The 257,934-nt window shown below is 38.7% G+C and overlaps 2 protein-coding genes and 2 pseudogenes across 9 annotated transcripts; 2 read left to right on the forward strand and 2 right to left on the reverse strand.

The window, feature by feature from the left end:
* The first annotated feature begins 59,359 nt into the window (after positions 1–59,359).
* On the forward strand, positions 59,360–173,229 carry PALS2 (protein associated with LIN7 2, MAGUK family member). 7 transcript variants are annotated; one of them, XM_043589100.1, is made up of 13 exons: positions 59,387–59,553; positions 106,313–106,431; positions 125,882–126,034; positions 129,847–129,999; positions 130,772–130,999; positions 141,438–141,479; positions 142,968–143,099; positions 145,149–145,248; positions 145,571–145,639; positions 147,386–147,547; positions 158,702–158,904; positions 160,132–160,260; positions 166,406–173,229. In XM_043589100.1, exons 2-13 carry the CDS (start codon positions 106,315–106,317, stop codon positions 166,580–166,582), a joined length of 1,665 nt encoding a protein of 554 aa, XP_043445035.1. In that variant the 5' UTR covers positions 59,387–59,553; positions 106,313–106,314; the 3' UTR covers positions 166,583–173,229. The 7 variants fall into 7 exon arrangements, with proteins under 7 accessions (XP_043445038.1, XP_043445035.1, XP_043445034.1 ...); XM_043589099.1 differs by lacking the exon at positions 59,387–59,553 and adding an exon at positions 60,071–60,252; XM_043589097.1 differs by lacking the exon at positions 59,387–59,553 and adding an exon at positions 80,741–80,855.
* Positions 103,175–104,443, reverse strand: LOC122488006 (annotated as a pseudogene).
* Positions 165,594–166,398, forward strand: LOC122488007 (annotated as a pseudogene).
* A 1,762-nt stretch (positions 173,230–174,991) lies between the features above and the next one.
* GSDME (gasdermin E) lies at positions 174,992–240,377 on the reverse strand. Of its 2 annotated transcripts, XM_043589104.1 has the most exons (11): positions 239,865–240,377; positions 234,388–234,606; positions 231,164–231,393; positions 228,748–228,940; positions 200,547–200,718; positions 198,798–198,918; positions 193,545–193,706; positions 191,377–191,504; positions 189,444–189,639; positions 179,119–179,192; positions 174,992–176,410 (listed from the first exon to the last, which is right to left on the reverse strand). In XM_043589104.1, the coding sequence occupies exons 3-11, from the start codon at positions 231,372–231,374 to the stop codon at positions 176,180–176,182; spliced, it is 1,488 nt and encodes a 495-aa protein (XP_043445039.1). In that variant the 5' UTR covers positions 231,375–231,393; positions 234,388–234,606; positions 239,865–240,377; the 3' UTR covers positions 174,992–176,179. The 2 variants fall into 2 exon arrangements, with proteins under 2 accessions (XP_043445039.1, XP_043445040.1); XM_043589105.1 differs by lacking the exon at positions 234,388–234,606.
* Positions 240,378–257,934: the final 17,557 nt, after the last annotated feature.

Here is a 257,934-nt window from a genome sequence, read left to right on the forward strand (position 1 = left end):
AGTATCAGTAGTTAAGGAGCTCAAAATTATTCACAGTAGTGGTCATACCAATATCTGGCTGTGAATCCTGTCCCTGCCACTTAACTGTTTACCCTGAGCAATCTATTTAATCTCTCTGTGCCTCAGTTTACTCTCTGTAAAATGGGGATGATCATAGTAACAGTCACCTCATAGGGTTATTGAGCGGATGTGATAGGTATAGGACCTGACATGTGGGAAGAAATTGGTAAATATTAGCTATAAATTAGATCTCCAGTTCCATATTAAGAAGAAAGCATTCTTTAGGCAAGTAAATATGGGAAACACTGAGAAAAACAGTAATAAATAAGTTTCTTTGTTGCAGGACTTCTAGATACGTTTTATATGCCAGCGCATGCTGTGAATCCTTTAGAGGAAGGTACAATTCATAGTGTTTCCAAGTGTTATTTAGCCACAGAACATTTTTTGCAAGTAACACTTTGAGGATGACAATTTTTACAATATTTTTACAATTATTATAGTAAACTAGTATTTCTTTTTTTTTTAAGTTTATTTATTATTTTGAGAGAGGGGGAAGGGCAGAGAGAGGGGGAGAGAGAGAATCCCAAACAGCCTCAGAGCTGTGAGTGTGGAACCTGCTGTAGGGCTCGATTTCACAAACTGTGAGATCATGACCTGAACTAAAACCAAGAGTCAGACACTTAACCGACTGAGCCCCCCAGTATTTATTGACATAAATATATAACTGAGAGAAATTGGCATGTGACGTCAGTATACCTTAGCCATGGGGTAGGATTGTGATAGAACAAAAAAATCCTTGTTACCCATAAGAATTTTCTACAGCTCTTCTGAAATGATAATATTTCCTCCATTCATCCCTTTATTCTTGCCTGCATTCAATATTTCCAACAAATATTCATTAAGTGCCTCTAAGTAACAAGCAATATATAGGTATTGGGGACTCAATATAGAATAAGATGTAAAAAGTTCCTCTCCTCATGGAGTTTACCTTCTAGGAGTCAGAAAACATGTACATAAATAAATAAATATGTAGTATGTCAGGTGGTGGTAAGTATAATGAAAAAATTGAGGTGGACAAAAAGGAGAAAAGAAGAAAAACTATGCAAGGCAGTGGCCATTTAAGCAGAAACCTGAAGGAAATGGGGTCACAAGTTATGGGGACACCTCAGGGAATAACACAGTCAAGGAAGAAGGAAGTAAGTGCAAAGAAATATTCCAATGTGGAGCATGCTTGTATAGTGAAGCTGAATGAGTGAGACAGGGAAAGAGAAGTTGCAAGTGAGACTAGAAAGGTACAGAAGTTCACACCAGGAGAAAAGTGTATTAGCTATCTTCTGCTGTGTAACAAATCATCCAAAAAAATTGCTGGCTTAAAGCCAATAACTACTTAAAGACAATAACTACCTATGTACCCCCACCAGTTTCTATGTATGAAGAATTTGGGAGTGGCTCAGCTGTGGCTTGGAGTTCCTCCTGAGGTTCTGTCAGATGTCAGCAGGGCCTGCAGTCATTTAAAGACTTGATGAGGGCTGGGAGATCCACTTTTAGGATGGCTACCACACACCTAGCAAGTTGGTACTGACGGTTGCCTAGAACACTCAGTTCCTCTCCGTGTGCTCTCTCCAGGGAGCGGCTGGAGGGTTCTGGACGCTCATTGGCTTCCCTCAAAGAAAGCACTACAAGACTGAGAAAACTGCGGTGACTCTTAAGCCCTAAATTTGCTAGTAACACACTGATTCTGCATGCAAAAACATTACAAAAGCTAGAAAATAAGAATGTGAGAATCAATGACAGCCATCTGGGAGGCTGGCTACCTGCACCATCTTTGGGTCTCTAGCTTTTGCTCTGAGTGAGATGGAAAGCAATTGGAGGTTTGGGGCAGAAGAGTAAAATGGTCTGACTTGTCTTTGTAAAGGCTTGTTCTTAGCACTGTGCTGAGAATAGAGTGTGAGGGAATGAGTAGTAACAGTGGATGTAGAGAAAACAGGAAGCAATCTCAATAATCCAAGTGAGAGATGGTGATGGCTTGGACCCACATGGGGCTGGTAAAGACTCTGAGAAGTGGTATATGGTCCTCTAGATATACTTTAAATATTTTCTTAATGTTTATTCATTTTTGAGAGACAGAGACAGAGCATGAGCAGGGAAGGGGCAGAGAGAGAAGGAGACACAGAATCCGAAGCAGGCTCCCGGCTCTGAGCTGTCAGCACACAGCCCAGCACAGGGCTCAAACTCATGGACAGTGAGATCATGACCTGAGCTGAAGTCCGACGCTCAGCTGACTGATCCACCCAGGTGCCCCATGGATATACTTTGAAGTTAGAGCCAACAGAGTTCCTGATGGATTAAATATGGGTTGTGAAAGAAGAAGAGTCAAAAATGTGAAAAAGGAAGAGTCAAAAAATGCACAAGGCTCCTGACCTTCTGCATTTTGCTGCATTATGCCTAGCACTAGGCATAACCCTTGCCATGGAAACTTATAGAATTAGGAGGGAAGCTTCTAGGGTATTGATAGAATATTACTCAAAGTCCATCTAAATGACACTAATTCAATATCTAGCATTTTGCATAAAAGGATCCAGATATTATTTTGAAGGAAATATAAAAACCAAAATTGTTGCAAACCATTAAGAACCTAAAGGCAGGGGCACCTGGGTGGCTCAGCTGGGTAAGCCCCTGACTTCCGCTCAAGTCATGATCTCACGGTTTGTGAATTCGAGCCCCGCATCAGGCTCTGTGCTGACAGCTCAGAGCCTGGAGCTGCTTTGGATTCTGTGTCTCCCTGTCTCTCTGCTGCTCAAAAATAAGTAAACATTAAAAAAAAATAATAAAAGAACCTTAAGCACTTACAGATATTCCCAAAACTATAGCTAGGCCAATTACAATTTCTTTGCCCTAATTCCCCCTACTTAATTGTTTTTAGGTGATAAAATGTGACTCTCCAGTTTGTTTTAACTCCCCATTAACAGAAAACTTTCTGGAATCTGTCAGCAGTAAAATATGTTTGACCACTACAGATTTAAATAATCTTTCTTTGCTTTAATAAAGGGGATGCTTATTTAAAACTTTAAATTTTTACTAGCCTTAAAAAAATTGCTCATTTGATCTGATGTCTGAATATTTATGCTGTATATTCCAAATCACCGTGGAGATCAGCACTCTACAGAACAATGTTGGAGTTACGGATATCTGCAATTTAATTGTCTGAGAACTGATGTTAATTAAGTATGTCCTCCAATATATCCTGAGTTTGGGGGTCCTTGAAAATTGGCAGAGCCCTCTTACTGAAATGTTCTAAGATCCCATGTTTAATTATGACAACAGGTCTTTGAGAGTGCTGTCATTCATTCAGTTATTCACACATCCCTTCCATATTGATCTTGCATGACATTCAAGTCTTGTGTTCTGTGCTGGTGATTCAAATGTGGACAAATCCTTGGCCTTGAGAGCTTACACTATATTGGGAAAAATATAAGAACATCGACAAAGTGCTACTATAGAGTAAGGACAGGACACTATGGGAACATATAAGAAGGACCCCTGCCCAGTCTTGAAGAGTCACAGAAGAGAGGTTATGAATAAGCCAAGACCTTAAGCACAGATTTGGGTGCAAGAGCACTCCAAGAAAGAGAGAATCTGGTACAAGAGAGCGTAAGGAACATTCAGTGAACAGCAAGGCAATTCAATAAGCTTACTGTAGATAATAGAAAGTGAAAAGGCTTCTGGAGAGGTAAGTTGATAATAGCCTAGGAAAAGCCTAAAATTTCAAGAAGCTTATGGTTCATCTAAAAGTAATGAGGAATCTGGGCACCTGGGTGGCTCAGTCGGTTGAACATCCAACTTCAGCTCAGGTCACCATCTCACAGTTTGTGGGTTCGAGCCCCGCATCGGGCTCTGTGCTGACAGCTCGGAGCCTGGAGCCTGCTTCGGGTTCTGTGTCTCCCTCTCTCTCTGCCCCTCCCCTGCTCATGCTCTGTCTCTCTGTCTCTCAAAAGTGAATAAATACTGAGAAAAAATAAAAGTAGTGAGGAATCATGGAACTGTTTTAAGCAGGGCAGCAGTAGGATATGCTGGTAACTTGGAAAACTCACCCTAACTACGGTTCAGAACATGGTCTGGGGATAGAATGAAATCCAACCTTTCCTCCATCTTCTCATCCTATCACCACATTCAAGTCACCACCTCCATTCTCCTCTCCATCCATTCTCACCAGCCAACTAAAAATGCATATCATCAGATCACTCTCCACTGAAACATTGTTTTGGTAGCCCATTGCCCTTATAAAAAAAAATCCAAAATTCGTAATAGGTCTCATAAGTCCTTGCTCAATTAGGTCCAAAGTTCCCACCCAGTTTCACCCCATCTTTTCTTCCTTTGGTCTTTCAGTTCCAGTCATGGTGGGTTTTCTTCCAGTTCTTCCAAGGGACCAAGCTTTTGTTCCCACTTGTTCTGGAACTTCAAAGGGACTGTTTTTTCTGCCTAGAACATGGGACTCATTTGTCTCTGGCTAATTTATGACTTTCATCCATATTTCAGCCTAACCTTCATTTTCTCAGGGATGTGGTGCTTTATCTTTTTAAAATAAGTTAAGCCCCTCACCACACACTGGACACCTTCATTACACCTTGTACCTCTCTTCTCATTTTACTTTATTGAAGATGCTTATAGAATGCCAACATTTCCCACTAGACTCAACTTCTCCTTCCCACCTCTCTTGCTAGTCATGGTTCCCCATGACCTAGTACAATACTGGCTCAGTGTATCACTGAATCATTATACAGAAAGCCCCCAACTAGTGGTGCCTGGGTGGCTCAGTCAGTTAAGCATCCAAGGTCCAACTCTTGACTTCAGCTCAGGTCATGATCTCATGTTTCATGTGATTGAGCCCCACATCAGGCTGCATCGCTGACAGCACAGAGCCTGCTTGGCATTCTCTCTCTCTCCCTCTCTCTCTGCCCTCCCTCTCCTGAGGGCAGATATGCTCTCTCACTCACATATGCTCTCTCTCAAAATAAATAAATAAACTTTGGGGAAAAAAAAGTCCCCAACTGATGATGGTTTGACTTAGGATTTTTCTACTTCACAAAAACGCAAAAGCATACACATTCAGTAGACACCACATTTCAAATTCTAAATTTTGATCTTTTGGGAGCAAGTGGTAGAATATCCTCTTGTAATTCTGAGCAGCAGCAGTGAGCCAGAGCTCACATGATCACAAGGATAGATGATGGACACACTTACAGCCATTCTATTTGCATACAACCATACTGTTTTCCCCTTTCAGTACAATCAATATTAAATAGGTTACATGAGATGTTCAATACCTTGTTATAAAATAGACTTTGTGTTAGATAACTTTGTTCAACTGTAGCCTAATGTAAGTGCTCTGAGCATGTTTAAGGTAAGCTAGGCTAAGTTATGATGGTCAGTACATTAGATGTATTAAATGTAATTTTGACTTATGATAATTTCAATTTATGATGGATTTATCAGGATGTAACCCTATCATAAGTTGAGGAAGAACTGTATATTAAATAAATGAATGAGGGGCACCTGGGTAGCTCAGCTGGTTGAGCGTCCGACTTCGGCTCAGGTCATGATCTCCCAGCTTGTTGGTTCGAGCCCCACATCAGTCTCTGTGATGACAGCTCGGAGCCTGGAGCCTGCTTCAGATTCTGTGTCTTCCTCTCTCTCTGCCCCTAACCCACTCTCATTCTGTCTCTGTCTCTCTCAAATAAATAAACAAATAAACATTAAAAAATTTTTTAAATAAATGAATGATAGCAGGAAGATAGCTAAAAGGTGTGTCTGGAACTGAAGAGGTAGAAAGAAAGCGTGGATTTGAGTCTTGAGTGTTCAGAGTAACTTGGAAATCGGCTGTAAATGAGGGGAAAGAATTGGGAGAAAGGACAGGCTTTTAATGTGTCTGGCTCTTCACTGTATTGATGAGCATTGGCTGATGCCAATAGTAAAACACTCGGTAAATATCTGTGTCCAATGAATAAGGCTAAGTGGGTGGAGGCCATCACTCAGGTTCCTGTCTTGGTCTAGTGAGCAGCTCCATTCCCTGAGAGAGGGAAAACGTGACCAGAAGTGCTTTACAGACAGCGCTTCCAACAGCACCACTCAGCTATTTGATTTTTAAGAGGTTACACAAGTATTCAAAATGGCATTCTATCAATAGAAAAGAAAACAGAGCATGAGTGTGTATGAAGTATTATTGGACTGTATTCAACTTGGTGTTTATATTAGTATTTTAATACTTTAAATCGTAACCCATTAATTTCATTAGAATTATTTCATCAGATTGATTTCAAATTTTGAGAAAGACAAGATATGTTTTCAGATGGGATGCCTCTGAACACTGTGGCTGAAAATAGCAAAAAAGAAAAAAGAAGAAGAAGATAAAAACCCCCTTCCTCCTTAAGGGGGAAGAATTACAGAGACTCTCTAAAAACCTCTCTAAAGACCACTTATGCATCTTTTAACTTCAAAACTGTAGCACACAAGGTTTCCATCTGGGATGATAAAAATGTTCTGGAATTAGATAGTGTTGATGGTTGCACAACATTGTGAATGTACTTAATGGCACTGAATTGTATACTTTAAAATGGTTACAATGGTCAATTTCACATTATGTATCTTACCACACACACAAAAATTTAATACAAAACATGTGTTCCCCAGAACTGAAAGAGCTTAACCACTTTATGCAACCGAGATATTTAAGAAATGGGAGAAGCTTCACTCTGCTTGTGAGATGCTCTTGAAAAGCACAGCAGTGCGATGCTGTGGAGATTCTTTCTGGCAAGGAGATTTGGAACCCAGGGTCTGGGGAAGGAATGAAACTCAGGTTGTGTGTGACATGACTTTGCAAGCAAGAAAAAGAGAATCTAAGAAATAACAGAAAACAACCACTTCCGGTCTTTACAAGAAAGGGGTTGTCCTTGATTCTCTCTCCACGAAATTTCTCAAAGGTTGGATGCTTGGAGAATGTCACTCCCCGTGCAATTCTGTGCTTAAGAAATCCAAGGATGTGGCCGGTACGGTAGTTTCCAGCTTTGTCACCAACAAGAACACATTTATTTATTATTTTCCTTCAGGGATTGCATGTTTTGAAAGGTACTATCTATTAAACAATATCAAACAAATGGCCCTTGTTAAATACAACGAGTGCATTCCCTACTTTCTACTAAACAGCTGTAAAATGCATATATACCTGCGCATCTGTACCTCTGATTAGCATGAGGTGGTCAGTGTTACCACTCTAGTTGATATAATTCCAGGTAAAAGCAAAGAACTGATGTTCACATTTATCTGTCAGCTTTTTCATCTATAAATGCCTTTAGACATTTAAAAACACTAAAAATGCATTAGGCTTTTAGAGACAGTGCAAATAGCTTAGGCACCTGCACTGCTACCTTCCTGGGTTCTAATAAGGAATCATGACTCTAATAATTAGTGTTTATATCAGTGTATCTTAACAAGGAGGAGGCAACCACCTTAATCAGGTTTATCAAAACCCCCTCAGGGGAGTCTAGCTATGCACTTCTCGAGCCCCTGCAGAGAAACTGGTACACCTTCTGAGCAGGGGCAGGTAAAAGAGGGTGGCTTTCCTCTCTGGAGAATTACTGCTGGATCCACTGTTACCAATGAGAGTGGATTGTACCTTTCAAATGAATTAGGGCCAAGAAAAGAATAAGAACCAAACACGGATTTATATAACCCTTCATGTGAGGCTTTCACAGCAAAATAAATTTCTAATAGCAAGTTGTTGTCTCACTGTCTAGACTGAATAATGTGGGCCAAGAAACAATACATAATGTGCTCTAACAAATTGTTAAGGAACAATATTACATTTCTAATAAAAATAAACAACAATAACAGACAATTCATAGGAGAAATTAAAGTCATTAACAAATATTGGGATGGGGGTTTCAACCTGACTAGGAACTGAATAGGGTAAAATTTCAGCATGGACTTGACTTCTGCTTCCAACCAAATGGTCACTGATTAACAATGACCAGATTTGTCCTCACACTGAAACAACTGACAACTAAACAAACTGTAAGAAATAGTGATTTGCAAGACACCAGACATCAGTCAATAAGGAAATTGATTCCTGAAAGATGGGGGGAAAAAGGAGGTGAGCTACATGGATTGCCCAGCTTCTGCCTTGAGACACTTTCCAGGCTGTGGCACAGGAAGGGGACTCAGGCAGAGCCCAGGGGGGCTCCCTGAGTTGAAAAGATGGAGCAGAGAGTCCAGGGAGACCAAGGTATCTAAAATTTGCAGGATAGAAGATTGAGAAGGAAAAAAACTGCACATAGAACCCCAGAAATCTGCAGACGGGGAGGTCCCTGTTCAATCTTTGACTGAGAACTGATCAGCACATGCATGTGAGGAAAGCACCAGAGTCCAGGGAAAGAACCCCCAGGAGATTGAAGTAGACACTGCCTGGCACTCACTCAGGGCCTGTCCTACCAGCCAGACTGAAAAATCTCATGATTCACAGGTGGGTTCATGGTGAAATACTCAAAAGAATCTTACCTCACTCGCAGGAAATTGGTCCTTGAATGAACAGTGATCCCACCTAACAAATCCTAAAAACGTAGAACCAAAAGGATCGAGCTGTTTCCAAATAATTTATCTGCATCCCAGAACACAGCCCAGGTGACAAAAAAAAAAAAAAAAAAAAAAAAGAAAAGTATTCAGCACCCAGCAAGGTAAGATTCACAATGACTGGAATCCAAAGAAAAATCAAACGGGCTCATGAAAAGAAAGAAAATAAGGGTGGCTCAGTCAGTTAAGCATCCAACTCTTGATTTTGGCTCAGGTCATGATCTCACAGTTCATGGGATTGAGCCCCTCATTGGGCTCTGCTCTGACAGCATGAAGTCTGCTTGGGATTCTCTCTCTCCCGCTCTCTCTGTCCCTCCCTAACTTGCACTCCCTCTCTCTCTCAAAAAAAAAAAAATAAATAAATAAAAATAAAATAAAATAAAATAAACTTAAAAATAAAATAAGACATAACAAGGAAATAAATCAATCACACCAGTGATTAATAGTGTTAGAATTAGCAGAGCTCCTGGGTGGCTCAGTCGGTTGAGCGTCCGACTTCGGCTCAGGGCAGTATCTTGCAGTCTGTGAGTTCGAGCCCCACGTCGGGCTCTGTGTGGACAGCTCAGAGCCTGGAGCCTGCTTTGGATTCTGTGTGTGTCTCTCTCTCTCCCTGCCCCTCCCCACTCATGCTCTGTCTCTCTCTCTGTCAAAAATAAGTAAACATTAAAAAAAAATTTTTAATAAAAAAAAATAGTGTTAGAATTAGCAACTAAAGACAATACAGCAGTTATTGTATAAATATACTCCATATATTTAAAAAGTTAGAGACATAGAAGACATGGATAAAAGACTCACATAAAACTTGAAGATGAAAACTACAATAGGTAGGACTAAAAATACACTGGATGAGAACTAATGGCAAATTAGACATTGCAGAAGAAAAATATTAGTGAATTTGAAGATACAGCAATAGAAACTATCTCAAATATACTGAGAGAAAAAAGAATCAGAAAAATAAACAGAACACCAGAGAACTAAGGGAGAACTTCAAGGGGTCAAATATACCTGAGACCGGAGTCCCTTAAGGAGGAGGGAGAGGCAGGAAAATATTTGTTGGAACAATCATTAATTTTTTTTTCAAACTTGATGACTATAAACCTACAGATCTAAGAACACCAACTAACCCCCAACACAAGAAATATAAAGTTACAATGAGGCATATCATAATAAAGTTGTACAAAACCAGTGATAAAGAAAAAAAAGTTTAATATCAGCCAGAGAAAGAATATATGTCACATGCAGAAGAAAAAAATTTAGTATGACAGCAGACAGGTCACTGGGAAAAAATGCTAATGGAAGGGAGTAGGACACCTTCAAAATACTGAAAGAAAAATATTGTTAACCTAGAACTCTATACCCAGGGAAAATATCTTTCAAAAATGAAAGCAAATGAAAGGCTGTTCTAGACATGCAAAAGACACAAAAGCAAAAGGAATTAATCAGTGGCAGCAGTAATTAACTACAATAAAAGTTATGAAAGTCCTCAGACAAAAAGTAATATCAAACTGGAACACAATAGAATGAGGAAATCCAAAATGGGAACTATGTGGATAAATGTAAGGGACTGTTTTCAATATTTAAATGTCTTTAAAAGATATAGGCTGTTTAAACAAAAATGGTAACAATGCAGCATGGTTTTATCCCATCTGTACAGGTAAAATGTATGACAACAATAACACAAAGGTTGGAAGGGAAAAAATAGAATAATAATATTGTTTCTCACCCTCTATCTGAAGGGTCATAATATCACTTGAATTTAGCCTGTGGTAAGTTAAAGAAAATCAGTAAGAATACAGAAGATTTGAACAATACTGTCAACCAACTTGAGCTAACTGACATTTAGAAAATACTTCATGTAACAAGAACAAATACAAAAACAAATTTTTCCAAATTTGATTCCAAAATCTTCCAAATTATACCATTTTCTAGACCATAAAAAAAAATCTTAAGTTCAGAAGAGCTCAAGTCATACTTCATTCTCTGGCCACAAGGGAATTAAATTAGAAAACAACAATACATCCCTGGAAAATCTCCAAATACAGTACATGGAAACTAGATAACTAACTTCTAAAGAATTCATTGGGCCAAATAAGAAATCAAAAGGAAACTACATAAGTATTTTCAACTGAATGAAAATGAAAATACAACCTTCCAGAATTTGTGAGATGCCACTAAAGCAGAAGTTGACGATTGGTAGTAATGTTTAGGGAAAGTTTATACCTGTATCTAGAAAAGAAATGTCTCACGTCAGTGACCTTAGCTTCAACCTTAAGCAACAAGAAAAAGTGCAAATGTAACCCAAAGCAAGTAAAAGAAAGGAAATAATAAATATCAAAGCAGAAATTAATGAAATAAAAAGTGGAAAAATAATAGTGAAAAAACAATAAAACTAAAAGCTAGTTATTTGAGATCAATAACTGATTAATCCCTAGCCAGGTTGATCAGAAAAAACACAGAAGTTACAAATTTCTCATATCCAGAATGAGAAGGGTGGCATTACTCTACAAATTCTACAAATACTAAGAATAATAGGAGAAAATAATGAACAATTTTATACCAACAAATTCAATAACTTAGTTTAAATAGACAAATTCCTTGATAGACACAAACTATCAAAGCTTACTCAGGAAGAAATAGATGAACTGAATTGCTCTGTATCTGTGAAAGAAACTGAAATTGTAGTTTAAAAACATTCCCACATAGGACACCTGGGTGGCTCAGTTAGTTAAGCATCTGACTTTGGCTCTGTGGGTTCTGGCCCCACTGCTCTGTGCTGACAGCTCAGAGCCTGGAGCCTGCTTCAGATTCTGTCTCCCTCTCTCTCTGCCTGTCCCCTGCTTGAGCTCTGTCTCTCTCTTTCAAAAATACATAAATATTTTTAAAAATTAAAAAACAAAAACAAAAACAAAAAAAAAAAAAAACATTCCCATAAAGAAAACTTTAAGCCCAGATGGCTTCCCTGGTGATATTTACCAAACATTTAAGGAAGAAATAATACTAATTCTACAGAAACTCTTCCAGAAAACATTGCATTAATACCAAAACCAAATACAGTACAAGAAAGCTATAGGCCAATATCCCTCATGAACATAGAAACAAAAGTTTAGTAAATTAAATTCAACAGTATTAAAAAAAGGATAATAGGTCATGACCCAATGGGGCTTATACCAGGTATGCTAGGTTGGCTTAACATTTAAAAAAAAATAAGTGTAATTCACCATATTAACAAACTTAAATATTTTTAAATTATCTGAAAATATGTGGAACAAACATATGGACAAAATCCAAAACTCATTTCTGGTAAAAACTCTCTGCAAATTACAAGTAGAAGGGAACCTCTGCAACCTGACAAAGGACATCTATGGAACACCCAGAGATATATATCATACTTAATGTGAAAGAATGAAACAGCCTGAGTACCCAATAATAAGGATGATTAAAATAATTACTGATGACATAAAACACTTTAAGGCTACTAAAAGTCAGATATTTGAAGAATATTTGGAAGCAAGGAAAATGGCTTATGATATAATGATGAACTTAAAAAGGAGTACATAAATACATGATCAAGTTGTGTTGAGAGAGGGGGGTGGTTAAGAAAACCAGAAGGAAATATCCACATATGTTAACATCTGGGGAAGGCAGAAGAATGATATTGTTAGTAATTTGTTCTGTATATACTTTTCTGCATTTCCAAAATTTTCTATTTTTAAAGTCAGAAAAATGTCACTGAATTCTAGAAAAAAAATAACAAATAGGAAAGTGGAGAAAGAAAAATAATGGAGTTTAATGATTCTAAATTTATATCTTCAGTCTTACTTTCCCCTCAGACTCTTTCAATGTTCACAACTGGACATAGCCTCTCAGATATCTACAGATATTTAAATTGAAGAGGCCCACAATTAGGCACATGATCTTTTCCTACAAACTTGTACTTCTTGTTATTCTCCATCTTGTTTGATAAGGAGACTAATTCATTATCTATTCAGCAAATATATAGTGAGTGTGCACTATGTGATGGAAACCATAGGAGAAAATGGAGATACAACAATCAATAAGATGTGGATACTGCCTTCAAGAATCTTCTAGCATTGTGACGGAGCCAGACAATGGTGCTGTGTAGTACAATAAAACTTAAGTGTTACAAAATTGGAATATGAACAAGGTGACTATAGTATAGGGGGAAGACAATGAACCTCGTCTTGGATGATCAGAAAAGTCTGTAGCAGAAAATATGTAAACTGAATCGCAAGGAATGAGAAGAGTTATGCAGGTGGAGTGCAGTAGCTGTGTTGCAGAAAGAGAGGTCTATTGACACAAAGGCCAGGAGGCTCATTCACAGAACAGCAAGCAAACATTTGGCAATATAAGAAGGGTCCTGATCATAAAAATTCTTGAAAACCATCAAGGAATTGGGATTTTATTCTATGGCAATGAGAAACCATTAAAAAGTTTTCATTAGCACTAAGTACCCCTGTATCCACACAATTACAGATTCTGAAAAACAGAACCTCCTCTCCTACTGACACCCGAGGATTTTTCAAGTATATTGAATAGGACGACATGGCTGGGTACAGTTTATCACTTGCTTTTGCCACCATTACTAGCCTCTGCCATGTTGAGGCCCCCCCCATGGTTGCTGGCAACTGTGCTAAAGATCCGTAAATGTCACCATCTGCTCTGGGTCACACATCCCTGTTGAATATATGAAGGTATGATGCATTCAACATTACAATATCTCTTTTGCTGGACAGTATTGTGAAATAAGAAAGAAGAGTTCTCCCCTATGTGTTATGTTTTGGGTGGCCTGGGCAAAGATGTCAGAGTTTAGTAAGACTGCTTTCTTTGTTGGCACATATAACCATTGTGTCCCTGGGAAACCTTCCCACCGCACAGTGGCTGGGTCAGAAAAGTTTCAAATAACAGCTACCATTATGTCCCCAAAAGGAGTGGACTCTAATATTTAGAATCTACAGTGGGGTCTAGACATTCCTTTCTTCTGCCATCAAGTGACTCTTTCTCAGGGAAACTTCAGTCACTCATTTTGATTTGGCTTTAGATTACCTTTTTCTCTTTTCTTTTCTTTTCTTTTTTTTGTCTACCACATAGGATGGATCTGAATGCCATTGTAGAAACCCTTTGAATTCTTTCCCTAGCAGTCTCCCTAGCCCCCTTATCTCAATAGAGCTGAATACCAGAAATTTGGAGTAGAGAGAAATCTCTCTGTTTCATCCATCAGCTGTGTCTAGAGCTTAGTTATGGTCCAACCAGGACACAGTGAAGAGTATAAAGGCTACAGACCAAATGGTAATGAAAGATGTCCCTGGGCAATGAGATTTAGGGTGATAATTCTTTTCTAATTTTTTATTTTCATTTTCTAATTTTTTCTTCAAACCCATAATTGCTTATTTAAGAAATTTCATAAAAATAAGTTAAGTACTACTGTGATCAACATAATACTGTGTGAGTATTGGTGAAGGATTAGGAAACAACATTCTCCTATAACTTTTGGCAATATCAGTCAAATCTTTGCCATGCTCTATGACCATCAATTATCCTATAGATGTATTCCCTTACATCTATGCAAATAGATGCATAAGGGTGTTTGAGCAGCATCATTTGCAATAGCAAAGAACTGCAAGCATCCTAATCTTCATCTGCTGATTTGTATTTTATTCAAGATGTACTAAGAAAAGGTAAGTTGCAGAATAGCTATGTATAGTGAGATATGACTTGAAGAGAAAGACAGGTGAAGAGATGATGATGATAGATAGATAGATAGATAGATAGATAGAAGATAGTAGGTAGGTAGATAGGTAGGTAGGAAGGTAGAAGGTAGATCAGTTGGTAGGGAGGTAGAAGAAAAAGAAAGAAAGAGAGAAAGATGAAAGAAAGAAAGAAAGAAAGAAAGAAAGAAAGAAAGAAAGAAAGAAAGAAAGAAAAGAAAGAAAAGAAAGAAGAAAGAAAGAAAGAAAAAAGAAAGGAAGAAAAAAGAAAGAAAGAAGAGAGGGAGGGAGGGAGGGAAGGAGGAAGGAAGATCATTTGAATATGCATAGCAAATGTCTGGAAGAATTCAGCGGGGTGTTGTGACTTTTCACTTACTGTCTTGTACTGTTTACTGTGAGCCCATTTGCATTCCCTCTGAACCTTGTGCTCAAGCCAACATTCTCCAAGACACCAGGCCTTTTCATGGACACTTGCACATGCTGTTTCTTCTACCTGAAATGTTTCCCCTTTTCCTCCTTCACTTCACAAATTCCTTTTTTTCTAGTAAGGGTACTGGCTCAATGTTACTTCCTCAAGATACTATCTTCAGAATTCCTACTCTATTTTCATTATATGTTAGCACTTTCCACATCATTACTGGCTCTTTTTTTTTTTTTTTTAATTTTTTTTTTCAACGTTTATTTATTTTTGGGACAGAGAGAGACAGAGCATGAAGGGGGAGGGGCAGAGAGAGAGGGAGACACAGAATCGGAAACAGGCTCCAGGCTCTGAGCCATCAGCCCAGAGCCTGACGCGGGGCTCGAACTCACAGACCGCGAGATCATGACCTGGCTGAAGTCGGACGCTTAACCGACTGCGCCACCCAGGCGCCCCTCTTTTCTTTTTTTTTTAACATGCTACTTCCCTCACTAAAAAGCAAGCTTCTTAAAACAAAAAGTGACTTTCTAACTTTGTATTTCAGAATGTAAAGCTGTACCTGGCACCTAATAAACACCTGTTAAATGCTTGCTATTAAAAACAAGGAATGGGGGGGGGGGCGCCTGAGTGGCTCAGTTAAGCGTCCGACTTCGGCTCAGGTCATGATCTCATGGTCGTGAGTTTGAGCACCATGTCCGGCTCTGTGCCAACAGCTCAGAGCCTGGAGCCTGCTTCGGATTCTGCGTCTCCCTCTCTCTCTGCCCCTCCCCCACTTGCACTCTGTCTCTCCCTTCTCAAAAATAAATAAACATTAAAAAAATTAAAAAATAAAATTCCCATTTAAAGAAAAAAGAAGTCTGTAAGTCAGAAGTATATTGAGGTCCAATATTATTGAAATAAGGTTTAATCAAAATGGATGCTTTGAATTCAATGAATATCTTGAGTTAATGTTAAGATTTAGTCATTTACTTAAAAAAATTTTTTATGTGTCTCTATATTTGAGAGAAAGAGAGAGAGCAATCAGGGGAGGGATAGAGAGAGGGGGACAGAGGATCTGAAGTGAGAACCTGACATAAGGCTCAGACCCACGAACCATGAGATCAGGACCTGAGCTGAAGCTGGACGCTTAACTTACTGAGGTATCCCAGCACTCTAGATTTAGTCATTTACTTTAAAGAAATTTAATAAGTTTTATCAAATCTTAATCATCTTCAGTTTCAATGAATTTCTCAAATTTTATTTATACAAGGAAAAAATGCAAATTACTGGATTTATTGACGTTTATCAGTTATAAACCTTATTTTAAAAAGAAGCATATGGGGCGCCTGGGTGGCGCAGTCGGTTAAGCGTCCGACTTCAGCCAGGTCACGATCTCGCGGTCCGGGAGTTCGAGCCCCGCGTCAGGCTCTGGGCTGATGGCTCAGAGCCTGGAGCCTGTTTCCGATTCTGTGTCTCCCTCTCTCTCTGCCCCTCGCCCATTCATGCTCTGTCTCTCTCTGTCCCAAAAATAAATAAACGTTGAAAAAAAAATTAAAAAAAAAAAGCATATGATTACAGTGTTGATTAAAGGTCATATATTCTGTGATCTTTTTTTTATGTTGAAACTTCTATTTTTGTTCTCTACTGTAGTTGAGACATGAGGAAAGGGTAAGGAAAGGAGCAAAATTTAATTGGCAGAAAATACAAATATTAACCAACTCTTCCAAAGAAACTACAGTGGAATGGGAATAATATAAATCATAGAGACACCTGGCTGGCTCAGTTGGTAGAGCATGTGACTCTTGATCTCGGGGTTGTGAGTTCAGGCCCCACTAATGGGTGTAAAGATAACTAAAAAAAAATTTTTTAAATAATATAAATTGTAATAGAAAGTGAAAATCAGTTTCCATGTGTAGCATGTGTCACTTCGTTTCTTGAATGCAGGAGGTGATTGATGGGTGGATAGACAGACATGTGCTGTGTGGATCAAAGTTGTGTGTCTCAGAGTCACTCTGTCTTTAGCAAATCACAACAGAGTACTTTTGTAATGCTAATAATGCAGTCATTCAGATAAATGACAATGCATCCCCAAATTTCCAGGGATGGTTGTGATTTCAAATATTTTGTCCTATTGTCTCATGAATATATCTTTTATACCATACGTCCTAAATTTCATTTCTGAGAACACGGTTTACAGAAGTTATAGACTAATTGTTATATTAATAACTTATGAAGAATATTGTCTTGGTTTTTTGTTTTTTAGGAGAATAAGATTAGAGATGTTCTATTAAGTCCTCCAAATAACCTATGGGACTTCTCTGTAATAAGTGTCTTATGTGGGAAGTGCTTGGGTGGCTCAGTTGGTTAAGCATCCAACTTAAGTTCAGGTCATGATTTTGTGGTCCCTGAGGTTGAGCCCCACAGCTGACTCTCTGCTGTCACCACAGAGCCCACGTCAGATCCTCTGTCCCTCTCTCTCTCTGCCCCTCCCCCACTCACATGCTCTCCCTCCCTCCCTCTCTCTGAACTTTTTTCAAAAGGGACTTGGGGCGCTGGGTGGCATCTGACTTTTGATTTGGGCTCAGGTCGTGATTTCACGGTTTGTAGGCTCCAGCCCGGAGTTGGGCTCTGTGCTGACAGTGCAAAGCCTGCTTAGGATTCTCTCTCCCTCTCTCTGCCCCTCCCCACCCGTGCTGTCTCTGTCTCTCTCAAAAAAAAAAATAAATAAATAAAAACTTTTTTAAAAAGTGACTTATGTGGAACTGATGAAATATCTACAGACAACTGTTGCTCATCATCATTGCCTATATCCCTCAGCACTTAGTACCATTCCTTACAAAACAAACAAACAAACAAACAAAAAAAAAAAAACAACCCAGACTTTTCAGTTAAGTATCTGTTGAATTAATTAGAAGACTGGAATTCAGGAGTAATGTCTTTAAGCCACTCAGAGAAATTAATCTTCTCTTTTTTTCTAACACTATTCTAATTTTGCATTTGCCTAGAGTTGGTGATTTTCTGAGGTGTTGCCACACATCCACTAGGACTTAGGCATTAAGTCCTGCTCAGTTTATCTCAAAGCCAGCAGAGAAGGGCTTGGATTTTCCACATACCAACACCTACAAACTGCCATCCACTGCCCACCCTACTCATTGGGTTCAAATAATTTCTTTGATACCCCATTCGTTTGCTTTTGTGGCATTTGTCTTAGAAATTAAGAAGTGTCTTTGTTCGTGTTTTTATTGGATTTTAAAATTCAAATGTTTGGAATGAGGAAAAATACTGCTGAAAACAAACTTTCTATGCTTTGTCCCTGAATAACCCGATGATTGAATAGGATCATTTGAATATGGTGTTTTACTTGTCATTTCTCACTAAAGATCTTAAGCTTCCTCTGAGTTTTGGAAATTAAGAAAATTTTGGAGTAAAGATGTGTAATTGAGTTAAAAAATTTTTGTCATGATATGCAGATTTGAGAAGTTTTTCACACAGCAGCCACAGGGATCTGTTTAAAAATCTGATCACAGCTACACTGCTTAAAACTTTTCAATGGTTTCCCATTTGGCCTACAATAAACTCTGAACCTCTCAACCCAATCTTTAAAGCCTTGCCTGACAAATTCATTGGTCTCATCTTATACCCTTTCTCCTCAGTCCTCACAGCTAGACATAAAAAGTTCTGCTTTTAGACTTTCCTCCAGTAAAATCATCTCACATGCTCCTCCCCAGCCTGCAACACTTCTCTCCAGCCAACAATACCTTACCTTTACCACCCCCAACACCCTCTTCATACCTTCACCCAACTACTCAACATCCAGTTTTCAACGTAAAAGTTATTTCCTCACATAAGATACTTTTGCTTCTATAGGTTGGCGGTTCCCACAGCACCTAGCAATTTCTCTTCACAGTAACTTCTAAAATGTCTTTCTTCCTCACTTAGTTGGACATTCTCTGAGAGCAGGGATTGGGCTCTTTAGTGGATCTTTAACTCCAGCACAGTGCTCAGCACATACTTCTGTAACAATGAATGAGACAGTATTATTGCAGATGCCATACAAGAAACAATCAGGGTTCAACTATGACATATCTTTTTTTTAATCTAGATCTAAATTATGGATTAGGACTAAATAATATTTTTCATCTGTTCATGACTCAATGTTTAGTGTCACATTGACCAAAAGGCTGTGAAGAAAACTAGCCAGAATAAAAGAACAAATTCCTCCTTTTACAAAAATTTTACCTATGTTTACTGCTGAGAATCATAGACTTCAGCATTGCTTTTTATTTGTTTGCTCTTTTTTTTTTTAAGTTTATGATGAGCTTAGCCACTTAATATACAGGTTTCTGCCACCATCCAAAAGTGGAGTGTTCCTACGAAAACTTTCACAAGACAAAATGGTTTAAATGAAGAAACAATTACCATTTTGTAAAAGCGAAAATCTTCTTGGGATTTCTTTCAGTTAGTGGGGGGAAAAAGGTACTAATGTAGTTCTTTTGTAAAAGTGAAGGAGCATAAACTTTGGGATAGCAAGGGAAACCTTGCTATCTGTACCATATTTCAATATGGTACAGATAAAAGGAGTAAAGGAGGAAAGTAAGACGCTTCAAGGTAAATGTTGAGTCTGATTCACCTCTAGCACAAGATTGGTAGGTCTGCTGGGGATACAGCAGCCACGGGTCTTTGTTGCATATGGCTTCACCTACAGCTCTCATAGAAAGCTGTGAATCCGCTCAAGAAACTGTGCATTCCAAAGCAGAAAGGGTTGGGACTTACGGTCTTTATATTCATATGACTATCCAGCAAACACATGGCAATTGTTTCAGGACCGTTTTTTACTGTACTTTACTGTGCATCAGTTTTTAATATAAAAATATGTATAATTTGTGTAATTAAAGTATATATAAAGCATACATATGTATATGTATACCCTATATAGATAAGGTAACAGCTTTATCAAGATACAATTCATCTATTTAAAGGATATAATTTGAGGGTCTCCTGGATGGCTCAGTTGGTTAAGCATCCAACTTCAGCTCAGGTCATGATCTCACAGTTTGTGGGTTCAAGCCTTGCATTGAGCTCTGTGCTCACAGCTCAGAGGCTGGAGCCTGCTTCAGGTTCTGTGTCTTCCTCTCTCTCTCTCTGCCCCTCCCCTGCTTGTGCTCACTCTCTCTATCTCAAAAATAAATAATAAACATTAAAATTTTTAATAAAAAAAAATAAAAATATATAATTTTAAGTCTTCAATATCTTCATAGAGTCGTGCAACCACTACCACAGTCAATTTTGGAACATTTTCATCATCCTACACAGCAACCCTGTATAGATTAGTGGCCACTCCCCCTTAAGCTCCAATCCCCCACCCTTAGGCAACAATTAATTGACTTTCTGTCTCTAGAGATTTGCCCATTCTGGACATTTCATATAAATAGAATCATACAATATGTGTTTTTTGTGTGTGTGTGCCTGGCTGCTTTCTTTCAGCACAATGTTTCAAGGGCCATCCATGCAGTAGCATGTATCAGAACTGCATTCTTTTTACAGCTGAATAATATTCCGCTGCTTGGAAATGCCACATTATATTTGTCCCTTCATCAGTTTACAGACATTTCAGTGGTTCCCCTTTTTGGCTATTATGAACAATGTTGCTCTGAACACTAATGTACATATTTTTGTATGGCTGTATGATTTTAAAATCTCTTGGATATATAGCTAGGAATGGAATTGCTAGGGAATATGGTAACTTTATGCTTAACCTTTTGAGCAACTTCCAGTCTTTTCCAAAGTAACTACACCAACTACCAGCACTGTATGAGGGTTATATTCCCACCAGCAGTGCCTGAGAGTTCCAGTTTTTCCACATCCTCACCAACATTTGGTATGGGTTGGCTTTTGATAATAGCCATTGTAGTACAAGTATACAGTGGTGTCTTTGGTTTTGATTAGTTTTTCCTATAGATGGCTAACAATGTTGAACATCTTTTAATTTGTTTATCGGCCATCTGCATATCTTTTGGGAGAAATATCTGTTCAGATTCATTGCCTATTCAATTATATAGAGTTTTGTTTGTTTGTTTTGCATTATTGAGATGTAAGAGTTCTTTATTCTAAATACAGGTCCCTTATCAGCTACATTATTTGCAAATATTTTCTTCCATTCTTTTTACTTTCTTTTTTTTTCTTTTTTTTAATATACGAAATTTATTGTCAAATTGGTTTTCATAAAACACCCAGTGCTCATCCCAAAAGATACCCTCTTCAATGCCCATCACCTACCCTTCCCTCCCTCCCACCCCCCAATCAACCCTCAGTTTGTTCTCAGTTTTTAAGAGTCTCTTATGCTCTGGCTCTCTCCCACTCTAACCTCATTTTTTTTTCCTTCCCCTCCCCCATGGGTTTCTGTTAAGTTTCTCAGGATCCACATAAGAGTGAAAACATATGGTATCTGTCTTTCTCTGTATGGCTTATTTCACTTAGCATCACACTCTCCAGTTCCATCCACGTTGCTACAAAGGACCATATTTCATTCTTTCTCATTGCCATGTAGTACTCCATTGTGTATATAAACCACAATTTCTTTATCCATTCATCAGTTGATGGACATTTAGGCTTTTTCCACAATTTGGCTATTATTGAGAGTGCTGCTATAAACATTGGGGTACAAGTGCCCCTATGCATCAGTACTTCTGTATCCCTTCGGTAAATTCCTAGCAGTGCTACTGCTGGGTCATAGGGTAGGTCTATTTTTAATTTTCTGAGGAACCTCCACACTGTTTTCCAGAGCATCTGCACCATTTGCATTCCCACCAACAGTGCAAGAGGGTTCCCACTTCTCCACATCCTCTCCAGCATCTATAGTCTCCTGATTTGTTCATTTTGGCCACTCTGACTGGTGTGAGGTGATATCTGAGTGTGGTTTTGATTTGTATTTCCCTGATGAGGAGCGATGTTGAGCATCTTTTCATGTGCCTGTTGGCCATCCGGATGTCTTCTTTAGAGAAGTGTCTATTCATGTTTTCTGCCCATTTCTTCACTGGATTATTTGTTTTTTGGGTGTGGAGTTTGGTGAGCTCTTTATAGATTTTGGATACTAGCCCTTTGTCCGATATGTCATTTGCAAATATCTTTTCCCATTCCGTTGGTTGCCTTTTAGTTTTGTTAATTGTTTCCTTTGCATTGCAGAAGGTTTTTATCTTCATGAGGTCCCAATAGTTCATTTTTGCTTTTAATTCCCTTGCCTTTGGGGATGTGTCAAGTTAGAAATTGCTACGGCTGAGGTCAGAGAGGTCTTTTCCTGCTTTCTCCTCTAGGGTTTTGATGGTTTCCTGTTTCACATTCAGGTCCTTTATCCATTTTGAGTTTATTTTTGTGAATGGTGTAAGAAAGTGGTCTAGTTTCATTCTTCTGCATGTTGCTGTCCAGTTCTCCCAGCACCATTTGTTAAAGAGACTGTCTTTTTTCCATTGGATACCCTTTCCTGCTTTGTCAAAGATTAGTTGGCCATACTCTTGTGGGTCTAATTCTGGGGTTTCTATTCTATTCCATTGGTCTATGTGTCTGTTTTTGTGCCAATACCATGCCGTCTTGATGATTACAGCTTTGTAGTAGAGGCTAAAGTCTGGGATTGTGATGCCTCCTGCTTTGGTCTTCTTTTTCAAAATTACTTTGGTTATTCAGGGCCTTTTGTGGTTCCATATGAATTTTAGGATTGCTTGTTCTAGCTTCGAGAAGAATGCTGGTGCAATTTTGATTGGGATTGCATTGAATGTGTAGATAGCTTTGGGTAGCATTGACATTTTAACAATATTTATTCTTCCAACCTATGAGCACGGAATGTTTTTCCATTTCTTTATATCTTCTTCAATTTCCTTCATAAGCTTTCTATAGTTTTCAGCATACAGATCTTGTACATATTTGGTTCGATTTATTCTTAAGCATTTTATGTTTCTTGGTGCAATTGTGAATGGGATCAGTTTCTTTATTTGTCTTTCTGTTGCTTCATTATTAGTGTATAAAATGCAACTGATTTCTATACATTGATTTTGTATCCTGAGACTTTGCTGAATTCATGTATCAGTTCTAGCAGAGTTTTGGTGGAGTCTATCGGGTCTTCCATGTATAATATCATGTCATCTGCAAAAAGTGAAAGCTTGACTTCATCTTTGCCAATTTTGATGCCTTTGATTTCCTTTTGTTGTCTGATTGCTGATGCTAGCACTTCCAACACTATGTTAAACAACAGCGGTGAGAGCGGACATCCCTGTCGTGTTCCTGATCTCAGGGGGAAAGCTCTCAGTTTTTCCGCATTGAGGATGATATTAGCTGTGGGCTTTTCATAAATGGCTTTTATGATGTTTAAGTATGTTCCTTCTATCCCGACTTTCTCAAGGGTTTTTATTAAGCAAGGATGCTGAATTTTGTCAAATGCTTTTTCTGCATCGATTGACAGGATCATATGGTTCTTATCTTTTCTTTTATTAATGTGATGTATCACATTGACTGATTTGTGAATGTTGAACCAGCCCTGCATCCCAGGAATGAATCCCACTTGATCATGGTGAATAATTCTTTTTATAAGCTGTTGAATTTGATTTGCTAGTATCTTATTGAGAATTTTTGCATCCATATTCATCAGGGATATTGGCCTGTATTTCCCTTTTTTTACTGGGTCTCTGTCTGGTTTAGGAATCAAAGTAATACTGGCTTCATAGAATGAGTCTGGAAGTTTTCTTTCCCTTTTTATTTTTTGGAATAGCTTGAGAAGGATAGGTATTATCTCTGCTTTAAATGTCTGGTAGAACTCCCCTGGGAAGCCATCTGGTCCTGGACTCTTATTTTTCGGGAGATTTTTGATAACTGATTCAATTTCTTCGCTGGTTATGGGTCTGTTCAAGCTTTCTATTTCCTCCTATTTAAGTTTTGGAAGTGTGTGGGTGTTTAGGAATTTGTCCATTTCTTTCAGGTTGTCCAGTTTGTTGGCATATAATTTTTCATAGTATTCCCTAGTAATTGCTTGTATTTCTGAGGGATTGGTTGTAAAAATTCCATTTTCAGTCATGATTTTATCTATTTGGGTCATCTCCCTTTTCTTTTTGAGAAGCCTGGCTAGAGGTTTATCAATTTTGTTTATTTTTTCAAAAAACCAACTCTTGGTTTCATTGATCTGCTCTACAGTTTTTTTAGATTCTATATTGTTTACTTCTGCTCTGATCTTTATTATTTCTCTTCTTCTGCTGGGTTTAGGGTGTCTTTGCTGCTCTGCTTCTATTTCCTTTAGGTGTGCTGTTAGATTTTGTATTTGGGATTTTTCTTGTTTCTTGAGATAGGCCTGGATTGCAATGTATTTTCCTCTCCAGACTGCCTTTGCTGCATCCCAAAGCATTTGGATTGTTGTATTTTCATTTTCGTTTGTTTCCATATATTTTTTAATTTCTTCTTTAATTGCCTGGTTGACCCATTCATTCTTTAGTAGGGTGTTCTTTAACCTCCATGCTTTTGGAGGTTTTCCAGACTTTTTCCTGTGGTTGATTTCAAGCTTCATCACATTGTGGTCCGAAAGTATGCATGGTATGATCTCAATTCTTGTATACTTATGAAGGGCTGTTTTGTGACCCAGTATGTGATCTATCTTGGAGAATGTTCCATGTGCACTCAAGAAGAAAGTATATTCTGTTGCTTTAGGATGCAGAGTTCTAAATATATCTGTCAAGTCCATCTGATCCAATGTCTCATTCAGGGCCCTTGTTTCTTTATTGACCATGTGTCTAGATGATCTATCCATTGTTGTAAGTGGGGTATTAAAGTCCCCTGCAATTACCACATTCTTGTCAATAAGGTTGCTTATGTTTGTGAGTAATTGTTTTATGTATTTGGGGGCTCCTGTATTTGGCGCATAGACATTTATAATTGTTAGTTCTTCTTGATGGATAGACCCTGTAATTATTATATAATGCCCTTCTTTATCTCTTATTACAGCCTCTAATTTAAAGTCTAGTTTGTCTGATATAAGTATGGCTACTCCAGCTCTCTCTTGACTTCCAGTAGCATGATAAATAGTTCTCCATCCCCTCACTTTCAATCTGAAAGTGTCCTCAGGTCTAAAATGAGTCTCTTGTAGACAGAAAATAGATGGGTCTTGTTTTTTTTTTATCCATTATGATACCCTATGTCTTTTGGTTGGCGCATTTGGTCCATTTACATTCAGTGTTATTGTAGAAAGATATGGGTTTAGAGTCATTGTGATGTCCGTAGGTTTCATGCTTGTAGCGATGTCTCTGGTACTTTGTCTCACAGGATCCCCCTTAGGATCTCTTGTAGGGCTGGTTTAGTGGTGATGAATTCCTTCAGTTTTTGTTTGTTTGGGAAGACCTTTATCTCTCCTTCTATTCTAAATGACAGATTTGCTGGATAGAGGATTCTTGGCTGCATTTTTTTTCTGTTCATCACATTGAAGATTTCCTGCCATTCCTTTCTGGCCTGCCAAATTTCAGTAGAGAGATCTGTCACGAGTCTTATCGGTCTCCCTTAATATGTTAGAGCACGTTTATCCCTAGCTGCTTTCAGAATTTTCCCTTTATCCTTGTATTATGCCAGTTTCACTATGATATGTCATGTAGAAGATCGATTCAAGTTACTTACATCTGAAGGGAGTTCTCTGTGCCTCTTGGATTTCAATGCCTTTTTCCTTCCCCAGATCAGGGAAGGTCTCAGCTATTATTTCTTCAAGAACCCCTTCAGCACCTTTCCCTCTCTCTTCCTCCTCTGGAATACCAATTATGCGTAGATTATTTCTCTTTAGTGCATCACTTAGTTCTCTAATTTTCCCCTCATACTCCTGGATTTTTTTATCTCTCTTTTTCTCAGCTTCTTCATTTTCCATAATTTTATCTTCTAGTTCACCTATTCTCTCCTCTGCCTCTTCAATTCGAGATGTGGTCGTCTCCATTTTATTTTGCGGCTCATTAATAGCCTTTTTTAGCTCCTCCTGGCTGTTCCTTAGTCCCTTGATCTCTGTAGCAATAGATTCTCTGCTATCCTTTATACTGTTTTCAAGCCCAGCGATTAATTTTATGACTATTATTCTAAATTCACTTTCTGTTATATTGTTTAAATCGTTTTTGATCAGTTCGTTAGCTGTCGTTATTTCCTGGAGGTTTTTTTGAGGGGAATTCTTCCGTTTGGTCATTTTGGATAGTCCCTGGAGTGGTGCAGAACTGCAGGTCACTTCCCTGTGCTGTCTTGAATAACTTGCGTTGGTGGGTGGGGCCGCAGTCAGACCTGATGTCTGCCCCCAGCCCACTGCTGGGGCCACAGTCAGACTGGTGTGTACCTTCTCTTCCCCTCTCCTAGGGGCGGGATTCACTGTGGGGTGGCGTGGCCCATCTGGGCTACTTGCACACTGTCAGGCTTGTGGTGCTGGGGATCTGGCATATTAGCTGGGGTGGATCAGCAAGGTGCACAGGGGTGGGAGGGGCAGGCTCAGCTCACTTATCCTTCAGTGATCTGCTTCGGGAGGGAGTCAGACCTGTCACCGGAGGGATGGATCCGCAGAAGCACAGCATTGGGTGTTTGCATGGTGCAAGCAAGTTCCCTGACAGGAACTGGTTCTCTTTGGGATTTTGGCTGGGGGATGGGCGAGGGAGATGGCGCTGGCGAGCGCCTTTGTTCCCCGCCAAGCTGAGCTCTGTCGTCTGGGGCTCAACAACTCTCCCTCCCATTGTCCTCCAGCCCTCCCGCTCTCCGAGCAGATCTGTTAACTTATAACCTTCCAGATGTTAAGTCCCGCTTGCTGTCTGAACACACTCCATCTGGCCCCTCCGCTTTTGCAAGCCAGACTCTGGGCCTCTGCTTTGCTGGTGGTTGCCCCTCCGCCAGCTCCCTCCCGCCAGTCCGTGTAGTGTGCACCGCCTCTCCGCCCTTCCTACCCTCTTCCGTGGGCCTCTCGTCTACGCTTGGCTCTGAAGAATCCATTCTGCTAGTCTTCTGGCAGTTTTCTGGGTTATTTAGGCAGGTGTGGGTGGAATCTAAGTGATCCGCAGGACACAGTGAGCCCAGCGTCCTCCTACGCCACCATCTTCCCAGAAGCCTCTTTTTTTACTTTCTTGATGGCATCCTTAGAAGTAGGAAATATTTTAATTATGATGGAGTCCAATTTATTCTTTCTTTGGGCTTTTGGTGTCATATTTAAGAAGATTTTGCTTGACTCAAGGTTACAAAGTTTTACTCTTATATTTTCTAAGAGTTTTCTATTTGTTTAGTCTTACATTTAGGTCTTTGATCCATTTTGAGTTAATTTTCATGTATGGTGTAAGGAAGGGATACAACCTCATTCTTTGACATGTGGATATCCAGTTTTCCTACTACCATTTGTTGAAAAGACTATTTTTCACTATTGAATTGTCTTGGTACACTTGTTGAAAACAAACTGACCGTAAATGTGAGAGATTATATCAGTACTCTCAATTCTTTTCCATTAATCTTTATGTCCTTATGCCAATATCACAGTATCTTGACTATGTAGCTTTGTAATAAGTTTTGAAATCAGGGAGTGTGATTTTTTCCAACTTTGTTCTTTTTCAGGATTGTTCAGATATTCTGGGTCCTTTGCATTTTCATGTAAATCTTAGGATCTGTTTTCATTTCTGCAAAAGGTCATCCTGAATTGTGGGAGTAGTGACATAGAAGTGTAGATCAATTTGTGAATAATGCTGTCTTAACAAAATTATTAAGTCTTTTGTTCTAAGAACATGGAATGTCATTCCACTTAGGTCTTCTTCAGTTTATTTCAACAATATTTTGAAGTTTTCAGCATTTAAGATGTATACTTCTTGTGTTAAATTTATTTCTAAGTATTTTTTGGTGCTATTATAAATGGGTTGGTTTTCTTGTTTGCTTTCAACTATTGTATAGAAGAAAATCAAGGTATATATAAGAAGTAGAATGATGTTTTAGAGTTATTATAAAATGATATATGATCATTTAGTGTCCAAAAATGTGTACCCTCATAAAAAATTAAAATAAAACCCACTGATGGGGCACCTGGATGACTCAGTGGGTTAAGTGGCCAACTTCAGCTCAGGTCATGATTGCGTGGTTTGTGAGTTCCAGCCCTGCATCGGGCTCTGTGCTGACAGCTCAGAGCCTGGAGTCTGCTTCAGATTCTGTGTCTCCCAATCTCTCTCTGCCGCTCCCCCACTTGAGCACACATGCACACACTCTCTCTCTCAGAAATAATAAAAATGAATAAATAAATAAGTCCCACTGAAACTAAATACATTACTCAATGAGAGGGAGAGAACCACCAGAAAGACCAGTTTTTCTTATTAGATAACGTCCTTCACTTCTAACAATGGGCTCCAAAAATTTTAAAGGCTGTGAATTAATGAATTGATCAAAGATGGAATGGGCCACCTCAGATATTTTGACTCAATGAGAATGTTTAGAAATAATAAGACTTTTTTCAGCTTCTGGATTCTACCCTATATGTTAGCATGACCTGAACAAGTACGTAATTTCTCTAGGCCCCAGTTACTTCAGCTGCAAAATAAAAGGATGGGACCAGGTGAGCACTAAGTTGTCTTCTAATAATGTTTCCAGATTGTCAGCTTATTAAATTTAAGTGACAAAAAATTAAGGGCAAATGATAATTTCTGCACCCAAATAGATACACTCTTCCTAAGAAAGCAATGTACACAAAAAATTTTGTCCCTCCCAAGGTTATATGCTAATGCTTTTCCATTACATTTGATGCCTATGGTCAAAATCTATAAATATACTCATTAGCCTTCTTTCCTAATTTTTATCTTCATTTTCTATTAACTTTGTATATTTACTTATAGTCCACATGTTATATCCCCTTCCTTTTTGCTCATTTTAGCATTTAAATACCTTTGGTCCCTAACTTGGCCCCTGACCATTTTCCAACTCAGAACCTCCTATGTGGAAAGCAAGGTAGAGTACTGTCTAAGTAGTACATTGTCATTTATAACAGCTGGAGAAAGTCTCCAAGGTTCCTAATGTCCCTTACTTGTTTATCAATTATAGAAATTTTTTTATAAATGACTGAGATAACACTGAATACAAACAGGAAACATCCTTGACTTTAAATTTATAATAAATCAATGGATTTTTGAAAAATTCATCATGTGCTATCCTTTAGAACTGGAAAATATAATAAAAATAGTTTTTAAAGTATAAAATAAGTCTAATTATAATTTTTAACCGTTAAAGTTACAGACACTGAGCATCTGAAGCGGGAAGTGATGGAAACAAATAACAAAGAGCGGGCAGAATAGATGATTGTGTGATGGAGGCTTTGGAGGAGGTGTGAAACATATATACACTGAGGGTTCTGAAAATAATCTTTGACTAAGAAACCACTTTGCTTAGGAGATGAATAGATAGATGGATAGAGATAATCTCCTAGGCAAATGGCAATAGGAATTTTGGAGACCTTTCCTTGGGCATTAGAAATCAGAGCATGGCACAAAAATAGACACATAGATCAATAGAACAGAATAAAAACCCAGAAATGAACACACAACTATATGGTCAGTTAATCTTCAACAAACCAGGAAAGAATACCCAATGGAAAAAAACAGTCTCTTCAATGAATGGTGTTGGGAAAACTAAACAGCAGCATGCAAAAGAATGAAACTAGACCACTTTATTTCACCATACACAAAAATAAATTAAAAATGGATAAAAGACTTAAATGTGAGACAGGAAACCATTAAAATCCTAGAGGAGAACACAGGCAGCAACCTCTTTGACATCAGCTGCAGCACTTCTTACAAGACATGTCTCTGGAGACAAGGGAAACAAAGGGAAATATGAACTATTGGGACTTCATCAAGATAAAAAGCTTCTGCACAGAGAAGGAAACAATCAACAAAACTAAAAGGCAGCGTTCATAATGGGAGAAGATATTTGCAAATGACATATCTGATAAAGGGCTAGTGTCCAAAATATATAAAGGACTTACAAAACTCAACACACCCTCAAAAATAATCTAATTTAAAAATGGGCAGAAGACATGAACAGACATTTCTCCAAAGACATCCAGATGGCCAACAGACACATTAAAAGATGCTCAACATCACTCATCATCAGGGAAATGCAAATTAAAACTACAGTGAAATACCACTTCACACCTGTCAGAATGACTAAAATTAACAACACGAGAAACAACAGGTTTTGGCAAAAGGGGAACACTCTTACACTGTTGGTAGGAACGCAAACTGGTGCAGCCACTTTGTAAAACAGTATAGAGATTCCTCAAAAAGTTAAAAATAGAATTACCTTATAATTCAGCAATTTTACTACTAGGTATTTACCCAAAAAATACAAAAATACCAATTCAAAGGGTATGTGCACCCTGATGTTTATAGCAGCATTATCTACAATAGCCAAATTATGGAAAGAGCCCAAACGTCCATCGACTGATGAATGGATAAGGAAGATATGGTATAGGGGTGCCCAGGTGGCTCAGCTGGTTGAGCATCTGATTCTTGATCTTGGCCCAGGTCATGATCTCACAATTTGTAAGTTCGAGCCTGATGTTGGGCTCTGTGCTAACAGTGCTAAGCCTACTTAGAATTCTCTCTTTCTCCCTTTCTGCCCCCCCCCACTTTCTCTCTCTCAAAATAAATACATAAGCATTTTTTTGTGGTATGCATGTACAATGGAATATTACTCGGCCACAAAAAAAGAATGAAATCTGGCCATTTGCAATGACATGGATGGAGCTAGAGAGTATTATGCTAACTAAAATAAGTCAGAGAAAGACAAATACCATATGATATCACTTGTATGTGGAATTTAAGAAACAAAATAATCATAGGGGAAAAAAGAGAGAGGCAAACAAGGAAACAGACTCTTAACTATAGACAACAAACCAATGGTTACCAGAGGGGAAGTAGGTGGGGGAATGGATTAAATAGGTGATGGGGATTAAGGAGTGCACTTGTGATGATCTCTGGATATTGTATAGAAATGTGGAATCACTATACTGCACACCTGAAACTAATATTACACTATGTATTAACCAACTGGAATTTAAATAAAAATTTTAAAAAATTGGTGCACTGCTTAGATAGTAGTCGACCCTGCTTTTCCCAATAGGAAAATAGTTGGGGGTAAGATAGAGACCAAAGGTGTCTAAATACTAAAATAAACAATAAAAAAGGATATTTGATACACACACACACACGTATGTGTACATATACATACATGTATGTATACATACTTATACACGTGTACATATGTATATTACTCAAATTATAGAAGTATCATTCATCATTCATGAAGATAATATTTATGACTATCTACTCTATGCTAGGTACCATCCTCAACCCTGGGATTTTTTTTTCAGTAAACAAAACAAGTTAGGGGCTCCTGGGTGGCTCAGTTGGTGAATTGTCCAAGTCTTGATTTTGGCTCAGGTCATGATCCCACGGTTCGTGAGTTTGAGCCCCGCGTGGGGCTCTGTGCCGACAGTGTAGAGCTTGCTTGGGATTCTCTCTCTCCCTCTCTCTCTGCCCCCTCCCCTGCACTTGCTCTATCTCTCAAAATAAATAAATAAACTAAAAAAAAAAAACAGGTTACATTCTAATGGGACTATATCGTTATATTAGATTTTACTGGCTGTAGCACCTAGCACAGTAAAAGACACACAGGATATGCTTACTTCTCCTGATTATAATGTGGAACATTATCTGTACCAGTCATTGTTGGTGAGGGGAGAACAGTTCCCTGAGTATTATGGAAGGGACTTCTTCTAGAATTGACTTCACACAGTTATGATGAGCTAGGAAATGAAGTTCTTGCATTGGGGTCACTAGCCAGTCAGTGTGAGAAACCCAGACTCCAGGCCAAGAAGGGGAGATGAGGGGAGGGTGACAGGAAGCCATTGCCTTTGTGCAGCTCTGGCTTCTGCAGGTGGGCCTCAGGTGGTGGGCCTGGGGCAGCTGTTTGTCGGCAGTTGGGAAGAGGAGCTAGGCATGGAACAGCTGGAACCGGCCGGGCACCTGTGTGTCTGTCCATCACTGATCTATGATGACCAGCAGAGAGACTGGCCATTCCTTCACTTCTGCCTTCCAACCGCATGAGCTTAACCAGGTTGACGCAGCACAAAACACCACACCTGCAACAATATGTGGTGCTGATGGATTCCAGGGTGGCCCTCATGATTCCCCACTCTGGTGTCCACGCCTTTGTATAACACCCTTCACCTGGTACAGGTGGGACTTGTGACTTGCTTCTAATCAATAGAATACAGCAAAGGTGATGAATATCACTCCCATACTTATGTTACATAGTGCTCAGCCTTTAGCAGATGAGAGCTAGAGAGATTCTCCAGCTGGCCCTGAAGGAGCAAACAACCAGGCTGTGAACTGCCTCTAGGAAGCACACCTTGGAAGGAGCAGCATGCCATGGATGAAAAACTAACTGTAGGCATCACCAGCTCTCACTTTCGGCTTCTAGTTTCACCTTTCCTTGTTTCATCCCAGTACAAGGCTTCTCTGTTTTGGTGCCATGGGCACTGCAGGCTGGATAACTTTGTGTGTAGGGAGCTATTCTGTGCACTGTAGAAGGTTTAGCAGCATCTCCAGGCTCTACAAACCAAACGCTATTATTAGTCACCACTCTCCCCCTGTTACAGCAACCAAAAGTGTTTCCAAACATTGCCAAATATGCCCTGAGGGGTAAAATTGCTCTGTTTGAGAACTACTATTCTAGTATAAGAGCTACTGTAGCACAGAGTTCTGTGTGGGCCAAAGAGAAATCTTTAAAAAGAGAAAGATAAGCCTTGGGCACAGCTAATTTGCACACTAGGAAAATCTATTTTCTAAGCACACACTCTTCAAAGTCAAAGCTGGTGTTTGCAGCCCGGGGTTCGATGGCTTTCATTTTGCTTGCCAGCTAATAATGAAGAAAGTGCTCATGTGAACACATTACAGGCACAAGTTCTTTGGAAAACAAGACTGTATTTTAAACAATGCAGGTAGAAGCATTTGATTTAACCTTTAAATTGCACAGTGCAGATGTAAGTCCTGTTCAAACAGCGCCTATTCTGTGGGAGAGTCTATGAAAAGACAGACCTTGAGAAATGCTTTATAAGTGACTAAATATATAGTGGATCTTTCTGAAATTTTTGCTTGAGCTTTCAGAATCTGTTCTCATCATTATATTTTGGCATAAGCTGCCATGCTGTGTAAAGTATTGTTGCTCAAGTGATGTTATAGGATATTAATGCTAATATGAAATCCTATAAGTGGTACCAATTAGGCACAGAATTATTTTGAAACAGATACCATAGATACAGTGTTACTATATCATTAATATCATATATCATATTATACATATATATTATACTATATCAATAATATCATATATTATTTAACAGTTTCTCTGGTAACAAAATTCTCTTTAAAGTAAAATTAACCAAAATATGAATGAATGAGTTAATGAATGAATTAATTCTTGAAACCTGTCTTTATTGAAAAACAACCACACATCAGGCACTGCTGTCATTTCTGGAGACATAGTATGTAAGGGGTAAGGTTTCATGACTGTGGTTACAGAAATGATATGGCTCCTTGTTTAATGGAAGAGACAGAAGAATAGTTGCATAAATAGGTATGGTAAGTGTTATAATAATGTCCTGTCCAGGACATTGGGAGGACTGTCCAGGACTGTGGGAGCAGAGTGAGAAGGCACCTGACTCAGCATGGAGATCAGTGAAGCTTCCCATCAGAACTGAGGGATTCATTTGCATATGTCAAGCAAAAAAAGCTAGGAAAGTGTCCCCCAAGCAGAAAGAACAACATGAGTGAACTTGAGAACTGCAATCCAGGGAAGACTAAAGGAGAGAATAGGTGAACAAGGGGTAGGAAATGAGGCTACATGGACAGGAGGGGCCAGGTGACAATCTGCCTTTAAGGACATGCTAAGAAATTTTAACTGTCTCCTGAATGTGATGAGAACGACTTGGATTTCATGCAGGGCTGTGACATGATAGAAATCTGCATTTCTGAAGAGCTGTCTTCTGATCTTCTAGTCCATGAAGTGTGGACTTGAGCAAATCCTGACTCAGGAAGACCATTGGGCAGCTAAGGCACAAGCAGTGTTAAAGAATATAACAGTAAGTATGTTGAAAGGTTTATGTTTTTAATTAAAATTTAAGTGTTATCTGAAAAAAAAAGATGTGGTATATATGTATGTATGCACACACACACACACACACACACACACAATGGAATATTACTAAGCCATAAAAAAGGAATGAAATCTTGCCATTTACAAAGACATGAATGGAGCTAGAGAATATTATACCAAGCAAAATAAGTCGACCAGAGAAAGACAAATACCATATGATTTCACTCATATGTGGAATTTAAGAAACAAAACAACAAACATATCAATGTGGAAAGAGAGGAAAATCAGGAAATAGACTCTTAATATAGAGAACAAACTGAGGGTTACCAGAGTGTAGGTGGTTGGGGGAAATCAAGGAGTATACTTGTCACGATGAACACAAGGTGTTATGTATTAGTGATGAATCACTAAATTTTACATCTGAAACTAATATTATACTGTATGTTAACTAACTGGAATTTAAATAAAAACTTTAAAAAAAGATATTCATCAAAGCTTGCATTGAGCTGGCAGGGATGGAGAAGAGAGAACAGAGGATTTGAGTAAATTCTTACTTCCTGCTGTTGGGTCTGTGAAGGCTCTCAGAGCCTACCTCTTGGAAAGGAAAGAAAAGCAGAAAGAAGTAGGCTGCTTGGATTCTGCGGGAGGCAAGAACACATTGCTAAATGTCTTAAATTATTACCATCACTATCATAATTATATGATTTGGAGTATAAGTTTACTAGTCCCATAAGGAGAAAATGTTGTTTGGAACACATGTTCATTAAAAAAAACTCTCATACTGTACAAATCTGTGATTGTCAAATCTTGCCCTTAGCATCTCTGAGGAAGATCATCAGTGTAGATGTGTGTGTAAACCACACTTTATTTTTCTCTTCTAAGTCTAGTTGGTGGACATCGCTCACTATAGTGAACAATAAGTAATCTACTTTATACATTTGTGCCAAATAAAAACTGCTAGATTCAATTATATTTCAAGTGGTAGAGTAATAACCCATAAAAATGGGACAAGATGTTCAAACTAGGTACGTAGACAGAACTTTAGGAATATATTTATTGTGGATGTCAAGGCGTTCTTCTGCTATAATAAAAATGTTTTTTAGGTATGTCATGCTACTGACTGGGCACCAGTTTGTAATTTTAAGCAAAGACTCATTTCTCACCCATTGCAGGCCCAACAAATGGGCTAATTTTAACACTATGAGAAGCAGAGATAGCATGTGATAGCTTCACTAATATAAACATAGCCTGGACAGACTCAAGAATTTGGAGATGATTTGCCCAGAAACCTCTAGAACTGTACTTATTAATGCCTAACTCCTTTAAAATGGAATGCACTGTAGATCAAGCCTGAACCAGCAGAATTGCCCCAATTGTTTCTATTTTCAAGTTATCTAGGCTGATCTAAAGTTTAAATACATTTTCAAGCTTAATTAAATGAAACGCTTAAATTATACAAGCATTTAATACTTAATTGGAAATTGAAAAACAGATACCATGAAATCCCTAGGTAAAAAGAAAAATGAAGCAACATCTGCCAGTCCCATTTCTCTATCACTCGGGGATGAATGTGTTTATAAAGACCCACACTTTTAAATAGCCAAATGTCTCTGAAATGATTTAACCTTTTGCACAATATTGCTGATCAGTGGAAAGGCCTAGACACCTGTGCAGAACTTTTACCAAAGAATGTTTTGTGAGGGCATCAGGATGGGGTGGCACCAATCGTAGGTGTTCTGAGGATCACTTCTTGGGATTTGGAAAATCTGGGAAGGTAGGAGAGAACCTAATTCCTGATCAGGGCTGTGCCAGGATCCAAAGAGTGCTTACTGTTTGGCGTGAGTTTTATAGTGATCCATTTATGAAAACTTTCCTCCCTGACATTTAGCAGTGCTATTTTATAGTGATGAGAAAGGAAAGTGACTTTAATAAGCAATGGAAAAATTATAGCACCGTGCCTTACATACACTCAATACACATTGTTGAATGAATTAATAAATAAGAGCACCCTCCCATGCCCCCCAAATAGAGCCTAAGAAACAATTCAAAAACTGTAATAAGGCCTAAAGATCATCCATTTTAACATCTCATGACACCTCCGTGCACCCAATTTGAAGATGAATAAACTGACATTCAGGGCCTTCATAACTTGCCCAAGGTCATGTAGTTAATTTAGTATGATAACTAGAGATGCAACACAAATAGAGAATATTATTCATTTATTTAAAAGAGTCCGCTAACTTATTTATCTTTGTGTACCACTAGGGCCTCCCTTTTGCCTGCACGTTATAGGTACTCAATAAATAGCTGTGAAATTAATTAATTATTTTATTTATTCACTCATTCTTTCATTCAGATCACCTGTATATGAGTACCTACTCTGGGCCATACATCAGATATGCCACCATTTGGATCATTTCCTTCAAATAAAATATATTAGAATCAAATACATATGTTCATTTCTTGAGTAAATATTAATATTTCTAGATCAGATCAGATCATCAGCCTGTTTAGTACTACATTCTGTTTTCAGCAGGATTCTCCAGTTGGGGATTCTTATGGGAAAGTTGAATCACCCCATCCCAAAACTTATTTAGCCCACTATGCAATGCTGCACATGACCACGGGGCCCTCACCTGACTGACTACCTCGGGCTATCAGTTAATATTCTGTTTCATGAGATTTGTCTATCCTTGTCATGGTAGTTTACATAACCACAGATGTTCCCTAGTAACTGCAATAAAATGAAGCTCATTCAGAATTGTCATAACAGTAACTCCATGAACAGCTCACTAAATTCCATAGGGAGCATAAAATAGAATGCTTCCATTCACCTTTATGTTATTTATGACATGTGCTCTTTGACATCACTATTTTTTTCTTTTATCTACCTCACCTTTTTAATTTGGTAAGTTCCCATTCCTGTGCAGTTTCTTCCATCATTCAAAGATCAGATTAGCCTGATTTATAACACTTTATCATCATACATATTCTTGCTTTAATGCAACACAGTTTTTATTTCAAATATTCCTAAACACTCATCATTTGGCACCATGACATTTCATACTGCAGCCTTGTGAGATTAGTGCAAAACAATGAGGTATGGTGCTTCTTTGCCCTGAGTCACATGCTTCATACAGATTAACTTGCTGTATCAAATATAGCTTAGAACATTCTAAAAAAAGAGTTCTAGATGATTCAAGGTGACATTAATCACTGTATTTTATTTCCTATTAACTAGGGGTTCTGAAACTTAAGTGTGCATGAGAATCACCTGGAGGGGTTGTCAAAACACACATAGCCAGGTGGAAGCAATCCAAGTATCCATTGATGGATGAATGGATAAACAAAATGTGGCATATACCTACAATGGAATATTATTCAGTCTTAAAAAGGAAGGAAATTCTGACAGATGGATGAATCTTGAGGACATCGTGCTAAGCCAGTCACAAAAAGACAAATACTGGAAGGATTCCACTTATATGCAGTACATGGAACAGTCAAATTCACAAAAACGGAAAGTAGAGTGGTGGCCGCCAGGGGCTGAGGAGAGGTAAAATGGAGAGTTGTTGTTTAATGGGTTTACAGTTTCAGTTTTACAAGATGAAAAGAGCTCTGGAAATGGATGGTGGTGATGGTTACACAACAGTGTGAATGTACTTAACACGACTGAACTGTACACTTAAAAATGGTTAAGATGGTAAATTTAATGTTATGTGTGTTTTACTAGAATTAAAACACACACACATACGCATGGCCAGATTGCCAGACTCTATGCCAAGTTACTGATATAGTAGGTCTGAGATGGAGTCTGAGAATTTACATTGCTAACAAGTCCTTAGGTAATTCTGATGCTGCTGGTTCTGTGTGTGTACTGTGAGAACCATGGTGATGGACAAAGTTAGTGACAGCTCCAGAATTTCTATATAAAAGGAGTTTATGGGTAACAATCTGGTTGGAAGGAGAGGGGATTTGCCTTGCCAGTTTCCATAGCAAGCACACTGCCTTTAGATTGCATGTTTATTTGCAGAAGCTGTAATGGGTGAGAAATGTTGACCAGTTGCCCAACTCCCAAACCACCTCTTGGTGATAAGCTATGCCTAGCTAATCGCTCAGGTCATCTCAAAGATCCTAAATCTAAAGGAGAAAACTTAAGAATTTGACATTTTTATACTTAACAGATTCATTCTCTCTTTATAATTTTTTAATTGGGAAAAGAACAAGTAGAAATTTTTTAGGAGAGGACAGAAAATACGAGATATTAATCGAGAGAAGAGCCGTATATTGAATACCTGCTCTAAAGAGAACAGATATTTATTGTTTTGTGCAAATTACGCATGAAGCAATGTGATAACCCCTATCAAATTAAAATGCATAATATTCCCTGGGGTCTGATACAACAGCAGTTTCATGAGCTGCTGTTGAGAATGTATACTACAACAAACACCTTGTAAAGATTTGACCATATATGTCAAATATCCCTATGCTTTCACTCAGTAACCCCACATACAGAGATATATTCTAAGGAATAAAAGTGTAGAACATAAGAATATTTATCACAACATAATATATACCAGCAAGACCTAGAAACAGCCTAAATACGAAGAGACTATCAAGGGGCTAATTAACTATCATGTATTCAGACAACAGAATTTACAGCTACACATGATATCTGTTCTTTTGGGGGCTGCTCCACAACCTTTCCTTTGGGCACTCAGCTTCCTTTTTTCTGTTTGTCTCTGACAGTACTGTCACTCAAAGGACACCTCCCCCCCATCATACACATACCTGCCCCTAACATAGGAGAAGTATTCTGTTTCTGGTGTTCATGACTCATTCAGGGCCAGCATCCTTTTCGGGGGTTGGAGAGACAGATGAGAGTGTTTGACAAGAGAAAGCCTCATGCTTTATAAGACTAAGCTGTATGAGCAATGAGAAACAAGCTCTAAGCTTGCCAATAAAGGAGCCAGAGGAAAGAAGAGGTGAGAGATGAAGAGAGAGGATGATTCTTATTACCATTGTTTGAGTCCCTGGATCTCACTGAACCTGAAGTTAGCAGGACTACCTTTGGATTTCCCAGTTATATGAATCAATAAATGCCTTTTTTTCCCCTTAAACTCACAACTAGAAGATCCTTGATTTATATGCTATCATTAAAAATCATATTTTATATGAATATATAAGAATATATATTACATTAGCTCAATTTAAATATATACATATTTGAGAAATATTAAAATGTGTATGAGTTTATAGCATGGTAGATAATCAAAAATTTTACTTTCAAAGATTTTTCACTTTAAAAAAATTTTGCTAGTATCTTGTATCCTGGCTACTGAATATTCTAAGAGATCTCCAGAATATATAATTTAAGTGAAAAAAGCAATGTGCAAAACAGAAAACAGTATATATAGTGTTACTGTTTGTGTGATAAAGTAGTATATGTATATATACATGTATATGTAGATGTATATATATATTTGTTTTTTTGCAAAAATAAATAATTGAAGAATAAGAAGCTAGTACAAATGATTAGTCATCAAGGAAAGCAAAATAAAAGCACAGTGAGATACTTACCATAATGGATAATATTACTAAGACAGAAATTGTCAAGTGTTGGCAAAGAGGAGGAACAAATGGAACTTTTATACACTGCTGGAAGAAGTGTAAATTGGAACAGCCACTTATAGAAACTCTTTGGCAATATCTGCTAAAGCCTGAACACACACATACCATATGACCCAGCAATTCTACTCCTGGGAATATACCCACAAGAAATACATATGTACATTAAAAGACACATACAGGAATGTCTAAGAAGCACTATTGGTTAAAGCCCCAAACTAGAAACCCTTATCTCCAACAACAGCAAAATGGATAAATGATGGTATGCTGTATATGCAACACATTAAAATACATTAACAGCAATGAAAAAGAGTGAACACTTCTATTTCACACAATAACACAGATGCCTCTTATAAATGCACTGTTGAATGAAAGAAGCATACACAAAAGAATCCATACTGGATGGGATGTCTGAGTGACTCGGTTGCTTAAGTGTCTGACTCTTGATTTCAGTTCAGGTCATGATCTTGAGGTTCGTGGGATCAAGCATGGAGTCTGTTTGGGATTCTCTCTCTCCCTCTCTCTCCCTTTCTCCTGCTCCTGTGTGCTCTCTCTCTCTCAAATAAATTAACATTTTAAAAAATCATTAAAAAAAAGAATACATACTGTATTATTCCACTTATATATAGTCCTACATCTGGCAAAACTATAGTGTCTGAACTCAGGAGAGCAGTTTTCTCTGCAGAGAAGAGTGGCATAGCAGTGGAAAGGGCAAAGGACAATTTCTGGGGTGCTAGAAACTTTCTGTTTCTGCATGTGGGTGGTGAGTACATGGGTATTTTCAGTTTATAAGAATTCATGAAGCCCCATGCTCCCTCTGAAAGGAGGGAAAGAACAGGTGGAGAAGACGGGATAGAAAGTAAGACTTCTCTGGATCTGTCTTCTCATATGGTTTTTGCTTTGGAATCATGTACATGTTTTACATATTCAAAAAATTCAATGAAAAGAAGAAAATATATAGACGCATGTGTTAAATGGAAGTAATTAAAACTATATTTTTCCAGGTGTTAAATTCTGATGTGTGTGTGTGTGTGTGTGTGTGTGTGTGTGTGTGTTTCCCCCCAAGGGTACTCTATAGCAAGCTGTGCTTTCAGGATTTAGCATAAGTCTGAAAATGGACAAAGCCAAGTCCTCTGAAATGCTAGAATGATAATTCTAGGTTTGGTCTAGCGGCTTGAAAAAGATCATGAATACTAAGAACTCAAAAGCTCAAGCCATAGGGAAACAAAGAAGGAAGATAGAAAAATGAACAGCTGGAAAAGCACTCGCTATTATCCAAAACAAACAGATGCAGCACAGTTAGGCATGTACTAGCCCAATCGCCTTTGGAATAAATGTCCACACAGAGCCCCCAGTTGCTTGGCCTCGGGCTAAGTCAGTTATTCAGAACCTTTAATACTGACAACCACAGAACTGTGAAAAATGTGAGTGAAAAAGATGGTCAAGTGATTCATAAATGTTTTTTATCATGAGCTTTACCTGCTTCTTCTAACTACTTCATGCCAAAGATTTTCCCAAATGGTCCAATGGAAAATGTTCCCTAATGGAGGATGGAGGGTAATGGGAAGAGGCCTACAATCCTCATCTTGGGGAGACGCAAGGAATGTAATTATTCAAGTATATACAATGAGCAATCTGAATCTAACCTGTAGAGAAATTTGAGTCCCCCCGCCCCACACTCAATGGATTTTATACCATAAATGGGGTCAGGAGTGTGAACACTCTAATTAGGGGGTTCAAATTAGGGAACACTTCTCTAATTAGGGGGTTCAAATCCAGCTCTGCACCTTACTAATTTTGTGGCCTTGGCTATGTTCCTTAATCTCCTTAAGCCTCAACTTTCTTCATGATAAGAAATCCCGTTGAGTTGTTCCAAGATTAGATCGGATAAGGCACATGAAGTTTTTAGCACAGTTTGTGTGTAAGACGTGCTAACATTACCCTGCTACCACACTGTATCTTTTCTTTATGCATTACTAACTTAAAAAAAAAAATGGTGACTGGAACAGATTAACATTTATTTACCACCTATTATTTGTTAGATGCTTCAGCAAGCATTTAAATAGTATAATATCTTGTTTTATTTAATCTTTGCAAAACGCTTATGAGGTTACAAATGAGGAGATAATGTTCAATTTCACAAGGCCAGTAAGTGGTAGAATGAAGATTTGAGTTCATAGTTCTCTGACTCCAGAAATTATTTTTTCTGTGTCTACAAGAAAGCAATCATGAGGATGAAAAAAATAACAAGAAGAAAGTCTGTGACTGCCAGGAAAGCATTCATCAGTCCTTCATAAAGTAGCTCCTTCACACGCTGTAATAACTAAGCAAAAGGGCCTACTCCCTGTAAGAATGGACAGAGACAGTTCTATTTGGAGATGGAGGCGGGCTGGAATTGATAAAGCGTGGGCAAGTTAGAGCTGGTGGCCTAGAGAACAGTGTCTGGCACAATAAATGAGTGTGTGAAGACATTTAATATAGCAAAAAAGGTCCTCAGTCACTACAAGTCCTCTGTGTGAAGCTGAGGTCAATATTTAAGGGGTCATGGCAAACAGGAAGACTTGGGCCAAAGGACATATATTTTAAACCAAAGCCAGGGATCGTGGAATAAAGTATTAAAATTGTCCTTCAAAATCCAGGCAAGAATAACTGTTGCTATAGACATAAGCAATAGGTGAGCTCACCTTGATGTTGAGAGCTGACGGCTGGCCAGAGCTTATATGCAAAGGAGGAGAATGTGTATAAGGCACAGACCAATGCAGTTCAGACTGGGCAATAAAATAAACAGGGAGGGAAGGAAATAGAGACTAAGTGGGGAGGCATACTCAGTTTCATCTGTAAATCCCAAGACAGTGGCTGTTTGCCTACATTTCTGGTTTTAGGTAATTAAGGTAATAAGAGTAGGTACTGTTTCATGAAACATTCAATGTATATTCTAGGTCACATTATAAAGTTTATTTTTTACTATAAGCCATGAAATCTTCTGTTTTGGGGAACAAGGAACTGACTTGAAAATTACACTGTTGTCAATGGTAGGGAAATAAACTGTACTTTTGATTAGGAAAGAATTATGGTCCAGATATGCCTCACGGGGTAGCCATGCCTTAAGAAAATCACTGTGTTTCATTGGTAAAGAAATTTGATTGTGCTGCCCATGAAAAGATGGCCAGTATCTGAGGACTGATTCATTTATTTATTTCGAAAGACAAATATGGCTACATGAAGCCCTTTTGATCATTCCCTCCTTGTGGGAAAAATCTGCCCAGGTAGTTGCATGAGAATGTGGCTTGGCACACATTGAATCAGAGAAACAGTAATTAGTTTGATAATGTAAGTGGGAGTGACATCTGGGTGTGAAAACTCTCTCAGGTAATAATAATTAATAACAGCTAGCATTTATTGAGAGCTTATTGCATGTCAGGCATTGTACTCAAAACTTTATATCTCATTTAATCCTCACCCTGTGAGACTTTTCACTGCCGAGAGAGATATACCTGCCAGGCAGATGGCATAATGATGCCAATTAGTCAACCTACGGTTCTTATAAACACATGCCAATAAATTTCCTCTCTGACTTCACTTTACCAGACTCTGCTAATCCTGCTTGCTAATGCTGTCTTCCCACCCTTGCCTAACCAATGCTCCTGAAGTTAGCCATGGAGCACTGGGCAGCACATAAGCCATAGAAGAACATAGAAAATATTCCAATGAATCGGTATTATTTGATGGCAAACAATTTCAAATATTGTACATGAAATGAACTGGATATATTATGAAGCACAATGAAAAATCTGAATGAACTGTAAAGGACAAGGCTCAAAGAAATTTCACCCTTAAAGTAAAAATCTTGAGATCTTTCTTTTAGGGTACATGGTGGAAAAGTTTTAAAATCCTAGTCCAAGGGCAACATGGAACACTTTAATAGAACTGTTTCCCAAATTATAATCACACATTTGTCAACCTTCCTACCATGCTGCCTGCTTCACCTTGAAAGAATTGGATGTTTTAAATTTCATGAGCCCCATTAGCTCTTCAAGTTCTGCCTGTAGATAGCAAATTTTATCCATTAACATGTTCTCAAAATTAGACTGTATTCTTTCTCTGAACAAGGAATACAGATTTATTGTGGAAAGTTTTGAAAATCTAGAGAAACATAAAGAAAAATATTTAAGTACCTTAAATTCATCAGTAGGAAATAAGACTGCCAACATTTTGACAGTCAAATAGTCTTGAGTATCTGCTATGTGCCCAGTAACTATTCTAAGCTTTGGGGCTACACTGTGTATTAGGTAGTCGAAACCTCTGCCTTCAAAGACATTCTATTTCTTCATTCTTATAGATGATAGAGATAAAGAGAAATATACAAATATACATGCATATTTGTGTAAGGCTGGGATACTCCTACATATATTCTTTTGTTAGTTGACTTTTTATTTAACAGTATGTTATAAACATGAGTTTATTTTATTACACTTTCATCCGCACCATAGTTGTTAAAAGCTGCACAGCAGTAATTTATTTTAGAGACATGATCTATATATCTAATAAACCTTCAACTTATTGCTTGGAGCTCAGGTTGTTTTCTATTTTTGTTCTTATAAACACACTACGACAAATGTTTTTATAGACACATTTGTGTGTGTGTGTGTATGGTTATTTGGATGAATTCTTTTCAGATCAATGTGATTCTCTTTATGGGTTAAAGATCATGCATATTTTCAAGACACTTGATGATTACCAAATTGTTCCCCAGAATGATGTATACCAGCTCGTATTTTTAAAAGCAGTTTATGATAATGTCTCTTCCCAAACCTTCAACATTAGGTACTTATTATTAAAATGTTTAAACTAATTTGTAGGTGAAAATTGGTTTCTTGTTTTAATATGTTTTTTTGATTTCTCTTGAGGTCAAGTATTCATTGGTCTCTGTAGTTCATCTTTTGTGAATTGCCTTTTCATGTCTATTCTTTTGCCCTTTTTCTAGTAGGGTGGTTGGTTATCTTCTCTCTTGCTTAAGGACTTTTTTTCCTTTAAAATATGTGATGATTTATTGTCTGCTCTATATGATACAGCTTTTTTTTCACAGTTTATAACTTGCATTTTGATTTTTTTACTGAGTTTGACCTCGAGGAGTTTTTAAATATTATGTGGTCATATTTATCAATAATTTCATTTTATAACTTCTGTTCTAGTTTGTAGCTTAGAGAGACCTCTCCCACCTCAACATCTGTTACCTTTTGATTTGCTCTAACTTTAAAGAATAACATCACAAAATGTCTTGTACACATTCTGAATATCTCCTAGATTTGAGAGAAGTAATACAATTTTCAGCAAGAACAAGGTGGGGAGAGAGGTTAGCAACAGAGAGGAGGGGTAGGTAGTCCTTTGAAGCATGCATATTACTGTCTCTTCTTCCCCCACAGCTACCAGAGTCTAATCTAGTGACCTTGGGTAGGTCCCAAGAATTTGCATTTCTAACAAGTTCTTAGGTGCAGTTTGAGGCTGCTCTAGTCTATAACAATAGATGAGAACACTGGAATTCCTTAATGTAACAACCAATTTAAAGGATATATTCACCCTTTTTCTAATGTAATAAGTTTCATTAATCTGACACATTAAGATAAGCTTAAGACTCTGGGCAAATTTTCGCTATTATGCCTTTTCCCCCACTCAGAAATGACCACTCAGTTTCTTTCAGGGTACTTAAAAGTAAGGAAGACCTTGACTAGATTCTGGGTTTTTCAGAAGATCTCCATGGCTTCCTGAACATCCAAGATGCTCCTGAAATCATTGGCCCAGGTCTGGTTCTGCTTTAGTACTGGGAGAGGCATTCTTTCCTGCTTGTAACTACTTTGTAGATAACCTCTGTGTTGAATGGAATGTCAAACTCTCCTCTGAGCTAGAAACTGTTGTTTTTTTTTTCTTTTTAAGTAGCAAACCAAATTCCCGCTTCTGAGATTTATATTTATTTTCAAACCAGAAATTATAGCAAGTCAAACTTTAAAGCAATTAATACCCCATGCCTCTAATCCCCATCATGCTTATCTAGATGGAAGCCCCCAAGAGCATAATCTTCAGTCCACATGCTCTTCAAAGACTGCTTTGCAGGGTCTGCTACTCTCCCAGTCATTTCCACTATGCTTTCTGAAATCCCTCCTCTACATCCTTCCATGTTTTTCCCATATTTGGGAGTCATCCCAAACTCCTTCCTCATTCCCTCCATCCAGATACTAAATCTGGGACACCATGCCATCACAATGTCTCTCAAACCTGTCCATTCTTTTCATCATTGTTGTCACTGCCTTAATTTGAGCCCTTGCGATCTGTCCCCTGGAAAACCAACATGGTACAGAAAAAACCCACACCAATGACTTGGTATCAGAGGGACCTGTGCTTGACTCACATCCACTACTTATTAATGGCCTGACATTGAACAATTCCCTGACATTTCATAGGATTCCTTTTCTGTAACATGGGAGTCAAGTCCATCTCACAGCCATACTTTGAGTGTTAATGAGATAGTGTGTGTGAGAGGCTCAGCATGGTGCTCCACTGAGTAGGTCTTCAACAAATATTGGTTTCCTTCCCCTACTTATTTTTTTTGTTCTTTAGTTTGATCAGTGTTTCCTAACAGGTACAAAAAAGCATCCTTTCTGATCAGAAATCTGATTTTTTAAAAAAGCAACTAATATCTTACTATTGCTCATAGGACAAAGCCTGCAGAAGGTGTTCCATTTATTGCCCTCTGTCTGCCTTTACAGACTTGTGTTCTCTGTCTCCCCTTCTAGATGTTTCCTGAGCACTCCTCAGAACACATCTTCATACCTCCCTGACTTCCAATTCTGGGCCCTATGGCAAACATCCTTTTCTTTCCCCAACCTTGTTCACCTCACTCCTTGCTGTATTACCTAAGGCCCAGCCAAAGCATCTCCAACTCTAAGAAATTTTCTCCGAATTATTTACAATTGATCTTACCTCCTTTTTTGTCACTACTATGCTTGGTATAAAACATAACTACATCCTTTATAAAACTGTAGTATGATTATGTGTACGTCTGTTTCTCTACCAGACTCTGAGTTCATTGAGGATTGAGATCCCACACTAGACATGACCAACACCTAACAGATAGAAACTTTTTCACCCTAACTCCTCTAGACAGTACCACACTTCACACTTCATACTGAATATGTTAAAATAAACTCACATCCCATAATTCATATAACATTTTTGCTATGGTATTATAAAATAATTTTATAATTTTGCTTTTAAAATTATTTAGCTATAAATAACTGGTTTAATTCTTAAAGGACTATGATTTCTAGACAGTCATTAAGCAGACTCCCCATCCTCTCAAAATAGTAAACCTGACCTAGAAATTATTTTTAAAAAATAAAATACTAAATTAATATCAATATTTTGCAAATATTTCATAAAATAGTTATTATTTTAAATTTCATTATGCTTTTTCTTTTCTTTCTCTCTCTCTCTCTCTTTTTTTTTTTTTTTTTTTTTTTTTTTTTTTTTGGTCGGGGGAACCAACAATGAAGTTTTTCAGTTCTCAGATATTTTCATAGCCCTGAAAAGCTTGTAGACCATATGGACTTTCTTTCAGTATATAATCAACATGATGCTTCTGCTGATACACACTGGGTATCAAATAAATAATAACTGTTTGGGTTATTTAATAAATAACTGTGTGGCCTTTTCATATTTTTAGTTATTATTATTACTATAATTATTAATGTTTTTATTATTTTGGGGGGAGAGAAAGAGAAAGAGAGAGAGAGCACAGGTCAGGGAGGGGCAGAGAGAGAGGGAGACACAGAAACTGAAGCAGGCTCCAGGCTCTGAGCTATCAGCACAGAGCCTGACATGGGGCTCAAACTCACGAACCATGAGAACATGACCTGAGCCGAAGTCGGACGCTTAACCGACTGAGCCACCCAGGCGCCCCAATATTTTTTTTTGCTACCATTTATTTAGCCTTTACCAAGTGGCTTGCACTGTACTAAGTTATTTTCATATGTATTAATTCAATTATGCTCACCATTATCTCCATTTTTATAGATGGAAAATCCTGATTCCCAAAAATATCTAAAAATTTGCGGGGCACCTAGGTGGCTCAGTCGGCTAAGCACCCGACTTTGGCTCAGGTCACGATCTGGCAGTTCGTAAGTTTGAGCCCCATGTCTGGCTCCATGCTAACAGCTCAGAGCCTGGAGACAACTCAGAGCCTGGAGCCTGCTTAGGATTCTGTGTCTCTCTCTGCCCCTCCCCTGCTTGCGCTCTGTCTCTGTCTCTCTCTCAAAAATAAATAAATATTTTTAACTTTTTTTTAATAAAAAAAAAGAAATTTGCCCACTCAGTTCATCAACGGCAGAGCCAAGATTCACCATGTCTTAACACTGCACTATATCATCTTTAGTAAACCCCTTTAACAATCTGACTTACAGCTTCCTCACGCATAAACTAGAGATAATTACAATTTCTCTCCCTCTCCCCTGGGGACATAGTTGGTATTCATAATTTAAATAATTTGCTAGGGTTTGAAAACAATTCTGCTGTGCTAGAATAATAATAAGTGAACTTGGTACTCCCTGTTATGTGCTTCCACAGCAGCTGGACTTTCCCTATTGACTCACCTATATTGAATCTAATACATTTGCTTGTTTAATTGTCTCCTGTCTATACTGTGAGCTCCACGAGGACAAAAACGATGCCTTCTTAGTTACCCTTGTAACAAAGTTACCCTTGTACTAAGGTTCCTAACATACTATCTGAGGTATATGTTAGGTGCTTGAAATAAATATTTGTTGAAATGGTTAATTTAGTCAGCACCTACCCAGTGCAAATACTACGAGGAAAGAAGTAGAAATCAAATCTTTTGCCAAAAAGTAGCCTACACTCTAGTTGGGATAAAAAATCATAGGACAGTATCTCGAAACAATTTGTACTCAAATTGTTTATATAGTAACAACTCATAAGGCCTAACCACCTTTTCTATCCAAAGAATCCCAGAGAGGATACAATATGAAAAAATTGCCTGCTAATATTCTTTTAGCATACTAAGACCTCATTAAAATGTAAGAAGAGAATAAAAAAACCATCAGGCCATAATGAAATGCAAATGATATTGATCTAATCAGTCATGTTTGCTGTCATAAAGAAGTCCACATGATTACAAAATATTTCACATATTGTGTGAACATTATTATAGACTGCATCATCATCATTAAACTCCCATCTGTGTAAAGCATCCTGCTAGGTACCATGCAAAAAGCTTTAATTAAAACAAGTAGGATCCCTATACTTTGAGAATCAAATTCACTCAAGTAATCCTCTCTTAAAAAAAAAAAAAAGACTTCCTGATAGTTTGTTTTAAATTTTTTTTTTTAATTTTAATGTTTATTTTTGAGAGAGAGAGACAGAGCATGAGCAGGGGACGGACAGAGAGGGGGGAGAGAGAGGGAGAGCACAGAGCCCGACATAGGGCTTGAATTCACGAACTGCAAGATCATGACCTGAGCCGAAGTTGGATGCTTAACCGGTTGAGTCACCCAGGCGCCCCTGTTTAAAATTTAAAGAATAATTTGAGCAACTGGATTCTACTGATATTTTCACTAACTTTCATAAATTTTCAAGTGTAAAAGGTGAATCCTGAAGAATATCAATTAATCCAAGCTTACATGTGTCATTTGTTAATTTAAACTATATCTGGTCATTTTAATATTTATACTAATTTTTAGATATTCTTTTTTTTTTTTTTTAGATATTCTTTATAAATGACAACTCAACACTTTGTCATGGATTTCACTTGAATTTCTAAATTTATCATTTGATTTTAAGCTTTGCTTATGGCATCTTTTGCTCCAAATAATTTTGTGTAACCAGTTTTTAGTCTTTTGATTGGTTTCCATCCTGGTATAATGGCAGATTTTCTTTAGTTTCTTAAATGGTTTAATCTTTTAGATTTAACTCTTCATCTGGAATTTATGTTTTGGATAGTATTTTAAAAATGTTTTGCCAATTATCTTCGCACCATCTTTTTGGGTATCCAAACTTACTCTAGTTATTACAAATAATAACTTCTGTACTTGCAAATTTCCATATATACATAGATCTATTTTTTGACTGTTTTGCTCTAGAAATCTATCCATCTACTCTTTCTCCTATACTGTATGTTTCAACTACTTTGGTTTTATATTTCAGTTTCTGGTATGGCACATTTTTGTTGCTATTTTGAATGGGATATTTGCTTTTTCAGTCTAAATTTCTATCTTATTATTATGTCTATGGAAAATGAATTACATTTTATACATTTTGATCAGATCTGATTATCTTTCAAATCTTTTTTATTCTATTAGTTCTTTTAGTTGATTATCTTTATTCATCTAGAGATACGATTTCATCATTTGTAAGTAATGGTAACTTTGTCTCTCCTTCCCAATATTAATATCATATCTCTTCTCTGTCTTATCATATTGCACTGGCTAGAAATTCTAGATCAATGTTTAACAATAGTAGATATAATGGAAACTTAGTCTTCTTGGAGAAGAAAGATTATTTAATTAAGAGCATTCTTGGCTCATAATTATGCACTAAAGATAATTAGCAAATGGCCATTTGCCTTTTACAACTACTGTGAAAATAATAATAGTCAATAATTTCTCTCTGCTCTGAGCAAGCATTTTACAGGTTTAATTTATAATCCTGAAATATCCTGCAAGGTAGGACCATTATACCTGTTTTGCAGATGAAAAAAAGAAAGGTTTTCATATATTGAATAACTTGCCCAAGGTTACCCAACTCATCAGAAGTCAATCCTTAAAGAGAACCTAGAGTTCTCTGATTCTAAAACTCTTCTTTTGTACCATATTACCTGCCTTATATAAATACCATCTTGACTTAATTCTGAACTATATAAATGGATATCTCTGATTGGGCAACTGCCATATGTTGCAATGATACACTTGAATGCCTTTTTAAGTATGTATTCAACTTGAAAGAATTATATACTGACTTAGAATGAAATGAATTAATCGCTACTTCTCAATTTAAAAAAATTGGAATGAGTTAATCAAATAAACGTTAAGTACCTGCAATATGTCTGTATCTTCATAATTGCCTATAATATAATAATATCTTAATTGTATATGAGTTAACATTTCATAAATATATAACTTCTCCCCCAAATAAATTGTCTATAAGTCAGAACTCTGTTAGTGACAAATGATAGAAATCCAATTCAAATTAGCTTAAGTTAAAAAGGGTCTTATGAGGGATGCCTGTGTGGCTCAGTGAGTAAAGCGTATGACTCTTGATTTCAGCTCATGTCATGATCTCATGGTCATGAGATTTAGTCTCACATTGGGCTCTGTGCTGAGTGTGGAGCCTGCTTAAGATTCTCTCCCGCTCCCTTTGCTCCTCGCCCACTTTTTTCTCTCCCCCCACCCAAATAAATAAATAAAAATATAAATATAAATAAATAAAAAGGTCTTGTGAACTTGTGTAACCAGAAAAGTCCAGGACTGGCCTCAGGAATGACTAAATCTTCCTTTTCTGAATTTCTCCCAAGTGTTGATTAAAGGAAAGAAAAAACATTACCTTTATCCTTACTGTAGTTTTATAAAAATTCTAACTTTTCTTCATTTAGGTTACATGCCTACCTCTTGCACCAGTCACTGTGGCTGAGGGAATGGAGTCCTCTGATTGGCTATGTGTCACATGGCCACTCCTATGACTAGAAAGGATGAGGAGGATACCATGATTAGCAGCCAGAATTTAATGCAATGAGTAGTGGAAGAAACATTTCCCCAAAGAAAAAGAAGCTGCAACTGTCAGAACATAAGGAAAGGGACATTGGTTAGATAAAAATAACAGGCATCCATCATAAACTGTAAGCTCTTCTAAGTCAATAAAGTTTCTTTCACTTAGTTGTATCCCTTATAACAACCAGCAAAGCAATTATCCATGTGGATAGAAGATATTCAAACAATGCATAAATAAAAACTATGTATGTATATATATATATATATATATATATATATACAAAAAAAATTAAATAGATTCAAAGTCAGTGATGAATCTCCCTTGAAACAATTGAATTAGCACATAGGACTTGATTATGTTTTCTCCTTAAGGTAAAGAAAATGTGATGTATGAATCAAAATGTGCCCTTTCTTTGTCACCTGTTGCATACCCTGAGGGGCAGACTTCCTGAGGGGGAGACAGAGTTCAGTGTGTAGTTCAGTAGGTGCACTTGGATGAACACCTTTGGAAGGAAGGAGAAGGTAGCAAGATTGGGTCAGGGGGGAAATCAATGTGGAATGCAGGCCTGAACAACAGTCTCAGCTGACCCCATAGGGAACTCAAGCTAAAATGGCCTCTCAACAGCTGGACCTTTAGATCCCCTACCCTCTCCATCAGTCATTTAATGTGGATCACCCTGGAAAGGGCTTGGGCAGTGAGTTTGAGCATGTGGTCTTTCTACAGCTCAGGTGATCCCTGAAGTGCTCACAGGAGCAGGGGCCTTTCTTCTGACAGTTACTGCAGCTGGAGTAACAAGTCTTTCCTTAAAGTAGATTTGGGGAGTGTGTCTCTACATCCACGGCATTCTCTAAGGATGGTCAAGTTAACAGGCAATGAGAAAAAAAAAAAACTACAGTAATAGTTTCTGTAATGCACTGCTATTGATAATTTACATAAATTGTGTTTAAAAAGTATTTCACTTAATGCTAGTGTCATTCTTTCTTGATGGAGAAGTGGACTTACACATCGTGAAGCTGAATTGATGTTCCTCTTTCCTTTCTTACTTGGTAAGTACCTGTACTATAAAACCATCTTCATTTTGATGTGTTGACAGCTAAACAATGGCTATGCACTTCTAAATGAATAGAAGAAACTTTTCTTAGTTTTTTTATTATGTCATTTATTTATGATTTTATTATTCTTTTTTTTCTTGAAAGGTGTAGTCCAGAAAAATTTGCACTTTTCTATAATATATTTATACTATAATAACAACAATAAAAATAGCCTTTCCACAAATTCTACATTGTGCAAATACACACGTATGGTAAGTCTGAAAATCATGGTGATGAATCTGAGTTAAATGGCATGTTACAGAGAACCCTTAATTGTGAGGACTTGTATTACAATTCATTCCAGTTGGATGGATCTGAGAGTTACAAAGCACTCTGTGTATGAGGTGTGAGAATGATCAGGAGCTTTGCATTTGAACTGACTTGAACACTTCCTAGTTCTGAAGCCTTGGGCAGGTTAACTTAACTCTTCTTTGCTTGTTTCCTCATTCGTAGAGTGGTGGTGATAATGATTCACGTGGAATATAAAAGACATAAAACACTATCTGCCACAAAGTGTGAGCTCAATAAGTAGTTGTCATTATTCACTATTATTACCGAAACAGGATTTTTTTTTTAAAGATCTGGGCTTTCATATTTGTAAGCAGCTGCTATCTTAAGAAGGAATAAAGTGTCCTGTACTGTCTAACATGAAGATGGCATCACTTTAGAATGGGCCATTAAGTTCTTGGACTTTTTAACAGCCAAAACAGCTTGCCCTGACCACCCCATATGCAGACACATATACACCTGCTTGTATCTTTGTTCCATCTCCTCTGGTCCTGACCATCTTACATTCATTTATATAACAAAAAAATGTCTTAAGTGCCTATTATGCAAGCTCATGACTTGGTTTTACCTTCATGCCTGCTCTCTGGTCTTCTGGAGGAGCATCAGACTCAGAGAGTTTTATCATTTGCTTTTGTGGTTAATTGCTATTCAGATACTCTTTTTAACTATAATGACATAAAACTCCTCAGAAAGGCCGCCTCTGCTTCTCCAGTGAAGACACGTGTGTGTGTGTGTGTGTGTGTGTGTGTTTACATGTTTACATATATTTAATTTTTTCCCGTTTTCATATCTTTCTAAATCTTCTTTTGATACCTGAGTACGAGCGCTATTTTTTCTCAGCTCATATATAAATTGGACACATGCAATTTACAGGTTAATTTTAAAGGAGAACCCCATAGGGTTAATTAAACGTAGAGGTTAGCTACTGATAGGATAAAGTAGCTGTGTTAGGGTCCCTTCCTGAAATTGAATTGTCCCTGCATAGAGCCATAACTTGCCTATTAAAGAACAAGAGTTCAATTCTAATTAGCAACATTTTTGCCACTTAATTTTCTTTAATTTTAGAAGCTCACCAACTAATGAATTTATAATTTATCTGTCTCCATAAATGAGCTGCTGCTATGCGCAATATTGTGCCAAGTTCCACAGGCATTCCTGTACACAGTATGCTGGATTCTTATTTGCAAACAAGAAGAGACTACCGATGGTGGTGAAAAAGAGTGCTAAGGTAGATATTCAGAAACATAAATGATGCTATTATGAAGCAGAATAGGAAAAGGGCCATGAGAAATAATCAAAAAGTTATAGAAATTTTAAAAAAAGCAATTGCCTTTTTTTGGGGTGGGGCAGGAAAGGTTTAATGGAAGAGGGGGATGTGAGAGGGGCATAAAAGTTTCTGTTTGACCAGCAGAGATGAGGGAAGGCATTCCTGCAAAAAAACAGAGGGGTGAAAATATGAAGGTGCAAAATATGATGGATGTATACTATCTGCAGATGGGGAGCCTTGAAGATCGCTGTGAATGACCTTGTGAAAGGAGTCCCACAAGAGGCTGGGATGATATGGCTAGCATTCAGTTGCACATGAGATTGGGCAAGACAACTCTGTAGTGTCAGAGGAAATGGCCAAGAGAATCTATGGCAGTGACATTGAGAAGATAAACTTCAAGGGACCTGGGTGCGGACTGTGTCTGTTCTGGAGAAGGTAAAGAGAGGTGAGGAAAGGGAGGTGTAAGAGAAACCCACAGGGAGTGGATTGAGTAAGGAGGCAGAAGCAATGCATTTTATTTTAGACATGTTAATTTGAGCATGAATGGCTTATCCAGATGGAGACATTCAACAGGAAGTTGAAAACATGCCTCAGGGGAGGGTAGAACTGTAGATACAGATGTGGAAGCACTGAAGATAGAGTCCTAAGGGTCATGACATTCTTGAGAGAAGCAACGGTCTCTTTTTCTACACTGTCTCCCTCAAAAATCTCTTCCTTCTTAGTGGAAATATTTTTACTTAGGAAGTGGGAGGAGATGATGCAACAAGAGGTCACACAAGGAATAATCTGAGAAGTTTCTGGGTTAATAGTATTAGGGGAATGAAAGGAAAGGAGAGGTTTAAAAGGTGGGGGTGTGGTGGTCAGCCTCCTCAAATACTACAGAGAAGCTGGATTGTTTGAACACTAAGACTCTCCCCACCCCCTACCCCCGATTCCATTGTGTCTGTTTAAGACTCCTGACATAGCACTTATCATGTGATATATTTTTGTAAATATTTAATGTTTATTTATTTTTGAGAGAGAGACAGAGTGTGTAGGGGAGGGGCAGAAAGAGAGAGAGAGAGAGAGAGAGAGAGAGAGAGAGAGAGAAACACAGAATCTGAGCAGGCTCCAGGCTCTGAGCTGTCAGCACAGAGCCTGACATGGGTCTCGAACACACAGACAGTGAGATCATGACCTGAGCGGAAGTTGGATGCTTAATCGACTGAGCCACCAGGCACCCCTTATGTTATATTTTAATTGCTTATTATTCTCCCCCATAAAGAAGGTGTAATTTGAGATTATTATTTTATTTCCAGCATTTATCACTAACAAATGAGTAAATGAATGAAAACACATGAATGAAAATGTCAGTTGTGACAGTTTCAATAGAGAGGTGGGTGTGAAACAAATTATATTTGCTTGTGGTAAGGAGAGTCAGGGAGATATACTGAGATATATAGTTTTTCTTTTGTAAGAAACAAGAAACAACCCTAAACACATAAATTTTTATAAGTGTCGGCTTTAATTGTGGTGATCGAAAAATGAACTGCATTGTGTCAGGGAATGTTCTGACTTCAGATAGGTAGGAGGAAGTTCTGCTAAGTATAACATTTCTGTTTATTTTGAGATTGTCTGTTGACCTAGTGGGACTTCAGAGAGATTTAGATGACAAGAAAAGCCTCTGACAGGTATCTATGAAAGCTGGATTAAAACAATAATATACGCAATCAACTGTGGTCCAAGGGCTTGTAAACCAGTGCCAGATGGAATGCTCAGAGAATTGGGAACAGCGATCTTTATGCAGCCAGGTGAGACTAATCTGGAGAAGCTTTAGGAAGGAGATAAATTTAAGCTGTTTTGAAAGGGGACTATTCTAGTCAATTGGCAAAGAGTCTTAAAGCACAGGATTAGGTATTTTAATTTGATTACTTGAGGTAATTTGGAGCCACCCCAATGTTCTGAGAAGACTTGGTATAAATGTTGTTTGGAAGATGACTCATTTCAGTAGTTCTTAACCCTAGTTACGTATTAGAATTACCTGCAGAGCTCTGAAAAATCCTGGTGCCCAGGCTGCACCCCAGAACAATTAAATGTAGAGGTTGGACCCAGCTATTAGCATTTTTTAAGAAGTTCTCTGGATGATCCCAGTAAACAGCCAAAAGTGAGAAGCACTGTTCTAAGAGTAGGGAAAATTGCAAGCAAGCAAGAGACTGAAATTAGAAAGGTTAGCATGGAGGCTGGAAATTGGAGTCTGACCTAGCTTAGTGAACAGAGATAAAAGGGGTGAAGCTAAATAAAGTATTCTGGAGGAAAGCTTCGTTGGACTTTGTGACGCATGTCAGTTGCAATTTTTCATAAAGCTATATTCCAGGAGCATCACTGCTCTTTATTATGATAGATTAGTTGGAAAACGAGCAGGTAACTTGCTTTGCTAAAATTTGGGGCTTGTTCTTTAGTAAAATTCTCACTTTCTGAAGTAGCGAAGTGGGTCAGAAGAGAAAAGAAAATCATGTTAAAAGTATGGAAGCTTTTGTTTATATTGGAAGGATGAAATAAAACCAATGACGGATGCTCCGGAATTAAGAATCAAAATTCAGACTTCAAATTGAGTTATGGTTAGGAGATATTGGGCTGTGGTAAAATTATCCCTCTAGAGTAACCTTGAAGGAAATGAAAAGTAAGCCTATTAAGGACACTGAAGAGAAGGATTCCCCATCATTTTCAATCATAACATTCACCTTTCTGGAATGAAGAAGTTGTAACAGATATGGGAAATGGATGGGTAGTGTCTCAGAAATTATGACCTCTCAGAAAGGTAGGCTGGCAAGCAATGATGAGAGTTCCGATGTTCCTATTAGATCACTTTAAATTTATTCTGGCATGTCCCACCTTTAAAGTTTAGAGGAAGGGCAGAATGTCCTAAAGTGGCATATTATTTATTTTTTTAAAAAAGTGGTGTTTCATAATATAACCTGTATATGAGTATTTGATAAAATATAGATGCTGAAAGAAAAACTTCACTGGCAAGAGAATCCTGAAGAGAAGCAATTGAAGCAATAGTTGTGGAGCAAAATCATTTTTTTCCAGCTCTGAGAATGAAGCTGTCTTACAACTGTGATAAGCCTACATCTAAGAGCTGCTGTCATTATTTAGAGAAGAAACTTGGAGTTGTAAGTGAAATGTAATTGTTCCTTGATTCCTGCTCCCAAATGCTGGGTCCCTGGTATGTGCAGAACTAAGGGGGCTGGCCAGGGCTGTTCCTAGCTGCAAGTCAGGGGAGTCTACATGTGATTTGAGAGGCAGGGCCTCCCCTGTTTCTCCCTCCCTAAAACTTCCTCATATTTGCAGGGAATGGAGGTAGAGTAGGAAGTCAGGACACTTTTTCCAGAAGACCCTTGAGGAAATAAATTGCACTATAGGGATCAAAAACACACCACGAAATAACATTCACCCCCTTTCCCTCAGAGGAGTCCAGGGCACTGGCTGGGCAGGAGGGGATGTGGTGAAGTTGGGGGTCAGAAGGGAGAAGAGGATAAAAGTTCAGAGGCCTGGGTGGGGTGCAGCAGGAATGAGCCATTAGGTATCCTGTGGGAAGCAAGTGAGGGGGAAAAGGAAGACTTGAAAGTTATGCTGAGTCTCTGAGAAGAGAAACCTGATTCTTCCATTCCGCCTCCACCTTGCCTCACTCTTGGGCACACCAGCCACTCTACTTAATTTCATATAGCTGGCCTGATTACAGGGAGGGGAACACAACATGTGTCCAAAGCCACTCTGTACCCTTTAGTACATTCAGGTCTCCTTAAATGCTTCCAGTTTCCGTTCCTCGGATTTGCTGTTCCAGGAAAGAAGGCTCTCAATTAATACTGGACAAACTCCCCTTGCATGTTGGTTTGTAAAATTAATGATCCTACTGGAAAACTAAATTAATCTTTGAGTGCTTGGTTGAGGCTAAGGAGAAAAACCACTGTGTAGGGAACTAGGCCTTCTTAATACACCTCACCCATAGTATTCTCTCCCTCTCTTTCATAATAACCACACTCACGGTGGGGGGAGGGGGGGGACCTATATAGTTTGAAACTCCATCTCTGAGTCCAAAGGACCATGATGCATTTACTCAGTCTGCAAACATTTGTTATATATTATCCTGCTTTGTGCAGGACTGTGCAACGAGCCCAAGAGAAGCCAAGAAAGGCTGCATTGAGGAGGGCTCCTGATGTGATAGTCCTCACATGTCAAGTTTTACTTGCACTTTCTACATTCACGGTTTGAAAGGACTGCGGTAAATATGTTGTAAAAAAAATTTTTTTTTTTTAGGAAAAACGCTAACAGCTTTTCAAAAGCCCCCATCACAGGTCTGACGGTTCACAGAGATCTTTTGGGATGAGCTAGATGTTAAAGGAATCAGAAGTTCTCTGATTGCCTTGCTGTGTTTTTCTAGCCAGAGCCTCTGCTGCACTGCATTGCTCAGTTCCTTTCAACTGAAAAATTCAATCTGCGCTCCTGTCAAAATGTGTCATCTCACCCCCGGACACTCATCTCAGTTCACCATCCTCCATGCAGAGTCAGAGTTGAGGTGGCAAGGATGGCGTAGCTGCCCCTTCCAAGGTCTGGAGAAGCCAGATGTTTGGGAGGAGCTGAACAACTGGTGAACTGGGAATGTCCAGCAAAGCCAGCTCTGGGAGTTATCACGGGATACCAGACCCTCGGTTCTATGAAAAGGGCTCGTGCCAGTCCATTTCCTCGGGTGTGAATCACTCTCCCCGGCTGGGCCTTCGGGAGAAAAATTCACGAAGGACACCATCAGCGTTGTAGACCCTGCTAAATACGCATCGGAACCATGGGTGTGTGTGTGTGAAGGGGAAGGGAGGAGATTCTCCAGAGGCTTTCCTTCGGGAGTCTGTTTATCCTTTGTGCCCCAAGACTGGGTTCTTTTCATGTAAACTCTTGGAAAGGACAGGGAGGAGCCTCTTGTACGTCCCACAAAGTACCTTGCCTGTTAGTAAATGCTGAATGACAGCGGCGATTTCGGCCCGGAAGAACAGCGCCGATTGGATCTGACCGACCCTCTTGCGGGCGCGGTTCCGGGCCGGGGCCAGGAGACCCGGGAGAGGAGGCCGGGCGCAGGCGGCGCCGTCAGGCCCCGACGCCGCGGGCGCTGTCTGCCGGCGCTCGGAGGGGGGCTCCACCTGGCCGCCGCGCCGCGGCCGGAGGGGCGGAGCCCGGCTTCCCGGAGGCGGCGACGCCTCCTCGCGCCCGAGCGCGCGCTCCCCGGCGTCCGGCGCACGCGCGAGGCCGAGGAGGAGCGCGCCCCGGCGGCGGCGGCGGCGGCAACGGCGGCGCGAGGAGCAGGGGGAGGAGGGCGGCTGAGGGGAGGTTGGCCGAGCGCGCGGTGGTGGCGGTGGCGGCGCCGGCGCCGGCGACCGTAGCCGGGGCGGAGTGGGGAGCGAGGGAGGGGGCGGAGGGAGGGGAGGCGGAGAGGAGTGAGAGCCGCATTTCCAATTCCCAACTACGAGCCCCGAGTTTGTAGATGGGGCTGCTCGGCGGCGCCTGCGGCTGAGGGAGAGCAGCGGCGGCGGCGGCGGGCGCAGGGGAGCGGCGGCGTCGCGGAGGCGGCCGAGGTGCGAGCCGGTGAGTTGCCGGGGCCCCCATGCCTCTGGGGTAACGGTCTCGCCGCGCGCCGCGGCCGGCCGGGGGGCGCCCTGTTGCTCGTCGCCGTGCGCCACGCGGGGACCCTGGCCCGCCCCGCCCCCTCAGCACCTGGGCTCGGCGCGCCGGGGGCCCGGGCGGCGGAGGCGGCGCGGGCGGGGAGGGCTGCTCGCGCGCCCGGCCCGGCCCGGCCGGCGCAGAAGGGGCGCGATTTGCCGGGCCCCTGGCTCCCGGGCTGCGGGCGCGCGGGCCGGAGCGCGGCAACGTGTCTGGCCCATGCTGCCTGCCGGCGCGCGGCGCCCAGCTCTCTCCACGCGCTCCCCGCGCGGCCCCGGCTGGGGCAAGGCTGGGGCTGGGGGCGCGCAGGGCCCCCTCCGGGCTCTGGAAGCGGTGCGCGGGCGCCGACACCCTCTGCGGCGGGAGTGGCGTTTAAGGCATGAATGGAGAGCCGCGCTGGGGGCGGTAGTTGCTGTGACTGACACCTTCGGGGTCAGTGCCGAGAGGGGGCGATTCCGCCGGCTTCTGGCGTGCTCCCGAGCCCCAAGTTCTTGCGGGAGGAGGCTTTCTGCAACTACTGCTGCTACTTCCGAGGCACGAGACTCCTTTGGTCAAAGTGGTTGTGGGCCGTGCACACGCTGCTCCGGAGGCGTTCGTTGCTGAGGCGGTGTTTTTCGATCCTCGGTACGTTAATATGGAACCAGAAAGGTGCTGGTGTCTTTTGTTTTTTGGGTTTTTTTTTTTTTTTTTTTTTTGGCGGGGTGAAGGGCCCCTAGGGAGTCGATTGAGGGCTCAAACAGGCCAGTATGATGGCAGGATGTGGATTGGTTGGTGAATTCCCTCCCCCCCCACCCCCCAGAAGGACTTTTTTAACACTTTATTGGGAGTTTAGTCTCCATCTCACCAGCTCCTGAGATTACAGTTGGAGATTATAGCCGTTAAACTGCCATCACTTGGGGCATGCATTTATGTAAGGGGGCTGGGGGCAGGCGAGGAAGGGAATTGAAGGCTGATGGGGAAGCTCAGAAAATTCTCCGCATTACTTGTAAACAGCTTGTTAAGGTCAAGAAGCTAGCCACGTTTTACTCTTTCCTACGCCTTGGGGGATTGTTGGAATTTTACTTTATGCTTCCTGAATTAGCCTTCTTGTAATCTGGCTCACAACATTCGAGGTGTGTAAAAATGCTCTTCAGTTGGAGTATGGTTTAGCAGCCATTTCTATCCTTGGCATCTTTGAAATGGTCGTTTGGAAACTTATGTATGTCGAATATATTAGGCAAGGTAACTATCAATGCAGAGATAGTTGCGGTACATACGTATAACAACGGACGTCAGGTAATAAATGCTTATTTTAGGTATCTACTGTGGAGTTGTGGTAAGGTATGAGGCCTGATTGTAGTCATATCTTCTGAGGCCTTTTTACAGTAAACAAAGAACTTTTGTGGGTTGTGTCATTTTGAGGTCATTTGTATCGGAAATCTATCATATATTTAAATACCTGTTTAAATATATGTTTGCACTACATGTTACTTTTTAAGGTCCATGTTTCTTTTATTTTAGACTAGGGTTACATAATATTCAAATGGTAACACTTTTAATTGCTCTATTTTGTCCTTTGGGGTTACACAGTAAATATCTTTATGAAAAAAAACACCACGGGTGTGTGCGTGTGTCCATCCGTCCATCCGTGTGTCCTCATTGATGCTACTCAATTCCTTTTTCACCTGGAATTTTTTTTAATGAATTATTTTACATTCTAGATTAAATAAAATTAAGGTGCTTAAGCAAGTCTGGTAACACTATATAAGACAGACTCCTTTTTTGTTCTCAGAGCCAACTGTTGGATTTTTTAGAAATGAATCATATTTTTCTTAAACATTTGAGGGAGCAGTTTGCTTTTTTCCTGAGTCTCATTTCAGGCTGAAATTGTTCCAGAAGACTACACCGCCTGCTTCTCTCCCTCCTTCCCCACTCCCCTTCTTTTTAGCTTGGGATAACCAAGACAACCATAATTGTGTTACCTTTTAAAAAGGCTCCTTTTAAATTGAAGTTGAGTATTTACTATATTTTTAAGATATGTTTTACCGTTTTAATAATTGATGGTTAGAAGACAGCAGATGCTTTAATTAAATACCTTTGACATTTTTGACGTTGAAGCTTTGTTAAAAGGGAGTAACAGCAAATTATTACTGAGAGTTGCAAATAATACAGGGTAAGTGCTAGTCAAAGGCTATCTGATTGTAAAAACACCAAGGAAATAAATATTCAAAGAAACAAGAGGACCCATTTGTATGTTTTACATCACTTACTTTATATAAATTATAGTAGTTCTGGGTGGTTTTTGAAAGAGTGTTTTGCAGAGTAGACATTAGGTATATAACACTGATAATTTTCTTTTCCAAGGTAATTTATTTGGTAAGTGACTAAATTATATCAGAACTCTACTTCGGGTAAATGTGGTTGACTTACAAGGGATATGCTGTTTATTTCAGGAAGAATGAACACCTGCCTGTTTTTAAATAACACAAATATTGGGTTGTCTGAAGATTCTGTTTATTCCTTAAAAAATTATACTGAGAAAAACTATGCTAGTTTTATTTTACCTGTCAGTTCTTTACTTCCAAAACTAGGCTTCACATTTATGAATATCATAAGAACATATAAACATAAAATATCTCTTTACTGATAGGTTGCTAGTTTTGAATTAAAGATTTTCTTTCATTTTTGTAGCAACCAGTTTCTGCATAGTGAATCTTGTGGTCATTCTCACAGAAGCTGCAATGATTTCTCCACTCTTCTTATTTGTCTATGACCACTGGGGGGAGACTATACACTTTAGGTTGACCATATCACTCCCTTACGTACACTGGCTGCTAATCATCTCCGGCACTTTGCCAAACTGCTGGCAACGTGCTGAGGAGGATGCGCTTAGAATCAAGTCTTGATCAAGGTGTCTAATGACTTTTTTTTTTTTTTTCTTAACTCACACCACACTCACAAAGTACCTCTCTTTATAGATTGTGTTATTAACAGTCTACTTTTTGGTCTGTTGTTAAGTGGGCTAACTAACATAATGAAAGATGAGATTCATGAGTACATTAGAGCTTTCAAAGCCTGACTTAACTGACGTTAATCTTAGTAGCCATGTAGGCTTGATTACTTGCCTAGTGTACACAGAAGTTGTCTGGAAGGATCTGGAGAAAACTCTTTTCTGTGAGGTGATCCATATCTGAACCTCTTCAAACAGGTTGGTCTTCTATTTTAAAAAGCTTTCAGAGGAAGAGATATTAAGGCACCCCTTGTACCCAATTTCACCACAAAGGGAGAAGTTCTTCCTTTTTTTGTAGTAGTAAAGATAAGATTAAAATTCACAACTTTGTTGACTTTGTTAAATTATGCTGTGGCTGTTCTTAGAAGCCTGGTGTCCACTTTTTCTCCTCTGATAGTATTTAACCTAGGCAATGTCCAATTTAGTAATAGTGAAGGATGTTATGTTTATTGTAGCTTAGAAAGAACTTAAATTTTTATGTTCTTCCTTAACTAAGACCTTTGTACATCCTTGATCATAGTAAATAGGATAGAATGTGGAGTAGTCTTTATAATTTTATCATCCTAGATTCTTCTTTTTAAATGGCTTTGCTTTTGTCCTAAATTAAAAAAAAAAATGTTCAACAGGATATTTTCTGCTTAGGAAGTGTTCATTCCTAGCTAACTTCAAGATTGTGTCGAGTACTTGGGGATGGTGATACTTGGGGTTTCTAAAGGCCTGTTTTGTTAAAGTTATCAATGATTCAAGACAATAGGAGAAATACAGTGTGTTTTTCATAAAGCTTGTTATTTTCAAATCCTTTCCTGCCTACTAGTTCCTATACATGAACTCATCCCTATGTACTTCACCATCTCATATCTCTTCTTCTTAGATTACTCCTTTACCACTTCCTAATTCTCTTCCTAATTCTCTTCCTAAAACATTACATGACTGGCTCCTTTTCATCATTTCAAGTTTCAGTTCAAATATTATCTTCTCAGATAAGCAGTATTATCTAACCACCCCGTAGAATAACACTATCCTTATTTCTTTCTATCTCATTACCTTTAAATTTTTTTTCCTGCCAGCTGCTTATCACTATCTGACATTGTATTTTTATATTATCTGTCTACTCTCACTAGACTGTAAGCCCCATGGAAACAGTAATTGTATCTCTTTTGTTTAACTATATTTCAAGGACTTAAACCTGTTCCTGGCACACAGCTGCTATTAAATAAATATTCCCTCTTTAAGAATCTGAGGTTCTCTCCTTACTCAGCTTTTGGTGTTAAAATGTCCCTTTATGGAATGATTTGAGTAGATGGTAGGCTACTTTTGGCTGTAAGTAATAGAAATTCATCTAACTGGTATAAACAAGAGGTAAGATTTATTATAAAAATGCAGGGAGTATCTGATGAAATCCAAAGGTTGAGACAAAGAACTCCATCTGGTGCCAGAATGATACACTTCATCTCTTTATTCCTCATGCACATTTGCTTCATTTCTTCTCTTGCTGTGGAGGATCACTTTTTCATCCTCTTAATGGACTACGTGGCTGGCAGCATCTCCTGAGTTTTCTCAGTACCATCCCGGATGACAGGAAAGAGATTCATCTAGTACCCATTTCTCCCCAGTTCCATGACTTATGTCATACTATTAGAACTTGGTGGCATTTGCTGTAACCGTGTGAAAAGGGATTGGAGAGACAGCCCAAGTAGATGCCACAAGGATAATTAATGTTCACCCTTTACTACCCCTAGAAGTTTGGTTTCCCTTCTTTTAAATTTTGCTGGTATATAAAGTTAGAAGATCTGAAAAGCACTGTTGTGGGGATATTCAAAAGAAATGTCCTTTCTTTCATGGTAGGAATTTATAGTTTGGTTAAGGACAATATATATACGTGAAGGAAAGAAGTGATCAAACACAGCATGATGGTAATATAGGAGCTGCGGAAGATATTTGCAACTTGTATTGCAGACAAAAGGCAAACTTCCTTAATATATAATGAATATCTGCAAATTGATAAGAAAAAGAACAACCATAAAGTTAGGCAAAGATTATAGACAGATAATTCACAGAAAAGGAAATCTGAATGATTCCTAAGCACAGACAGTAAAACCTTGGGTTGCAAGTAACTTGTTCTGCCAGTATCCCACAAGACAGCAAACATTTCTAATAAATTTTAACTTGATAAACTAGTGGTGTCTTGCATTACAAGTAGTACGTGACACCGAATGTCACACGATCACAACTGAGCCAATGGTTCTTCTCTCGCTCGCTTTGGGATTATGAGTGATCGTCTCCCATGCTCAGATACTTGGTCTCAGGCTGCGGTGTTTGGCAGAAATCATTGATTTTTCAGAACATTGGAAGGTGCCCTCAACTGGCAGGAGTGTATTTTTTGTCACTTCAAAGAACCTATGGACAGTCATTTGCTTTTCCATACAAGAGTAAGCTTAGGAATGAAGCTTTCCTTCATTCTAGGTCAGGCTGCCTGCAGGTATAGACCCTTTGCTACCTTATTGCCAGTTTCATTAAATAGAGTAAATGACAAGAGTTTATTAGTACTTTACTGTAGTCAACATCCGTGCAAGTCTATAAAATGGCCCCCATGCAGAAAAAGGTTGATAAGAAAGGCTACCGGTGAGAAGAAGCAGATGACTACGATGGAAGTTAAGAGGGAAATCATCAAGAAGTACGCACGAGGTATGCAAGTGGCTGAAGTTGTAAGATTTTATAAGAAGATTTTCTATGTCTGCATCTCATCTGTAGAGGAAAAGAAGGTGGTGGAATCCCTCACTTCAAATGAGGTTAGGGAGATGTGTAAAATGTGGGAAACAGTGCAAAATTTTGTAGAAAAGCATCACTCGAATAAGGCTGTAGCAGCACAAGGGATGAATCTGTTTAACGACGACACAATGTCTCGTTTCTGCGAAATCTTCAAAAGGAGACAAAAAGCAAGTGTCATGGGATAGGTTCCTTGTTAAAGCTGCATGAAAAGAAAAAGATTCCATTGAGCTAATAGATATCAGTGATTCCATACGTAATAATGAAAGTCATCCTGCATGACTCCCTCACACTAGCCACAAAGGTTGTCAAAGGTAAGTGAAGTGCATTTTATTTTTCTTTATATTTTGTATTTTCTTTATTATTTTGTATTATAGTATTGTAATCATTTTTATATGAATATTTTTGGGTTGTGGAACAAATCATGTGAGTTTCCATTATTTCTTATGGGGAAATTTGCTTTGATATACAAGTGCTTTGGATTACAAGCATGTTTCCAGAACGAATTATGCTCACAAACCAAGGTTTTACTGTATATTCAAACTCATACATAATATAAATTAAATTAAAACTATGAGATACAATTTTCAGAAATTAGACCAAAAGAATTTGATAATACTTTTGAGGAGGATAGACACTAAAAGGTGCTCTCTTTTGTTGCTGGTGGAAATATAAATGAATAGAATTTGATGTGACTGAACTTTCTGAAGAGTACTGAGGTAAATAGAAATACCTGGAAATATGCATGAATTAATGTAGGTATTTATGGGAGAGGAAAGAATGCACAACTTAATTATCTGCACTCTAACTTGTATTGTTTTATATTTAGCTTTAGTCATGAAACAAGCCCAGGCTAGGGTAAAGCCAACAAGACCACTACCCTTCTCCCCGCCACCAACAAAAGAGATTCCTTTTAGGATCATATTCAGTTTCTATTCCCAGATCACCCCTATCTTTTACTCTAGTGCTCAAGTTTGTTTCCAAATCACTGAGATTTTCATATACTTTGTATCTTTCGGAGCCTAGCACTTTGTTAACTACTTAGTAAACACTTAAGTAGATTCAAGTGAACTGTGGCTCTTCATAGACTCCCTTCATAATTTTATGCTCTTGGAAATCTTTTGTAAAAAGTGATTTAGAATTTCACTTGATAAATGTACTTAAGGTTTTATTATAATAAATGGTCAATAGGACAGTTTCATAAATTGTTTCTAATACATTAGTGGAACTTTACTTTTACATGGTTCTTTTGTTCTATAAAATATTGTCAGATCTTAGTTGGATTAGATATTAAAAGTGGGTAGGGCAGCTTAAGATGCATGGAATTTTTCTAGAAAAATTTGTGAGAAAATAGGGAAATGACTGAGCAGATCAAGGGCATATGCTTAGGAAAGGAAAAGTGTTGAGGGATTAGTTTAGAGAAAGTATGTGGTAGAACCCAGAGGGGCTACATCTTAGGAAGAATTTTCACCTAGGAAAATGCTAAGCTAGTTTAGCTGAGTACATACTTCAAGGATATGATATATACTTTATAATATTTTTATTCTGTAGGTCATTTATCATGATTTGACTTTGGTACAGAGGTTCTCCACCTTAGCAGGCGTCAAATCGTTTAGAGTTATTCTACACCAAAGGATTCTAATTTAGTAGGTCTGGTGTAGGGCCAGATTATGTTTATATTTTTAAAGTCACTGAAAGCCAATATTTGTAAAATAATACATTCTGTAAAATATTCTCTTTAATAACCAAATCAGCATAGCTTTTAGGGTCCTATACCATTTACATAACGCTAACCCTAGAATTTGGTCTCTTACCGTGATGTCTACTTTAGTCAGATTGATAACTCTACAAGCATCAAATTGATTTCCATTGCTTTGCTCACTTTCATACTCTTCCCTTTGTAACCTTGTTTGTTCTTTACTAATAAATGTTCAAGCTTGCCTCTCCCAAGAAGCTATCATTGGCTGTCCTCATGCACAACTTATCTTTACAGTACAGGACAGATTGTAGCACAACACTTACATAACTGTCAAGAACACATCATATGAGTGGCTGATTTATGTGCTTTCGCTCACATGAGCCTTGTGCATATGTATGCCCAGTTTTACTGTTTGAACATCCTTAATTTTTCTTCTTAGTACCAAGAGCTTGGAGCTTAGTCATAGTGTCAGTGGCATGAACAATGTTATTGAATGCTTATTATATTTTAAGACTATGCTAAATGCTGTCCACACATTTCATCTGCTCATCAGAAACAGATTTTTAAAACCAAAATAAAACTCTTATATATGATTGTGTCAGTTTTCTGTGTCTGCTATAAGAAATTGCCATAAACTTAATAAGTTTAAAACAAAAGAAATGTATTCTCTCACACTTCTGGAGGCCAGAGGTCTGAAATCAGTATCCTTGGGCCAAAATCAGTGTGTCAACAGGGTTGTGCTCCCTCAGAGGCTCAGGAGGAGAATCTGTCCTTTGCCTCTGTCATGTTTCTGATGGCTACCAGCATTCCTTAGCTTGTGGTTGCATTGTTCTAGTCTTCAAGGGCAGTATTTCAAGTCTCTTATCTCTGTTCTTACCACCTTCCGTGTGCATGAGAGAAGGAAACCTCTCCCTTTGCCTTTCTTTCATAAAGACCCATATAATGGCATTTAGGGCCCACATAATGATCCTTAATAATCTCCATGTCACAGGATTTCCAATCACATATGCAGACTCTCCAAATATGGTAACGTTTCACAGGTTCCAGGGACCAAGACCTGAGTATCTTTGGGGGACCATTATTCAGCCTGCTATAGTAATAATTTAAGTAGTCCAGAAAAGTAGTAAGTAAAAGTCTTTATGCCCCATTCCATCCCTCTCTTTATAAGTCAGTATTTCTTAGCCAGGGATAGATTTTGCTGCCTTCTCACTCCCCCAGGGACGTTTGGCTGTTATAACTGGGAGGCCACTTATCAGACGCCAGGGATGGGCCTGGCCCATCAGTGTATGGGACAGACTGCCATGGCAAAGAATTATCCAACCCTGCATGTCATAGAGCTGAGATTGAGAAACACTATTTTAAAGTTAACTATTGCCAGGATTTTCTTGTGTATCTATCATTCTTGAAAAAAGCTGTATACTTGTATCAGCACATGTTATGAGTAAAACCCCCTAATCTGAGTTGATTATGACTAGTGGTGGTTGTGGTTGATTGAAAGTTGACTTAAGTGAGGGGTCATTAAAAAATGATTCACATGTAGTTTAATATATTTTTACTTAAAAATATAAATATACATTCATGTGCCAGTCTTCTTTGAGTATGTATCTTTTGCCTGGAGCCCTGGGTCATCATTCTTCTATAGATTAGTGCATTATCACCAATTCCTAGCTTTGGAACAAGAACTTAAAAGTTTATGAAAGAATCTGAGTGTAGGATCCTTGTATGTTTTATTACTCCTCAGTTGTTGATAGTTGTTTTATGTTTAATTATACAGATCACTCTTGGTTTTCTTGTTGTTGTTGTTGGTCATTTGCTTTCTTCGGGTCTCTCCAAAGCATTCAACTTGATTTTCATATGAAGAACAATATAACTCCATAGTCTTGTATTAAATACAATTGTGTGTGTGCATGTATTTTACACACACACACACACACACACACACACATATATATATGTAAAAGAAGTAATACGTATGTGTAATATGTTATATATAAAGAAATTCTGTTTTGTCTAAGTAACAGCTCCCCAAGATACTGGGAATACTAGTCTCCATTGCAGCTAATTTGCATAGCTTCTAATCTGGCAGTATGATGAGAACTCATATCCTAGTTGCTTCCAAATTTTTGGAAGTTGTAGAAAATTCTGTTTTAATACTGTAATTACAGTTTATAAATTATAGGATGTTACTATAAATACTTTATTGTTATTACCAACCTAATGCTTGGGTTACTTTTTTACTAAAGGAAACTTTGGCTTTTCATTATTATTATTTGGAGTTTTGCTTATTAGCGAAATATTTTCACTGCTTATATAGTTTATTATTAGCGTGGCAAAAGAGCTTGAGACATGGGTTGTAATCCCAGTTTTTCTAACTTCCAGCTCTTTTACTTTGTTCAGGACACAGAGCTTTACCTGGTACCAGACAGTAAGCTTGCTGGCAGACATGTCTCGTGTTACCACTGAACTCAGTATACCTCGTCTCTAAAACAGGGGTTAGAATATCTATAGTGTTACTATAAGATTTTAATTACATAATATAAGTGTCCAGCACAGAGCCTGGTACATTTTAAGTGTTCAGTAAATGTCAGTATCCTTTCCATCACCTACCATTAGGTTCAGTGTTATATGTACACTGAAAAATATTTGTTGAATAATGTTTTCAGTTGCCTTTGCCTGATTCATAACTTTGTTTTTTTTTCACTCTGCTATGAGCTATGTCTCATTCAGTAAATATTTTTTTAAAAGAGCTTTGCTTTTAAAGTAGTCCAATGAATTATGTGCTGTTAACTAAAGTTAATAAGTCTTATTTTTACATGACATTTAAGTGTGTTTACAAGATGAAGATATGAACTCAAAGATCCTTCCAACATAATCTGAAGAGTTTATAAAACTCACATAGCCCTTATTTTTCCTCCTGCTTTCCCTCTAAAAGTCTACAGAAGTAAATAGTGTTTGGTAATGTAGCCTTTTTTTTTTTTTTTTTTTGAATGAAGAGAATGACCGTGCTTGTAATATGTTCCTAATTGTTCATTATCACATAATAGGAATTTTTTAGTATCTTGTATGAATGTGGCTGTCTTCAGGTGGATTGGTCTTTTTGTATTACCTAGAATATATATGTACATGTACATATAAAATGTTTTATGGCAAATTTAGCTTTACATAAAATTATACACCTTTTTATTCATCTGGTAAATGCCCTTCTATTTGGGACTTTGATGTAAGAAATGTAGGTAACTGAGTTAAAGAAATTTAATTCATTCAAGTTCCTTATTTCAGAAATTAAACAATGGTATGCATATTTGTATGTAACTTGATTCAGATGTTTTTCATTTTCTTTCTCAAACGGGTAATCTTTTGGAATGGGGGATAAATGAAAAAAACTTTAAACAATGTGTTAAGTTTGGAACACCTATTAAGGCAAAAGTAGGCAAAGTCATCCCTGGATGCCCTCATCATTCTTAGCATTAGGTTCTTGAAAATCCAAAGGTAGACAGATACTCCCTGAAGGAATTTAAGATGTTATGGGGGAAATAAGGTTAAGGAGTTTGTGATTGTGAACGAACCCTTTAAAAATCTTTATAGACTTCTAATGTTCATCCAATTAAAACCTTAAATAAAATATATCAAACAGATTATCAACATTTTATGCAATTAAATTTGGAAATACCACGTACTATATAGTTATTTTCCATTTACTCCTACTTTCTTGAAAGAAACTTTTCAGATTTCCAATCTAGGGGGAATGGGCTGGGCAGTTCTTAAAATTTTTAAGCATTTTTTAGGGTGTCTTATAAAAAAGTGTCTTTCTTATTTTCACTTAAAAGTTACTCCAACTTGTAGTTCCAACTGTTTGCTCTAGAGATAGCATAACTTGGATATTTAAATTAAAAAAATAAGCTTTTAGTAACCTTTATTTAACTCAGCTTGCTAGAGCTGAGTGGGTATTTATAGTTCTACCCATGATAATTTCATGCTAGCACTCATCAGAACATAACATAATGTAACACTGACTTGGCTTGTCCTTCTCATTCTCATATCCTTTCTCTCCTTCCCCAAAGACTTTTCAGATTGAAGGCTGGAAGTTCGTTTTGCTCCTTCTTCTGTCTCTTCTAAGAGCACACTGAAAATACCTTCTCTTACTCTGTCGTCTCTTTATTTCCCTTCTCTTTTATCTTCCAAACCTGCAGTTCCCCCTTTTCCCAAAATACCTCCAAAAAGAGCACCTTAGAACTCATTACAGTCAAGTAGAAATTTTCACTGAAAGTAAATGTGTGTATATATGTATATACTGGAATTTTACACAATAAAAAGGTTACTGTATATGGTTTATGTGAAGAAAGAAACTGTCTTTGCATCCGCTCAGCCAAACATTGTCCCATGCTCATAGGCTGTGTTTAATATTTATTACTGAAATTAGGAAGCACAAATTACCATATAAATAGCATTTTATCATGTGCAGCTAAGTTCTGAAAGAGTTTGAAGTTTAGGAAAAGAAATTCTCATCTGTAGGGAGGGACTTTGCTACTCACTTGATTGAATTAATTTTGAGATGAGTCCTTTCAGCTCTAAACCTTTGATTCTAAAAGAGCAAGAAGTGTGTTATAAATTGATTAGCTATTGAATAGCTAAGAAAAAAAGAACACTGTTGGGTGGGGTAACATCAGTGAAGGCATTTAAGTAGGAAGAGATGTGTTTGTGCATATACAAAGTAAAAAAGAACAATGGTTAGAATAGTTTATATTAGAGAATAGAGGAATTAGGCTGAATAGATAAAAAGCTAGATTTTTAAAAGAAAAATTTAAACATTCCCAGATAATAAAAAAATTTTCTAATCTAGTATTGTCGTTAAAATGACATTTTTACATGATCTGTGTGATAGTTTTGTGCTGGGTGAGTTACAGTGAAGAAGAGAATAGTGGAAAGAGACTTGCAGTTATAATTAAAAAAAAAAAAACAACTTTTTTTTTAATGTTTATTCATTTTTGAGAGAGAGAGCGAGCAAGTGGGGAAGGAGCAGAGAGAGAGGGAAACACAGAATCTGAAGCAGACTCCAGGCTCTGAGCTGTCAGCACAGAGCCTGACCAGGAGCTCAAACCCACGAACCGAACCGTGAGATCATGACCTGAGTGGAGGTCGGACGCTTAACCGACTGAGCCACTGAGGCACCCCTCTTGGACTGATAATTTAAAGGAAATAAGAGCTTGAAAGTGGTGGCAGAAGGAATGAGGAATGAGAGTTGGATACAGGGAAATTATGAGTTCCCTGTGTCCAAATGACATAAAGGGGTGTCTTGAAGTTTGCAAGGAATTCCTAGGCAAAGGACAGTCCCTGGATCTTCAGGGTTTGGGGATCTTTTCCCAAGGTAAGCCCTGATCTTGTTTAAAGGTTCATTTAGGTTCTTATTTTTTAAATAACTTTTTGTACTCCTTAGATTTAAGCAATTTATTCTTAACTATATTTGACCGCTTTATTATTATTAAAGGATGGATGGAGATGTCTTTTGCAATCACTTACCTGGGTATTAGTCACATTTCATTTATCCCTGCATAAAATACTGTTAAGTTCAAAGGAAAGATATTTACAGTAAGGATGATGGGTGAGCTATGTGGTTGTCATGGAAGGGAGGGGCAAAGGAACTGTAAATATTAGGGAAAAGGGAAACTTAGAAAATCAAGATGCTTAGGGGTGCCTGGGTGGCTAAGTTGGTTAAGCGGCCGACTCGTGATTTCAGCTCAGGTCATGATCTCGCGGTTCATGGGTTCGAGTCCTGTGTCAGGCTCAGTGCTGACAGCTCAAAGCCTGGAGCCTGCTTCAGATTCTGTGTCTGCCTCTCTCTCTGCTCTTCCCTTGCTCACATTTCTGTCTCTGTCTCTCAATAATAAATAGGCTTTAAAAGTTAAAAAGGAAATCAAGATACTGATAGGAAAATTATAAGAATATTAAAGAATTTTAAAACATTTTAAAAGTATTCAAATGCTTGAAAGATGCATTTAACAATGTTAACATTAAAACAATGTTAGAAGTTGTGGGCAAATGAGAGAAGTATGTGACTTGATATTTACTATTAGATAACACATGTAGAGTATGGTCACGGGCTTTCCTCTCTGACATTTTTTTTTTTTTTATTTCACTAAACACTGTATACCAAGTACTTATTTTCTGTATAGAGCTAAATTATTATGAGACATTTACTAGGTGAGCAAGAAAATTGGATGATTTTGATGTTAGAAATATCAAACTGTATTAGCTTTGTGCATCTATTTGCATTATTTAAAATATATAACTGATTCTGGGGCAATTTTGCCTCCCACAGGACATTTGGTAATATCTGAAAACAGTTTTAATTGTCACATTTGGGGTGGAGGTGGGAGTGGGGATGCTTGTTAGTGTCTAGTGGGTAGAGGCCAGGGATGCTGCTAAATAATTTATAGGACAACCCCACATAACAAGGAAATATCAGAATGTCAGTAGTGTCGGGTATAGCTCAGTGGTAGAGCATTTGACTGCAAAATGTCAGTAGTGACAAGATTGAGAAATCCTGGAATACAGAGTAGGCAAATTCTCCTGTGGGCAATTTTAGAAACCTATCAATTTCTTTTTTTTTTCTAGGATTGACCAGATACTGTCTTGCTGTTAACAAACTTTTTTTCAACTGCTTATAGTACAGTTGTCACTATTTTCCTTATTATGTTCTTATCCTAAGGGTATATCTTAAGCACTTTAATTAGACAAATATTTCCAGTAGTTCTACCCCTCTTAGGGTAGTTTTTTTCTACTAACCTTGTGTATCTTTTGTTTCCTCTCATTAATTTAATTCTTGAGGGATCACTGTTCCCAAATTGTGAGAGCCTCTTGATGTGATTTCCTAAGTACTTTCTTTTAACAGGGATTTTTATGTGCTTTAAGGTGCTTTATGTCCTAGGTTTGGGCTGAGCTAGTTCTTGAGTCTAGGTTTTTTCTGATAGTGTTTGCATCTGTTCTGACTTTTTTATGCAGGATTTTTTTTTTTCTGGCAGCATTTGAGCCTTTTCTAATTTTTCTATATACAAGAAGTTTGTTTAAATAAAATTCTTAGCTGCAAAGAAAAAATCACTTAGGAGTTATTTCTTTTAGAATAATTTTATCCTTGCTTAGAGGTAAAGATTGCCCTACATATAAACAGCTATATATGAAAAGGTTTTAGAATAGTTTTATAATGATAAGTGGAAGACATTGAAATTCTAGAGTGAAGGTATGCAAAGTTTTTTATTTGGTGTTATTGTTAAACAGTGCAAAATAATTCATTGGAATATAAAGATAAAAGTTGAATGAACATATCACTGATGGAGAAAGATACTTTGAAAGAACCTTAACCCATCTTAGTTTGGTGTTGATCTAAAGATATTGGTCTTTTAGTAAAATATAAGTGAAGTATACCTTGTATACAAGCTACTCTATGTAAAGTAAAGAAATTGAGAGGAAAAGCAAAAGTATAAAGAAAACTATTCTGTAGTGGTCAGGGTGTGGTGATAAAAAGGGAGAAAGAGAGAAGAGTGAGCGAGAGAACATTGCCCCTCAAAGATGACAAATTCTCAAAGTTGTGGAGTACGTGCAGGTTTTCTTTTTAGTAGACAACTTTTTGTCTGCTTCTAGTACATATAAATTATATTTTCATCTTCCATTTTCATCTGTGCGAGTGTTTCCTTAATTGGCCTTTATAAAATCTAAAACTGATCTTCCTGTTCATAGATCAGTTATTAATAATCGGCTTTCATTAGTTTACTAACTGATCCATTCATGAACTGCACCACAGAACCGTCCTGCCTTACCACTTCAAATATATACGGTTATGTGTCTTAGTCTTGACTCCTTCCTTGGGCTTCTTGTCAACTGTTGGAGCTGCTGTCTCACAGAACAGGCATCATGTCCTCACTGCATGAGCACACAACCCTCATCAGTAAGCTTATTTTAATTGTGGAGATGTGTTAGCTAAGAAACATTTAAGTATTTAAAGAGATTTCCCTTCTGAGTCTAGGAATTCTAGGGTAGTCGAGTACACAGTGTTCATGTTCTGATCAATCCAGTTTATATGGAGGGAGGGATTTTATGTTGGCCAATGAACAGGACAGCTTTTCCTTCCTAGTAATTTATGATAAACTTGTTTTAATTAACTTTTGAAAAATACTGTTACATGGTAAAGAGTTAAAATAATACAGAAAAATGAATGTGTAGTGAAAGCTAAAAATTTCTGTTCCCGGTCTTACTTCATAGAGTTAATCATTGATAACAGTTTTAGATTTAGTTAGTAAAGTGTTTCTCAACAATTCATAATTGGCATTTTGGCAGTACTGTTTTGTATGGTGTTGTCCTGAACACATCTTAATGCTTAGTGCCCCTGTTTCTCTGCCACAGCCATTGGCGCATCAAAAATGCCCTCACGTATTTCCAAATGCTCCTTGGAAAGGGGGTGGAACTTACCCTGGATGAGAGTATTGTCATTATTAAAATTATTCCACGTGTCTTAGAAAACATGTCTTTTTTTCCATTTTACACAGTAATTGACTCCAGTATAAAAGAAGAATATTTGAGCACACATGTACTTCTCAAGGGAGGCTTTTTCTTGGGAAGAACTGAATGTCTTAGATTACAATGTTTATTCAATCTTATCTGCTTTCCTTTATGACAGTGTTACTGTCTTGTGTTTTCAATTACCTTTTTTTTTTTTTTTTTTTTTTTACTTGAGTGTTCTGTGGTTTTTGAGTTGTGAGCTCATGCTTGGCTGGGTTTTATTGAAAGGTTTCTGTACAGCCTGATTAAAGAGCACATTCCTCCAAGGAAGATTTGCTAAGGCTTTTCTTTGGCATCTTTGTAAATTCTCTGCTCATGGTTTTCTGAACTTGGTAGGTGTATTGGAACCCTGAATCCTTGAGAGTAGGCTGTGGTTACAAATTCTCAGGCAATATTTTCCCCTAATATGGAATCCAAGCTAAGACAAGCTAATGCCCTCATTGTCTTTCGTGACCAGCAGGCACATCTTTGCTAGGCCACTCTTTTACAAGGTGGGGGTTAACCCTGTAAGGTCCCAGCCTTATATGGAGGGTCTCATATGCAATTCTCCATTTTGAGCAAACTAAGGCCTAAGCTGCTGCCTCTGAAGTTCTAGGTACTAACATCTGCAAACCCTAGAGGAGCCAACCGGTCTTTTATCCTCTTCATGTGGGCTCATGGAGATTTTCTTGGGGATTTGTTTTGTATCCGAGAGGATGTTTTTGGTATTTAGCATTTCTAGCTGTTTTGTAAATGAAGGAATTATTTTCAGATTATCAAGCCTAATTTTTTGCTGGACCTCCAGGCCTCATTTATCTGTTTTCTAACTTCCGGGAATTTCCTAAAATTTCTGGTTTGGCTAATCTCTTTGATTTCTTTCCCACCTCACCTCCAGTATTCTTGGCATTTTATTCTTTTTTTTTTTTTTTCTTTAATGTCCATTTTTGAGAGAGAGAGGGAGGGAGGGGCAGAGAGAGAGGGAGACACACCGTCTGTCAGCACAGAGCTCGATGCAGGGCTTGAACCCAAGATTTGTGAGATCATGACCTGAGCTGAAGTGGGATGCTTAACCAACTGAGCCACCCAGAAGCCCCTCTTGGCATTTTATTCTTTTTAAAAAGTGTTTTTCCTGTCATTTCACTGTGACCTCAGGAGGAGAAAATGTGGGCATGTGTGCTCAGTCTTCCATTTTGGCTGGCAGCTTCTCTGTTTTTAGATCTAAGCTCATTAGGGCTAACTGATGAAAAGTAAATCTCTATAAATGCCTTTTCATTTAACTTTGATTTTTTAAGTTTGAACTTGAAGAGCATGATCTTTGGTTATAAAAGAGGTGAAGGGGCAGGGATGGAAGATAAAGTTCAGACCATTCACTGTCCAAGTTGAGCAAGGTCTTCCTGGGCTGGGGAACAGTTGAGGATCCTACCATAATGTCTAAACGTACACGGCATATCCACATTACAAAAATGAGAAACCATAGTTGTAAAATTATGTGCAATAAATGGTAACTTCAGTATGTATGTCTGGCATAATACTAAGAATTAGAGTTCAAAGATAAGTAAGATGCATTTCTGCCCTCAGCCCACTAATTTTGTGGTGGAGACACGTAAATGAAAATACAGTCAATTTTCATTATTCATGGTAGTTATGTTTTAGAAATTCTTTGTGAACACTGAATTAGAAAATAGTCATTGCTTTTAGGGGAAAATTCAGGGTTAGATTCTTATGAGCCTCTGATCACATTTTTATTAACTAGTCAGTGCATAACCGTGTTATTTGTGTTTTTTTGTTTAAAGACACCTTAACATGGGTTGTTGATTCATTAACATTGAATGGTCAACAGCAATAACTCATGCTTAAAGGAAGCTCATTGAACACATGTATTTTCTGTGCAAGGCACATCATCAGGCTTCTTGTCCTTAGGAACACTAAACAGCACTTAAGCATTATGCTTGGGGGACATTTTAGACAGCAGAATCACCACAAAAAAAAAAAAGCACAAAAATGTGAAAAACATGGCACTAAATAAACTGTGAAAAGGATCCTTGTTTTTAGTGTGAGAGCTGAAACAAAAGGGCAGAGTGTTGCCTTGTTGGACCTATGCTGGGGATGCATACACTGGACACATTTTTTGCCTCTGTGCCTGTCTGCAGGTAACCACAAAAGCACTCCAAGTATTGATTTTAGGGTTAAAAATAAATTTCAGCAAATAGGCAAATTCATAAATACAGAATTCATGAATAATGAGGATTGACTATACTTATACAGTAAGTGTTGTAATTCTAAATCTGCTAGGATGGGTCAGAAAAGGCTCCATTTGAGACAATTAAGATGAAGTTACAGCAAAATGAAGCAGTGGATTTAGGGACTAGCAAATGGCCTAGCGTGGCCAGAATTAAAAGGGCCCCTCCAAGGGGGAGCAGGAGAGCATGTTTGAACAGTTACAGGGGAAAATGTGAGGGCTTTGTGCCATGTTAAGGAATTTGTATTTTATAGATGATAGGGAACCAGTGAGTGATATTAACCTGGGGATAAACATGGTCATATTTGTATTTTTTAAAATTTATTTATTTTGGGGGGGGGGGGGGAACGTGAATGGGGGAGGAGCAGAGGGAGGGAGATAGAGAATCCCAAGCAGGCCCCAAAGAGGGGCTTGAACCCACAAACCGTGAGATCATGACCTGAGCTGAAACCAAGAGTTGAACACTCGCCCAGCTGAGTCACCCAGGTGCCCCATATATTTATATTTTTGGAAAGCTCACTCTAATGGTGATATGGGGGATAGATGAAGGAAAATAAATAGAATGTTGTGGAAGTTAAGGTGAGAGATGAGAGAATGAACTAAGGCAGTGACTGTGGAGATAAAGGGATATATATGAAAGATACTACACTGAAAGGTCTTGGCAGCAGGTTAGCTAGAGACAATAAAGGAGATTGACAAGGTGTACCTGGGTGCCATTACCTGAGATAGGAAATATAGGAAGCAAACCAGATTTAGGAAGTAATGCAATACATGGGTACATTGAGTTTATAGTACTGATAGAACATCTTTACAGAGAGGTAGGCAAGGAGATAGGAGTCTGAAACTCAAGAAATAGAACTTTGAACGGCATTAGCACATATTTCTGAATTGGTTGATAAATATCTGAGTGCCTACTGTGTGTCAAGTTATTGCCCTAGCACCAGAGGAGATAAAATGACTGAATTTTTAGTGAAGGGAGACAGACAATAAGCAAAGGTACTTCAGATAAGCACTCTGATGGATACAAACCTAGTAGGAGGGAGAGTGCCTAAGTGTGTGTGTGTGTGTGTGTGTGTGTGTGTGTGTGTGTGTGTGTGTGTGTGTGTGTGTGGAAAAGGCTAGTTAGGATTGAGTGTTTAGGTTGTTTCTGGGGAGGTAACATACTGAGACAAATGAGAGAGGAAGGATATATGTGTGGCTATCTGGGAATCATTTCAAGCAGAGAGAACAGAAAATGGTAAAGATGAGAAATGGGAAATTAACTAGGCCTGTTTGAAGTACAGAAAGCAGGCCAGTCCGACTGAGGATAAGCAGATTGGGGAGAGATTGTCAGGGTGAACTCAGCGGGGCACACAGAGTGCCAACTCATGAAGGCTGGTGTAGGCCATGGTCAGGATTTAGAGCATTTTATTTTTTTTATTTTTTATTTTTTTTATTTTTTTTTAAATTTTTTTTTTTAACGTTTATTTATTTTTGGGACAGAGAGAGACAGAGCATGAACGGGGAAGGGGCAGAGAGAGAGGGAGACACAGAATCGGAAACAGGCTCCAGGCTCTGAGCCATCAGCCCAGAGCCCGATGCGGGGCTCGAACTCACGGACCGCGAGATCGTGACCTGGCTGAAGTCGGACGCTTAACCGGCTGCGCCACCCAGGCGCCCCTTAGAGCATTTTATAAGTGCAGTGAGAAACCATTGGACAGTTTTGGCAGAACAATAACAAAATCTTTTTTATGTTTTAAAATAATGTTTCTAGCCCCTCTGGAAAATACTGTTGAGAACTAGAGTGAAAGTAAGTGACCAGTTGAGTGGCTGCTGAAGTAAATAAGCAAGAGGTGATGGTGGTTAGAGTAGTGATGGCAGTGGAGCTGTGAGAAGGTCAGGTTTTAAGTCCATTACTTAAGATTACTTTTCTTCAATCACCTCCGTCATGGCTGAATTTAAAAACCATTTTATTACTGGTTCTGTTATGAATTCTAGGTATTTTTGTAAGTGTATTATCTTGAAAAAAAAACTCGATGAAATTTATTACCATAAAATAACCTAGTTTTCAGATACTAAAAAATATTCAAATTTGCATATTTAATAAGATCGAGCAGTGATCCTATAGTCAGTCATATTTCAGGTTTATTAGTGCTTATTGTATAAAAACATTTTCAGATAGTTCCACTAGTTTAGTTATAACAACTACATATTTTCTTACAATAAGTAATGAAACTTTGACCTGCTTTGTTAATTAGTGGTGAGGTCAGTAAAAATATTCAAAACAGGACTACTACACTGTGAGAGTAAATTAGGGACAGCGCTATTTACTTGAGCTGTTTAAAAAATAAATCTCTGGGGGCGCCTGGGTGGCGCAGTGGGTTAAGCGTCCGACTTCAGCCAGGTCACGATCTCGTGGTCCGGGAGTTCGAGCCCCGCGTCAGGCTCTGGGCTGATGGCTCAGAGCCTGGAGCCTGTTTCTGATTCTGTCTCCCTCTCTCTCTGCCCCTTCCCCGTTCATGCTGTGTCTCTCTCTGTCCCAAAAATAAATAAACGTTGAAAAAAAAAATAAATCTCTGTAGATCTAGCTTTTCTCTGGATGAGCTCTGCACTTTAACCAGATACTTCTAGACATAGTCTGGAGCAGGGGCCAGGGTGGGGAAAGATTGGGGGTTGGTAGACTAGTTAAGAGAATTTTAAAATAGTCTGTGCAAAAGAAGATAAAAACTTTAAACCAAAGGTCTGAGAGTGGAAAATTTGAAGATGATGAATTTGAGACTTTGATGAAGCAGAATAAAAATATTTGAAAGAGAATCAGATATTTAGAAGTTAGGGAGAAGAAAGAAAATCCAATGGCTTTGAGATTTTAAGCTTTGGAGAATGGGTGGATGGTGATGTCATAATAGATAGAATATATAGTAGGAAGAGTAGGCTCAGTTAGGTGAGTGAGTAGTTTTGAAAATGGTAAATTGAAAGCACCATCTTTGGGATGCCCAAAGAAAGTATGTTAAGGCAGTCAGAGAAAGGTGAGTGCTGTCACTAAGATTTGAAAATCATGTTCATATAGAAACTAGTTACAGTTCTGGAAGTGAATGAGATCACTCAAGAAAAGAATGAAAACCCGAAGGACGTTAAAAGCAGTGATGATTGTCCTCAAACAGGATGAGGACAGATTATGTAACTGATTTATCAGTCAAGTCATTCCTAAATTTATTTACAAAGTTTGGAGAGAATAGTGGCTGGGGAAGCCAGAAAGCAGTGGCTGAGATGGGAAGGGTAGAGAACTGAACTACTCTTTAGAGGAGCTTGGTGGGGTAGGAAAAGGACAGAGAGAGGGTATGATTTAGGGAAGAGGGAAGTGGGGTTCCAAATCGTTATTTAAAAGAATTATTACTGAAGGATGAGGTAGATGTTAGCACATTTACAAAATGTTTAAGTATAAAGTGAGGAAAAAATAGTGACAGTGTAGGAGAGAAATGACCTTTGTTTCATGGTCCCACAGTGGGCGAGAAGGATTTGATTCATTGCAGCCTTGTAGGAGAGGAGGGGCATATTTTCTTCTGACCTTGGAGAAAAGGAAGGAAAGAATGGTGCTGACATATCTGATTCTAGAAGTGGAGGGAAATTTCAATAAATCATAAATGATACCATTTTTTTTCCTTTTGTCTTCTAAAAAAATCATCTGTTGGCAATTTAGTGTAGTGAACGTTTGAAATGGGAGTATGGGAGAACCCAAGAAGGGGCAAAATAATGGAATTGTGCAGGAGTATTTGGGAACTTGCTGATTTTTGGAGAAGCAGGGAAGTTTGAAAACCTGGGGAGAAGAATACATAAGAGGACACTAAAATGGGGGAAAGAGCTGTGGACATCAGAAGTGAAGAGAGAGGAAGAGAAATTTGATACCCTGATGATTTTGTCTAGGGCTACCTATTTTGAAATGAATGACGGCAAGCTTGCCAGAACACTGGGTGACTCTTTTCACTAAGTCTAAATGTAAACTACATCATTAAGAGCATTTTATCAAATCAGAGCATATGAGGGAAGTTTTGTTAAAGCAGAAAACTATCATTACAGAAAAGGACTTGTAAAGCATCCTGCAATATTTGAAACTATTATGTAACCTTTAAAAAAAATTATGAAAGACTAAATTACCATATTTTTAGTTCATTTTGTTACCAGTATTCTCAAAACATGGTATGTAGCTCAATCCTTAGCTGCTAAGAAATGAAGTCTGGTAAGGATATCCAGTTGTGTCCAGTGTTTATGCTTGCCATAGGGAAATACACAATAAGATTTAAATAGTAACAGTGTTCAATTGTTATTTCATCTGTTTGTAGTACTCTTTCACCACTTTGAATATATTGCATGTTCTTTAAGTTTCTTATAACCAGAAAGTCTTCCAGATAATAAATGTGAGGTAACAACCTAAAATATTTTCATTTTGGATGGGATATAATTTGCTCTTCTTACCAAGGTAGGACCTCTTTGGACTTTGTAAATTTCTAAAATTTTGTTAAATAATTAGTAAAGCTAAGGCTACGCAAGGTTTTCTTCTGGACCTGTAAAATAAAAATCTTCTAATATTTGAACTATGTTTTGACATTCCTGTTGCTAGGACTCCCCATGTGGGGAGCTGGTGTCCCTCTGTCTTTTCACATGAGCATTCCTGCCCAGAGGACATGACTGAGTGACATTATATCTGAGAATATTTCCCACTTTTTTTTCCACCATCAAAAATAAAGTTTTGTGCTTTAATGCAGTGCCTTGTAATGTTTTGCTCAGTGCTTTAAAGGCTGGTGTAAGTACAAATGGACACAACCTGAGAGTGCTAAGACACAAAAATACTCCAAATTGATGGCTAATTCTAGTAGCTTGTAAAATATCTTTGCATAGAGAGATCCGTGTCATTTTATTATAATATTATAATCTGAATTGTATTTGAGTACAGGTCAATGATTTTTAAGTCCCAGTTTTTTGTTAGAGTGGAATTGGTAGATACAAGTTAAAGAAAATGATTTGAGGGGCACCTGGGTGGCTCAGTCAGTTAAGCGCTTGATTTTGGCTCAGGTCATGATCTTGCATTTGGTTCATTTGAGCCCTGCGTCAGGCTCTGTGCTGACAGCTCAGAGCCTGGAGCCTGCTTCGGATTCTGTGTCTCCCTCTTTCTGCCCCTCCCCTGCTCCCTCTCGCTCGCTCGCTCTCTCTCAAAAATAAACATTAAAAAAAATTTTTTTTAAATGATTTAGGTTGACATTAGATACACATGGCAGTAAGTAGAAGCAGTTTTATGATGAGTCAAATAGATTGACTAAAAAATTCCCTTTTATTTAGGTTAAATCTTTATACTTACAGATGTAAAGAATATTCATACCTTTTGAAAATTGAAAATATTCTTTGTAGGCTTTTAAATGTTGGTTTTATTTTATTATGTTGAGTGGAATATTTTACTAAAATATATTTAAATATGTTAAATATATTTAATGAAGCTTATTTTCCAAGGACAACTTGGTCATCCTCACCTTCAAAGAAAAAGTCCTATTTGTTTTTAACTCTGAAAGAATGGTTATAATTCTCTGATTTTTCTGGACTCAAACTGGCATTACGACTTATACATGAGAGTTGTATTTTTTGTACTTTTTAAAAATTAAAATTGTTAGTGTACATATAGATGAAAGACTGACAGTACTTCTCAATTTTATCTCTATTTCTTGCTCCCCAGAGGCTACTACTTGAATTTTTTAAGATGTCATGCTTATGCTGCTGCTTCTTGATTTGTTGATTTTAACCATTATTGAAGATGAGGATTTAGCTCTTTCCCACTCTCCTCCTACTCTCTCTGTCTATACACACTTTTGATTCCTCAATTCTCCCAGTGTAATTATATTAGTAATTTTTATTAGATCAGGATTTATTAACTGATCCATTAGTAAACTATAGTTACCTTTCTCCATTCTTATATTTTTATTCAAGTTATTATTTGCTTAGTTCTGTATATATACTACTTATCAATAATCCAATCCCCAAATCTCTGCTAGTTTTCTAAATCACCTTTCAGTATGTTCATTCAAATTTATCAATTTTATTTTCTTGAAGATGTCACTCCTGGAGGCTTCTGACCTGTTGAATATGGACTCATTATTCTCTATACTTGATACACACTTGTCATCTTCTCCTGAGAATTACTTTTGCCTTTCTCCTAGTTTGCGTCTTCTAGTATCTCCTGGTATCTAATGTCTTTCCTTTTCTATGTTGATCCTTTGTTTCATGCTTACAGAGCAGCACACCTTTGTTTGTTTGTTTTTAAATCGTAGAAAAAGTGTTGTGGTAGATTAATTTTGTGAAACCGTATAAGCAAGTCTGAAAATAATTTTTAACTATCCCCACACTTGATTGATAGTTTGTCAAGGTAAAGAATTTTAGGATGGAAATGTTTTTAAATGCATCACTTAATTATCTTCTATCTTTAGATGTCATTATTGAAAAGTTTAAAAGCACTTTGATTCTTGATTCTTGACATGTCAGTGTGGTTTTTGTTTTTCCTTTGTCCCTAGTGTTGTGAAATCTCACAGTGATGTCTCGTGCTATAAGTCTATTTTCATCTGTTTCACTGGGAGCTATATGCCCCATTTAGTCTAGCAACATAATGTTTTCCAGAACCAGAAGCAGTAAGTATTTCAATAACATTTTCCTCCCCTCCAGGAGGAAAATTTATTCTTCTTTATGTAACTCCTCTTAGATGCCCTCTATCAGGTCGTGTAATTCTCTTCTATTTTTCCTGCCTCTGTGCTTTTCTACTTCTTTGGTTTTTCCCTGAATTTATCTTCCATGATTTCTACTGAATTTTTTATTTCTACTTTTGCATTTTTGTTGTCTAAGAGTTCTTTTGTTTCCTCTGGATGTTCCTCTCCTAGAGCAATCTTATTCTGATCTCATGAATGCAATATTCTCTTCTTTCTCTGAGAATGTTAATGATGTTTATTTTCTTTGCCCTGAATAGTTTCATTATTCCAAGTCAACTTTACCTGTTTGATTGTTTATTCTGGTCTGTATCTTTCATGTTATAGGCTTTTCTCAGCATCTAATATCCCAAGGTTATTGGTTCATTGTTAAGAGTGGAAAACTAAAAACATAAAGCACATTTTGCATTTTGAGCTTCTCTGTAGACATTGTATGACTTGATTGGGGGTTTAATACGTGAGCTTGATGTCTATGTCTTTCCTGTTAGGTTGGTCATATCTTGAGAGAAAACTCTTCACATCTGCCTAGAAGGTCAAGTATAGGCTAAAATAAAGTCTTCTGATAGTCAAAAGGGAGAAGCAGATGGAGGGGTTGTTTCATTATTCAGTAATTCCGTTTTCGATATGATTTCAATCCCCTTTGTCCAGAGACAGTTCTTACCTTAGCGTCTCTAGAAAATAAACCTCTAGTTTTTGGTCCTCCATGGTGGAGGGTAAGGGGCAAACACCCTGCAAGGAGGGTGAAGTTGAATTATTGATAAGTAGTGTATGAAAATAAATATAACTCTAAGAAAACAAAATTCAGGAATGGAGAAAGGCAGCTACAGTTTATTAATGAATCATCTAACAAATCCTGAACGAATATTATCTAAGTCTCCTTATTATAGCCCCCCTCACCTCAGGTACCTTGTTCTGCTAATCCCTGGGCCTTTGGAAAATTGAGATGATTTTTTTTTTTTTTGCTTTACCCATAGTTTGTTTAAACTTTAGCCTCTTTGGAATTGCTCAGTCCATTCACTCCTTTGCTCACAGGTTTTATAGCTTCCAAAATCAACTTTTCTCTCATTCTTTCCATTTTTGTAAACTTAAGCTGTTAAAAGTAAAATAAAATTATAGATACACATTTATTACATTTTAGAGGGGAGAGAACAAAATTAGATATGTTCAATTTACCTTTCCCTGAAAATATTGATATTTGTCCTCTTGAATAAAAAAAAATTTTTTTTTATTTACTTGTGTATTTCTGTTTACTTTTCTTTCAAGCTTGACTCTTGATTTTGTCAAATCCAAGCACACCAAAAGTTTGGAGCCTGTCAAACGGAAGAGCTGCTAAAAAGCCATTCGTTATTTTATTTTATTTCATTTCATTTCATTTCATTTCATTTCATTTCATTTCATTTCATTTCATTTCATTTCATTTCATTTATTTTGAGAGAAGAGAGAGCATGAGAGCGTGAGCAAGGGAGGGGCAGAGAGAGAGAGAGAGGAAAGAGAGAGAATCCCAAACAGACTCCATGCTGTCAGCACAGAGCCCAAAGTGGGGCTCAAACTCATGAACCATGAGATCATGACCTGAGCGGAGATTAAGAGTTGGACACTTAACTGACTGAGCCACCAGGTACCCCTTAATTTAATTTAACTTAATTTAATTTAATTTTCATTTTTTATTTTTTTTAATGTTTATTTTTGAGAGAGAGAGAGAGACAGAGTATGAGCAGGGGAGGGGCAGAGAGAGAGGGAGACCCAGAATTCGAAGCAGGCTCCAGGCTCTAAGCTGTCAGCATAGAGCCTGACACAGGGCTTGAACTCATGAACTGGTAGATCATGACCTGAACGGAAGTCGGCTGCTTAACTGACTCAGCCACCCAGGAGCCCTTTAATTTTGTTTTTTTAATTATGCTTTAGGTACGAAGATCTTTGATAAAGAGCACCCTTCAGCTTTCTCTCCCAAAATATTTTTTTTCTCTAAGAGTCACTGCAGTCATCTACACTTTGCTTCAATTTGAACTTTTATTTAGATTTCTTGAGTGTTAATATGACCTATGAATTGGCTCCTTTGACATGCTGGTATTATTACAAACTCAAGGTAATTCCAAAATAACTTCATATTTTACTTCGGCATGTATCAGTTGATTGTACAAAATTTTATCTCCAATTTGGGCTGAAAGCTGGGTAATGGAAGGAAAAATAATTCAGAGCATTAGTTGAGCATTTTTTGAGTACCTATTGTACACAAGGTAATATACTGGGCTATGTAGAAGAGAATGCTCTTGTTCTTTGAGAGGTTATAAGAGAATAGGGAGCACACAGGAAACACCTAGTGAATGCTGAAAAACCATTATTTCCTCTCATTTTACCAGATATTTTAAAGCATTTGGGGAGGGGCGCCTCGGTGACTTAATGGTTTAAGTGTCCCACTCTTCATCTAAGCTCAGTCATCTCACGGTTTGGGAGTTCGAGCCCCGTGTGGGGCTGCGTGCTGACAGTGCCGAGGCTGCTTGGGATTCTCTCTCTCTCTCTCTCTCTCTCTCTCTCTCTCAAAATACATAAACATTTAAAAAATTAAAAAAAATCTGGGGAAATAAGAAATTATGAATGTGGGGCGCCTGGATGGCTCAGTCGGTTAAGCAACTGACTTCAGCCCAGGTCATGATCTTGTGGTTTGTGAGTTTGAGCCCTGCACCAGGCTCTGTGCTGACAGCTCTGAGACTGGAGCCTGCTTCAGATTCTGTGTCTCCTCCTCTCTCTGCCCCTCCCATGCTCATTCTCTGTCTCTCTCCATCTCTTAATAATAAATAAATGTTTAAAAAAATTAAAAAAAAAGAAATTATGTATGTATGTTTTCCCTTTGGATCTTAGCTTAGCTTCAATTATTAATTATTATAATAGTCCTTTTTGGAATTATGTCATGTACAGTGACATAATTTGAATCTTTAACCATTATCACTCTTCCTTCAGTATTTCTTGCACTTGATAATTTCCTTTAATCCTAGGAAATTACTGCAAGTGAAGAATATGAGAGAAGAAAGAGGCATTTTTTTTTTAAAAAGCAGACGTGGGGCGCCTGGGTGGCGCAGTGGGTTAAGCGTCCGACTTCAGCCAGGTCACGATCTCGCGGTCCGTGAGTTCGAGCCCCACGTCGGGCTCTGGGCTTATGGCTCAGAGCCTGGAGCCTGTTTCCGATTCTGTGTCTCCCTCTCTCTCTGCCCCTCCCCCATTCATACTCTGTCTCTCTCTGTCCCAAAAATAAATAAACGTTGAAAAAAAAATTAAATAAATTAAAAAAGCAGACGTTTTATATTTAATCCTTTTCTTTCAGTAAATACATTTGATTCAGTGGCTATTTATCTATTACAATCCAGGGAGACAGATAATAGAATGGTGATAAGTGTCTTAACTCAATGTTAATTGTAGCATCCAGAATCTCTGGATCCTTTTGACTGCAAATAGTTTTTAATGGCCATTTCTGACCATTAACCTTTATTTCAGTCATCTACTGTTCTTGCAAGCATTTGTTTCCGTCACCTGCTGCTTCTGAGCACATTATTACTGGCAACTCATTTTCTTCCATCTTACTAAACTTTGTAACTGCCTCCAAGTTTTTGCAGGTTATTTCTAATTCCATTAACATGTCCAAACACTTGGCATGGCAGTAGGAATGTTGAGAGATGTTGACCTGTGGAAATTTGTGTGTCTACTCTTTCAGGGCTAAAATCCTAATAAAGTCATATTGCACAATGGCAAGACTAGAACTAGAAACTGCCATTTTGTCATACCCAGTGCCCTCTCCACTACCCAAACTAGATTGTTGCATGATTTTTCTTCATACCTGCCACTTGTTAAAATGCAGACCCTCAGTGATAGAAATGAGCTTATCATATCCTTATGCTTATGGTCAGTTCTTTGCAAGGAAAGTTGCTTATAATCTATGATTACAGCTGCAAAAGTTAAGCATGGTTTGAGACCAGTCAGTTGAACTGAACTCTCAATTTTTTTTCTCCTGTTGATCTGTTTCTGGCATGTCACTTAGTTTTGGGGCTTATATTTTTCATTTATAAAGTGGAGATAATACCTAACCCATCCAGCTTACAGCATTTATTTAAATATTTTATTTACTTTTTATTTATTTTAGAGAGATGATGCACGTGAGTGGGGGAGAGGGGCAGAGGGAGAGAGAGAGAAAATTTACATGGGACTCAATCCCACAACCCTGGAATTAGGACCTGACCCAAAATCAAGAGTCTAACACTCAACCAACTGAACCACCCAAGCCCCCCACAGCATTTTTAAAAGACTAAAATGGGTTAGAAAATGTAGGAAGGGATAATAATCTACACATAAGGTGGTTAGGGATTCACCAACTTAGGGAAAATGCAAAGATATTTATTGAATTGACTAATGTGGTTGGGAGGCAATGGACAACTGACCTAGAAATGAAATGGAAATAAGATAGTCTCTGTATCTATAGTGTTATTTAGGCAAGATTCAAAGGTGGTGGAGTTGTGAAGAATACACATTGTTAAGACTTCTGCCACCAATACCACTTGATGACTTTTGGTTGGTGCATGTTTATATTAGAAAAGTCTAAAAGAGCTCTTATAAGAGGACTGTTTAAAGCAACAATAGTAAGAAATTCTTCCCAAGTCACTTAGTATAAATACAAAAGATTTTTTTATCATTTTATAATTGTGAGAGAGTAATATAATATTATAGGAGAGTAAGTTCTATGGCCTGATAAATCAAGAATCAATATCAAGATATCTTGATAAATCAATATTTATCAAGAATCAATATAGAACTTAATTTTTAGCAGTCTCAAATACCCTTAGAGCTACATGTGGGAACTACAGTGTGTGTGAGTAAAAGTGAAAGATAAGTTTTTTTCATCTATACCCACAGTGTCTTGAAGCCTCCGTTTTCTTTTTGAAATCTGTAAAGGCTTTGATTAGGGCAAAAATGGGAAAAATATCTGATTTGTAGGATTTGTTAATGAGTTTCATTTACTCTAATTGTTTACTATAGGCCTTAAAGAAATCTTTTAATTTAAAGCCAACCTGCTAAAGTTTTTAAAAGGTATTATTTAGTGTGACATAGCCGGAAGTGGCTTACTCAGAAAGAAATCCATGATAAAAAGTACAAACTAATACATAAGGAACAGGATATTTAAGGGATGCAGTATTCTCTATAAGGAGATTATCTTTGGCAAATTCATGACCTGAGGAATGAGGCTAAGCATTTTTCCCTAATAAAATCTTGTAGATGGTAATACTTACTTTTATTAGGTGAAGTGATTTTCTTTAATCCTTATGGGTCTGTACGGAAATCTCTAGGAATCCTCTTGATAATGATTTACCAAATATACAATTCATAGCTAGAGCAACCTATTAAGTTATTGTTTTTTTAAACATGTATATGTAAATATGTTAATTTTGTAACAATTTTAATTATTACCAGATAGAGCCGAGAGCCTTTTAACCAACCCTTCTTTCAATCTTTCTGCTCTTTCCTAAGGGGTAACACCTGTTACACTTTGTTTTATATCTTTTCAGACTTATTCCTATAAACATATTTGTACCTATGGAAAATACACAGTTTTGTGTACTTCATTTCTATAAATACCACACTTGTTTTTTTCCCACAGAAAAATGTGTTTTGGAGAGCATTTTCATGTTAGTACGTGAAAAACCATGCTGTTCTTTTAAATGTTTGCACATTATTCATATAGGATGGATATTTACCCATTCTCTTCTGAAGTAACATTAAAGGTTGTTTCTGTTTTCTTCCTATGTTTTTGAATAATATCACCATGTGCATCCTAAAAAATTGCCTCATTAGAAGCAGCATTACCAATTATGATTATCTTTTTCACTTGTGACAGTGAAGGTTTAAACTTTGAAAGTCTTTATTAAGAACATTACTTGAATTCTAATAATAATGGCATGAAGAGGCTGGCAGTTCCCCTGTGCAAAAAGTAAATACAAAACTGGACAAAATCATCAAAAACAGCCATTTAGGAGTACTGGAAATTGACCAAAGGCAGTTAAAAAATTGATCTTGCACAACTGTTAGGGCTTGGGGTGAGAATAGTGTGAGTCTATGGCCTTCATGCCTGATATCTTCCCAGATAGATACCTTCCCAGCACCCCTCTGTCCCTTCATTTGGTGAGAACTGAAGCTTTACCAGATTGGGTCTGACAGAAAACTAGCAGCTTTGCTTCCAGAACTGGGGGTGATGTGACTTAGGGAATGGGGGACTAAGAGGGAATACAGAAACCTGCGGCTTTGCTGGTGAAAAGTGGTAGCTTTGGTTAGAAACAAACAAAACCTGCTGCCTTGCTGACAATGGTTTGGAGTGAGCAGTGGACCAATAGAAATTTCCCAGAGAAATCCTAGAAATGAGAGAGCCACAAAAGGGCTGAGATAAGCTCTCCATATAGCTCTGGTTGCCTGGGAAACTACATATGTGGAGGGGAGACCGAGGGAGTCTGGCAAAAAGTTCAAAGCAAGGGAGACTAGAGTCTAGGTTTGAATCCATTCCCCACTCTATATACAATCAAATGGCAGATGGTGGAAATCGTACAGGCTTGAGATGTTAAAAAAGACTCAACGACTCTGAAAAATAAAATGAATGCCCAGTTACTGTAATATATTAAAGATACAGTTTTCAAGCAGAAACTTCTGGACATGGAAAAATAAAGGCAAGAAAGAAAAGCCAGGAAAATATGACCCATAATCAGGAAAAATAGTCAATGGAAAACACACTCTGAGCTTGATGTTGGATTTAACAAAGACTTCAAATCAGCTATTTTAAACAGGTTCAGAGAATTATAGGACAGTTTGTTAATTTTCAATAATCTCAATAGAGAATTTAGAAAATAAGAATCAAATAGGAATTTAGATTTGAAAAGTACAGTAATTAAAAAATTAATTAGATGGGCTCAACAGCAGATTTGAGGTAGCAGAAAAAACATGAAGATAAGTAAAAGGTATTCAACCCAAAGGAGAAAGAGAAAAAGATGTTAAGAAAAGTAAACAGAGCTTCAGAGACCTTTGGGACAATGTCAAGCATTTCAACATGCATGTAATGTGATTTCCAGACAGGAAGAGGAGAAAGGGACAGGAAAAATATTTGGGGGTGCTTGGGTGGCTCTGTCAGTTAAGCGTCTGACTCTTGGTTTTGGCTCAGGTCATGATCTCATGGTTCATGAGTTTGAGCCCCACATCAGGTTCTGCACGGACAGTGTGGAGCTTGCTTGGGATTCTGTCTTTCTCCTTCTCTCTCTCTGCCCCTCCCACATTCTCTATCTCTCCCTCAAAATAAATAAACTTTAAAAGAAAGAAAAAGAGGCACCAGGGTGGGTCAGTTGGTTGAGTGTATGACTTTGGCTCAGGTCATAATCTCATTGTCAGTGAGTTCAAGCCCCTCGTCAGTCTCTGTGCTGACAGCTCAGAGCCTGGAGCCTGCTTCAGATTCTGTGTCTCCCTCTCTCTCTGCCCCTCCCCCCAGATTCTCCCAGAAATAAACATTAAAAAAACTTTTTGAAGAAATAAAGGCACCAAACCACCCCAAATTAGGTGGAAAATATAACTCACAAAGGGTTCCAGTATGGTAGAATAAACATGCTGTATCCTGTCTCTCCCAGTGAATGCATCTATAAAAACAGAACTGAATATAGGAGTATCTATTTATAGATTAAAGGGCGATAGTACCAGGCAGGTTGAGAAGACAACCAGGTATTTAAATACCACTGAATTTATGTTGAGTTTACTTTTGGTATCTCCTGAACTAGCCCCAAACCCAAAAGTTGGCATCAGAATGAACAGTGAGAACTTCCAAAACCTTCTAGTTCTGGCTTAAAGAACAAGATACTCAGAGTGCAGAAATCTCTTTTTTCTTATTCTGAGTTCTCTTGCCCCCCAGTCCCCGGGAAATCCTTTGGTAGCACTGTTGAAGCAGCTGCAACAGCCAAGAAGACAGTAACTCCAAGGAAGGAAACCTTCCTCTTCTACTGAAGGAGTTGTGATTTTAGTAAGTACATGGCAGAGTAGGTTAAACAGAGCCCCTGATTTTTGGCTGGAGCATTGGTAAAGAGCATCCCAGAGAACTAGAAGTACCAGGCATATTTATGGAGAGGAAGTAGCCTAGAAAGGGACCCCTTAAAGTTGTTTATGCACTCCTGGACTCGCCCTTGAACTGTGCATGGGTCAATCCGACCCTAAAGAGCATACATAGATGTTGAGTACTGAAACGCTGATAGACTACCACCTAAGTCCCATGATGCATATGTGGGACAGATCCAGATAACATTGTGGAAGTTTTGAACAGTTTCGTAGTTTCTGATGATGTTAAAAATATACTGATCATGTGACCCAGCAATCTCCTAGATATTTACTGGGGAGAAATGAAAACTTAAATTCATAAACAAGCATGGAAGACTAAACTAAAATGGCCATAGTACCTCAAAAGGTCAGAATCTGAGGCCTGCCCTCAACTGACTAAATTGCTTGCTAAAACAAAAATATCAACACTCTCCGTAAGTTTTCAGCAAGATTCAGTCTCATGTTAAAATATACAGCATACATTCCAAAATTACTTGGCACGTTGACAACCAGGAAAATGTTCAAGTCACATGTGCAAAGATAACAGACACAACACTGAGATGACACAGATGTGGGAATCATTTGAGAAAGATTTAAAGCAGTTATTATAAATACGCTATGACAACGGTGAGCTCTCTTGAAGCGAATGGAAATATAGAATGTCTCAGTAAAGAAATAGAAAACAATGGAAAATTTGAACTGAAAAACAATAACAACTCATTGGACAAGTACAATAGCAAAATGGAAATGACAAAGAATCCGTAAACTTAGAGATCAATAGAAATCTATCCAACCTCTGAACAAGAGAGAAAAAAGTTTGAAAAAAATAATGAGCAGAGCTTCAGGGATCTGTGGGGTAATACCAGAAAATCTAACATTTTGTTTCATCAGACACCCAGAAGAAAAGAAGAAAGAATATGGTGCAGAAAAAACTATTTGAATGGTTGCTGAAAACTCCCCAAATTTGGTGAAAGGCATAAACCTATAGACTCAAGAGGTTCAACAAACCTCAGTTATCGATAAGTTCTATGAAATACATGCCCAGTCACATCATCAAACTGCTGGAAACAAGACAAAAAAAAAAAAAAAATACTGAAAGCAAAAACCACTAATAGATGAATGATTAAATTAATGGGAATTTCTCATCAGAGATTATAAAGACCAGAAGGAAGTAAAACAGTTTTAAGCATGGTGGTAGGGAGGGGATATATCAGTCCAGAATTCCTTATTTAGTGAAAATATCTAGATGCTGCCTGTTTCTTATCTTTTTTGTTTTTGAAGAGGACTTTTTTCTTAAAGCATTGCCCATAATAGGAAATTGTTTCTAGCAAGAGTGTTGGTGGAGCTAGAGAGTGTTATGCTAAGTGAAATAAGTCAATCAGAGAAAGACAAATACCATATGATTTCACTCATGTGCAATTTAAGAAACCAGTGACCATGGTGGTGGTGGGGGGGGGGGGTGGGTAGGGAATAGAGAGGCAAACCAAGAAACAGACTCTTAACTATAGAGAACAAACTGCTGGTCACTGGAGGGGGGATGGGCTGGAGGATGGGTTAAATAGGTGATGGAAATCAAGGAGGGCACTTGTGATGAGCACTGGGTGTTGTATGGAAGTGATGAATCACTAAATTCTACACCTGAAACTAATATTACACTGCATGTTAACTAACTGGAATTTAAATAAAAATTTGGAGGAAAAAAGTCTTTTCTAACTAAGAATGCCAGAAAGTTACACTAGGCGCTTTTATAAGACACTTGATTTATAATAGGAATATTGATAAGTTCTTTACAAATGGTAGTTCACTTTCATTTCTGAATTAAATTTATCAGATGATGACAAGGTGCAAAGTGGTCAGTTAAGATAATGCAATTAGGGGAACCCTCAACTATTTTTTTAAACCATGTTTTCAAGGTAGGAAAAAATATATTTAAATTGCTGTTATTGGGAATTGCTTTTCATTGATACTTTGAATAATTAGCAATAGTCACAATGAGAGATGAAGAGACTGAGTTACAGAATATTAGCCTGAGCAGAATATTTAGCGTTTACATGTTTTTAGTAGGTGAGTCATTTAATTTTGTTGAATAACCATATGAGCTGGATCGTTGTCATTTATTTTTTACAGATAAGGAAATAAAGGTGCTGTTAGGTTTATTTTGATGCCACGTTGGAGGAAAAATGAGATTAGAATTCAGAATTTGGTTCTCTCTAAAACCACTTCTTTTGCTGCACAAGTTCTATGCATTTGTATTGATATGTCTTTATGAAGCAATTCATTATTATTGTAAAGATAATGAAATGAGGATCTCCTGATGGAAATGTAACTGATAGACCCTGTTTAAAAAACAGTTTCACAATATCTGACAATTGAAAAATCACATATCTTCTGAACTAGCAATTCTACTCTTAGTATTTACTCACTTATGGTACATACATTTATGTATAGACGTATATGTGTATGGATATAGATCTGTAGATGCTGATTATAAATGATAACTGCAGAAAGTGGAAGCAACCTGTATATCTTTCAGTAGAGGACAGTCTAAATAGATGTTGATGCATCTATATAGTGAAGTACTAGATATATTGGAAAGGGTGAGCTCCAATATGGAAAGATCACAAAGATATTAATAAAACAGTCACATTTGTATCAATAACGGATATATTTAAATACAGGCATAAATTTTGTCTAGAAGGCTAGAAAGCTCTTTGGAAGAGATTATTGTGTTAAATATTTCAACATAACTAAACTTTTACCACATACGTATGTACACATACATGAACGTATTTTATGTATATATGTGTGTGAATGTATGTAATGTTTCTTTAAACTTATTTTGCATCAAAACTTTGACATTCTTACTCTGTTATCTTTTGGCATTCAATATTACCAGTAATAAATGGCATGGAAGTCTGATTATTGTTCCTTTTATACAACTCTTCTTTTGAGAAATACCCACTTACCCCCCATTTTTAATCCTCGGCATTGTGAGATGTCACTTAGATGTGGCCAGATCTGGATCTTTTTCATACAATCTGCTCTGTTCTTGGAAAGCCTTTCATTCTGAAGGTTTGCATGTCATTTAAACTCAGGGACGTTTTTTCCTATTGTTTGACAGCTATTTCCTCTTCCTTGTCTTTGATCTTGTCTTATGAAACTCCTGATAGGCACTATTGGACTTGCTTATGTGTTTTTTCTCATGTTTTCATCTTCTGCATTTAGGACTTTATCTTCACTTGATTTTCCAGATTAGCACTTTTGACCTTAACAGTCTTATCATTTAGTCTACTGTTTGAGTTTTCTAAATTTGACAATATTTTTAATTGCCAGGAACTTTTTCTTATTCTCTAGATGCCCCATTTTCTCCTTCTTAGTTGCCTGTTCCTTTATGAATGCAGTAGTCTCTCATGTATCTCTGAGAATGCTAATAAAAATTAAAATTTTAAATTGTATTCGCAGCACCATCTGTTTCTCCTTAGTTGAGTTTGTTCAGCTTTGTCCACTGTCACTGATGTTTTCTTTAGATGTCTGGTGATCTTAGCAGTTGGTTTATATTGATAAATGAAGGACTAGGTTGATTAATCCAGAATATGTATCTACTGAGGATAACCTCTATAGTGTACAGGCTGTCCCCTGAACCTGCCCTGCTCTCTCTGGAATGAGAGGGCTTGAGCAGGGGCTGAGTGGCGAGCCTCAGGCAGGCTTCTTCTTGAGATTTGAAGGCAAAGAGCAGGTGAGCAAGCTAGGAACCCTCGGATAGCTAAATTGAGAGGGAAGAATTTACACTGGAGATAAAACATATTAGTGCAAGCCTTTCTGTTGGAAGAACAGAAGGGGAGAAGATGGTACCACCTATAGATGTGTTAGAAAATGCAGTAAGGGGAACTTTCGGTTGTCATAACTGTAGAACACTATAGGCATTTGGCAGAGAACAATTCTGTGCCAAAAGTATTTTTTGTTCCTGAAATGCTAATAGTTTCCTGTTTCCTGAAACACTGTGTATTTGTGTATTCCCTCCTGTATCGTAGCCTTGCCTCCACCCCTTCTTCTTTAGTGTCCATTATGAAGAACCAGATTTACCGTGGCCTCTGTGCTTCTTTGTTCAGGTCCCAAGATTTGTGTTAGGAACCCTTCCCATGCAGAACACCTACCCACTGTCTCTGTGAAGGAATGTGTGGGTACTTAGGTTAAAATGTATGCTTTTGTGTATGGGATTCCTTATTTACCCTGTATGGTTGCCCCTCCACTGTGCCTGTGCTTTTGTTGACTTCAAGCTTAGATTTTCTCTAGGAATACTTTAGGAAATACAGCTTCATATAGATAAATAGATAGGTAGATAATAGATTTTAAAAAATTAATGTTTGTTTTTGAGAGAGAGAAAGAGAGTGAGCATGAGTGGGGGAGGGCAGAGAGAGAGAGGGAGACAGAATCAGAAGCAGGCTTGAGGCTCTGAGCTATCTGCATAGAGCCCGATGTGGGTCTTGAACTCATGAACTGTGAGATCGTGACCTGAGCCGAAGTCAGATGCTTAACTGACTGAGCCACCCAGTCACCCCATTTTTTGTTTGTTTGTTTGTTTGTTTGTTTGTTTGTTTGTTTGTTTGTTTAAAGAGAGAGCACAAGTTGGGGAGAGGGGCAGGGGAAGGGAGAGAGAGAAAATCTTAAGCAGGCTCCATGCTCAGCATGGAACCTAATGTGGGGCTTGATCCCATGACCCTGGGATCATGACCTGAGCCAAAATCAAGAGTCGGAACTGTGATTCCTTCAGAGTGTTCTTATCACTATTGTGCTTTGTACACATGTTTACACATTTTGGTCTACTAGTTTTCAGTTTTTGGAGCAAAAATAGTATGTTTGTAGTCACTTCAACATATAACATCATACCTAGCCTATAAGCCTTTAGCTAATTTTGATTAAATTAGCTGAGCACGTTCAAAGTTTTTTTCTTTGATTTGGTATAACTGTAACTAAATTAGAATTTCAAGATATTAGTTTGAGAGCTAAAATATTGACAGCATATTATCATTTTATGGAAAACAATTGTTACTGACTTAACATTAATGATTTGCATGAACTCTGCTGTGATGGTTAAATTAGTTGTGTGGAAATACTGTGTCACAATTTAGTTGTAAAGAAACCTGACTTGGTCCAAACCTCAGTAGAAATTTGTCTTAGAAATATATTTTTAGAAAGAATTTTGATGCTCTGTTGCAACTACATGAGAAGTAGTCCAAATGACTTTTTAGATACCTCCTTTAAAGTTTTGATTAAACCTTTCCAAAAGCACATAGGAGGAGATTCTGTTTTTCATTTCAGGAATTCTATAAATTATCCAGGGTGGTTCTGCTGAAATAATTGTTGTTTTATCTATAAAATATAACAACAGAAACAAATTTTAACATGTTATGAAAACTTACGTGTCATATTTTTTTAACTTTTATTTATTTTGAGAGAGAGAGAGCGCGCACAAGTGTGAGTGGGGGAGGGCCAGAGAGAGGAGAGAGAGAGAGAGAGAGAGAGAGAGAGAGAGAGAGAATCCCAAGCAGGCCCCACACTGTCAGTACAGAGTCTGATGTGGAGCTCAAACTCATGACCCATAAGATCATGATCTGAACCAAAGTTGGATGCTTAGCCGACTGAGCCACCCAAACACCCCTTACCTGTCAATTTTTCAATGGGAAATCTAGTTTGTTGAGTTGAATGGGAGTGAATATACCACCAAGTGTGGTTACAAAAGGATTTTTTATCTTAAGACTCTAATCCTAATTTATTAAGGATAGCTCATTTAATTATAGTTCTAAAACTAGTTAGAAATGCTTACATAAAACAATTCTAAAGAGTTTTTGAAACAGAATATAGGTGGGTAAATTTATTTTTTATATTTACCTTACATACTGAATTATATTCTAGGAAGTTAGAAATATAGAGAAGGATTACTGAAAAAGCCATTTTAAGTAGACTAAGCTTTGAAAGATACCATTTCTATCTTTATGGTTTATTATACAATTTGTGGAAAGTTAGTAGTTTTAAGGTTACTGCTTTGTAAACGACACCACATTTTGCCAATTTCAAGGAGGCAGATATTTTGTTTATAAATAACAACACATCATTTAAAACTATTCTTGATTTTTTTTTTTCTTTTGGTGTTTATTTTGAGAGTGAGAGAGAGCATGAGCTGGGGAGGGGCAGAGAGAGAGAGAGGGAGAGAATCCCAAGCAGGCTCTGTGCTGTCAGTGGTGAGCCCAGTGCGGTCCTGATTCCACAACCCCGGGATCATGGCCTGAGCTGAAATCAAGAGTCAAATGCTTAACCAACTGAACCATACAGGCACCCCCTATTCTTGATTTTAGTAGGAGAAAAATGGTACATTTTTGTGACTGAAACTGTATTATGAAGAACGTAGGATGTACCAGACTGTGGGCTGGGAATATGGGTTTGAACAAAACAGATACAATTTCTATGCTAAATTAGAGTTTAGAAAAGAAATTGTACATTAAACAAATATCAAAGTACTTAATTATAGGTTTATCAGAGTTATAATGTATAGAATACTGTGAAAATATATGTTAGGAGAATTTATCCTAATTGGGGCAGCCAGGGACATAGAAATCCTGCTCCTAAAGGGTGAGTATGAATTAAGTACACAAAAGTGGTTGTGAATATGGGGTGGCAAGTGGAAGGAGGACTTTGCATCAGGACAGGGATAGGATTGATATAGCTAAAGCTATAAAGGATGGTGCAGATTGAATCTAGCAATGTATTACAGGCCATAAAATCTAGGTTTCAGTTAATTACACACAAACACACACATATACACAAGAGAGGCTCTTGTAGTCTGGATAAGAAATGATGATGGCTAGAACTCATGAGGGGGTGATGGAAAGAAGTTGTTATATTCCACAAGTTATTTAGGAGGTAGAGTCTACCTTTGCTCTAAGTTAGTTTCTTTTTGTATTATTCCAATATTTTTTTTGCTATTTTTTGTCCTTTTTTTCTCTTTATTTTTGTAGGGCTTTACCTTTATTAATACTTTGCTACTATTTTAATAGAAGTTCTGAAGGGAAAGAATATAAACTCAAGTAGTTATTCTACCATATTTAACTGAACCCTACCCACACTGATTTGAAATGTCACCTTTAGCATATTAAATCCTGGTTAGCTCATCTCTTTCCTTTTTTTTTCTTTTCTTTCCTTTTTAATTTTTTAAAAGATTTTATTTCCTTCTTTTTACTTTATTTTTTAAAATTTAATTTTTTTAAAATTTACATCCAGGTTAATTACCATATAGTGCAACAGTGATTTCAGGAGTAGATTCCTTAATGCCCCTTACCCATTTAGCCCATCCTCCCTCCCACAACCCCTCCAGTAACCCTCTGTTCTCCATATTTAAGAGTCTTTTATGTTTTTATATTATTTTATAATGTTTTTATATTATTTTTGCTTCCCTTCCCTTATGTTCATCTGTTTTGTATCTTAAAGTCCTCGTATGAGTGAAGTCGAATGATACCTGTCTTTCTCTAATTTCGCTTAGCATAATACCCTCTAGTTCCATCCACGTAGTTGCAAATGGCAAGATTTCATTCTTTTTGATTGCTGAGTCATACTCTGTTGTACACACACACACACACACACCACCTCTTCTTTATCTGTTCATCCATCAATGGACATTTGGGCTCTTTCCATCCTTTGGCTATTGTTGATAATGCTGCTATAAACATTGGGGTACATGTGTCCCTTCAGAACAGCACACCTGTTCTTGGATAAATACCTAGTAGTGCAATTGCTGGGTCGTAGGGTAATTCAATTTTTAATTTTATGAGGAACCTCCATACTGTTTTCCAGAGTGGCTGCAACCAGTTTACATTCCCAAGCTCATTTCTTTCAAGATTTGTCTGTTGACATTGCTGTGTCAATACTGCACTATTTTAATTTATACTGTTTTTATACTTGATAATGCAGGTTACTCCTTTATATTTATGCTTTTGTTTTCTAAAATTATTGGCTACTTTTACCCATTTTCTCTTTCAAATAAATTTTGGAATAATTTTATTTAAAAAATCCTGTTGGGATTTCTATTAGGATTTATTGATTTTTTTTAAAGAAAAATTTGGAGAGAATTGACAATTTTTATAGTACTAAATCTTCCTATCCCAGGATATGGTCTCTTCATTTATTTATTTTAAACATTCTTCATTGTATTTTATAGTTTTTCTCATACCTATATGGATGAAAATTTTTATTTTAGCATTTTTTACTATTTTTGCAAAATAGATTTTGTTGCTATTGTGAATGGGATCTCTTTTTTCCCTGCAATGATGTTTTCTAGTTGGTTATTACTATTAGGAAAGGTTTTTTTTTTTTTTTTTTATTGCTCTTATGTCTAGTCACTTAGCAAAACTCCTTTAACTTAAAACTCCTGACTTAAATAATGTTTTAGCTGGTTCCTTGAGACTTTTCCAAGTAGATAGTTAACATCTGTAGTTTTTTAAAATGTAATGTCTTAATACCTTGATTAAAACTTACAATATAGCTTTGAAAAGTACTGGCCTGAGTGGGCATTCTGGTCTTATCTTTGACTTTAATGGTAAAGCCTTTGCCATTTCTCCATTAAGTATTATAGTTCATATAGATTCTGGTATAAAATGACTTTCTTCTATTCTTATTATGGTAGCAGTTTTCCATCAGGATTAGGTTTTTAATTTTATTTGATGTGCTGTATTCAAAACATTGAGATGATAGGGTTTTCTTATACTGTGACAAATTACATTATATTTTTCTTAATGTTAAGTCATCTTTATATTACTAGGATAAAGTCTACTTGGCTATTGTTACTTTTTAAGACCTCGTTAGATTAAATTTGCTAGTACGTTGTTTAAGGTATTTGCATATATGCTCGTTAGTTTAATATATTTTTTTTTTTGAGTTTTGAAATCTGCATTGAAGTTGGAATGCTTTCAGTCCTTTCTATACTTTCTTTTAAAAATGTGAAGTAGCTCTTTCTTGAAGGTTTGATAGAATTTATTCTTATATCTCTCCTGGCCTGTGTCTTTTTAAGAAGGTAGATCTTTGAAAACCTTTTCAGTTTCTTCTATTATAATCTATTTCTATTTTTATCTTTTTCTCCTACACTTCTGTCGTTGACATTTTCCAGGAAAAATCTCTACTTGACTAGATTTTAAAATAAAGTTGTTTATTACATTCTTTTTAATCTTCTTTTTGCCTGCAGTTACTTTCTCATTGCATCCCTAGTGTTACTTATGTCTTTTCTTAATCAGACTAGCCAAGCACTTATCTATTTTTATAGGTCTTTTGAAAGAGCCAGCTTATTGATCAGATTATGTTTTGTTTTTTATCGATTGCTGCTTTCCCTTTTATTAATTCCTTCTGTCTATTAATGAATTTCCCATCATCTTGTAAATTTTGGTCTTTGTGATCCACAGCAGTTTTTTTTTTATGTTTTTCTTCTCATAAAGAAAATTTTTAGTGGGAGAATTTTTCAGTTTGATCTTCCTACACATTATAATTTCATCTTTTTTTCTTTCTTTTACTCTTTCTCCTCCCCACTTCCCACCCCAGTAATTCTGTTTCTTTGGCAGTTAATGTTTCTGTTTGTTGAATTCGGTGAGTCATATTCATGCTGCTAGCTTTCGTAAGTGTTTGATGATTCTTGATTTGTTCATTTTTGTAATGGGATGATCTGGATTAAATATACTTTTCTTTTAAATAAGAATTCCATTTATATGTGTCATTGAATATATATGTCATATATATGTCATAAATAAGAATTCCATTTATATATGTCATTGAATATATATATATTCACATATATTTATATGTGAATATATATATTCAATATATTTTTCTCTTAAATAAGAATTCCATTTATATTTTTCATTGAATGTAGCTTCTGAATAAAGGGTCCATCCTATAGTGATTATGGAGGAGGAGTGGAACTTGTAGGAAACTTTTGAGTTTTGGGGTTTTCTTTTATCCCTGGAATCTCTGAGTAAAGGAGGACACTTTACTTCCCTGGCTCCCACTCAACTTTGCTAGGTCCCCACTATAGAGAGCTTCCTCTTTTATGTGTTAAGGTTTTACGTACATTAGATTTGATAGGTTTAATTTATGTTTTAATATTTTATAGGGTTAATTTTCATTACTTTTTGTTACAATTTTCTCACAGTTCCTCATTTTTTTCATATGCTCTGAGGATAATTTTGTTAAAAAGAACAATGGCATTTTTTGAATAGGTCATGTTATTAGATAACTAATTTATAAAGTCAGACCAACGAATTGATTTAGAGGAAACCATTCCGTCACACCATCCCATAGAATCCCAATACATGAGGGAGAAAGGGATTATGCCAGGTCAGAACATTATTCATTTTATTCATGATAGTATGAAATGAAAGTGTCAGAGCAAATCCTTGCATGTCAGGGAAGTTGTGTTAACTGGAACACCAGGGTAGGTTGTTCCATATACACCTACTGCCTCACCAGTTTCTTCACCAGTTTCTGTCTGCCTACCCTACTAATCTACTCCAAGATGCCCAAAACCCAGATGGTTCTCATTCAGTCACGTAAAAAGGGGAATCCGTGGAAGAGACCAAGTCCCTTCATCTCATCTCTCACCTTTGGGATTAGATAGCCTGGAACAAGGCAGACAAACTATGATCAAAACCAAGAAAGGGGGGGGGGGGGGGAAGGAACAAGAAAAAAAGTGAGGACTTTTAAGGAAGCCTTGACAGGAATGTTAAAAATAACATCTGAATTCAACTCCAGAGAAAAGTGTTACCAAGGGAAAACAAAGTGTTAGTGGATGTTCTGAAACTGCCTATAAGAAAGGGTTGGGGAATGATCTCTAGGAGTTTGGGACTCAGTGAGGCTTTGGCTTCCAGTCTGAACCTGCCTGGCAAGCACACTGCAGTCTGTTTGGCTCAGTCTTCAATGAGAGTCCTTCAGCTCTATCAGAGTACTCCCCAGTGTGTTACATTGTCCTCAAAGTTCTGTAATTCAAGGAAGTGCTTGGCATGTTGACTCTTCTAACTGGAGAGGAGGTTTTTTACATGGTGGCTGTTGGGGAGACTTTAGTTGGGTCTCTAGCTGCTGACGGTTAGTGTTGCAGACAGCTCCCAATTTGTGCCTTGACTATGGTGGCCAGCTTGGTCAGGGTCTCCTGTTAGAGCAAGTACTCTCTCAGTACTTGCTACAGACCCATATCCCATAGTGGGCCATCTAGCCATCCAGCAGGAACAGGGTACCAATGAGGGCTTCAAGTACTCCATGAAAGGAGTACTACTGATTCAAAGTTCTAGCAGGTAGTGGGGGGAAGTTCTCACCCATAATGGAAGGGGGATACCAGCCTCAGCTTGAAACGGGATCTCATAGGCATGGATGGCATCCAGAGCTTTCATCCTGGTTAGATAGTTGTAACAATTCTGATTTCCTTGGGTTTCCATTGTACCAGCCTTGCATCATCATTCCCAAGGAGCTAGGGTTCATACTGCATATCATGAAGGCTGAATAGTGGAATATCGGGTAGGAGCATGGGTCCCAAAGGGACTTGAGGTCCTTTTCAAGATTTCCTTGTAAAGCACATGATTTGCTTTTTGCTAAAACTAACAATGTATACCTGGTTCCTGTAGACATTCACTAGCACAACATTGCCCCAGGACAACCAGTTACTGCCAAACACTGTGCCCTTCCCAACCTGTGGAGAACTGCATTGGTTTTTTCCCACTTCCCTGCCTCATCAGCCCAGGTTTCCTGGAACTCCCTGGCCATTTCCTTATCGGGGGGGGGGGGGGGGGGGGGGGGGGAGAGGTGGGAAACAAGCCAGACCTGGCCTGAAAACATGTGGGAGGGTCTGTTGCATTTTGATTAGAACTCCATTAAATGTACAAATTAGTTTGGGAATGTTTGACAACTTTATAACATTCAGCTTATCAGTTTCTGCAATAAAAGGGAAGGGGGCAGCAGAGATTTTGACATGGATTGCATTAAGTCTGTAGATCACTTTGCCAATTTAGCAACATTAAGACTTCCAATCCATGGAAATAAGGTATCTTTCTATTTATTTTAGTCTTCTTTAATTCTTTCAATGATGTTTTCTAGTTACAGTGTATAAATCTTGCATTTCCTTTGTTGCACTTATTTGTAATTATTGTTTTAGTGCTCTTGTAAAAAGAATGTTTTCATAATGTCATTTTCAGATTATTCATTGTTAATATTTAGAAATACAATTGATTTTTGTATTTTTGGGTTGTATCCTGCAACCTTGCTGAACTCAATAATTTTTTGTGTGTATAGTTTAGGATTTTCTGTGTACTAGGTATTATCATCTGCAACAATAGATAGTTTTACTTATTTCTTTCCAGTGTGGATGCCTTTTATTTCTTGCCTAAGTGCCCTGGCTGGAATCTCCACTATAATGTTGAATAGAAGTGGCAAGAGTAGACACACTTGCCTTGTTCCTGATCTTATGGGAAGGCATCCAGTCTTTCACCATTAAGTATCATGTTAGTTGTAGATTCTTCATAGACACCTTTCATGAAGTTTGGAAATTTCCCTTCTGTTCCTGGTTTGTTGAATATTTTTATCATGAAAAGGGTTTGGATTTTGTCAAATGCTTTTTCTGTGCCTCTTGAGATACCATGTTTTTTTGTTTTTTGTTTTTGGTTTTTTTTTTGTTCTGTTAATACAGTGTATTACACTGATTGACTTTTATTTGTTGTTGAACCACTCTTGTATTCCTGGGATAAGTTGTACTTGGTCATGGTGTACAGTCCTTTTCATATGTGGCTGGATTTAGTTTGCCAGTATTATATGAAAGATTTGTGCATCTATATTTATAAAGGATATTGACTGTAATTTTCTTGTGATACTTTTTTGTGGATTTAGTATCAAGATCTTATAGAATAATTGGGAAGTATTCCCTCTATTTTTTTTTTTTTTTTGAAGAGTTTGTGAAGTATTGTTTTAAATTCCTCTTTAAAGTCTGATAGAATTCGGGGCGCCTGGGTGGCGCAGTCGGTTAAACGTCCGACTTCAGCCAGGTCACGATCTCGTGGTCCGGGAGTTCGAGCCCCGTGTCGGGCTCTGGGCTGATGGCTCAGAGCCTGGAGCCTGTTTCCGATTCTGTGTCTCCCTCTCTCTCTGCCCCTCCCCCGTTCAAGCTCTGTCTCTCTCTGTCCCCAAAATAAATAAACGTTGAAAAAAAAAAATTTTAAAGTCTGATAGAATTTACCAGTGAAACCATCTAATTCTGGGCTTATGGAAAGTTTGTATTAGTAATTCCATCTCTTTACTTTTTCATAGATCTATTAAAATTTTGTATTTCTTCTTGAGTAAGTTTTAAATTAAAAAAATATATAAAGCAACTGCAAAGTGGTAAGTATGTATAAGGTAGTCTGATAAAGCCCAAATGGCATACAAAAAACTGTCCTCATGGGAATTCAACTTGAAACTTACAGCATTTAACAACTCATTTTATTAAAACATAACTTTTCAAGAGTGTTAATTGTTAATGTCTTTTTATTTAAATTACATATATAAAATATATCTTATTTTATAATTATATTTCATAATGGCTTGTAATTTAAGTTTTTTTGGTTTTGTTTTGTTTTTTGCTTTTATCTTAGCAGCAATGCAGCAAGTGTTGGATAACCTTACAGAGCTGCCCTCATCTACAGGAGCAGAAGAAATAGACCTTATTTTCCTCAAGGGGATTATGGAGAATCCTATTGTAAAATCACTTGCTAAGGTATAGTGGTTTATTCATAAGATTACTCAATTAGTTTTAAAATTGTCTTTTCAGAAGTCTTTTTAGATATTACTAATTTAGGACTTGGTTGATATACCTTTTGCTTGGCAAATAGTAACACTTATCACATAATGAAATCATGCACACAAAAATTAGACCACTTTTGCCTCGCCTGTGCAGACTTTTAATACAAGATAAAATGACTCTTAGTTTTAACCTAACACATTTAAAGTTTTAGGGAAATGGTAACAGAACCTGTGAAAAAGATCCTGGTACTATCTCCATTTCAACAATAGCAAGATACTGATTTTCTTCTTTTACATTAGAACATGTACCTGTTTTTCATTCTGGTTCTTGACTTCCTATATCTAGTACTTTTTGGAATCTTGTCTTTTCATGAGTAACCCTGATATTCTGAGTATTTTTTGTAATGAACTCTGTAGTTATGTCCTTCACTCATCCATAAATACACTTTTACAAGTATTTTTCGTCCAGTTTTATTTCATTTATACTATTTCCTGTATTAATTTTTATAAATATCACTAAACCGTGGTGTATTAACTACTTCACAACCCAGCTCTCCCATTCTTTAGCATTCCCTCAAATGATTCTTGCTCTTGGGAACTCTGTGCCACATGTGCTCTCTGACCTGTCCTCCATGTAGTCATCTTGTCTCTCCCTTTGCCTCTTGTACTCCTACCTAGTATGTTGATTTCACCCCCTCCCATAATCATTTTTTAACCACAGTCTCTTTTATTCTTTTTTTTTTTTATAATTTTTTGTTTAATGTTTGTTTTATCTTTGAGAGAGAGAGCACAAACAGGGGAGGGGCGGAGAGAGAGAAGGGTACAGAGAATTCAAAACAAGCTCCATGCTGACAGCAGAGGAGCCCCAGTGTGAGGCTCAAACTCTCACACCGTGAGATCATGACCTGAGCCGAAGTTGGATGCCTAAACGACTGAGCCACCCAGGTGCCATCTTTTTTTCTTCTAACTTGTATAAAATGATACTTTTACAAAATTTTCCATTTGTAAAAGTGAATTAATGATGCAGATCCTCATTGTATTCAGAACCTTACCCATTCTAAGATCCCATGATAGAAAGGCTTTGGCTTCTCAGTACAAACTAATCCATGTGTATATTACCCAACTGGAATTTAAATTTAGTAATTTTTTTTATAGTATACCAATCCCAACCTTTTATTCTAACGAAATAAGAGTTAATGAGTTATGGCTTCTCCAACTCTATAATGTTTACAAAGCAAAATTTCTAAATAGGAAAAGAATTTGTAAAGTTCGTACCTGGAATTAACTTAAAGGAAAATAAAAACTTTATCACATTGAGCTGTCTTTCAATAAATACAAATTAAGAGTGTATTTAACAACTTGGGAAGATATAACAGGACTTCAGAGGAAATCAAACATTGGTTTCTTATAATTACACAACGAGAGATAGATTCAGAAATGATCATTTCAGTTAGTATTTCAAACTTGCTTTTACAACTTTATGGATATTATTTAAAATTTTAAAAATACTTTCATAAACATTAATGCCTATAATATAAAATTGGTAGCAGTTAATAGCGTCTTCCTTAGTCTGTCTATATAAATAATTGATGAACCAATTAATTTATCCCTATTCTGTAAAACTAAATGGTCAATGCATTTGATTTCAGATTTAGCATTTTTGAAAAAAAAAATGACTCAAACATCTAAATACTTATTTTAATACTTTGGAGAATTATAGGAATATGAAAGAAAAATTTTATTTCTTGTATTTTTTATTACTAGAGAGTTCTAAAACATTAAAAAGTATTTTTCTTTTTAACTCATTTAAGACTATTAATATGTAGAAAAAGATGAGAGATTTTTGTTATGCAAGCAAATAGTTGTGCTTCAGACTGGAATTGCTTTTGAATTCATGTTATTTTCCCCTCTAAAGAGAAACCAGGAAAAAGAGAATCCTGTAAAACTAATAAACCATCACAAGTGCTTTCAAATTATTCCTTTTCATACAGGAACTTCTAAGCAGTCACACTATGGTGAATATCTTTCCTTCACTCCTCTTCTGGCAGACCAGGTGAGGTTACCTAGAGAAGATCTCTGGGGGAAGGGCACCTGTGAATGGAGAGGCTTATATCTGCTTTGATTTTCTTCTCATTGCCAAATTAGCTGGTCTCTGTCCGTTGATAAGACGACTTATCACAAAAATAAAAAATACAAAAAAGAATTGTTGTAACCTCATTTTTCTGCTACATGGAAGCAGAGTAATAGCTCTCAGTGTAAATGAAATAATCTTTGAATAGTCTGTGCAATATCTGTGTGGCTTTCCTTATATTCTAATGAGGAACCTCAGAGAACTGCCAGCTGCATTTACCAGAAAGGTTAATGATCACATCACACAAGGTTACTGATGCTGTGGTCTAGCCTCCCTCTTTCTCAAGTCCCTCCCCCTCCCCCATCACTCCCTTTTATTTCCATAAGCAAATATTGTTGAAATAAACCGTTCAAATGTGCTGTAACTTAGTGGAAGTCTACTAGTAGTGGAAGTTCCTAGGAGAGACTCTAGTAATTTTTGATTGCAATCTTTCTAAAGTTTATTAGATAATACTTTATTTTAATAGTAATAATAAAGGATATGATTACATACTTTTTTTTTTTTTAAGTTTATTTATTTTGAGAGAGAGAAAGTGCAAGTGGGGAAGGGACAGAGAGAAGGAAAGACAGAATCCCAAGCAGACTCCAGGCTGTCAGCATAGAGCCTGATGCAGGGCTTAAACTCATGAACCATGAGATCAGGACCTCAGCCAAGATCAAGAGTTGGACACTTAACCGACTGAGCCATCCAGGTGCCCAGGATATGATTTACTTTAAAATTCAAGCTTCTTATCATAAATACCAATTACCGTACCAGGTCAAGATAGACTAATAGCTTCAGGGTACATTGAAATATGTAGGGGCTACTTAGGCTATATTGACTAACTCACCCTTAGTTCTAATTGGTACTTTTAAAATAGTTTTTGACTCTTCCTTTGGTGTTAGTTGTCAGTTTTTATTACCAACATATCTATTATACCTGTGTCTCTGTTTAATTTATAGCTTTTGATCTGTAGATTTCGAAACTAGATAATAATATTATGTAAGACATCTTAAAATGTGTTTATAATTTACAGAGGTCTTTATTTATTTTTTTTTAAAATTTTTTTTTCAACGTTTATTTATTTTTGGGACAGAGAGAGACAGAGCATGAACGGGGGAGGGGCAGAGAGAGAGGGAGACACAGAATCGGAAACAGGCTCCAGGCTCTGAGCCATCAGCTCAGAGCCTGACGCGGGGCTCGAACTCACGGACCGCGAGATCGTGACCTGGCTGAAGTCGGACGCTTAACCGACTGCGCCACCCAGGCGCCCCCAGAGGTCTTCAAAATATATTGTTTTGAGGTCACCTGGGTGGCTCAGTTAAGCGTCTGACTTTGGCTCAGGTCATGATCTCACAGTTTGTGGGTTCGAGCCCCATGTTAGGCTCTATGTTGATAGCTCAGAGCCTGGAGCCTGATTTGGATTCTGTGTCTCCTTCTTTCTCTGCTCTTCCCCCATTTATGCTCTCGCTCGCTGTCTCTCTCTCTCTCTCTCTGTCTCAAAAATAAACATTAAAAGAACAAAATACATTGTTTTGTCTTCACAGCAACTTAATGAATTGAAAATCATGATTCAAAGTACAAAAATTATTTGTCTAAGGTCACTGTCCTAGTGACAGAGATGAGGTGTAGACCAGGTTTTCTTTCTTTAAATTCTGTGCTCTTTCTACTACAGCATAGGTTTTTGTGTGCATGTGTATTCTTAAGAATTTCTGGTAAAAAAATATTTTTAATGTGGCTTTGGTGCCATTGATACTGGCCTTATGGAGGATCATCTTGATCACTATTTTCGATAAAGGAAATGGCTGGATGGCTTTGGAGCAGCTCAGGTACTAGTGTAATCTTACGATAAAAATGAAATTAAGAACAGAATAACCAATAGTATCCACCATTCAAGCAGTTTCTCAATAAATGGGAGCAATGATAACTTAGTATTCCTACAATGAAAGAAAAAAAATTCTAGGAGGAAGGGAAGACATCTACTTCCAAGAAAGAGATATTAAGTCACAGCCGGCCAATACTCCTGGTACAAGTAGAGGAAAAATGGTTAAGTTGCTGAAGAAACAGAGAGGCATATGTTGCTAGACACATGGAGAGACAGGAATACATGACTAATAATCACGAGAAAAATAATGGAAGCAGTTCCATAGATGATGCTTTTATTAGAGTTTATAAACAAATATTTTTAAATAATTAATATCTTTTTAATAGAAGAAAAGAGAAAGTGAAGACATTTAAAATATAACTAGAAAATTAGACTAAAAAGCAATCAAAAGGTCATTTGTTCTTTTATTTTTTTTAATTTACTTTTTACTTTTTTAATGTTTATTTTTGAGAGAGAGAGACAGAGACAGAGACAGAGTGTGAGCAGGGGAAGGGCAGAGAGGGAGACACAGAATCTGAAGCAGGCTCTAGGCTCTGAGCTATCAGCACAGAGCCCAACTTAGGCCTCAAAGCCACAAATCACGAGAACATGACCTGAGCCAACGTCAGACACTTAACCGCCTGAGCCACCCAGGCGCCCTTGTTCTGTCTTTTAGATTCCACATATAAATGAAATCATTTGGCATTTGTCTTTGATTTATTTAAACTTAGGGGCGCCTGGGTGGTGCAGTCGGTTAAGTGTCCGACTTCAGCCAGGTCACGATCTCGCGGTCCGTGAGTTCGAGCCCCGCGTCAGGCTCTGGGCGGATGGCTCGGAGCCTGGAGCCTGTTTCCGATTCTGTGTCTCCCTCTCTCTCTGCCCCTCCCCCGTTCATGCTCTGTCTCTCTCTGTCCCAAAAATAAATAAAAACGTTGAAAAAAAAATTAAAAAAATAAATAAATAAACTTAGCATAATACCCTTTAGGTCCATCCATATTTTGCAGATGGCAAGATCTCATTCTTTTTTATGGCTGAGTAGTTTTCCATTGTTGTATGGATATCAATGTGTGTATATATATATACACATATATACATATATATACACACACTATGTAATCTTTAAAAAATTTTTTTTTCTTTTGAGGGGTGCCTGTGTGGCTCAGTTAAGTGTCCAACTTCTGCTAGGGTCATGATCTCACTGTTGGTGAGTTTGAGCCCTGCGTCAGGCTCTGTGCATACTGACAGCTCAAAGCCTGGTGCCCACTTCAGATTCTGTATCTCACCCTCTCTCTGCCTCTCCCCTCTGTGTGTCTCTCTCAAAAATAAACATTAAAAAAAAATTTTTTTTTTCCTTTTAAAATAGGGTTGACACAGTGTTATTTTAGTTTCAGGTGTACACCATAGTGATTTGACAAGTCTATACATTATGCTTTGCTCACCACCAGTGCAGCTACGTCTGTCACCATACAACACTATTACAATACCATTGACTGCTTTCCTATGTTGTACCTTTTGTTCACGTGACTTATGCATTCCATAACTGGAAGTCTGTTACCTCCCACTCCCTTTCACATATTTTGCCCATCCTTCCACCTACTTCCCCTCTGGCAGTCATCAGTTTGTATTCTGTATTTATGAGTCTGTTTGTGCTTTTTGTTTGTTTTTTAGATTCCACACGTAAATGAAATCATATGGTATTTATCTTTCTTTGTCTGACTTATTTCAGTTAGTGTAATACCTTTTAGGTGCATCCGTATTTTACAAATGGGAAGATCTCATTCTTTTTAATGTCTGAGTGATATTCTGTTGTGTGTGTGTGTGTATATACACACACACACATCTTTATCAATTCATGTATCAATGATGCTTGGGCTGCTTCCATATCTTAGCTATTGTAAATAATGCTGGAATAAACAAGGGTGCCAATATCTTTAAATTACCATGCTTGTTTTCTTTCAGTAAATACCCAGTAGTGGAACTACTAGATCATGTGGTACTTCTATTATTTATTTTATGAGGAACCTCCATACTGTTTTCCACAGTGGCTGCATCAGATTGCATTCCTACCAGCAGCGTACAAGGTTCCTTTTTCTCCACATCCTTGCCAACACTTGTTATATCTTGTCTTTTTGCTTCTAGCCATTCTGATAGGTGTAAAGTGATATCTCATTATGGTTTTGATTTGCATTTTCCTTGTTATTAATGAAGTTGAACATCTTTTCATGTGTCGGTTGGCCGTCTGTATGTCTTCTCTGGAAAAATGTCCCTTCAGGTCCTCTGCCCATTTTACAAACATCTCCCATTCAATAGGATTCCTTGTCATTTGGTTGATGGTTTCCTTTGCTGCAAAACTTCTTATTTTGGCGTAGTCCCAGTATACCACATCATCTTTATCCATTCATCTATCGATGGACACCTGCGTTGCTTCCATAGCTTGGCTGTTGTAAATAGTTCTCAAATACAGAGAACAAACTGGTGGTTGCTAGAGGGGAGGTGGGTGGGAGATGGGTGAAATGGGTAAAGGGGATTAAGAGGCACAAACTTCCAGTTGTAAAAAATAAGTCATGGAGATTAAAAGTACAACATAGGAAATATAGTCAGTGATATGGAAATAATATTGTATGGTGACAAGTGGTGGCTATACTTATCATGGTGTGCGCTGAGGAATGTGTAAATTTGTCAAATGTACACTTGAAACAAATATAGCGTGTGTGTTAATTAACCATCAAATGGACATTCAAGTACTCAAAAATATATCTGAAATTAAAAGCCTATTTGATGAGGTGAATAGATAAAACATTGCAGAAAAGGGGATTCATGAATTTAAATACAGTTAGTGGAAAGCATGCAAACTGAAATGCCGAGTGTAAGTATGGAAAAAGAAAAGAGAGAATATGTAAGTCATACTCAGAAGATCTGATACACATGTAACTGGTATCCCAGAAAGAGGGGAGGGAAAATGGGGCAAAAGAAATAGTTGAAGATGCAGTGGCCAAGAATTTTCAAAATTAGTGAACAACAGTGACTGATGATTCAAGAAGCAAAGTGAACCCTCAGTATATAGAAAAACATTTTTTGGAACGTCATAGTTAAATTCCTGAAAATCAAAAACAGAGTGAATATTTGTAAAGCAATCAGAGAAGAAATACACATTATCTTTAAAGAGAAACAATAAGACTAATAGCAATAAAACAGGGACTATGAATGTGAAAACAGAGTACATTAAGATCACTAAAATTTTGAAGGAAAAACACTGCCAACCTTAAATTCCTTTCCAGCAAAAGTAGCTCCAAAAATGAAAGCAAAATAAAGATTAGTTTAGACAACATCTGAAAGAAATAATCTCCATTTACTCTATAAGAAATGCAAAAAAAGAGTTTTTCTGACAGAATGACAAATGAAAGAGAATATTAATGGTAAATATAAGATAATATTGACTTTTAAGATGAGATAATAACCTTGTCTTGGGGGCATTTATAACCTGTATATAAGTGAAGTATGCTAAGATGATAGCCTAAAAGGAAGGAGAGACTTAATGAGTCAACTGTAAGATTCTTTTGTTGTTCAGGAAGTGATAAAAGTAATGGGTTATGATATATAAAAAGGGATGCATGCTGAAATCTCCAGGGTAACCACCAAAAGTAAAGTTATAAGGATGAATAAAGTTCACCCCAGCCATAAGGAAGAAAAAAAATACTCTTGAATTACCCTCACAAGTTAGCAAAATATGGGATGGGGAGACAGACTGTCTTTAGACATGGGACAGCAGGCAGCATAGGACCATGATGCCTGACAGAAAGGAAACAAATGAAGTGAGCATTTTGAAACTGAGTTGAGTATAGTTTTCAGGCTGCAGTACAGCAAGAGGAAACACAACCGGCCAGTAGTCTTCAGAGAGGTCAGGATCTGGGGAGATTGAAGTGACTGACTGGAATCAGGGAGGAGGAAGCTGAACACAAAAAGGGCTCTAGAATCTGCCCTCAAATCTTTGGCTGAGTACTGACCTGTATATATATGAAGTAAGCCTCTAGAGTTGGAAGATCCCCTGGAAAGCACAGTAGGCCAAACAATTTCCAGAGATCACAAAGGATGGAGAATAGTTTGCATTCTCACCAGCCTGAGTGGAGAGTCCTCATACTACACAGTACATTGGGCAGAATTCACCCCAGTTTGTTGTAGCAGACCTATGAAACTAAAGCAAAATTAAACTAAAATTCAGTAGCAGAGTTATCTGAAAAATTACCAAATATCTGGAAATTAAACAGCATACTTTTAAATAGCCTTGGGTCAAAGCAGAAATCACAAAGAAACATTAAAAAAAACTATTTTGAATTGAATGAAAATGAAAATACATGTCAAAGCAATGCTTGGAGGAAAATGTCTAGTTAGAAGAGAATATATAAGTCAGTCATCTAAGTGATAAGTCACCTCCAAAAAATAGAAAAAGAACAAATTCAAAATAGGGACAAAGAAGTAAATAATGAAAATAAGTTTGAACGTATAAAAGACAAAAATAGAAAAAGTCAATATAACTTTGAATATAACTGTAAAATAAGTAAACCTCTAGCTAGGCACACATTATAGTATCAGAAATGAAAAAGGACATCAGTACAAATCCAACAGATATTGCAAGAATAATATTATGAAGAACTTTATGACAGTAGATCTGACAACTTAGGTGAAATTGACTAGTTCCTTAAAAGATACAACTAAAATCTATGTAAGAATAGACAACCTGAATAGCCTTGTATTTATTTTTTCGAACTGAATATTTTCAGTTTGAAACCTTTCTTGAAGCTCCAGCCTAAATCGCTTCCCAATAATATTCTGTCAAACTTTTAAGGAAGAAGTAATACCAATTCTACTTGATTTCTTCCTCAAAGGAAGAGAAAGGAACATTTACTTTTATGAGGCTTATTGTTACGCTAATAGCAAAGCCAGCTAAAGACATTTCAAGAAAGGAAATATTCCATTAAGTGAGTTTTGGCCCAAAAATGCAAGACTGCCTTAACATTTGAAAACCAATAAATGTCAGCATTTTAATGATAACATAAAAAAAAAATCATGTGATTATGTCACAGGAAAAGCATCTTACAAAATTGAACGTTATTCATTCCTGATAAAACTTGGTAAATTTAAAAGGAAATTGCCTCAACCTGATAAAGGACATCTATTAAAAAAGAACCATAGTTAACATCATAATTCTTGGTGGAACATAGAATGCTGTCTTTCTGTGATCACTCCTGTTCAGCCTTCATTACTTCCATTCACTTCTATACCTGGAGGTACTAGCCAGTGGAAGGAACAGGCATACAGATTAAAGAGGAAAAAATAAACTATCTTTATTCAAGGATGACATTATTGTCTCTGTTGAAACCCTAAGAATCTACCAGAAAGGGGGGGGGGGGGGCGAGGGGAAACACACCTTCTAGAACTAACAAGTGAGTTTAGCAAGGTCACAGGATACAAGATTGATCTACATAAATCAATTGTATTTTTATATACTAGCAATGAATCAGAAATTGTAAATTAAAGAAATAGTAAATGTAATAATGTGTGCTAGACCTGTACACTAGAAACTATAAAAAAAAATGCTGAAATTAAAGGCATACGTATGTATATACATACAGGGTTTGGAAGGTTCATTTGTCTTTAACATGTCAGTTCTCCCCAAACTGATCTATAGAATCCCTATAATAGCAGTCAAAATTTCAGGCTGACATGATAGTGAAATTTATCAAGGACCTACCCTAACAAAAACAGTTTTAAAAAAGAACAAAATTTGATGTTCTCTACAACATGATGTCCAGGATTACTGTTACCCTACAGTAAAGAAAACAGTGTAATATTGGTATAGATCAGTGGCACAGGTTAGAGCCCAGGTAGAGAACAACACATGTATGGTCAACTGGTTTTTATTAATAATACCATGGTAATTCAATGAAGAAATGATAGTTCTTTAAATAAGTGTTGCTGGAACAATAGAATATTTATATGCAAAAAAATTAACAATATCTTATTCCTCACATTATATACAACAATTACCTCAAAACAAATCATAGATCTAAAAGTAAGAACTAAGATTTTAAAACATCTAAAAGAATACATAAAAACTTCGCAACTTTGGGTTAGAGAAAGACTTCATAGGTAAAACATAAAAAGCATGAAGCATAATGAAAAATTTCATTAATTAGATTTTATCCAAATTTTAAAATTTCCTCTTTAAGAGAATGAAACGGCTAGCTACTGATTGGGGGGAAATATTTGCAAAATGTACATGGGCATACCTCATTTTCTTGTGCTTCTTTTTATTGCCCTTCACAGATACTGTGGGTTTTCTTAAAAAAAAAAAAAAAAAAAAAAAAAAAAAAAATGAAGCTTTGTGGCAACACTGCATTAAGCATATCTATTTGTATCATTTTTCCAACAGCATTTGTGTCATGTCTCTGTATCACATTTTGGTAATTCTCAAGATATTTGCACTTTTTCATTATAATATTTGAATTGCTGCAGTCTCATGATAAACTTTTTAATGGATGAGGTGTTGCTTCTTATGGGTGAGCAAAGAAAGTGGTTTCTTGAGATGGGGTCTACTCCTGATGAAGATGCTGTGAAGATTGTTGAAATGACAGCAACAGATGATAATGCAATGGTGGGTGTGAGAGGATTAACTCTAAATTTTGTAAGTTCTACTGTAGGGGAAAAACTGTCAAACAGAATCTCCTGTTACAAAAAAAAAAAAAAAAATCATTTGTAAAAGGAAGAGTCCATCAATGCAGTAGACTTCATTTTGTCTTATTTTAAGAAATTGCCACAGCTACCCAGACCTTCAGGAATACCACCCTGAGCAGTTAGCAGCCATCAGCATCGAGGTGTGAGTCTCTCAGCAAAAATATTATGACTCATCAAAAGCTCAGATGATGGTTAGCAGTTTTTAGTGATAAGGTAACTTTTAATTAAGTTGGTATATACATTTTTTTTCAGACACAATGCTATTGCACACTTAATAGACTATAGTAACTTTATAAGCACCCGAAACACCAAAAAATTCATTTGACTGGCTTTACTGCGATATTCTCTTTATTGCAATGTTATCTTTATTGTGGTAGTCTGGAACCGAACCCACAGTATCTCTGAAGTAGGCCTATATTATAAAAAGGAAGCTATTTGTTCATTGCTGTTAGTATTGCAAATAGCACAACTACTTTGGAAGACGCTTTGGCAGTTTCTTAGAAAGCTAACATGGTATTACCATACAATCCAGCAGCTGCACTCCTTTAATTTAAAAAAAAAAAATTTGGTGTTTATTTTTGGGGGTGTGTGTGTGTATGTGTGTGTGTGTGTGCGCACGCGCGCGAGGGGAGGAGGAGCAGAGAGAGAGACACACACACAGAATCTGAAGCAGGCTCCAGGTTCTGAGCCGTCAGCACAGAGCCTGATGCAGGGCTTGAACCCACAAACTGAGATCATGACCTGAGCCGAATTCAGACACTTAACCAACTGAGCCACCCAGGTGCCCCAGTTGCACTCCTTGATAGTTACCCAAGTGAGTTGATAATTTATGTATACATAGAAATCTACATGTGAATGTTTATAGCATCTTTATTCATAATTATCAAAACTTGAAAGCAAACCATGATGTCTTTAATAGCATAAAGTGTGATGTATCCATACAATGGAATATTATTCAGCAGTAAAAAGAATTGAACTATCAAGCTTCAAAAAAACTACAGAGGAACCTTAAATACATGTTGCTAGATGAAAGAAGCCAGTCTTAGAAGAGTACATACGGTATGATTCCAACTATATTACATTCTAGAAAAAGCAAAAGTTATAGAGACAATACAAAACAATCCATAGTTGCCAGGGTTTGGGAAAGTACAAGAGAGGGTGAGTAGGTGGAGCATGGAGCATTTTTAGGGCAGTGGAACTGTTATTCTATATGATACTGTAAACGTGCATAGACGACATTATGCATTTGTCAAAAACCATGGAACTATACAACATTAAGAATGGATCTCAATGTAAACTATAGGCTTTAGTTAGTAATAGTATATCAAATTGACTTATAACAAACATATCACACTAATGCAAGGTGTGAATAAGGGAAACTAGGATGAGGCAGATACATGGAAATTCTCTGTACTTTCTTTTCAGTTTTTCTATTTAAAACTTTATTAGCTAAAGTGCATAGTGTACATGAGTGTTCATACTTTGTGTTGAATATGTCTGTCTGGGTTTTAATAACTGTATAATGACAAATTAAGGTTTTGTCCAGTTTTGGTATTAGAGTAATGCTCTCCTTGTAGAATGAATTAAGAAATTTTTCTTCGGCTTCCTGGAAGAGATTGTAGAGAATCAGTATAATTTCTTCCTTAAATGTGTGGTAGAATTTACCAGCAAACCCATGTGGTCCTGGTGCTTTCTGTTTGGGAAGGTTATTAATTATTGATATAATTTTTTAACAGATACAGGACTATTCAAGTTATCTATACTTCCTTTTGTGTGTTTTGTTGGATTGTGTATTTAACGGAATCGATCCATTTCATGTAGGTTATCAAATTTCTGGGCTTAGAATTGTTCATATTATTCCTTTATTGATAGCGTCAGTAGTAATGGCCCCCCTTTCATTTCTGTTATTAGTAAATCTCTGTCTTCTCTCTTTTTTCTTAGTTAAGCTGGAATTTTAATCTTTTCAAAGAACCAGCTTTTGGTTTCATTAACTTTTATTGATTTTCTCTTTTCAGTTGATTGATTTGTGCTTTAAGTTTTTCTTTTCTTCTACTTTGTATTTAATTTGCTCTTTTTTGAGTTATATTGTAAGGTGGATGTTTAGATTATTGATTTTAGGTCTTTTTTCTTTCCTAACTATGCATTCACTGCTATAAATTTCTCTTTAAATATGGCCTATGCTGCATCCCCCCAAATTTGGTAAGTTTTATTTTCACTTGGTTGATATATTTGTAAATTTTTCTTAAGACTTCTTGGACCTGTGTATTGTCAGAAATGTGTTGCTTTGGGGGACCTGGGTGGCTCAGTCGGTTAAGCATCTGATCTCAGCTCAGGTCATGATCTCACGGTTTGTGAGTTCAAGCCCCACATCAGGCTCTGTACTGACAGCTCAGAGACTGGAGGCTGCTTCAGATTCTGTGTCTCCCTCCCTTTCTGCCCCACCCCCAATTGTGCTCTCTCTGTCTCTTAAAAATGAATAAACATTAAAAAAAAAAATGTGTTGCTTTGTCTCCAAGTGTTTCATGGGTTTCTGGCTGTTTTTCTATTACTGAGTTTCGATTTAATCCCATTGTGGTCTGAGAGCATACTCTATATAATTTTTATTCTTATAAACTTTTTAAGATGCGTTTTATGGCCCTTACTGTGGTCTGTCTTGGGAAATGATCCATGTGAGCTTGAGATAAATGTGTACTCTGCGCACTAGTATGTTCCCACCGGGGGGGGGGGAAATGTGTGAGAGTGTCTGTCTTCTACCCTATTCTCACTAACATGGTATGTTACCAGAATTTTTATCTTTGGCAATCTGATAAAAAAAAAAGAATATTGTATTATAATTTGCTTATACTTCTCATGAATGTGGCTGTGCATCTTTTCATATGTTTAAGAGTTTGAATTTCCTTTTCTGTGAATTTTTCATATTATTTGCTTATTTCTCTTAATGTGTTGATCTTTTTCTTATTGGTTTGTAGAAGTCCTTTATATATAAGGAAATTAACCCTTTGTCTATATTATGATTTGTAAGTATTTTAACCCTAGTTTTTCACTTGTTTTTTGACTTTGCTAATTTTTAACAAGAAATTTGAAATTTAAAATTTTTTTTTTCCAACGTTTATTTATTTTTGGGACAGAGAGAGATAGAGCATGAACGGGGGAGGGGCAGAGAGAGAGGGAGACACAGAATCGGAAACAGGCTCCAGGCTCCGAGCCATCAGCCCAGAGCCTGACGCGGGGCTCAAACTCACGGACCGCGAGATCGTGACCTGGCTGAAGTCGGACGCTTAACCGACTGCGCCACCCAGGCGCCCCGAGAAATTTGAAATTTTAAATGTTAATTTTATTGTGCCTTTTTTGCTTAAATTATGGCTTTTCCAGATTTTGCAACATAAGTTAGAAAGGTCTTTCCCACTCAAAGATTATAAAAAGTATCTTTTATATTTTCTCTGAATACTGTTAAAGCCAAGCTTTAAAAAAAAAAAAAAAACGGTTTTTCTCATTTTTAAAAGCATAACAGATTCCCATTTCTAGTTTTTTGACATCTGTGTGGTTCTCCTGATTCTACAGATACCTCTAAGAATGGCTCAGCAATGTTATTTAGAAGCTCCCTGAGTACTTTGATATACAATTTATCTAACGTAAGAATTTGACCTCTTTGGTTAACTAAATTTCTGACAAGTTCTTTACTCATTAGAGAATTCAGTTCTAATTTATTTATACTTATTTCATCTTTGTAGTTCAAAACAAATCTCATTCTCTTTGATATAATGTATGCAGAAGCAAATTAGAAATTGCTTTCTATTCTCATTTCTACTTTCTGCTCAAATTCTTATTTATTTTAGACCATTTGTGGGCTTCTCTTGATCTTTCTTGTCCTAAATGTCTAGAATAGAAGAGGATAACTCTTTGACCACAGCCAAGCTTATTTCTCATGTACTTAGCTTTTCAAGCCTTGTTTTGGGCTCTGCGCTCACAGCATGGAGCCTGCTCCAGATCCTCTGTCTTCCTCTCTCTCTGTCTCTCCCCCACCTTGTGTATGCATGTGCACGTGCTCTCTCTCTCTCTCTCTCCTAAAAATATAAATATTTTAAAAATTTTATGGTATTTTGGTCCTTGCTTTTAAGGGAGAAAAGGTTACTACACAAAATGATAATAGTATTAGATACAATATAATAAATAGTAATATTTATCTCTTTATTATAGCCCACAGCTTCTGTTAGACTTTTTATTATTATTATTATTATTATTATTATTATTATTATTATTATTTGCTTGCAAGCATGGTTAGACTATGCCAATATAAAATACCTAAAAGTCCTGAAAGAACTTTTTCCTCTCTGTAGGTCATTTTTCTAAGATGCAGTGGTGGTGAATAGGTTTCTCATAACTGGACCTACCAGGTAGATTAGGCCATATTTGTGTCAGCTCCAAGTGTTCTACAAAGCCAGTTGTGGCATGTTCTTTCAACCCTTGTGGCAAGTGGAATATATTTTTATTAAGTTATGCTCGTTTTTTTTCTTTTTTTAATCTTTTTTAATTTTTAATGTTTATTTTTGAGAGAGAGAAAGAGAGAGAGAGAGAGAGAGAGAGAGAGAGAGTGTGTGTGTGTGTGTGTGTGTGTGTGTGTGTGTGAGCAGTGAGGGGCAGAGAGAGAGGGAGACACAGAATCCGAAGCAGGCTGTAGGCCCTGAACTGTCAGCACAGAGCCCCTCGTGGGGCTCCAACCCAAGAACTGCAAGATCATGATCCGAGCTGAAGTCAGATGCTTAACTGACTGAGCCACCCAGGCACCCCTTCAGTCTTTATTTTTGAGAACGCAAGCAGGGGGAAACAGAGAGAGAGGGAGACACAGAATCCAAAGCAGGCTCCAGGCTCTGAGCTGTCAGCACAGAGCCCATCGTGGGGCTTGAACCCACGAACAGTGAGATCATGACCTGAGCCACCTGGGTGCCCAATTATGCTAGCTTTCTAATAATGCTTTTTCTTAAAGGAAACAAGACCCATTTATTCAAATAGCTAATGATTCATCTGTTCTTCTGGTCAGTTTTTAGTATTTCCTTTTTTTTTTTTTTTTTTTTTGGTTGGATTAGTTAAATTCAAGTTGGTACTTGCCTCTTAAAAGCTAGTAAATATATTCTGACTTTAAAATGAATAGAGGTCCCAGCTTCTTTCACAGTATCTTAGAGCTTAAAAATCTACGTAGTTAACAAATATGGACCTACACTTGCTTTCTTGGAAAAACTAAAGTTGATCTTGATAGCCCCAACTGTATTTCAGAAATGAGCTTTCCAGGGTGCCTGGGTGGCTTAGTTGGTTGAGCATCCGACTTCGGCTCAGGTCATGGTCTTGCAGTTCATGGGTTCAAGCTCTGCACTGTGCTCACTGCTGTCAGCGGAGAACCGCTTCACATCTCTCTGTCCACCTCTCTCTCTGCCCCTCCACCACTTGCGCTCTCTCTCAAAAATAAACATTATGAAAATATTTTTTAAGAAATTGGCTTTCTGTGTTAATATAATTACAGCTACAGTTTCACTAAAAAGCTTTTTTCTGAGAATTTCTGTATTGTGTGGTGATATTCTTCTCCTACTACAGAACCAGTCTGTGCAGTTCATGTGAAAAAACCTTCAGGTATGTTTGTTTTTATAACATAATTCTGCCCTCCTACTTACTTCCTCTTTCTTGTGGGTCTTTCCACATTCCCATGTGTCCTCACCCAATTTGGGAGCAGTAAGGTAGATGAACATAGAAACGAAGGGTTTATTAGAGTTCTCAAGTCAATGATCATTTTGGTTTCTTTACTTGTCCCAGTGTCTTGAATTGATAATGTTACATAATCATAGGATGTTATAGAAAATATACTGACTTACTACCTGAAAACTGTAAGCCAGTCATTATCTGTTTTCCTGGAGAAATAGGTGGTGTTTTTATACCTCTTATTTGGAGCACAAAGGGTACAGGTTGAAGGGGTGGGTATTATTCTGAACCATAGGAGTATAAAATAACTATGAGGACAGATGTAGTAGAACATAATTAACACCACATCTGGACTAGAAAAACATGCTAAGAAGCAGCAACTCAACTAGCAGTCAATGAGCATATCTCACACAGTTAAAATGAGTTAGAATGATACATCATATAGTAGATGGAATAATTAACCATAGTGGCTGTCTATGTAGTGATCAAGTCAGATATGCCTTGATATTAGACTACCTGACTGCCACTTATCAGTAGTATGAATTCAAGCAAATCACTTTATCTTACTTTGCATGAGTGTTTATAAGGTGAAGATAATAACACATCTATCTTTGTTTGATATACACATATACACACACTCATTCACTCACACAGCACTGAGAACATGGTGTCTCTCTTTCTCCCTCCCTCACACACACACACACACACACACACACACCCCTCAATAAATGTTAAGCTTCTTTCCTTTTTTTTGCTTAAACTTTCTTATACTACCATAAGAGGTTAAACAAGGTTAGCAAGGTTAATGATGCTAAATTCAGTATTTGTTAACAGCGAATATTTGTATTAAAGTAATAAGCAAGTCTAGTTTGTTTTGTAAGAGTTAGCTAGTTATGTCTGTTATTTTAGTTTTTTTCCAATGGTGATAATCATTTTATGATACATATTGAGTGTCCTCATCATCTTATCCTTATTAGGCTTGTGTTATGCTTTCAGAAAATTACAAATTTATCCATTTCGTTCTTTGTGATGTTTTCTAATCTTAATTTTTTTATCTATTTTTTTCTTATCCAAATGTAATAGAAACTGCTTTCTCTAAATTACATTTGGTCTTTTGACATTTTTCTTCGTTTAATAACAGTTATAATTTCTTCTGTCTTCATATGACTTAAATTTCTTCTTCTGAGGTATTTCTTAGAAATGTTGCTTAATATATGTCCGCCTCTTCTACTTAAGCTCTTACTTCACTCTTGTGAGTCACTTAGAGGAAATACATTTAAATGAAAAAAATTGCATTTTAAAAATTAGAATCTGTGTTTGTCTTTGAAGGATCCACTCTGTGGTAAAAATAACAGCTGAAGTATTATAGGTGCAGATAAAGTTTAACTGATACTGTTGCCACTTGAAACTTGGATTTTTCCTGAGTACTTAGAGAAATTGATCTTAAAATATTAAATATAAGGTTTGTGATCTTACATCGTTTCATTTATACATTAAATCTTAACAGTTATGCTCTGCTTTGTCTTCAAAATCAGACAGCAACCATTTATCAGAAAAACAGAGAGCAATTAAAAGAGAGAGAATGCCGGGCACCTGGGTGGCTCAGTCTGTTGAGCATTTGACTCTTGGTTTCGGCTCAGGTCATGATTTCACAGTTTGTGGGTTTGAGCCCTACACTGGGCTCTGTGTTGATGACGCAGAGCCTGTTTGGGATGCTTTCTCTCTCCTTCTCTCTGCACCTCCCCTACTCACTCTTTCTGTCTCAAAATAAATAAATAAACATTTTTAAAAAATAGAGAATATTTAGCATTCATTTCTAGTTTGAATTTTTTTCTTTTTTTTTTAGAAAGCGATTTTGCAAGCGTGCAAGCAGGGGAAGGGGTCAGAGGGAGTAAGGTTAGGGAAGGAGGGAGAGACGATGAGAGAATCTTAAGCAGGCTCCAGGCTTAGTGTGGAGCCCAGCGAGGGCTTGATCCCAAGACCCTGGGATCGTGTCCTGAGCTGAAATAAAGAGTCAGAGGCTCATCTGACTGAGCATTCCAGGTGCCCCTCCAGTTTGAATTTAAAACTCTGCTTTACCCTCACTATTGAAACCTACTTATTTTCTGTGACAGTGTGATTCACAGTCCATTTTGCATGGAAAAGATTGTGAGATGAAAAAAAAAAAAAGGCAACTTAATACAGAAATATGAGAGGGTCACTCCCCTAACAAAATCATACAGTCTTTCAAGGTCCAGTTCAAGAGCTACCTTCCCTGAATTGACACTATTTTGCTGATTTTCAAAGTTGGAAAATGGTAGCTTTAGGATTCTGGTGCTCCCAGAATGGTTTTTATTATTTTTTAATGGCAGTCCATATAATGATTATATTTCTATTTTTTGTTTTTATTTATAATCGTTTATTTTCATGAAGCATATGCAGTATCATCTAGAGTTTGAGCCTAGATAAGAAAGTCATGAGGAATTTATATTGGCTAGAAAATGTTTTTTAAATTGTCATTTGACCTATTCAGTTTTTTCTTTTTCCTTTTTTTTAAAAATTAAAAAAAACACATTTTTTAGTGTTTATTTGAGAGAGAGAAAGAAAGAAAACATGAGTGGGGGAGGGGCAGAGAGAGAGGGAGACACAGAATCTGAGGCAGGCTCCAGGCTTTGAGCTTTCAGCACAGAGCCTGACACATGGCTGGAACTCATGAACCATGAGATCATGACCTGAGCCGCAGGTGGACGCTCAATGGATTGAGCCACCCAGGCTCCCCATACCTACTCAGTTTTTCATGGTTTAATTAAAAAAAGTTTTCCATGACTTTTAGGTTAGGAATAGAAGCCAAGATTTATTATACTTCATGATAACATTTACTACAGAATCTCTATATTGCCTCTGATTGGACTATTAAATTTGGTTTCAATGAACCAAACCTTGGAATAACATTTTTTAAAACATTCTTTTTGAAAAAGAAATCAAGAAGAAAACCATGGTCTGGAGCAAGACAATGTGTGTTATGACTTTAATATACGGTTATCTTTTCAGGCTCATGAGAGGCTAGAAGATTCAAAACTAGAAGCTGTCAGTGACAATAACTTAGAATTAGTCAATGAAATTCTTGAAGATATCACTCCTTTAATAAATGTGGATGAAAATGTGGCAGAACTGGTTGGTATACTCAAAGAGCCTCACTTCCAGGTAAACTTTGCCTATTATTCTTCTTCCCAAGTCCCCTGTATTCCCAAAGTATTCTCTTTTAATAGTTAAGGTTCAGCTTAAGGTGATATATTTAAGATTTTTTAGAGCCATATTTTGTAAATATGTGAATTCCAACTTAGGTATTTTACTACCCTGATATACTGAGGATACAAAAACAGACACACATAACTAAAACACAGTACATAAATGTATAGCAAAAAGACATCAGAATGGATTTCCTTTGTGTAATTGAAACCAGCCTTGATTCACCATCAGAACGCATGCTAAAGATGTTTTTCTTACTGTGATAATGGATTTTTATTCCTCACTACCAGTTTCACAGCCTTCCTTGTTAAAGCTGTTGCAGTATTGCTTCTGAGACTGAGATGCAATCGATGACCTTGGAATAAGAGAGGACTGTGTAAGAATAGAAACTTATCCATAGCATATCCTCCACAGGTGCAAAAAAATAAATACAATTGAAGCATTGGCCTGTATCAGTGAAGAGTTAACCTGTTTAACAAAGAGTCAGTTTCAGAAGAGAAAGGGAAGGGGGTGGGGAGGTTTCTTATAAACCCATAATTAAGTGTGGTATTGAGACAGTGTTCGAAAAATAAATGAATAGAAGAGAATAAAAATCCCAGAAATATATCCACATATATACGGCAGCTTGATTTATGACAGAGATACTGCATTTTAGGGGATAAAGAATGGACCGTTCAATAAGTGGTGCTGGGATAGAAGAATAAAGTGTCACTTGCTTTCACTGCAAATCTTAACATTGAAAATCAAATGGCAAAACCCCTTTGGTTTTTCTCCGGAACTTTCTATGACCCTTCAACAGTGTGGCTGCAAAATATGAAGGTTGATAGTGAAATGATTTCTCTATGAATCAGGATCTTAAATACAAAAAAAAAAAAAAAAAAAGGACAGTTTTTGGAGACAACTTATGTTGGTACTAGTTGATTAAGGTTTTATAAGTCAGAGTGAACTATTTGGACCTTATCCTGAGAACAGTGGGAAACCATGAGGGGAAAAAAGAGGAGTATGTAAGGATTTTCAAGTTTTAACCCATAAAATCAACAGGACTTGGTGATTGGTTACATGTGGTGTAGTTGCAGAAGAGGGATGTGGGAAGTTGACAAGGGTAAGATTTCTGAAAAATAATTGGTGGCCCTCACCGAGATGAGGAACACTCTAGAAGAAACTGATATGTTAATGTTAAGGTAACTGGCCATGTTAAGTTTGTGATATCTCAAGCATCTGGTAAAGCTTTCAGGCATGCTACATATTTTTCATAAATATATAAAATTTAATAAGTATATGAATTTATATAAAGTTCAATAAATATAATTAGAAAATACAAGCAAAAATTTTTAAATTAAGACATTGCATTCTTAGTACCCAGAACACTACTGTACTATTCTAGTGCATATTCCTCCATACTTTTTCTGTGCTTATACATACGTATTTTTTTCTTTAGTGATTGAGATCCTTTTGCACAAGGTATTTTGTAACTTACCTTTTTTTTTCCAGTCATTAATTTCCACTTTTCCATTTCAGTGAATCTTTATCTCATGTAATATGCATATTCTATTCATCTCCATTTGACAACAAAATATTCTTTACAGCTGGTTTGTACTTATGGGTTTCCAACCTAGACCCATGTTTGGCATTTGATTGGACCATCTATTCTCCCTTGATTATGATGTTGACCTCTTAAGAGACCAGGCCACTGCCCTCCAGAATATCCCACTCTCCGGATGAGTCTGGTAGTCTCTTTGCTATGTTGCTTAGTTATCCCTTCTATTTTCTGTAAATAGAAGTTCTAAAAGGTTGATGATTCAAGTTAATTATTTGGAATTAGAATGCATCATTAGTGATGTGATGCAACATGAATTAAACTACATCAGAAGATGTGTGACACCTAGTTAGCCCACCATTATTAACGCTGAGATTGGTCCCTTGATTAAAGGCAAAGACAGTCTAATCCTTCTTTTGAAATATTCTTCACTAGGACATAATCTAGTGTGTTATTATTCTAGCATTATACAAATGCTTTTTCTTGTCCAACCATTTATCTACTTATCAACACAAATTAATGCTTGCCTGAATCAGTATTTTCATTAGAGGCTTCAAAATGACATTTTTCTGTTTCACTTATTTTATATTTTATAGCTGGTATTCTTGTATAAAGAGTAGAGTGTTTCCTTTTCAACTGGGTTATTTACTTATCACATAATGCATTTCATAAAAGAGAAGTGCCTGATCCTTCCCTTCACCAATTTTCAAAGTAAAGAATTGTTTAAAATAGCAGTCTCGAATGGTAACAGATGAGTTTTTCAGTCCTTCTGTTTTTGAAATAGAATTGTGCAATTATGGATTTTTCATTAATTCAGTATGTTTCAATATTCTACAGTCCTTACTCTTTTTGATTTTGAGGTTATCATGACTTTGGCTAGTTGTGGACAAATTTTTAGTCTATGAATCTGAAGCTCATGAGAGTTCTGGAAGTTATCAATGTATAAGTAGTGGTGCAGTCACAGGAGTAGATAATATTACCTAAGAAGAGGGCAAAGGATGAAAACTAAACAGCCCAGGTTAGAGGTTTCAGCACCTTCTAGCTTTTATAAGAATAATCTTTACATGTGGATTAGTGAATTTTTCTTTTGGAAATTTTCTTTAGTCACTTACAGCATATTTTCATGAAATGACCAGAAATTACCAATTAAACTCATATCCTGATTGCTTCTATTCTGAATCTGTTGACATTTTCTTCCTTCTTTCTATTTTGATTTGTCTTTGAACTTGCATTGCATCCACTCACAAAAATAACTTTTTAGCTCAGTTTTATGTTGGGTATACACAATTATAGTATAAATGAAAAACTAAAATAAATACACAAAAAATTGTAAGAAATTCCTAGAAAGCTAGATCAAAGTCATCCTTTATGATAGCACATAGTAAATGTAGGAGGTAAAATTATATTCAGGACCATTACTAGCTCATTAGTTTTTTTTTTTCCCTTAAAATATATGTTTTACAGACTAAGCCTTTCTCAGTAATAGAACATCTCTTATCACTGATATGCAAATATTTATCCATTTTCTATTGGATATCTTTTTAGCAGACATTTTGTACATGTAAAGAATTAATATAACAATTTTAGAGTAAAAATGAGGGTCTGTACCATTTGAATTTGTATGATACCTAATAAACAGGGATTGATGATAAATAATGATGATATTGCTGATGACAATGGCAGCAGTGAAAGCCAGTGCCTTCAGTGCACCTCACTTTGAAGACTAGGTTCAGTTTCCTCTGAACATTTTTTTTTTTAAAAATCATAAAACTCTGTCAGTCTCTCCAAATCTTTTTTTTTTTTTTTCAACGTTTATTTATTTTGGGGACAGAGAGAGACAGAGCATGAACGGGGGAGGGGCAGACAGAGAGGGAGACACAGAATCGGAAACAGGCTCCAGGCTCTGAGCCATAAGCCCAGAGCCCGACGCGGGGCTCGAACTCATGGACCGCGAGATCGTGACCTGGCTGAAGTCGGACGCTTAACCGATTGCGCCACCCAGGCGCCCCTCCAAATCTTTTAAAACAAGGAATATAATACTATTTACGTTACTGAAACTATTTATATTTCTTTAAAAGGTTCTGTTGCCTTTGATTTAACTCATATTTTAGAATTTAATAATGTGTGCCTTGGAATATTTTAGCACTCCACTGGGATAATCAACCCTTTATTTTTTAATAACTTATTCCATTAATAACCAATAACCACAGGCTGTTTTGAATCCTTATAGTCACTCTTGGAGGCCCATGATATTGTGGCATCAAAATGTTATGATTCACCTCCATCAAGCCCAGAAATGAATAATTCTTCTATCAATAATCAGTTATTACCAGTAGATGCCATTCGTATTCTTGGTATTCACAAAAGAGCTGGGGAGCCATTGGTGAGTAGATATATCAATGCCTTTTAAAATTTGAAATCTGACATATTTGTGGCTTATTCACTATCTCATTTTTTTCTTTTTCCTAATTTGTATTACTATGAAAATTTTAATTCATGTTTATCTGTTTTATCACTGTTTTTTGGCTTGTATATAAATACACAACTGATGCTCTCTCAACTTAATATAGCATACAAAATTAAACAAAAAAAAAAGTTAAACTGAATAGAGGCCAGAAGTTTGCTAATGGGCAGCAAAAATTACAGGAGATAACGATACTCCATTTCTTCCTATACCCTTTGAAGAAATGAACTCAAGTTGCTTGCTAATTATAGTATCAAAATACAGAAGAAAGTTATTAAAAGTGAAGGCATTGGGGCGCCTGGGTGGCTCAGTCGGTTAAGTGTTTGACTTGAGCTCAGGTCATGATCTCACAGTTCGTGAGTTCAAACCCCACATCTGGCTCTGTGCTGACAGCTCAGAGCCTGGAGCCTGCTTTGGCTTCTGTGTCTCCCTCTCTCTTTGCCCCTCCTCCACTCATGCGCTCATGCTCTCTCGCTCTCTCTTTTTCTCTCTCTCTCTCTCAAAAATAAGTAAACATTAAAAAAATATTTAAGAAAATAGGATATTGCGAGAGGAGAGAACATGGGAAAAAATGGGAACAATTCACTCACCTACTTTTAGTATTAGTTTTTTATATACATATTCATGAATATTTAAGATTTCTTCCTGATAATATGAAATCATTGATAATTCTGTTTTTTATTTCCTTTAGGGTGTAACATTTAGGGTCGAAAATAATGACCTGGTAATTGCCCGAATCCTTCACGGGGGAATGATAGATCGACAAGGTCTGCTTCATGTGGGAGACATCATTAAAGAAGTCAATGGCCATGAGGTTGGAAACAATCCAAAGGAATTACAAGAATTATTGAAAAATATTAGTGGAAGTGTCACCCTAAAAATTTTACCAAGCTATAGAGATACCATAACTCCTCAACAGGTTAGCAATAAAATTCTTGGTAATATTAAGAATACTTTCATTTCTTTAATCACACTGTTGGGTATAACTGCCACTTGCTACTTTTTTTTGCTAAAGAGAAAACAATGATTTCCATGTTCTGAATTGCCTTATTTTGTCAGGAGTGAATTTTTGAATTTTTAAATTTTTAAACAATTAGCACTATCTTATTATAAAGGAAGGATAAAGAAATGTCTTTGTGAGCACTATGAACCTTAGTATTATAAAATATATGGCTCGGTATCAGAAAAATCATGAAGCCTTTTAGTCATTAATCTAGCGAACATTTTTGATACCTGTCATGTTCTGGGCATTGTATTAGGCCCTGTGAGGGGATAAGATATAGCTCCAATTAGCTCTTGCTTAGTATTCATGTGATGGGCTAAATTGGGAATGTGGCCAGAAAGAGAGGATGGGTATAGATTGAGAAAAACCTTGAATACGTGGTTTGTACACATTTGACCTGATTTTTATAACTAACTTTTAGGTAAAGTAGATTATTGAACAGGGGAACGTTTTAATGACACTTTTCATCTAACTTCATCATGTTAAGTGAACTTCCAAACGGAGAGAAATGATATTGTGTAACCCAGAAGCAGAATTTTAGAGATGTGAGGAGGTGATTTGTGAGAGACAACTCTAATGGAAAGTTAATAATGAGTTCAAATACCAATGCTGCCACTTACTAGCTTAGCCTCTCTCATGCTTGGTTGTCTCATGTATGTAGTTAGGGATAATATTTATTTTCTCAAAAGATATTATGAGGATTAAATGAGTTAATTCATACTTCATATTCTCATAGCTGTGCCTGGCACATAGCGCTCAACACATAGCTGCTGCTATTGTTGTGATGGTGATGATGAGGTAGTGGTGGTGTAATAGAATTGTAGAGAAAGAAAAGTAAAAATGTGATTGCAGAAAAATATTTGGCAGTCATGGTGGGGTGTTGGAACTGAGGAGATTTTCAAACCTAGATAATATAGACATAGGAAATATCTATCCATGTTTCAGATTGATGCCTTTAATTTTTCAACTTTATTCCACAAATTTATTGTTTCATGAGTAAGTGAAGTTGTAAGTTTTTACGTAAGATACTGCCAATGGTCTTATTTTCAATATGAGAACTTAAAAGTCTATATAATTCTTTGAAATATATGGATAACATGTTAAATACCTGTTGTACATTGTTCATTGAAGGATAGGATAGCTCTGAGTTCTCCCAGAGGTAAGCATGCTAACCTTTACAACTCCAGGCTTTATTTAGGCCTCACTGGTTGCAAGAACTCATGAACTTTGGATGCTCTCCCTTTCCAAGCCAGTTGCTGCAGGGATTCATTTTCCCCATGTGCTTCCCTGTGTGCTTGTTTGTCTCTTCCCTCCTCCATGACCACGGCTCCCTCCCATCGCAGTGGCCAGGATCCTTTTCTCTCCAGGTCTTGTCTCCATACTTCCTACCTTCTTCACTGTGGCCTCTTCTGTACCTTTAGCTTTGGAATTTGTTCTGCCACTCTTCAGGTAGATTTCTGGTGTATTTAGGATGATTTAATAGTTATGTAGTTGTATTCGTAGGATAAGGCAAGCCTAGGGACCTCCTACTCCTCCACCATCCTCCTTCAATAGGATAGAATATTTAGTCATGGATTTTATTATGTATATTTGACTTCTGAAAATAAATAGGTTTGTCATGAACTTTGGTTGAGGTGAAGGTAGAGACCTTGTCTTCAGAGAAAAGAATCATGAAAAGAAATGGGTATTTGAAATTAGACATTTCACATCAGTAGTACCTCTCAGACCACCTGCATTTCTCAACTGGCACATTTCCTTTTGGACCTGAGTAGTATGGAAAAGTAGAATCTAAGATTTATTTATTATTTTTATTATGTTGTGATAGGAATATTATCTTTCCCTCCCTGTGGTTTAAACCAGGAATCTTCCCAGTTTACCAAGGCCATCCTGGATTTTTACAGGCAAGATAAATTTTTATAATATTGTTACATGTTAGCACTTTGGCTCAAATTCCTTTGTAGATTCTGCACCTTGTGAACTGATCTGAATAGTGTGAAGTGCCAGTATATTTAGTCCCGTCTTAGGCATAAATTTATCCCCATCCCATGCCTTCTCAAACTCTTTTACTAGCCTTTAGAACTGGGAGAAAAGATTTAATGGGTTAGGAGAGGTCATCCAAGCCTGAGGCAGTTCTTGGGCCTATCCTAGGATAAAAAAGAAAAGAGACTATAATATGAAGGCTTCCAAAGGAGAACTAAATAAAACATGTTTAAAGTGAGTAAGGAAATGATTACTAATTATGTTGGAACAAAAGGCATTACCAGTGCCTCTCCTGAGCAAACCATGGTCATCTTTCCTAAGAAAAGTTATGGAGAGGCAAGAGAATTTAGCCTCTTCAACTCTTTCAATAGAAGCTTCATCATGTAGTCCTGGTGGGCCTATCTTAACTCTTCCTCTGAACTGCTGTGAGAGCAAAGGGAAGCCAAGAGTTCCCTCTCCCTGGTGGTGTGTTTCAAAGCATGAGCAGTAGATCATTTTTATCAGAATCATTTGAGGTGCTTATTAAAAATCCAAAATTTTTCATTAGGCCTGAGGATCTATAATTTTAAATTTGAGACCAAGGTGAATTAGAAGTTGTAGCTAATTCTGAAGTTCTTCGACTTATGTAAAATGGGTTTGTTCCGAAAGGCTGTTCATAATTCCATTTGTTCATTAAAGCCAAACTGATAGGAATTCTCTTATTCATCTTTGAGGCCACCATGAGCTAGGTACCAAAAATATAAGAAAATAAATTATGGTTCCATTTCACTCAAGGATATGCATGTAAAATTTTTCAACAAAATATTAGCAAATGAAATTTCATGATGTATAAAAAGATAACAGGATATGTCCAAGTTGGATTTGTCCCATGTGTGGTAGGATGGTTTCATACTGGAAATCAATATGTGTAACCAAGCACATTAGCAGATTTAAAGAGAAAAACCTCAGTGCAGAATTTGATAAAATTTAATACATATTCATGATGTTTTTTAAAAGGATAAGTAAATTGAGAACAAGAGGGAAGTTCCTTAATCTTAATTTTTAAAATACACTAGATAAAATACTATTCTGGATAGGTAAATATTAGAATCATTCTCTTTAATATCAGGAACTGAAATCTCAGCTGGTCTGCCTAAGACCATTTGGGTGCATCCCCATTCCCCCACAAAGCCTCATTTCTACTCCAACAAGATGTAAGAACCTATCATAAACTAAGAGAAGCTTGCAGACTTCAGACATTATTATGCAGTGGTAAAAAAAGAACTGCCCTGAGATGGTATACAGAGTAACAGATGACATAACAAATATCTGTTATAATAAGTGATACCATTTTTCAGTTCTTCTTAAAGAAACTAAGAATAAACAGTATCTCTGATATTAAGGAGGTAAGTATATTTGCAGACTAGGGAATGGTTATCTATTTTAATAATCCTAATGTTCAGACATTTCTAGAAGCAAACATTTTTACCATTACCAGCCGTGTCAAGACATAGCAGCTGACAGAAATGCCACCCAGGTTCTTAGACCAGTGTCGTATTGCAAAGCTTAAGGACACCACAGTGGCTGGATGGAAAAGCACCACTTGCTATTGGGGAGAAGGGTGATCTTGTTCAGGATTTTGATGAGGCTTCCAATAATTAGGCAAACAATTGACTAAATTTGTTTAAAAAAAATAATAAAGCTTCAATAATTTTGACTGCTTTAAAAATTTTTGTTTAGGATGAATATATATAATGTTGAAGTATAGAAACCTATAGTATTTTAAATTCTGGTTTTTAGTTATTGCTTATACGCCATTATTTGTTTGTAGTTAGTTAAGCCAAAGAAGCCAGAATATGAAGTTTAAAAGAATGATTAATAAAGCCTTTACCTAGTTAAAAAAGTAAGAACTAGGAGAAGGATGTTCACTAACACTACTTCTATTTAATATTTTATTGAGAGTTTCATAAGCACAAAAAGGCAAATTATAGAAGCAAGAAATTTGGAAAGGAGAAAATAAAACCGTATTTTTAAGTAGCATGATTTTTTTTTTGCAAAGAACACCCCAAGACTATAAATTATTAGAAATAAGAGAGTTTAGCAAAATATTTGAAAATAAGATTAATATGCAAAAGTCACCTCTATTTCTGTATGTCATCAACAAACATCAAGAAATGTAACTAAGACAAACATCGTTTACAGCAGAGTCATAGAATGTCACATTTATGTCTAGGAATAAATCTAACAAAAATATTCAAGGCCCCTACACACACACACACACACACACACACAAATTGTGATGAATTATATCATCCTAAATAAATATATCCTGTTCATGGGCAGGAATACAGTATTGTGAACATAGCAGTTCTTCTCAAAATCTTTTAGATTCAGTGAAATTCAATACAAATTCCAATAAGCTTGTTCTTGGTATTTAATAAGATGAATAGCCAAGACACTTGTGAGGCAGAAAAGCAGGAATGTAGCATTTACTCATATGTAGAAATTAAGTACCATTGTATTATTGGCATAGGAACAGATAGAATGATCACTGGAATAAAGAGTTCAGAAAGAGAGGTAACACATGTACTACTTTGATGTAGTGAGGAGAGACTATTCAGTGGATGAAACTGGTTATTAAATGTGGATAATATATGAAGTTGTGTTCCTATCAATTTACATACACAAATCAAGTAAAAGGACACAGTATCGGTGAACATATGAAGAGATACTAAAAAATCACAGTGTAAAATACCATTTTATACCATTCAGTTGGCAAGAACATACATGTGATTCTACAGTATCTCTTCTGCACTGCTAGTGGCAGTGTAAATTGGTATAAGCACACTGGGTAGGGGAAAGTTCAGCATTATCAGAGTTGAGTGTTCATATATATCAAAATGAATTCCTAGAGCAATTCATATATATGTACGGCTGGAAACATCTTAACAAGCCTGGAAATATCAAAAGATTTTATGCTATAGTGTGATGCTATTTTTTATGTTTAAAATAGCTGCATAGTTTAAGGAACGCCTATATATGTACAATAAAACTATACAAAAGGAAAGCAAGGTGTTAATGAGCACAAGATTCAGGATAAGGGTTACCCTAGCTGGCAAGCTAGAGTGATCAAATGGATGGAATGAGAGCAGGAGCCCCACTTAGGGTTGTAGCCTCTGTTTTGAGTATAAGTTAAGGCTATTTTTCACATTATTAAAAGAAATAAAATAACCAAAAGTAGGTTTTGCGTGAACCAGTGGATCAAGTGTGATGTAAATTAAGAATAATTAACCTGAACAGTGTAGTTTAATAGATTTTTTTAAATAAATTTTTTGACGGAAGCTTAAGTGTGTGGCCCACAGATGGATATTTACCAAATAGGAGTGTGAATTGTCCCTCAAAGCTTTTGTAACCAAACATATATTCCAGCCTCCCTGCTCGTTTCAAAATATGTGTGTGGCATCATGTAACTGAATAAGATGAGGTCATGTACGTGGAAAATCTTTAGAAAAATAACATCCTTAATCATCCTGATATTGTCATAGTGAACTTCATAGCAACTATGATTGCTGCCTTCACCACCTTGTAACTCATTCTGATTGCAAATTCATATGGACCTGAAAATATGTGTTGAGACTGAGGGTGTGTGAGAAACTCTTGCTCTATGTTCAGACAACATACTCCCGAACAAATTACCAGCCACCTTCTGGCTTAACATAAGAGTCATGGTAGAGCTGTTTCTCCAGCCATTTCATACATTTATTTTCTCCAGTTAATTATTGTCATTTGCGTAGGCCCAGCATAATCCTGTGCGGTATCTTATTTTTTCAGTACTTTTACAGTTTTTAAAAAATGTTTGTTTATTTTTTAGGGGGTGGAGGGACAGAGAGAGGAAGAGAGAATCCCAAGCAGGTGTCACACCATCAGTGCAGAGCCTGACACAACCCTCGAGCTCACAAATTGTGAGATCATGACCTGAGCCGAAACCAAGAGTCAGATACTTACCTGACTGAGCAACCCAGGTGCCCCATACTTTTACAGTTTTTATCTTTCCTTTTAAAAAATATCTTTGCGGTGCGCCTGGGCGGCTCTGTTGGTTAAGTGTCTGACTCTTGATATTGGCTCAGATCATGACCTCACAGTTGGGAGACCAAGCCCCATGTCAAACTCCATGCTGAGCGTAAAGCCTGCTTGGGTTTGTCTGTCTGTCTGTCTGTGTGTGTCCCTCTCTCTCTCTCTCTCTCTCTCTCTGTCTGTCTCTCTCTGTCTCTCTCTGTCCCTTCCTTGCTCACGCAACTCTCATCTATCTCTCAAAATAAATAAACTTTTAAAAAATATCTTTGAGATAAAGCTTCTATAAATAGCATATATTTAAAGTGTACAGTTTGATAAATGTAGACACATACACATACATACCTGTGAAACCATTAACACAATCAAGACAACATATGTTAATATCTATCATGTCCAGAAGTTTCTTTGTATCCATTTATAATCCTTCCCTCCTCCCCTGCATTCCAGGCAAGCACTGCTTTGCGTTCTGTTTCTATAGCTTAGTTTACTTTTTCCTTATTTTTATATAAATGAAAGCATGCACATGAATCTTTTATTTGCTGTGTTTTTTTAAAATATGTCGTCTTTCACCTAATTCTTTTGGGATTCATCAATCTTTTTATGTGTGGTAGCAGTTGATTCCTTTCTGTTGATGAGTGGTATTCCATTGCTTGGCTATACCAGTTTATCCATTAACTGGCTGATGAACACTTTAATTGTTTCCAGTTCGAGGCTATTATAAATAAAAGATGCTGTGGACATTTACATGTAAGTTCCTTGGGTGAATACCTAGGAATTGAAGGATTAGGTCATGGTAGGTCCATGTTGAACTTTTATTTATTTATTTTTCATGTTGAACTTTTAAAGAAGTGTCCAAACTACTTTCAAAAGTGGTTGCACCCGTATACATTCTCATCAGCATACTGTACATCTTCACCAACATTTGGTGTGGTCAGTCCTTACAATTTTAGACACTCAAATAGGTGTGTAGTGGGATCTCAATATGATTTTAATTTGCATTTCCTTAATGACTACCTAATTTTGAGCATCTTTTCATGTGCTTATTTTTTAATGTCTGTTTTGGTTGTTTTCAGATCTCATCCATTTTTTGCCAAGTTGTTTTTTATTTAGTTTTGAGAGTTCTTTATGTTTTTTTTAATGTAAGTATTTTACCTGAATTATGATTTACAAGGATTTTCTCACAGTGAAAAGGCTTATCTTTTCATTCTCTTAATGGTGTAATATAAAGAGTAGCAGTTCTCAATTCTGATGAAGTCCAGTTTTCTTTTATAGATCATGCTTGTATTGTTCTGTGTAGAATATTTTTGTATAACCATAGGTCATAAAGGTTTTCTTCTCTATTTTTTTCTAAAAGTTGTATAGTTTTATGCTTTACATCTAGTCCTAGGATCCATTTACTCTACGAGCTTTTGTATATGGTGTAAGATCTGGATGAAAGTGGGAAATGCATACAGATACCCAGTTTTCCAGTTCCATTTGTTGAAGAGACAGTTTCTTTCATCAGATTTGGAAAAATTTTGACTATTATCTTCAGCTTATTTTTCTATTCCTGTTTCTCTTGCCCTTTGATGCCATCACTTCCACGTATATTAGGCTCCTTGAAGTTATCCCCTTGCTCAGTGATAGATACTCTGTTCATTTATTTCAGTCTTGTTTCTTCCCTTTTTTTTTTTTTTAATCTTAATTTCTAATTGCTATGCCTTCAGGTTTACTAATCTTGTTTTCTTCAATGTCTTCAATCTGTTAATCACTTCTGGTATACTTTTTCATCTGAGATATTTTGGGTTTCATCTCCAGAAATCTAAATTGAGTCGTCTTTATATCTGCCATGTTTCTACCCAACATGCCCAGTCCTTCCTCTAGTTTCTTGAACATAAGAATATAATATGTAAAGTTAAAAATAACTGTTTTAATGTCCTTTTCTACTAATTCTATTATATTTATCATTCATGGATCACTTTTTTCTTTCTTAATTGATTTTTCTCTACATTTTAGATTATGTTTTCCTGCTTATTTGCATGCCTGGTTATTTTTGATTGGCTGTCAGACATCACAAATTTTACCTTATTAAATGCTGAATATTTTTGTATCTTAGAATTTTTCTTAAACTCTTCTAGGGTATTTAAGTTACTTAAGAGCAGTTTAATCCTTTCAGATCTTGCTTTTTAAGCTTTAGGTGCAGCCAGAGCAGGATTAAGTCTAGGGCATAATCCTTCTGATTACTCAATGCCTCATGAATTATGAGACTTTTCCACTCACCTTGATGAGAACAGAAACTATTCCTGACCCTGTATGACCTGCTGATATTGCTACCTATTGTGGTGGTTCTTTACGTGAATTTGAGTAGTTCCCTTATACCCATGCACAGATCAGTGCTCTGCTGAAGACTGAAGGAAGCACTTTGCAGTTCTTGAGTCCTTTCTCTGTGCAACCCTTTCCTCACTGATTACTCGGTTCTGTACACTGTAGCCACCCGATCTCCCTGGTCACCCAGCTCATCTCCTCAACTTGGAGACTGCCAGGCTCCACCTAGATTCTTCCTTCCTGACTTGCAACCTGGAAATTTTTTATGCAGTTAGCTAGGGCATCTGAATAGTTCACCTTGTTTCCATTTTTTAGGGATTGCTGACTTCATTGTCTGATGTATTAAAAAGTGGTTTGTAAAATTTTGTCTGATATTTTAGTTGTTTCAGGCTGGAGGGGCCTTTATTCCTTCATCTTAGTCACAAGTGGGAGTCCTCTTTTATCTTGCATTACAATAAGAAATTAATTTTTAAATAGGTGAATCATTCCCATGTTTCAAAATTTAAGAAATATATGTAGGTATTCAATTGAAATCTCTCTTTCAAAAAATCCACTGTCAACCTAGTCCTTACTCCCCATAAGAAACCATGCTATTATGGGGCACCTGGGTGACTTCATTGGTTAAGCATCAGACTCTTGATTTCAACTCAGGTCATGATTTCATGGTTCGTGGGGTCAAGCCCTGCATTGTCAGTGCAGACCGCTTAGGATTCTCTCTCTCCTTCTCTCTCTGCCCCTCCCCTACTCATACTGTCCTCCCCTCCCCCCAAAATAAATAAATTTTTTTTTTAAAAAGAAACCATGCTTTTTAGTCTTTCTAGAGTTTTAGCCATTTACCTGTTGTTAAACAATTAGGTTGCTTCTAATCTTTGGCTATTAGGAATAATTTAGTAGTTAATAGTCTTGTATGGAGGTCATTTTGCATATGTCTGAGCACCATTGCTGTTTAATACATTCCCAGAGGTGGATTACTAGGTCAGAGGATTTTTGCATTTGTAATTCTGATAGCTTTTGTCAAATTGTTCTCCCAACGGATTAAACCAGATCTTCCATCAGCCTGTTAGGAAAATGCCTGTTGGACCATAGTCCTATCTACAGAATGTTATCAAGTATTTGGATTTCTGCTAATCTGACAGGAAGAAAATGTTATTAAAATACAGTTCTCTTGTGTTTAAAAGCTATTTGTACTTCCTGTTCTCTGTTTCATCTACTTTAGATTATTGGTCATTCAGTTTTTTCTTTAGTGATAAGAATATGAGATTCACATATTTTAGTAGGTTGTGTTTAGTAACTTAGTAATGAATGAACCATTAATGTATGGTCTATAGTAAAACACTTTACAGTGTACTTAATAAAATGTAATTATACTAAATCTAGTTAAATCTCTGATGACTTTTAAGGTCATTACAAAATGTTTAGATAAAAACCTGGGTTAATTTTTCAGATAGATTTTTAAAATTCAAAGTAAAACCAGGTTAATCTGAGATTTTGAGCATGAAAGTAATGTTCTAAAATTAGTTTAATAAATGAAAAAATAAGAATTGTTCTCTTTTAGAAACCTTTTTACATCTGAGTGATGTGTTTTGTTCCACAAATAATGACATTTCCAGAACAATTTGGGAATAGGGGAATAGATATTTGAAATTTGGGCTATCTCAGAAAGTGAATTTATGGTTACAAAATGTATGTTGTCCCAGATAAGAATGAAATTCCTGGTTAGATGGCAGCATGCTCTTACTATTCATTTGGTGTAGCTTTCTTGAGAAATAAGGAGTATCCAAGTATTTTTACACTTTTCATACCCATCCTTTTGCTCTGCCTCATCTCAAGCGCCTCTATCTTTTTGCTTCTGTCATTTATAATTTTCAGGGATTATACCCTATGGACAATTAATTAGGGGAGTAGTTACTTTACCGAAGAGTGAGGTAATAAAATGGTCCAGTAGTTTGTTTATGTTTTGTTAATTAATTTAGTTTAAAGTCTGGCTTTATTTATGCAATGAAAAATATATTTTTAGAGTTGCATCAATATGGAGAGGCATCCAGCACACGTCCGTCAGGTATGATGTCATTCCAGGACATTCTCTGGTACTCCAGTTTTTCTGTCTTATCAGCCAACTAAATTTACCTTGATTAAATAAACTTAAAATTTTGGGCTTTTTTTTTTTTTTCCATTGCCAAAACATTGAGCTGCATGCCATTGTCAATTTAGCCAGTTGTCACATTTTAGCAATCTTAATATTGTTTGTATGCTTGCTTCTTCAATATTTCTAAAATTGTGTATCAAAAGAATTATTGGCTTTCTGAGTTGTTAAACAATATTTAGACTTTACAGAGTTATTGAAAATGTTCTGAATGCGTTCTCTCAAAATCATCTAATTGTAAATAACTAAAATTTTGTCACATGTACCCAGACTTAGTTACTTCTAAATGATTTTAATATGCATCCATCACATTGCATTTTACCCCACTAATATTATGTATCTGCTTGTGTTACCTGAATATCTGGTTTGGTTACATTTGTAGAAGTATGATAACATTGCCATTTTTACTAATTTTGTGCTTTTCTGCTTGTTACGGTTTACCTGATTAATGCCAGGTCATTTCTTCAGTAAATAACATTTGAATTTTTATAAATATGCATGAAAAGTTTTAAGAATATAATCATTCTGAAATTGCCATCAAATACTGAAAATGCTTAATAGAATTTCAAGTGAATAAGCAAAATATTCCTGTGATTGGAGATAATAACTAATAGTGGTAACTGGCATACTTTTATTAATAAAATATATTTTAAAGAAATATTCAATGAATATTTCAATGAATTTAAATTGGGAAGTAGTTTCAAGTCTTTTTCAGTATTTTTCTTACAATTAATTTAATGCTAAGTATTTAAATTAGAGCAAGATGATTTCAAAAAAAAATATTTTCCACCCTTGTTTTGGCCAGTGTAAATCTGTGTGATTAAAAACTATATATTACCAGTGATGAAAGCTGGTTTTTTAATTTTTTTTTTTTTTTAAGTTACTAACTGTATTTCAGGTCTGACTTCAACATTCACTTTCATTGTTTAACTTTGGTTTCAGGGCTCTTTCATAAAGTCAGTCCTAAAAAAAAAAAAAAAAGGTCCTAATGTACCTGAAATATATGCCTTAAATCAGCTGCATATATTGTTTCTGGACATTAATCAGAAAGTAGCATTTAATTGTATTCAAAATTATGCAACATTATTTAGAAAATCATGTGAAAAGATTGAGGGAAAGTGTAAGAATGGTGGAGTAAAATGATTGTCAAACTCTGTTGATTTAAAATTAGAAGCTAAAATAGAAACAAAATTTTAATTGTAGTACTAATGTTTATTTTTTCTTTTCTGATACCTAAGTATTAATGTCTAGAAATTGATTTCTATCTGAATGAAACCAGTTCCTTAGTTGAAGTACTAAATGCATTGTCAATTACAATTAAATCACAGTTATTTGAAAAAGATTTCAAAAATCTAGTGACAAATGATACACCTATACTATCTTAAATTGTGCTATGTGTTTTAGGTATTTGTGAAATGTCATTTTGATTATAATCCATACAATGATAACCTGATACCCTGCAAAGAAGCAGGATTGAAGTTTTCAAAAGGAGAAATTCTTCAAATTGTAAACAGAGAAGATCCAAACTGGTGGCAGGTTAGTATGCTTCTCATAATTTCCTCAATTGCTTTTTTATTTTCAATCTTAGATCTGGCTAATAGCTGAATATTCAGGAAGAAGGTATTAGCATTTGTTCCAATGATTTTTCCCACATGAACAGCTCCTGCTTCATGGCTGCTAATTTTGTGGACAGAAGATCAAATTGAGAGGGAATTTGCGAGTAGCTGTTAATAAATGCAGAATTAATTAGCCTGTGGAGATATTCCATTGGTTTAGGGATCAGAACAGTTGGTTCTTCCACATCAATGATTGCAGTAAAATATGATATTGGGGTCATCCCTTCTCAGTGTTTGTTTTTGCTTGTCTTAACTAGAAGTGTTATACTATGTGTATAGTAGCGTCTCTCTCATGTCCTCTCTCTGTATGTACATTCATGGCAAATAAAACATAGTTTCTTAAACTCTTAAATCTGTTTCCCCACCTGTTCTCAGTTACTGTGAAATGAAGGTTTGCTTTATGATCAGTGTTAGTTGGTCGTGGATTGAAATCTGTATATGTGGAAAGGGATGTCCATATTTTCCCCACTTCATTTCCTTTTTTTCTTTTTTTCTTTTTAATGTTTATTTGTTTTGAGAGAGAGAGTACGTGCAAACAGGGGAGGGGCAGAGAGAATGAGAGAGAGAGAGAATCCCAAGCAGGCTCCATGCTCTCAGAACAGAGCCTGACACAGGGCTCGATCTCACAGTCTCACGAACCCTGAGATCATGACCTGAGCTGAAAAATCAGTCATTTAACCCACTGAGCCATGCAGGCACCCCACCTCTGCTTCATTTTCTAAAGATCTGTGTGATCATGTTCTTTTTCCTTTCCCCTAATACAGCTTTCAGAAATCTCTAGCAGGAGTAATAAGTCTGTTTTTGTAATTGCTGACACCAGCTAACAACCACAGTATTCAGAGCTGGAGAAACTGACAGATCAGAAAGCTTAAAATTCCTTAAACTGTCTCATTAAAAAGCAAGGTGTATGAGGAAGGGACCCAAGACCCACCTGTAAACTCTAAGTGGAGATGGTAGTAACTCACATTAACTCTGAAAAGTTATATTGACTTCTAAGGAGGAATGAATAATAAGAATGAGGCCAATCTTACTAATGTGTCCTTAAGTTTAAATTAAGACATTATTATGTGCAAGCGCACTGTGAGGTGAGAGAACCAAAAAACAGATAAACAGAGTCTGTAATCTTGAGGGGTGTCCACTGAATTTTTTAGAACTCTCATCAAAAAACTTTCTGTAGTTGTTTCCTTTATTGAACTCTTGCAGGAGTCCTCCTTTTGGGGAATGTCCTCTTTTACTCTCTTCTCATACCGTCACCATTATTTCAGTCCCTTCTTGCATTTGGTGATGTATTACTTTAATTCTACTTTTTAGGATGTTAATTGCAAAAAGATACCAAATTTTTCTATGCTAATTATAAAGATAAAGACACTAATTTTGTGGGATAAGCCACTAACAGCCAGTTCTTTAGCCGCTATTTTAAAATAGCACTTTTGGGGATTTCAAAACTTAAGTTTCTTGACAATGTAATTTTACCTATTTTAAATTTAAGATATTCAGGTCTTCCTTCCCTCTCTCTCTTTGTCTCTCCACCCTCCCTCCCTCCCTTCCTCCCTCTCTCTCTCTCTCTTTCTCTTTCTCTCTCTCTCTCTCTCTCTCTCGTGGGATTATGGTTGGTAGTGATACCTTACTAAGAGTGCAAATGAAATGTCCTGTTAAAAATAGTGTTTATCCTGTCCATTCTTTGACTAAGCATTATAAATAAAAAGTTGACATAATTTAAAGATCCTATGTACCTTTGTATTTTGGTCCCCAAATTTCAACACAAGATGGCAGATTGATTAGGTGCCAATTGATTCCTTAGTGCTAAGTGTTTAAATATCTTTACTGACAGTGCCATGGATTTAAATCTCAAGGTCAGCTTTTAAGAGCAAATGTGATATATTGTTACTGACTATTGATTGTCCTACTTATTAGAATATGGTCTCAAATTTTGGTCACTGAAATATACAATTCATTCATTTGATTCTAGGCTAGCCATGTAAAAGAGGGAGGAAGTGCTGGTCTCATTCCAAGCCAGTTCCTGGAAGAGAAGAGAAAGGCATTTGTTAGAAGAGACTGGGACAATTCAGGTGATGAGCTTAACACAATGTGTAACAAGTAGTCCTTTGTGGTTACCTTTCTTTGCCTCTTTCCTCTGAATCAGCAAATGAATTTATTTAAAATACATCTAAAATAATCCAGCCCCTGTACTTTATTTTAACGCCCTCAAAAGTAAACTCTTTGATCCCTTTCTGCCACCTGCCGGTATAGTATCAGAATTCAGTGGCTCAACTCACTTCTGCCCCCTTCTGCTGTGTAGGACACAACACTCCCACCTCTAGAATACCACAGGGCAGTTTTATCCTATTCCAACACACTGTTTTAAGTTATATTTGTCTTGTCATCCTTCAGGACCTTTTTGTGGAACCATAAGTAGCAAAAAAAAGAAAAAGATGATGTATCTCACAACCAGAAATGCAGGTATGTTTTAAATACTTTTTGAGAAGTCTGAGTGAGATAGCTTTATATCATTAATTAATATGGCATAAACTCTAAATAAATAATTTTAAAAGAAGCTAATTCAGATGAATACCCAATTTTAAGGGGCTGTCACTTGAACACATGGCCCAATATAATAGGGAGACATTATTTAAATCTCAATATGTCACCAGTGCGTTTTATTCTATAATTTACAATAAAATGAATTGGTTAGGATTTATGATCATATTAGTGAAGGAACAATCTTATTAAAACTTTCTTCAAAGAACTTTGATACTGATTTATGTGTCATTTTTTATCTTTTTTTTAAATTTTTTTTTAATGTTTATTTTTGACAGTGGGGGAGGGTGGGGCAGAGAAAGAGAGGAAGACATAGAATCTGAAGCAGGCTCCAGGCTCCCGAGCTGTCAGCACAGAGCTGGATGTGGAGCTCGAACCACAAACAGTGAGATCATGACCTGAGCCAAAGTCGGATGCTTAACTGAGCCACCCAGGCGCCCCTATGTGTCATTTCTAAAGAAATGCCTTTATGAGGATATTAAAAGAGTTATGATTCAGGGCAACTCTATTCTGTCATCGCATTGTCCATGATACTTTTGGGAAAATAGTAGTAGACCAAACAAATCTTAGTCTGATATAGTAGGATTCTCTCTTAAATCTTTTAGACTTAAACGTGAATATCACAGTTACCATAGTTATTCTTTTCAGTTATAGAGGCAGATAGGAGTGAAATGCAGCTCTTTGAATGAAAAGGCTTTCTGAAAGAAATTGATAATTTTTTAAAGTACTTGCTAGACATCAGAGCTGCTTCTCTTCTGGTACTAAACTAAATAGCACACTCTAAAGGGAATAATAATAATAATAATAATAATAAAAGGGGAAAAGAGAATCTCTCAATATTGGTTTAATCGGTGGAGAAATTGTGCAAATAAAGAGTTGCTGTTAAGATAATAACCTAAGGAAGAAGTGTTATCACTACAGATTGAGAGTTATAATACTAATGACAGGTAATATACTAGTTTAAATCCACTTTGGCTTTATTACTCATTAAATGTGTGTCCTTAAAGCTTTCTTGCAAAATAGAAAACTTGCAATTTTCTCGTTGACTAAGATTTAATTTTGGAGTATATTTTGACTGAAAATAGTTTGGATCCAAAATTTCATTTTTTACATAAATTCAGAATCTTAATGTTTAATTATCAATATGTTTGTCTGCATTTTGTTAATCCAACTGGTATTTGCTAAGTCAGCACATGATATTTGTTCTTTGATATTTTTGGAAGGCCATACTCATTCTATGGGGCTTATTTAAGCAGTCACACTAGTTATACTTCTGTCCTTTATATCTGATATACACTTTTTGGCTGAACAAGTTATAAAAGATAATTTGCAGTTTGATTGTATATATTAAAAGAATTATTTCTATAACAAATTGATAAGAAACGTTTTAATGGATAGAATATATGGTGAAGATAAAACATGGCATTTTTCTAGCTTCCTTAGCCAAATTTTTAAGGGCAAATGGTTGAAAACAGATGTTTAAATCAAGATCAAAAATAATTTATTGTACTTTACCAAATTTATAAAAAAGAAATCTATACTAAGTACAGTTCAAGTGATATTTACTTGTCGGGACAACGAAGCCCTTATTGAACAGAATTGCAGACGTTTTTCATCCATCTAAAAGGTAAGTGAATATGATGATTTTCCATTTCCTTTTACATTTAGAATTTGATCGTCATGAAATCCAGATATATGAGGAAGTAGCCAAAATGCCTCCCTTCCAGAGAAAGACTTTAGTATTGATAGGCGCTCAAGGTGTGGGACGAAGAAGCTTGAAAAACAGGTTCATAGTGTTGAATCCCACTAGATTTGGAACTACAGTGCCATGTAAGTTTTTCTCCCTTTTCTTTGCTGTTTAATTGGCATCAAAGAGTAGGTGGGCCAGATTATTATTTTTTTTATTTCTAAATAATTTTTCATATGAAAGCAAATAGAAGATACTGGAAAACTCGATGACTCTACAGAGGTCTTGAAATAATGCTGTAGCCATGTTGGCTTGCTGCCTTGCAGCCCTTGTGTCTCCAAGCTCCTGAGTCCAGAGATGTCAGTTAAATGCAAGTACTAGGAGTTGTGGCAAAATCAGCATTCACTTTGTATTTTCTTGTACCACTGATGTCTATCTGAAAAGTTGTGTTTTTTACCCACATTAGCGTAAAGAAAAGAGGGAAATCTGCTGGATCCTCAGACACTTCCAGTGTGGCAATTCCTTTGTGAATTTTATATGTTTTCTCTTGTAGCTCTGTCCTTCAAGGTCGTAAACCTGATTTTTTGACAGCACATCAACAGTGAGAATCTTCAGAGCAGGCAGCATTAATTAAGATTATAAAGGTTGACATATAAAATGAAAATACTGATAGAAGTATAACCATTAAATGAGCCAAACATTCATTTTATCATCTTTGCATTTTTTCCCCTATTTGCATATTTATATGGGAAGTTAAATAATGTCAGAAGTATGCTTGATAAGAATGGAATCACATTAAGGAGTTAGATGATATCATAGTCTTATTATAAGAACTAGTATACATTTGTCTTTATTTTGGATATGTGTGGGCCTTTACATGTGGGAATTTACACGCTCTTTCCCCTGAACAACACAGGAGACAAGCCAGCCTCACCTTCTATAACTCCCCTTTCTGTGCTGCTTTTGCTGACCAAGCCCCCTTTTGATTAACAGTATTTCTTTAGGTATATTCATGCCATTAAGCTGTTCTGAGCTAATTCTTAGCCTAATGTCACTCCATCTCTTGTCGATGAATTTTCTAGTTTCTCTGCTTGCATCTAGTATGTTTTGAGGTTTAATTTTCAGTGAGTGATCTTAATGCTAAAACTTTTAGGGATTGGTTGGGGGAGTAATCGTGTACTATTTGTAATCCCTTTGGGGTAAGGCTTTGGATTGCATTGTAAGCACTTTATATCACTAAATTCAGACAAATACTGGTTAAATAGTTAAGAAAATAAAAACTTCGCTGTGACCAAAGTATTTTAAGTATTTTAAAGTGTTTTATTTTTCATTTTTGTCAAGTTAATACATGTACAGTATTTTAATCAAGTAGTTCTTAAAGATACGTAATAGATAAATTAACTTCCAGTCTTGCTGTATTCCACCTTTAACCTACTTACCGGAAACAGTTGCTTTTCATGTTTGTTGCTATTTATTTGGTTAGTCTTCCACATTTCTTAATAATGTCACCATTCTGTAATATCTTGCATTATCCAGTGTAGGCCTTATCTGTTGACTTGCTGACTTTTCCCAATATAAAAATAGGTCTAGTTTCAGTTCATTGCATTTTACTTTCTTGAACAGATTTTCTCTCCTTCCATCTAACAGTTGCTGGAATTCCTTTTTCCTTCCTGTCTTTACCTTGATTTTTTTTTTGCATGTATGTGTATAAATTTGTTTTAAACCAAAGATTCATCCAGTAGGTCATGTTTATTTTCCTGGAGCTTCCTGTCTCAGGACCATAGGTCTTCCTGCTTCAATGAGGACTCTCCATTCCGCTGCCCCACTGTTAACACAGGAGAGCTTCCCTTTGTTGCTGTCCTGGGTTGACAGCAACCTTGTTTTGCTGGAACACATCCTCTTGTTACTTCACAAGAAATGTGTATGAGGTATAATTTCTCTTTGTATTTGAAGATATATATTTTCTGCCCTCTATTGTTTAGCTGAGAATAGAAATTTTAGATTATAAAACTCAAAAGACATTACTCTTGAATCCAGTTCTATTAAGTCCAGTGCCATCATAATTCTTGTTCTTTCATACATGACCTGATTCTTCTTTCACAGATATTCAGGGTCTTTTGTTTGTTTCATTCTGTTGTTTTTCAGTATTTTGAAATTTAATAATGCTGTGCCTTTGTGTGCATCTTTTTTTTTTTATAATTTTTTTTAAATGTTTACTTATTTTGAGGGAGAGAGAGAGAGTTGAGCAGGGGAGGGTCAGAGAGAGAGGGAGACACAGAATCCGAAGCAGGCTCCAGGCTCTGAGCTGTCAGCACAGAGCCCGATGCCAAGCTCAAACTCATGAACCGCAAGATCATGACCTGAGCCCAAGTCGGACGCTCAACCGACTGAGCCACAGGCGCCCCTGTGTGCATCTTTTTTTATTCATTGTGCTGGTGATTAGTGGGTTCTTCAGACTAGAGACTCATGTCCCTCAATTCTGGGAAATTATTATTTCTTGGATGATTTCTCCATATTTTCTCTGTTTATGTTTTCTAGAATTTCTGTTAGTTGAATGTTGAACATCCTGGATTCATCTTCTCAATCTCTTTTATATCATGTTGTCTATCCCTTTATCTTTTTATTCTACTCTTTAAAAGATTACCGTGAGTTCTTTGTTCTGTTCCCTCAGTGTTTTATCACAAGTAATCATATTTTTCATTTTAGGATTTTCTATTTCTTGGTGGTTGTTTTTTCCACAGCATTGTCTGTTTGTATATCTTGTGTATCTCTAAGAATAGTAAATAGTGTATTCTTTTTTTAGGTTGTTTTTTTTTTTTTCTATAGGCTAAATTATCTCTGCTTTCCTCCAGGTTACTTTTTCTGCTTGTGTTATGTTTGTGTGTGTTTTCCCTTTTATGCTAGAGGATTTTTTCTTTTAGGTACTGATCCTTGGATGTACATCCATACTTAAAAGTAAGTGTTAAAACTGATTGGAAGCTCTATATACTTAGCAAGTCTTGGCAAATGGCTGAGCTTTATTTATGAGATGGGCAAGGAGACAACTGTTTTGTTTGGGGAGTCAAAAAGTGGGCATAAGATATTTTTGGAGGGAGCTGTTAGATTTCTCCAGGGAAGAGTTTTCAGATATCCCTCTGCTGAGAGTGTTCTTTCACAAGATAAAGAGGGAGAGGATATGGATTGACCTGCTCCAAATGCACAATTATACCCCCAACTCAAATTTTTAGCTTCTTGCTTCAAAGTCCTCAATGTCTTCAGCGTTCTGGGGATAGCTCTGTAAACACTTTAGTTTATTCTTCTTTAATTTCTTTCAATAATATCAGTAATTTTCAGTGTACAAGTCTTATGCTGCTTTTGTCAGATTATTCCTAAGTATATTAATCTTTTTGACTCTATAATAAAAGCCATTTTCCTAATTTCCTTTTCAAATTGTTTATTACAAGTGTATAGAATTGCAGCTGATTTTTGTGCATTAGTTTTGTATCCCTCAACCTTGCTGAATTCATTTATTATAATTATTTTTTTGCAAATTTCTCGGGATTTTCTATACACAAGATTATGTCATCTGCAAATATAGTGTTCCTTATTACTCTAAACTGGCTGTCAGTTATTTTTTTTTCTTGTCTAATTGCCCTGATTAGAATCTCCAGTGCAGTATGGAATAGAGGTGGCAAAAATGGACATCCTTATTTTATTCATGATCTTAGAGGGATACCTCTTTCATCACTCAGTATGATGTTAGCTCTGGGTTTTTTGTAGATAACCTTCTTCAGGTTGGAGAAATTCTCTTCTATTCCTAGTTTATTGATTTTTTTTTTTTTATCATGAGAAAGTACTGGATTTTACCAAATGTTTATTCTTTGTTTATTGAGACAATAATATGAGTTTTGTTTTTTAGTCTTTTACATTGTGTTCCTGTGGTAAATCCCAATGAGTTGTAGTGTATAATCCTTTTTATATGCTTCTAGAATCAGTTTGCTAGTATTTTGTTGAGTATTTGTGCACCTATATTCATAAGAGGTACTAGTCTCTAGATTTCATTTCTCATGACATTGGCTAATGTTGATAATTGTGCTAATGCTGGACTCATATGCTGAGTTGGGAAGTGTTCCTTTTTCTTCTGGTTTTTTTTTTGTTTGTTTGTTTGTTTTTTGTTTTTGGAAGAGTTTGTAAGGGATTGATGTTAATTCTTGTTTAAATGTTTCATAGACTTTACCCTTGAAGCCATCCTGGGGTTATTTTTGTAGATTTTGACTACTGATTCAGTCTTGTTCTGTGTTGTAGGTCTACTGAGATTTTCTATTTCTTTTTAATCAGTTTCAGAATTTCTGCAGCATTCATGGTAATACCCCCTCTTTTATTCCTGATTTCAGTAATTTGATTCCTCTCTCTTCTTTTCTTAGTTTTTCTAAAGGCTTATCACTTTTGGTGTTCTTTTCATAAAACCAACATTTGCTTTTGTTGATTTTCTGTATTGATTTTCTATCCTCTATTTCATTAATTTTTGTTATAGCCCTTATTCTTTCCTTCTTATTTTGGGTTTAGTTTGCTATTTTTTCATTTTCTTTGGGTAGAGGTTAGGTTATTGGGTTGAGCTCTTTTGAAGTAGGCATTTGCAGCTGTAAAGTTTCCTAGAAGCAGCTGCTTTGCTGCATCTCCCAATATTTGGTGTTGTGTTTTTGTTTTCAGTTATCTCACAGTATTTTCTATTTACACTTGTGATTTCCTATTTGACCCATTGGTTGTTAAGGAGCATATTGTTTAATTTCCATGTATTTGTTAATTTCCTGAATTTCTTCTGTTACCGAATTCCAATTCATGCCATTGTGGTCAGAAAATAGTGTATGATTTCACTTTTTTTAAATTCACTGAGACTGGCTTTATAACCTCAGGTACAGTCTGTTTTGAAGAATGTTCCAGGTACTCTTGGGAACAGTGTGTATTCTGCTATCTTTGGGTAGAGTGTTCTACAGATGTCTGTTATGTTTAGTTGGTTTATAGTATTATTTAAGCCTTTTATTTCCTTGTTGATCTTCTTCCTATTTGTTCTATCCATTATTCAAAGTGTGGTGTTGAAGTCTCCAAATATTATTGACTTAACTATTTCTCCCTTCAATTCTGTCAGTTTTTGCAGCATGTGTTTTGGGAAGTCTGTTGTTAGATGCATATATGTTTGTAATTTTTAAATTCTTTTGATGGATTCACACTTTTATCATTATAAAATGTTCTTCTTTGTCTCTAGTAACAGTCTTTGTCTTTAGGTTTATTTTGTGTGGCATACGTATAGGCATTCCAGGTCTATTTGTGTTATTGTTTGTATGGGGTATTTTTCCTTTTTTTTTTTTTTTTTTAACTTTCAACCTATTTGTGTCTTTGAATCTAAAGTGTGTCTTTTGGAAACAGCATATAGTTGGATTATGGTTTTTGTTTTGTTTATTTGTTTTAATCCATTCTGCCAGCCTCTGCCTTTTATTTGGAGTCTTTTATCCATTTAATGTAAATGATCCCCACTAGGAGTTCACCTGATTGTTTCCCTGTGATTAGGTTCTGGTCGTGCATTATTGTTACTAGAAAAACAGAAGTCATGTTTTATCCTTCTCTGAACATCACATCTGGAGGTACATCTTGTCAATATGTCCCATTACTGATGATGTTAACTTTGATTATTGATTTAGGTGATGTCTGATAGATTTCTTCACTGTAAAAGATAATTTTTCTCCCATTTGTTATTGATAAGTAATGTGTTCAAAAATACTTTGAAACTGTGTAAGTATTCTCCTCAGCAAACTTTTACCCAATTGTTTTAGCATCCATCAATAATTCATTAATTTAAAATCTTTTCCTGAATTTGGGGAAACAGCTATCAGTCCACTAAAATCCCTTCTCACATGGTTTGAATACACATTCATTTCCTAGTACCTTTAGGAAGTTAGGTCACCCGACTAATTTTTTCTGGCAAGCATATAACTAACTGGTTTGTTGGATGGCTGAGCTCTTTGGGAGCACAAATAGGAAAGAGCTTTATTTTCATCCAGTCACTGACTTCATACATGCACTATCAGATCTTCTTTCTCTCTTCTTTTCCTTCAGTCCCCTGGGAGATTCTATAACTTTCTAGTCACTTGTAGTTATGAGAATTATGTCATTTTGTCAAATAAGATTTTATTTTGGGTATGGAAAAAAAATAAGGCTACTCCAATTCAAAACTTCAGTGTTGCATCCAATTCACTATTTTTCCCTTCCTTACAGCTCATTCCTGACTCTTGGCTTAGGACCTACATTGGAAAGGGAAGGGTATAGTTTGTTCTATTATTCTCCCTTCATATCCTGCTCTGCTGTGTCTGGTTTTCAGGGTCAGGGCAGAAGAAGTGAGGATAAAAGGGCTGTCCTGTAAAATCTTGCCTTTTGGGGACTAGAGTTCTTTATGTCACAAATGTCTGAATACTCTTTTCTTCCTTGAGGCCTATTTGTAGCTAGGTTCTTTGGAGACTCTGTAAAGACCTCTCTACTTTGCAATTCCCTGGCCAGGCTATTATGATCTCCAGCTGTCCCCTTGAGACCCATGCCAAGCTCCATTCCTGTATCTCATATTCTCTTTTGCTTGGTTCTCTACCTTTCATTTTGTCTTTCTGTGCAGGATACCTTCAGAAAAGTTCAGGCCAGGCTATCTTTTGAATACACACACATCCCTACACACACAGCCCACAGGAAGTGCATTTCTGCTTTGCCAGATAGTGGGAGTACAAGTTGCTCCACTGCTACAATATGTCTCATGAGCTTTCACAATTCCCCAGGGAGAATCATTTTACCGTGGGGTAAAGGAGAAGAAAATAAAGCGTTCTGCCCTGAACCTATGATTCATAATGTCAGTGACTTCTTTCTGAGTATATATTAGACAGAGGCAGGTGAGCAGACGATCCTAGGACCATGTTGGCCACTTTTTGGTAAACCCTGAAAGAGGAACCTGTAGATCCTTGGCATTGTAGCATCTACTTGGGACTTGAGGGATACTGTAAGACTACCAAAAAAAAAAAAAAAAAAGTCTTATTCAGCATTTTGCTTGTAAGTATAGAGAACACAGTTAAACTAACTACTAACCACAGAATTGTGACTATATCACAATTCACCTACTTTTCTCCCTACTTAACACACTTCTTTCTTTTCTTCAAACTCCTTACTTAAACTTATCATTCACAACTTTTTGTTCTTGTTGATCCCTTAGCGTGGAACACTGCCTCCCAGATCTTCAAATGCTTGAATTTTAGTTTTTATTCAGATCTCACCTTCTCAGAGGCCTTTACTGACCATTCAATCTAAAATAGCCTCCCCAGTACTTAGTGGTTGTGTTTTACACTTAAATTCTCATTTGACTGCTCACTGTCTCCACATTCAAGAATATGTCCCATGAGAACAGAGAGCTGCTCTGTCTTTTGTACTGCTATGGACCCTAGAATAGGATCTAGCACATAGTATACACCCAACAAATATTTGATGAATGAAATTATATCATGAGCTTTTCCCCACAAGTCATTATATGTACGTATTATGTATGTATGTGTGTTTTATATATATATATATATATATATATATATATATATATATATATATATAGTAAATAATAATCCTACAACAACAACAAAATAAACCAGTTCAGAAATGGGCAAAGAATCCGAATAGAAATGTCTCCAAAGAAGATACACAAATGGCCAGTAAACACAGGAAAAAGATGCTGAACATCACTAATTATTAGGGAAATGCAAATCAAAACCCCAATGATATACCACTTTATACTCATTAGGGGATGGAATTATGTATTTTTAAAAAACAGATAATAAGTTCTGGCAAAGATGTAGAGATATGAGAACGTGTGTTTGTTACTGAGGAGACTGTAAAATGGTGTTATCTGCTGTGGAAAACAGTATAGCAGTTCCTCAGAAAAATAAACATAGAATTACCGTATGATCTAGCAATTCAGCTTGTGGGAATATACCCAAAGGAATTGAAAGCAGGGAGTAAGATATTTGTACATGAGTGTTCATAGCATTATTTACAATAACCAAAAGATAGCAATAGTGTAGATGTCCATCAGTGCATGAATGAGTAAACTAAGTGGTATATACGGACAGTAGAATATTATTCAGCCTTAAAAAAGAATGAAATTCTGATCCATGCTATCATATGGGTGAACCTTGAAAACATTATGCTGAAATAAGCCAGACACAAAAGGACAGATATTGTACAGTTCCATTTGTATGAGATACCTAGAATAATCAAATTCATAGAGACAGAAAGTGGAGTAGTAATTACCAGAGCCTAGGGGAGAGTATAATGGGAAGTCAGCATTTAATGGACACAGAATTTCAGTTTGAGATGATGAAGATGTTCTGGAAATGGGTAGTGGTGATGATGGTTGTACAATAATGTGAATATAATTAATGCCACTAAATTGCACACTTAAAAATGGTTAAAATGATCAATTTTATGTTATGTCTACTTTACCCTGGTAAACCTAAAAGAAATCTTAATAGCTTCTTAATATTCCAGCAAAGAAGTATACTGTTATTGCCCATTTATATAGTTTGAGTAGTTATTTTTGTTACAAGAGATGATAAAATGTGTATACATAAATCTAAAATTTAAAGTTATCAGGTAGATGGATAATTTTAATTTCTTGATTTCTTAGTGCCAAATTAATTTCCAGAAAGATGTACTTATTTTACCTTTCTTCAGACTGTTACTTTACTAAAGTTTCAAATCTGAATTTTTATATAGAAAGATTTAAATATATCCATACATTAACTCTCACTTCTTCATATAATGTAGGTGTGTTTTCTCTTAAAATCATTCACGTTTATATAGCATCTAGCTTAGTTTTGTTTTTTTGTTTTGTTTTTTGTTTTTCTTTTTACATCTCACAATCCACACAAAAAAGAAACACCAAAAAATTATGACAAGTTTGCCTAATTCCTGGTATATAGTATTGTGCTGCATATTGTCAGGTGGTATGGACGAGAAAGTCTCATAGGGAAGGAGGTAAACGCTGGCATTATATTAAGTTGATTTTTCTTTATATATTAAATGATCCTAAAATAAAATAGAAAAAATTATTAATCCAGGGGGATGGGCTACCTTCTGAATCAAGTTTGCTCTTTAACATTGACATCTTGAGTTTAACAACACCAAAAATGTTACTTTGTTGATTGTTCTCTCATTTGAAGAGCTGTAAAAATTTAGAATTTTGCCATACAATTAAATTCTAAGAAATCACATTACTTGTTTGCTTAGTATATAAGCCTAAGGAATCATTTTTAGTAAAGTCACCCCGTTCTAATTTCTCTGTCCTGGGAATGGAAAGGGACTTAAATATGTGGCAGTATTGTTGCTGGGTTTTGTTAGATTTTTGTTTCTAGTTTTCACTAGAGAATGGGATTATAGTTAATATTTGCTTGTAAACTAAAAACATTTTGCCAAGAATTAAGAGTCCCTCAACACATTGGAGGTGGCAATGGGGGCAATATATGCACCTGTACATATTTATTTCAAGTAGTACATTCCCATATACGGTTTCACTGTAGAGCTTCACCCAAAAATAGTACTCTTCTAAAATTACGTTCACAAATATTGAGCTAAGTCCTAGTATGTATTTATTTGGGGAGTTTAAAATTGCTTTAGAAGTTTTTTCATACTACCTTTGGTGAATAATTTCAGAAACCTTAGGCGTCACATATTTTTTAATATGAAATGCCATCATAGCATCTTGAAGATCTTTAAGTTACTTTATAAATGCTCTCCACAGTTGTCTGGGATCATCACCTTCAAGGCTGAGCCAGAAAACAACGGGAGAAGAAAGGGAGTCCTGTTGTACTTAATGACCTCATTTATGAATTAGACCCTTATTATTGAGCTTGTATTTGAATTTCATTCTGTTCTTATCAAAGTTTTCTTGATGTGCTATGGGTATTATAAGTAGTCAAAGTACTGTCAACTTTTAATCTGGATTACTTTTTAATTACATGTGCTTGATGATCTCATCAGATAATCTACGTGTAAGTACTTGATTAGTAAAAGAATACTTTTTATATATAATCTAGCCAAAACTAGGTGAAGGCTAAACTGGAAAAATCACATACACACACTAACTCTGCATCTTTGCAATAGTTTTAAAGAGAATATCCTTTCCTAGGCTAGCCCAAGTTGCAAAGGAGTTTATATCCCTGGAAGTATTCAGAACCCTAAAATATCAAGCAAAAGCATCCTCTAAATTTTGACTTGGTCTATCCACTGTTATTCTCTTAGAAGAAAACACTTTAGGTTAAAGTAGAGTAAGTTAATAGAACATAATAATATCAAGTGTTGGCTAGATCCACCACCGAGGTACAAAACAAACAATTAACATTTCAGATTATCAGTAAGCAGGAAGCCCAAAGAAAGGTTTGGTATTAGGGTGAGAAAGAGGATAGATAATTTGTGGGTAAAACTGCATTTCAGAAGATTGATAATACGAACTAAAAATAGAATTTTGCTCACTTGTTGGGCACTCAATTAGGAAATGTTCAAGCATAAAGAAAGAATATCATTGATATTCCTTAAGAAGAAGGGGAGTGCTGGTGGCAGCTGGAAAAGATATTCGCCTACAATATACCTCATAGTTAGTAGGATTCATTATAATTAAGAATTTAAATTTTAAATTTAAATAATTTTGAGTTTCAAGCTGACTTTATAAAGCACATTTTTTTGAATATAAATTGTGTATGGGGGACTACCTCTTTAAACAGTCTTGTAGGTCAAGGGGCAGCAAACTTTTTTTTTTTTTTTTTTTTACATTTATTTATTTTGAGAGAGAGTGAGAGCAGGGGAGGGGCAGAGCGAGAGGGAGAGACAGAGAATCCCAAGCAGACTCCACATTGTCAGTGCAGAGCCTGCTGCAGGGCTTGAACCCATTAACTACAAGATCATGACCTGAGCAGAAGTTGGACACTTAACCCACTGAGCCACCCAGGTACCCCATGGGTCAGCAAACTTTTTAATTCAAGGCCACATAGTAAATATTTTAGGCCTGGCAGGCCGTCTATTCTCTGTCACAAACTGCTACACAATTGTGAAATGAATGAAACCCTAGGTAATAAATGAGCCATAGCTGTGGTCTAATCAAATTTTATTCACAAAAATAAGAAGCAGAACAGATTTGGCCATAGGCCATAATTTGCCAAACCCTGCACTAAATGTAAAAATCCTAAGCTACCTGTGCATTTTAGTCTCAATTTGCATCTTTGTATAAATTCTCAACATTATTTTAGTTACTTCACGGAAACCAAGGGAAGATGAAAAAGATGGTCAGGCATATAAATTTGTGTCACGTTCTGAGATGGAAGCAGATATTAAAGCTGGAAAATATTTGGAACATGGGGAATATGAAGGAAATCTCTATGGAACCAAAATTGATTCTATTCTTGAAGTTGTCCAAACTGGACGAACTTGCATCTTGGATGTCAACCCACAAGTAAGCTGCATGGATTCCAAAACTGTTTTTAAAATTTTGATTTCTGTGGAGTTTTTTGTTTCTTGGGGTTTTTTGTTTTGTTTTGTTTTGTTTCAAATTGTGAGGGTGGTGATAGAGAACTTTATCATGCATCCACATGATAATTTCTGATCAATTCGCCAATAGAGGCTTGGATAGCAATAGAACTTGATAGTTTAGTATTTACTTACTTGCTCAAGTAATATATAAATGCATGTGTTAGGAAATGTTAATTTTAAATTTTCAACAAAGCTGCAACACAAAGAATAAAAGATTAAAGTCACACCCCTTCCCACCCAACACACATACTCACACACAACTATCTCTTCATTCTCATTCCCTGTCTTTCTCACCGACCCCTTCCCACCCCTCCACATTCAACTCCACCTAACTTCCCTACTCAGAGATCATTATTTAGTTCAGTGTATATCTTTGTCATTTTATATACCTTTTTTTTTTTTAATTTTTTTTTTCAACGTTTATTTATTTTTGGGACAGAGAGAGACAGAGCATGAACGGGGGAGAGGCAGAGAGAGAGGGAGACACAGAATCGGAAACAGGCTCCAGGCTCTGAGCCATCAGCCCAGAGCCTGACGCGGGGCTCGAACTCCCGGACCGTGAGATCGTGACCTGGCTGAAGTCGGACGCTTAACCGACTGCGCCACCCAGGCACCCCTATATATACCTTAAATACAGATATATCTATAATTTTAATGGGCTATTTTTTTATATAAATAGGAAATTCTATACAGATTCTTTAGTTTTTTTCATTAAACAGTATCTCTTGAAAATGTTTTCATATGAGTTACTGTAGAGCTTTTGTTTTTAGTTGTTTGTAATTGCTGCATAGTACAAATGTATATTAATTTATATACCACTCTCAATAGACACTGAGATTATTTCTGCTTTTTCAATATTAACAGAATTCTACAAATAACATATAAAGCATTTACATCATTCTTGATGATTTTTTAATTACTTTGTTCAAAAGGATTAAAGAGTAATGTGACTGAGGTCAGAACATAGTTACTGGATCACTGAGAAAGTACTGTATGGAATCAAAAAGATAGAAGGGGGCAAGTATTAATTTACAGCCTTAATCCTTAGTGAGAGGGCAGATAGACTGATTATTTAGCATTTAGTATAAATTAAAGGATAATATAAATTCTAATCCCATCTAAGTTGGTTTGTAATTGTTCTTCTACACAGGCCTTGAAAGTGCTGAGGACTTCCGAGTTCATGCCCTATGTTGTATTTATTGCTGCTCCAGAACTTGAGACGTTACGTGCCATGCACAAGGCAGTGGTGGATGCTGGCATCACTACTAAGCTTTTGACGGTGAGCAGTTCTTTTCAGGCTAACAATATTATTTTCTTCCTAAGATTTTTTCTGTTTTATTTTGGACACGTTTTATTCCAATCATATTCACGAAATAAATATATGATATATTACAGAATAAAAATTCATTCATGAGATGTCACTAGGATCTGGGACAGTGTGGCTTTAGGGGCTCCTGGGTGGTTCAGTCGGTTAAGCATCTGACTTCAGCTCAGGTCATGATCTCATGGTTTGTGTGTTCGAGCCCCCCATCAGGCTCTTTGCTGATGGCACAGAACCTGCTTTGGATCCTCTGTCTCCGCCCTCACACACACCCTGTGCCCCTCATGCCCCTCCCCCACTGGTTCTTTCTAAATAAATAAATAAGCTTTACATACATACATACATACATAAAACACAAGTTTGTTTCCTCTATGTAAGTGAAAGGGAACAGTACTAAAATATGCATATTAATCCGTCTCTCATTTTACCAATGAGGAAAAGGCTCCAAGACCATTAACAAGCATATTCATCATAAGGTTTACTACTGGTAGTAGGTTCTGACTTTTAGTTTTTGTTGCATGTTTTCTTTTGTTTTCCTTCTCTCTCTCTTCATATTATAGGAAACTTAAAATATACACAGAAGAGGAAAAAAAATGAACTCCCATATGCCCATCACCTAGCTTCAAAAATACATGCCATTTGTGTTTTAATTAGACCTCTCTTCATTTCCTCCCTTACTTGGATTATTTTAAAGCAAATCTTTGATATGTCAGCAGTGAATATTTCAGTATCTATCTCTAAAACATAAAGGTTTTTTTAAACATAACCGTAACACCATTAACACAAAAAAATTAATAAGAGCAACTTCTTTTTTTTTAATGGTTATTTGTTTTTGAGAGAGAGTGTGAGTGGGAGAGGGACAGAGAGAGAGAGAGGGAGACCAAGAATCTGAAGCAGGGTCCATACTGTCAGTGCAAAGCCTGATGTGGGGCTTGAACCCTCAAACCATGAGATCATGACCTGAGCTGAAGTTGGATGCTCAACCGACTGAGCCACCCAGGAGCCCTGAGAGCAACTTTTAATATCATCAAATATACCATCCATATTTGAATTTCTCCAAGAGTTAGAATTTTTTTACAGTTGATTTATTCAAATCAGATCCAAACAAGACACATTTACTTGATGTCTTCTAAACTTCTTCCCCCCACCCACCCCTGCGGTTTAATCAAAAGATAACTGACTTACAATAAACTTTACGTACTAAAAGTGTACCACTTGGTAAGTCTGGGCATATGTATATACCCATAAAGCCATCACAGTCAGGATAATAGACATGTCCATTACCTCCAAAGATGCCCTTGTGCCCCTTCAGAATCCTTCCTTCCCACTGCATCTCTCTCTTCCCACGCTGTTGCTGATAAGCCTTGAAATCATGTAGTGTTACTCTGCTTTGTTCTTTTTCAGGCTTCTCTATGTTTCTGCTTCACTTTTTGAATATCTGAAATATAATAAGTGTTTTCATGTCCTTGTTTACTAATTCTGACATTTATGTCAGTTCTGGATCAGTTTTGACTTGAATGACTTTTCTTCTCACATTGGTCCTATTTTCCTGCTGCTTTCAGGCATTGTGAGCTTTGTTCTGAGATGCACTTGTTGGGAAACAGTTTGTTCCTTTCAGGTCTTGCTTTTAAAATGTGTTAGGTAGGACCAGAATAGTTCTTGATCTATGGGCAGTTATTGTTCACCTGTGAGGCAAGACCATTTGAGGGCTCTTCCGAGTGGCTTGTGCATCGAGGTTTTCTGTGCTGCCTGATGAGAAGAGGTCCTGTTCCTGGCTCAACTTGAGTATCTCTCATTTTTTCTGGTGGTTCTTTGGCGGCCTCAGGTAGGTTTACACTGCCCTGATTGGTATATAGCTGAATGCTGGAAGGGGATGGGTCTTTGCAAGTCTCTGAAGTTCTCTCTCCATGCTGCTGTTCTGTTCAGGTATTCTGTCCTGAGAACTCTTGCCCCCTTGGTTTCCCTGGGCTCTCAGCTCTGTCCCAACTCAGAATGTTGGGTAGGCTTCTCCTGGGTTCTACCTTGTGCGCTGCAGCCTAGAAAGTCTTTCAAGACAGTAAGCTGGGGTGGTCATAGGGCTCACTTCATTTGTTTTCTGCTTCTCTGAAATAGCAGTCTTTTGTTGCCTCATGCATGAGGTCTTAAAAACTGTTTTTCTGTACATTCTGTGTTCATTGTAAGAGGGTTAGTCAAATATCTGTTACTACATCTTAGCTGGCAGTAGACATCACTTTATTCTGTTCTAATCTGTAAATTCTCACTGCTTCCCTCCATCTCCTCTCTTGTAACCTTCTAATTTAGTTGTTCAAAAATGAAGTCAGTTATTCTATAGAGTGCTCCAGAGTCTAGATTTTCACCAGTTCTGTCCCCATTGTGTCATTTCCCTCTATTCCTTGTATTTCCTGTGAACTGATGGATCAGATATAGGTTCACTTTTATTTCTCAAGAATAATTAATAAGTGATACTTCTTGTTTTGTTACATTATGAGGCATATTAAAGGTGCTCTTTTTGTGATAAGAATGCTCAGTGTGTTCAAATGTCCTTAGCCCAGTCTATGAAGTAGTAGCTTTCTACCTAATGATTTCAGCAAGTTTTATTCATCTTTGCCTGGATCACTTATTTCAGGGATTGTAAAATGGTAGTATTCAAAGTTTGTCATTCTTTATGAATTTATAAACTAGAGCTCTTCTAAGAAATAACTTTTCCTTATCAAGTAGTTGATTACTCTGAAATAGAGTTCAAATAGGAAGGTCAGGGTGTATGTTGATACTTTCCTTTTTATGGGTCACTTTTCAGAATAATGGATTTGTTCCTTAAGAGCCCCCAGAGGCAACAGGTGATCAAATAAGGGTGGGTTTTTTTTGTTTTTTTAGTTTGATTATGAGCACATGATATGAGTTTTTTATATGGTTACTCTATCACAGTTATTGTTCTTACTGATGCTCAAATTGCCCCATCTTTGACCAATATGAGCTTATTCAAGTTGGCCCTTGAGACCTTATTTCATGAGCCCAATAGTCTCTGATAGCTTCCTTGCTATCTGGTATGACAGATATTCCAGGCTCCTCTTGTACATTTCCTTTTCTAGGCCAGGCATCAGCTGTTTCTTCAAGAAGCTCTGGTTCCTTTTAGGGTAAATGGTGTTTTAAGACAATAATACTAGGGGTGTACATTGTCACAAGATTGATCATTGTTTCTAGCTATACCTTTCAGGTAGACAGAGGTAGGATATATGTTTTTCTGTTGTATGTCTGAAGCAAACTATGTCACGAATTCATACTGAAACTTCCCATTCAAATTCAGAATTACAAGGTTTTTATTTAACCTCTTTTATATGTATATCTCCATTCCCCTACCCTGAGTATCCCAGTTCTCAAAAACACTGGGAATGTTAGACCTAAAATAATCATATAATTGCTCATTTACTTAATCACACAGTACACACACAGCAGTGTGAGAATAAGTATACTGACACTACAGGGTATGATTACCATGAACTGTTTTGTTTTGTTTTGTTTTGTTTGTCCTTAGGGTTTATCCCCTGAATATATACAGTGAAATCACTGTGTTTAAAGTCCCTTGAAATACTTCCTCTCTGTGTACTTAGTTATTACTCTTTTTTTTAATGTTTATATATTTTGAGAGAGAGGGAAAAAGAGAATCATAAGGAGGCTCCATGCTTAACACAAGCCTGACACTAGGTTTGATCTCACAACTATAAGATCATGACCTGAGCTGAAATCTAGTCAGGCACTTAACTGACAGAGCCACCTAGGTGCCTCTACTTACCATTCGTTTTGATGTTTAAATTGGCCTATGTTTGGCTCATGGGAATATTCAGTTTGTCTTCTGAGTCTTTTTAACACAACCCCAATAATCTTTGACGACTCTTTTCTTTCTAGTACAACAAACTGTTCCAGGTTTCTTACACATTTATTGGCCCAGACCTGGAACCAGCCATCCAAAATCCCTGGTTCCTTTTAGTGGGAAATGGTATTTAGAGACGATATAGGTACTAAAGTTGTGCATTCAACTTAGTTACTCATTATTTCTAGGCCTTTTCGGTGGCCAGATATAGGAAATATATTTTCCTTTTTCAGAAAACACACATCATTAGTTCAATTTGATGGTTCCAATTTAAACTTTACATTATTTTACTTCTTTGGCTCTGTATTTGTCATTTTTCTTATGCTGAAAATATTGGTTCCTGATAACATAATTTCTTACTTTACATATAAACTGAGAACCTACTATGTATATGATTTCTGAGTAACAGTATTAATGTCAATAGTATGATTATTGAAAACTTTTAAGTTTTGGGCTTTTAAAAAAGTTTTTCCTAAGATCTATTCCAGTGGGTATTATTTAATTTTAACGTTACTGAAATAATTCCTTTCTGTGTAGTTAAACCATCAACTTAAAACACTGGTTTATTTCATTTTGCTTTTTATTTTCAAGTATTGTTCTTTTTTTCATGTGAATTTAATTCTGTTGTATCATTCTATACATTTAATAGTTCTAAAGTAAATCTTAACAGAAAAATCTAGCTTTTCTCTGTCCTGTACACACCCACCTACAGAGGTAGCCATTTTCACTATTTGTTTTTAATATAAGCAAGTATGTATATGTGTGTATCCTTTCTCTCCTATTTCTTACATAAAAAGTCTCTTATTATATACGGTAGTCTGCCTGCATTTTCCACCTACCAATATAGTCTAGAGATCCATCTGTATGTTGTACTCTGCTATTGTTACGTGATTGTTATTGCCCAAAACAACCCTTTTTTTTTTTTTTTAATGAACCAGATTGCTAGTGACTGTAATAGGTAAAAATTATTTTCAAGGTGAGTTGTGGCTGTACATCTATCGTAAAAGATATTTTAGTTGTTTCAAACTGATTTAGAGATGTCAGTGATGTTAACTAAAATGTAAGTAGTAGTGTCCCTAAGGCCTAGTTTGGAACCCATTTGTCTCTCTACACTTCCCTTTAGGTGTTTTTACCATTGGTAAAATGGTTTTATGTACCATTGTTACATTGATGATTCCTAGTTCATGTACAGGTAATCCAGGCCGCCGAGCTCTGATTTGCATAACCTATCACTACTTAGCACTTAGATGTTACCCAAGACATCTTAAACTGAGTATATGTTGTTGGAGGTGGGAAACATGTGGTTAGTCTTCAAAATACATTTCTAAGATTCTCTTTCCTAGAATTAGGCAGCAGATTTGGCTTTGAGCTTAAAAGTCACTGCAGAATTGTTTCCATGATCTACAGAACCTGTAAGATAAAAATCTTTTGAACTCTTTCCACCATCTTTCTGTGCCACCATATTGGTATACATGAATGTCCTGGCAGATGCTCTTAAGAGCATTAACAATGCTGAAAAGAGAGGCAAATGCCAGGTTCTTACTAGGCCATGCTCCAAAGTCGTCATCCAGTTTCTAAACTGTGATGATGAAACGTGGTTACATTGGCAAATTTGAAATCATTCATGATCACAGAGCTGGGAAAATTGTTACAAACCTCATAAGCAGGTTAAACAACTGTGGAGTTATCAGCCCGAGATTTTATGTACAACTCAAAGATCTAGAAAAATGGCAGAATAATCTCCTGTCCCACCAGTTTGGTTTCATTGTACTGACCACCTCAGCTGGCATGCAGGATCATGAAGAAGCAAGACAAAAACACAAAGGGAAAATTCTAGGATTCTTTTTCTAGGATGTCATACATATATTCAAATTAAAAAAAAAATCATTTGAAGAGGATGCTATAGTTGTGCTAGAAACCTAAAATAATTCTTTTATTACCTTAGATTTCACCCTGAGTTTATTATCAGCAGTTGTTTAATTAGGAATATTTTCCTAAGATCAATGAAATAGAAGATAGAGAATACTCATAAAGCAAACATGAACTCTGCTGTAAAGACTAGGATATGAACATAGGGTAATGTTTTTTTCAACACTATATAAATTAGATTTTGAGAATTAATATTAATCACCATAAATAAAAGTCCAATGTACTTAGTTCTTACATTCACTTTGGTGTTTGAGCAAGTAAATACACCTTATGATAGAAACATTTCCTTTTAACACTCTTTGACAGGACTCTGACTTGAAGAAAACCGTGGATGAAAGTGCACGAATTCAGAGAGCATACAACCACTATTTTGATTTGATCATCATAAACGACAATCTAGACAAAGCCTTTGAAAAACTACAAACTGCCATAGAGAAGCTGAGAATGGAGCCACAGTGGGTCCCAATCAGCTGGGTTTACTGATGATTCACTAAGGTTCAGAATGGAAATAAAACTTTTTAAAAGTGACTGCAACAAATAAGCCTTCTACTGAGAAAATACATGCACAGATAGACAATATCTGCCAAGTTTAGGCATTTTTATTGTGTAGATTGAAATACCAGTACACTATTCTGAATTTTTATATAAAATGTGGTTGGGAAGGTGTACTAATATATAATTTATCTTAATTTTTCTAACTTTTTATGGATAATATTTCTATTCATACCACATAAAGAAATGCGTTGAAGCATTTTGTATATGTTTTGATTTAGTACCCTTGCCTTTTTCATCAAAGGAATTTTCAAATCCTTCATTCTCATATTGGTCTCCCATTTTCACTGTGATAATGAATACTTGAAATAGTTTTGTAAAGCTGTCCTTTGGTTCAGTATCAACTAGTGAAGGGTCAGTTACTCTTAGGAAAAAATTGTAGTTATTGGCCTTCTTTCCTAATACAAGTTCTTACAGAAGCAGGACTGTAACGTCAGTGCCATCCAAGGCTGACATTGAAAGTCTGCTCAACACTACATGGCTTCATTATTTCAAAGATAGATGGCTATCCATTCTAATTTAAACAAATATATTGGTTTCTTTTCCCTTCATTTCTATCTTGAGGGGAAAAGTGAAGAGCAATAGTTGGCACTCTCATTTGTTGCCATGACAGGCTGATGCTTGAGTGAATGTGTCCCCAGCAAGCAAGGCCATGCAGGCTGAGAGAGTGCCTTATCCTGTAACACGTAAACTGACACAAAGTTGATTTATTTTCACATGTAGAAATTTGACAAAAACGAGCCTACTGCTTTCAACAGGTTTTCATTAGGATACGGTCAGCAAATGTATTATGCCTCTGCAAATTTTTTTGATGCTTTAAAATGCCTCTAAGTTTGCAAGTGGGGGATTTGGTGAACAATCAGTGTGCTTTTTTTGAAATGGGATGTGATTGTTAGAGTATTTGTTAAATCTGTTGTGTTGAGAACCAAATCCATTGAACAATTTATAAGATTTGCAAATAACTGTAAGCCGTTTCATCCATATGTAATATATACATTATATAATATGTACATTGTATGTATTATATAATATATATTAAAAAAAGGTTTCATATATTGTTTTTACGTTTCTGTTAGGAAATGTACTTTTTTGTTTAATGATTAGGAAAACAAAACAGCTCCCCTCCTTTAGATGCGTTAACATACTCAGATTTTTAAGATTCATCTCCATTTGTATCTCCCTTTAGGATTCTTAGATGGTATATATTCTTCCTCAAACATATTTAGAGATGTAGCTCATCATTAAACTAAGTTAGCCATGTTTTATATTGCTGCCAACTTTTCACAGGGACAGTATTCACACTTAAAAGGTTAGGTGCTTAAATATTAGTGGTCATCTTTGTCAGTGGTAGGCATTAGACACCTGGCTGTTGAATTTGTTTTCTTCTCAGCAAAGCTGTCACATGGAATGCCAGCCAGGAGCACTTAGAGGGAAGAGAAAATACATGGCAGTAAGCAGTATGCACACATTGCTTTAAATCTTTTTAACAATGAAACAACGCCCAAGTTGCTGTATGGTTAAGAGTGGAAATCTATAGGTATTTTTTTCTAGAACTTCATATCCAGAACACAAATTAATGTTCTTTGTCCTAGCATAGGACATCAGTGGCAAAATGGATCATACCCTTTTAATAACTTTGGTAACTTTTAAACAACGTATATTTACATCAGAATTCTGGCTTCTCAAAGCAACCTGAATCAAAGCACAGTGTCAAGGTAATATCTTATGACTTAATGTTTCAACATACTATAAATTTTAAGAGAAGTTTCATTTTCATGTTCTCAGGAAATGTGCTGTCTTCTATGGTATGCCTTCATGCTGCTGCATGGAGCCTCTGTGAACAACTGTACGATCATCGTAACAGCACAAGTTTATCCACAAAAATATTTCAACTGTCTTGACATGATAGAGATGATTTTTACATCATATATATTTTTAGCTTTATCATCTAGCATAAAATGCATATTAGAAAATAGTCTATACTTAAAGGAATTATTTCTATTATAAATTGTATTCATGACTAATTAATACACACTTGATTCCCCATAATATAAAATGAAATAATGCTCTTTAGTTAATTTCAGTCAAGATGCCAGAGCTGAAGAGAATAAATTCAGAGAAGTTATTTCAGTCCAGATGCCAGAGCTGAAGAGAATAAATTCAGAGAAGTTCATTGTATCTCAATAGAGTCATTGAACTTGAAACTGAAGTCTCATCTGAGTCTGCAGGACCTGGCAGATATCTGCTGGGGCAAGGAGTCCCAAGGGCCCCAGTAGTCTCCCAAGGCAACAAGAGTATAGTTGTAATCAAGGAAATGTGAATCTCTCTTGTGGGAAATATACAAAATAATGAGCTTTACCGAAGAGAAATGGTTTAAAGTGATGTTGAACAACTGATAATAGTTAAAATACACATGCACCTGCATATGCTTTTGGGAAACGTGCCAATACGTTAATGCACATGAGCATTCTTTGTAGACAGATGAATGTCCACATTCAGCATTCAGGGCATGACTATTTCCATACAACTAAATATTATGTATATATATATATTTTTTTTATTTTCAAATGTACAAAAATACCCACAGAATTGATGTTCCTGGGTAAGCCATATAACACTGTAACTAGTGGAATACATGCGATGCATTGCAAGTAGAGTTTCACTTTTGTTCTAGCCATGCCTTGATTATGCAGTCTCTATTTCTGTTTGGTATTTGGATAATATCAATCCAATACATCAGGACTTTGTTTACTTTTATCAATTCTAACTATACAATTGCTGAACATAGCTTTTTAAAATAGAAATCATAAGCCCATGAACGACTACAGCAATAGTAGCCTGAATCTAGATTCTAGAATCTAGTAAATTTACTTATAGTAACTTATAAGGACAACTTTTCTTTAAAAGAGCAAATTGATTAACACAAATTTAGAAAATAATGCAAATTAGCAATAAAATACAATAGGGTAGCATTATAGATTATGGCCAGATACTAACTGCTTTGACCATACTTTCTCAATGACAATAAAAGATGATCTTTGCTTTAACAATTCATTAAATTGCTACTTATTGTTAGGTAAAACAACAAGTGTCATAATCTAGTAATTGGAGTTGATTTTCAAGATGGATAGCCATGGAGTTAGGTACAATTACTTTAAACTGGTAAATATTGAACATCAAGTTCTAAAAATTGGTCAAAATAGCGATCTACTTAACATTGTACTTTTATGACTTCTGAAACAACACTCCATTTTCCAGAAATCACAGGATAGGGAGCCAATAATTTTGTAGTAATGAATCTTTATACTAAATATGAAAAAAGAAATCCTGAACTTTTATGTACATATATAGGTCATTTTTTAAATGTCTCAGTCACCATATATATTATAATATATATACAGCCATATGTATAATATGTAAAACTCTCCCAAACTACATGAATAATAAAACTAAATGTGTTTACCCATGTAATTATAGCTAGTGTTCTTAAATGTTTACTCCCAAGTTCTTAGACCTTCTGAAAAAAAAATTTTTTTGATGTTGTTTTATAAGACTCTGGTTTTACCTTGAGGCAGATACTAATCTCCTTTTTGAAAAAAATGTATGATGAAATTCAGATCAGAAAATTATCACTATAACAATTTCCTTAAGGAAAAAGGACAGAGTTCTAAATGGCATTGTCTTGGGAAATACTTATTTAAGCTTTCAAATGAATTTGTGATATGACTCAGATTTAGAGATTGGGGTAACTGCCCTCCTCTTCCAATGAATTTGCTGTGAAAATATCTGTGTAATAATATCTGCATTTTGAGTTTTGGGAGAAATTCAGTATTTTAAATAATGGCATTGTATATAGTACAAGTGAATATTCACAAACTTTCTTTTTTTTAATGTTTATTTATTTTTGAGAGAGAGAGCGCATGAGCGGGGGAAGAGCAGAGAGAGAGGGAGACACAGAATCCAAAGCAGGCTCCAGGCTCTGATCTCTCAGCACAGAGCCTGACACAGGCCTTGAACTCACAAACTGTGAGATCATGACCTGAGCCGAAGTCGGACGCTTAACTGACTGAGCCACCCAGGTGCCCCTATTCACAAACTTTTAAGAATACAACTAATAATTCAGCATAAGAGTTTTTGAGTATACATTGCATATCTAAAGGAGATAACTCTTTAATTCTTTAAGGTAAGATTTTTAAATTTTTTGTTAGCTTCAAGTTTTATTCATTTTTAAATATTTCCCATCCATTATGTTACTTTTTTGTGTTCCTGGAATTATTCAGTGCACAGAATCAAAAGTGAGTCTTTAACACAGTAAAAAGTGAAGGAACGATATCTCATTTCCAAGGTAAGAATTTTAAAGCATGGTTCTCTACCACTCCTGCAGTACATGGCAGTACTTTCTTTAAAATAATCTCTTTTGTTAAAAAGAGATGGTGTACTTCTAGCTGAGATCCTAATTCTGATTCTTGACCACCTGACCTTTGATAAAATTTATATCTCCCTTTACTTTTAATATTCCACTAGTTAAATAAGGCTAGCTTAATATTTGTCTTCACCTTAAATTACAAGAAGCAATTTGTATCTCTGATATAGTAAATGCTAGACTGGGAAATCCTTATTAGGCTGCTTTATCCATTTATTTTATGTATTCACTTATATTGAGGTTGTTTACCATTTAGTTTTTTTTAAAGTGCATCTCTTTCAGAGGTTACATAATGAACGGTACATACCATTCAAGAATCTTACCTCCAGTTTTAAAACAGCTCTGAGGTTGTAGTTCCAGCCTTGGAAGAGGGCCTTTTCTGCTCTCAGTGGCGTTGGTCAGGAGAGTCATTTAGTTTAGAATGCCACCTCTACGTCCAAACCTTTAGCGAATTCTTGCTGTTACTCACAAAATTTAAGCAATCCAGTACTCTCTTACATCCAACCACATTCTAATCTTTGCCCCCCTTAAAGCTGCCCTACCTTAATTCTTATGGCTGAAATTTATCACTGCAGCCCTATTGTTTAGCCCATAGTATTAAGTTTAAAAGGCCTCTGTTTATTTATAGGGAGAAATGTTTGGCTAGACCCACTTAGTGGACCTTGAATCCGATATGAAGATATCTTAGTTGCATTCTTTCTCATAGCTTCGTGGCTGTTGGCTGATAATGCTGTGCTGTGATGAATGTGACTTGCCTCCACATGCCAGTCAGCCAGAAGTGACAGTTCCTTCCCTTTTTTCCCCTACTAGTTTTTACTGTTTTCTAATTTCTAGCACAAACTGAATGAACACAGCTACAGTTAATGTAAATGCCACTTAATACTTGGGAGAGCAATTGACTCCATGCTTGTAAACCTGTCTTGAGTCCTACTGAATAGGTATTGTTGTTGCCACAAAGCAGAAGCTAAAAGGTCTGATCTTAAAAGTTGGACTGGATATTTTTGTTGTACTTTAGCCACAGCAAACTCTGGGGGCAGAAACCTACAAATATGGCAGGTCATACCTGAAATTTAGCTTTCCTCCTATCAGTCAAGGTGGCCTGAGAGCTTGGAGGAAGTGGAAAAAAGCAGAGCACTCAAAACTCCTCAGCTATAAATTACCACTATTAAACCAGAAGTCATCACCAGTTAACATATGTGGGTTTTGTCTTATTCTTAAATAGGAGAGACGGGCAGTGGGACAAATAATGTTGCTTTGAAGACATAAAGCTTGTTCTGGTAAACGTGGTCCAAATGAGGAATGCCTTCATCTTTTCAGGTAGAACCAAATTTGAAGAATAGCTCATCTCATCTGTAATTGAAATATAAGATGAATATTCCTTTTGGTTGTGTGTCCTCTTTGAAAAAGAACAACCAACTGCTGTTTCTTTGGTAATGTTGACTTTTAAGGAAGTGGGATCTAGGGTTTTGCTGGAGAAGAATGAGCACTAGGGTTCAGCAAAACAAGTGTAGTTTTCTGCATGTTGAGTTCTGTTAGAGCCCATGGTGAGTATTTGATGTGAAAACCTTGCTTTGGGGTCCCCCTCCCCATTTCAGTTTGGTATATCCCTATTTTGAACACAAATGCATGCTGTTTTTAACCTCTAGTCTTTGAAATGGTTGTAGAGCTTTTTTTTTTTTTTAACAGAAGACAAAATGCTTGTTAGCAACCTAAAAATAAAAGCTGAACAAGCTGCTTAAGTTTTCTAATGAAAAAGTTTAAAAATAAAATTTGACTGCTGCTGCTTTCCAAGTAATTGTATTATTCCTGTATAAAAGAAACATTACTGCTGTCCTTGTATAAATAAAATTTTCCTGCAGTACAATTAAGTATTGAGTTTTCAGAAACTGTCCCTATAAATTTTTTTTGCATATTTCCATATCCTGTCCAAACATGGGAGATTGTATATTCCAGGTAAACTATTTTTGTATATATAAAAATAAATATTTAATATTGCAAACAATGCAGTGTTTCATTTATAGGTAGAATTAAGGTTTAGAGGTAATACAGAGGATATCAGATTAGCTTTGGTAATTTCTTTTAAATGCTAATAATCTTTGTAAAAAGCCTGTAATAACACTGTTTTTCTCACCAAAATAAATATATAAATTTTTCACCTGCTTCTCTTCTTTAACAAGGAAACCCTAACTGTTGTTTCCTTTGTCCCAGCCCAAGTGATTTGGTGGCTTTCAAAGGTGATGTACTCAAGGAAAAAGAAACTGCAGACACAGGGAAGATTAAAATATAGGATCAAGAAAAGGCCTTTGTGCTTAGATAGCGTGAGATGCTAGGACCAGCCAAGCAAGAGAAGCCCCGGTGGGAAAGACAACGCCTGCTGGGGCACACAGCTCACCCTTGAGGCCTGCGGTGGAAAAGGGAGGTGGACCTGCCAGGCTGCCCAAGAGGTAGACGCATGACTGTGGGTGAGTGCATGAAGCCTGCTTCCAGAAAAGGTACTTTGCAACTCTTTCTCAAGCAAGTTTCTGGGATTCCCTACCTTGTACTTCAGAAACTGCTAGTCCAGTGTACTTCTCACTTCTATCGTTCATTCTTTCATCTTATGCTGCCAGTATTCTACCACTGCAGTAAAAATATTACCACAAATTTAGCAGCTTAAAACACAGACTTAGTTCTGTAGGATGGAAATCCAACATGGGTCTCGCCAAACTAAAATTGAGACGTTTCCCAGGGCCTGCCCTGGCTCTTACTGCTGGAGAGAGAATCTGCTTCCAGGCTCCTGTGGGTTGTTGGCAGACTTCAGTTCCATGGTGTTGTAGAACTCAGGTCCCCTCTTCCTTCCTGGCTGTCAGGTGGATTGCACTCTTGTTTTTGAACTGACCTCTCCTGTCCCAGAGCTAGCAACAGCACTGAGTCCTTCTTATGCCACATCTTTCCTGCATTTTCTTTGGCCAAGTATCTCTCTGACTCTTCTGCCTTTTTTCTTTTAAGGGCCCACCCAGATAATCTGTCCATCTTAAGGTCTGTAACCTGAAAAACACCTATGAAGTCCCTTTTTGGCATGTAAGGTAACATGTTCACAGGTTCCAGGGATTATTACATTCTGGACCTCTCTGAGGGACTGTTCCAGGGCCATACCACACTAGCTAATGTGTTTCTTTCTGCACCCACTTAGGAAAGAGGAGTGGTCATGGAAACATCTGAGTGAAGGTGGCTGGCCTCTTCAGAAGTATTACCCTATTTTCTGTTTTCTAGGTGATCTAGTCTACTGGAACTTGTTTCCAAATGTAACTATTTTTTTTTTTTTAATTTTTTTTTTCAACGTTTATTTATTTTTGGGACAGAGAGAGACAGAGCATGAACGGGGGAGGGGCAGAGAGAGAGGGAGACACAGAATCGGAAACAGGCTCCAGGCTCCGAGCCATCAGCCCAGAGCCTGACGCGGGCCTGACGCGGGGCTCGAACTCACGGACCGTGAGATCGTGACCTGGCTGAAGTCAGACGCTTAACCGACTGCGCCACCCAGGCGCCCCCAAATGTAACTATTTTTAATAGTTCTTGATCTCAATCAGTAAATAAAGGTACATTTACAGTTAATAATTATATGTAGTGATGAAGATTCCAGTTAGAAGAGCCTTTTGGAGGTCCAGCACTACTTTGTCCACATTACATTGGGGTCTGCTAAGGAATGGCAATAACTGGGGGGTGGCAGGGTGGCTAGGAACACCTGTAGCAGTATAGGCACATCCTGGGATGGCATCTTTAGTTTTTGTTGCTTTGGGGTGGTGTTAGTTGGTTCATTTCAACTTAGAGGCTCATGCATACAAAATTCTAACAGGAACAGAAGGGTAACTCCCCTAGCCTTGCCCCAACTTCTAACTCCTCTCTCTTCCCCCAAGGAGCCACTGTCAGGTTTCTTGTGGGCTTTTTTAATGTTTATTTATTTTTGAGACAATGGAAAGGCACAGTGCAAATGGCGGAGGGACAGGCAGTGGGAGACAGAATCTGAAGCATGCTCTTGGCTCTGAGCCGTCAGCCCAGAGCCCAACGTGGGGCTTGAACTCACGAACCGGGAGATCATGACCTGAGCCGATGTCAGATGCTTAACTGAGCCACTCAGGTGCCGCTTCTTGCGGACTCTTAAAGGAAGCTCCCGTTGCACTGTGGTACATGTGTATCTATTTTTTATACAAGTAGATTCTTCTTACACAATCTGTCCTCAGTTTGTTGTTTATAAAAGTTTATTTCAGAAAGCCAGAAAGGCAGTGTATAGTGCCACAGCTGTAGCTAAGGTGCTTTTTTGTTGCCACACAATGTGCAATTTTTTTCCTCATGCGTCCTAAGATTTAGTCTCATTTTTGACTGAAGCAATGAAAGCGTTGTTTGCTTCATCTCTTCCATTTTAACATTCGAGTAGATGACAGGATATATATATATATATATATATATATATATATATATATGCATGCTGAGTAACATGTTTCTCTTCAACAACTGCGACTTCTCATCCTCCCTGCTCCTAAAGTCAGACCTCTGGCAGGAGGTCCTAGCTACTTTTTACTAAGGGAAAGAAGGGATTTCAGGTCCCCAGTGGATATTAGCAATGGAATCAGGGGCACTAAAGAGACATTCCATGCATTTTTATAGAAGAATGTCAAGACAGAATTAAAATATGTAGTATTTTACAAATTAAACATCCAGAATGCATAGGAAATCAGCATTGTTCTAGACCTAGAATTGGTATGTCAAAGCATGACAAAAATGAAATGTATATAGCTAGACCCCCTAAGGAAGGGTGTCCTGCTATGAGATCATTTTAATTTTATTCAGCAGAGGAATATGTATATTGTAGTGGTATTTACAGTTCATTTCCTCAATCAGCACATGTTCTATAGACTCAGCTGTCTTTGTTTATGAAAGAAAGTGATAGATGGACCTATCTCGCTGTAGAAGAGGGTTTTAACTAAACACCAGCTTAGAGTTCTCAACCCTGTGGGTGCTGGAGTTACCTTAGACCCTGGGCCTCTTGGTAGCTAAACTCAGTAGTATCTTAACAATTCTGAAAAATACCTAACTTTGATGGTCTTGTACTTCTAATTCACATGTTATTAATGTGCTCTGCGTAAAGCACAGAGCCCACTGAGGCTTATATAAAGAATTCGTGGGACAGTGTTGGGGTCCTCCTCGGTGACAACTTTTATGGATGACGGCAGTCTCTCCAGGTTCACGTTGACTGTGGCAAACAAACGCTGTGCGATGCCAAACCTTTCTAGATCCTTCAGAGGAGCCAAGATTGGGTTTTTAAGATCAGATACTCCATCAGCCGAGAGACCATGAAACTGAAATGACATGTTTAAGCAAATTCACTTAAAATGTTATAGAAAATCCACAGAGAAAAAATAGTTTTTTACATTCCTCAAAAGGAGCACCCTTAAGATGTAACAAATAACAAGATGTATGTGACCTGGGCCCTGACCTTATGCCTGAGTTTTCCAATTTGCCTGCAGTTCTGACAGTCCTTCTACTCTCTGAACTCTGTATCTTCTCCTAGATCCCTTAACTTCAGGAGATTAGGAAGTTCAGAATGTAACTTTCCCATACACACAGTATGTATTGTTTATTTTAATATTAGAATTTCCTATACAGCGGCTTGATCTCCTCAAAGGGATAAGTACCACAGTTTAGTTATGCTTCCTGCCTCAAGAACCTTTCTTTTGCTATTCCTTCTACCTGGGATACTCTTCCTCTAGAGTTCCACATAGACCTTTTCTTCTCCTCTCTCATGGTCCATTGAAATGCCACGTCAGAACAGCCTTTCCTGATCTTCCCTCCACCCCCATATCCCAACGACTATTACCCTACTGTCTTTCTGAAGATAGTCACTGTTTAGTCTGTTTTCTAAAATCTAAGCTTTTTAGGAGGCTGGTCTGTCATAGAACATAGGGCCCTCAATGTGCTGAATGAGAGTTCACTTCAGCTGCTGCTCTAATTCCAAGTTCTCAGATTTTTACACAGGCATTGAAAACCAGATCCAATTAATGTAGAGAGTAAAATTTAAAATAAAAAATGAAGGGAATCCAAAAAATTTCCAGAAATGTCTTGAGCAATGATAACCTTACTAAAATTTGCCCCAGTGGCAGAAGCGCAGCACGCATTTGATAAAATTACCACAGGCTTAACATCAGCTTTTGGTCAAGACTATCAACTCTGTTTGACTTCAGAGTGGACCAGGCTTGCTCTTTGAGCACCACATCCCAGCGATTTAAGAATGAGCTCTACTGGCACAGCCTCAAGACTGCCTATAGCAGGCTGTGTCTGGAGTCTAGTGGACAGGGGCTGAGCAGCATCCAGCTTCCTACTCTGAATATCTGCCGGGCCCATGGGTCCAGAGACCCTTCTAGGTAAGGGTCACCCAAAGGGTGGGGGCAGGCGCAGAATTAGCAGTCTCTAACTCACCTTCTTCCCAGTTTGGCAAACAATTAGTGTATCTGATGCTGTTCTTCCAAAAGCCCTTCTGAAAGGCTCTCCAAGTTATTCTGGCCACCAGATAAGAGAAGACAGGAATACAGGTAGAATTTTGTACCCTGTTCTAAGTAAATCCCTATAAGAAACACAATACCCAAATTCGTTCAGAAGGCAGGAGCCTCATTGTCTTTAGCGTTGCTGCAGTATCTAGGGCAGATTATGTGAAGATACCCAGGAAATTCTTCAAAAGAAAAATTCTTTGTCTATGTTGAACAGCTCCCAAAAACCACACAAATGACTCTGTGGGCTTTTGTGCCACTTTAGAATACCAGCCATTCTAGAACCCTGAATGTGGCTACCTTTAGACCAACAAAGCAGAACTTGGATGATCAGATCTAACGCAGACTACAAGGAAGATGACAATGAAGTATGAGTTTGTTGGGAAAGGGAATTAGCTAATGTGGTCTTGCAGTAATATACACACAATTCAGGAAGTATTTCCTGAATGCAGTAGATAATTTTGTAAATCTTAGGACCCTGGGAAATGCTAAGTGCAAAGTTACTGCTATGCTCATCATTACGGACAAATAGATGATACTGTTTTCATAACTACACCACCAGCCTTTACCCTTAGCTGACCCCAGAACAAACATGCTGGCACGTTTTCAAGTAGTTCAGTTTTTGTGGTCACAGTACAAGAACCCAGAATTCCTCTACCAGTGGGTAGAAACTGCTTTCAGTTGTGAATGGGCTGTAAACTGTTCCTTGGAACAATGCCCTTGTTCAGATGTCTTTGCTATTCAGAGAAGTACCCAAGGCACTAAGCATGGTGCTCAAAGTTCTCAGACTAGATGGATAACAAATTTCAGGGTCCTGTCCAGGCACTTAATCTCAATACCTACTTCCCAGATCTGGGAGCAGAGCTCTGAGCTTTGGAGTTTTTAGCCTACAAAGCATGTTCGTTTTGACTCTTTGTAAGTAACCAGACCTTAAAATAATCTAGCCTGGTATGCTTTTGTTCTCTGCCCCAGGCTGAGCAACACCTGCCCCATTCGAGTGACTTCTGGGCAGTGTATTGATGGTTCCTTTTATTAATGACCCAATTTGTAACTTAAAAAGGTAAGGCTTAATCTTGACTCTCCAGGGCTAAGGTCATCACTACCTAACTCTGAGACTAGTCTCCTCTTAAATACCTTCCTGGTGAATTTGAGGCAGAGCTGTATCCAACTGGCCTAACCATAACCCTGCAAATGGTGTCAGGTTCCTTCCCTGCAATGTTGCAACCAAACCTTGACCAAAATTCTCCAAATACTGGGAAAAACATGAGATTTGGAATCTAATGGCAAAGTTGAGAGTCCTACCCTGCTAACAAGTTCTTTGTACAAATCCTTTTCCTCTCGATCTCAGTCTTCCCATAGGGTAGGGTGTGTGGTGTGATGTGGACAGTGTGATACAAAAAAAAAGTGAAGTTAATAACATCTGTTTAACCTATCTTGAAGGGCTGTTATGGATGAGAAATCCTAAAGGTGTTTTATCAGTTGTCGGGTGCCCATCCCCAGGTCCCATCTGAGAGGTTTCTTACCAAGTGACACAGCGCAGGAATAATCTGGAGTTTACAGCAAGCACCCAGCAGAACCGCTGCATTGTCTGGCATTTCTGCAGGAGACAAACATCAGTCACTGTCCAAAAAACCCATGGGAACAGGCCAGCCCCTGAATTGTACCTAATTTATACTTTAGTGCTCTCCCATCAGCCAGCCAGAGAACATGCTCAGTCTCAGTAATTACTGAAAAAATGAAAGGTGCTAAAGAGGCAGCAAAGTCCTTTTAGGTGGGAACCAGGTAACCAGCTCTGTGTTCACTAGAGGATAGTCCTTGACATTCAATTTGCCAATCAAGAAGAACTACAGACACAAGGAAAAGCAAATTTATGTAGAAAAGTAGAACCTACCTTTTCTTAAAGACAACAAAGGTGAAGAAGGAAGCTTGTGCCCCTCCCAAAGCCAAAGCAAAGGCTTTGAAGGCCAAGAAAAGGGTGCTGAAATCACACACACACAAATCTACGTCACCTACCTTCCAACAGGCCAAGACACTGTGTCTCCAAAGGCAGCCCAAATACCCTCAAAAGAGTGCCCCCCGACCAGGAGAAACCCGCTTGACCACTATGCCATCATCAAGTTCCCCCTAATCTTGAGTCAGCCATGAAGGAAACAGAAGAGAATAACACACTTGTGTTCATTATGGAGGTCAAAGCCAACAAGCACCAGATAAAACAGGCTGTGAAGCAGCTGTGTGACATTGATGTGGCCAAGATCAACACCTCCATCAGGCCCAATGGCAGCATATGTTCAACTGGCTCCTCACTATGATGCTTTGACTATTGCCAATGAAATTGAGATCATCTAAATGGAATCCAGCTGGCTAAATCTAAATTTTTTCACCCAAAAAAAAAAAAAAAAAGTAGAACCTAAGATTTGGTGATAAGAGCTGTGTTTGAGCTCTGCTACATATTTAGGGTAGGACTTTGGGTATACCTCTCTGAGCATGTTTCCTCATTTGACCATAGTTTTGTTTCTGCATATGCCAGAGAACCAAGTAAACTGTGAAGGGTTCCTTCCACTCAGGTCACTAGTCATTTTGGGGACAAAAATGCAACATGGCTGGATAAAGGGGTGGCACTGCAGAGCCCCCCCCCCCCCCCAGCCACCCACACTAGCTTGACACAAGGGGCACCAATGGCACAATGAGTTGGTGCAGGGCTGTGATGAGGCTGAGGGCTACACTGGAAGGGCCCTGCCAAGTCCCCGGAAAAAGAAATCCACATCAATGTTATTCAAAATGGATTTTAAATACCAACCAGGATAAAAACAGATGCAGTTCTAAGAGAACCCAATTCCCTCAGGCTATAACCTTTGAACTGGAAAGGCAAAGAGAGAAATGAGTCACCTGTTGCATCATCTGGTCCAGGGACCACTCATGAACTCCCTCCATTTCCTGCATTCGTTAGCAGCCTTATTTATAAATAGCAACATGTCACCAAGGCTGTGGCCCAGCAGAGTACAATGAAATATAGCCCATTTCTAAGACAGAAATGCTGCTAGGAAGATAAGGCAGTTCTCCCTCTTGAGAACCCCCTAAAATTGCATTTAAATGTTGTGTGTGCATTTGCCCACAGAGAGGGTCCACAGTCCATGAATTATCAAGCAGACCCTTATCCCAAATCAGGAAGATGCAGCTGGTAAATATATGACCCCAGGTGGAAAGATCACAGGACCGGGAAGGGCAGTGACAAAGTCACCTGGAACATGATCATGTCCTGGCCGAGCCACTGTCACACGTCATCTCCCGTGTTTATGCTTCCATTCCCTCACTTTTCTGGCTCCTGAGTCCCATGTAGTCATCATCCACTCTCCCTTATTCTTAGAAATACTTTAGTTCCAGGTTAGGAGGATAGTCATTCACTATTTTGAGCAATGGTGGTAAGGAGAGAAGGATGAAATAACAGCATCTGCTTTACAAACCATACCAACTAATTTTACTACTTTAACTTCCCTGTGGGTGCAGATGATTATCTTCCCCTATCTCAGCACCTAGCAGTGCCTACAACACATAAGAGGCCTCTTCAGTATTTTTTGAGTTGAAATGATTTTGACTGCTCTTCTGTATTCTGACTCTTTACAAATGAGACCTGAGGGGTTCACACTTAAGGTCACAAAGTGGTTGAGGAAGAGTTCCAGACACAGGCAAGATGCTGGGTAAGTTAAGCATGAAGAGACTGGTTCAAGGTGCAATGTAGGAAGATCCTGAACCCACCTCTTCCTGTGGTGCCCCAAATCTCCAGCTACATATGGAACAATATCCTCTGAAAAAAAAACCCACAACCACCAGAGCAACTCCTACACATCTGGCAAGCAAGGAACATCCCACATTGAAGCAGGTAAGAAAGGCTGAGCCACAAAGTCACCATAAACCCCACCTTTGGCACAGTGACCCACAATTGGAAGAGAACTTAAAAGCTTCTCTATGAAAAGCAAAGAGTTTGAACCCTACATTTTTAAGACAGGCACCACAGGAACCAGCTCCTTACACCTCTAGCTTTGAAAGCCAATGGGGCTCATGTCCTTGAGACCCACAAGGCTATAGCAAACTGAGAAATGGTTCATTAAAGCCTTGCACATGGACTTACCTACACCAAGGCAGCCCTTTGACAGGTGTCCAGACTTTCTGTGCAACAGGCTTGTTATCTTAAAGCAGCAATCTGGGGGTGCCTGTGTGGCTCAGTCAGCTAAGCATCCAACTTCAGCTCAGGTCATGATCTCACAGTTTATGGGTTTGAGCCCCACATCCAGACTCAGAACTTGGGGCCTGTTTTGGATTCTGTGTTTCCCTCTCTCTGTGCCACTCCCTGCTCACACTGTCATTCAAAAACAAACATTAAAAAAGAAACAAGCCGCAATCTAAAGGGCAGACACCTCAAACAGAGGAGAGGCCTGCTGGAGTACACTGTAAGGATAGATAGCTGCCAGTGCTTACCATCTTTGCATCCTTCCTCTACCACACTCCAGAGCACCAATATCGCCTGGAGGGGAGCCATTGCACAGGTCTGATGCTCTAGTTTTTATGGCTGCCCGCCAGAGAATACCTCTTGATCACCTGGCTCTGGTGGTGAGCAGGCTTGAGATCCTGGGCCCCATGGGACAGTAACAAATGGAGAGAGTTCTTGGCTGCCTACTACCCCCAGTTTTCCCATGACAGGCCTACTTGAAGAAGAAGGGGAAGATGGCAGCTGAGTAGGAGGAACCTAAGCTTGCCGCATCCCACAAATACAACTAGACAACTATCATATCATCCTAAGGACGCCAGAAATCTATCTGAAGACTGGCAGAATAAACTCCACAACTAAAGGTAGAGAAGAGGCCACATCAAGAAGATAGAGTCCAGGGGCGCCTGGGTGGCGCAGTCGGTTAAGCGTCCGACTTCAGCCAGGTCACGATCTCGCGGTCCGTGAGTTCAAGTCCCGCGTCAGGCTCTGGGCTGATGGCTCAGAGCCTGGAGCCTGTTTCCGATTCTGTGTCTCCCTTTCTCTCTGCCCCTCCCCCGTTCATGCTCTGTCTCTCTCTGTCCCAAAAATAAACAAACATTGGAAAAAAAAATTTAAAAAAAAAAAAAGAAGATAGAGTCCAGAGTTGTGGCTTGAGAGAGAAATGGATCATGGCAACCGCAGAATGGAGGGAGCAGTGGTCACAGAGAAGGGTGAAACACAGGGGAGCACACAGAAAAAATGAATCCACACAGCAATTGGCTTGGAAAGCAAAAGGGCACTTACTTCCTGAGTTCTTGCAACCAGTGGTGCTTAAAGCCCCGATTTTTTTTTTTTAATTTTTTTTTCAACGTTTATTTATTTTTGGGACAGAGAGAGACAGAGCATGAACGGGGGAGGGGCAGAGAGAGAGGGAGACACAGAATCGGAAACAGGCTCCAGGCTCTGTGCCATCAGCCCAGAGCCCGACGCGGGGCTCGAACTCACGGACCGCGAGATCGTGACCTGGCTGAAGTCGGACGCTTAACCGACTGCGCCACCCAGGCGCCCCAAAAGCCCCGATTTTTAAAGGACATCGCCTGCCTTCTCTTCAAGAGCAGCCCCAAATAGCCTGCAGACATACAGCATGAAATAACAATCTGAAGAGTGTCTTGGGGCACACACTGGGGAGGTTAGTTGCTCATCTGAGAGCATGTTCTAGAGAGACAGTGTTCATGGAGAGACCCCTCTGAGAACATAGGAACTGGCAAATGCCTTCCCCTACCCCTCCCATTAACATAAAAGCAGAGTCACCTGTAATAACCAGGGCAAGGGGCACCTGGCTGGCTCAGTCGGTTGAGCATCCAACTTCGGCCCAGGTCATTATCTTGTGGTTTACGAGTTCCAGCTCTGCATTGGGCTCTGTACTGACAGCTCAGGGCCTAGAGGCTGCTTTGGATTTTGTGTCTCCCTTTCTTTCTGCCCCTGCCCAGCTTGCATTCTGTCTCTCTCTCTCACACAAATAAAAACATGTAAAAAAAATTTTAAAGTTCTAAAAAGTGTAATGCCAACAGTTGGTACTTAACTCAATTATACCTAGCTTCATGCTCTGCAAGAACCACACTTTCCAGTCATGCTTGCCTCATTCCCAGCAGGCCCCCCCTTCAGAAGAGGGCCCCAAACTCCTGACAACACTGCATCTCCTGACTTACACGTTTTGTGAGGCCTCTGTTCCAGTGGCAGCACCAATAGATCTCATTAACAAGCAGACCAGAGCACACCTAGTTAAACACACCAACTCAGGCCAAGGACCAAACTCTGTCCACAACAAAGAGAGCCTCTGCAGACTAGTCTGAAGGATAAAGTAGCCAGGACACATTAGAGACACTCCTGGAATCACCAGGCCTTGGGGAACAGGGGCCATTACACTGCAGAGCACTACAGGATCTCTTCTTCATAAAGCCCTTACCTAAGGGTAAGAACAGAAGATGTAGCTAACTTTCCTAATAACAAAACAGGCACAGAGACTTAGACAAAATAAGAAGACATTTTATCCCAAATGAAAAGACAAAGCTACCTCAGAAGTTCTAAGAAAAACAGATATATAGTACCATGCCTGGTAAAGAATTTAAAGCTGTGATCCTAAGGATTCTCATAGGACTTGAGAAAAGAGTGGAGAACACTAGGGAGACCATTAACCCAGAGATAAGGAATAACATAGCAGAGATAAAGGGCTCAATAAACAAACAAAATGAGAAACACTCTTGATGGAATGAGTATCAGGCTGGAGAAAACACAGGAATCAATTAATGATAGAAAAGACAGTAATGGAAAGAAATCAAGCTGAACAAAAGAGAAAAAATAATTATGCAAAACAAGAATAGACTTAGGAAACTCAGTGACTCCATCAAATGTAATGACATTCACATTATAGGAGTTCCAGAAGAAGCAGAGAGAGAAAAGGAGCCAGAAAATTTATTTGAAGAAATAATAGCTGAAAATTACCCTGATCCAGGGAAGGAAACAGATATCCAGATTCAGGAGGCACAGAGAACCTCCAACTAAATCAGCAAAAGTAGATGCACACCAAGACATACTGTAATTAAAATGGCAAAATATAGTGATAATGAAAAAATATTAAAAGAGAGGGGCACCTGGGTGGCTCAGTCATTTAAGCATCCAACTCTTGATTTCAGCTCAAGTCATGATCTGAGGGTTGTGGGAGCAAGCCTCAGTATTGGGTTCTGCACTGGGCATGGAGCCCATTTAAGATTCTCTCTCCCTCCCTCTGCCCTTCCCCCACTTGTTTGCTTGCACTCTGTCAAACAAATAAATAGGTAAATAAAAATTTAAGAATAAAAGCAGCAAGACAAAGTAACCAGTTACATACAAAAGAAAACACCATAAGGCTATCTGGATTTTTCAGCAGAAACTTTCCAAGCCAGAAGGGAGTGGCAGGATATATTCAAAATACTGAGTGGGAAAAATCAGCAGCCAAGAACACTGTCCAGCAAGGCTATCATTAGAATAGAAGAGAGATAAAGATTTTCCCAGATAAGCAAAAACTAAAGGAGTTCATGACCATAAACCAGCCCTGCAAGAAATACTAAAGGGGACTCTGACTAGAAAGGAAAGATAAAAAAATGACAGTATGAAGGTCAAAAACACAAAAGCAATAAAAATGAGTATTTCTGTGAAAAAACAGTCAAGGAACTCACAAAAAAGACATAAAATATGACACTATGTACTTAAAACATTGAGAAAGAAGGAGTAATGAATGGGTTCAAACATAAGTAACCAACTTACATGCAGAAGATGTTATGCTATGTTATGTTCTGCTACATGCAGAAGATGTTATGTACACACCTAATGGTAACCACAAACCAAAAGCACTAGTAAAGAGGCAAAGAATAAAGAGATAGAAATGCAAATATATCACTAAAGAAAACCAGTAAACCATGAAAGCAAGAAAGGATCAGAGAAAATGTTCAGAAACAACCACGAAAAAAATAATAAAATGGCAACAAATGCATATCAATAATATCTTGGAATATAAATGGACTAAATTCTCCAATCAAAAGATAGAGAGTAACAGAGTAGATTAAAAAATAAGACCCATCTATATGCTGCCAACAAGAAACTTATTTTTTAAAAAAAAATTTTCAGTATTTTTGAGAGAGAGAGACAGAGTGGAAGCAGGGGAGGGGCAGAGAGAGAGGGAGACACAGAATCTGACACAGGCTCTAGGCTCTGAGCTGTCAGCACACAGCCCGACGTGGGACTCCAACTTGGGAATGGTGAGATCTTGACCTGAGCTTAAGTCAGCAGATGCTTAACTGACTGAGCCACCCAGGCACCCCAACAAAAGACTTATTTTAGACCTAAAGACACCTTCAGATTGAAAGTGAGGGGATAGAGACACATTTATCATGCAAAAGGATGTCAGAAGAAAGCTGGTATAGCAATACTTATATTGGACAAAATAGACTTTAAAACAAGACTGTAACAAGAGACAAAGAAGGACACTATATAATAATAAAGAGGCCATCATCCAGCAAGAAGACATAAAAATTGAAATATTTATGCATCCAACATGGGAGCACCCAAATACATAAGGGAGTTAATAACAAACAAAGGAAGTAACTAATCTATAATAATACAGTAACAGGAGGGGACTTTAACACCCCCACTTACATCAATGGACAGATTATCTAAACAGAAAATCAGCAAGAAGATGGCTTTGAGTGACACACTGGACCAGATGGATTTAACAGTTATATTCAGAACATTCCTTCCTAAAACAGCATAATACACATTCTTTTCAAGTGCACAAGGAACGTTCTGCAGAACAGACCGCATATTAGATCACAAACAAGCCTCAACAAACTTAAAAAGATCAGTCATACCATGCAGCTTTTCTGACTACAACATTATGAAACTAGAAGTCAACCACAAGAAAAAATCTGGAACCACCACAAATACATGGAGGTTAAATAACATGCTACTAAACAATAAATGAGTCAACCAGGAAGTTAAAGACAAAATTAAAAATTACATGGAAACAAATGAAAATGAAAACATGATGGTCCAAAACCTTTGGGATGCAGCAAAAGCAGTCATAAGAGGAAAGTGTATAGCAATATAGGCCTGCCCCAACAGCAAAAATGTCAAATACACAATCTAATCTTATACCTAAAGGAGCTAGAAAAAGAACAAACAAAACCTAAAACCAGCAGAGGGAAGGAAATAATAAAGACTAGAACAGAAATAAATGATATAGAAACTAAGACAACAATGGAAGATCAATGAAACCAGGAGCTGGTTCTTTGTGGGGGAGGGGGACAAAAGAATTGATAAACCTCTAGCTGGACATATCAAGAAAAAAAGAGAAAGGACCCAAATAAAGTCACAAATGAGAGATTAAAAATAACAAACACCACAGAAATACAACTATATGAGAGTAGTATAAAAAATTATATGTCAAAAAACTGGATAACCTAGAAGAAATGGATAAATTCCTAGAAACATATAACCTACCAAAACAGGAAAAAAAAAAAAATAGAAACTTTGAATAGATTACCAGCAAAGAAATTGAATCAGTAATCAAACAACTCCCAAGAAACCAAAGTCCAGGACCAGATGGTTCCACAGGCAAATTCTACCAAACATTTAAAGAAGAGTTAATAACTATGCTTCTCAAACTATTCCAAAAGATAAAAAGGAAGAAAAAAGTTCCAAATTCATTCTATGAGAGTAGTGTTATCCTGATAGCAAAACCAGATGAAAACACCAAAACAAAAACAAAACAGAATTTTAGGCCATTATCTCTGATGAACATGGATTCTAAAATCCTCAAGAAAATACTAGCAAACCGAACCCAAACCGAATACATTTAAAAAATCATTCACCATGACCAAATGCAATTTATTCCTGGGCTGCAAGGTTGATTCAATATTCACAAATCAATGTGATACATCACACCAATAAGAGAAAGGATAAGTTGGTTAAGGATCTGACTTCAGCTCAGGTCATGATCTCATGATTCATGAGTTCAAGCTTTGTGTCAGGCTGTATGCTGACAGTTCAGAGCCTGCTTCAGATTCTGTGTCTCCCTCTCTCTCTGCCCCTCTCCCTGTCTCTCAAAAATAAAAAAAAAATTTTTTTTAATAAGAGAAAAGCTAAGAACCAAATGATCACTTCAATAGACACTGAAAAAGCATTTGACAAAGTACAACATCTATTCATCATAATAACCCTCAACAAAGTAGGTTTAGAGGGAACTTATCTCAACATAATAAATGCCATTTATGAAAAACCCACAGCTAACATCATCTTCAATGGGGACAAACTGAGAGTCTTCCCCTAAGGTCAGGAACAAGATAAGGATGTGTACTCTCACCACTTTTATTAAACATAATAGTACTAAAAGCCCTAGCCACAGCAATCAGACAACAATAAAAAAGGCATTCAAACTGGTGAGGAAGAAGTCAAACTTTCACTCTTTGCAAATGACATTATACTATGTATAGAAAACCCAGAAAACTCCCATCAAAAAACTAGAACTGATAGGGGCATCTGGGTGGCTCAGTCGGTTGAGCATCCAAAACAACTGACAGCAGTTGTTCTGACAACTTGTCAGAAACAGCAAGTAAGTCTCAGGTTATGTGTCAACTCCCAGTGGCTGCCTATGTGCAAGGCTGCAGAGAATTTGAAACTTTGTCCAGGTTTCAAGGAGAAGGGGACTGTGATGCATTCACCATTTCAGCCACATACTGCATATTTCACATCACTGAACTAGGCTATTGATAGAAATATTTCAATAAGTAATAGGGCATGTGAAAAAAAAAAAAAAGGCCCTTCACAAACTGGAAAACTCTGGCCAGTAGATTAGCCCCTAATAGAATGGCTATATCGAAAGACTCGAGTACACTGATGTTAACATCAGGGAGGAAGGGTCTCTAGTAGTGTTCCACACGCCTCTATTTTATGTCCTGTCCTAGTTAAAACATGTATCCATGACTTAGAACACAGCATATATTCATAGCATATATACATAACATATTCGTTGGCATGTAGAGCTAGCAAGAGGGATCCTGTCTGATTAATTTTTTAAAACCTGATAATCTCCTTGGCCTCTGTCTGTGGTGCTGGGGAGCAGCCATGAATGCATCAGGAAGTCAACACCTCGACTAATATCATCATGAAGGGAAGTTGTGGGGACAGAGATCCTAGGCTGCTGTGCCAGGTCTTGCCTTTCCAAGAAGGAACTGGAAGCCCAGCCTCCTTACATAGGATGACTACCTTCTGATACCCAAGACCCTCCGGGATGGTGAATCCTGGATGGGAGTGATAGAAGAGTGGCAGGGCAGGGTCCACTCCTAGATAACCACTGCACCACTGTGCTCCAGAAGGGTCATCCCAGGACCATCGTGGAAGCTGTGTTGCTGCTAGGCCCAGCATCCTAGTGCATTGGGATACTCTCTACAGTCTCCCTGCCCAAATGTACACAAGGTGGCCAATAAGTCTGCAATGAGGGTCAGAAGTACCAAAACACTAGAGGAAAAAGCAGTAGGCAGATGGAAGCCACTTCCATGCAGCAGTGTCAGGGCTCAAGTATGAATCACAGGCTGTGTTTGAGGAGATGCCTTCCTTTGCTGCTGAGGGTATGTGCCTGCAGACAGCCCTCCTTGGAAGAGAAAAGAGAGAGTAGAGTAAGCTGGCATCACACTGAAGTCTTTGACTTTTCATGGCGATGATATGTTTCCTCAGCCTTTCACTTACCCTCCCTGTACTGCTGAAAGGGAAGTAACCATATTTACCACATCTTCCACAACAATAAGCAAAGCAATTTCAAAGCCACAACAGCACTTTCTTTCTCTCTTTCCATACCTGCTAGTGCACTGACCAAGAAGTAGGCTGTAGAAAAGAGCTCCTGGTTGCTGATTGCATCCTCTGGGCCTGGACACTTGCCCTGCATTCTGTACCCCACCAGACACAGGAAAGCCATGAGGTCCTGCTGCTGTGGGGGCTTCAGCTTCTCCAGTATTGCCATTGGGAGTGACAGGCCACTTAATATGTCCTCACACTGCATAAGGAAGAGAAAGATGGATGTAGTAAAGCCAGAGGCCAAGCTGAGCCTCTGCCCCATGACACGCAACCCCTTGCCCTTCCACCATCTCCCAAGTAAAGCAAAACCCTAATTCCTTTCTGTTTTAAATTACTAATCCGCCAGGTTAGATTTCCTCATAAAAAGAGTAAACAGCCTTGCCCAGGTACTATTCTTTCACAGCAAGGGTAAAATGGATGCAGGAAAACCTTCCAGGACAGGGCAGGGTCTGTCAGGTCATGCCAGAGATCAGGAACAAGTGACTACATGCAGCACTAAGGAGGGGAACATAAAAACATTATCCCATCATGTTATCCAGCTTTAAACTTGGCACAGCAGCCCCCAACCACATTCCCAGCTAGACCCAGGGCAGACCCATTCGTGAGCATTGGACCTGCTGGAAGGCGGGTGACCCTGCCAGTAAGGAGTGAGCTCTCCTCCATCATCACCTTTACATCAGGTGCATTCATAGAAGAGCCCACCGGCCCCCACTACCTGGGAAGCTTGTTTCTCCTGCACTTGACAGGACACCTGATGTTCTTTCCAAATGTACTACTGGTCTGATATTTCCCTCTTGGAGCTATTCTAGGAAGTATAAGTCAGGGGGCTTTTTGAAACATGTGTGTTCTTCCTGGGGCTAGTACACCCTCCTCTGAGCTGCACCTCGCCCAGAACACCCAGATGTCTTGGACTGTTAGACTCTTTCTACAAGTATAGGGTCCCCCACCGGTGGCCAAGCTCTTTTGGTACAGTCCAATTTCAAGAGGGGAAAATAACATGAATGCTCTTCTGGAAATCATAAAAGCATTGAATCAGAAAATCAGAGTTCAAAATCTCTGAATAATAGAAAAAAGAAAAGAAAAACCTATCATATAAATCATCTGCTCTAGCCCCCTTAAGGAAGGAGAGTACAAAGTCTGGCAGGTTGCCAGGTGGTGTGTCCTTTACCATTTGTACAACTAATAGTTAAGGAACTCAACCAGAAAATCCTGCTGCTACAAACCAAAAAAATACAAAGGCCTGCTTTTCAATCTATTCTAAATAGAATAAATTGACCTATTGGACTCTGCCACACAGCCCCCTTGTAGTGGGGCTGAATAGAGGCCCCCAAAATATATGTTCACCTGGAACTTTAGAGTTTGACCTTATTTGGAATTAGAGTCTTTGCAGATATAATTAAAATAAGGATCTCAAGATGAGATGCTCCTAGGCTGGAATGGGTCCTACATCCAATGGTGAGTGTCCTTTAAGAGACAGAAAAGGAGAAGACATCAACACAGAAGACAGGGGCATAGGAAGACAGAGTAGAGACTGGAGCAGTGTGGCCACAAGCCAAGGAGCATCAGGAGCCACAAGAAGCTGGAAGAGGCAAGGAAGCATCCTCCCCTAGAGCCTGTGGGGGAAGCATGGCCCTGCTGACTTCTCAGCTTCAGACTTCGGGCCTCCAGAACTGTAAGAGAGTTTGTAGTAATTTATTATGACAGCCCGAGGGAACCAATCGGCACTTCGATTCTTGACATCAGCTACCTTTCTGCATTTAGATAACTAAGGATCTGGGAATAAGAAAAAGAGAAGCTTTAAGGTTTAAAGGAAGTGAGGAAATTTTAAATGCAATTTTATCCCAGCTCACAGCCTCATCCCAAGAGGTCTAGCCTGTCCACATCTCCTGAAAACCCAGGTAGAAGCAGCACTGCCTTGAGAAGTCGGTGGTCTTACCACTTGTTCCAGGACCACAAGCAATTCTTCATCGAACAGGACCGCCTGGAGGATGTCACTAAGTGCTGTCTGTTGCTGTTCTGGCAGCTCCAAAAACAGATGGAAATCCCTCTCCAAGAGCAGAGTCCCTGTGAAAACAGCAGAACACACCCAGCATCATGACTCCCATGTGTGTCTCAGAACAAGGGACAGCAGCCTTTGCTTTTTACAGTAATTGTCCTCAGTTCTTTGAAAGACACATGCAATAACACAGTAACATGCAGTAACACACAATGGAACTAGGAAGCAAAAGACATCGAGCTAGATACCACCCTGCGTGTTTTTCAATAACCACTCACTCTACTGCAAGAAGAAAGAAGGGGGACAAAAGAGAAAAGAAAGAGGGCACCGGGATTCATTTCAGACTTAACTCTTTTTTCTGAGGACTTACTAAATATTAAGTCTACTTTCTGGAAAAGTCTAATCAATTATTTAGACTCCTCTTTAGCATGATTTCTACAGAAGTCAATTATCAAGGCTGAATTACTATCACTCAATACTTTTATAGGGCTTTGCAGCCATGCAGACTCCAAAGTCCATTATTTTCCATGTCCTTTCTTTTAATACCATGCATATTTTTATCCTTTAATATTTAATGCTTGCTTTTCAAAGAGTCTGGCACCCTATTTTTATGGCAAACACCAGCCATTCCATTTTTTCCATTCATTATTCTTCACCCATCCTGGAGAATGGGCAGGTGCACAGACGCACCAGCTGGGTTATGCACATCTTCTGCAGGATGGTTGAGGCTCTCTCCTTAAAATCTTTTCTGTATTTTTTTAAACAACACTGGAATACTTCTAGTAAATTAAGCCCAGTGAGGATTTAAGAACAAGATTTGATAAACCAAAACTGTTTCATATGCAGAAATGCATACTAATACATAATGCACTACCTCTGCTGATGGCAAATTCCAGCACACAATGGTCAGAGAGCCCCATGGAGAGGAACAGGTCACATCAGTCACTGACCCATTCAAAAACTTCTCTATAAATACAGCTAGGTCTTTGCCATGCCATCCTGGAGAGAAGAGCTCTCCTGGTTGGTGTAAAGTCCAAGGGCATAAAGGCCAGGCTGGCCCCCACCCTACTCCACATCAGGCTGATTTGAATGGCCAACTGACAGGGTGGACTGGTAGGAAAGGAAATGATAAGCTGCAGTCCATGAACTCTTGTCCCTTCCCTGGAGCACAGGACACAGCTGCAGGGCCGCTCTGTTGTGTCCTAACCTACGACCATGCTTAAATGGCAGCTGGAAGTCAGACCCAACTGTCAGTCTCAAGGAGGCAGAGGAGGGGCCTGCAGCCCTGCAAGATGGAAGAGCCCTATCCTTCCCTGCCATTTCTTCCAACCCTGATGCTTTTGCTACAGAAAGAGAAGTATCTTCTAGTTTGGGACCCTCTGAAGCCCCATAGATGACAGTCTCTTCTTATCCTCCTGGCCATTCTCCAGATCATTCTGAGCTGTTTCTAGCTCTTTTTACCAAGTTCTTACCCAGTTATTTGTTTCCACTTTTCCTTGTCCATTTCTTCTTTGGCTGTATACTGCACTCCTCCCTGCCCCCACCCCCCGCCCACCCACACAAGAAAAGCCAACTTTTTAAAACACAAAATCCTATGAAGAATAAAAGGAATTGCTGCAGGCAAGTCACAGGTACTCCCCTCCTCCTCACCGGATGCAGGGCTTCAAGCCACGTGGATAAAGAGCCCCCAAGAGAGCATTTTGCAATGCTGACGAAAGCCTTGCCTGTGCTGGCAGTGAAGGCTGGAATGTAATGAAACAGATGCAAAATTTGGGATATCGCTCTTTGCTGCTAACTAGCTACTTTTAATAGTCTGCGAGTCTTCTATGGATAAAATGAAAGAAAATGCCTAACCCCAGACTCTTTCACTCCTTAGTCTTCCACCCTTTCCTCAAAACATGGCACCCAAGACCTGAGGTTCCCTAAGATTCCACAGAGGTGCATCCTGCTGAGTGGACTAGGTCTGACTTGGAAGCATTGTTCCCTCTGTTCTCAAATGTTCTCCATTAAGTCGCTGAGGAGTCACCGCTCCTGAAGGCCACCTCACCTCATGAAGTATCGTACTAAAGTAGCAATCAGATCACCACACCCCACCCTGCTGACAATACCTTGTTTTAAAACATTCAGCGGCCAATCCAGGGCAGATGGTCCTGGTCCAGAATCTGGCATTTCCCAAAATGGAAACTCTTCAAAGGACGGAAGGTCCAGGAAGACATAGTCACTTCTGTGAATCTCAAAGCCACCATGCTTCCCTTGTAGGAGGCAGAATTCTGTAATGTGGGAGAAAAGGACAAGCCAGGCATAGGGTCAGCTGAGACTTGTTGGCACATCTCAAACCCAGGATTACCTAATAGGGAAGCGGGGGGTGAAGGGGAACACATCCACTCTCTGACCCCATAAGCCCACTTCCTACACATTACACTGTTTGATGAAAAGTCAGCCACTTCCTAGAAATACAGGAAAATGGTTGTTCTCAACATAAAGGTCTCCAGTGTGTCCTCTCTGAACAGGTGGGAGGCAATCTTTCCAACATCAAAAGTATTTCCTTAGCCTGACTTGAACAAACTGTTAAATAGCAAAAATTCAAATGAGTACATTTTAAAATGACAGCAGTTGGGGCCAGTGGTTTTCTTTCTTTCTTTTTTTTTTTTAAAGTTTATTCTTGAGAGAGAGAGAGTATGAGCAGGGAAGGGGCAGAGAGAGATGGAGACACAGAATCCGAAGCAGGCTCCAGGTTCCAAGCTGTCAGCACAGCGCCTGATGCAGGGCTTGAACTCATGGACCGCAAGATCATGACCTGAGCCCAAGTCAGACACAAAACCGACTGAGCCACCTAGGTGTCCCTAGTGGTTTTCTTTTTAATAAAGCCAAATCATAAACATCTTCCCATGTTTGAAACAAAAAATTTGAATTTGATTAATAAATTTGATTTGATTGAACTGAAAGTATTATTGACAATATAAGTATACGAGTGGTATGTGGTTGTAGTTTTCAAGTCTTGTCTTTTATTCATTAATAAATAATACTCAACAATTAAAAGTGAATTTCTGATTTCTGCAATTGTATAAGTGAATCTTACAAACATATTGAGTGAAAAGACCAGACTCAAATAAATACAGTCTCCATGAATCTATATAAAGGCAAAACTTGTCTTTAAAAAAAAAAAAGTCGGGGCGCCTGGGTGGCGCAGTCGGTTAAGCGTCTGACTTCAGCCAGGTCACGATCTCGCGGCCCGTGAGTTCGAGCCCCGCGTCGGGCTCTGGGCTGATGGCTCAGAGCCTGGAGCCTGTTTCCGATTCTGTGTCTCCCTCTCTCTCTGCCCCTCCCCCGTTCATGCTTTGTCTCTCTCTGTCCCAAAAATAAATAAATGTTGAAAAAAAAAAATTAAAAAAAAAAAGTCTCATCTTCAGATATACTGAAGTATTTATAGATAGAGCAATACAATGCCTAGGATTTGTTTGGAAATTATTGAATGGGATGGAGGGAGGTGGTCAAGTTGTAGATGAAACACAAACCAACCCAGTTATGAAAGCTGGTACATGGGAGTTCATAGTATTATCTCTACTTTTGAACATGTATAAATTTTCCATAATAAAACGTTTTTTTAAAATAATAAAATATTTCCTTAAATATGTCCATATTTAAGAACCTAAGGTAACAGTTATGTGATGTTATTATGTCCTTAATAAGCAAAAATAGCAAATGCACTCATGAATTAGGGCTCTTTTTATCTTTCTATTTAAACATTTTTTAATGTTTATTTTTGAGAGAGAGAGTGTGAGTGGGAGAGGGGCGCAGAGAGAGAGAGAGAGAGAGAGAGAGAGAGAGAGAATCCGAAGCAGGTTCCAGGCTCTGAGCTGTTAGCACAGAAGCCTGACATGGGGCTGGAACCCACAAGCCGTGAGATCATGATCCGAGCCAATGTCGGACGCTTAACTGACTGAGGCACCCAGGTGCCCCTTTTGCTTCTATTAAATCATTTGTGTACTTAAGCACAGGCTACAGAATTAAAATGTGGATGGCAGGAGGATTAGCACATATTTTTACTTGCTTGTGGGTACTAATGACAAAAATCAAATGGCTATCTAAAGACAAATGAAACAATCCTTCATTTATGCACTCATCCAACCCACACTCAGTGGGCATCTGGGGCACCCCTGACTCATTGTGCCCTTGGCACCAGGCACTGAGGCAGATGAATGTGAACCAGGCTTCAGGTGTTAACCTTGCTCACCCAAGACAGCCACCATGACAATTAACATAGGCTCAAATCCTGCCAAGAGCCAGGCAGGCCCCCCAGCTGGTAATTTAGGAGTCTATGGCATCAGCACCACTCTTGCCTATACACATGCACAGACCCCTGGAGACACTGCCAATTCTTTCATTGTTTTTGGTGTTGGGCACTGTGCCAAGAGCCAGTGACACAAGAGGACTATAGTCCAGGCCTCAACAGTATGTTACGAGTGGGAACAGACATAGCATAGGGGTACTGGAGGAGGTGCACAGGTCCCTGAAGCCAAAATGGCAAGAGCAGAGAGAGAACCAGAAAAAGTTTCTTGGATGAAGCAGTGTCTAAGGAGCCTCCTAAAGTTTTGGTAAGAATTAGCTGGACAAAGAGGGCAGAGAGCACACAGGCAGTCATGGGGCTCTGGAATAAGGGCCAGACGAATGTTCCTAGACAGTGGGTTAACTCTGGCCAGACGGCTACATCAGCAGCATCTGGAGATTAGAAGGAAGGCTAGACACCTGTTGGGGCTGGACCACAACACACCTGAAATGCACTTTGTCTTGGGACAAAGGGAGCCCTTGAAGGGTGTTTACGCAGGTGTGTGAAATGACCACATTTTTATTTTTAAAGAATCATATTAGTTATACTGCTAGGATGGAACAGATGGGGAAAGATTCACAGAAGTGGGGAAGCCAATTAAGAGTGTGTGGTGGGACTTGGTAGGGAAATGCTATTGGGGCCAGTAGACCTGCAGACAAGTGCACTGACCGAGGCTGAGTCAGGGGCACAGGTTCATGTCCACAGGGCATCCAATCAGAAGTATGCACTGAAAGGACACTGGCATAATGCCTAATTGTACGAAGTACAAGGCTAAAGTTCAAAACCATAAAACAACGTCTATGATTGGCTATAAAAGGAGAGCTATTGGTGAAGGAAGGGGTCATGGATGAGAGAATCTCTTGGCTACGACAGGCCACATGGTGCCTCCCACAAGGGACTCAGAGGAGTCGGCCTCCACATAAAGTTTCAGAGGACAAACAGGATCCTTGTCCAATGTATTCCCTCTCAGAAGGTGGGGAGGAGACATCAGGCAGCCTCTTAAGGGCCCTTCTGGCCCCTGCAAATCTATGTTTATGAAGCCAGATCAGAATATTCTGTGGAACACAGATGGGGGAAAAGGCAGGGGGGAGCAAAACTGGCTTAAAAATCAGGCTATGAGTCTCACAGAAAGTCGGCCTGGCCACCAGGCTGCACAGGCACAGATTCAGCAGTGGGAAAGGGCAATGGAGCGGGGCTTCCTAGGCCGGGGTGTGGGAAGTGAGCCAAAAGAACCTCCACGATTCCCCGTGGGGACCTCTTCTCAACAGCACAAAGAGGAGCATATTTTCAAAGACAGCAGAAGCCAGCCAAGATAAAAGGCTGGAAATTGAAATGTAAACAGGAGAGCCGGCCAGACAAGGCTGTGTCTTTCCCATCCTGTCTGAGAAAGAGAGGCCCTCTGCAGGTGCCCCACCAGAGCTGCAAGTGGCAGGACACTGCCACCTCCTCAGAGAAACAGGAAGGGGATCCTCACAGGCCCCACAGCCTTGAGTGGTAGCCCCAGCCTGGTCTGGGCCACCAAAGGTCCTCAGAGCACTCACGGGCATCCTCGGGTGCAGGCCAAGTTTTCCAAAGGCTAATAAATGTGACCCCTCAACTACCAACCCATCTGGACAGGATAACCGGGCCTAAACATCTTGGGCTGGAGTCACGTAAATGCATGTGGTAACATGCTGATAACAAAAACAGGAGCGACAATCTTGTTCAAGTAGAAGACTTCCAAAGAGACAGAATAAAATCATAAAAATGCCAAACAAGGACACAAATTTGGAACCATGGCCTGAAGCCTGTAGGTCACAATTCTTGGTATTTCTGATAGTTCATGCATTCCTAAGGAGCCTCTGCAGAACGATGTCTAAAAACCTGACACCCTCACTCTGTGTCACCTCCCTGAAATGCAGGCTGTTCCATGTGTGAAAAGAAAGCGGAGGCTCCACCATTGCATTCCGGGCCTCACGCATCTCTTCTTTGGCTCCTCACATGCCCAGGAGCTTGTGACTGTCAGGTAAGGACCATCAGTGTTCTAAGTGCCTGTACTTGTAGCTCAATGCCATAGTTAACTCATGTGGGCCAAGTGCACACAAAAAGCTGCCTCCTGGACAACTTCCTCTTCCCTAACCTGCCACTTCAGAGAACAAACAGGAGAAGAACAGGGGACACCAAGAGATATGTGCATGGTGTATCAAGGAACACCTTTTAAAACATTTCATTATGGAAAACGTGAAATGGCACAAGAATAGAGTAGTACAATGAACCTCCTCATACCCACTGACCAGCTTCAACAATTGTTCTTTACCTCTTCCGACCCCACGCATACACCCTTTACATTCCACCTGGACTATTTTTGAAGCAATCCACAGACATGTTACCATTTCATCTGTGAAGACTTCAGTATAATCTCTAACAGAAGACTCTTTTTTTTTATAAACATAACTATACCATTACCATACCTTAAAAAGTCAATCATTATGTTTTTATTCATTCATGTCCCTAAGAAGTGGTCGGTTTTCTTAGGTTTGACACAACCTCTTCTCAGGAAGAGCAGGAGGAAGGAGCCGTGAGCATCTAAGATCGGCAAACATGAGCTACGCTAAAGCCCTTGTTTTCTTCAAATGATGCAATGACCAGGATCTCCCAGCTTTGAACACACTGGTGATCAACAGAGCAAGGTCAAGTGGAGCATTTTTGGCTTCATGTTGGGGGAAGGAAGGTGGGATGCTGACAGTATTATTAACAGCTGAGGCTGGTAATAAACAACCACTGTGCCAGGCACTTCACATGCCTCATCGCATGTAATCCTGACCACAGCTCGGTGAGGGAATGCCTTTCCCGTTCCAGAGATGGAGAGTTAATGCTCAGCGACATCCACAACCTGCCTCACGGACACCATGGTACCAGGGCCAATCCACAGTCTGTTTGATGGCATGCCCACAGCATAGACCCTGTGCCATGCTGGTGAAAGTTCATCCACACTTGTCATCCCCACACTTCCCATCTCTTTCCCCTAACACCCAGGGCAGGAGGCGGCACTCACCAAACTGGCCATCCAGTTTCACGTACAACTCGATGACGCCGTAGGCTATGGTGGTGGAAGCAGGGATCTCCAGCACCACGTTGGTGTCCTTGATGACACTCCCATCCTCCTTCGCTGACACCTGTGAGTGAGAGCACAGGCTGCCCCCATGAGCTCAGACTTCCCCAGGCTTCTCTCTGCCTCCCCACTGTGGCCAGCCTTGGGCCTTGCACACAAAAACATTGAGCAAATGCCCAAGGAACCAAGTGGAAAATAGGAGCCAATCAGCAGATGTAAGGATGTGATCCTTGTGGGCCTCATGATGTGATGCACATATTGGGAAGTAAATGGCTAAACTTCTGTGGAATGAGATTCCAGAGTGTGGGGGATAATGAGACTAGGTCAACAGTACTGAATAAAACAGATAAATGAGCAAGGTAACTTGTCATTTCCCTCACGGAGGATTATGGTAACCACTGTGACAGCCCGGACAATGATGACAATCCCAAACAATGTCAGTGCCTGACTGGGAGAACTAGCTAAGAGCAAGGACCTCCCCAGGGGCATCATTCCAGACCCCTGTGGCTGGCACACTGGCTGTTAAATAAGCCCAGGGGAGGTGCTGGAGGCATGAGAGGAGGATTTCCAGGAGACGCCAAGTGGTCAGGCAGCAGAGCTCTGTCCTTCCAACACTGTTACAAATATGACCCCTTCCCAGGACGGCCTGGGGAGATCATTGCCTCAACACTGGAGATCAGAGACCCCTTTTAGCAGCTTGATCCCAGTTGGTGGGAGGACAGCCAGCTTCCTGATTTCCAGGCAGGCACCAGGCCTGTAGTGGGGTCACCACAAGCAGAAACACTGGCAGGGCTGGCCAAAGCCGCCTCCCGTCAGGCCCCTCCTTCATCGCTGCTATCCAGCCTTCCTGCCCCAAGGAGAGTCCACCTCCAGACCCAACCTCTGTCTCCACCTCCTTCCAAATACAACTTTCCCAGGTCCTCTGGAAAAAGTCAAAAGTCACTCCAAGAAACCAATCTCTGAGAATAGGTCATCAGACACCATGGTAGACTGTGGAAGAAACAGTTTGGGGTTGATAGCTTCCTGTTCCACAGAAGTCTAGTACTGGCTCAGGGATCAGCCTGGTAATAAGACTGCTTCTATTTTAATCCAGAAGCATCTGTTTTTCTGTGTATAGACACATGTACTGCTCTTTACCTTCCCTAGCTCAGTCCACAAAGAATTTGAGGCAAGAGATCCCAAAGTGGTCATTTTGAGACCTCTGGCTCCGAGAGGCTCTGGTAGCTATCTGTGCATTGGCCTGACCAGTGCTCCTTTGACCCATTTTCTTTTGGGGAAGGCACCTGACCATTCCGAGGGTTGTGTTGCCCTGGCCTTGGGTCTGCTTCAGAAATGGGTACAAGTGATGATGGTGAGAGCCGGCCCTGAAGCACACTCCCCTGGAGTGGCAGCACGGAGCCACCACACCACAAGGAGAGCACCTACCTGACAGGGACTCTACCCCAGGGGAGGCAGCATACACCGTCTGCCCAATTTCCCTTCTAGCGGCAACTGAACTCAGATTTCCCTGCATGTTTCGGTTACACGAGCCAATACATTATTTCTTGTTTAAGCCAATTTGAGTTGGGTTTCTATTAGCTCACTACAGAAGAGGCCTGACAAACAAAGACACAACCCCAAGAGGCCCCTGACCCGGGCCGCAATGACCAAGACCTCCAGCCCGGGTCCCTCCACCCCGGGGCAGCCACGCACCTGCACCACCTTTGTTTGGATCCCCACCACGCCGCCGCACTGCTCCTCCACCTGAACGTGCTCCCAGATCACACACTGCTGCGTGGTCACTATCTTCTGTGTCAGGACGCACAGGACTTCATTCTTCCTCTCCAACACCTGCTGCAGCACAGGATTTCCCAGATTTATTGCTCTGAAAAGGGAAACTGGCCGTGAGTGGCCTCCTGCCTCAGGGGAGATCGATGCAGCAAATGGATCTTCTCTCACACAGCCGGCGGCTCAAGAGTACGCAGGTAACAACTAGCATTGCTTCTTTCCTGGACACGAGAGAGGGGGCAGTTCATCTAGAAAGACTCAACTCAAACTTCCCAAGGCCACCCAGGAGCTTCCAGGCATCCAGAGAAAGGCTGCCCGGGCGGGCAGGGGGCTCCCTACCGAACAGCATCACTGGTTGTCAAGGACGAAGAAAAGAAACCCAACTAGTGCAGGGGCTGAAATCCACCAGTTTTCCACCCTGGAAAGTCGGTTTCACCACTTCATCAACGGCTGAGGGCCCGCAGCCATCACAGGAAATGTGGGATTATGGGGGGAATGCTGACCAGCTCCTTCGAGAGGAGAGAGGGTCAGGCTTCCCACAGCAAGGAAGAAACTGGATTTGAAATAAAAAGGAGCTTCTTAACCTGTCTGGGAAGGACACAGAATCTCTTAGGAGTTTCATGCCATTTTACAGATGAGGAAACCGAAGTCAGGTAGACATGGCCTGCTCAGGGACCCCCAGCACAGACTTGGGGCTCCTATGTGGCTACTCTGGAGAATTTCCAGAACAAGCTAAATTTTCCATGTACGGGAGACAGATTTCAGGCTTAGAAGTAAACAATGAAATAACCCCTGTAGAGTTCTCCTCTGACGCGATGCATCTATGAGGTGGACAGGAAAGAACCTAAGGAGAGTCCATATTGACACAGCAACAGTTACAGTGTTCATCTTGAGCTTTTTAAATAATTCAAGGTTAGTTACCTTTAAAAACTTCAGCAGCACCTCTAACCACACACAGGTAAGGGTCACCCTGACGTGGGGCAAACACAGATTCTCCAAGGTTCAGAAAGTATCCTCAGAACAGGAATGAGTAGTTGGTAAGGTCCTGTCTCCATGGGAAAAGCTGTCCCGGGTAGAAACTCCATCATCGGATAGACAGACAAAATGTGGTATGTACACACAATGGGACACTATTCAGCCACGAAAAGGAATAATGTTCTGATGCATGCCGCCTCATGAACCAACCCTGCAGATGGTATGCTAAGTCTAATATGCCAGACAAAAAAGGACAAATATCGGATGAGTCTACCTATATGAAATACCTAGACTAGCCAAATTCATCATGGTAGAAAGTAGATTCAAGGTTACCAGGGGCTGGGAGGAAGCAGAATGAGGAGTTCTTGCTTGATGGCTACACAGTTTCTATTTGAAAGTGACAAAAAGTTCTAGAAATGCCACTGAACTATACACTTAAAAATGGTTCAAATGATAGGGGCACCTCGGTGGTTCAGTCGGTTAAGTGTCCGACGCTTGATTTCAGCCCAGGTCGTGATCTCACGGTTCCTGAGTTCAAGGCCCGCATCAGGCTCTGCATTGAGTGCAGAGCCTGCTTGGGATTCTCGCTCTCTCCCTCTCTCTGCCCCTCCCCTGCTTGTGCATGCACGTACGTGCCTTCTCTCTCCCTCTCTCTCTCAAAAATAAACATTTTTAAATGGTTAAAATGATAGAATTTAGGTTATATATATTTTGTAACAAAAAAAAGTAAAGATACATGAAAAGGTGCTCAATCTCAGTAGTGTCAAAGAAATGCAAATTATAACAACATTTCACACATATTAAGTAAGTAATACGGGGCCTGGCTGGCTCAGTAGGAGGAGTGTGTGACTCTTGACCTTGGGGTCATGACTTGGAGCCCTATGCTGGGTGCAGAATTAATAAACAAATAAATAAATCATGGGTTTTTTTTTTAATTAAGTAATAAAAAAAATTGACAACAACTACAAAAAGCTGCCCAGGGGTCCATTCCAGGAAGGCCAATGAAACAGCCCAGCCTGTGGGGTTCAAATTCAAGCTCTGCCCCTCCAGCTGGCTAATTACTCTACCTTCGCACCTTGCTTTTCTTATATAGATGGATGGGAACAGTGCTCTACTCAAGGGGGCTAGTGTGGGGTCTAGAGGAGAGGACATGCAGTGAACACAGAGTTAAATGCCACACAAACTCCAGCTGGCTCCCACTACCTTCTGGTGTTCTTCTACTGAGGTGCCCAAAATAAACCCCAATGTGTGCACTTGAAGGGAATATGAGTCATTTAATTGGGTTGGAGGCACTTTCTCACTCACTTGCTTAGAAACCTTCAGTGACTACATCACATCCTGTGATCCGGCCCCTGCCCATGGCCAATCCCACCTTCCAGCTTTCTCTCCATGCCTTAAACACAACAGACAAGTGCCTGCCCCATGGCCTTAATGCCATGTCCCAATTCCTACATCTTGCTGATGCTAGTCACCTCCTCAGGAGTGGCAGGCATTTCCTGATCACCCTGTGCACGGTAACAACTCTGTCACACTGTCACATCCTGAGACCACTTATCTGGAGAGCATATTTACACTTAATACTTTTCTAGCACATTTGTTTATTTGTACATTATCTGCCTCCTCCTCCTAAACTCCATGCAAGCAGGGACTGTGCCCTCCAATTACTATCAGGACAATGCCTAGTACATAGCAGGGAATCATATATAATTTTGGAATAAATGGATGAATAAAACTTGTGGGGTTTTTTTTTTTTGCTTCTCTGTCTCTTTGCCTTAATGAACATTCAAATGTGTATACACACACACACACACACACACACACATATATATATATATATATGCATCTTTGTGTGAAAGAACACATAGAAGATGGAGGAAATGGAGGGTTAGCAGTGTAGTTTAAAGACTGATATGTAGAGGTAAATCCTCCCAAGATTGTGTTCAGGTTCTAGAGGCACAGACTTGGAAGAGGAGAACCAGTGTATCCACCAGTCAGAACATACGTTTGAACCAGGCCCTTCTGATGCTCTACTCTGACTGTATGGACAATTTCATCTTCTAGCAGATTCTTGAAAATCAGCTGCTTCAATTACAGTTCAGGTACTGAACCAAGCCCATGTGAACACATACATCAGAAGCAGCAACTTCCAGCTTCCAAACCCCAGAACTCACAGCAGAGGGACAATGGAAGGCCAAGCAGAGTCTGAAGGGACTCTGGCACACCAGAAATCACTGCACTACCACATGCCTTAAACAGATCCACCAAATGCTTGATGCTGTCTTAGCCAATGTAAAATTATTTGGAGAGAAAAAAATCAGCCTAAACTGCCCAAGACTGCATTGCTTAAAATGCCTACCTCCCTCCAGAACTCCCACACCAAACACCAGAAACAAAAGGGAGCAAAGTCCATTGCAGGACCGTAACTTTCTTTTGCATCTGATGGTGGTCCAGTCCTTGGACGTGTGCCCATCCAGCCACGCACCTGTGAGGCTTAGTGGCCCTCAGAGTGGCCCCTGTGGGGTTAACCCCACCACAAGCTAAGAACAGAAGCCAGGGCTTGGCCAGGGTCCATCTCTAAAGCTGAGAGACTCAGCTGAGTGGGGAGGTTAGTACTATGGACAAGACCCACGCAGGCTGACTCACAAATACTCCACTGAGCTACACAGGCAGGGCTGCGAGGGCAGGCCCTCCCCACCCATCTGGGGATTGTTTCCCAGAACAGTGCTGCCACCTTTTGGAAAACCAACACCACACAGACCTACTCATCTTCAGTGAGGACAGAAGACTTGGTGTAGACAGAGGGGAAGCTGATTATCAGGGGGAAATGGGTTCCTCATTGGACTCTTTGCAAAGCCAGCTCAGAGGGAATTTTCCCCATCTCCTTTCCTAGTTACCACCAGCAGGCAGCAAGCAGCTCAGGATGCAGAGCAGCTCCTGGGGGCCAGAACATGGCGATGGCCTCCCCAGAGCATAGATCCCTGTGCAACAGGGATACCCTGGGCCCACCAAGTGGGGAAACCATCAGGTTTCAGTGTAATCCATTTACATTAAAACCCTCCATGTTTCATGTACACATTTAAAAATGTTTATGGGTTCCTCCAGACCACTACATGGATTCAAGGGGAAAGAAAGTTTAAAACCCTAGATTAGCAGTTTCATAAATGAGGAATATGGAGGTCCAGAAAGGTTGTAGATGGTAACTTTTCACAAAGCCTCCCAACCCCCCAGCCACAGCAGACCCACCGCTGCTTTCTTGCCCCTCTGGGCGAGGGCACCCTCTGGCTGTACCAGAATGTGACCTTCCTCTCTAGCAAACTCTTGTATTAGTATGTCCACTTCCACATGTAAAGATCTTGCCTGTCTAGCTAGACCCACAGGTAGGGCTGGAAGGGGGTTTATACCCAAGTCCTCCAGGAATCTTTTTCAGAATATCTCTGCCTGCTCATTCTCCCTGACCCTCCCTGACCCCATCGCCTTATGGCTGCGGCAACGTGCCCTTAGAAAACCTTCCCCAGGTTGTCTAAATTAGCTCCACCTCCCCCGGGCCCCATTAAGAGCCACTGAATAACATGGACAGAATGTCTTCAGAAAAAGAAGATAGTATTCACAGTAATTACTGCTTGAGTGGGGAACTAGATGGCTGGAAGATCGGGAGGACACTCCTTCCCTTTTCTCTTTTGATTTGTAACATTTAAACCACGTGAACACACCAATTATTCAAAAAATGCTTCTTATTAAAAAAGACCTCTGGGGGCGCCTGGGTGGCGCAGTCGGTTAAGCGTCTGACTTCAGCCAGATCACGATCTCGCGGTCCGTGAGTTCAAGCCCCGCATCAGGCTCTGGGCTGATGGCTCGGAGCCTGGAGCCTGTTTCCGATTCTGTGTCTCCCTCTCTCTCTGCCCCTCCCCCGTTCATGCTCTGTCTCTCTCTGTCCCAAAAATAAATAAAAAATGTTGAAAAAAAATTAAAAAAAAAAAAAAAAAGACCTCTGGACAAACTGTAAGCTCCTGGAGGACAGAGTACCCTCTGTACCTACCCTACCAGAGTACCCTACCCCTACTTCCATGCCTATCCTACCCACCAGGTGATGGATAGATGAATAATTTATCACATAAATTCTAAAATGCATGGTTGGAATAAATCTCTCTCCAACAGGACTGGAATCATGAAGAAATAGAAAATCTGATCACATCTATTACTAGTAAGGAGATTGAATCAGTGATCAAAAACCTCCCAAAAAACAAAAGCCCAGGAAAAAACAGCTTCAGTGATGAACTCCACCAAATGTTCAAAAAACAATTAGTTAATCCTTCTCAAAAATCCTTCCGGGGCGCCTGGGTGGCTTAGTCAATTGAGCCTCCAACTTCAGCTCAGGTCATGATCTCGCGGTCCATGAGTTCAAGCCCCACTTCAGGCTCTGTGCTGACAGCTCAGAGCCTGGAGCCTCTTCGGATTCTGTGTCTCCCTCTCTCTCTCTGCACTGCCCCTGCTCGCACTCTGTCTGTATCTCTCTCTCTCTCTCTCTCTCTCTCTCTCTCTCTCTCAAAAATAAACATTAAAAAAATTTTTTTAAATCCTTCCAAAAAATAAAAAAGGAGGGGATGCTTCCAAACTCCTTTTATGAGGCCAGCATTACCCTGATACAAAAACCAGAAGGAGGCCACAAGAGAGCTAAGACAAATATCCCTGATGAACACAGACACAAAACCCTCATAAAATATTAGCAAGCCAAATTCAACAATGTATTTTTTTAACATTTATTCATTTTTCAGTGAGAGAGGGGCAGAGAGAGAGGGAGAGACAGAATCTGAAGCAGGCTCCAGGCTCTGAGCTGTCAGCACAGAACCTGATGCCCCGGGGCTCAAACTCACAAACCATGGTATCATGACTTGAGCCAAAGTTGGACACTCAAATGAGCCACCCAGGCACTCCTTTTTCATTTTTTTAATGTTTATTTATTTTTGAGAGAGAGAGAGACAGAGGGTGAATGAGGAAGAGGCAGAGAGAGAGGGAGACGGAATCTGAAACAGGCTCCAGGCTCTGAGCTGTCAGCACAGAGCCTGACACTGGGCTCGAACTCACAAACTGCAAGGTCATGGCCTAAGCCAAAGTGGGACACTTAACCGACTAAGCCACTGGGTGCCCATGCAACAATGTATTAAACGGATAATACAACATGACAAAGTGCCATTTACTCCAGGGATTCAAGGCTGGTTCAATATCTGCAAATCAATGTGATACACCAAAATGAGGATAAAAATCATATGACCATCTCAATAGATGCGGAAAAAGAAAATTCAACATCTATTTATGACAAAAACTCTTGACAAAGCAAAGTAGGTATAGAAGGAACATACCTCAACATAATAAAGGCCGTATAGGACTAGCCCACAGATAACCTCAAACTCAACAGTGAAAATATGAAAGGCTTTCCTCTAAGATCAAGAACAAGACAAGGATGCCCACTCTCACCACTTTTATTCAACATAGTATTGGAAGTCCTAGCCAAAGCGATTCAGCAAGAAAAGGAATCAAAACACATCCAAATAAGAAAAGAAAAACTGTGACTATTTGCATGTGACATGATATTACATACAGAAAACCCTAAACTCTCCACCAAAAAACCATTAGAATACACAAATTCAATAAAGTTGCAGGACATAAAAGCAGTATACAGAAATCTGTTGCATTTCTTTACACTAGTAACAAATAATCAAAAGAGAAATTAAGAAGACAATACCATTTACACTTACATCATAAAGAATAAAATACCTAGGAGTAAATTTAACCAAGGAAGTGAAAGACTTGTGCACTGAAAACTATAGGACACTGATCAAAGAAATTGAAGATACAAATAAATGGAAAGATAGTTTGTGCTCATTAGAAGAATTAACGTTAACATTGTTAAGATACTACCCAAAGCAATCTACAGATTTGACACAATCTCAATCAAAATACCAATGGCATTTTTCACAGAAATAGAACAAACAATTCTAAAATTTGCATGGAACCACAAAAGACCCCAAATAGCCAAAGCAAACTTGAGAAAGAACAAAGCTAGAGACATCATAATTTCAAGCCATATTACAAAGCAATGGAATCAAAACAGTATGGTACTCACATAAGAACAGACACAGATCAATGGAACAGAATAAGGAGCCCAGAAATAAACCCATGCACATATGGTCAATTAGTTTATCACAAAGGAGCCAAGAATATGCAATGGGGAAGGACAGTCAATAAATGGTGTGGAGAAAAAACTAGACAGTCACATGCAAAAGAATGAAACTGGACCACTATCTTACACCATACACAGAAATTAACTCAAAGTGAATTAAAGACTTGAATATTACACCTAAAACCATAAAACTCTTAGAAGAAAATGTAAGTAGTAAGTTCCTTGACATTGAGCTTGCTGATGATTTTTTTAATCTGACACCAAAAGCAAAAATAAAAGCAAAAACAACAAAAGTAAAAATAAGTAGGACTACATCAAACTTTAGTTTTCACTTCTGCACAGCAAAAGAAACCATCACCAAAATGAAAAGGCAACCTACTGAAAGAGAAATAATATTTGCAAATCATATATTTGATAAGGGGTTATCAGCCAACATACATAAAGAATTCATACAACTCAATAGTTTAAAAAATCCAATTTAAAAAATGGGCAGAAGATCTGAATAGACATTTTTCCCAAAAAGATATAAGAATGGCCAACATCACTCATCGTCAGGGAAATGCAAATCAAAACCACAGTGAGGGGCGCCTGGATGGCTCAGTCAATTAAGCATCTGACTCTTAATTTCAGCTCAGATTATGATCTCACGGTTCAAGAGATTGAGCCCTATGTCAGGATTGAGTCCCATGTGGGCTCTGGGATTCTACCTCTCCCCTCCTACATGCACATGCATGCACACTCTCTCTCAAAATAAATAAATAAACTTAAAAAAAAAATGAGATATCACCTGAGAATGGCTGCTTTCAAAAAGACAAGAAATAACAAGTGTTGCCAAGGATGTGGAGAAAAGAGAATCCTCATGTACTGTTGGTAGGAATGTAAATTGGTGCAGCCACTGTGAAAACCACATGCAGAGTTCTCAAAAATTTAAAATAAAACTACCATATGATCCAGCAATTCCACTTCTGAGTACCTAAAGGACACAAAACACTGGATTGAAAAGGTATATGCACTCCCACATTCAATGCAGCATTATTTACAACAGCCAAGATGTGGAAATAACCTAAGTGCCCTTTAATGAACGAATGAAGAAAATGTGGTACATACATACAATGGAATTTTATGCAGCCATAAAAACGAATGAAATCTTGCCATTTGGGACAGCATGGATGGACCTTGAAGACACTGTGCTAAGTGAAATAAGCCAGATTTAGAAAGATAAATACAGTATGATCTACGGAATACAGAAAAATAAACAAAAACAAGAACTCATAGGTACAGAGAACAGATTGGCGGTTGCCAGAGGTGGGAGGTTGGGGGTGGATAAAATGGGTGAAGGGGGGCAAAAGGTATATATTTCCGGTTATAAATAAGTCATGAGGATGTAATGTACAGCATAGGGACTATAGTTAGTAACACTGTACAGTAGGCCCCCCCTTATGTGTAGTCTCAACAACCCGTGGTCAGCCATCATCTGAAAGAAGATGATCCTCCTTTTCATGAATCATCAGAAGGTCAAGAGTAGCCTAAGGCTACATCACAGTACCTACATCGTACACCTTACCTCACCTCATCTCATCACACAGGCATTTTACCATCTCACATCATTATCATCATCATCATAAGGGTGAGTACAGTACATAAGATATGATATTTTGAAAGAGAGAAAGAGACCACATTCACATAACTTTTTATTACAGAACATTGTTCTATTTTATTATTCTTTATAAATTAAGCATTTAAGGGATAAATTAAACTCTATCATAGGTACATATACATAGGAAAAAATGTATTATACACAGAGTTAGGTACTATCCGCAGTTTCAGGCGTCCACTGGGGTCTTGGAACATACTGCCCACAGGTAAGGGGGATCACTATATTGCATATATGAAAGTTGCTAGAAGAGCCCATCTTCAAAGTTCTCACCACAAGAAAAAAAATATTTGTAATTACATACGGTGGCAGCTGTTAACTAGACTTATTATAGTGATCATTTAGCAATGTATACAAATATTGAATCATTACATTATAGAGTTGAAACTAATGTAATATGATGTGTCAATTATACCTCAATAAAGAAATTAAAAAAAAAACAAACAAACTTTCTCTTCCCCAGTCCGGCCAGAGATCAATGTCCATAGATAGGAGGAAGGAGACAAAAGCTCTCCTGTAAGAAAATGAACAGCCAGATGTTCTCTGTCCTCTTCACACATACTTTTAAGGACAGCCCAAGGTTCCTTTTTCTTCCTGGGGGACAATATGAAAGCAAGAACAGAAGGCCATCGAGATGGAGATACCATATAATCACTCTTCCAAGGGTTAGACCCAAAGAAACACATCCAGAGGCAAGTGAAGGGAAGTAACACTAAATGGGGAGAAGAGTGCCTTTTCCTCACTCAATGTACTTGCTGGATCCTCCCTGCCCCCATTCTCCTGAGGGATCATCCTACTTCTGTGTAGCAGGCCGCTCTGTGTCAACACAGACACCTGTACTCCTTCTGGAGATGGTTTCTAGCTTTATCTCCTATTCACTGGGTTATTACCTCCTCTGAGCCTCAGTTTGCACATCTGTAAAATGAGAACTGGCTATGAAGCTTATATTTAATGAGGGCTTACATACAGTGACCACACTGCACCCGTCTGCAAATGTTTCTTTTCTTCCACTGTTGGCAGGAAAGCCCAATCAAGAACCCTTCCCAGGAGGGTCAAACACATGCAGACAATTTTCAGGGTGCTTCATGCAGTGAGCCCTCAGTCAGGAGGTGGACCCTCAAAGCAATTAAGAAATAGCTACACAGATACAGAATGTGAGCTGACTGAGAGACAAGACCAGGCAGGAGCCTCTAAGAAGTAGCAGGCAGGGATGCCGGCAGGGAAGTGAAACTCAGAGCTGGGGCTGCTGCTGGGGACCAGGGCAGCCAGCGGGAAAAGAGGCTCCTCTCCTAAAGCGCCTAAAAATCCCCAGGCCCAGCCCCAATAAAGCTGCCTCATCTCCTAGGCTGAAGCTTTACTTTGAATTCTACTTCTAAGGCTTTGAAAGCCAAAATGCAAATTCACAGAGAAGAAATCCAGAGACTTTTACAATTCTAATAATATCTGTAAGAAGGAAGGAAGCAGCTTTCTTTTCCAAAGCATAAATCCAGTCCCCAGGATCCCTCTTACAGAGACGAGAGAAAGGCATACTTTCTCACACAGACCACCACCCCCATACTCATTCATCCAATCCCACAAATAGCTGAATCCTCTTATGTTCCAGGCACTGGGCTAGATGCTGGTGATTTCTCACTGAACAAGACCAAAGCAGTCACTCCTGGCACAATCCCCCCTCTGTAATAGCCATTGATAATAACAGGTCCTATAGGAATAGGGGTTCCAATGGCATTTTCATAAGGCTCTCCAAAAAGTAGGTAGAGCATGACAGGGTAGGAAACATCAGCTTTTATCCAGTATGCTACAGAGAAATTATAAAACTTTAAGGGCCCCGGGGATTACTAGTTCTGGGACAGAAAACCAGTTGTATCTCAAGTATCCTCTGAGATGGCCCCCATCAGCAATCACAGCTTACCTGTAGAGAAAAGGATTCTGAGACCGAGTGTAGGCCCGTGGCAGAGAGAAGAAAGCCATGATTGATCGGCAGTGTCTGCATGGGCCTGAGATGGGAACATGTCACCCCTCAGAGGTAACAGACTCACCTGAATCACATGGCACATTAGCAACATGGACAAAACCAGGACACGTGGCCTCTTTTTTATATATATAAATTTTAATTCTATTGCAAGAGCATAATTACCAAATAATCCTAAAATTTATATGGAACCACAAAAGACCCCAAATAGATAAAGCAATCTTGAAAAACAAAAGCAAAGCCGGAGGCATCACAATACAGACTTCAAGTTATGTTACAAAGCTGTAATCATCAAAACAGTATGGTGCTGGCATAGAAACAGATGCATAGATCAGTGGAACAGAATAGAAAATGCAGAGGGGTGCCTGGGTGTCCCAGTCTATTAAGCATCTGACTTCAGCTCAGGTCATGATCTCAAGGTTTGTGGGTTTGAGCCTCACATCGGGCTCTGTGCTGACAGCTCAAAGCCTGGAGCCTGCTTCAGATTCTGTGTCTCCCTCTCTCTCTCTCTGCCCCTCCCCCACTTGCACTCTGTATCTCTCTCTGTCTCTCTCTCTCAAAAATAAACAAACATTAAAAAAAATGTTTTAAAGGAAAACCCAGTAAGAAACCCACAATTATATGGTCAATTAATCTTTGATGAAGCAGGGGAAAATATCCAATGCGAAAAGGACAGTCTCTTCAACAGATGGTTCTAGGAAAACTGGACAGCCACATGCAAGAGACTGAAACTGGACCACTTTGTTACACCGTACACAAAAATAAATTCAAAGTAGATGAAAGAACTAAATGTGAGACCTGACACCATAAAAATGCTAGAAGAGAACACAGGCAGTGAGGACTTTGACCTCAGTCATAGCAACATTCTTCTAAATATGTCTCCTGAGGCAAGGGAAATAAAAGCAAAAATAAACTACTGGGACTCCATCAAAAGGACACACAGCTGCAGACTCCCAGACCAGTGCTCTTTCTGCTACACTGCTCTGAAAACTGACAGTGAGAGGCAGAGGGTGCACAAGCGCTCTGGAGAAACACGGCCGGAGCTGCTTTTCAACATCTCCCCGGGAACAGAGATTGGGACATTGAAAAAAGCCAGAAGATGGTGGCTGGCCTACTATTAGGAGAGTATGAAGTGAGAATTACTAACACACAGAAACACAGATGTATGCTGATGATTAAAGCATTAGCAGTTTAGGTATTTTCTTTCAAAAAGTTTTGATTCATTGGCTGCGGCCGCAGTGAAAGAGGTACGGGGTCACAGATGGGACTTGGTGGAAAACTACAAAGGCTGCTCAGACGAGGTCCATGCACTGTGCTTGGAAGCTTAGTTTTGTTCTTCTGACTCTTCACCAAGCACATGTGGCTTCTCTGTGGACAACCAGTGTCCTCCAGTATACAGACGCAGCCAGACACCCCCACGCCCCCCGAGGTGTGACGCGAGGTGAATTGCGGTAAACCTCCCCTAGAATCCTGAAATGCAGGAGCAAGTGCTGTTTCCATCTGCCCATTTAGCCCTCCAGGGTAACTCGTCTCTCCCTTTCAAGTCTGTGCGCTCCTGGAGGGAAAGGGCAGAAAGTGGCACCTCACCTGTGTCTGTGCTGCCCCTCCAGGTGCCGCACTGGGCACTCTGGCCCCCAAGAATGGTTCACCACCAGCTGCTCACCCCAAGTCTGTTCAGCCTTGAAAGCCTGGTGCTAGTGGATGGAATGGGCAGGCCCAGCCCCACAGACGAGTCTCTCGGCCAATCCTGGTAACCCCATTGTTCTTAGCAGGGAGTCGGGTAGGATGGGCCAATGTAGCAATTCTGGGCATTGAGACCTGAGGAAAACCTGCTGGGGGATCCCAAGAGGCCTTTTCCTCCCTCTTAAAAAGAAGTACAAGAAAGAGACTGCTTTTCTGCCTCTGGACCTTGTGGTCTACAATGCGGCCATTTGGGGACCAAGAGGAGAGGTAAGGCTGCTGAGATACGCAGTGCATGGGGATTGGGGCCCCAAGGGGCCACTGGATTAACCATCCACCATTAACTTGGGTTAAGGGTGGCTCATCCTACCTCACAATGATATCCTATGTGAGGTTCTCTGCCACTAGAGGCACCCTAAGAGGCTTGTGAAGTTCTTGTCACCTGTATTTCACAGGGTGACAAGAAGCTCGGAGGCCTCATAAGCCAATGACCCGAAGGCACACAGCTAATAAGAGACAGGATGAGAATGCACCTGAGTGTGTCCATCCCCGCAACCCTGTGCCCTTCTGTCTTCCCTCTCCCTCCAAGACCTCCGCTGGGCCTTCCACACAGAAAGTACTAAATACATGCTTGTTAACACACAAGCAGCCTTTCTGCTCCTCAGAGCCTAGCAGCAGGCCCTCTCAGCCACCCATAGCCTGGCTCCTCACCGCCAACCAAGAGTCTCCATTTCAACCATAAAATAAACTTCCCGCACACCAGAGATACTGAACCCAGAGCTGGGGTCAGGAAGCCTCAGAAACCTAAACTACTGCACCCTGGGGCCTCCACTTTAATACAATGAGAAAAGCCTCGCTCTTTCTCTCACTTGGTGGTGACTTCGGGATTGTCAATTGCCCGAAAAAACTGAAAGTCAAGGCGCAAGGCTCACCGCACATGATTACCAACACGACCAGGTGACCCCCACACTGCAGTGGTTCCACCTCTGTAGTCTGTGTGACACCTCATCTCGCTTACATACAACCCAGGGAGAGAGAGAGGACAAAACTCCTGAGCAATCATAGACATTCAGCTTCCACACAGACCGATTCAGTCACTGCCACCGCTTCTGAGATGCTCCAGGTCTACAAGATGATAAACCAAGTAAAGCTGGCGTGCAGAGATGAGTTCATGCAGGAGGCCTTTGGACATTTTTCTCCTTCAGAGCTCCGTGCTTCAGCAGCTAGACCTGAAAAATCATGTGTTTTGTGGACCTGGGCTTAAATGCCAAGTCCAGGCAAACTCATTAACTTCAGCGATTCAGGTTCTTCAGATGTAAAGTGAACGTGAACCAATTATTCTCTCAACCAAATGCTGTTTAGCATGCAGCAGACACTGTGCAGGGCCAGAGGTGAGCTGGAGGGTGTGCTGGGAGGAACACAGACACGGGATCAGGCAGGTACAACATATGTTACCCCATAGAGTAACACTGGTCTGTGCCCCAATAGGGGAATCCCTGGGTGACATGGCTCCTGAAGGCAGTGGGGGCTATTCTGAGGAACTGGTCAGAAGCAGAGGAGGGGAGTCTACATGTGTCCTTCTGTGCCTCTGTGGGGACAGGAGTGAAGAAGCTGTCAGACATGGCCTGAGGTGAAAAGAGCTTGGGGCTTAATCCCAGGAATTGAAATAAGTTCCAGGGACTGGCCTGAGAGTGTGAGGAGAGAATGGTGGGAAAGGACACTGAAACGCAAAAGCTGGGCCATGTCAACCAGAGGAGGGTATGGACACCACCCTAGGACAGTGGAGAGCACAGCAGGGCATGAGCCGGGAAGGGACACGATCCAACCCATGGCCTGTGGAGAATCTACTGGGAGGGGTGACAGAGGGGAGGACATCCACCAGGAGGCCTGGTGGACATCCACAGAACAGATGGTAGAGGCCAGCACCAGGAAGTGGTTGTGAGGCTAGGGCAACAGTAACAGGTAGGAAAGATACTAAAGAGGTAGAACCAACTAGTGAGGGACTAGGTGTGGGAGAGAAGGTGAGGAAGGAGCCATGTCTGGTACTCAGATTTCTGGCTGAGACAACTGGACTTAAGCCTCACCAACCAGTACCTCAGGAGGAAGTCAGATCAAGAAGGAGGTTTAGGATGCCTGGGTGGCTCAGTTGGTTGAGCGTTCGACTTCGGCTCATGTCCTGATCTCACGGTCCGTGAGTTCGAGCCCCGCCTTGGGCTCTGTGCTGACAGCTCGCCTGGAGCCTGCTTCAGATTCTGTCTCTTTCTCTCTCTGTCCCTTCTCTGCTCACAGTCTCTCTCTCTCTCTCTCTCTCTCTCTCAAAAAATAAACATTAAAAACATTTTTTTAAAAAGGAGTAATGGGTACAGTCCATGTGTCAGACCCCACATGAAGAGCTCAGGTGGGATAAACATTTGCTCATCTGAACTCGAACCCTGATTTGTTCCAGGCGATCCAATTTTGAATACCACGTCTCATCAACTTTAAAACACACATTTTTTCCCCACATTTTCACATATCTGAAATCAGGATGTTTTAAAATTGACAGGTGACATGGCTTAACTTGCAGTGTTCTTTCTTAGTGGTATGCAAAATAGTGGTGCATCTTACAACAGATGACATCTGGGATTTGATGAAATAGGATAATGTCTACCAATTGTAGAAGAAAATAGTACTTGAACATCTCTCCTCAGGACTTAAATCGTACCTAGTTCCACAAAGATCTGAAGTAACCTGTCAAAGTAAAGCTCATAGGACAGGATGGTTTCTGTAAAAAAAGAAAAGAAAACAAAACAAAACAAACACACAAACCACTCCCAAGATCAAATATGTGAAAGAATCCCCAGAACACCCTCATCTCCCACATGAGGGGTTATTAGTTAGCTATGATTATACTGTGGATAAAAATAACAGAAGGTCAAGCAAGCTTCCAGGAGCCCTCAGTTCTAAGAACTATGATCAAAACCAGGAGACAGAATACTTTGAAAAAAATAACAAGTTGACTGACTTTCAAAGAGCACAGAGATGGGTGTGGCCAGGCGGGGGTTGGGGGGAGCAGGGTTGGTCTCAGAAAAGACATCTTTAAAGAATAGTAGACTTGGTGGGTCCTTGAAAGCTCACTAAGACAAAGCTATTAATGTCTCACTGATGTTGTTCAAGGGCTTCATACATCTTTATTCAAGAACTGAACAAGCACCTCCTGGAACAAAACGTGAAGAACAGCTTACTGCTTTCCAGACTTCATGGCACAGCTACATGTCTGGTCCACACTCATTTTGGGAGAAGCCAGGCTGTTGCCACAGGCACAGACCAGAGCCTCCCCCGCTTCCACTGAAGGTAGTTAGTCTTTCCATGGCAGGGTTCCCAATGGAGGCTACACGGCTGCCTGTCTCCTCCAAGATGTGAAGATCGGAAATGCTACACATTAGAAACTCCAAGGACTTGACTTTATTTCTCTTCTGAAACTCAGCATGTCCCTGCTCTATTATCAAAGACTAAGTCACACATTTACCTCTGACAGCTCTGACCTTCCTGGCTTGAATATCCAAGCTCTACTTGGGACAAGTAATAATTTTTGCAATGGTTACGGAGGTGTTCACACTAACAGCAACATGCAAAGAGGACTTGGCACGTGCCATGCTTTGTTTGTATTCTCTCATTTCACACACATACCTTGGGAACACTAGTCCTATTTTATTAATGAAATCTGGGGCATCGAAGGAGAAAAAGATGGCTCCTATGTCTTGGTTTAAAGCAAAAGATCTCTTTTAAGCCAGGAGTGGGAGAAGATGATATATGACTGCCTGTTACACCACTCTTTATACTTCTGTATGTATGTTTCCACAATCAGTTTTTTTTTTTCATTTTAAAAATGAGCCTGTAGTTTACCACTCCGTGAGTGTCCAAAAATACCCCTCCCACCAACACCAAGAGAAAAGCATGAAGAGATGCTCCTGGCTGCTCCCACCCCCCGCCCTCAGGATGCCCTCCCCTGGTTTGACTACTTAAAGTCTAACTGCGAAGGAGAAACAAAGAAAAAAAGAGAATAAAGGAAAGGACTAAGGTCGGGATACTCCTGTTCTCTAAGTATGTGTGGTCCTAAGTCTTTAAATTGTTAGGCACAAACTCTATTTAAAATAATGATGCCCGGGGGAGCCTGGGCATCTGAGCGTCTGACTCTTGATTTCGGCTCAGGTCACGATCTCAGTTTATGATTTCGAGCCCCACATCGGGCTCTGTGCTGACAGCATAGAACCTGCTTGAGATTTGCTGTGTCCTCTTCTCTCTGCCCCTCCCCTGCTGGTTCTCTCTCTCTCTAAATAAATAAATAAAGTTTAAAATAAAAATGATGCCTGCACAGAGACAAGCACTAAGACAAAAGGATTTCCAAACTATCTACTGACCACAGGGAAATTTATCTTGTTGGAAAGACCAGTTCCAACTTCATTGCATAGCTGCTTTAAGAAAGACATGGGCCCTTGATGGGGCACCTGGGTGGCTCAGTCGGTTAAGCATCCGACTTCAGCTCAGGTCGTGATCTTGCAGTTCATGAGTTCCAGCCCTGTGTCAGGCTCTGTGCTGACAGCTCAGAGCCTGAAGCCTCTTCAGATTCTGTGTGTGTGTGTGTGTGTGTGTGTGTGTGTGTGTGTCCCTTCCCCACTTACACTCTGTCTTTATCTCTCTCAAAAATAAACATTAAAAAAAAATTAAAAAAAAAAAAAGACAGATATGGGCCCTCAAAACCCTGAACTCAAAGAACTTTTAAATAAGGTAACAGTTGATGGCACTTTGAAACTCATGAGGGGTGCCTGGGTGGCTCAGTGGATCCCTCTCTTGATATCAGCTCAGGTCATGATCTCATGGTCATCAGATCGAGCCCTGTGTCGGGCTCCATGCTGAGCATGGAACCTACTTGAGATTCCCTCTCTCAAAATAAATAAACTTAAAAAAAAAAAAAAAAGAAAGAAAGAAAAGGAAAGAAACAGTACTCATGAAAGCTACTGTAGTAACTTTAGAGAGGTCAAACGTGGGCCATAATAAAGCATAGCATTTAACATTTTGTGTGTGTAGGGGAGCCTGGGTAGCTCAGTTAGTTAGGCAGCTGACTTCGGCTCAGGTTATAATCTAGCAGTTTGTGAGTTCGAGCCCCGCATCGGGCTCTGTGCTGACAACTCAGAGCCTGGAGCCTGCTCCAGATTCTGTCTCTTCCCCTCTCTCTACCCCTCCCCTGCTCAAGCTCCGTGTCTCTCTGTCTCTCAATAATAAATAAATGTTTAAAAAAATTAAAATTTTGTGTATGTAAAACTTTGGTATTTGGAAGTATTTAGATATAATAAGATTGAGTGTGATTTTGAAATATTTTAAATTATTATGAAGGTTTGTCATTGCCATACTAGTGCTTGTAAGATCTATAATTTATAAGTTGGAATTCTTTTCTTTTAAAGTAGACTCCACGCCATACGTGGGGCTTGAACTCATGACCCTGAGATCAAGAGTCGCATGCTCTGCCAACTGAGCCAGCCAGGCACCCCTGTAAGTTGGAATTCTTAATGAAGAGCCAAACTTCTAATTATCACACATTCATGCAGAACTTTAATCTGTTCTACCAGAATTTGCTTTACGACACAACACAGAATGAGAATGGTATCTGCTTTAGAAATCAGCTGAAACCAAGGCCTGAACTCAGGGAGAAGGGCTGACACACTCTGTAGTCCACTCACTTCTAACATTTACCCAGGAGGAAACCCACAAAGATCATCTAGGGCTGTGACTTCACCAACAGCTGAGGAAACTGAGGCCAGGGGCAGAAGTGACATACCAAGTTCCAGAAGTTATTTACCAGGAATAAACTTCCCCAAGACCCTAGGAGATTAGAAGCAATAAATCAGGTGCAGAGAGGGGTGGGTTGTTGTGGTTACACTTAAGGCTTAACGTGGTAACAGATGGCCACTGACAAGGGAAGACAAGGCAGAAAAATGAGAGTCTATTACAAAATAATGATAGATCTGGGGCACTTGATCGGTCAGTACAGCCTGTGACTTTTGATCTCAGGGCTGTAAGTTCAAGCCTCACATTGTAAGTTCAAGCCTCACAGTACAGACTACTTAAAAATAAAATCTTTAAAACATTTTTAAAATGTTTTTTAAAATATTTTTATGTTTTTAATAATTATGTATCTCAAGAATAAAACATGAGTCCTGGGGTACCTGGGTGGCTCATTCAGTTAAGTGTCTGACTCTTGGTTTTGGCTCAGGTCGTGATCTCACAGTTTGTGGAGTCAAGCCCCGCATCCAGCTCTGCACTGACAGTGTGGAGCCTGCTTGGGATTCTCTCTCTCTCCCTCTCCCTCCCTCCCTCCCTCCCTCCCTCCCTCCCTCTCTCTCTCTCTCTCTCTCTCTCTCTCTCTGCCCCACCTGTGCTCACAGGCTCTTTCTCTCTCATTTTTTAAAAAACTGTTAAAAAAATAAAAACATGAATACAAATCATTATGAAAAGATCAACAAATGTGGTAATCTCCACTTTAAAAAAAAGAAGAAGAAGAAGAAGGGGCACTGGGTGGCTCAGTCAGTTCAGCATCTGACTCGTGATCTCAGCTCAGGTCATGATCTCACAGTTCATGAGTTCAGGCCCTATGTCAGGCTCTGCACTGATCGTGTGGAGCCTGCTTGGGATTCTGTTTCTCCGTCTCTGCCCTTCTCTTCTCTCTCAAAATAAATAAACAAACTTTAAAAAGAAAGACAAGAAGAAAAAGAGGAGGAGGAGGAGGAAGAGGAGGAGGAGGAGGAGGAAGAGCAGCAGCAGCAGCTCCTGATATATCTTAGCATGATTTTTAATTAGGAATGTTTTAAGATAAGGGCACCTGGGTGACTCAGTGGGTTGAGCATCCGACTCTTGATTTCAGCTCAGGTCATGATTTTATTGCTCATGGGTTTGAGCCCCACATCCATCCCCTGCTTGGGATTCTCCCTCCCTCACTCTCTCTCTGTCCCTTCCCCACTCACTCTGTCTCTCAAAATAAATTAAAACAAAAAAATTTTTTTTTTTTAAAAAAGAATGTTTTAAGATAGACAGAGCTCTCATTCAAAGGGGTCAGCTCCAGGTGTCTAGAAGGTTAAGTCCAATGGCATACCTTCATGCCCAACAATGCTAGATAAGGTTACATATACAGGCGCTTGTGTTTTCAAGGATAGATGAAGTTTGTTTTTGAGATGTACACATATCTCACAGACAATAAAGCTAATACTATGAATTCTGAGGGCTAAAATAACTTTTACACTGGTGACAATTTATCTAAATTACCTGAAATAAAAATGACTGACTGCAAATAAGCCCTCAAGAATGTACAGCACTTAAGCATTACTAATTACCACTCCCAAGGCCACACATATGGCAAAGAGCACCTTATCAATCCAATGATGTTGCACAAGTCCAAAGACAGGTAGATGATGTGGATAAGAATTTATGACTCCAGTTTGAAGAAAGAAGAATATTAGCTTTACATGATCTCTATCCCGTGATTGGGAGGGTCTCCCCTTGCCATTCCTCTCCTCCCCTGCAGCTTACCTTTCCCTCTAATAACAGAACAAGGAAGAGGTGACTGCTGTAAGACACATCTTACATTTCTAGATGTCAAATGTGTTCTTTTACAATGTTCCTGGTGTCACCTCCATCCTCAGCCCCAGGCCATCCCTTCCCCATCACCTCTACAACGAATGGGTTTCTAATGACGCTCCTGAGGTGATCTTACCCCTGTGTACAGTACCTCCCGGTGGACAGGGCTAGCTAGGCACCGGGCTTGCAGACGCGTGCACCTGGTCCACTGGAAACATGAATTCACGCTTGACCTTTCGTCCTGTGCTAGAACTGCAGCGACTTTTACCTTTGCCAGTTTCTTTGCCTCACAGTCACTGACACACGATTTTAGAAGAAAGAACAGGAGCTCTGGAGCCAGGAAATCCTGGGATGAATCCCAGATCCAGCATCCAAATTGAGCTATGGGACTGGAAACAAGTTACTTTTCCTTCCTGAGCCTTAGATCCTTAATTGTAAAAGAAGAGAGCTGTGCAGAGCAAATGCACACTTTACATCGGTGCCATCAAGTGTCTGGCACACAGTGGGTGCCTCCCTATAATCCCGCTTACAACTGCTGACAATAACTTCTTTCTCTTCACAATATTTTCTCCCATCTCTACTCACTGAGCCCTCTCCTTATGCTTCCTGTCGCCACTATCTTCCACACCTGAATCATGAAGAGGGTTTAGAAAACCCATACTGGGAAATGTGATTATAAGCATTGCCAAAGGTGGTTCATAAAATAGAAATAACAAAACTGCAAAACAGGGCTAACCAATGGAAGAGGTCTGATGACTGAGAAACGGAAGCCCCCCAACACTCCCAGCCCACCTGTCCTTCTTCCCCCTTATTTACCAGACTTAGCAAATGAAAATACACAACACCCAAATAAATTTTATTTCCAGGTAAACAGCAAGTATTTCTCTTGTATGTCCCAAGTATTGGAGTAGAAAAGGAAAATGTCTCTCTAGCAAAGAAAAAAAGCCATAGAGAAAGGAAAATAAAAACTATGACTATCAGAGAAAGAAGAGGCTGTCCCTTCCACCCAGTATCACCAGACAGAGCTTAAAGTTCTCTGACCAAAGGGAGATTCCTGCTGAGTCTTAGGATCCTAGAAAGTACCAGAAGGAAGTGGATACTGGCCAAGGTGCCCATTAAGCACCAGACCTTAGTGAATGAGTTTTGAAGACAGCAGCTGCCCCAACATTCTCAATGTCTATACAAAACCCACCCACTAAATGCTTGATATAGGACTTTTATGGTATTATTTACACATTACTTTTTTAAACCTAATTTTGTTCAATTAGAGAATGTATTTTTATTTCCTATAATTCTTTTCCTATGTTAGAAAAGCAAAGATAAATCACCTATACTTAAAGGTGAGTTTTCTCTTTATTTGGAGATGCATTTTCTGTTTTCAAAGAAAAAGGGTAAACAGAAGAAAAGGGTGATAAAACTACACAGGAAAATATACCTAGGATGATGTACAAACTGAAACATCTCTCATGAGGATTACTGCAATAACCTCTCGATGGGACTCCCTGCCTCTGCCTATCAGTCTCTTCTCCATCCAGCAGCCAGAATGATCCTTCTAAAAACTTAAGTCCCATCATGTCACCTCTTTGCTCCAAGTCTTCTGGCAGCTTCCCATCTTACTCTGCATGAGAACTAGTCCTTCTAGCAGCCTGTAAGTCCCTGCAGGACCTGCCATCTGCTCCTTTTACCCCCTCTGACTCTCCTTCTCCTGCCCAGCTTACTTAGTTCCAGCCACACTGACCTCTGCCCACAACATGCTTGCCCAGGATACCCCTATACTCGAATCTATCCTCCTTCAAATCTATGCTTTGATGTCAACTTCCCCACAATGCCTTCTCTGGCTACTTTTCCAAATCATAGCTCCCATTCCTAGCATGCCCAATTCCCCCCGTTCCCTGCTGTATTTTTCTCCAATCCACCAATCCCCATCAACCCACTATAGATTTTACTAAGTTGTATGTTTGTGTCTCTCCTCACTGGAATGTAGAGAAGAAATGTTGGCATATTGTTCACTACAGCATCCCAAGCATGCTGAATGGTACATGGCACACAGTAGGCACTTGACAAAATTATTGAGTGTTCAATAAACAAAGTAAAAATAGTGAGTTACACTGGATAAAATGTATTTACTACAAGCTAAACAATGAAAAACTGTGGGGTTTTCTTCAAGATTTCAAAGTTGAAGACCAGCTCCTCTGCTGAAGTCCCTAATTTGCTTTTTTTTTTTTTCCTAAGCAGAAAATTAGCAGGAGCCAGAGGGGAATGTCATTTTCCCACTTCTGATACCACTATTCAAAAATGTAGGACATAGCATACTCTCCTTGTTAGCATTTTATAAATAGTATAATTGTAATTAAAAAAAAGGAACATATTTTCCTAAAGTAACATCCTTTTTGAGTGCTTCCCTTAAATGTAAGTGGACTAATATGCCAATAAAAATGCAAAGAGTGGCTGAATGGATTAAAAAAAAATCCGGATCCATCTATATACTGCTTATAAGAGACTCACTTAAAATGTAAAGGCACATAAACTGACAGTAAAGGGTTGGAAAACGATATTGCATGTAAATGGAAACCAAAAGAGGGGCATCTGGGTGGCTCAGTCAGCTGAGCGTCTGACTCTTGGTTTTGGTTCAGGTCATGATCTCACAGTTCTTGAGTTTGAGCCCCACATTGGGCTCCGTACTGAAAGTGTGGAGCCTGCTTGGGGTTTCTCTCTCCCCCTCTCTCAAAAAATAAACAAACAAAATTTTTTTAAAAATGGAAACGAAAGAAATTTGGGCCAGTTATACTTATACCTCAAGGAACTAGAACAAAAAACTGTAATTACAAAGAAGAGCATTATTTAATGTTAAAGGAGTCAACCCAACAAGAGTATATAACATTTGTAAATATTTATGCATCTAACATAGTGGAGCACCTAAACACATAGAGCAAATATTAATAGACCTAAAGAAATAGACAGCAATACAATTACAGTATAAGACTTTAACAATCCACATTCACCAATGGATAGATCATCTCAGACAAATTATCAGTAAGGAAACATCAGCTTTAAAGGACACATTAGACCAGAAGAACTTAACAGATACATACAGAACATTCTATCCAAAAGCGGTAGAATACACATTCCTCTCAAGTGCATCTGGGACATTCTCAAGGATAGACCAGAGGTTAGGCCACAAGTCTTAGTAAATTTATCAAGAATCTGTTTTGACCATTATGATAAAACCAATTACCAGAAGAAAACTGGAAAATTCACCATTATGTGGACATTAAATGACATGCTATGGAACAACCAATGGGTCAAAAATGAATCAAAAGACAAAAAAAAAAAATACCTTGGGACAAATGAAAACAGAAATACAATACATCAAAACTTACGGGATGCAACAAAAGCAGTTCTAAGAGGGAAGTAATTATCAATAAATGCCTACACTTCAAGAAACAAGATCCCAAATAAACAACTTAACATTTCACCTCAAGGAACTAGAAAAAGAACAAAGCCCAAACTTAAGAGAAGAATGGAAATAACAAAATCAGAGCAGAAATAAATGAAATAGGGACCAATAAGACAACAGAAAAGATCGATGAAATTATGGTCTGGTTCTTTGGAAAGAAAGACAAAACTGACAAACTTGTAGCTAGACTCACCAAGAAAAGGATTCAAATAAAATCAGAAATCAAAGAGAAGGTATTACAACTGGTACCACAGAAACACAAAGGATCATAAAAGACTACAATGAACAATTATATGCCAACAAATGGGACAACCTAAAAGAAACGAATACCTAGAAACATACAACCTACCAAGACTGAACCAGGAAAAAAAGTAAAAATCTAAACAGACCAATTACTAATAAGGAGATTGTAGTAGTATTCAAAATCTCCCAACAAACACAAGTCCAGGACCAGATAACTCCATGGGTGAATTCTACCAAACATTTAAAGAATAGCAATCCTTTTCAAATTCTTCCAAATAGAAGAGAACACACTTCCAAACTCATTTTATAATGCCAGCATTACCCTGATACAGAACGTAGACAACAACACCACAGAAAAGAAAATTATATGCCACTAGGGTAACAGATATTAACAAGACTTATTGTGGTGATTATTTCACAATGTATACAAATATCAAATCTTTATGTTGTACACTTGAAACTAATATAATGTTGCATGTCAATTATACCTCAGTTTAAAAAAAGAAAAAACTTACAGGCCAATATCCATGATGGACATAGATGCATATATCTTCAACAAAATATTAGCAAACCAAATAAAACACCACATTAAAGGATAATACATAATCATCAAGTGGGATTTACACCAAGGATACAAGAATGGTTCAATATGCATGAATCAATGCGATACACCACCTTCACCAAATGTAAGGTAACAATAATATGATCACCTCAATAGGTGCAAAAAAAAGCACTGTCGACAAAATTCAGCATCCCTTTATGAGAACACCTCTCAACAAAGTAGGTACAGAGGGAACATACCTCAATGTAAAAGGCCATATATGACAAGCTCACAGCTAACATCATACTCAACAGTGAAAATCTGGAAGCTTTACCTGTAAGAGCAGGAACAAGACAAAGATGCCCACTCTCACCACTTTACTCAACATAGTCTGGGAAGTCCAAACCAGAGTGATGAGGCAAGGAAAAGAAATAAAGTGCATCCAAACAGGAAAGGAAGAAGTAAAACTACCACTATTTGCATATGACAGGACATTACAGAGACAGCCCTAAAAACTCCACCAAAAAACTGTTAGAACTAATAAATTCAGTGAAGTTCCAGGATACAAAATCTATACGTAAAAATCTGTTGCATTTCTATACACTAATAATGAACATTCAAAAAGAGAAATTAAGAAAACAATTCCATTTATAATTGCATAAAAATAAAACACTTTAGAATAAATTTAAGAAGGTGAATATTCTGTACACTGAAAACTGTAAGACACTTATAAAATAAGTTGAAAAAGAAATAAATAAGATATTCTGTGTTAACAGATTGGAAGATACTGTTAAAATGTCCCTACTACCCAAAACAATCTACAGATTTAATGTAATTCCCATCAAATTCCAATTTCTTATCCAAATTCTTATCACAGAAACAGAAAAAACAATTCTAAAATTTAAATGGAACCAGAAAAGTCCCTGAGTAGCCAAAGCAATCTTAAAAAAAGAAGAACAAGGCTGGAGGCATCACATGGCCTCATTTCAAACTATATTACAAAACTGCAGTAATCAAAACAGTATGGTACTGGTGTAAGAACAGACATATAGATCAATGGAACAGAATAGAGAGCCCAGAAATAAACCTATGCATATATATGTGGTCATTTAATTAATTACAAGGGAGCCAAGAATATACGATGGAGAAAGAACAGTCTCTTCAATAAATGGTGTGGGGAAAACTGGACAGTCACATGCAAAAGAATAAATCTGGACCACTATCTTACACCATACACAAAAATTAACTCAAGGGATGCCTGGGTGGCACAGTTGGTTGGGCATCCGACTTCAGTTCAGGTCACAATCTCACGGTTCTTGAGTTCGAGCCCCGCATCGGGCTCTATGCTGACAGCTCGGAGCCTGGAGCCTGCTTCAGATTCTGTGTCTCCCTCTCTCTGTGCCCCTCCCCCACTCACACTCTGTCTCACTGTCTCTCTCAAAAATAAAGATTAAAAAAAATTTTTTTTAATTAACTGAAATGGGTTAAAGATTTGAATGTTACACCTGAAACCATAAAAGTCCTAGAAGAAAACATAGGTGGTAAGTTCCCTGGCATTGGTCTTGGCGATGACTTTTTGAATCTGACACCAAAAGCAAAAGCAACAAACATAAAAATAAACAAGTGGGACTACATCTAAACTAAAAATCTTCTGCACAGCAAAGGAAACCATCACCAAAATGAAAAAGCAACCTACTGAATGGGAAAAAATATTTGCAAATCACATACCTGATACAGGGTTAATATATAAAATAAAGAGCTCATACAATTCAATAGCAAAAAAGAAATCCAATTTTTTAAATGGGCAGATCTGAATAGATATTTTTCCAAAGAAGACCTACTGATAGCCAATGGCCACACGAAAAGATGCTTGTCACCACTAATTATCAAGGAACTGCAAATCAAACCACAATGAGATATCACCTCCCACCTGTTAGAATAGCTAATATCAAAAAGGCAAGAAATAACAAGAGTTGGAGGGGATGTGGAGAAATGGGAACCTTGGCTCTGTTGGTGGAGTCATGAACTGGTGCCACCACTATGAAAAACAGTATGAAGGTCCCTCAAAAATTTTAAATAGAACTACCATATAATCCAGAAATTTCACTTGTGGGTATTTATGTAAAGTATTTAAACAATCTGCACTCCATGTTCACTGCAGCATTATTTACAACAGCCAAGATATAGAAACAATCTAAGTGTCCATATATGGATGAATAGATAAGAAAATAGGGCGTATATGTTATATTGTGATTTATAGTAAGAAATATATAGTCTTTAAACTTGGTCTTTAATCCAGTTTCTGGCATAGAGCTCCTAAAACCCTTGGAATTTCCTGTGGTAAGAGGGATAGAAGTGGCTTTTGGAAAGCCCTTAGTTAACCTAAAGATGGGGTCTGGTTACCTGGGGAGCCAACAGTGTAATTACAAGATTTTAACTTTCAGTACCCCCACCCCAATCTCTAGCGTGGGGAGAGGGGCTGAAGGTTGAATCAGTCATCACAGGCTGATGATGATTTAATCAATCATGCCTATGTAATAAAGCCTCCCTAAAAACCCAGACAGCATTCAGAGAGTTTCCAGATTAGTGAACATGTGAAGATTTGGAAAGAGTGGTGACCTGGAGAGAGCATGGAGGCTCCACGCCCTTTTCTCCCACCCAACCCTATGCATCCCTTCTACCTGGCTGTTCCTAAGTTATATCCTTTTATAATAAACCAGTGACCTAGTATGTAAAATGTTACCAAGTTCTGTTAGCTTCTCTAACAAATTAATTGAACTCAAGAAAGGAATCATAGGAATCTGGTTTTTAGCCAGTTGGCCAGAAGTACAGGTAATAACTTAGACGTGTAAATGGCATCTAAAGTCCAAGGAGGAGGTCACGGGAACCTCCAATCTGTAGCCAGGTGGTCAGAAGCATAACTAACAGCCTGGGCTTGCTGCTGGCATCTGATACAGAGTAAGGGTTGAAGGCAGTCTTTTAGGACTGAATCTTTCACCTGTGAATCTGATACTATCTTTAAGTAGATAGTGTCAGCATTGAGTTGAATTCTCAGACACTGTTGGAATCGGTGAGGAACCTAACTTAATACATATACAATGGAATATTATTCAGCCACATATAAGAAGGAAATCTTGCCATCTGCAACAACACGGATGGACCTTGAAGGCATTACGCTAAGTGAACTAAGTCAGACAAAGACAAATACAGCATGATCTCACTTATATATGGAATCACAACAAATGAGCTCATACATATACAGACTATATTAGTGATTACTGGAGGTAGAGGGTGAGGGGTAGGTAAAGTGGGTAAAGAAGATCAAAAGGTACAAACCTGCAGTTATGAAATAAATAAGTCATCGGGATGTAACTTACAGTACAAGGACTATAGTGAATAATTCTGTATTGCCTGCTTGAAAGTTGCTAAGAGAATAAATTTGAAAATTTCTCATCACAGGAAAAATTGTATTTACAACTATGCATGGTGACAGGTATTACCTAGACTTACTGTGGTGATCATTTTGCAATATAGACAAATAGCAAATCATTAGGCTGTACACCTGAAACAATACAACGTTATATATTAATTATACCTTATTTAAAAAAAAATGGTGCTTTCCAGGTCTCACTACTCACACTAAAAGAAATTCCAGAGTAAAAGATAAGTTCTCGTCAAGTTTCAGCACGACAGGCATTCAATAATGTTTGCTTTGGGGCGAAGTTCCCATCGGTCACCCTTTTTACAAAGGTCCAAATGAATGACCTTTAAATGGGACACATGTCAAAATCCAAAATGCCAAACAGAATTCTCATTACCTGTGAGTGGAATCTCTCATGAGCTGCTGCAAATCCACCTCCTGCTTCCTCAGGGTTCCAAATGAAGACTGCCTTTCCACAAGGCCTTTGCCTCCAATACTCAGCTTGACCTTCCCTAGTGCCGTCTCGATGGACCCACTCAGCTGGTTTTGAAACTTGCCCTCATATTTCACAAAGTCCGACTCCACAACCGCTGGAGTGAATGAGACATGCAAAGGAGTCTGATGATAATACGGCCACCTCTCTGCCTTAGGTCACCTACCTTTCCAGTCCTGTGGAAATCCATGAGAAACATGAAGTTTGCATTCAAACTGGAAGTCTGGCAGCCATGCTGTGTATGTGAAAAGGAAAATGGAGCCAGTACGATGTGAACTGGTGGCCAGCGTTTCTACCAGGTGCTTTTTTTGTTTGTTTGTTTTTTGTTTTTGGATTTCAATTCCAATATATACGTATATAGATAGGTGCACAAAAAGTATCTAAAGAGTTTAACAAATAATGTTGAAGCAAGCATCCAGGGGTGCCTGGCTGGCTCAGTCAAAAGAGCATGCGACTCTTGATCTCAGGGTTGTGTTTTAGCCCCACATTGGGCATAGAGATTACTTAAAAAATAAATAAAATTTCAAGCAAGCATCCATTTAAACACTATCCAGATTATAAAATAGAATATTTTAAATGTGCACTTTTCCAGGGTAAAGACTATAAAGGGACTTCATGAGGTTGATACCTAAGCAGAGTGAAAACAGCAGCCTCCGCTCACAACAGAGAGGTCTGCCTTATGTGATATCTAGCAGGTCAGCCAAGTAGACCCTGGGCATCTTCCCTTCCCTTCCCACCCATCTTAGAGAACATTCCCTGGGCCTTCATTACCATCTCTATGAAAAAAATTCCCCTCCCCACACTTACCTGTTTATACTGACCTCTACCCAGCCATTTAATTCCTTATCATACCTTATCTCTATTCCTGATAAAGTCAGTTGTCATGCCTGCCCTCCCTCCCTCACTCCAACACCATCCTGGAACACACAAGCTCCAGATTCTCTACCCTTACTTTCCGGCTTCCCAGACTTAGGAAGATGCCACCACCCACCAAGTGTCCCAGCTTCCATCAAGTCCTCCATGAATTACTATCTCATCTGGTCACATCCAGATGGCTATCCCATTGCCTTCAAGCTCTACCCTTCTTTTCTGGACACTAAAGATAAACATCTGATGATTTCATCTCTGAATTGCCAGCCTCATGTCTCCAGATTTCTAGTGTTCTCATCTCTAATCCAACCAAATACCACCATAAAAATAGTCTCAGTCACTGTCATTTGGTATGGCTACACTTAGAGGCTCTTTAGAACTTCACACTGGGCTTTTTTCATTTCTCTGCCCCAAGGATCACCTGGGCTCCTTATACTTATACTCTTATACTTCATAAGGCATTCCAATCTTCCTGAAGTCTGAAAGCCTTCTTTCTAACCACTCACTGCCCCCAACACCTGTATTTCTTTCACTCCAGTCAAGAAAGCCTGTTCCTCAACAAAGGTTAATGAGAATTAATCACCCATCATTATCTTTGCAATTTACAAAACAGAGAATCATCTCCCTCACCACTACCAAAAATAAGAAGACTGTGAAAATGCCCTCAATTCAAAGGCTTTTCCTATTTTATTTGTATCCTATGGAATACAAACACTTTGGGAAATTCTTAGGGGAGCAGCATAGAACAGTTGTTAAGAGCTCAAGATTGTAATCACTATTCTAATATTCCTAGCTAGAAGAACTGGCTAAAATTCATCTCCCTGAGCCTCAGTTTTCTCATATCTAATTTGGAGATAATGCCTTCCTGATGAATTCTGTTACAAGTTGATGTACCTAAATCACATAATGCAGAGCCTGGCACATAGCAAATACTCAATGTATCTACTGGATTTAGGCCAGAACAATGTCATTTTCTGATAAATGGAAGTCTTAGGTTATACAAAGAGCTACACAGAAATTCTACCACTTTATCTCCCCTCTTCTCCAGCTATTTCTGGACCAGCTTGAGAGCCTATCCTGGTCTCCCCAGAAAGCTTCATTATGTGAGTAATAAAACTTTTCACACCCTCCCATTGGATATGTAGGATCTGAATCAACCTATTCATGCTCAGTGGCCACAACACCTACGGTGGGCCTTAATTTTACATGTCTTAATTTTACATCACAAACTTCAATATTATTTTTTAAAACTTAAGCTATAACTTTTCATGTCTGCCCTGTAGAATTTTGTTCATTTAAAGAAAGGGTATATCTCTAAGAACAGTATGCAAAGAAACAGGAGAATTCATTATAAGATGTCACCTTACAATCACTCAAGACAGCATGTAACCTAGAAGATGAATCATCATCTTTCTGGAACTAACTGCAGCATATACCCAAAGGAACCTACCTGGACTCCGAAACTGGTCTCCTGTAAGCACATCTCCAAGGGTGACAGATAAAAACTGGTATTTGGGTCTCTGCCAGCACCAGAGTCTCTTTTTTTTGGTCACCAGACCTAGAAGCTGTAATTTATCAGAGTCATTCAAGGTTGATACTGGAATCAGGTCACCTCCAGAATCAACTTCTTTAAGAAAATTCCTTGTTGCTTTGGCAAACATGATGAGAGCCCCAAATTACCTGGAAAAAAAAAAGTTACCCTCAAATTAAATAGGAAGTTATTATCTCACCTATTTTTTTTTCTAAAATTGCCTTATTTCTCCCTAGTGTCAATCCTATCTCCTCCCTACAAAACTAGTGTGAGTTCAGTTGATGACAAAAAATTAAATTGAATACTGAAAGAGAACAGGTGTGTAAGTGAAGATAGGCTAGGTTGTGCTTCAGAAAAAAATAAGTTCCAAATATTAGTGGCTTATAACAAGAAAGGTTTATCTATGGGCCATGCTACACTTCCAACACAGGAGGACAAGAAAACTTTTGCCATTGTAGTCATTGAAGGGTCCAGACTAAAGGGGAAGCCTCCTTCTTGAATACTGTCAATCATCACCCAACAGGAAAGAGTTCACACCAGCAATTACATGCTCTGGCCTCAAAGTGACACAGAACACGTTCACTCACAATTCATCAGAAGCAGTCATACGGGCTGAGCCAGCCACAATGGTCAGGAAATATATCTAGAAGGCAGACACATGGGAATATTTGTTGACCAACATACTGACAACCCTAATTTGTAAGATACAAAGGTAGGACCTCTTCTTTGAAGGGTTAATGTGCTTTTTCTCCACACTGTGTGATTTCCCCTATTCACAAATGGAAAGGAACTATTCCTTTTTAATTCAGAAATGAAGACCTCATCACTCTTCAGCTGTGGGGAAAAAGAAGAAACACCCTGGAAGATATAAAATACTGTATTCAGTAGAAGAAGTATAGACTATTCCATAAATGGTGTCAGAAGAATGGGCTTATCATCTGAAAAAAAATATACAGCCAGATTCCCAGCTCATGCCATACACAAGAGAAAATTCTCAATGGATTTGAGGGTTTTTGAGGAAAAATGAAACTATAGAAGTACTAGTTAAAAATACAAATATTTGTTCAATTGTAGGATGAGAAAGGCCTTTAGGAAGACAAACAGAAAACTGAGAAAATACTTACAATATTTATAAAAAAAAACAATTAGAATACTTATAAAAAATACTTGTAAAAAAATCTTTTACAAATTGTTTTTAAAACACTGTAATAGAAATATGGGCAAACGTTATTAACAACTCACAATATATAAATTGAACCTAGTTATATACATATAGACTATATACACACACAAACACGAATATATATATGTGCATACACATAAATACACACACATGTAATTATTACTCAAAAAAAGCACAAGTGAAATAAGGTGGTTTTTTTTTAATTATCCATGCTCAAAGATTAAATTATCCAATGGATAAGAAATGTGGTTTATTTGTATTTGTACCCTTGTGTCTGGCAGTCACACAGATAGAAAATCACAGAGTTTGAGAGCTGGGATTAGTCTTAGACATTAACTAGTTGAACCTGCTTGCTTTAACATGAACCTCCTCTAGGACATCAGAAAATGTTTGCCTTACTTATCACTCGCCCTTCTCTCAAGTGCCTTTTCTCTGATTATTGTTTGGCTCCCTATGTTCTTGTGTATTAACAGTAAGAATAAACATTTAAGGAAAGTGTTCTAAAACATAAAAAGTTACTTTTTGATAAACAGTGAACAGCAAGGAAGGAAAAGTCCCTATGCTCAGACTCTCATCTGTAATTCATTCTCACTATATTAAATTGCTTGCTTGTGCTGAACACTTATTCACTTATTGAAACATTTCCTGAATCATTCACTAATTGTCCTTAAGTGCCTACTACACACAGGTACTTGCGTTAAGCACTTAGGATACTGATATAAAAAGTAATCTATCTCTACACAGATGGCCAACAGACACATGAAAAGATGCTCAACAGCACTAATTACTAGGAAAATGCAAATCAAACTATAATAAGATATCACTTCACACCACTCAGAATGGCTAGAATCAAAAAGACAAGAAGTAATAAGTGATAGTGAGGATGTGGAGAAAAAGGAACCCTCATGCACTCTTGGTGGGAATGTAAATTGGTGCAGCTGCTATGGAAAACAATATGCAGCTCCCTCAAAATATTAAAAATAGAAACACCATATGATCCAGTAATCCCACTACTGGAATTTACTCAAAACAAAAATGCTAATTTGAAAAGATATATGCACCCTATGTTTACTGCAGCATTTACAACAGCCAAGATATGGAAGCAACCCAAGTGTCCCCTGACAGACAAATGAATAAATAAGATGTGGTGTGTGTGTGTGATGGAATAATACTCAGCCATAAAAAAGAATGAGATCGTGCCATTTGCAACAACATGAAGGGACCTAGAGGGTATTAGGTTCAGTAAATCAAAGGCAAATAACCAGAGGATTTCACTTATATGTGGAATCAAATAAACAAACAAAAGCAGAAACAGAGCCATAACACAGAGAACAAACTGATGGTTGCCAGAGGGGTGGGGTAGGGAGATGGGTGAAGGGGAGTGGAAGCTACAGGCTTCCAGCTATAGAATAAGTCACAGGGATGAAAGGTACAGCAAAAGGAATATAGTCAATGGTATTGCAAAAGCCTTGTATAGTGGCAGGCAGTAGCTACAGTTGTGGTGTGCATAAGTTAGAGTTGTCAAATCATATACTATACATCTGAAACTAATATAACAGTGGGTGTCAACTATACTTCAATAAATATATAAAGTAATCTCTCTCCTTGATGAGCTACTAGTTTGGTGGCCAGATAGAAACATAAACAGCTAGGGTTTATGCTAGATATTGACATCGTCATAAGAAATGAACCAAGAAAAGGGTTCTAAATCCAACTGGAGAGAAGCATATGGTCAGAGAAGTCCTCCTGAAGTACACAGGATCCAACTGCATTTTGTGGACTAAGTAGAAACAGGCAGAGGATCAGCAATTATAAAAGCCTGGCATTTGCAGGAGGTGGTGGAAGGGGTGGGGAAGATCGTGCATGGCAAGATTTGTGACTGACAAGCTCATCATGGTCCACGAGACATCATTTTGTGTAAGTATACCCATCACCACTTGCTTGACAGATACAGAATTACCTTTCAAGCTCTGGGATTGGTTTTCTCATTGGAGTGCACAGTTCTAGAGCAGAGAAGGGCAAAGGACAGGGATGAGGAAGCCTTGGTCCAGGCCATGCAAGCCGTGCCTCCCTTGCTGGGGGCCAGAGCAGCAGGAGCCATCAGAGGGGTTGTACAGGGAGCAACGCAATCAAGAGTGGACCGTTAGCAAGATCTTCTGGAAGCAAAACAGGAAACCAGCTGGGAGGGAACAAGATTAGAGATGGACGTCAAATGGTTATACTGAACTATGTCATCAGTGTAAGGATAGAAAAGATGCTGATTTGGTGGTTTCCCCTGAACTCTGGTTGGATGTGAGGGTGGTATGGAAAGGGACTCCAAAGGATGGTCTCCAGGTATGTCAGGTGTGGGTTGGCCAAGGAGATAGAGATGCCAGGTACCAAGAAAGGAAATTCAGGAGGAAGCAGATTGGTGGGGGACATACCTGCTGAAAGTGGATCCAGGGTAGCGTGCAAGATTTATTTTGCCGAATGTATGGAAAGAGCCTTTAACAAAATAAGGTCTCTCCAATGATCTGTGGGAATTCATCCTGCTTGTCCAAGAGCAGAGCCACCGCAGAATCTGCCTCAGTATATACACCATTGGTATCTGCATCTCTAGTTTTATAATTTCTATTCTTTTCTGGTATAACATGAAAGGGAGTTCACTAACTTCCCTTCAGGTCAAACAGGTTTCTGAAAAAGCCAAATCAGACTTGCCATTAAAAAACATAACTTGGGGCGCCTGGGTGGCTCAGTCAGTTACGTGTCCAACTCTTGGTTTTGGCTCATGGTTCATGTGTTCAAGCCCCGCATCAGACTCTGCACTGACAGGCCAGAGCCTGTTTCAGATTCTCTCTCTCTCTGCCCCTCCCCTACTCGCTCACTCTCAAAATAAATTTAAAAAAAAAAAAAAAGGAAAACAAATATATACATAACATAATAAAATCCATCTGTTGTGGATGACAAAGCTGTTGTAATGACACTAATCCTCCCCAGAGGAATTAGAGGCTAAAGAAAAGGAACTCCTGAATTATTTTGTTTCCATCCACCATCAAACACAGTTAATTTTCCTTCTTGACAGAGTAGTGTGCTTTAGGAAAAGCTAATGCAGGTGGCTATTGCTTTATAGGTTTTTATTAGAATCAGGCTAATTCAATCAAGAAAATCCATATATTCTTGCGAAGTTAAAGCTAGAGGTGTCTTTTTATTATGTTTAAATGCATAATATATTACATGGCTCAAATATCTAAATTGTGTAAAAAAAAAAAAATACACTGTGAAATCTCATTTGTCCCCAGATTCCATCTACCCTTTCAAGGCTCTTCCCTGCAGGTATATTACCACAGTATTTCTTTATACAAATACAAGTTCAAAGAAGTCTGCACACTGTTCTGCAGACATCTTATTTTTTTTTTATCGTGTAACAAGATGTGCTGGAAATCTTCCCATGTTAGTACCTTCAACCTTGCAGCTGAATACTCCATCATGTGGCTGTACCACTGTTTGTCTTGTAGGGCTGATCATGTAGGTTATGTCTACGTTTTTTAGCATAAGAATACCACACTAAATACTCTTGGACATGTCTTCTTCATACATGGGTAGGAGAATCCAAAGGAAGATTCCTACAAGAGGGATTGCTAGACGTATGGGTAAATACATCTATAATTTTAGGGGCTGTACCATTTTGCAGTCTCACCAGTAAGGTATCAAAGTCTCAGCAGTAGTTCTCAAACTTTTATATTTTTGTCAGTATCATAGGTGAGAAACAGTATATCTCAGTATAGTCTTAGGATATGTTATTCTAATATGAATTTAATCAAGCATCTTTTGTTTAAAGGATTTTTGTATTTCCTTTTCTTAACCATTTGTGTCCTTGGTCCATTTTCTATTTTTTTTTCTTTATTCCTAGGAGTTTTTTATATAATAGGCCAGCTAAAACACAGGATAGAAATTTAATACAGTCGAGTTTATCATGTGGCAGTGGAAACAATAAGCTGCCATACCATTCTCAAATATCTAAAGTAACGGTCTAGCCAGGAAAGATTAAATACTATGCCTGGAAGCCAACTGACAGATCTAGAACCCACATTGCCTGACAGACAAGCACAATAGGGTCTCAATTCAACATTAGTCAGAATTCAGATTCAAATTTCCAGTGTGCTCCAATCTCAAAGGAGACAAAAATGGCCTCATGAGAGATCTAGCTTAAATTGCTCAAGGCCTAAAAACCCATTGCATTTCACAGCTGTACCCCAGGTCGTGGCTCTCACAAAAGGCCTTAAAAATTCCACTAGCTATGGGACACCTGGGTGGCTCAATCAGTGAAGCATCTGACTCTTGATTTCAGCTCAGGTCATGATATCATGGTTCGTGAGTTTGAGCCCCACGTTAGGCTCTGCACTGGCAGCCAGGAGCCTGCTTGGGAGTGTCTGTCTGTCTGTCTCTCTCTCTCTCTCAAAATAAATAAACATTTAAAAGAAAAAAAGAATTTCACTAGCTGGGTGGGGGGATGGGTTAAATAGGTGATGGGGACTAAGGAATGCACTTGTGAGGAGTACGGGGTATTGCATAGAAGTGTTAAATTGCTAAATTGTACACCTGAAACTAATATTACGTTGTACGTTAACTGGAATTTCAATAAAGACTTAAAAAAAAAAAAAAGAAATTCCATTAGCAAAAGGTCCTTACTCACCCAGCTCAAAACAATTAGAACTCAGAAAGCAAAAGCAAATGTGGTAAGGATACGGAAGTTTGAATCAGACTCCTGGACAACAGATTTTGAAAGAAGAGACTATGAAACCAAGACAATACCAAATCAGAAAAGCACCCGGCCAACTGGGGCCACTGGCTCCTGGGAGCAAAGGAAAAATAGGCGCCAAGGTCATGATGGCCTGAGATTAGAACACACATAATTAGCATCCATTCATAATGGTTCCAAGTGACAGAATGATCAAATCTTCGAGTTGGAAAGGACCCAGTTCTTCTTCATGCTCAGTTAAGGATGCTTCTTTGGAGCAGCTCTGGCTGATTAGTTTTGAGGAAGTTCTGAGTAGTCCTGAGGAAGAAACCTCAACATCAAAATACACTAGATAAAGAGAGGAGCTGTAGAGTACCTGTGCTGTGCCAGCACTGGGCTAAATTCTCACTATATGCATTTCCTCATTGAATCTTCAAAACAACACCGAATAGGCATTGTGCAGAGATGGAAACTCAAGTTTGAAGATGTTAAGCAACTTGTCCATATCACGAAAGAGGGAAGAAAACAAAGAAAAAAAGTAGCCCTGGCACCGGGGAGCTGGCCTGGTCCTATCAGCCAGCCCTGGGGTGGCCAGGTGCAGGCCCGGCATGCTCCTGTTGAGCACGAACAGTGCCTCAGCACAGCAACATCAGGCAAGACCACTCTGGGTGACGTCATGATAAATTAGAACAAAAACAGGACCCCTCGTAATCTTGTGTGACCTCAAAATGCGAATACTGTCCAAACCACAAAAATGACCAAACAGCCGCCACCGCTACCACCACCAGTTGTGGCTAACGAATGACGGCTGCTTCTTGGCCAACCACAGCTCTAGCCTCACTGCAGCCTTCTTTCATTTTAGACAAGATCTGTGAAGATACTCCATAGAATTCTCCCTCTTCCTGACAGCATCCAATCCAGAGCTCAGTCCTGTTTCCTTAAACTCTCCCCCAAACCACCTACAAGCCTGAATGCTAGAACTCCTTTCTAACACCCACTTACTGAGACGCCCCAGGGTTCCCTGAGCTGCGAGGATGCCCTCGCTGCAACAAGCAACAAACCCAACTCTTTCAAATCTAAGTGTATTCCTGGAGATCTGTGGAGGACTCTGCATGTCACACAGAGAATCAGTGCAAAGCCAAGATTCCAGTGGTGGTCCAGCTGCCTCCCAAGCCTGAGCCATCGACCACCGTGCTTTGCTGATTTCCTCAGCTCTTTTGATAGGATTAATTTTCTAAAATATGAGTAAGATTCATTTTATAACATAAGAAAGTGTGCTCAAAAGGGTAGACTACAGTTACAGTGGAAGTGAAAATCACAGTTATGGGACACGCTATTTCCTCACTATCCAGGGAAACGAGACATTGCTGTACATGTCTCATAGTTAACAACTTCAGCACATTTTGAATTATTTTTAGTTTTCTAAATAACAGAGTAAAATTTAGTCTATTAAAAGAGGTGTCATCTTTTTATATTCTCCCAGCTCACAGCCCAGGACCTGAGCTCATTTTATAAAAAGCCAAATTAAAGACAAGGTACTCTATCGCTTCTTTCTAAAATAAAAAGCAGTATGTGAAAGAAAAAAAAACACACACACAAATGATGGTCACAGGACAGGCGTGAGTTTGAAAAAGGAGTGAGGGTGAGACAGAAAAGGCTTTTGGGAAGTGGAGTGGGTAACAGAAGAGACAGGGCTTAAGAACAGAGAAGAACTCTCTGGTCCCCTTGAGGGTTCAAAGAGAACAAAAAGAAAAACACTGCTGGAAAATGCCAAACTTCCTCTTAAAGCAGGCGGTCTATGGGACAGCAGCTGGGAGCCTGGGCCATATTTCTCAGATCGAGTCTCTAATTGCCTGGGCTCCACTTCTCACAGATGTTTTCCTTAATAGGAAGAGCTCATTGGTGGTTGATTGTGACAATGATCAATTTACACTACATGTATTCAGCTGCTTCTCTGACCTCACAGCACCTCTTTCATTCCACTCTAATTCTCTGTCTGTGTCTTGAGGGCTGCGACCCCAAGACCTCCATCCCTCTCCCCATCCTGTAGAACAGAGCCACCCCTCATGAGTGGTGTTTCAAAACACTCTACAACAAACGCCTTTGTAGGAGCCCCCCCCCCCCCCTCCTCGTTGCCTCTCAGGTGCAGATGTGAAGTGGGCGCCCAGGGGATCCGCACCTCGAGGCCTAGGGAAGCCACGCGGGCAGCTGTGAATGAGGTCATCCCATCCCCCGCCTAGGAGATTCAGGGGGGCTTGGCCTTCTCTCCAAGCTTGGGGCCCAATTTCAGGCAGACAGGGAATCGTTCAAGCCCAGACACTCAACTCGTGTGCTCCGGCCTTCCTTTCCCGCACACACGCCCCGCAAGCCAGGAAAGCCTTTGCACATCCAGGGGGAAACGGGAGGACAAAGGATGAAGGAGTGGAGAGGGATGGTGAACGGGGTGGGGACGTTGGGACACAAGGTACCAGTCCTCGCAACAGCCCGGGAAGAAAGAGGCAGCGGGGAAGTGGGGGGGAGAGGCCCGGGAATGGGGGGAGAGTGGAACGCAGTGCGTCCCGATGGCCAGTCGCCGGGCAGCCGACCGACTGGTCTCCCTCAGGAATGGAGCAACAGCGGGGAGGAGTGTCCCCGATAGACAGGAGCCGCGGACCCGGCTCCCCGGGGCCGAACGCCCGCCAGGGCGAGAGCCGGAGCGGAGCCCGCGCCGCCGCACTCACCTGCCGGCTTCGCCCGATCCCCGCAGCCGCTCACGCAGCGCCCCGAGCCTGCCCGGGCGAATTAGCCAAGCGGGGCGGGCTGGGGGCGGGGGCTCGGCGGGAGGGGGCGGGCCGCTGGGACCTTTGCTCCGCAGCTTCTCCTGCGCCAGCTAGACGGGACCGGGGAAACTGGGCCGAGGGAGGCCGGGACGGGCCGGGGCGGGGCGGGTGCAACCGGGGCGGGGCGAGGACGGCGGGCGGTGTCCCGAGACCGGCCCAAGGCCCAGAGCCGGCCGGTTCCCTCTCTTTGGGTGACTACGCTCTGGCGGGTCGCTGACGCCCCGGGGCTCGTCTTTGGCAGGAGTCCCCGCCAGGTCTTAGCGATCCGAGGCCTGGGGCGCACCAGAGCAGTGTGCTCGGCTTTCCTCCCCGAGGCCTCGTCGCCCGCCCTCGGTCCGGAGGGGTTTGAAGTCTGCCGGGCCTCGCCACCAACAGTGGGGTGCGGACTGGCACCGCGGCTTCACCGTTCCACTCGGCAAATCTGAGGCTGCTGTACCCTGTGGGGAGCCCCTGGTGTCCGCGCCTGGGAGTGTCCAGCTTTGTGTGGTGTGACCGTGCCCACGCTGGGTCCTGACGTTACTGGGAATTCATGCACCTAGATTCAAGGCTGCTTGAGGGCGGAGCCCAGCATCCCTCCCTAGGTGCTCAGTGACCAAGGGAATCTGAGCATAGTTGGTGCTCAAAAATTGTTTGCAGACTGTCTGACTTAAACATTATATCCCTTCAGTCAGTATTTACAGATCATCTTTTCTGAGCAGTACTCTGCCAGGCTGAGAACAATGAATGAGAACAAAATTTCGTACTCGGAGAACTTGCATTCGGGAATGTTGAGTTTTGTTGCTGCCTTCCACAGGCCTGGGAAAGAGGCAGGGTTTTCCCTGGGGCCCCCATATGTTCTAAGCATATCCCTAGACTGCAGTTACCCCACCTCCTTGTACTTATCTCAGCAAAGCCCTCCTGACTCTTCAAATCAAAAGTACGGGCAGTTTATCAGTTTAGAGGAACACTCCCTAGTTCCTTGCCTGCTTTATTTTTTATTTTTTTATTTTTTTAACGTTTATTTATTTTTTTGAGACAGAGAGAGACAGAGCATGAACGGGGGAGGGGCAGAGAGAGAGGGAGACACAGAATCGGAAGCAGGCTCCAGGCTCTGAGCCATCAGCCCAGAGCCCGATAGGGGGCTCGAACTCACAGACTGCGAGATCGTGACCTGAGCTGAAGTCGGATGCTTAACCGACTGAGCCACCCAGGCGCCCCACTTTTTTTTAAATCTTTTTAAGTTTATTTATTTATGAGAGAGCGAGAGAACGAGTGGGGGAGGGGCAGAGAGAGAGGGAGACACAGGCTCCAAGCTCTGAGCTGTCACCACAGGGCGGGACAGGGCCTGAGCTGAAGTCAAAGGCTTCACCAACTGAGCCACCTAGGCGCCCCATCTGCTTTATCTTTCTCCTTTGCACTGGTCACCATCTGATAGGCAATATACATCCTACTTATTTCATGTACTATCTTTCTCTTCCTTAGAATGTCAGTTCTCTGAGGCTACAGACTTTTGTCTGTTTTGCTCACTATGCCCTGCACCTAGCACACACCTGATGCATAGTAGGTAGTCAGTATTTGTTAAATTAATTAACACATCCTTTTGTTTGTTTTTCCAACTAGACTACGGGGTCATACCCATCCGTGAGGTGCCTGGCACAAGATAGGTGCACCATTAATGATGGTTGAATGAATGAGTGAATAGAAATGGTTGAGACAGATGATCCTGTCTTGCCAAACTAATAGGTATGGGAAGAAAAAAAGAATCACTGTGGGGGCCCTGCTGACAGACTTGTCATCCATGTTATTGCTTCTCTGTGTTCATAACATTATATGGTGGTGACTCTGGCTTGTTATCACACCTAGGCCCTTCACCTTAAGAGTATCCTTATAAACAGCATGTTCATGAAGTCCCCACAGAGTGCCAGCCCCTTCTAGATAGGTTACCACTTATAACTGAGAGTGCATGAGCTTTCTGTTGCATCAGTTTCTTAGGGGCTTCAAATTATTTCACTCCTGTTCATTGCCTTTCAGTTATAATGCATGAGGCCTATAATAATATTAGCTGCTAACATTTACGTGATGCTCTCTAGGGGCACCTGGGTGGCTCAGTCAGTTAAGCAGCTGACTTCTGCTCAGGCCATGATCTCATGGTTTGTGAATTCGAGTCCCGTGTCGGGCTCTGTGCTGACAGCTCAGAGCCTGCGACTTGCTTCGGATTTTGTGTCTCCTTCTTTTTCTCCCTGCCCCTCCCCTGCTTGCTCTCTCTCTCTCTCGCTCTCTCTCTCTCTCTCTCTTTCTCTCTCTCTCTCTGTGTGTGTCTCTCTCTAAGAAATGAACATTAAACAAAATTTAAAAAGCATTTATATGGCGCTCTCTAGTTACTATCACAAAGCATGGTTCTGAGTTCATTGTATGCATTGACTAACTCATCTAATCCTCACAGCAATTGGTTGGGAATCCAAGTTACAAATGAGATCACTGAGGCACTAGCCAGGAAGCTCACCTAGCTGAGAAGAAACAGAGCCAAGATTTACATCCAGATCATTTAATACCATCTGAGTTTCTTTTTGTAATTCAGATATACCTGACATATAACATTGTGTCTATTTAAGGTATACAATATGTTGATTTGACATACTTTTACATTGATAAAACTCATTAATGGGGTGTATTGTATACAGGAACATATTAATGAAAACATATGGTATCTGTCTTCCTCTGACTGACTTATTTCACTTAGCGCAATACCTTCCAGTTCCATCCACGTTGCTGCAAATGGCCAGATTTCATTGTTTCTTATTGCCAAGTAGTATTCCATTGTATATAGAAACCACATGTGATCTTGAGAAATTTAACAGAAGACCATGAGGGAGGGGAAGGGGAAGGAAAAAAAAGTTACAGAGAGGTAGGGAAGCAAACCATAAGAGACTCTTGGATACTGAGAACAAACTGAGGGTTGATGGGGAGTGGGGGAGAGGGGAAAGTGGGTGATGGGCATTGAGGAGGGCACCTGTTGGGATGAGCACTGGCTGTTGTATGGAAACCATTTTGTCAATAAATTACATTAAAATAAATAAATAAATAAATAAATAAATAAATAAATGAATAAATAAACAAACATATTAATGAGCTAGGTCTGCATGGCTGCCATAACTATTTCTAGTTCTTTGGGAGCCACTTTTGGAGAAACCTGGACTCTCTTAGATCAATAGTCACTATGGAAGAGAAAGAACACACACAGGCTTTGGATCAGACAGATCTGGGTGAAACCTAGCCTACTACTTACCAACTGAGTGACCTTAGGCAAATTTTCAACTTCCTGTTTAAAAAATTATTTACAGTATTGTCATGAGATTAAAAGAGAAAATCTGTAAAAAGCACTCAGCACATAGGAATCCATCAATAAAAGTTAGTTTCCTTTTCTTTATTGATTACTTTCTAGTTAACGCCACTTTTAAATTGAGTCTAAAATTTTTGACCTATGTATAATTTTGTCTTTTACCATATTGACTGCTTCCCAGAGGAAAGCATAGCTACTAACATAAATTAACAAAAAAACTTGGCATACATTGACATGTATTTTTAAACCAATTTTCTCCCTGAATCCCAAAAGTGTTTTCACTGGAAACTGTAATACCAACGCATATTACCAATTACTGCTTTAAAATAAAAAGCTTTATGGAAGGTTGAATATGGCCCAGAATTAACAGCCTGTTTCTTTTAGGGTCTCAACCATCTCTTGTTCAATTGCAAGGTATAGATACAGACAGGAGAAAAGTGAAACTTACTTGGTGGCCGGCAAGTAACCAATCAAAATTATCAAAATTTGAAGTCTCAATGCAAATATTATTGGACAAATGAATGAAATAATTTGTTGTTCAAATCATAATTTACTGCATGACAAACTACCATAAAACTTAATGACTTGAAACAACCACCATTTTATCACATCTCAGGATTTTGCAGGTCAGAATGTTGGGTAGAGCTCAGCTGAATGATTCTTCAGTCCATGCGGCACTGACTAGGATCATGCAGAAGAATTTAGCTAGTGAATGTCCTACTCTGGAGGGTCCAGGATGGCTTTACCCACATGTCTAATGCCTTGGCAAAGATGGCTGGAAGGCAGCACTCAGCTGGGATTATCAAGCATATCTCCCTACATGTGGCCTCTTTATCATGGTGGTCTCCGGGAAATTAGACTTCTTATATGGAGGCTTGGGGCTCCAAAAGTGAGTGTTGCAAGAAACAAGACAGAAACTATGTTTTGTGACTTAGCCTCTGAAGACCTGGAATGCAACTTCCACAACATTCTACTGTTGAAGCAAGACCAGATTCATAGAGAGGGCAATTATACCTTACCTTTCAGTGGGAGAAACAGTGAAGAATTTCCAGACACCTTCAATATATCACACTTGTATTTATGGAAGAGAATGGCATTGGGGCTCCAGGGTGGCTCAGTTGTTTGGGTGTCCAACTTCAGCACAGGTCATGATCTCGTGGTTTGTGAGTTGAAGCCCTGCGTCAGGCTCTGTGCTGACAGCTCAGAGCCTGGAGACTGCTTCGGATTCTGTGTCTCATTCTCTCTCTGTCCCTCTCCCACTCGTGCTTTCTCTCTGTCTCTCAAAAATAAATAAATGTAAAAAAATTTTTTTTCATTTAAAAAATTTTTTCTAAGTTTATTTTTTGAGAGAGACAGAGCATGAGCAGGGGAGGGGCAGAGAGAGAGAGAGAGGGGGTCACAGAATCCAAAACAGGCTCCAGGCTCTGAGCTGCAGGCTCTGAGCTGTCAGCACAGAGCCCAATATGAGGCTCGAACCCATGAACTGTGAGATCATGACTTGAGCTGAAGTTGGACGCTTAACCGACTGAGCCACCCAGGCACCCCCCAAAAAATATTTTTTAAAAAGAAAGAGAATGGCATTAAATAAACAAAGTTAGTAAACACTCCTATATTGTTGTCTATTTTTCATATATCCTTATCAACATTAGAGATTTGCAGTGAAGACCAGGAGTCATCCACCAAGTGTCAGGTTTATAGAAACATTCAAGAATGGCGCAATTCAGAGCTGTACAAGCTTTTCTCACCCCATTATCATTGTTCTTAAAGATTGTCCAGCATCTAAGTCAGCTACACCCAGGACAGAGAAAGGCAAAGTCCATGCATCCAACATTTTGTTACTGTAACAAATATTTGTTAAGGAGGTACTATGTGCCAAGCCCTATATTAAATACTGGGGATATAATGGTAAGAGGGAAATGTAGTTCATGCCCTATTAGAGCTTGGGAATATATCTGGGAAGGCAGACAGATAAGCAATAAGGATAAAAGATGAGAAGTTCAACAATCAGGTACCATGGAGGGCTTGGCGAGAACATCTAACATGGTGGAGGGGAGAAAGGATCAAGTAAAGTCAAGTAGGATAAGCTGAACAAACAACCCCCCAAATGATAATGGCTCGAAATGATAGTAGCTTAGTTTTGTTTTTTGTTTTTTTTTTGTTTTTATTTTTGTTTTTATTTTGTTAGTTTTTTTTTTTTTTTTTTTGTCAATGAACAATTAAAGACAGTTTCAGAGTATGGGAGGTGGTGATAGAGGAGGGTAGTCTCTGTTCCTTCAGGAAGGTGCTGCCATTTTCAGCCCAATGGTCCCCACATTGCCTGGGCACAGACATCTCCAGCAGGCAGAGAAGGAAGGAACCTGGAGACTCTCTCATGGGAGGTATTTCATGGGCCTGGCACTTTTGCATACGTTCTTTTGGCCAGAAATTAGTCATAGGTCCCTCTAACCACAAGGAAGGCTGGAAGACGTAGTTTTTGTGCCCAGAAAAAAAAAAAAAAAAAAGAAGGCAGTTGGTTTCCAAGAGCAGGAGAAGACTCTGCTTCTAAGTGTTTTTAGAGGACAAACCGGTATTGGCCATGTTCCCAGTTCCTAGAAAGAATCCTAGTAAGGCCAACCCGGACAGCTAATAAACCAGTTTTAGTTTAGATAATTTATTTTCAGATTATACAACACATACTATGAAAAAAGTCAAACCTTTCTTAATCTACATCTGGTTTAAAGGATATCTAAGAAAACAGGGAGAAACTGATGATAAAGTGGGTGAGGGGGGATTTTCATCTTCAACAGTTATTACTGATAAAACTTCTTTGCAGAGTTTTAATTGAAGGGGGAGAATGGGAATTATATACACACTTTTTTGTTTGGTAAGGTTCTTAAAAAGGCTAATTACAATGGAAAAAGCAATTTGGCAAGAAAAAAATTATCTTGGCATCTGACTCAATCTTGACTGAGTACAATAAATTTGTTAGTCTGAACAATAGAAGAGAAAATAGCTTCAGAAGTTCAGCCCCTGCCAAATCTGTGCACCTTTGACACCATGAAAGATTTTTACTTTGTTTGAAACTGTTGAAACAAAGTTTCTACAGGTTTTTTTTTTTTCTAACAGTCTACTTTGAAATCTTCAAGCTTCACTTTTCCCCCAGAAGAACTGTACCTGTCACCTTCCTGCAAGGCTAGTTTTCTCTGAGGAATTAGATGGCCAGTAGGACACAGCTACATGGGTACTTCATAGCTCAAGTAGGGCTCACTTTCTGAAAGTAAATCTATCTTCCTCTACTAACATTCTCATATTAAAAACAATGAAAACATCAGGGGCACCTGGGTGGCTCAGTCGGTTGAGCATCCGACTTCAGCTCAGGTCACCATCTTGCAGTTCGTGAGTTTGAGCCCCGAGTTTGAGCCCCGAGTCAGGCTCTGCGCTGACAGCTCAGAGCCTGGAGCTTGCTTCAGATTCCGTGTCTCTCTCTCTCTCTGCCCCTCCCCCCTTCACACTCTCAAAATAAACAAACATTTTTAACAAACAAAAAACAAAAACATTTTTAACAAACAAAAAAACATTTTTAACAAACAAAAACCAAAAAACACTGATGGTTAATTTTATGTGTCAACTTGACTGGGCTAAGGAATGTCTAGAGAGAGACATTATTTCTGGATGTGTCTGTGAGGGTATTTCTGGAAGAGATTAGAATTTGAATCTGTGGACTGAAGAAAGTCGATGCCTTCATCGGTGTAGGTGGGCATCCACTAATCCCTTCGGGCCCTGAACAGAACACGAAGTGGGAGGAAGGGTGAATTTGCTCTCTCTGTTTGAGTTGGGACATCCATCTTCAGCCCTCAGACACTGGCTTTCCTGATTCTTTAACCATCAGACTCTGACTGAATTACACCACTGGCTTCCCTGGTTCTCTAGCTCATAGACAGCAGATTGTGGGACCCTCAGCCTCAGTAATCATGTGAATCAATTCCTAAAATAAATCTCCTCATATATAGATATAATCCAGATGTCTATATATAGAATAAAAAAGAACCAATAAGGCAGAACTATATACATCTGTAGTTCTATAGAGTTATACAGAAAAGTTCCCCCCCCCCAATTTTATATGTCTATACAAATATATATCTATGTATATTTATGTAGATATACAGTTGACCCTTGAACATGGGTTTGAACTGGGCGAGTCCACTGATACACAGATTTTTTTCAATAAATATACATATAGTACTATAAATACATTTTCTCTTTCTTATGATTTTCTTAATAACATTTCCTGTAGCTTACTTATGTAGTACATAACACATATATAAAATGTGCGTTGATCAATGGTTTATGTTATTGGTGAGGCTTCCAGTCAATAGTAGGCTACTAGTTTTTGGGGAGTCAAGAGTTATTTGCAGATATTTGACTGTGTGAGGGGTGAGTACCCCTAGCCCTCCCCTGCCACCCCCGAGCTGTTCAAGGGTCAACTGTATCCTATTGGTTTGGTTTCTCGGGAGAACTGTAATACACACACCAAAACCCAACCAAATAAGCATATCCCACTGTCAGTTTGGACAGTCAATCAAGAGGCTTCAGAAGCTCACAACTATTAGAGCACTGACTTGCTGAAAAAGCTTTTCAAAGAACCCACTAATTCTGATTTGGGAGGTGAAGTCATGTGGAAATGTATTTTGGACCAGAACCTTGCAGAAAAGGATCCAGAGAATTCAAACAAGCATTCTCGCAAGCTCCTGTATTTCTTCTATCTCCCTCCACACCAGAACCCTTGCCTGTGCAAGGGTAATGCCAAACATTCCCTCCAACAATGATTAGCCTCACATTCTAGAATTAGAAATAGGCCTCAATACAAATATCACCAAGGGAATTCACCCTGCAACAATCACATAAGACATAAATATTGATACGGAGTCTTTCTGAATAGCAGGGTTTGAGCAAGAAGTTTAAAGATACATGGAAGGGTTAGGAAAAGGAAACCACTAGTTATTTCATAACTTGGCTACTTTTAGCTTAGTTAGAATGGTGGGCACTGGATTAGATATGCATAATTGCTACATCCTTTGAAGGCTTACTTTGTGTCCAGCATGGTCTTTTACGTACATTATTTCATTAAGTCTTTGTACAACTCCATAAAGTATTATTATCCCTATTTTATCGATGAAAAAAACTGAATCCTAGAGAGGCAGCCTGTAAGTCTGGCACAGTTGATACTAGGATTTAACCTCAGGTCTGAGTCTAAGCCCTAATTTTTGACTGCTGCCTAATAAGTGAACTTGGGGAAGAAGTCAAACATTTAAACAAAATACTGAAAGTTCGCCTTCAGGTAAATTAATAATCAATCAAAACAGCTTATTACTTCTGTTCCTAAAAGTTCTCTGGAATACTGACTCCTAAGACAACCCTGCAGGCCAGCCTCGTGATTTTGATTGCCCTGATAGTAAAATGTAGAATTTTTTATGTTTTCTAGAAATCTCTTTTTCTAGGAAAGTGGGAAAACGGGGTCACCTGGCTTTGGCTGAAGTTTTAAGGGAAGAAGAAGTTGTAGGACCTCCCTTTTGTTTATTTTAAAGCTTTTGTCATTGCTCCTAAAATTGCCATATAATAGTCAATGTAGGGCTAAGAATTCTGGGATAAAACTAAGTTTAAAATCTTTATTATCCATAATATCTACAAGAACCTGAAACATTCTTTCAGATCACAATATAGAGGCTGATTTTTCCTCTTTTATGTCTTGTCTTATAATTATCTATTATTAGGGAGTCCCGAAAAAAATTGTTTTTGATGACTCTCAGGCATGTTTGTATAATACTTATTATTTATACATTTTAGTAAATGCCATCTGCTTTTGCTTTATTGATGTTTTATTAAGGACCATCTGGCAGTTGCTACAGATCATATAGGCTCTCCAATGAGTAGGTTCTCACCCATGAATAAATTATCAAGTGTCAGGATTAGCAAAAGAGAGATTAAACCGGGTAATGGAAAGAACAGGAGACAGGACACACCCATCCCTAGGCTGCCCCCAGCCCGTGGACAGCACCATCCCTCTACCTCTCTGGGCTCCATGCGTTTCAACTAAAAATTGAAGGTTGGACTCAGTCTCTGAGATTACTTCAAAATTTAAAGAAGTAAAACGCAGTGCTGTGGACCAAAAACCCAGGAACACAGGAGAGGGGATACTGCTGGGGTGGAGGCGGCGGTGGGGGGGGGGGTGGGTAGGGGAACCTGGTAAACACTTCCTGGCTGTGGCCTGGGACCTAACAAATTTGGATGGGTAGGGAGAGGGAAGAGTAGAAGCAAGCACGTGTAGCATTATGTAAGTTTTGGGGCAGGAGTGGGGAACCGAGACTGGAAAGATAGGCAGAGAGCAAATTGGGGGAGGGCTGATAAGAAGAATTGTCAGTTGGATCTTTACCACCATTTTCCCCTTTCTTGACCTTGGCTCTCTTTAGTCCCTGGAAACCTTTCAAATAGGTCTATCTAGCCAAACAGATTGGTCTCTTTAGTGGGTTGAATATTACCCTTAAAACAATTTTCCAAATGGCACAGCATGTGGGTGATGAGTGGACCTAGAAATCAAGACCTTCAGCCCTTGAGATCAGTCACTGGCTGGTTATTACATACTTGGTTTTCTGTGTGTGCCATGGTATGGCCTAGACTGGGAGCACTACCCTGAATTAACCGGGTTCACCAAATTAATTTGCTCAGCAAATGTTTTTCATCAGCAGTTCAAGCATAAACAGCATTTATATTAAATTGCACTGTTGCTTGTATTGCTATACAAGCAATTATACAATTGTACAATATATTAAATTGTGTCATAGACTGAGTATTTGTATCTCCCCCCAAAATTAATCTACTGAAACTTAATTTCCAGTGTAATGGTATTTGGAGGTGGGGCCAATGGGGACTTTGGGGGTAATTAGAAAAATGTTCTACTGCTTCCAGCAGGGAAAGGAGAAAAGTAACCATCTAAAAATACACCAGGGCATCCCATTCTTCTTAACATCTTAACTGTCTTCAAGAGAAACTCTTTCCCCAAAGCCTAATCTGTTGAGGCTTTATCAGAGCCTAATTGACCTGTGTAGAGGAGAAACACCCAATTTCAGCCCCTCTAGCCATCCTGCCCCACCTTACGGGGTAAGGAACTGAGAAGCTCTTGTGAATTTCACAGCCCATGTGCACAGGCTCACTAAAAGACTGAGATCTAATCAGAAGTATCCAACACTTGCCCTCACCCACACCTTACCATCACATTACTAAAGACCTATTGACCACAGTTTCTGTACCTAGTACATACACAATGACCAGCTTTAAACACAAAAACACAAGACATACTAAAAGGCAAAAAAATCAAAAACAAAAACAAAAAAACCCAAAAAACCCACAGTCTGGAGACAGTGCAAGCATCAGAATCAGACTTGAATATGTCAGGGGTGTTTGCTATGAGACCAGAAATTTAAAATAACTATGCAGGGCACCTGGGTGGCTCAGCTGGTTGAGTGCATGACTTTGGCTCAAATTATGATTGCATGTCATGGATTCATGAGTATCTCTGGTGTGTTAATGAAATGATTCTTGGTTGAGGAGCTCCTAGATAGCTTCAGGATAAGAGCTGGTCACCAGAAAAACCATACCATGTGGTTAAAGGGATGGAAAATTCAACCCCACTCATGATCTCTGGGGTTGAGAGAGGGACTAGAGATCATTTCAGTCACCAATGGTTGACCATTGGTGACCATTCAGTTACCACAATGGTTTAATTATGCCTATTTAATGGAACTTCCATAAAACCCCATAAGCAACAGGGTTTGAAGAGCTTCCAGGCTGGTGAACACACTGAGGTGCTAGGAGAGTGGTGCATTGGCCAGGATGGAGGCTTAGGGCCCCTTACCCTATACCTTGTCCTGTGCGTTTCTTCCCTTTGAATGTTCCTGAGTGGTATCCTTTATAACAAACTGGTGATAGCAACCAAGGTGCTTTCCTGACTTTTGTGAGCTGTTCTAGTGAATTATCAAAACTGAGGAAGGAGTTGTGGGGATTCGCAAATTTATGGCCAAGTCAAACAAAGGTATGAGTAACCTGTTAATGCGATACTTGTAACTAGTGTCTGAGATGGGGGCAATCTTGTGGGACTGAGCCCTTAACCTGTGGGGTCTGTGCTACCTTTGGGAGTTGGTGTCAAAATTGAATTGAATTGTGAGACACCCAACTTGGTGTTGAAGAGCTGGTGAACTGGTTGGTGTTAGAAAATAATCCATAAAGAACCTGAGAGTAACATAAGCAAAGAGATGGAAGCTCTGAGAAAGAATTAAAAATACTAGATACCAAAAACATTGTGACTGAGATGAAGAATGCCTTTGATAGGCTAATTAGATGGACATAGCTGAGGAAAGAATCCCTGAGCTTGAAGATATGTCAACAGAAGCTTCTAAGACTAAAAAAGCACAGAGGAAAAAGACTGAAAAAAAAAAAAAAGGAACTGAATGTTCAGGAACCATAGGACAATGACAAAAGGTATAATATATGTGAGAATACCAAAAGGACAAAAGAGAGGATCAGAAGAAATATTTGAAGGAATAATGACCGAGAATTTCCCTAAATTAATGTCAGACACCAAACCACAGATCCAGGAAGCCCAGAGAACATCAAGCAGAACAAATTCCAAAAAAGAAAAAGAAAAAACCTTTAAAAAAAAACAAGAAAAATAAACAAAAAAACAAAACAAAACAAAAAACCCAAACCACACAAAGAATAAAACTACATCTGAGCACAGCATACTCAAACCGCAGAAAACCAGAAAAAGAAAACAATCTTGGAAGAAGAAAACATAAAGCATGTTAGGTAGTAGCAAATGCTAAAGGAGAGAAACATAAAGAAAGGACTAAGGAATTATATGTGGAGGAGGGAGAAAGGTTTGCAATTTTCCATAGAATGGCCAGGAAGGCCTCCCTGCAATGGAGACCTTTGAGTCAAATTAACTGTGAGCTTTTGAATTCATGGACACAATAATAATGCTTTGGTTTAGGGGCGCCTGGGTGGCTTAGTCAGTTGAGCATCAGACTCTTGATTTCAGACTCATGATTCCTGGGTCATGGGATTGAGCCCCACGTCAGGCTCTGTGCTGAGCATGGAGCCTGCTTAAGATTCTCTCTCTCTCCCTCTGCCCTCCTCCTTCCACTTGCATGCTCTCAATCTCTCTAAAAGAAATAAATAAAAATAAAAATAAATAATAATGCTTTGGTTTATTTGGAGTCTCTAACAGTCCCCTTGGTGCAATTGGAGGAGTATAAATAGACTGATGTCCTGGTTCTTACAGACTGTGTGATCTTGGGCAAGTTACCTGACTTTCTGGGTCTCCAGTCCACATTTACAGCTGAGCTCCTTTCTACAGGACCTACATCTGCAAGGACCACTGTGTCCCCAGCTCCTCATGTGGCTGCCCCTTGCTTATGTTCGGGTCTCAGCTTAAACTTCACTTTCTTTTGGCAGTATTCCCTGACCCACAGCTTTAATGAGGTCTCTCTTAATTATTCTCACATCTTTTCTTCCTAGTGATTTCCTTAACTGCAATTAATTAATTGGTGTGTAACTATCTCATGTCTGTTTTTCCTGCTAGAATGTAAGCTCTGTAACAGGGAGAGCCATGCCTACCTCTGCTCACTGCTACATTCCCAGAACCTCTAACAATGTCTAGCACAGAGCAGGCACTCCACAAATAGTTTCTGAATGCATAAATGAATGAATGAACAACCAAGTACCTGTTGCTTAGAGATAACTCTAGATTAAGCAAATGACACAGTTAAGCAATTGGCATATATTTGGCATTTGATAAATGATAGCTGTTGAGTTCATGAGTGTATTTCTCAACAGATGCTAGTGGTTCCTATGACTAACTTGGTTTTATGTCTTTGCAAAAGCTGTTGGGATTTTAGGACTGGGTTTCCATATAGTTCAGTAATTTTTCAGAAATCCAGGTCACTAGAATTTAGAGAGGTGTTCTTTTCTGGTTTGTTGCCTCTCCTTCTGTATGCTAATGTCTCTTATTTAAAAAAAAAAAAAAGACCATGAGAAGAAACTTAATCTTAGAAGATGAAGACTCCAATAGCCAGGAACTTGGGTTATTTCAAACAATAAAACACCCAATAATGTTCAAGAACCTGTGGGGTTGAGATAGAGGCAGACAGTAGGTGCAGGTTAGGTCACAGGATTTAACTGTTATAGGATACCATGCTCTTGAACCCAGAACTGCCTTTGCGGTCTGGGAGGCTACAGTCAGCACCAGTGCAAGACAGCATTCAGCAACAGAATAAGCTTTTCTTTCCTCACCCCCATTTCTGAAGGGCTTGTCTTGAGCCCCCTGGAAACCCATTAGCGATAATAAAAACATTATTCAGGGCACCTGGGTGGCTCAGTCAATTAAGCCTCTGACTCTTGATCTCAACTCAGGTCATGATCTGATTGTGAGTTTGAGCCCTGTGTCCATCTCTAAGCTGACATCCTCGCTTGGAATTCTTTCTCTCTGCTCCTCCCCCACCTGCTCAAGGGAGTGCATGCACGCTCTCTGCCTCTCTCTCAAAATAAATAAACATTTTAAACAATCTTTTTCATCTTATTTTCTTCATGAACTCAATTCCTTTCAGGCACTTATAAGTTCTTGGGTATAAACGAACTCAATGTTTAGTTTTACATCACTTTGGAATCATTTGAGCTACAATTCTGTTTTATGATTTAGACATCTCAAGTTATATAGCCAGTATTGAAGCACATTGAAAAAAATTAAGTTTGATAGCTTAAGATAAAGTGCTATTATTATTCCTTCATATTTTAGTGCAAATCATAAATCCATATATCTATGGCCTTCATTTTAATGTAGTTTATGACTAATTCATTTTAATCGTGTTCATCTTTGATGGCAATTCACATTGTTCTGCCATTTACTGATTTGTAATTGGTTCTTGTTTTCGTATAGTTTATGGAGACTCTCAGCTTCAGATATATTATGCAGATCTAAAAAATTTTTAAGACTATCATAGTCATATTGTAATTTGTCAGCATAGCTCCCTCTCTCCACCACCTTTAAAAGTTAAAAGCTTTAGCAGCTTTTCTGTTCCTTCTGAAATAGTGATGTCATGGGCCCTTGGGTTTTGCAGAGCCAGGGAGCTTGCGTATATAAAGACAAAAACATCTCTTGGAAGGAACAGTTTCTGGAATCCAGTACATTCCTTCTGAGTTGGCATAACTCCCTTTGTCGGCTGTGGAAAACTCTGTGACTCCTACTTCCTGGGGTTTCCAGAAGATTCAAATGCCATAGCCACATTTCTTGTTCCCAGTGCAACCATCCCCTTGCTTTTTCTTCATGGTTTCTGATCTCTTTTTATCTTTTTTTAGTTTATTTGTCTATTTTTGAGAGAGACAGAGAGAGAGCACAAGCACAAGCGAGGGAGGAGCAGAGAGAGAGGGAGAGAATCCCAAGCAGATTCCGTGCTGAGAGCGTAGGGCTCAAGCCCACAAATGGTGAGGCCATGACCTGAGCTGAAATCAAGAGTTGGCACTTAACCCATTGAGCCACCCAGGCACCCTCCCCTTTTTATCTTTTAATTTCTTTGTGTTTACATAGATGTGTGTCTCAGTTGCACAAACCTCTTGGGAAAGTGTGTAGGATCTAGGTTATAAACAAATCATCCTGCTTTCTTTTCTTTTCTTTCTTTCTTTTTTTAATGTTTATTTATTTATTTTTGAGAGAGAGCATGCACGGGGGAGGGGCAAAGAGAGAGAATCCTAAGCAGGCTCCACACTGTGAGTGCAGAGTCCGACATGGGGCTTGAACTCACAAACTGTGAGATCATGACCTGAGCAAAAATCAGGAGCCAGTTGCTTAGCCAACTGAGCCACCCAGACACCCCCATATTGCTTTCTTTAGGAGGCAAATACTCTGTCTTTCTGAAAGACTCTTGTCTTGTAGCAGTCTGAGTAATGAGGGGCTTCCAGGCACTGTCCATCCTCTGTCTCCTCCATAGCTCCACCATGACTTCTTCAAGGATGCTCTCTCCAAGTCATTTCCTGGCCGCATCACTCATTTGCCACTTGACACAAACAATATCATGGTCACTTGCTTGACTTTTTAAATGAGTCATATTTCACCTGGAACCCTCAAGCCAGAAAGAAGCAAGACCTTCCAAAGATTTCACACATTTTCCAGGATTTCGATCTCATTCTCACATCTGCTTCTGAGATCCTGGGTCTGCAAACTTGCTTATGCTTAGCTGTCTTTGGAGGTGATCCAGTTACGGAAGTTAGTCCATGTCTTTCACTTACACAAATACCACCCCACAAGGCATGTGTGTGTGGAAGATGCTACTAAAGACTTCGGGAAATTAGAAGAGCTTACAAGAAAACAAAACAAGCAACTATAAATTATGCAATAGTGACCCTGGCATTTTGCTATCTTTGTGGTGTGTCTTCTGCCAAGCCATACTTTTGCTGTGTCACAGTATTTTTTCAAATTAATTTTCCCAATGAAGACAATTACCCTCAGTAGAATTCCAATACCAGGTTTTATGGTAATTGTTCTCTCATCCTGTTACACAATATTATATGGACACATTATCTTCTTGCCTCTGTTTTAAGTCTAGAAAGGTAAAGACCTTCTTTCAGTTTTCTTAATAACTCAGGAAAAGGGAAGGGCATGAATAATGGCCACCCACTGCGTGTCAGACACCCTGCTTGAGAATTTTTCATAAATTGTTTTATTTACTTCTTATCTTCATTGCACTGACTTCACAACCAAGGCTCAGAGATTAAATAATTCGCCTAAAAATCACATTGTTTAGAATGCAAAATTGATACATTTTCCAAAACACCTAGAAATCCGTGATTCTTCAAGCTTGCAAAGGTTGCTTCGCCCTCCCTCCACTGACCCCAACCTCCCTCTTGGAATCTTTGCTAAGGATGCCTCGTGGCAAGAAAGAGCTCCTGGGTGCTGGCCATGTTGGTCGTGGTGATTAATCTTATGTGACTAATACAATAGTCATGGTGGTGGTGTTTCTGAGAAAAGAGAAGTCTCAGAAATGGGAAGATGGCAGGGTTTGAGTCAGATTTTGTCTCTCACTGTAAGCAGTTCCTGAGTTTAACTGTTGCTTGTTTTAACTTTTTATTATGAAAAATACCAAACCTTGGGGTGCCTGGCTGACCCAGTCAGTAGAGCACGCAGCTCTTGATCTTTGGGTAAGTTGGGTGTAGAGCCTACTTGAAAGAAAGAAAAAGAAAGAAAGAAAGAAAGAAAGAAAAAGTCAAACCTCTATTAAAAAAAGATAGAATAGTATAATAAACTCCCATATCCATCAACCAGCTTCAATGATTACCAACTCATGGACAATTTTGTTTCATCTATATCCACCCCCGCTCCCACCCTGCTACCTCCATTTTATTTTAAAGCAAACCCTTGGTTTCATTTGATAACCAGGTCTTCACCACCTCACCAAGATTTGCTTTTAGGTCATTAAAAATTTCAATTAAAAGCAAAGCCTTGGGGCTCCTGGGTGGCTCAGTTGGTTAAGCATCTGACCTTAATTTTGGCTTAGGTCATGATCTCACAGTTTATGAGTTCGAGCCCCATGTTGGGCTCTGTGCTGACAGTGCAGAGCCTGCTTGGAATTCTCTCTCCCTCTCTCAAAATAAATAAATAAACTTAAACTGCTATTACACAAAAGAACCCATGAGGTAGACACTAGAAACATGCCTTGTCAGCTTAGTGCTGGCCTCTGTTTACTGTTTCTTAGGTCACTTTTCTCACCTTCTGCCCCAAAGATGATGATTTACTTCCCAAATCAATCTGATGCAAATTGTGTCCTTTTATTTCTTAAAAGACCACAGATTTATTTATTTGTGTGATACAGAAATGTGTATAATAGAAGCAGTGCTAAAAAGTGAAAAGTTATATGCCAAAACATTAACAGCATTGTCTCAGAGTAGTATAAACTCGGGAAATTTCCAGTTTATTCTTGCCTGTTAGCTTATAATCATTTAAATTTTTTTCTATTTCTAGAATTGTTTTTAGAAATAGAGAAATGAACAAAAATGCCCACCCTGAAGAATATAAATCCCAAAGAAGCTTTTATGGAAAAGAAACACATTGGGCTCCCTCCACAGGTTGAACGCTTCAGAATACATGAAAAATGGAAAAAATATTTTAATCCATCGACAAAATGTGGACACCCTGGCAGTTTTCTGCAGTTCTGTGCTGTGCTCATGGAGAGATCAAAATGTGGCTCTGCATGTTATCTGAACTAAAACCATACCCGTGGCCTGACAGAGGCCCCTAGGGTTACTGTAGGGAGCAGGAAGTGGTGGAGGAAATGTAGTTGGACGTTGGAGGAATCCCACCATTGAGAGTTTGGGGGTTTTTAGATGGCCCTTAGGGACAGAGGATAGGATTATTGAAGCTAGGGCTCTCCTGGAAATCCCAGAGATACAGAGGAGGGTCACTGACTTCTGTGGGGCCATCCCTGCAGATAGCTTCTAGAAAAACAACATCATACTTGTCTGTGAGCCTGAAGGCCTCTACTGCCAAGAAGCATAACTCCCACTCTCACTCCCAAATAACCAGAGCAGCTCAAGTACCTTTGATAGGAGAGTGGTAGCAAAGGAGATTAAATC

The sequence above is a fragment of the Prionailurus bengalensis genome, chromosome A2 (genome assembly GCF_016509475.1).
Source record: "Prionailurus bengalensis isolate Pbe53 chromosome A2, Fcat_Pben_1.1_paternal_pri, whole genome shotgun sequence".
NCBI classification, from domain to species: Eukaryota; Metazoa; Chordata; class Mammalia; order Carnivora; family Felidae; genus Prionailurus; species Prionailurus bengalensis.

Excerpts from the sequence above, each read along its gene's own strand:
- PALS2 (XM_043589096.1), top strand. The coding sequence starts at position 80,819 with ATGCCCAAAGAAAGTATGTTAAGGCAGTCAGAGAAAG. Across the intron at positions 126,035-129,846 it reads TCAAAGAGCCTCACTTCCAG|TCACTCTTGGAGGCCCATGA; the intron begins GTAAACTTTGCC and ends GAATCCTTATAG. Across the intron at positions 130,000-130,771 it reads AAAGAGCTGGGGAGCCATTG|GGTGTAACATTTAGGGTCGA; the intron begins GTGAGTAGATAT and ends TATTTCCTTTAG.
- GSDME (XM_043589105.1), bottom strand. The coding sequence starts at position 231,374 with ATGTTTGCCAAAGCAACAAGGAATTTTCTTAAAGAAGTTGATTCTGGA. Across the intron at positions 200,719-228,747 it reads ATGAGAGATTCCACTCACAG|AGCAATAAATCTGGGAAATC; the intron begins GTAATGAGAATT and ends TTCCCTTTTCAG. Across the intron at positions 179,193-189,443 it reads CTTGGTCAGTGCACTAGCAG|AAATGCCAGACAATGCAGCG; the intron begins GTATGGAAAGAG and ends TGTCTCCTGCAG.